Source organism: Lepisosteus platostomus, chromosome 11 (genome assembly GCF_059453375.1).
Source record: "Lepisosteus platostomus isolate fLepPlt1 chromosome 11, fLepPlt1.hap1, whole genome shotgun sequence".
NCBI classification, from domain to species: Eukaryota; Metazoa; Chordata; class Actinopteri; order Semionotiformes; family Lepisosteidae; genus Lepisosteus; species Lepisosteus platostomus.
The window spans coordinates 1,768,434-2,033,867 of NC_142621.1; the positions used below are offsets into that span (position 1 = coordinate 1,768,434).

The 265,434-nt window shown below is 48.1% G+C and overlaps 11 protein-coding genes and 1 long non-coding RNA gene across 37 annotated transcripts; 9 read left to right on the plus strand and 3 right to left on the minus strand.

The window, feature by feature from the left end:
- Window positions 1-6,898: 6,898 nt before the first annotated feature.
- Window positions 6,899-18,793, minus strand: LOC148651732 (zinc finger protein Gfi-1-like). 4 transcript variants are annotated; one of them, XM_088597759.1, is made up of 8 exons: window positions 17,754-18,793; window positions 15,338-15,476; window positions 13,551-13,741; window positions 12,291-12,491; window positions 10,643-11,037; window positions 9,969-10,106; window positions 9,159-9,324; window positions 6,899-7,981 (listed from the first exon to the last, which is right to left on the minus strand). In XM_088597759.1, the coding sequence occupies exons 3-8, from the start codon at window positions 13,660-13,662 to the stop codon at window positions 7,803-7,805; spliced, it is 1,191 nt and encodes a 396-aa protein (XP_088453885.1). In that variant the 5' UTR covers window positions 13,663-13,741; window positions 15,338-15,476; window positions 17,754-18,793; the 3' UTR covers window positions 6,899-7,802. The 4 variants fall into 4 exon arrangements, with proteins under 4 accessions (XP_088453885.1, XP_088453884.1, XP_088453883.1 ...); XM_088597758.1 differs by having other exon boundaries at window positions 17,749-18,793; XM_088597757.1 differs by lacking the exon at window positions 15,338-15,476 and having other exon boundaries at window positions 17,754-18,792.
- Window positions 18,794-22,273: 3,480 nt separating this feature from the next.
- LOC148651733 (ecotropic viral integration site 5 protein homolog) lies at window positions 22,274-90,046 on the minus strand. 7 transcript variants are annotated; one of them, XM_088597744.1, is made up of 21 exons: window positions 75,177-75,704; window positions 74,706-74,760; window positions 71,330-71,562; window positions 61,987-62,176; window positions 60,409-60,633; window positions 59,597-59,671; window positions 59,014-59,139; window positions 58,428-58,571; window positions 57,707-57,796; window positions 57,093-57,190; window positions 56,504-56,564; window positions 56,176-56,229; window positions 54,267-54,299; window positions 53,671-53,817; window positions 49,786-49,920; window positions 49,053-49,193; window positions 47,880-48,038; window positions 46,436-46,582; window positions 42,662-42,757; window positions 33,883-33,978; window positions 22,274-24,701 (listed from the first exon to the last, which is right to left on the minus strand). In XM_088597744.1, the coding sequence occupies exons 3-21, from the start codon at window positions 71,479-71,481 to the stop codon at window positions 24,411-24,413; spliced, it is 2,460 nt and encodes an 819-aa protein (XP_088453870.1). In that variant the 5' UTR covers window positions 71,482-71,562; window positions 74,706-74,760; window positions 75,177-75,704; the 3' UTR covers window positions 22,274-24,410. The 7 variants fall into 7 exon arrangements, with proteins under 7 accessions (XP_088453870.1, XP_088453868.1, XP_088453872.1 ...); XM_088597742.1 differs by lacking the exons at window positions 74,706-74,760; window positions 75,177-75,704 and adding an exon at window positions 89,685-90,046; XM_088597746.1 differs by lacking the exons at window positions 71,330-71,562; window positions 74,706-74,760; window positions 75,177-75,704 and adding an exon at window positions 67,375-67,848.
- Window positions 90,047-93,971: 3,925 nt separating this feature from the next.
- rpl5a (ribosomal protein L5a) lies at window positions 93,972-98,782 on the plus strand. The gene is made up of 8 exons (XM_088597760.1): window positions 93,972-94,151; window positions 94,715-94,784; window positions 94,951-95,066; window positions 95,159-95,293; window positions 96,290-96,492; window positions 96,784-96,961; window positions 97,830-97,918; window positions 98,613-98,782. The coding sequence occupies exons 1-8, from the start codon at window positions 94,149-94,151 to the stop codon at window positions 98,713-98,715; spliced, it is 897 nt and encodes a 298-aa protein (XP_088453886.1). The 5' UTR covers window positions 93,972-94,148; the 3' UTR covers window positions 98,716-98,782.
- A 2,127-nt stretch (window positions 98,783-100,909) lies between these two features.
- Window positions 100,910-135,714, minus strand: LOC148651735 (divergent protein kinase domain 1A-like). Of its 3 annotated transcripts, none has more exons than XM_088597755.1 (6): window positions 135,547-135,714; window positions 133,035-133,118; window positions 107,677-107,811; window positions 105,222-105,329; window positions 102,779-102,955; window positions 100,910-102,344 (listed from the first exon to the last, which is right to left on the minus strand). In XM_088597755.1, the coding sequence occupies exons 1-6, from the start codon at window positions 135,565-135,567 to the stop codon at window positions 101,532-101,534; spliced, it is 1,338 nt and encodes a 445-aa protein (XP_088453881.1). In that variant the 5' UTR covers window positions 135,568-135,714; the 3' UTR covers window positions 100,910-101,531. The 3 variants fall into 3 exon arrangements, with proteins under 3 accessions (XP_088453881.1, XP_088453880.1, XP_088453878.1); XM_088597754.1 differs by lacking the exon at window positions 135,547-135,714 and adding an exon at window positions 133,306-134,252; XM_088597752.1 differs by lacking the exon at window positions 135,547-135,714 and adding an exon at window positions 133,234-134,250.
- A 234-nt stretch (window positions 135,715-135,948) lies between these two features.
- Window positions 135,949-147,463, plus strand: mtf2 (metal response element binding transcription factor 2). Of its 5 annotated transcripts, none has more exons than XM_088597747.1 (15): window positions 135,949-136,240; window positions 137,722-137,920; window positions 138,115-138,196; window positions 139,790-139,885; window positions 139,977-140,077; window positions 140,607-140,755; window positions 141,277-141,372; window positions 141,463-141,531; window positions 142,420-142,543; window positions 142,947-143,014; window positions 143,112-143,282; window positions 143,842-143,944; window positions 144,068-144,126; window positions 144,227-144,328; window positions 144,725-147,463. In XM_088597747.1, the coding sequence occupies exons 1-15, from the start codon at window positions 136,236-136,238 to the stop codon at window positions 145,086-145,088; spliced, it is 1,788 nt and encodes a 595-aa protein (XP_088453873.1). In that variant the 5' UTR covers window positions 135,949-136,235; the 3' UTR covers window positions 145,089-147,463. The 5 variants fall into 5 exon arrangements, with proteins under 5 accessions (XP_088453873.1, XP_088453874.1, XP_088453877.1 ...); XM_088597748.1 differs by having other exon boundaries at window positions 144,230-144,328; XM_088597751.1 differs by lacking the exons at window positions 137,722-137,920; window positions 138,115-138,196.
- A 2,305-nt stretch (window positions 147,464-149,768) lies between these two features.
- ccdc18 (coiled-coil domain containing 18) lies at window positions 149,769-178,568 on the plus strand. Of its 5 annotated transcripts, none has more exons than XM_088597735.1 (29): window positions 149,769-150,239; window positions 150,646-150,780; window positions 151,142-151,316; window positions 151,988-152,158; window positions 152,576-152,685; window positions 153,033-153,161; window positions 153,421-153,517; window positions 153,862-153,983; window positions 154,551-154,851; window positions 155,261-155,349; window positions 155,471-155,559; window positions 155,876-156,096; window positions 156,743-156,853; window positions 158,302-158,433; window positions 158,944-159,078; window positions 159,682-159,759; window positions 160,770-160,886; window positions 161,053-161,220; window positions 163,028-163,170; window positions 165,179-165,342; window positions 165,743-165,956; window positions 168,478-168,577; window positions 169,332-169,448; window positions 171,145-171,213; window positions 173,108-173,224; window positions 173,755-173,892; window positions 175,430-175,642; window positions 176,121-176,642; window positions 177,596-178,568. In XM_088597735.1, exons 2-29 carry the CDS (start codon window positions 150,677-150,679, stop codon window positions 177,662-177,664), a joined length of 4,215 nt encoding a protein of 1,404 aa, XP_088453861.1. In that variant the 5' UTR covers window positions 149,769-150,239; window positions 150,646-150,676; the 3' UTR covers window positions 177,665-178,568. The 5 variants fall into 5 exon arrangements, with proteins under 5 accessions (XP_088453861.1, XP_088453863.1, XP_088453860.1 ...); XM_088597737.1 differs by lacking the exon at window positions 150,646-150,780 and adding an exon at window positions 150,515-150,586 and having other exon boundaries at window positions 149,770-150,239; window positions 173,084-173,224; XM_088597734.1 differs by having other exon boundaries at window positions 149,770-150,239; window positions 173,084-173,224.
- Window positions 178,569-183,160: 4,592 nt separating this feature from the next.
- LOC148651738 (uncharacterized) lies at window positions 183,161-188,191 on the plus strand. Its single transcript, XR_015925153.1, has 2 exons — window positions 183,161-183,803; window positions 186,907-188,191. It is a non-coding gene; the product is annotated as an uncharacterized LOC148651738 (long non-coding RNA).
- Window positions 188,192-192,851: 4,660 nt separating this feature from the next.
- Window positions 192,852-211,623, plus strand: LOC148651739 (gelsolin-like). The gene is made up of 17 exons (XM_088597762.1): window positions 192,852-193,029; window positions 199,327-199,510; window positions 200,589-200,743; window positions 201,971-202,132; window positions 202,544-202,693; window positions 203,438-203,527; window positions 204,051-204,183; window positions 204,384-204,472; window positions 205,183-205,398; window positions 206,674-206,807; window positions 206,961-207,051; window positions 207,932-208,102; window positions 209,053-209,227; window positions 210,007-210,122; window positions 210,212-210,289; window positions 210,481-210,541; window positions 210,783-211,623. The coding sequence occupies exons 2-17, from the start codon at window positions 199,330-199,332 to the stop codon at window positions 210,941-210,943; spliced, it is 2,163 nt and encodes a 720-aa protein (XP_088453888.1). The 5' UTR covers window positions 192,852-193,029; window positions 199,327-199,329; the 3' UTR covers window positions 210,944-211,623.
- A 1,161-nt stretch (window positions 211,624-212,784) lies between these two features.
- On the plus strand, window positions 212,785-218,321 carry LOC148651740 (retinol dehydrogenase 8). The gene is made up of 6 exons (XM_088597765.1): window positions 212,785-212,954; window positions 214,051-214,212; window positions 215,002-215,181; window positions 215,434-215,527; window positions 216,651-216,834; window positions 217,302-218,321. Exons 1-6 carry the CDS (start codon window positions 212,858-212,860, stop codon window positions 217,533-217,535), a joined length of 951 nt encoding a protein of 316 aa, XP_088453891.1. The 5' UTR covers window positions 212,785-212,857; the 3' UTR covers window positions 217,536-218,321.
- Window positions 218,322-220,330: 2,009 nt separating this feature from the next.
- dr1 (down-regulator of transcription 1) lies at window positions 220,331-226,627 on the plus strand. The gene is made up of 3 exons (XM_088597773.1): window positions 220,331-221,077; window positions 221,579-221,742; window positions 225,176-226,627. Exons 1-3 carry the CDS (start codon window positions 220,858-220,860, stop codon window positions 225,320-225,322), a joined length of 531 nt encoding a protein of 176 aa, XP_088453899.1. The 5' UTR covers window positions 220,331-220,857; the 3' UTR covers window positions 225,323-226,627.
- A 6,378-nt stretch (window positions 226,628-233,005) lies between these two features.
- wls (Wnt ligand secretion mediator) lies at window positions 233,006-259,843 on the plus strand. Of its 2 annotated transcripts, none has more exons than XM_088597763.1 (12): window positions 233,006-233,617; window positions 241,230-241,502; window positions 244,413-244,537; window positions 244,970-245,131; window positions 245,215-245,351; window positions 246,832-247,000; window positions 247,537-247,634; window positions 249,267-249,330; window positions 250,824-250,967; window positions 251,546-251,629; window positions 252,335-252,488; window positions 259,244-259,843. In XM_088597763.1, exons 1-12 carry the CDS (start codon window positions 233,512-233,514, stop codon window positions 259,399-259,401), a joined length of 1,674 nt encoding a protein of 557 aa, XP_088453889.1. In that variant the 5' UTR covers window positions 233,006-233,511; the 3' UTR covers window positions 259,402-259,843. The 2 variants fall into 2 exon arrangements, with proteins under 2 accessions (XP_088453889.1, XP_088453890.1); XM_088597764.1 differs by lacking the exon at window positions 259,244-259,843 and adding an exon at window positions 253,925-255,267 and having other exon boundaries at window positions 233,030-233,617.
- A 136-nt stretch (window positions 259,844-259,979) lies between these two features.
- Window positions 259,980-264,356, plus strand: LOC148651743 (GTP-binding protein Di-Ras2-like). Of its 6 annotated transcripts, none has more exons than XM_088597766.1 (2): window positions 259,980-260,499; window positions 263,214-264,356. In XM_088597766.1, the coding sequence occupies exon 2, from the start codon at window positions 263,348-263,350 to the stop codon at window positions 263,942-263,944; it is 597 nt and encodes a 198-aa protein (XP_088453892.1). In that variant the 5' UTR covers window positions 259,980-260,499; window positions 263,214-263,347; the 3' UTR covers window positions 263,945-264,356. The 6 variants fall into 6 exon arrangements, with proteins under 6 accessions (XP_088453892.1, XP_088453894.1, XP_088453893.1 ...); XM_088597768.1 differs by lacking the exon at window positions 259,980-260,499 and adding an exon at window positions 260,522-261,557; XM_088597767.1 differs by lacking the exon at window positions 259,980-260,499 and adding an exon at window positions 261,583-261,769.
- The last annotated feature ends 1,078 nt before the right edge of the window (window positions 264,357-265,434 follow it).

Consider the following 265,434-nt stretch of genomic DNA (forward strand, 5'->3'; position numbering starts at 1 on the left):
CACCAACAGAGAATCTTGGTGACTTGAGTTATGAGAAAGCCTTATTAGTGGTTTTGTGTGTTGTGTTTCATTTGTGCTAAAACCTACTTTATAGCCGGTTTCTAATAGGAAAGGTGAACTCTCACTTCGCCTCTGCACATTTCAAACCAATGCACAGCTCTCTGGTCTGGGACTTAACGAGAACACCTCCATACTGCTGTCTCCACATACCCTGAATGCACTTTCAGAATGAATGTCATTTGTGTTTTTGGATTTTGTCAGGTGTTGCGCAGCAACCTTTTTTTTTTTTTTTTAGAAAACATTATTCAGCATTTTTGGAGGCACGGGTTCATGCCTTTGGATCAGGAGGAAGTGTTGCATAAAAAATGATGAAGTGTTTAGCGACTTTAGACCTCTGAGAGTACAGTCTGACCTCTGATGTCTCAGAATGAATGAGAGGATGCTTACAAAAGGTCCAGAAGGCTAAATTAATACATAATCCAGTGGTATTCACTTAGCAGAGCACTTGCAAAATGACAGTACTTTCACAAAGTAATGTTTAAAATCCATGTGAGCTGTGTATTGTCTCCACAAGTACAACACTGCGTTATAGCGGACTGCATCATTGTGTTACCGTTAGTGGTCTTGACAGTCACTTTTCAAAGCGTGTCAGAAGTACTGAGTTTGGCCACCTGAAAGCAAGTGAGGAAATGTTGCCGTCTGTGTCCGTTTCGCTTTAAGAGCTGCTGCTGATCACTATTGTGCGGAAATAATGATGTTCATGAGATTGAGTTAATCGTGTCTTATCTGAAGATCTTCTCACCATCTGGTTCCCTGGCCGGTCCCCACACGTCCTAATGCCCGTGTAGTTCATATTTTTTCTAGGGTAAATATTGTGTTGTTTTTAATTACAGCAATTTTTGCTGGTGTGCAAAGTGGGAAGGCTGTTCTTCTCTGTATGTACGCAATGTGAAAATTCTTTGTTTGGCTATTGCCTGATCGATTGGCCAAGTTGATTAAAGTCTTCTCGAGGTTGTGCTCATACAGGGAGAAGATGCTTCTGAAGTTTAATAGCCTGTTCAAATGGGTGGGGCGACGATGCACGAGGAGAGCGCCCACTAGTGTTGCCCACTGGAAAGGGCTCCTCACCCTCCTGTTCCTACAACAGATGTTATTGTGCATTGTGCGTTTCCAGAAGTTTAACTAATTAAATTTTGATTAATGGTCTTTCTATGGGAGTGAAGAGGACACTACCTGCCCTGCCCACTGTCAGTGGGCGCCGGTGCTGGGAGCCTTAGCCATTTTACTGAGATTTATCTCAGGTTACCTTCCTCTCCATCGTGGCTTCGGGAATCTCAGACATCAGCCCCCACCAGCGAAGGGATCATCGCCCGTCGGTTTCGAAGGGTATGTATCGTTAATTAGTGCCATGTATTGTGATAATTGTGTATGTTTATCTCCGTAATCTCAGGACAAGTAAAGGTTTATTCCATGCTGAAAAGAGAGGGGGAAAAAAATAAAAAAAACAATGTGGAGCCTGTGACTCCTGAAGAAGTCTACACAGCCGAAACTTTTATTTTCTTCTCTTTTCAGCATGAAATAAGCCTTTACTTGTTCCTCTGCAGCCTGCGCCTGCTGACACAGAGCCGTACTTGAACTACTTCAGCCCACAAATAATCTCAGTCATGCTTCTCTAATTGCCTTTTAATGGGAAATTGATTTTAGTGGAACACATTTGCACTTCAAGGATGACATTCGTAGAATGAGGAACATTGATGTAGGGCCGTGCTCCCTGACCTCAAGCCGAAGTAGCTTTAAGAGTTGTTAAACTTCACACACCAGCATTTCTTAAACTAAACAAGGTGAAGCGAGTCTCATTTAAGGGGCTTCTGTCAAATCTTCCGTGATAACCTCCGTTCACCCCCCACCCTACGCCATCTCAGATCACTTCCACGATGTGCTTAATATGCCTAAAATATGACGCTAGCAGAAATTGCTTTTAATACACGATTTGTAACGTTGCGCCACATTGTAGCGGCTGGTGTGCAAGCAGAAAAGCGATTGTTCCATCAACCCAAGTGCATCTAAATGATGAAAACAAGATTCCAGTCTCTCCATCAGCTGTCTGTGCTTGAGACCAGATCTGGAGCTTGGTGCTGAGCCACTCGGGGGGGCTTGTGGGCACGCACTCTCCAGAATACTGCACAGCCCAGCTCGGGGACTCCTACCTGTCCCGGGCCGACTGCCTGTCTTTACAATTTTAGGTCAGACCTGGGCTAAATTAGTAACTCCTGTTTCTGGGAGGCAGTGTGAGACGCGGAGCATCTCGACAGGCAGAGGGTGTTGTCGTTTTGCCTTCAATTTGGGTGTCTTTTTGTGAGCCAGGTTTTCTTGTTCAGATTTTTCACAAACAAGAACGAGAGCCCGGCGGTGTGGCATTTCAGCATTCTCTCTGGCCCGCAGGTTGGGCCCTGGCAGACTGGAGATGAGGGGGAAGGTGAAGGCTGGGGTAAGAGTTGGCAGAGATCTGTTGGCAAGTGTCGGTCTGTCTCAGGACGGCAATACCAGTCATTCACACCAGCTAAAGCTCTTCTGGAATCACTTTCAGTCGTGATCACTTGTTTGGATTATTATTGAAAGTAGTGCTCTCACTTGGGCATGTGCACAGACCTCGGTTTTGGGTGAAATTAGTGTGGGTGTGTAAAATTACAGGATATAATTTCACAGAGGTTTTAACAGCTTCGTCTTTCTTTAATAATACCCGATAACCTGATCAAATTGTGAACAAGCACTCCAAGACTTAAATAGGCCGCAAACTGATTTTTAGTTTCTAAAATAGCCAGTGTACTATCTTCTTTACGAATGTATATCACGCCTGTGCATTAAATGACCAGGGCAGCACAATTCTCCATTTTCCTGTATAACGTCATCTTCCTTAACCAAGCTAATATCGACGTGCCGTAACAGCGAACACGTACTGAGTGCTAAAGCGCCATGCAGTGTTTTGAATAAATGAGTAATTTTTCTCTACGCACAACCATAGGCCCAGTACAGTGAGAACTCTAGAGGGTGATCTTGAGGCCGGCGTCGCCTGCTGCTCTTCGGTCCGGGGTGCGACCTCTTCCTGCGCCCCGTGGGTCACCTTCCTCCTGCAGACGGTCGACGTGCTGTCTAGGTTAGCCGGCGTCTGTGAGCTGCGCCCTCCCCAGCGTCATGTCCAGGGGTCCAGCCCCGACGTGCGACCCTCTAGGGGTGCTGAGACCGCGGGGATGCACGATTCGGGGCAGTGGGCGGCATGTCCAGTGCAAGCTAGGCTTTCGCTCCCGCGAGATAACGAGACCGCCAGGCGGAATCTTCTGGCAGCCTTCACGTGAAAGAAATTGTGGAAATAACTTCGATCAATTAATAATGGATCAACACAAACCCGTCTTCTCCTCCTTTCCAGGGCAGAAGATATTTGAAGTCAGTCTTTGTGACACTCGGCGTATTCTGCGGTCTCCTCTCAGATTTCCAGTAAGATAGCCGAGGGCAAGAAAGCACTTTATAGAGCTATTGCATTCAGTTAAGAATATAGCAACACCGCCAATTCGTGCGGGGGGGTCGTACAAATCAGTCTGATTTTAGTTAGGCGTTTCACGACATCAGCCTTTTGAAAACGGGGAGAAAAAAAATTGGTTTGTGTGTATCCTTATCGTTGATAGTGCTGTAATTTCGAGTGTGGATGCGATTTGGTAGAAACCTCTCTTTACCTGGGTGGGGTGGGGGCTCTGAAATGGTCACCTTGACCCCATGCGAAGGAGGTCGTGAGCTGCTCGTGCTCAGACAGTGCGACCCCGAGACGCCGCGAGCCCGCGGGTCCCTCGATCCCAATCTCTCGCGCCCCGGGAGGGCAGCTCCCCGGATCTGCGCGGTTCTAGAATCTGACGCGAACGGAGACGAATCGTGACTCCGGAACGTTGATTTTGTTCGGTGGTCAACCGGGCTCCAGTCGGCCGGCGGGCGGTTCCGATGACCCTGCGGTCTCGGCTCCCTGCCAATTCCCGTCACGACCCGCCGCGGCTGCGGTGGGGTGAAATCGACCGGGCAAACGACTGAAACAGCAAAAATAAACGTTATAATATTCCGTTCCCCGCATTTCCCTCTAGACAAGTGAAAACGCAAATCGTAAGAAAAAAAAACCTTGAGAAGTGTAAGACTTTGGGCTGCATATTGTCTAGCATAAAATCAGTATTTTTTGTCGTTGGGATATTTTTGTTTTTTTCTGAACGCAAAATAATCATATAGGCTACTCATCTTGCCGGGTCTGTTTACGTTTCCTGTGAGCTAGCCTAGGCTTGGTTTTGGAGTGGCGATATAAGATATGCTTTTGGTTGAATCCGGATTGCTATTTTGTTTTTGTTTTTCATTTGTTGCTGTTTGCTCAGGAATGCTCAGTAACACCGTGACATAAAGAAAAAATAAAGCTGTTAAAAGTCCGCTTCTAACATCTGGCGCGTTAAACGCATATCTGCGGTGCGTTAATAGGGAACCTTTTCTTCAGTGTCGAAAGATCAGATAAAAAATAACCGGGCGCCCCAAGAAAATTGCTGACCCGCAAGCGTGAAACGGTTTGAAGACAACAGCGCGTCTTCAAATAGTTTATTAGCGAAGTTGAAGACAATTCACTGCACGCAAACATTTTCCTGGTAAAGAAGTCCAGTCAGACGCTGTTTGATTTGCTAATGAATGTAATGGAGCTTGAGGCCGGAATCGGCCGTTCTGTGATCGCTGTTTGTAGGAAAGAGTGTCATAAAAAAACGAATCAATTTAACTAAACTTCCTTCACGGTCCACCTTGTTGACTCTGATTTTCGTTTGTTCAATATTTGTTTATGAAGCCCATAGACTGAAAATATTTGGTTTACACCAGGTGTCTCACGTGGAAGTGCAGAAACGCGCCACTGGAGTGATTTGGGCGAGGCGAATAAACAGTGAGCCGGTACATCATCTGTCACGGTACTCAATCGGTGTTTGTTTGCACAACTTGAACGTCATGCATCTGTGAAATAGGATTATTATTATTGATATTGTTGTTGATGATGGAACATTTGAATTTAAGGGAATATTGTCATATAAATAAACGAAAATTATTTTCTCCCGCAGTAATGGTTTTCGTAGACTTGCTCATTTTAAATATACGTTTTATTCAATTAAAAATACGAACGCAGCAATGTGTTTTCTTCAATGGGTAGACAAACCCGGTATTACCAATGCGAGTCGTTGTTTGTTCAGAGAACGTTTTGGCGTCTAGATTTAACCACTGGAATGTTTTTCTGTATTAATCTCACAATTGACTAAAATAAGAGAATGTGAAATCGTATCCAATTTCCTTATTGTTCCCCGCGTATCCTACGTTAATCGAATATGAAAGGTAAAATGCAAAAATTCAATTTGGTTATTGAGTCGTGCAGTGTGATATAATATGCTATATAATAACTATTTTTATACAATATATACGCGATGCAGCTAATGCTTTATATTTTGTGTTTCTCAGGACGGAGTTCGTGCGTATGAGCAGCCTCTGTCTGAATCACGGTTTATCTGGGTATAAGGTTGTGTTTGTGCTCCGGGTGGCTGGATCTCTGTACACTTGATAGGTAATTTAATCAGCACTGAAGTGGACGATGGAAAACTCCTCGTATCTCTTGAAAGGTTTATCTTTCAACTAGAAAGCTGCAGCCCTTTGCGCTGCTGCTCATCGAGTTGTGCGCTACCAAATGGCTAGCTGCAGGTGTCATTAAAAATTTACCGTCTGAAACAAAGGTGTCCCTCCGCAGATCTTCTTTCACGGGTGTCTGTTACTCAGCTAGACAAAGGGCTGTGCAGATCTTACCTTGATGAATAATTAGACATGGAATCTGCACGATGCATTTTTAATAATAATAATAAAACTTGTTAATCGTTTCGGAGACAAACAAAATCTGGGAATATTCTCGGCATGATAATATTCCCCTTAAAAAAAACAGAAGTGTACCAATAAAAAAGGGGACGGATGCACTTTTGCCGTGTCGAATCAACGAGCTATAAGGCGGCGTTTTGTTTTTAGCACTGTAATATTTTCTTAAAACGATGGCGCTGCCTTCCTAATTATTTTCTACAGCAGGATCGTGCGGTACACCCCAACAGCACGCGGCGGGAAATGACGGGAAAATTAAAAAGTCTCCAGGTGCCCCTTGCTGTAATGCGACGTCAGCAGAAGCGTCTCAAAAGACATCAAGAAAATATGGTGGTAAAATTACGTTTACTAGTTTATCCTCACATTCCTTATTTTTTTAAAGAAAAACACATGCTTGCGCAATCGAATATAAATTGAATAGAATATCTATTCGTGATAGATTACCAAGGAAAAAAAATATTCTCTCAATCCACTTTTCTAAGACGTTAATTTGAAAAGGGAATTGTGCTTTGTTTTGAGTTCTACTGTAGGGACGGTGTCGTAATCTCTAATTCTCTTTTTGGCTTCGATCGAAGGACATTTTGATTCAAGATTTAAATGATCATGAATGTAAACAAATCCGAATTGAAAATAAACGAAGACAACTTGTACCTCCTTCGTACGGCTTCCATTTGTTTGGTGTAGAAATGGCACGAAGTTAACTTGCAACATTTTTTCAAATATATGCATTGTATTTTTGAAGTAGACCCACGTTGTCAATGTGTCTAGTTTTATGGTCTCGAGTGTAAAGGCTCTAATATGGCGATAAGACCGTCGATGGTGTTTAACTGGTTAACACGATCGATAGAGCACTTGACTCCACACCTGAACCAGGCGCAGTCTGGAGACGAAGCAGGGTCCGATCTCGGCTGTCGCCGCTTAATCAGTGAGGTTGTCAGATCGCAGTCCCCCTCTTATCCGTTTATCCGATCACAAAGATGCATCATTAGTTTGTCTTAATTTTTATTTTAAAGAATATTTAATCAATAAATAAAGCTTAGGAAATATAGCATCATACAACAAATAGTATCTGATATATATATATAAAACAGCTTACGACAATATCGTTTTAGAAACTAACTCATCATCACTCAAGATTGAACTCCCTAACAGTTATTTGCATATATATATATAGTTATCACCGAGCTTCCTCGGCGAGGTTTCTGTTAGCTTCACAACTCATATCTGGGTTCCGATAACAAAAATAATAAAAATGTGCAAAAACTTTTTAAATTGGTCTTCATGAATTCCCAAAAAATACTGGTTATGATTGTATCGTCTGACCAAGAACACAGCAGATAAAACCGTTGACAACCTCATGGCCAACTGTAATCAAATATTTTAACCCAAAATATAAACAACCCACTTGTTTGTTAAATCAATTCGTCTTATTGTAGTGCCTGTTTTGCCAGCACCTCCTGCGTCTCCTTTGAAAAAGCGGTGATTTCGTGTTCACCGGCGTCCTGGATTGTGGAGGGTGTACACACACACAGCGGGTTGTATTTCCGATGCCTCTCGTATTATTTACGCCACAACATTTCGGCTGCACGGAAGCTCTCCGGTGGGAGACCACCGGGCCGTCGAGGGGACGCTGCGCGAAAACTTCTCCGACGCGCCCGCAGTCCGTGGGTCTCGCACCACAGCCCACGCCTGCAGGTCCTCCCTCCTCTCGTCGCTCAGGTAAGCCGTCGGAACCGGCCGGGGGTGCTCATCTTCGCCCCGTCTCCCCGCTCCGAGTCCGTGCAGCCCTGGCTAGTGTTTCGAGTCCTGTCTTGTCGCCAGTTCCGTGAGGAAAATCGTCCCCGCACCCACCACCCCCCCTCCCCCCGGCTGTATAATGATTTATTTCATTATTTCAGTCCGTGCTGCGTTTCTTTGTGTCTTCTCAAGTCCACCTTGCGCTGGAAGCCCTTCCCGCACAGGTCGCAGCCGAAGGGCTTGAAGCCGGTGTGCTTGCGGCTGTGCGTGATCAGGTTGGAGCTCTGGCTGAAGGCCTTGCCGCATACCTGGCACTTGTGCGGCTTCTCTCCTGTGCGACACACAACAAAAAAAACAAGATTCGCCATTAAAACCTGCCCGTTTGTAATCGGTACGAGCTCCTCGTGTACATCATTGAAACCCGCGGTTAATGAAAACAACTCTCATCGACACACAAACCCGTGACACTGTGTCGCCTCGTCACACGAGTCGAGCGGAGGGACTCATTAAGAAGATTAAGCTTTATTTCATTAGATTGACCTGTCGGCATTCCCGGAACCGGGTGTCGTTAATGAACTGGGCCCACGTTCTTCACCAAGTCACCTTTCTGTTTCGCAGCGTGCCCTGAGTCAGTTGCCTCCTCTGCTCTATCAGTCTGGGCGAAGGCGGCTCAGCAGGGCGTGTTCTGCAGCAGTTTCCTGTGTCTCTGTCAGCACCACAGCGCTAATGGGACACGAGCTTTTCTTTCGCGTGGAGTGATGCTCGGTCGCAGCACAGCACAGACCCAGAGCAAATATTTAGAGAGGCTGGAATCGCCTCCGTCCTTTATTCTGACACGGTGTTGCGGGAGAGAGAGCTGTGTGCATTTGAGAACTGGGTGCTGCCTTGTGTCGTTTTCACCTGTCAGGTGGACTTCAGTGGCCCGAAAAAAATCAAGGCCGAGTTCATATAATACCCTCTCATCATCCTACCCGGAAAGCCTTCCTAAATAATCACAAACCGAATCAAAATGCGGGCGACAGTGATTGGATTGCTACAGGTTCCGGTTATTAAACTGTTGTAGTTGGTGGTGACAGTGTTAGATAACCCTTCGTTGCGACAGGTATATAGTAAGATGGTTTTAATATTGCAAGACTGTATAGACATTTACATTTATCCCAATAACATCCGAGATACAGGAATCATTATTAACACAGATGTATCATGCAGGCTGTGATATCAGCAAGTTCGTTGATTTAGTTTGTTTTTAATTGTTGCACAACCATTTCAGTCATTTCTCCTGATATTAATCATTTAGATTCGTTCCTTTTTGCGATCTTCGTGAGCTGAATTCATATCAACGAATAAACATTTTGAACACAGTCTAAAAATAAAGAGAGTCCAGTGATCTGTGCTCGGTGTAATAGTAATGTAGTTAAGTGCTTTCACATACGCACTGCTTGAGCTCTCAGTGGGCAGCTTGTGTCTAAGTGACCGGGTGTCTCAAGTAAACGCCCGCCTCACCTTACCTGTGTGAATGAAGGTGTGTTTTTTCATGTCCGATTTCTGGTGAAACCTCTTGCCGCAGAACTGACAGGGGTAAGGACGGGTATCGGAATGGATCAGCAGGTGTGTGGAGAGAGTCGACGACCTTTTAAAGCTTTTGCCGCATATTTTGCAATCAAAACTCCTTTCCTGAAAAAAAGGGGGAAATGTGAAGAGGTTGGAAGCAAATATCAATATGTGCACACGTTGTCGCGGCTCATCAAGTACAATACAGAACAGGTAATTTACCTAAATGTACATTGCATTAATAAGGACCAAGTAAAGCTTTATTCCGTGCGGAAAAGAGAAGGAAACACAACGTTTCGGCTGTGGAGCCTTCTTCGGGTGTGAACTAGTGCATTAATAGCACTACTTAATCCTCCATCGCCCCAAACCGTCTCTTACAAGAAGCCGTTACTTCATCCCTGTCATTGTTTATTTTATCAACACTAGAAAGATATCGTCTAAAACCCAGGTGCATGTTGTATGAACCTGTAAAGCAGATGCTAACAATAAAACCACTCTTGTCCACTTGTACCATACTTTACACCAAAATCGCTGTAGTGCAGGTCTTTGTTTCCTGCCTGTCTCTGCAGTTTGTACACGATAAATGTCCCATCGCCCCAGTGAATCAAAACACGGGTGCGTTATTTCATTGTTTTTAAAGCCGTCTAGCCTTATGACGTTTAACCCGACCCGTAGGAGCGCTTTTTGTTGTTGTTGTGAGCAGAGGCTCTGTCACCTGCCTAGCGCACGTCAGAAACGCGAACACGCGTGTCGCGGGCGGGACTGACCTGGGAGTGAACGGCCTTGTGCTGCTCCAGGCTGACCGCGTGGCCGAACGTCTTCCCGCAGATCTCGCAGGCGAAGGGCCTCGTGCCGCTGTGGGACCTGCGGACGTGCACCTCGAGCCCGTGGGGCGTGGAGAACACCTGCGGAGGACACGGGCGGGAGTGATTTATTTTTTCCAGGCGGGGAAGAGTCCTTAATGGTCGTGTCCTTAATGGGCGCCCAAGCGCAGTGGTGCACGCGCGGTCTTTTTTTTTTAATTTAATTTCTTTATGTCTTTTAAACATTCTTGGCTTTTGAAAGCTGCCGGTTTCTTGCAGAAGGCCCTGCAGGATTGTTCATTCAGGCGCCTTTGCGATACAGTAGCTGACCAAACGAATACTGGTCCCTTAATAATCAGGATATTTCTGTTCACGTACAGTGTACGCGCGTCGCGTCACAAAGAGTGAGCAAAGCCACACCCTAATAAAAATGAATGAAGACAAACAAGCCGTTGGGTTTATATAACAAGCGAATAACCCGAGAGCCCGTGTAGTGCATGCATTCGTCGTGTTTTTTCTTAGTTCATTGTGGTAGCCTATAAGGTTCAGTAGGCCAGAAGGCAGGAAGCTATGTGTCCGAAGCGTGCCCGCGCTGGCCCACCTGTCGTGCGGCGCTCACACCTGCGGGAGACACGCACCTTGCTGCACTTGACGCACTTGTAGGAGCCGCCGCTCAGCAGCAGCCGGGTGAAGGGCAGCTCCGACTCCGCCTTGATGTCCGGGGCCTTGCTGTGCCGGCTGGGGTCTGGGAACACGCCGGAAGACGAGGTCCGCTCGTACAGACCCGGGGCGGTCCCGTAGTCGCCGTACAGCCCGGCAGAGCCGCGGTCGGGAAAGAGAGAGGTGTCGCTGCCCCGCTCTGCATAGAGCCCCAGAGAGGGGCTCCGCTCCAGGGACACCGGGTGGTGGTGGTACGTCTGCTGCACCAGGTGCCTGAGCTCGGAGCCCGAGTAGCTGCTCCACGCGTAGGGCCTGAAGGAGATGGAGAACGGGCTGGTCTCGTCCACTGAAGGGGTGAGCGACGTCTCCGAGTCTGCCGGAACAAGACACGGGCACAGGGCGTGAGCGCCTCCTCATCACCCCGCATGAATGACGGTAACCACGGGGGCCACGCCGTGACAGTTCATTCAGAAATCAAGTATTTCGTTACCCTCTTGAAATCTTCCCCTTGTGATCTTTTGAACCATTTTCGGCAGATCACTAGGCTACTAGCAGCCTACTACTGACGTCAAAGCATAGTCGCATTGGGTGCCTTTATCTGGATAGGATAAGAATTCGTACAGTTCTAAAAACAAAAGGCAAAGGGATTTTCATTCACTTTAAATTGAATTTAGTTTATTTTTAATCATTTAGAGTTATTTTAAATTTAGTTTAGATTAGGGCTTCTGTGATACAGCCTAATGTACATCCACGCAAAAGAACAACAACAATAACCCCGGATCGGTAAACCCAGTTAAAGTCACCTCGTTTTTTTTTTATTTAAAGAATTTGGTTCAAGACGTTTGGAAAATTAACCAACAAAAACAAACTGGAGAAAAAAAAACAAATACTAACAAAACAAAACAAATAAACACACACACAAAAAAAAAACAGCCAGACCATGAACAAAAAACACCAACTTGCTTATGCCTTTTCACAATTTTCTTGCCCAGATAAGAATAGTCTAAATCTGTGAAGGACTCGCAGAATGAGTGGAAGTGTAAACACTGTAAGCTCAGCGACCCCAGCTCCCCAGCGCCTGTCCTACAGAATACAGCCCTCTGCGCTGTGCTGGAGATCTCCTCACGGAGCCGGCTCTGGGACCAGGGCGCAGGGACAGATTTTCATTCTTTCTGACAATTTTTGATCCCCTCCCTCCGCAACCATTCCGATCATCGGGGCCGCGTGTTTATCTCGACCCCCCGAGTACAGACCCCGGATTCCGAGTGACGAGACGGAATGATCTTCCCTGGGGAAGCCCTCCCACAAGCACCACAGCGGCGGACGCGCTACAGCACAGGCCCGCCGGCCAAATTCATTTCTCAATCCGGTGAACGTGAAATCAGATCATCTGCAGGGCCCGGTCTACTTTTCCTAATTCCTAAACAGGCCAGTTAACCCCTGTGACCTGATACAATCTTGAAAACACGGCAATTTAGCGAATACGCAAGGGAACAGCGCACGCTTGGCATTACGCGGGTAGTGACCGGGAGACTCACACTTTGCTGAAAGGAGGGAGAGCTCAGCTCCGTTAATACCAGCCCCCCCCCACTGACTGTCCTGCTTGTCCCTCAGCTGTGTACGCACCTGGAGAGGCGGACGGGGACGGCGGTCTCCAAAAGTCGTCGTAGTCGGAGGACCGGCCGCAGACGCTGCCCTCGCAGCTCGGTGGAGACTTGGAGGAGAGGTCGGCCGTGTCGACCAGGTGAGCTTCCGGGGAGAACCGGCCTCTGGCCTCAGACCCGAGGGCGTCCGAGCAGCACCTCGCCTCTTCTGGTATCTTCGCCTCTGCGCAGGAAAAAAAAAGAATAGATTCGCAAGACGGTGTGAAATAAATGCCGGATACTGAAAGTACTCTGTACTGTATGTTTTTAAGGTGTTGGCATATGAAACTCGTGTCGCCAGATCCCTTGCAGAAACAGCAGATTAACGGCGTTTAATCGTTCATCAAAATGCTCAAGACTGTTTATCGAACATTTATTTTTTTTTAAGTTCAGTCCTAGTAAATGTATAAGGAGTAATTACTATTCAATTGTAATCGTCTACGGTTTTTAAATTTGTTCAATTTCAGTTTTGTTTCCCGCAAGTTATATCTTTGCAATCTCTTAAAAACAATTCATATAATCATATACTAGTAAGTTATTTTTATTCTTAGGCTTGGGCGTCTTTAAATAGCGTATATTTTTGAGTGGGCACTTTAATAAATGTATTTGCTACATAACGGCCAACGCAGTAAAACCAAAATAAAATTTCAACACAATATAAAATTTAAATACTTAGTAGTGAACACTTAGAAGTGTACATAATTAATTTATTTTTCTGGTGAGTTTTTTTTTTACAGCAAATTAGGTCCTCTTAAATTGAATGGATTTTATTTTTTTAATCGCATAACAGATAATTCTCATAAACACATTGCTGTGACGTATATTTAGCCCTTACCGTAACTATTTCCAGTCATGTATACATAAGTATGCGTGAACACACAGTATTGATCATTCTAAATAAACCCGAGATTTTTAAAGCGCATGTATTGTCATTTTAAACCTACATGATGAGTCGTGCTTTTATTAACGCAGTTGGGAGTGTACTGTGATGAATATTTGGAGCATAAGATATGTGTGGATATAATGTTTTTATAGTGTTTTTCCATCAGCCTGCACATTTACAGGGTTTGATGTACAGATGTTTTCGTTCTCGTATTGAACTACAGTTGGTCACAATTTCTAAAGGAACTTGAGAGCACATCACGTCACGCATTTCATAGAACAGTCAAAACCATATCAGAGCGTTGTCACAAAAATCATACGTCCTTCTAGAAATCTTTTTAGCACAGTAAACGTCACGTACCTGCGCATATGTGGGCCAGGATGCTGTCCAGCTTGCTGTAATCATCCTCCACCGACCGCGGCTGGTGGTAGCTGTGAGCTTTCTTGCTCTTCACCAGAAATGACCTGGGCATCTCGGAGCCTCTGAAATCACTCTCGATCCCTCAGCCCGGACAGCACTCTCCTCCGGAGCAGGCAGACCCGTGTTTATCTCTGTCAAGATTTGGAGATCATGGGTTGACGACTGCTCCAATATAAGGGATTTTTTGGCAGGGGCTGAAGCATGCGCAGTGCCCCATCGTCGTTTACCAGGTGTTGCGCAGACAGGTGCCTAAAGAACCCATTATCCCACAGCCCTCGGTCACTGTGATTGGCCCCTCACAGAACAAACAGCAGCCAGCCAGCCAGCCAGCCCAGCCCCCCCGGGTCCGGCCGTATTTCCAGGGGGGGGGGGACTGAAGCCGATGGCAATCAGGATAAGTAGCACACAGTACTTGATCACCCTGTTACCCAATCCCCCGCCGCCAGCGAGGAGAGGAAACTCAGAGCAGGTACCGCAGTGCCCGCACGAGCTGCTGCTGTGGGTGGCACGTGGTTAACTGACGTGCCTTTCGGTGTAATTGTGTAATTACAGTCTCCAAAAACGGCGCTTCTGCACCCTGGACTTTGTTTTGTTTTTGTTGTTAGCCTGAACAAAATGCCTCTTTCTCGCCTTCTCTCCTCTTCTTGGAGAAACGGAGCGCGTTCTTGTTTTGTTTTGGTTTTTTTTTTTGTTTTTGGAAATGTTTTTCGAATTTGAAGATGGCGTGTTCTGCGCTGTAATATCGTCACGCTGTTGCTTTATAAACAAAGTCGTGGTAATAAGAGTTTAAAAAAAATATAATCTGCAACTGTAAACATTCCGTAGTATGAAAATGTATACAAGTAATATCAAAATGGTATCTATATTTTAAAATGGGACTCATGTATGATCATCATAATATTGCAGAAGAAACGGTTCGGTTAACTTGGGCAGTGACAGACTGGATTTATAAAGCCAGCGTGATGCCCGTTCTTGTTCTACTTTTCTTATTGTCTGAAAGGATGAGATCCCCCATACTTTCCAAGAGGCCCGGCCGAGCAGGGCTCGGGTTTCAGCTCCGGGGGTGAAGGGAGCCGTCTCGCTCCACGTTCACGCAGACGGCCGGCTGATAACATCCTCTCTAATCATCCGACACAACAGCCCGCCGGTGAGAGCCGGTCCGGGGTCCTCAGACCTCCGATCGCGCATGAAAGCACCTGGAGAACAGCCACGAGTCCGCCCGTCCACCCACTACCATCTAACATCAACCTAAACAAAAAGGACTTCGTGTCCAGGGGTGGGGCATTGAAAACACACAGAGAGTTCGTTTAGCGCTTCGTCGATTATGATTATAAACGAAAACACGACACGCGAAAATCTCACTAGATCGATTTAAGTCCCTAACAAATATTTTGGAGAAATCAAAACAAAAAAGCAATTCAGCAGTAAATCGTCTTCCTAAGGCCTCTGCGCACCTCAACAGGAGTAAATGCTTAAAAAGTATAATTCGGGAGCAGAATATACCGTTCTCTGTCAAAATAGCAAAGGCTCGATTTCCAAAACCCTTGCTCAGTCTCGCCCTGATTTCAGCTCTAACGAAATATTTGAACACATTTCATAAAAACAATATCCCAAAAAAAACCTTCTCTTTCTTTTTGTAATCGAGAAAAAATAGGGGTGAGTCGACTTTGCTTTTTTTGCCCTCGGCAAAAAGATACGTCAGATAGGAGTAAAAAAAAAAAAATCACCTGTCCTAAAGCTGACATGGGCCCCAAAATGCGGTGCTGAGCTTACAAATTGGCAGGGCAAATGAGGCAGAAATGTGCTCAACAGCCCACGGGATCTGTATGGGCGCAGGAACGGAGCACCTCGGCGACTCGACGTCTTCTGTTGGGAAATTGGACCAGTTGTTCTATAAATAAACCAGAAGAGCTCGTCCTTCCTTTTGTTTGGAACAGGTTGAGCGAAAGAATAAAGACACGAGTCTGGATTTAGCTTTTAGATGTGAAATGACCAGTGGTCCAGTGGAACATGTGCAGACGTGTCTTAGATTGGAGGCAATGCAGAAGTCACGCAAAACCAGGTGAATGTAGTTACATTCCAGTCAGTTCCCGAATGATTAACATTTCAATATCAAATTTCAACAATAAAGCTGGACCCTTTGTGCAGAGCTTTTCAGAATTTATCACATGCTTTCGTATTTTAGGGTTTTTATGCAGACGAGAATCAATGACTCCTTTAATGCCCGGCTTGCATGTTTGTGGTGATTTTATCAGAATAACGGTTCTGTGCGGTTTTAAACGCTCCGCTCATCTGCGCTGGAGAATCCGAGATGTCGGACTGACAGAGTCACAAGCCTTGACACGGCAGTCTTCCTTTCCACCTGCCTGAACAACACGGTGCTTGTTCTGTGGCCTTGAGAGAAAGCGTCTGCGTTAACTATCGGCGGCCCATGAAAAAAAATCAAAGCAATTTGATAACTCTGTAGACACACACTCGCCCCTCACAGTGTCTTGTGCCCCCTGTCGATAGCATCGAGACATTGCCTGGTGACGTACAGGCCTGTAGTTAAATTAAAAACAATTAGTGAGCGGAAAGGAATGGAGCAGGTTGCAAAACGCCATTCTATATATATATTAAAATATATGATTTGAAGTATCCTAGTATCCAATGACTCAGCGTAAGCATACACTGTGCGCTTTATTTCATCTAAATGGAAGCGGTTTTGTTTTTCACATAATTTACCAGATTTTGAACATACTGGCAGTGTGTTACCCCCCAAAAAAAATCTGTCCAGCGAACAAAGTTCGATACAATCTTTGCTGCGGCGTTTCACGCTAACCCTCGGTGTCCAAGGGCGTTTCCAGCCCGCTCAGACCTGATTCCATGCAGTAAATGTGGGAAACGACCTGCGGCCACCACCTGCAAGTCCGAATTCCTCAGATAAACAGGTGGAACAGACGCCCGAGACTCACAGCCTGCAATAACACGCGTTTGTTCGCGAATAGGGACAACGAAGGAGAAATGACTCCTAAAATAATACAGCTGGATATTAATGTTCATTTACGGATTTTTAAGGGAACTGGAATTTCCACAGCAGCCCTCCTATTGTCGGCTTGGGCAACCCGACGCCTGAACAGATTGGAAGAGAGCTGTTTCAATAAAACGTTTTAGGATTACACAAAGCGATTGCAAAAGACATAAGTCCGCAAGGGCTCCGGGATATGTCTGGCTTAACGAATTGACGTTGTGGGCAAAAAATAATAGACGTTACCTTCAGTTATTTATTTTTACATTTCCACAAAACGGATGTTTCACGCGATTTTGCATTTGCGATGCAAGATTGATTTAGATGTGGAGTAAAGAGTATTTGTGTTTTAATGCGGGGTTTGGAGGTAGTTTCTTTCTTCCAGAATGTATTCGTTGGGGACGTGCCTCTTGTATATTCATTGAAAGCACAGCACTTTGGGGTGGGTCGGATTCTACACAACACAATCACAACTCGAATCACAGCTGCGTTCTGCCGCAGTTATCGTTAATAACGTCGCAATAACAGAGGACCACAAATCCAGTGAATAATATCACCAAAGACGGACTATTAAGTCTCACGTTGAAATATTATACAGCATATAATTATGATTATCTGCAAATAACATTGTTTTTGAAACAGGCAATAGGGGGCACGTACATATGTATTTTGAAAATTATTAACCCGACAAACAGAAACAAAACGCACTTCTTGTCTATTCTGATGATAAACCTAACATTCTCCACGAGCACTTTTGAGAGTTTCCTGCTATGACTGCAGCTCCGGTATTTAATTGCTCTACCCCACTGACGATGGAATACAGTGCCAGAGAGTTAGTGCTTGCGTCTGTTGCGTTGCGTAAAAAAACATTCAGCCACCCCGTTATTTCAATGTATGTACGTATGGAGCACAGCGCTTGAAACGATAACGAATAAAAGAATAAAAACGCTATTCCCCTTGTGTGCTGTGTAGGTTACCCGTGACAGTCAAGTCTTACCCGGAGCAGAAACGCACCCGAGCCATTTCTGCAGACGAACGCTGAACCGAGAAGAGAGCCGAGTCTTACTGACAGTGGGAACACGGTACACGGCACGGCGGAGATCATAAATAGGAGAACAGAAAACGCCATACCTTACCAGCTCAGACCGTGCTCTCCGGGGGAGCTGAGGCGTGTTGTGGACAGGAATCCTCGCTGTGCTTTGCGGCTTCGCTATTGAGAGAACTCCCCTGAGTGTCCCATCTCAAATTTGCAGTTTTAACTCCAATAGAGTTCGGCCCCCAAAACCACAAGACAACTTCCTGAACGTTAGAAACTATTTCTGCAACACGTTTCATAAGCAAACATATGTGGAAGGGGTGATACAGATCCCCAAGGTAACAGTTCTGCTCTGACCTCGGTTCGTGACGCTCAAACGGGGTCTGCTCGCCGTAACGCCTCAAGAATGATCACTGTAAAGCTAAAATGATTTTGGATTTAACTTCCGCTATGAAAGAAAGAGAAAGGCGAGCACCTGCAGATCCGTAGCACAGATTTAAAAGCAAATGCTCAAATGCGTTTCTTGCGAAATACAATTCAGATCAGTTAGGTGTAAAAAAAAAACACAGGTCCGTGAGCAACTAAATTTGCGAAGCTTTTCAAATAAAGGAAAACCTGTTTGTGACCGTAGAGCACTGCTCAGAGCTCAGATGAAAAGCGCCTGTGAATGCGTGCTGGCTATGAAGACCTTTTTAAAATGCTTGTTACAGAATCTTATACAGTATATTGTAACCTTGGAAGTATTTTAATATTTGATTTGGATTCTGGATTGCGCAAATGTTTATTCAAGCGCTTATTCGACCAGTTAACCGTTTCTTACGATAACACTGGTTAAGTGTATCTGAGCCGAAAGGAAGCGCAGATGGTTGTATGTTCAAGTTGGAAATAACGATCTAAGCAACGACTTCGCCTAAAAGCTGAATTATTCTACACGCCACAGTTAGGACAGCATGCTGTACTGAGAACAATACCGAATGTATATTGCTTTAAAAAAAACTCCTAATCACACCCTTAATCTTTTTTTTTTAATCTTTAAACGCCGATACCCTGGCTAGTCTCTAGTAGCAAATTGCTATCTTAAAACCTGTTTGTAAAAAAATTAGGTTTGCAAGTAGACCGGAAGAATCTGTCAGACTACACAGCCTATACTCCCACTAACATCCCCGCGCATAACCTAAATCAGCTTTCTCTCATTTCCTTTGCTGTGTAGGTCATTTTTATATTTGGATGCCCTGGGCGGAGTAAATGCACTTGTAATATTGCTGAAATTAAACTACCAGTACTTCAGTTATTCTTAACAATAAATCTACCCACGCGAACTCTCGGGGAAAAAATAGTACCCTGTCAGATTCTTACCTAATCCCCAAGTCTATCTGTTTTTATGATCAGGTACAAAGTAGAAATCTTTCTGTTTCATTGTCGTTTTGTTTTTACATGTTGGGTACAGGGAGAGGAGACACAAAAGTATTTTCGTAAAGAACAGGAAACTACTGCTGCCTCTTGACTCTTGACTCCGGTTCGATCACATGTCGACGGGTTTAAGCAGAGCAGATGTTGGCCGTGCGGGGATCCGACGCGTTTCGTTTGCCAAATTCTGCGTTTAACACCGCCGAACCGCTGCACTCGCACCTACAGGATCGGTGACCTCAGAGTTCACGGTCTACAGGTGTAACTAGGGACCGAATCTTTCATTATTTCGATTCCTTTCCGAGTTTCCGCTTCGGAGCACCCTTGCAGCTAACCCTGCCCCGATCGCTGGTTCATCTAAGCACCTTTAGGAGATGAAGAAAATAAGAAGTAATCCGTCATTTCAAAACGCACAATTCTCCGTCGAAAAAATCGTTTCCCAGATGACAAACAACAGAACATCAACACGAGTTAAATTTCCTCTTTAAAGGAAAGCAGAACCTGACATCTCATTACAAACCTATAGCTTTTATAATTCAGCACGCGGGAAATGCAGATTTGAGACACAAAACGTTTTTCACGGTTTGACTTGGCGTCGGTAACCAAATCACGGCCCCGGACGGGTTGGGCTTCGTGCCGCAGGACGCGCAGCGAGGATGGCAGAAGACAGAGCCCCTTTGCCGGTTCTCTCTTCCTCCGCACCGACAATGAACCCGGCTCGACAGGACGTCGAGGACAGGGCCGCTAGAGGCGGCGCGACCTCCCGGGGTTGAGCTGCAGGGCCAGCGGGTTCCAGGTCTCGCCCGGGCGGCTGGCGGGGCAGCGCTGGGCGATGGCCAAGAAACCAAGGCCCCCCCCCCGACACCTGATGTCTTTTCTCTCGCTTTACCTCGGACTTGACCAGCTCCGGAATTTGAGTTTAAACTTTACAGTCCTTGTGTGTGAATCACAGCCGTTTTCCCAGTTAGTCTACAGTAGCTGGGAGGAGTATTTATGCGTCGGCAATATTATTAAATGCCATTCATTAAGGTTACGGTTTTTTCCCTACATAAGGCCGGTGCAGGGGAAAGGTGGCGTTAAGTTTACACGATATAATCCGCCTGTAAGCCGACGGACTGGTCAGCCGCAGTGGCGGTAGCCCCTTGAGCACAGCAGACCGCAGGCTGGGGCTCTGGGCCTCGCAGGCACACGGCCAAGGGCCAGGCCTGAGCTTGAGTCGACCTGGAGGGCTGTCTGTGTGCAGGCTCGGAGCGCCGACAGCCCCGGGTTCGAGGACCTCGGTGCTCCGCTGGCTCCCCGGGCCCGGCTGCTGCCTCGGGCTTGCACTGGGTGTTGAAACAGACAGAATGGGCTAAATGAAGGATATCAACAGTCTTGCCTTTTTAGTCCAAGTGCCTCGTAAAAACTAGTCACTCCAACGGATTTCCTCGTTTTGGGATTTCTGTGAAGCTCAGGAGGAGGCAGAGAAACCGAATTTCGTTTTTCACTGTCGAGGGCGCTCCGGCGAGACACGTTTTTACCATCCTGCACGGTTCATCAGTTTCGCTTTTTATCCGCACCGCTACCACTACCGACCCAGCTAACGCGCCGCAGCCGCTGTACGTGTTGCCAGTGCTGTAGTAAAAACGAGCTGCCGGCAGGTGTTGACATCTCTGCCCGTTACGGGAGGCGGCTCGTTATTTTTCCCAAGAAAATCGTTAAGAAGCGAAAAGCTCCGCCAATGCGGAATTTTCAAGAACGAGAAGTGCGGCCGCCACGATATTTTTTTTTCTCTCCAAAACCGATTAAAAAATGCTCATGCTGTAATCGTTGGAGGTATTTATAAAGGACTCCAGTTTAGGGAGCCGCACGGGCCAGGCGATTAAACCAGGTTATATACGGGAAGTGCAATTTTAGAACTCGTGGAAATTAAATGCGCACAATTACTGCTATAGTTGCTGTTCAGGACCAAATTTAGTAACAAGCGCAAACGCGAAGGAATGCGAACGCGGCGGATCGACACAGCTCGGAGAGGTGTTCAGGGCAAACCGGGGTCCGGCGCTCTCGCTTTGCTCCAGCTGTTGTCGAAAAGGACGTCGCTTTTTGAATCAAACAACAACAGGACACAAGCATCAGTGCTTAAAGAAGCCACAAATAAACTCATTGCGTCATTATGTGCCACTTAAAGACGATTCCAAATTCACCGTGTCGTATCCTCCAAAAATCAAACAGTGGAAATTTCCAATCACCTTTTCTTATTTTTATGTAAGGATAGGGCGACCATATTTCGGTTTTCAAAAAAGAGGGCGTGGGGATAATCGACACTCGGCACATTCCTCCAAAGTAATGCATTTTTATTACTTTTTCTAATACAAAAAAACAATTTAAAACTCTCTAGTTATTAAACGTCTTAGTAAACTTTTAAACAGTTGCAGGGTTGTCGTTTCTCTTCCATAATGGCAAACAAGGAGAAACAAAAATATAGCCCTCTTTTTTTCATTTTAACACAACAAGTCTTAACATCAGAAGAAAAAATGAAGACCATAATTTAGGAGACGTCCTCACTGGTTGCAAAAATGATCAATTTTAACGAAACATTTTGAAATATAACGAAACAAGTTAAACATTGTTATTTCTCACGGCCATAAAAACAGCCAAACACACACACACACAAATCCTTTTCAAGATACACTGCGTGTAAGTTCAAAACATCTACCGGTAAGGCGTGGAACGAACAAAAAATGTAGGCCTGTGTTTGTTTACACAGTCTGAGTAACGAGCAAAACAAAATCCCGGACAGTTTTTTTAAATTTGATCAATCCCGGTCGGACCGATATTTTAGGTCTCCGAAAGAGGACGTCTGGTCACCCTATCTAACGATGAAGTTCTTCAAGTGATGCACACAGTTCAGAATGAGCCCCGACGCAGAAACGTAGGCTGGTAGCTGTTGTGGTAACCGAACAGCTGGTTGCTAACCAAAATAAATTCTAATCGGAGGGATCTGACCGGAAATCCCAACTGACAGCATGACCTCGTATTCAAAGCAGCAGTTTTCACAGGGTTTCACCAGTACTGCACAGCAGTGCAGAGCGGCGCTAAGCGTTCACAGGAAAAAACCCCGTCTCTGAGCTGCACTGAAGACGGCAGCAATAACAATGATGCAAACACAATACTCCCCACTGCGTTGCAAAGACCGAATTCAGCCGGAGGAAAGCAGCAAAAAATCAAACGGGGTTTATTAAATCATGAAAATTTTATTTCGAACATATTTTATATACATACATATCATGTACATTTCAAGTTAAGAGCTCAATAGTGTTTTTTTTTTTCAGTAAAAGGATGTTAGACATCGATGGCAGACTTTGATACTTTTAGCTAGTGTTAACTGACGGGCATGACCTCCACAGGGGTGGCAGCACCTCGTCCTGCTGGTGCCGATGGTCTGGTGCTGCACTGCGGGCGGACACAGTGCCCTGCAGTACCGACCCCTACAGGAAGGGGGCGGCCACGCCAGTCCTCTCGCCACAACCGCATCGCTACGCATCACCTCACCGTGCTAAAAAAAAAATGGAAAACCAACCACCAGCCGCGAAAGAAACCTGGTTCATTCCGATCGAGCGAGGAGTCAAAGGAGATCACATGGAACCGGTTTGAATCTCTTGCATTCTGAACGATCTCTCTGACCGCAGATCGGAAAGGTTTAAAAACACACTTTTGCTCCGGCGTCGTCTTTGCAACCCAGTATGATGAAGGTAACTGACTGGGCTTATTATTACTTTGTCAAAATAGTTCTGGAGCGCCGGAAAAAGAGCGAGTTTATTCGCAACTAACAAAAAAAAAGGGCAGAGCGGAGTTCGCACTGAAGCGGAGCTGTTTGAAAGCCATCCTGGGGGAGAGCCTGTCAGAAGCGCACGCTTATCCCAGCAGGACTAACACAGGGTGAGGCGGAGTGAGGCTTGCGATCGTACAACACTGCACATCACCTGCTGTCCGGGAAAGCCTGTCAGCGATCACAGCTACAGCGAAGAGACCCAGACGCAGACTTTCCAGGAGCAAAAAAAACAAAACAAACAAAAAACCTTTTTAAAAGCAATTATGTATGGACAACACCCAGTTTAAAGAGTTAGAAATGTGGTTAATCAGTAAATGTACTGTTTCGGTTTGCACGTATTTGCATTCAAAAGAGATTCCCAAGCAACAGATAAAATAACAAAATATTTACATCGGTAAACAAACATTAAATAGGATTTCTAAGTTGTTTCTTCAGTATTTATTAATTGTAATTTGTTCTACCACTGATTGATCTGATTGTGCATTTCCCTTTCTGTCACAGCAAATGGTCATACTGCCGCAGGCGAAGTGCAAGCAGTACCGGGCAAGGAAGAGCCTTCACCTCACGCCGGGCAGATCAGGGAACTGACCAGACACACAGCACACACGTTTTCTTTCTGCTGCCTCTTAGATGTTGCCTGTACACATTCTTGGTGAGAAGGTCCATCAATAACGTGCTTTAAAAACATTTCTCCCACCCGACTCGAAGGTGAAGCACCCATTTCATCTGAACGACGCACTTGATGTCCAAGAGCAGATCTCCCGCAACATCAATAAAAAAAAGGCAGATCTTCAAGTCCATGTTAAAATACAAAGACAAAAAAGTAAGGAAAGCAGAACATCTGTTTACATATACACACGGGTACAAATACTACTCGACTGTCATGGCTATCACCACTAACACACACAGGAAAAAATAAAGAAGCCTATTTGATTTCTGTTTGCTCACGGGGATTTCTGTATCGGTGTGGTTAATGTCTGACTGAGCACTGTAGTGAGGATGAACAGGCTTGTGGTCATGCTCTCCCAAACTGCTCTTAAAAAAAGAGGACTTTTTTTTTCTTTATCCGTAACTGACCACTGACAGCCCCTGATGCCCCGTTGAAACCACCGCTCGAAACGCAGAAACCCCGATAGGTTTAAAAATTTGTTCTTGCCGGGCATTGAAACACAATATTGCACACAGTTTCCAGCTGTACTGCAGCTCAGGGGGCTCCTCTGTCTGCAGACCCTCAGTGTCCTGTCCCGCCCGGGAAAGCTCCCAGCTCCCAGCTCGGAACGAGATCTGGACAAACACGCCTCTGGCTGACCGGTCCCGGGCTTTCAGCTGGCAACAACGCAAACGACAGACCGGTTTTGGCAACAGTCAGGCAGAAAAATAAAAAAATCGGAAGGACAGTAAAATGTAGAAGTACGCGCTGGTCTCTTCGACGACGCCTCTCGGTTTTAGCAGATGTGGCCGACGCCCAGCGGCAGAACTCTACCTCTCCACCTGCGGGCTGGAGGACGAGCCACGCGCAGGCAGGCCCCCGGGCAGCGGTCAGACGGTGGTGGAGTACGACTCGGGAGGGACAGTCAGACTCGGCGGCTCCTCGTCGTCCTCGCTGTCCGTGTCTTCGAGGTCGGCGCGCAGCACGATCCTGGGGACGTCCCGCCGGGGATCGAAGGGCCGAGACGCGCCGGCCGCCGCGCTCCGCCCGACGGGCCCGGCCAGGCCCTCTTCGTCCGAGGAGTGGTAGGACTCGTCGTCCCCCATGTAGTGGTTGACGATATGGATCCCGTCAAAAGTGGGTTGGCCGGACAAGGCCCTCTGGCCTCGTAAGCAGCGGATCTGGGGGGCGAAGAAACGGCAGTCAGGTCAGGGGCCGAGCTGCAGAGCTGTGGCACTCCAGGGCTTCGGCAAGGCAGCACCAGAACCGGCCTTGCCAAGCCCGGCTGCCGCCGGTCCAAAGAGCCTGGTTTCTGACCTCCCCGCGCGGCACTGCATTGGCCCTGTTCCCCACCCTGAACACTTCAGAATCGTCACCCCAGCCAGTAACTGTCGTCCGGACAGAGCGGGGGTCTTAAACTCCCACCCTGGTTTCAGGATGCACCTGGTGTCTTCCTGGTTTGTGTTCTCACTTACATAGTTGGTCTAACTCATTGGAAATAGTTGCTGCGTGACTGTAAGGCTCCTCATCAGGCCCTGAGGTGTTTATAATTATCTGTCGTGTGTAATGGCCCGGAAAAGCACTTACACTACACGTCGAATTCTGAAAAACTGTTGGGCTAATTGTTTAATTGGCTGCTCGGGCTGGAACAAAACCAGAAGACGCCAGCCCTGGCAGGAAGTGGGCAGGAGAGGCCTGGTGTAGCCTGCGAGTCTTCTCGGTGTGAACCCCAGCCTTCACGTCTGGGACAGTGAGGCAGAGGGGGCAGACAGAGCGACAGCACCGAGACTGAGACTTCGCCGATACACTCCGAACGACGCGCGAGGACTTAGAAACCATCTTTTCAGAAACCGTGACGGCTGTGTCATGCTGGAAAAAGGAGAACTTTTTTAAATGCAAGCTATGTAAAAGTGCATTTAAACTCAAGAACAAGAGGCACTTCTTTATCCTAAGGGTACCCTGTTGCCGATTTGGAACAAGCTGCCCAGCTGTGTGATGGAAACAGCTGGAGGAGATCCTGGGATCAATAAGCCCGTAGTTACCTATCGGGCCTGAAGGGCAGAATGACCTCTTCTCGCCTGTAACCTTTATGTTCTTAAACAATCAATCATTAAAACTAGAGAGCAGCAACATTACTCAAGAGCATCACTCCCATCATGCAGGGCTCGGCTGGTAACGAACATGTTTAATCAAGGTTAGGTGCCAAAAAAAAAAAACATTAAAATGATTATAAAGCAAATGACTGCAAACCCAAAGGAAACTGCGGTTAATTCCTACCACACGACAGACATGTTGTCACCCTAGAAGAAAGCATGCAATGGCCTGGACTAATCATGATATGTCAATCATATAAACAATGCATGTTTAGAAGGTTTCTTTTTCATATTGCACACCAATGGTGAAGACCAAATGATGATGACCAAGACCACAGAAATGTGCAAGGAAGCAGTGGGTGTGCCGAGCGCTGGACACTGCAGGAGCTGGGGAGGGGTCGTGCTGCGCCTCTTACCTGACGCTGGCTGTCTCCGCGAGACAGACACGTGGGCATGTGGGAGAGAGGCAGGGAGAAGAGCAGTTAAGATCAGCGGTTCTCAGGCGTTTCCAGCACACAGCGCACTGCCAGGAAATCACACACCGCTGACCGAGCACTACTAATAATCAAGGCCAGGTTAATGCCATACAGAACAAGGAGAAAAGCAGCTTTCTGGTGGCAGATCTGTAGAGAAGACAACATCCCAATCGTTGTACTGCGCGGGCACAGCGCGACATTTCGGTTGCTCCCCCAGACGAACCTATCCAGCATTCATTTTTCATTGTTCGTGTCCTGAACTCTGCGGCACACCTGCTGAGAGATGTGGTTTGCGGCGGCTTCTCTTAACCACGTTGCCCAGGACCCAGGTCAGGGGGAGGGGCGCTGTGGCCGGGGGGGGTCAGGGGACACTGGCCAGGCCGCCCCCAGGCAGTGTGGCGCTGAACCCCCGAGGTCTCGTGCCCAATATCCGCCGCCTGGGCACGCTGAGCACGCTGGGCACGCTGAGCGCTCTTCATTTCTTCTTGTGTTTTCGACAGGAAAGCTTATGAAAGACCCTTGCGTCATTTTTCTCTTCTCTTTTCCGGCCTGCAAGACCAGCGGGCAACCGTCTCAATCCAGATCGAAGATGAAAATCGGAGTGCTGGGAACGCGCAGGAAACGGGGAACGGCGCGGCCGGCTGGACACGCCAGCGCTCGAGTCGCCTGGCCAGGTTCGTGGTTTTCGGGAAGGTCCGAGGACTTCAGTGGATGCCAGAAAAAGAGAAGCAAGGTAGCCAGAAAGTTGGCCAAGTGGACACACAGCCCATTCACAGCACGGAGATCGGCCTGCTGAGCTCCCCACAGCAAACCAACAGGCAGCCTGGTGAGAACACTCCCAGACTCCTCGGCCACCGCCGGGCAACTCTTCAGATGCTCATAAATAAATGGGTCATGTGAACGTGAGCAAACAACAACAAGATAGATTTATTCGAATGCAAAAGGCACATAAATCAAGGCTCCCAAGTGTCACAAAAGTAAAAGTAAAAGTAATAGTGAGGCCGGTGGGGGGGGAAAAAAGTGAAAAATAACTTCTACGCATACAACAAGGGTGCGATGTCTTGATGGAGCTCATCTCCCAAGTGCTGCCTGGATGCTCAGGAGAGGTGATCTCCCAGGCCAGCGCGATCGTTCCTCGGGGAGAGACTCGCCACGGCCGCAGCCCGTTAATAAGAACACTTGGCCTAGGAGCCAAGGAGAAGGAATGAGGACATCAGAAGAGTTTCCCCGGCCTCCACCACAGATGTGGAAGCTGGTCCTGCCCAACTCCAGCACGGGGGAAGACTCTTCTGGTCTCTCTCCAGAAGAGACCAGTGCAGGAGCAATACTGACGACAGGCCACCCACCCATAACATTGTCCTCTGCAGCCCTCAGCAGCAGCTCCTTCTCCCGTCGGACTTGTGCAGACGCCCTGACGGACACTAGAAGCAGGAGCCGCATTCCTCTCAACGACACGCCACTTCCTCAATTACATGCACATCAGAGATACAGACTCGACAGCTTTCGACAAGGAAGAACTTGACGTGCGCTCAGCTGGATTATTTTTTACATGTAAATCGAAACCCATTTCCTTGAAATCTCCCACTCGTCTACATCACAGAAGTAGTCCCCACTATCAGCCATCAAGGGCACTCTATGCAATCCTCTGCTTGTGAACAGTGCTGGAAACTGTTCGACACTTGCCTTCCTCACTGAGCACACAGAAATTACTGAACCCTACTGGCTATTGCAATTGCTCCCAGAGTAGCCAGTAGCTGTTGCTCACAGCTCCTGCTCAAAAGCTGGCAGATCCCAGCTCTGCAGCCGACAGTTAATAAAGACGCCTGTCTTCAAGAGTCGAAGGGTCTCTTTTGTAAACGTGACAACTGGTGAAAAATGCAAACTCCAGTGAGTCAGAACAGGAAACCAACAACAAAACAGACAAGAAGCGATTACTAGCAGGTCATGACTCCTTGATCTTGTCAGATTAGCGAGGTCTGGTTTTGCTCTGAGCTCTGTGGCTGATTGTAACTTTCTACCTCTTTAGAGAATACGTGATTGAAATAGCAGCAAACGAGGTGCAGTGATAACCGTTTGCATTCTGCAACTTTGAACTATGGAAAGCTGGGCTGAGTGGTGGTATTTCTGAAATAAACACACAGGGTGGTTGTCAAGCACTTTCAAATCTTCACTATTTCTGTTTTTCTCAACAGGGTATTTTTTTGCTTGTGTAAGAAGCATTCTGTTGACTCTATAGAAGTCTGTGACTGTCCGACTTTAAAAAAAAAAGCACCTATCATTATATTTAGAGGCTTTAATCTGAGCGCAAAGAACCCAATATGATCTCATCAGTATGACCACATACATGTGAACTGAAGACACGCAGCACAATCCTGTCCTGTTTGGTGATGACTCTGGTCTTTAACAGTGCTGAGCCACTCACTGTTCCTTCTCCCACTTTCTTTATCTCTTTGCCCCAGGAACCTTGTTCTTATGCCTTTTCGTCTCGCACCTTTAAAAATGTACCGATTGTACTTTTAAAAAAATAAATAATTGAAAGCACTTTAAACAAGTAGAAAAATACAAATATGTACTACGAAGCTGAAGGACAAGACCTCCCACGCCCAGGTCAGTGAAGTCCAGATGATCAGGGTCGATGATGTGCACTGCAGGAACATAAAGGCGTTTGGACATGTGGACATTGAGGGGCTGAGCAGGCTGCCACGTGTCTCTGTCCCGACGTGCAGGCCCGGGGCAGGGGACGACAGCTGCACGCGCTGTGCCAAGAAACCACACTGTTCATAGCCAGGAGCCTGTAAGACGGGGGCCCTGACAGGACCACGTCGGTGCCGTCTTGCACACGAGAGCTCTGCTATCTGCACCGCAGCCCTGCAGCACACGAAGGGTGAGAAGGAGTGGTTTTCAGGGAGGGGTACACGTTGGGCACAGACACATCCTGGGCTTGGGGGAACTACACCAGGGAGCGAGATGGAAATATCGCCGATGGATATCGCAGGACAACCAAGGTCTGGGGTTTTAAACATGTTTTTGTTGTTTTAAAAAAAGGGGGAATTGCCTACCTGTTCTGCTTTGATTATAAAAAAAAAACGGAAAAGGCAAACAGAAACTAAACCCAAGACGCTGCTGCCATGTACATAGACACAGTGCGTCTGTCAACAGGTTACAGTGATTTCTGTCATCGCTGGGGTCTTCTTTTTTAAACCTGCACTTGATTGCTCTCCCCCTGTATGATTTCAAGAATGCAGAAACATCTATAATTCTACCCCCCCCCCCACCCGACAAAAAGAGATACATGAGCTGCTAAACTGAAGCACGGTGTCTATAAACCACATGACCTCTCTGCTAGTGCTATCTTATCACATCACAGGTTCCTCACATCGACCACAACCACTTAAATCAGACTGAGCCAGCGAGGTGACTTGGGATCTTTGTCACGTACTGACAATCAGATAGTGCTTTCAGAAGCCCAAGTCAACCTCGGTTTGCAGGGGACTGCAAATCTGATCGTCTCTGCTCTGCCCAACTGCACTTTCAAGATAGGGTGCAAGTGGAAACACAATGCATGATTTACTGCAGTACAATTTAACCACAAGCCGCTGTTTTTCATGTTAAAATCTGACGGCATCCCTCTCCATAAATCTTGGACCTGGGAAAAGAAAAAAAAAAGTTTTTCGTCTTACATGCACTTACTTTTTTCGCTTTCGTTTGAAAAGCTAAGATTTGTTTCCCCCCTGAATACGCACCCGTTACTGCGTAAACAATCAGAACTAGCAGCATGGTCTGGGCTGACTTAATTCTATCGAGCAACAGTGTTTTTGCAAGACCTTCCCATTGCAGAACAAATAGGTGAAACGGAGTGCGTCCGAGTAAACAGACCAATGGCCACTTCTACAATCTCGGTGGGAACAAGGTGACAACAACAGTCTACTCAGCTAGAGAGACAGAGATCTCTCAGGGCCGCAGAGCTGGACTAATCCCTGTCCCGTCCATTCCCGTCCTGTAAGTCATCTCACTGTGATGGATTGAGGTCACTGGTGTTGTTATCTTTCAGCAACCATGAATCCTAATTTCACAAACATTAAAAAAGGGTGGAGGGACACTGATACGCTTTATTTCAAAACGCGGGCTTGCACAACAGCGCAATTCCGAAACGAGGAGAAACTCAGTCCCCAGAATGCATGCAAGAGGGGACGCATCTGATAAGGCACCAGTGCGATGCATCGCTGAATTTCAAGGAGTGAGCTGAGCACAAAGACGAAAAGAATGGCTCTTCAAGACATTCGAAATATGAAGAACTTTGGACTCTTCAGCAGCATCTGATTCCTCAACTTAATAACGGATCTCGGCCACGCCGAAATGTATTCACCAATAAATCGATCGAATTAGACAACACTAAAACAAAGGCTGGGTCAGAATTTCACTTCTCCAGTTTGCGACGCAACCTGCCCCCTGCCTGCTTGTTCTGCCCAAGCCAATTCCCCCGTGAGCCGTTTAGACCCGAGACAATTCCTGTTGACCTGTGGGAAGGATGTTGCAGCCTTTCTGGTCTCTCAGTGGGCCTTCTGCACAAAGGAAAAACAACCAGCGCTTATCTCGACAGTTTTAGACAGCAACGCTTGCAAAACCACAAGTTTTTCTTTCTTTTTTTTTTAAATTCAATACACGGTGAGATTTCTTTTTTGCAATAACAGAACCAACATCAGCGAATTATGTGCATGGTGTGACAAAGAAATCTCAATGCCACAAAGACTGCTGTTGTGCTGTGCAAACTTTGTACTTGAAGAGGAAGTCTTTGTCCTCTCTAGGATGGTCCAACGAAAGAAAGTGGGAGTTATTTAGGCCCCACAGCGGACTATTCCAGACCTTAAAGAAATGAACCACCTGTCACACAGCTGATACTTTTTGCAACTCAATTAGACCCACATTTTGGCACTGGGGATCAATGCATATCCCTGCTGCAAGCAAGCTGAACTGACCGATGTTTTTGGTAAATTAATTATTTTCGTTTTAGAGCCACTGGTTACTGAAAATAATGTGCATTTACCCCCCGCAACACAAAATTCCAACAAAAGCATAATATTTCACAATTTTATAAAAAACAAAAGTTTTCTGGAATCGCAATACGGGCTCTGCAGCTCACTAATTTGCTAAAACACCCTGCTTCCACAATAATAATGTGTAAGGTCTATGAATATCATTTTAAAAGCTAGAATTTGGTTTTAATTTTGGGGAAAAAAAAATCAGTAAAATATTTTACAGAGCGCATTCTGGTAGCTAGGTTTGCTTTATTTGTAATATGAATCTGCATCACTTCCTTTTGGTTTGCTTCACTGCGGGGCTGAGCAGTTAGAGAAGGCTGTAATGTAGCTGCTTACACTCATAATAAAACCTTGAGGACTGAAAGGTCAAAAGGTTGCCTGAAACCTCATGCAAGTCATAAACCTCAAATGATTAAAAAATTTAAACATGGAGTCTGATTTACGCTTTCAGACTGACTTGCAAAGATTGTCCTCCCCCCCCCCGTAGTGGAGTGTAGGGGAGTGTACCAGAGATGGGGAGAGAACAGCATGTGGATGGAGCTCTGTGCTGCTCCCTCATCGATTGCTCAAGCTCTGCTAACCAGTCTTGGTTACAGCCCCCAGGCCCATCTTCAGGAAGCCACGAGTGGCTGGAGAAGTACAATCGCACATCAGCCGGCTGATAATGGCAGAAGCACCGAGGGGAAGAAGGAGCTGTGGTGGTGACCCCCTGACGAAGCACATGGACGGCTCAGAGCAGGGTGCCAGGAGGGTCTCCAACTTGTCCCTCGCAGAACCCAGAGAGCCAACTGCAGCCTGACACCATCAATAACCTGCCCAGCTCAGGCTTCTTGTTGTTTCTGTCCTCAGCTTGAGACCCCAAACTCAGTCATAAAGCTCAACCTTGAGGCCTCACAGCACCGCTCAGCCGAACCATGATCTGCAGGCTGATCATTGCTGAAGAGCACGGCGCAACCTTGTGCTGAATTTGTTTGCTTCTTACTGTGAACACGTGATTCTTCTCCTCTGTCATTTGCACCGATCTCCTATGATTTGGCGAGATTGGCCAAGTTGTTTTCTGGCACATTATATCTCGTTTAACTGGGGCGCTTGCTCGACTTTAGATGCAAGACGAGGCAAGTTGCTCATGCGAGGGCCCCTCTCTGTTCACATAATCAAGATGTTCTCCAACCACGAACATTATTACCGTAGTAAATGTGCACGAGCACACTTGTAAACGCTTGTGTCTCCCCAGATCATTTCAGGTTTTTTAAACTCTAAAGAAAATGCCTTCACAGCAAACCCGGGCCGTTTCCACGAATCAGGAGAATTAAAAACATCTCGCTGAAACAGGCGAGAATCTAACACGCGCTGCAGTGTAAAAAAGTTGTTTACAGTGTCAGAATACTTGAAGCCCCACCCAGAGCGGGAGCTCGGTTAGGTGAAGTGTTTGTGCCTGTGCTGCTTGGCGGCCTTCAGCTGAACTTAGAAACTTCCCTGTTCCCCGCTCGCCCGCTCCTGGGAGTTTCCCTGTGAGGAAAGCGTCCGGCGAAGGAACCATCACTGTTAGGACAGACGTCTAAAACTCAAGCGGTTCTCTGCACACCCCGGCCAGCTACACTACACCCTTCACTTCATGTTTCCATCACCAACATGCTGGAAAACCCTGTTGTTCGACTCTGCATCCAGTCTCCTGGGGCTGGAGTTTGACACTGATACTCATTCCGGACAGATTCCAAGAAGAAATGTGGACACAGTTACCAAAACAATGAGTCTGACAGTGATGTGTGAATAAGCTTATTTTCGCCCCCGAGAGGCAAGAAAGACGAGATGTTTGTTATCCGTCTCACCTGACAGAGTTAAAAAGCCACTGGTAGTAGTGATTTGTTGAAGTAAATAAAATACACAGGGTGTAAAGATTGTTCTCTCAAAGACTGAAGATATAGGGGTGTGCTGGCACATTCCACACCCATTCAGTCAGGAAACGTACCACTGCAGGGCGTAGTTAACACTTCGATTAAGACTGCAGGTGGCCTCAAAATATACAGACAAAAACATTTGAAGAAATGTGAAAAAAGAAAACAAAAAAATACATCTGAAAAAAAGTGAGAGCCCATCACTGCCGTCTGAAGAGCCAAAAAGATCAAAATCTCATTAAGAAGCCGCCGCCGAGCAGGACGTTTCTGTGAAAATGCAGGTTTGCTCAGAACTGAAAGTGACTCTAAATTAATTTCTTGCAACATACAGTATTTAGATTACAGACATGATATTATCTGCACATTTGTGTATACATCCTTCTAAACTGAGGGCCACTGTCAGTCAGGCATGCAAAAATACTGCCATTAGGGTTCTTATTAGAAAGGCACACCTACAGGATACATGCTAGAATGATGTCAGACCACATTCCTTGACAGCATCACCTTGACCTGCTCAGATCCCAGAAGCTCAGCAAGGCCGGGCCTGGTCAGAACTGGGAACTGGGGAGGGAGACCTCTAGGGACAATGAGGCGGTTTCTGTAAGTGCTGCTGGTGGACCTCCCCTCTGGGCCAGGGATTCCAGTATGCCGACTGGTGATGAAAGTAAAAGCCTTGGCTGTGTCAGGGCAGGGGCTCGGAGAGAGCGGCCCTCCTGCAGATCCCCATGAGTCAGCGGGCTGAGCAGCCCCTCTCTGCCGTCTCGGCACGGCAGCAGTGGCTGAGCAGTGGACTCCCCTGGGGAGGAGTGAAAGACGGCCGCCCTGTGGCTGGAGGAAGAGCCCTGCGCCCCGGTCTCACCTCGTGCTCCAGCTCCGCGATCTGGTCCTTCAGCTCCCGGACGTACTGGCTGGAGTCGGAGCTGTTCAGCTGGCCCTGCACCTTCCCTTCTTCCTTCTGCGCAGCAACGGAAAGGAAAAGGAGGCGTGTCAAGTCGGCAAAGACCGGCTTCCCCGGCGCACAGCCACAGCACGGCGGGGCACCGGACCGCAACGCTGCGCGGACAGCGGGATGCCCTCCTCACACACACAGACACACGCGTGCAGACACACGGGTGTTTAAACTCACCCACTTCTATCGACTTCGCCTCCGTTTTAACTTTAAACGCCATAAATGAACCAAGTGTAACGTTCACCGCTATGACTTCATTCATCTGCACGGACACCTTGGAAGAAACCGGCCTCCGCTGTTGTTAGCCACAGCTTGCGTTCCTACAGCACTAGTGTGGCGACCTCTGCCACGGGCACCCAACCGGCCAGCGAGAGGCAGGCGCCCCCCCAGTACAGACACTGGGAGCCGCCGAACAACAGAGATGTGTCTGTTTCCATCGGGACCGCACAGACGGCCTACAGGAGCCAACGGGGATCTGTCGCCATCGGCCCAGGGTTCATGCGCATCGCACGAAAGGAGCGAGAAGGGTCAGGCCAGCAGGTGCACTGTGGGCGATTCACTCATTCTGCGACAAGGATTTCAGCTGGTGAATGCTTCAGATTGCGAAAACAGGTTTATTTGTCCCCCGCTAAGCCTCTCTGGAATTCAACTGGGCGCCCCCTCGCCGCCCCAACCACAGACCGTAACCGAGGCGGGCACACGTGCTGTTTACCCCGCGGGCACAGCTGGGCGGGTCTCGGCCGAGAGCAGACTTAAGACCGCCGGCCCGCGGCAGAGGAGGGTCGAACCCATTTATCTTTTTTCTTCCAAAATTAAAAAAAATAAAAAGGAGCCTTCTGCGCTCTTGTCGAGGCAGCCGATACGAGGAGTTAAAGAAGGGAGAGAGGGTTGAGGCCAGGTGGGGCGACAAGAGACGGATACAAATCTGCTCTGGATCCTTCTGACTTCTACAGACTTGAAAACGGGTAGTTAGTGACATGTGAAACCAATCTCCTCTGGTTAACACTCTGCTCGGGGCTGGGTCCGGATAGGTTACCGAGAAAGGGGATCTCGTGTAATCTTCCAAGAATCATTGTTTTTCTTGAGGTTTTCCCTAGAGTGTCTGATAACAAACAGGCAGTTAACAGGCTTCCTATGCTCAGCTGTACGAGTCAACAGGTGCGAGGCATGTCAAACATCTGAAATTAATGGCTTCCTCGTCTGTTCCAGAGCCCAAGCTCAGTTATTTCCCCTGACTCAACAATGCTGAATCCACAGAGAGCTTTCAAGACGCACGCAGAACAGAAACAAGCGCAAACTGGAATGCGGCTCATCCTCTCTCGCCCGCCAGAAGCCGAGACGCGCGGGCAGCAAGGAGTCAGAAGATGCCGAGCGTCTCAATGGAAACTATGAAGCAGGGAGCTGCAGAGAGAAGGCAGGTTTGTTGTTTTTCACAACATGGCCTCCTACTCCCACCTGCCTGTACAGTGAAGGCGTGACGGTGTGACGAACAATACCCGCCGTCTAGAAGTCTAGAAATCAGAAGGGCTGAAGACAACAGCCTTCAGCCAGCGGGGAAAAGACACACAGGGGCTGGCTTTTCTGACAGGCTAATGGAAAGGACCGCTGGGACACAGGGTAATAACCGAGTCACTCCACTTCTTCTCTCTTTTCCCTTCCTTGCTGACTATACAATCGCTCTTGCCTCAAAGTGGGTGAGGCCAGTAGCCAGGTGCTGAACAGGGGCTGTGGGAGTTTGCATACTCCAGCACTGTGGGAGGGCAAGACAAGCATGTGGTTAAAGGAGGTGTCCCTGCAGACAGCTGTCCAGGCAGAGGGCTCTCCTGGTGAGGGCTACTTATTCACCAGTCATCCTGCCACGTGCAGGCTCGGCGCTTCTAGCGCAACACACTATGACATCATCCAGAACAGCCCCCCCCCCCCCCATACACACACACACAATCCTGGGGATATGTCGTAGTGTGTGTGGGCGCTAAAGGGTTATCTGGGCTGATGCAATCTCAGCACATTTCCTCCACAGCTACAATCAAGGGCACACAACCAAGTCAACCTTCTATTTCATAGACAAAACTGGGGGTCTCGGCACAGGTTCGCACAGATACAGCACCTGAAACACACACACGATGGTCCCTCTCCACCACCGAGCCTTTAAGGCTGTGATCGCCAAGACGCTCAAACAACTGAGGATTTCCAGCTCCTGAGAAAGCAAATCTTACCTTTTCTATTCACACCTTGACACAGTCAGCACGTCTGTTAACTGATAAATTAGCAATATAACAGAGTAACATATATATATACACACACAAAAAGTATCAATGGCATTTCGGTAACTAAATGTTAAATTGAGAAGCCTTTTGGCTGTTCTTGAGAAACGAACTACATACCACATGTATATCTCTAAACTGGTTCCCAGTGACTCTTCAACATATAAAATAATTTTTCATAATATGTTTGTCTGTTTCTTAGTTCAGCTCTGGGCAAATCTTGCCTGTCCTTCAGTGGCAACACTAAGGCTTGTTAAGGCCTTTGTTCAGTTTGTCAGAGAAAGCCCTAGAATTAAAAAATGTTTGCCCTATTAATTAAGGATTTCATTGGAATACACATTTGCTTTTAACTATTCTTCCTATTTCAAGAATCATTTTAGAAAAAAAGCATATTTCACTATGCTGCACAAATCCTTTCTTTTATTATTTGGACATTTAAGGGATAGAAGCACTGAAAATACCGTACATTCAAAGAACTCAACACAAGCAAAGCAGCTCAGAAATAAAATCATGTTTCACCTCTTGCTCTTGCCAGTACTTTTTTTGAGGCAGGTAGGATGTGGTTTCTCGTTATTTAGTGAACGCACACTGAGCTGTGGTCTGCACAGGGGTCACGCATGGAGCAGGCTTTCTTGAAAACAATAATATGTGGGCCTGCTTCAACTGCAGAAGCCATCTTAAAAAAAAGTCTGCTCAAAATGCTGTATTTTTTGCAGTCTGCGGTTATTCTAATAAAGTGGTTTTGCTCTATAACTGAAGAGTCCCCAACGAGACGTACAAAATACTTGGGGTTTAACACCCAGAGACATCTATAAGGCACATTCTGGGTAACGTTTCATTCCCACTGCTCACATCTGGTATTACAAGCAGAGAAAAAAACGGAAACAATCCTGCAGGCTGCAAAAAAACCCCCAAAATATGGTTCAAATTCCTTTTATAGGCATTCCCGTTTTTGTAGTAAACAGAGTCCATAATATTAATGAACACAAATCTGGATGCTTCTAATGAGATTCCTTTTATGCCTCAGTTTGTTTAAAAATATATGATATACACACGTACACACATACAAGGGGGAAAGGTAGCTGCTGGTAGCACCTGTCCGCAGACACGCCTGCTGCCCAACAGAGAGCTGAGGCTGGGAGAAGACCGAGAGCACCACTCTCACACTCCCCTTCTCCGCCCCCCGCAGGTTTGCACGAGCCCCCGAACAGACCGGCAGACTCGATTCTGAAGAGCAGGGGACCCCTGGCGTCTCGGGGGGGGGGGGGGGAGGTCATGCAAGCACCTCCGCCATCCAAAAAGTTCTGCGCAAACAGGAAAAACCCCACCGTGCGAGGTGCTCTTTTCGATCCAGTCCTGCTCAGGTACGCCAAGCGCTGCACACAGCCTCAGCAACCTCCTCTCAGTGCCCCCTGCAGGGCACAGGCACGCCTCCACGAGGCCCTGCTGGAGGAGCTGAGGAGCTCCGGGCTCCGTTCTCCTACGGATCCATTTTACTACAATCTGTGGTCTGACAAGCAGAGGTAGAGATTTCCGACTGAAAACGAAACCTTACTCTGCAATGTGTGAAACGTGTGGTTTAGAAGTGTCCTCTAGCGAGCAAGCAGCTGACTCATTTCAGGCTTTCAAACAAGTCATGAAAATCTTGACTACATCACTTCCATTTGTGACATTTTCCAGTAACTCTAAGAAAAGCAAAAGAACTATATGAACATGGGCGGGAGGTGTTTTTTTTTTAACATATCAAAACCTTAACACATGCCAGTGAGCATAAATGTCCCTCGGGCCAGACAGACGAGCTGGGCTGCTGAAGGGCGTTTATTAAAAGGAGAAGGAAGACGACAGTGTGACCAGCAGCATCAGCAACAAAACACAGCGAATTATCACTTTATCTCTGCAGAGTAAAAGAGGATTTACAAGAGCTTAACCGAACGTATCTCAAAGGCTCGTCTGAAAATAGCACATTTCTGTGCAGGCGGGTTTAAATGTAGAGCCGAATGCATTGTTAGAGAGGTTTCTGCATTTCTTCTGTGCATGCTATGTGATCTAATACAGCATCAACCTGGCACTGCCCCAGCCTCACGAATGAGCTTAAACACTGATGGGCGCTGCCCCAGCCCTCCTCGAGTACATCAGATTCCACATGTGGAAGAAAGGCCTGTGCAGGCTGCACCTGTGGCGCTGTGGAAGAACAGAAGTCAGGGCCTGTCCAGGCTGCGCTGTGCCCAAACCCTCCAATAAGACTCTGCGCAAGGTCAGCTCAAATACAGCTCAGACTTCTTGTGAGCTGTTGGCAGGATGTTGCAATCAGGATAACGGTTATTCAGTTCAGACTGCAGGATCCTGTCTTGACACAGGCTCCTGCTGAACGATGGCTGAGCCAGGGAGAAACCTGTGAATAAGGCAGGGCAACAACCCACAGCCTTCTGCACTCAAAACCAGGCACCCCAACCACAGACCAACTCGCACCCCACGCTGTTTCGAGGGCACCACAAGGAGTGGGTGTTCTGCTTGATAAACAGAGCAACCTCTGGCACAGCACGGAGCTCCGTTAGGATTACCTCCTATCAAGCAACAGCTTGATTAGCAATGCCTAGCATCAGACACACACACACACCTAAAGAAAATGACCACGTTCGTCGGTTTTTCTCACACTTTTGAGTGCTCAGTAGATGGACAGGCAGGGACTTACTTGTCACTAGAATCAAGAGGCCCCTAACCCTTCCTAATGCAGCTTTGGTGCAGCCTGCATACCGCGAATCGAGGAAGGAAGGAAAAAAATAACACCGAGACACCTAGGTGCTGCTGCGAGACCGAGTTACAAAACCTCAGTCCGTACAGCTGTGGGCAGCTCTGACACAGTACAGCGGGTTCTTTTTAAAAAGACATCCTGGAATATCTGACAAAGGGCTGAGACTTTGAATCACAGAGGTCAAGATTTGCTCATGACACCTTCAAGGTGCACGTACGCACAGCAACCACTGGAAAACAAAGTCAGTATCAATGGGTCAAAAAGCACAGAACACAGGTATTTATAGACCGTATGTAGGCAAAAAGGGTCAGTTTCAGATGTCGAAGATCTCTGCACTGCTCACTGTTAGTGCACTCCCAAAATACGCTTGCTGAACACAAAATCAACGACTCTGGAGGCGCAGACATTTCAACCGCACGAAAAAAAGACCTGAACTGCGTGATCTCTCTCCCGTCGATCAGCTCTGCTCTACACACAGTGCACAAGCTGGCACACAGTGGAAACTGCCCCTTAACATCCCCACCTTTCTGATCAACAGTTTCTTGTCTCTAAGCCTTTGTCTCGCACATGACCTGAATATGACCTGCAGCATCCTTCAGTGATTTAAATCTGTCATTTCTGTTAAATATTTAAATGAGTAGTACCGTGGGTGTACACGTATGTGTACAATTTTAAAACTAGACATCTAACGTCTCGCACTTTTTTTCTCCCCTCTACGCTGCACAAAGTTCTCGAGACGCATGGTGTGATGGTGGCGTGTTGCTGCATCACCCTTGATCTTCACCCACCCCTTGGGTAGAAGTGGAAAAAAACAGCCCTGGGCGTGAGCCTCGCCAGCTTCCTTTGAAATGCTTCATTTCCTTCAAATCAAGACTTTCATTTCTTTGCCTCTTTCAAGATTACACCCAGGATCCTTGTATTTTACTGTAAACCGTCGGCCTCAGCGAGAATCAAGTCTAACACACGAACGGTGGAAGCAATGAGTTTTTCAACTCTTGACGAAGTGGGAAAAAAAGTCTGAACGTTTCTGAACGGACTAGTGTGGCTCGGTGGCACAGAGTGGAGGCCACGTCTCCACAATCACGGAATTAAGCTCTCCAGCAGGGAGACTGGGAATGGACCGTGAGCCACAAATAAACACATTTGGGCGAATAAACAAGAACATACCACAGCAGCAAATACTTCACCATAAACCATGCTTGGACATCTGAAACGGAAGATGTTTTACTTAAGAGTTTAGTTCTGATACTTGAATTAAACATCTTATATTTAAAGATGAACAAAATGAAGTGACCTGAATGGGCGTTTCACATACACGGCAGCAACACGCATCCTAGGTCAAAAAAACAATCCAGCTGAATGCACTTTCAGGCTGATAAACATTTTATTTTGAGCTGTGATTAACTGCATACCATGAAAGGTAGGTGAAGGTCTGGCAAGGTTTAAATAGCGAAGATATTACTGATCTGGACACATGAGAAAAATGTCCTTTATTAAACTGCACGCTGGATGTTCTAATTCAATCAAAACAAACTATCAGGATTTCAGGCATTGATTAAACTTCCTGAACGGGCACTTTAATTTCAGATTAAAATCCATCCATTATAGGGATGCCTAACCTAGCAGGCACAGGACGCATTACAGTCACACACAGATAGGGGGCACTCTAGAGATGACAGTCTGGATAGTGTGTATCTGGACTGCGGGAGGAAAGTGGAACACAGAGAAGACCGCTGAGAACACAGGGAAAGTATGCCAACTCCACACAGGAGGCGGTTCCTTCCAGAATCGAACCCAGGACCAAAGAGCTATGGTGCAGCAACGATAATGAGCACCACCCCAACTCCATCAGATTAAAACTGTCTTGCAAAAAAAAATAAAGCTGCCGAGGAAAGTAAGTCAGCTTACTGCGATAGGAGAAACACGGCAGAACTAAAATTAGACTTCGGCTTCCGCATAATGAACTCACAAGATTTCTAACCAGGTCTTTCGACTTTGTAAGAAAACGCACAGAAAACAGATAAGACAAGTCAGATAGATACGGAAGGCTAATGACTCGAAGAGGGAGGTTAATCACAAAATCAGTTATGCTTCACTCTGCCTGCACTCAAAGCAGGAACCTTTATTTTTACATTGCAGCAGTTCCTATGCACTTATCATGGGATCAGTGCCACGACTGCGATTCTGCCCCCACCCTCAGACATGTGGCCGTGGTGCAACATGGGCAGCAAAATGTCATCATGCAGAAATGACATCAGGGCTTTTTTACTGGTATTCAAAATCATTTCAGTCAAATAACGCTATTTTGTAAATCACCATGGTAATGTAACCTTTTGTTTTCCATTCAGGCAGGAGACAGGATCAGGCAGCGGATCGCATCCTAGTCTCTGACAGCTTTAAGTCAGCGTCGAAGAAGAGCTGAATTAGAACTCGATTCTTCTGCCAGCGATCAAGAAACAGCGATCCGTGACTTGCCCAAGCGCACCAGAGTAAGGCGGGTCACAGTGGACAGATCAGCACATGCCAAGTGAAGGACACACAGGAGAGTAACGTGCTGGCTGGTGTTCTGAAGCATGTGGCTCAGAAACGGGTATGGCCACAGTGAGAAATGAACAGCATGTTGCAAGGTTTCTGCACCAAGGCGTGATGAAGAAATGATTAAGCACAAACGCTGGCCTGGATACACCACGTATCCATAGATTTAAGCACAAAAGGCGGCACTGTCCCAGTAAGGCCATGCACATCCTGTCCAGATCCACGATACCCAAGTCTTCACACAGGGGACATGGACCATTCTGCACTGCCGGACACAGAAACTCTTTCTGCAGGGCGTGACAGGAGAGTCCCGCCCGCAGATTTCAGATCTACCACGCAGCCGGGAAAAGGCTCCGAGCCGGTGTGGGGGCTCGGTCTTTCGCAAGTGGGGTGAGGTTTTTTTTTGTAGAAGAGGAGTCGCGCGGCCTCCAGCGAGCGTTCTGAGTTCTTGCGAAGGAGAGATAAAGGTGAGCTGCTCTTGCTATCTCACGCTGCACAGATTCCAGGGGCTGTGCCCCGCTAACCTCAGACAGGGCTCGAGCTGCAGAGCCTGTAACTCCTGACACCTGCTGCGCTCGGCGCCCTGGGGTCTTATCAGGGCCTCCCAGCAGTGCTGGGCCAGCAACTCCCTCCTGTGGTGACCAGGAAGTGCAGCTGCGAGATAAGAGCGCGCGGGTTTGTTTTGCTTTACAACTTCACTTTTTTTTTTTCTGCTTTGCAACCACCAAGGGAAACGCACAGCAGCAGCAAGCACATCTCCTGCAGCCAAACGCTTTCTGACTTGATCTCTTCAAACCGAAAAAAGAGTCCGTACCGTGGGTTAAGCAGCACGGAAAACGGATATTTATGGTCGTAGTGCTGTGTAGACAAAAAGTCACTAGAGAGGGGGTTGAAGGGTCAGCTGCAGAGTGCTTCTCAGATGTCGAAGAGGTGCTGATCTCCTCACTGCCCACGGGGGGACACAGAACAGACAGAACGAACACACCCACACGCACGAGCATCGCTTCCAAGCTCATCCATTCCCAACCCACACATCACCCCCCCCCCCGGGCACGGGCCCTGCAAGACGCGGCGCGGCGGGGGGCAGAGCGAGCGAGCGAGCGGGCGAGCGCACACGACCGCGGCGCGCGGCCCCTACCTGGATCTCCAGCTCGGCGATCTGCTGCTGCAGCTCCGCCATGGCAGCGATGTTGTCTGCCTCGCGCAGCCGCACGGCCATCACCTCCTCTTTATTCTGGAAGCAGAAACGGGCCGTGAGCTGGGAAAGCCCGGCGCTTGAACCCACGGCCCGGTCCGGCCCGGCTGGGCGCCGCAGCCCTGCCCTGGTATAGATGTTCCCAGCACGAGACGGAACAAAGTTCCAGTTTAGCCATCGGCGCGAGTGAACAAGCAGGTTCAAGCGCACGTGCGCGAGTTAGAGATGGCGATTCCCCACCTAAATGAAATAGGAGCAGAGTAACAGTAACACAAGCTCGTGCTCTGCAGCCTCTCGTCTCCCCCGGTACACAGACTTCTTCTTCGGCTCTCTGGATTACTTCCATTCTGAATATTTAAACTGCCATTTGGAAAAGTCCCCGATCGCTCCTGGAGTAAATCACAACGCTGCTCCTACAGCTGCGACCTGAATCCAAGAAGAGGGTTCAGCTCGGCCTCGTGGACGTAACACAGAAACTTTATAGACGGGACAAAAAAAGCAACCAGTAAGCAACCAAAAAGAAAAACAACCAGCACTGCAGTTTTCTGCTGGCGTGGCCTGAGCCCAGAGATGCGGGTCTTGACCCCAGTGATCGACGTGTGATAAAGACAATTCCGAAGGGTTCTGTAAGCATCCATCACTAACAAGCTTAACAAAGACTAAGTCAAGCACACTCACCCATTTTCATGGACCCTTTAAATGCAAATCCAGGAGGCTATGGAGTCATCAAGCAGTAGAACAGCTGAAAGTGTGTACTGTCAACTTCAACTGAGCCAGTTCTAACATCGGGAATAATATTCCTCTCATCAATCAAAAATACATATCACACGTATCAATACGGATCACGTTCATGTTATTCAAATCACAGCTACAGGACTTCGTCACTGGAAACATCTTGAATCAAAAGTCTCAGAAAACAACCTAAAAGGATAAAAGGCTTAAATCCAAAATAACTTGGCTCACAAGCTCCATGGGAACATTTCTTCCCATTTTCTACGTATTCCAGCTCATAAAAAAGTACATGAAAAAAACAGAATGGGGTAAACACTAAACAAATGGTGTTGAAATGCTTCAGCTTGTGATAATGATCAAGCAACATAAAGCAACACTTCAACAGACAATTTTCAAACTTCCATTAAAATTCACAAGCGAATTAGTGTAGGATAGCACTGAAACACCAGGCTAAAGGAAAACAACGATTCCTTGCTAAGGATCATCAAGTGATCAGAAGTATGCAACATCTGCATGACCAAAACACTTAAATTTTTTTTTGTTTTAAAACAAAAGCATCAGAAGAACATCTAAAACTAGCTGAAACTAATTTTGGTTAAAGAAAAAGTTGATTCAGCTCACTGCTAGTCCAGATGGCATGAATATTGAAACGCAAAGAACTGTTTCTGAATAGAGGCAGGCCTGACGACTTCAACAGGATCGAGGTCTTCTGTCTTATTAGCTGCTGTTTCACTCGCCGAACGCTATTCACTGAATGGAAAAATCCAGAAACACTCGGGATTGTGCAAGCTAGCTGTGCTCTAACCTCCCAACCCGCAAGGCAGGACACGATGGAGTTCTCACACAGCCTCAGACGGCCCATGAGCGTGAGCTGGGGGACTTAGAGAACTCACCAAGCTCACCAGCCAGGGCAGGAGCAAGGCTTGTAAATGACACGAACAAAACACAGAACAGAGTCGGCCCTTCAGCCCCGTACAGCTGTCTTGGCAGCTTGTCCCCCCAGGAGGGCTCTGGCCTGGGGGGATTCACAGAGGCCCCCCGGGGGAGTTCCTGCACCCCCGGCCTGCCCCTCCTCTACAGAAAGTCTCCTTCACTCTCCGACCAGAATCTGCCCTCAGCTGCACGTCGATCATCCCCCGACTGCTTCCGACAGCCGAGGTGATCCGTCTGTCTGTTCTGCACCGAGAGCTGCCAAACCCCTGCTGCTCGGTCAGACGGCCCCGACGGTGTTCATTCCGCTGTCTATCTGACGCATTCCCTGAAGCTCTTCCTATATACTGCACCAGAGCAGCCATCAGCATCAGGTCCTGTAGAATGAACTAACCTTGACAGATCTCGGGAGTTTAGGGCAGCTGGGATTGGATCACCTGATCTGGGAAATGATCTCAGGATTTCCTGTGCAATTAAATATTTGTTAATTAACCAACAGCAGGCTTTCCTGCACGGGGTCATTAATGGTCACTGACACTGTTCTGTACTTTTGGATACACAGGGGAAACAGAAGGCCTCTGCTAACACAGAGGTGGAGGTGACATGTTTACCTTACAAAAAGACACCTCGTTGCTCAACCAGCAGTGCAGATATTGCCTCATCCCCTCAAGAGATGGAGGACCTCGAGCTGGCCTGGGTTTTGCTGAGGACAGTTAGACAACATCTACTGAGACCATTACCGAGCAGTTGTTATCTCCTCAAACGTCAATGGCAAAACTCTCACCACAGCAGAAAGCAGAAGAGCCTGGTTCCTGTTAAGACTGGGCTTTTGGGTATTAGGGGAATGATCTACTGATATGGCCCTGTTTGGGAAACTCGCAGCTTTTGCAATGACAAAATACAAATCATCCTAACCTCTCGGCAGTCAAGCACATTCAGTAGAGGCCTGTTTTTAGTGCTCAGATTACTTTGCTTGAAGTGAAGTGTCTGTGCAAGGGGTTATCTGGGTGTTACATCAAGCACCACGCTCACTCCACAGCCTGCACTGCCTGCGCCTTCTTCCAAGAGGCTGGTCTGTGGATTCGGACAGGCTGGTACCAGGACTGACAAATAGGAAGCGCGTTCTCAGGAATGTTCCAATATTTCAAAGATGAGCCAAGGCCACTGGAAATAATAGGAGCTGTGTTTTGGTGCTTTATAAAAGGAGAGCAGTGCTGTAAGGTTTCCTGCGTTTTTGTGCAGCAGTTCCTTCCACACAACAGCGCTCTTTCTAAGGCCGACCAGACTTTGAGGAGCATTCTGGGGAAAGCGCTGTTGAAAAGGAAATGCGTATCCTAAACAGCAGTCAGGAGAGTGATGAAAAACACAACAGACTGGGTGGTCAGGGACAAGGTGTTTAAATACAATGCACCAACGCCCTACAGGGAATCAACCTGAGCTCACTGAAAGTACTCGGGGGAGATGTGGTTGCCTACAACTCACATGCGATAAGCTTGTTTTCACCTGTTCACTTCAAGCCCCACTGCGCGTGTATAGGGCCTTGCTCCTGTCACTCTGGAACCACGCTCAGCAGCCGCCGACGCTCAGATGAGCGCTGGCTCTAGGCTGAAGGCAGAGGGGGGGGGGCGGGGGTCATAGGGGAGGCTCCCCAGAGTGAACTCTCCATCCTCCCATGACCGGAAAGAGGGGCGCCTGTGACCCCAGGCCCATCCTGGAAGCCCGTGGCCACCAAGTTGGGACTGCAGTCCATCCCAGACGTTAACGCTTCCACCGCAAGTACCCTGACTATTAGTCCACATTGACAAAGTAGTAAAAGATAAATTATCGGTCTAGGAGTCCTTTAAGCCCTCTTTAGAAGGCTGTGAGGAAGACGGATGAATTCATGGTAAGAATCAGTTTGTTAAAGCAGCGTGAACCGATTTGCGCTGAAGCCAGGGCTGGAGCTGGTCCTTCAGCGGGGCTACAGGCGCCCTACTGGCGCGGTGTGGTGCCTGTTGGGAAGCCCGGAGCACGGCGCGGAGCGTGGCGTGGCGCGCGGCACGTGGTGGGGCTTACTTTGCACTCGGTCTCGGCCTGCTTCCTCCTGAGCTCCTGGAGCTGCGCCAGGAGGCCCTTGTTCTGGGTGCCCAGGAGCTGCACTCTCTCCCTCACGCTCCTCAGCTCCTGCTCCGCTCGGCGCAGATGGTTGCTGCTGATCTGATTCTGCAGATGCAAAGAAACAAGACTCCGCAAAAAGGAAGAGATAAGAAGGGAGTTCACTGTCATACCTCACACAAACACTTCACACACCCTTGCTGGCCTGGTCAGGGGTGACTGGCGTGGCTCGTGGGCGTTTTCCACAGAGCAGTGGAACACAGCCGCTGAGCTCTCTTTTTCCTGCGTGGGGACCCACAGCGTCACACTGCCAGAGCCTGGCCAGCCTTCCAGCCCGTCAAGGATAAAATCTGCACGTTTCACCAGTCCGGCTCCAAGTCTGCCATCTCCTCTGCAAGCCATCAGCAGTGCCTGCTCAACTGCACAAACCTTGGGGTCCACGCTCGAGCTCTGGGGCTCCTCCTGGTTTCCATGGCGAGCTGAGAGTGTGGGACTCCCCCTGGTGGGACTCCAGTCCCCTACAGGGGGAGTCCCACAGCAGCTGCCTGGTCCCCAAATGTAGAACTGGAGCAAATCGGGGAATAGCTCCTTGCTCAAGATAGTGCAGCAGTGATTCGAACCCGGCGCCCCAAACTCTCCTCTACTGGGCTCCCCAGAATATCGTCACAAAAAGCAAGTGGGAAGATTTCAAGGCCTTTCTAACCAAACACATCATCCGCAAACTAAGCATTCTGAAAGACCGCTCGGCGTTCTCATCTCTTTGAAATGTCTGTTTCAGGAATAAAAAGACTTCTGTGTACCTAATCTATCTGCGTGCTATATCATAAAATAACACGTTTTATAGTTGAAGACCTTTGTCTATATAACTATCCCTCATTCAATGCTTGTTCGCTTCTACAGCTAATTAAAAAGTGAAAGTAAAGCGAATCTTAGAAATGTCTAAACCCATGAACTTTCATTAGCAGATGATCAATCAGGAGCCTGAACTCTACATCACCCATTCCACAACAGAGCTCCACTGCCCTCTGCTGCCTGGTCTCTAGTATTACAACCCCACCTCAAGAAAGCAAACTGCTATCTCCGGCAGAGAAGTCAGCGGATTACTTTTGAAAACGAGATCTTTAGCAGCATGCAAAACAATTTAAAAGACAATACGTACTGTGGTGCACTAGACACAGGTGAAAAAAATTACATAAAACAATCTGAAATCATGCGAGAGTGGGTCAGCATTACTTTAACGCCGTTAAGACCTGTACACAGGGCACTAATTGGCTTTGATTCCAAGAAGGCATGGCTAAGTCTGCATTTGAGCGTCTGACGCTCCATCACAAGCTGACTGCTCGGGGAAAATGAACCCGTCCCAGCAGCTGCTGCCGGCCGGGAGAGCCGCACGCCCCTCGCCCACCTGCGTTTCCAGCTCCATCATCCTCTGCCTCGTCTCCTTCAGCTCCGCCTGGGACTCGGCCTCTCGCAGGCGCGCGCTCATGAGCTCCTCCTGCAGCTCGTTCAGGGCGTTCTTCCTGGGGCTGTCCCGCCACCGGCCCGCCGTCCGCGCCAGGTGCCTCTGCAACACAGGCCGCCCGCCTTCAGCGACAGCCGCCCCGCCGCGAGCCGCGAGCGGGGGCCGGAGCCGCCCTCTGACCCTTCAGTCCTCCCCCACCCGTCTCCAACACATTTTAATAAACATCTCGTGGGGAACCAGAACCCAGCAGCTCCAGCCTGAGGCCACGGCCTCCCTCCACAGCAGGACTGCTGGGCCCCACGCGTGAGGGGCCAGAGAGGGAGACGACTCCACTGTCGAGGGCAGCGCAGTGCTGGGAATTATATGACCCTGCACCTGAACAACCTGGCAAAGTGAAGAAGTTCACAGGGGCTTATGCGTCGCATCAGCAAGCTCGAACATCGCCAGCAGCTGGTATTTTCCACTGAGCGTGCCCGTGGGTGGGCCATCACAGGAGGCAGACAGCTTATTTGTAGGCATCATTAGAACGAGCCCCCTGCGTTTCCTCTGGAACCTGTCACTCTGCTGGGGGAAGCTTCTTGTCTGCTCTGCCTGGGGGACTTCGAAGACAAGGACACCCGAATGTGAGAGACCTTTTCTTTCTTTCTCACTCGGGAGAAATTCTGAACAACCTGTTTTCAGAATTTAACCGGCTTTGCTAGCGACTAATGTCTGCAGCTGTTGTCCATGATTTAGCATCAGACAACGCCCTCCATCTCAAAGCCTGTCTAACCAAAGCGTGACAAACCAAAGCAGAGCTGAACAAAGGCCACGGACTTCGGAGGTGTCCTACACGTACTGTAACTGAAAGAGTTTTTTTATTTCCATCTTGAAACTCGGTGCAGGACTGCAAGAATGTTGCGCTTGCACAGCTTCATACTGTAAACATCCCGCTGGTGTTGCAGCACATTGGTAGGCTGCTCCTTCCTCCTCCCTCTCTCTCCCCGTGTCTCTCCCCCCGTCACTCCCTCTCTCTCTCCTCCAGCCCAGTTTTCTGCCGGAAAGGTGCCCCTGAAGTCGCAGCTGGAGCGGCCCGGAGGGACAGGAGGGGCTGCCGGTCGTGCGAAGGCCGCTCACCTGCCAGTGCTCTTCCAGGTCCTTCACCTGCTGCCCCAGCTCCTTCAGGCCCGTCAGCGCCTCGGCCTCCCTCAGCTTCACCGCGATCAGCTCCTCCTGGAGCTGCACCACGTTGCTCTCGTCCGGGAGGGAGTTGTTTCTCTGCGGTAGGCAGCAGACACGAAGCGGCCGTCAGGGGACAGTGACCCCGGCCCCCGGCCCCCGCCCGCGGCGCAAGCCCGGCCCGCCGCGCGGCGGCAGGGATGTCAGCCAGCGCTCGTTACTGTGCCGGCTTACAGGGCCAGAGGAAAAGGGCATGCTGCTCCTGACGTGAGCACTGCTATCGCCCTGTCCCAGTGAGGTGCCACTGGCACAGGAAAGACACGCTGAAGACATGGCCACAGACGCCTGGGCTTGATGTCCAACACGATACACTAAAAAACCACACGAGCTGCTGTGGTTCTCTCTTCGGGGCAGTTTGCAGAGATGAGCAGTGACTCGCAGAACTGCACGACAGAGTGAAAAGGATTACTACCACCGGACCCGGTGCGGGTTCATAAAGGGGGGGCAGCGTCTTTATATTTTAAGGAGGCAAACGGACGTCCCTAAAGACGAGCAGCAAGGAAGACGCCAGCAGTTCGGGGCTCCTGCTCTTTCCCGTACGAGTACACTCTGAAAGAGGCGACCCCCGTCACGAGGGAGGGTTAACCGAGCTGGCGAGCACAGGAGAGCGCGGCCTAGCGGGCAGCCTCACCTTCTCCATGTCCAGGACCTTGTCCTGCATGTCCTTCAGGGCGCACTGGGACTCGGCCTCGCGCAGGCGGGCCTGGACCAGCTCCCGCTCCAGCTGCAGCACGTACTCCTCCGAGTAGCGGGGGTGGGCTTTGGCCTGGGGGAAGAGCAGCTGCCTGAGGACCGGGCCAGACCGGGCCAGACCGGGCCAGGGTCGCGCGAGTCCAGCTCCCCATTCCGGCAGCCTCTCACGGGTAACTGCACACTTCACGGAGTGAAGGAGGTTTTGAGATTTTCCTCAACACACAGCCGGAGAGCTCACAGTAAAAAAAAAAACACGGATTGCTCCCTGTCAGGGCGTTCCTCTTTGACGCCACCTTGCTGATATGAAGGGACGGAGAGAGAGTTCAGTAGGGATCTTTCCAGCTCAAAAGTTCAAATTGCACTGCCGTGCAGAGGAAGTTAACTGAAATCTAAAACCGTTCTCAACTCAAAGGAGAATCCAGATATTTGTTTAAGAAGAAAAAAAAAACTGTTTTGTTTCTGCTCTGCAGTAGCAGCAGCAGGGAGCTGACAGACCTCTTTCACCGAAGCCACAGTGCTGGGTGTCGTACAAAACCTGCCTTTCCTTTACTGGTCAGGAGAATGACGTTTCTGATACAGGGACTGGAGAAACCTAGTTCAATACGCCGACATGGAAGAGTGCGTCAACTATCCAGACTGACAAGGAAAGACCAGGAAGCACTTCTTTACCCCAAGTGAGTGTTGTGGGAGTCTGGAACAAGCTGCCCAGCCAATTCAACAGCAGACCGATGTTTAAGAACAATGGTTTAAAAAACAGATGCTCCGACAATGAAATGTAAAATTGGTCTGTTTTACACAAGCATAAATATATTTCATATATAAATGATCGGTAATAATAATGTCAATTTGTTTTCTCTCACACATACTCTTAAGTTTCTTATCAAAAGACAGTCTGACTGAGCACAATTTATGAAGAGATGATAATGTATGAAAAAATGTTTCATGAATGATGATGGATACTTTAAAACAAAGAAAACAGCTTTTAATATTTTGTCTGGAATTACGTGGGATATAGGACAAGCTCGCCAATGAAACTGTCGCATCAAAGCATGTTTCAGTTTCTTACTAGAACACTAGAAAAAAATGGAGAAAACCTGCTTCCTGTACTTCTACGATTCCTTTAAAAAGGTTACTGAGGGAAACGCCACGTAAAACACTGAACCACACAAAGCCAACACTACGTCCTGCAAGATGTCTGCATACTGAAATGAAAAACCGCACTGCAAAGCCAACTGCAAACAGAAACCAGCCGGACCTGTCAGCTCCGTGAACAGGAGTCACTCTTGTAAACGGAGATCTCTATTCAGAATTCAACATCACAGGGGGCAGGAGAGAGAGGAGATTCAAAAGGGCAGCAGTAGGCGCCCACAAAAACGTGCCGTCTTGGGGTCGCGCGTGTACACTCACTGGTCGAAGACGCTCGGCCTTCCCAGCGGACAACGGGCTGGGCCTCTGGGAACAGCAGGAGGGACAAAGTGTACGAAGCCCAGTCCCGTCCCCTCCCCGCGCCCGTGAGCCCGTGATGAGGATGAGGATGAGGAGGTGGCCGTGAGGGTTATTCTGGCCAGGGAAGAAAGCGGTCCATCTCATGCTCCTCAGGACAGCCACACGCTGTCTACCAGGAGTTCCTAATGTTCTAGCCTGCGACACAGCTGTGAAACAGGAGACAAACTCCACACGGAGAACTGGAGGCCGGCCCAGGTCTTTATTTCTGTTAACTGCACCGTCACTACCTGCTACACGTTTCCCCAGGAGCCTTCTCCCCTGAAACCGGCAGCGTCACCCCGACACGCTGTGATATTCAGAGGGGACGCGTGCAAGCAGAGTTACTCCCGCGGCTGACCTTCATGGTCCTCTGAAAGCCGGGCAGCGCGCAGACTCCACACAGACACGCAGCGGTGGCAGAGCGCAGGGCCTGGCGTCTGGAAACGCTGGCGTCGCACTGTCCCGGCAGGGAGCAGGGCCTGCAGTCGTGCCAACTCCACACCCTCGGGTCCTCCTGGCTTCCTGCTCTGACTGTGTAAGTGGTGGTTTTAGGACTCCGTTTAGAGTGCTGTTCTTTTTTTACCCTGACAGGTTCCTGTTCAGTTTAAATAGCACAGGCTGTGCTCAGCGGGGCCATCTAACTGCGTCGGGGAAACGCTGGATAAGCAGACGTTTCGAAAACACCTTTCTCACTTATTAGGCATGAGCTCTGGCTAAAGTCTTTAAGGACAGAAACATGCATGTTATCCACGTGGAATACTTTGATGGTTTCTGTTAGCGAGACTAAGGCGAGTATTCAGTGAGATACCTTGACGGATGCTTATGATCTTCTAACACTGGAAATCAAACAACCAGGTCTTCCCTCAGACTGGTACTGATGGTGCTGCTGGGTGCCCGTTTGCGAACGGAGGAAACGCTTGCACTGCCCAGCCCATGTGGAAATCCGCCTTTGACGAGACAAATTGGTAGCCTGTCTCCTACCCGTCTTTTCACCTATAGGCGTCTCTGAAAGTCGACAAAACACCCCTCCCCCCTAAACGTGAGGACAAATCCGACAAGTCCACAGGAACCGCAGCAGACACAAGCAGCGCATTCAAGCTCACTCATGCAAAAAAAAACCAGCAACAAACGACAAAAGACACACAGATAGAAGACACAGATCAATGGAGCTACTGGAAAGTCAGTAGTCAATCGTTTCTACCTGGGCTGAGTCTTATCTAGAGGTGACCGCAATGACAGAGGTGGATGAGATGTGGAGAAAGACACAGTTAAGTGTGTCTACAGACACAGACACAGGTGATGATGACTGGAGAGGATGCCTACAAAGCAGGTTACTAAGGCAATATTCATTCTCTCTCAAATATTTCTTCATTGCCTTGTTTCAATAAATCGTGTGCCTCCTGCTTAATGCAGCGTTAATTATCCATAAATGTATGTGGTTACCATTTCCTTTTATAGGCCTGTGGCATCGAAATGCAATGGAATTCACAGAACAGCAACACCAGAGTTTGGACAAACAACCTCCGTCAGTACAACTGTCAACAGCGAGAATGTAAACTATCGCTTTTCAAACCAACTTCACCAAGACAGCCCTTCGCCAGCAGAGCAACACACACTGGTGTAATAACAGTGACAACGTCCTGCCCGAAGTGCTGGGGAACGACCCAGCACGCGATGCATCTTAGTGTCTAAAAACCGTAAAGCAGTAGGAGACCAGGCGGACGTGAGCTAGCCAACAAGAGGAACTATCAGTGGCACGTGTGCCTCTCATGAAACGCCGGAGGCAACAACAGACTTGGCTAATGTGGTCTGGGGCGTACGACACTACCGAACCGAAAGAACAGAGGCAGACTGCAGGTGCAGTAAGACGACCTCTAAATGCTCAACGCTGGGACCCAACCTGGTCCTGGAGAAACCTAGGGCGACAGGCTCTGTCAGTCTCCCATCCCTCCCCAGTCTGAAAAGACCAGGAACACGTGCGAACTTTGATCAGTCTGGTGTCAACGGGTTCTGCCCGGGTCACGACTGGCCAGCCGTCGTCCCGGGAGCCACAGGACCCCGTCGCTTCAGAAACCGCCTGCTTAGCGGAGTCAGACGGAGACCGAGGCTCCGCCGGACCAGGGCTGACCAACCCCCCCAGTAGCGGAGGAGGCGACGGTGCCGATGTCGTCATCACCACCGGAGGGGGACCGAACCGCTCTGCCCTTCTAGGCGGGGCAGCGCGTCTCGGACCAGGGGCAGAGGAAGAGCCCCGATCAGGACGGCTCTCCGGGCCCTGCGTCTGAGGGACAGAGACGGCGACGGCTGTGCACGCCCCCCCCGGTGAGGGGCTCCTTACCCCTCTGTGCCGCTGCTGGAGCTCCCTGATGGTGCTCTGGGCCTGCTCCAGCTGAGCGCTGGCCTCATCGCTCTGCTGTTTGACGGTGGCCAGCTCCCGTTTTATGAGGTAGTTTTCCTCAGCCTCTTGTGCCCTTGTCACTTGTCCCTTGTGACATAATCATGGCGTGAGGATTATCGATGAGTTGCAAAGCAAGGCGGAATCTGGACATTCCTCTATGTGTAAAAGAAGCATGCTGTCTAACAAGTAGGGCTTAATTGGGGGATGGTGGGGATTTTATTTTTAATACTTTGTTTCTTTAAACACAGAATTACAAGGGCATGCGATTGCCTGATTGTTCATGCAAGTGTCAACAATGAGCTCTCACTGATTTTCGAATGGATTTGTTCTGCATTTTTAAAAGCAGGGAGGATTAAGTCACATCTAACCTGATTCAGATGAAATGTTATACCTAACAGTACAGAGCAGGAGCAATGATGTCTAAGAGTGATGGAAATGCATGCACATGAAAGGAGAGCCAGCTTTCTCTCTTTTGAAAAAGAGAAAGCTGCAGCATTTCTATTTAACAAAGGCACAAGGAAAGCATAAAGATATACCTGGATCAATCTATCTGCCAAGGAAGCACTTTCCTATAAAAGGTAAAAACAAAATACACACAGAAGCATAAGAGAGAAAAACCAAAGAATCAATAAAAAGAGAAGTGACAATATTGATTTTGACATGTTCGGATTTCTTCCTCTTGATTTTCTTAACAGAAGACGGATTGGGTTGAACCGCTCACGGGCCTGGGCAGCGTGCAATTTGGCCATCAAGGAGGGAGAAAAGGAACAGCAGCCTCAGGATTCAGGAGGGTTAAGTACAGCAGTGAGCAAGGAGCAGAAGTGCGAGTGAAGCAGAGCGCAGGACAGACGTGCAGACGTGCAGGGTCAGACGAGAAACCACGCCTCCGTGTCAGTCGGGTACGTGCTGGGGTGCGTCAGTCTGGGTGCGCTCCAGTCACAAGCTCGGCCTTCCAGCCCCCTGCGCCCCTACAAGCCTTGTCCAGCCCAGGAGTGCCCCCTGTCGGCCCCCGGCCCCTGTGCTCGCCATGCAAGGGAGGAGCCCGGTCCCTGCTCCGCCTCCGGCAGCGGAGGAGACTTCGTAGGCCCATCGAGTCCCAGAACCCGCGGTCTCATCGCTGCACGCACTTTTGACCACGCACGGGGGGGAGGCGCTGGGGTATGTACTGGTACGTACAGTCACTCCAGCTCCACAATTAGATTAGGTCATATTTAAAGGGGAACTGCAACGCTACTTTTATACTTCAGGGTCAGAAAGATTCAGCAGCGCATGAGTGCATTTCAAACCACAATAAAAGTAAAATGTGCACAGTTACTTGTAAAACCTCCTGTTTACATCACAAAACAGACGTGATTTCCCAGTATACGCAGCGCCATGTTCTGCGATTCAGAACGAGGCAACAAAACATCCGGTGAGGTGATGCTGCCCTATTACACTGTAAACAGGCAGGCTTGTGAATTCACCTCTTTTAATCCAACAGAAATATTGCTCTCAATTTCAAGGTGGTTTTGCCGATAAATACATTACTTGCAGTGAAATGTCTGCTGCATGACCTGTACTTTTTCGCTCGTACATCACAATACAATAGTCATTACAGTGACTAGTGAGCAGGAAGGGCCACTTCAAGTGGCTATTTGCGTGAACCCTGCTCTCGCCTGTGGCAAGACCAGGGCTTTGTTTGACAACAATGATGACCAGACAGTACTTTCACAAAGTTCACAGTCTTAATTCAAATTTTGTAAAAAATTCTGTACCGTCAATATATTTATTTTGTGAACAAGATTTAATAACCGGTCTGAAAAACTGGGACTGCAGTTCCCCTTTAAAGCAAAACATGAGCTACTTTACAGAAGAACTTCAGAACTGGGGGCTGAAGTACTCGTAAGCCCGAGCAGGCCAGTACGCGACTCCAGGCTTCGTTGGGAATAGAACATTAGTGCAAGTCTGGCCATCAGCAAATGTCATTTAGTATATTTAATGAAATCAGCCACAAATTATTCCAGCTTACCATGCCAGTGTTAAAGTGCTCTGAAAACACTGCCCTTTTAAAAAGGCTGCTAAAATCATAACTGCTGGTTACGATTTCTGAATGCATTTTCAATGGGATAAACAAAACTGAGCTCCAGCTACACCAGGTTTCTGGAAATCTTAGAAAACATGGTGATTTTTATTATTAAGCAAAACAACAACAAAAAAAACAAGCAAAGCCAACTTTTGCTCAAAATACACAAAAAACGTTGTGCATTGCTCATTAATAAATGTATACTGTGCAAGCCCAGTTAGTGAACAAGACCAGTGTGTCTTAGTGGCCCAAATAATACACACAGAAGACTAGTTTTCTTGGTTAGTTACCAGGATACATGCTGCTGTCTGAGGATTACAGTAAAATAAGAGATGCGGGTTATTTATTCAATACCTGGTCCATACTGGTCTTACAGTACTCACTTTCTCCAGGGTGTCAATGCGCTGCTTCAGCAGTCGGTTCTCCGTGCGCAGTCTCTGGAAGACAGAGGCTCACGTGAGAGAAACGGATGAACACGACAGGCCGAGCCAGTACACTGGGGCGTCTCCTCTACAGGTCAAAGAGGCTAGGTCCCCAACCCATCTCCTGGGCTCCGTCTGTGCGCAGCACACACACACTCCTCAGAGCACGCCGGGGATCTCTCTCGATGGAGTGCAAATCTTCACCCACTTTCTGAACCAGGGCTGCTTCTAACAGCACAGTACAGGAAAACAAGTGCCCGTCGGCTTGTGAGGCCCTCACCAAACTTACCTTGATCTCAACTTGTTCTTCCATCTCCTTAGTTTTTATGGTAGTGTATTCCTTCTCTAACCTGAAAGACAACAGTGCACAGCGAAGGTAACTAAACCGTAGCCCGACAGGAAAGCCATTATAATTAGAGCAGACCCCATCTCACAATGAGACAGTCACTCTCTCCGCAATGCAGGTCTCTCACACTTGGCTTCATTTCCACAACCCGGACAGGCTGACTGAACTGACCGTCTGTGGTCATGAACAGAGAAAAGCGCGAATACAGGTATTCAAGAGGCACTGGCCCTTCAGGATCAACAGTGCATCATAAACCAGAGGGCACAAGTGGAAACTACATGGAAGTGCATTTAAACAGGGGGCACTTCTTTACAAAAAGGGTTGTGGGAGTGTGGAACAAGCCACTCATCAAGGAAGGCCTCCTCTCGCTTGTGCTGGTCATTTTGTTCCCCAGCCTGCGACCCAGGTGAGAGGAGAAACGGAGTTTGTGTTTTCAGCTCGGGCTGAAGCACGTTAAGCGAGGCCTTCGCGTCTTTGCTCACAGGGCTGCGAGCTCTTGAGGAAGCTCTGGGCGGGGATGACAGACACTCACTTCTTCATTTTCTTGGCGTTGTATTTGACTTGAAACGCAGCCTGGATCACCTTGTCCGGCCCGCTGTCCAGCTGGTGCGGGATGACCTTCTGGAAGTACTGCAAGACAGCGGGACATGAGCTCGGCAGGCCGCTGACCAGTCCCTCGCATCGCCGCACATGGCCACAGCCACAGCCAGGGAGTCAGGGAGTGACTCGTTACAGAATGAGCTGAAGTTGAACTCTTACTGTGCCTCTCATGGGAAGAGCAGCAGAGGCTGCAAATCAAAGCAGGCCTTGCTCAGAATATTGGAGAGGCTTGTTTTTGCCACACAAGGTTTTATCCTGCCACAATCCTGACATTCAAGCATGCCACAGATCCAATTCTAGAGAGGCAGAGAGTGAGAAAGGGATCGGCTCTCTCCTTTCAGGAGGTAACACTGCGAGATGTAACCAGCCTAACAAAAACAGAAATAATGCCAGCAAAAGGTTGTCTTGGGAAGAAGAAGTCATTTCTTGGTTTCAGAAAGTTTCCTCCCGGTAGATGTAAATGTGGGCTTCAAAAATGTGTGTGCAGTAAAAACTACAGCATCTTGTCACAAAATCCTTATTGTTTAAGAAGAAATGAAGTCTTACCTGTAACATTCCCTCCATGTCAAGCTGCATTAGTTCTGCTTGATTCATTTGCAGGATAGCTAATCCAACACGGAACACAATCTCTAAACCCTGCCGAGAAAGGAACGCAAAGTGATGTTAACCGTTAAGCAGGGAGCTGCGTCAGCATGCATAGGCTGCAAAGGAAAAGCCTAAGCCTACGCCACAGCCGAAATGTGTCTCTTTTCTTTCCCTTTCAGCATGGAATGAACCTTGAATGTTAACAGTGCCTTACAAAATTAGATGCAATGATGCATCTCAGAGTCAATTACTTTTGTCTGCCAGCAGGTGGCCACCTCTGCCTTTGAGCCGATGACAGCAGGCCTCTCCTCTCCTGAAGCCCGGCATGGCAGACACCTGTGCTGAACATCAGCTTCCTGATTGCTCAACGACTGACAACAGTCCTTTCTCTCGGAGAGAAGGGGATATTATCCGCAGGGTAAAAAAAAAACCAAGCAGCAGAACAGAAAAAAAAAAACAAGTGACTTGTATTTTGATGTAGCGAAAACAGGGATATTGCAGTCTATAATCTGATTAAAAGAGAGATGGGTTTTTGAGAGTCAATGGACCAGAATGTGCTTGAGCTGCTGTGAGCCTGCACACTGCGGCTGGCCTTCTTGCTCTCAAGAGACATGAGCCCGTCCCCTCGAGGATCTGTAGACCAGAGCTCCAGCCACCCGGCACGGCAGGAGCACAGACTCACCTCACACATGAAGACGTCAAAGATCCTGGTGGCCACAGACAGGGGGAAGGAAGTGAGGAAGATGGTGAGAAACCAGGAGGAGGCGTACATGGAGGTGTGGAAGCTCTGGGCCTGGAAGTGCACGTGCAGCTCAGGGAGCTGCTCCTGGAGAGACACGCGGACAGTCAGAGCGCAGCTCGGGGACGCCGGCCACAGGACTCGCGCGCAGCCCGTGCGTGCCATACTGATGACGGAAAGCACAGCACCCGAACGCTCACCTCACGTCTGGAAGCTGAACCCAGAAAAGGCACGAGCTTGAGCTATCCCCCCACCAGCTTTTGCCTATGGTATGAGAGGATGCCACTAGCAAAAACCTGAAATGGATCAAACTGCTACATAGTGGGAGTTTGTGTGAGGGGGGCATTCTGCTCATGTCACAGGCACCCCTTTACAACAGCTTGGAATCCAGACTGGCAGTGGTTCAGAACAGCACTTTACAGCAAAGCACCTCCGCGTTTAGCCCGAGTGCCCCCCTGTGCAGATCTGCCCTGTGCAATGGTCAAGCTGCTGTGCTCAGGATGCTCGAGCGCGCAGGTCTTCACCTTACCTGAATCATGCACTCAAACTGGTACATGCAGAGCCCCAGCTCCGCCATGCTGGGTTTGAAGAGCTCTCTCAGCCGGTAGTCTTGCATTAGTTTCACAAACACACAGAAGGCTTCCTCTTCTGGCATCTGCGTGGAGAGAGCATACAAACAGGCTTCAGTACTCTTCCTTCCCCCCAGTCCTTACGACAAAGGAGGCTTCATGCCTCCAGACACAGCCGGCTGTGTGTTTCGGATCTGGGCACTGATATCTCATAAAATAATTCAGGGCCTAAGAAAGCAGCTCTAATCTAGCCACTAATTTCAATCAATTCTGTAAGTAAACTGCACTGCAGTTGCAGAAACATAAGACATCTGTGCATAGTTTGGGCTTTAGATAGGACTCTGTGTTTATTTAAGATTACTAAGGAAAACGGAGCGAATTGCAAGTGTCTTTCTGATCATTCTTTAGCATACTTGATCGCTTTTAATCACCCTGTCCTTTGAAAACAAAACCATGCACAAGTATGGGAAATCCCGAGCTTCAGAAAAACTCCCAAATCTCGAAAGGACGAAACACACAAGAAGCACAAGGACGCTTTCTCACCTGCATGAGCAGCAGCCCGACAATGAAAGCACTCCCTTGGCAGTAGCCAACCTCCCGGTCAACCAGGGAGTAAGCCTGCAAAGACAGGCATGTGAGTGTGGGAAACAGCTGCACACATGTCCACACCCTGTCTCTCCTCAACCTGCGCCCGGGACACAGGCTGCTCGAGCTGCACAGGTTACAGCTGTGGCTCTTGGGGAGAGAGCCCAGCTGGCTTTCCGTTTTTCACGGCAGGCAATTCCAGTTGCCACCACAAAAACTGGAATTGCAAAAAAATGTAACGTAGACGCGCATTTAAAAGACTTTTTTTTACGTGAATCACAGAAAATCCTTACAGCAGAGGCTAGCCTCGGTAGCACATTACTTAAAAATAGTTAATAGAGGATGGCAGAAAAAGACTTCTTTCCCTTTGGTGCAATCAAATAGTTCTTCTTGAGGACAGACGGGGCATGATGGAGTATATTCAATGGCAATAAGCAGTTTACATTCATTGCAGATACAGGGAGGAGGACTAAATCTGGTGTTCCACTAGGTGGTGCTATATATTATTGAGGCACTACCACTTGTTGGGAAGGTGTGTGGTTACCACTAGTACACAGCGCCACCTAGTGGCAATCCACAGATGGTCCTCCACCCTTCACTTGCAAATCCTATGGCTGGAGCCTGAAAATAAAATTAAAACTTCTCTTCACATTAAAAAGAAGAGCTGCAAACCACACAGAAACACAGGAAAAGGAAATGGAGTCACCAAAACTTGGCCTTCAGGGTTGAGGGCCAATCCTCTAGTGCTCCCGAACTGGAAGAGCCCTGACCTTCATGACGTTGAAGAGCACCTCCTGCCCCAGGCTGTCCTTCTCCTTGAAGAACTCGTGCTCGGGGTAGGTCCGTGCGATGTCCCGGCGGATGAGCTTCTCGCAGGGCGATGTCATCTTCAGCAGCTCGGAGTACTGGTCCTTGATGGGCATACTCTGTGCGTTGCACAGCAGCTGCCAGACGATGGCCCTGAAGTGGTGGGGGATCCCCTTCCTGACGAGCTCCTGCGCGGAGAGGGGCGCGGCCCGTGTTAGCGAGGCCAGCCTCACCGCGAGCAGCTCACCGCGAGACGCACGCACCCTAGCCAGCTCCGCGGCTGCAGGGGCTGCCACCTTTCATGAAGCGACCGCGGTATTTTAAAGAAGTGATTTATTACTTAAACAGTGGCCAACGCCTGCTGGGGAGGGGATTGGGGAGATGCATGGAGCAGAAGCCATTCACTAGCAAGACATTAACGCACTGCGACCATGTGGCATTTTGTTTGCATCTTTAAACAGTCCCTGTATGAGCGTGTGTGTGTGCGCGCGTGTGTGTCTGCGGGCCCCCTGCGATGGGCTGGCACCTGTGCAGCGTTTTTTCTGCCTCGCACCTCTGGTCCACCACTCTAGGCTCCGGCTCACTGCGAGTTATTGGAAATGGAGGAATTTTCGTCTGGCAGTAGGACCGATGTTTTCCTGCCATAATCTTACTTATGGTTAGTAAGATAAACTGCATCCGCTTTTCATAACTAACAGTCAGAAATGCAGTAGACCTACTGGTCTGATGTGATATAAGATTACTGGAGGAAGAAAAGACGTCATTTGCATTTCACAGGTCTCGTCGTGATTCAAAAGTCCTCGGTTGTTTTTGATGACAAAGAGAATAAAATCAGCTTGAACGTCAGCGACCCTCTCTGTCTCCCCAAGGGGGAACCAGGTCTCCTCTCAGGCCTCTGACGCCGTACCACCGTCTAGTTCCTGTTGGAGACACTGCTTACGTCACAGCTGACAGAGAAGACACTCCGGACACAATATGAAGTGATCCACCCGGACAAATCCATAAGCAAAATGTACAAATCTAGTAAACATGGATACAGGCAAAACGGCTTTGGCTGCTGTTAAAATCCAGAGCCAGGTGGAAGGTCTATGATCGGAAACGCAACGACAAATAGCACAGCACTGAGCCAGGGTGTCACAGAGATCTGGAAATAGATGAGAGGGGGGCTTTTGTGTCTTCTGACAACAAATCTGACAACACCAGGACTTGGCCTCGGGGACGTGACTGGATCACAGGACTCGAGTCACGAAGCAAAAGCTCAAGCGCTGGCAAAGAGGAAAGGAGGAGGTGACCCGAGGCAAGACCGTGTGCACAGAAGCAGCTCAGCAGGGCAGCCGGCTCACAGTGGTGCTGCCTCTGTAACCACAGGGTCCAAGACCTAACACTGCTCCTCTGAAGAGCGCCACAACCGGATCTCCAGAAACGCAGTCCTGCTTTCGATTCTGGGCCGGAGTGGGACGTCTGCAGCGGACCTGGACTGGTGCCGGACAGAGTTTCTGCGCCGCTCCCTGCCCCTCCCCCTCTTCCTCCACGGGCCTCACCTTGAGCTGCTTCTCCTTCTTCTTGCGCACATCCTCCCACTCGTTGACGACGCGGCCCCAGAGGATCCAGGAGTCCTCCTCCAGGTGGCCCAGGTTGCTGGAGGCCGAGGAGCTGGACACCAGCGAGGAGCCGCTGTTCCTGCGGGAGCCGTTGACCGAGCGCAGGGACTTGCTGTCCGTCTCCAGGAGCCTGTGGGGCAGACGGCACGCGTTACAATCCAGGGCGGCGCGCCGGGGACCCACGCCGCGCAGTCCCGCCCCTGCTGCCCTTAACGAGCCAGACCAGCGGCTCACTGGCTGCACTGGTCCAGCTCAGCGGCTGCTTTAAAGAGCACCTGACACCCCTCCCCTCCGGCACCAGGACCGGACACCCCAGTGCAGACTGCCAAGGCCTAGAAACATTCCCCACGGCAGAGTTCGGGACTTTGCAGGTTCCCCCCCAAAAAAAGCAAAGCCCTTTAGTCGAAATGTGCTTCAAAACCATTTAAAAGGATGATCTCAAACTTCAACTGGACAGAATAAAGCTATGCAGTAGTTTTGTGTTGCACACTGAAATAAAGCAGAACCCTGCACCGGTGGTGTAGTGTACAATATTCACCTACCTTAGGTAGTCCATCAGCATGATCTACACTTCCTGACCCCACACGAACAAACAGAACTTGAATTCAGTCAAACCACGCGTGAGATTTCACTAAAGTAAATGTCCGTGGCGAACGTCAGTACTGTCAAAGTAACCCCTGGAGACGGTACATTCTGCATCAGCCCTTTTGCTAAAAATCCAAGAAACTTCCTCTCTCGAAGCTTTTGTAGTTAAGTTTTCTATACCGTTTCCTCTTTTTTAATCGATTTTCTTGATGGACATGAATATCCAGTTTCGGCAGGGGCAAACTGTATACCGCACCTCCAGTGCGAACAGAGACCTTTATCACAGCACAGGAGAACCTGGCCTTGTGCGCCGGAGGCGTTTGTTATGACTCGCCTGGTACAATGGCTATGACATTAAAATGTTCCAGTAGGATGCACAATAAATACCCAAACACCTACCATCTGCCCTAAGCATCAAAGGTTAAGTTTAATGACCTATAGAGATCATTTCTGGCAAACAAACTGCTGTCTTGGGTAGACATCATTAAAAACAGCATATATCAACTCTTCCACAGCAGGCCGCCCACTGAAGCTCAGCAGGCATGAGCCTGGTCAGTACCGGGATGGGAGACGTCCCGGGATGGGAGACGTCCCGGGAAAGCTAAGGCTGCTGCTGGAAGAGGTCAGTAGGGGGACGCTCACCCTGCGGTCTGTGTGGGTCCGAATGCCCCAGTATAGTGAGTGTGGCTGCACACTGGTGGTGGTAGAGCAGACATCCCATCACCTGTAATGTACTTTGAGTGGAGCATCCAGAAAAGTGCTATGTAAGTATATGGATTATAAATATAGCATCTAATTTGCTTGGATGTTGGTAACTACTGGCCTACCAACAGTAGAGTATCCACCTCAACAACATGGCTGGGCAAATCACTCCACACTCCCACCACCCTCTGTGTATAGACGTGCCTCCTTTCGCCTAGTTCACAGGTTACACCTCTATTTCCAGCAATACAGTCACTCACAGAAAACACATCCCCGAACTACACGTTTGTTGAGCTCCTTCAACTGGTTTTGGTCTTGACAAATATGTCAGTGGCTCTCCAGGCAGCTCCACTTCCCAGCTCCCCAGGGGGCCAGCAGGAGCCCCATAGATCAGGCAAAGGTGCGACAGACCCCCCCTTGTGAAAAGAGCCGACGCAACGCCGGAAGCCCACCAGAAAGACCGACAGCGCTCACAGCAGCCGGAAGCATGGTGTGCGTATTGAAATCACACTCCACTGCTGCTCAAGACAGCTGGAGCACCAGGAACCAAGACACCTTCCGGCCCCGTGCTGGAGGAGAGGACACTTAACTACACAGCGCCCGGCTTCAAGGGCTCACGGACAAGCCTCTCGGAGTCATCCCGCATCCCGCGACACTCACAGCTGCCATCAAAGGCACCTCTGAGCAACACCCCTTCAGTGCTGCAAGAGCCATGTGCCTGCGAGACAGTTCCAGAGCTCCCAGCCGCGGGCTGCTCGGCTGAGGTCACGCAAACAAGATTAAAGCCTTAAAAGACGTCTCCCAAATCAGTCGTGATTAGCGTGGCTAACGTGCAGCGCAAACTTCCAGAGGGACGGCAACAAAGGGTTTATGTCTGACATAGAGACAGGCTGGTTCACCAGCTCTGCACTCCTGACCCTAAGGGAAGGGGTTTTCATCCTCAATCTCCCTACAGCAGTGAAAAAATGAGGCGCCATTAGCCCGTCACTCTTGCGGTTTGCTTGTCCAGGCTACACTCCCCCCCCCCTCGACTGCCGGTCAGCCGCGACGGGCGCAGCGCGGACATGGGAACTCGATACCCACACGAGCAGCTTCTGTGGAACCGGTGAAGCAGCCGCGGGGAGCGGCTTCTCCAGAAAAAGAGAAACCCGATCTCGGAAACTGCTGGTACACGTTTCGTGACAGCACGGCAGGGGGTTGCGACTGAAAGACGGAACAGCTTCTCTCAGAAAGACAGCGGCCCTTTGACAGCTTCTTTTAAACCGCAGGGAAAGCATTTCACACTACAAAAAGACCTGTTGTCCAATAGCATCGGCTTTCTCGGTGTAAAAACCGTTTCCCAGGTCATTATAGTCTAGTGCGGTTAAAAAGGAAAGGATCGGAGCGACCCTCCTCTGTGTCACAAGGACGTCCACGTGAGGCCGATGTTTTTCTCTGGCACTGCCATTGCCGACCCCGATACCCTGCAGCAGGGGCACTGCTGAAACAGCCTCAGGATAATGCGTCTCGCAGGTAATTACATCACATCGATGTCAGTCCCCAAGTGTGCCACTGGTGAGATGTACTGCCATCCATTTTTATTTTTACGCCTAGTGTCTTGCTGGGAGCTCTGAAAGCGCTGCAGGCCTCATTTGAGCTGGTTATTAAGAAAAGAAAAATGGAAAATTTCAGACCTATGCAACTATTAAACTGGAGAATGCACATGCCTTTTCTGATTTATGGGTTACAAAAGGATTTTACTCAGGGAGAAATATTGTCTACTACCTTACAGGACAAGAGAACCTAGTTGTGTAGCTATCAACTGACAGTATTTTCCCTTGAGTCTCCTACAGATCATAATGGGGAGTACAGTTCACTTCACATCTTTTCTCTTCAGAAACACCACTAAGCAATGTGCTCAACAAGACGTACAGAACCGCGTAGCCTGAGTGCTATTAAGCCAAGGCTGTGCAGATCAGATGCCCTCGTCTGAACCGCGTGGAGATGCATCAGCCTCTACAAGGGGAAACGAGACGTTTCACCCTCTTTCGCGCGCTGCTGGGTGAGCTTTCACAGTTTCGCTTGGGAGTGTTCGCAGCTACCCGAGCCGCCAACAGCTTCCTTTACCCAGAAGGTCAGTTTCTGAACAACAGAACCGCACCGCATTTCATTCACTGCAGATGATGCATTGCTCAGGAAGCTTTTTGGGCGTTTGTCATTTACTAAAAATAAACATGGATATTTTTTTAATAAGAACACAAGTGGTGGCAGACAGAGTGAAAACAATCAGTCTGCGCTGACAGCTGTGGCCTCTGCTTTGGCTGACCCAGTTGGACAGCACACACTGGACAGTACGTCACGTATAGCCAACCGATCCACAAATGCACAAACCTAAAGCCCAAACCAGAGTAAAAAGCCTGCACATAATCTGCAGCACTGTGTCTTTAAGAGTGCACAGCCCCACAGAATGCCTTGGGCTCAAGCAGCATTAAATAGCTGCATATGTTAAGCTTTTTATTAGCCAAATTTAGCAATGCAATCCCATGATTAAAATGTCGATCGTGTTCTGTTTGGGCTGCACTCTGGCCTGAAGTTGTCCTCCAGGGGGATGGACCTCCAGCACAGGGCCTGTTCCGATGGAGAAAAAAGACCACATTGTGTCCTTCATCCATATTTTTTCCACAGTGAACTAAATTCTTCACAAGCATCCCTACAGCCAAAGAAAAATGATTTGCAGAAACAGAAACGGTTTTATGAAGGACATGGTGGGTATGTCACAAGTCTCCCACTGAACAGCTATCCTGAGAAGCAGCTGGAGGTGCTGTAACACCTGATCCTGCACAGGTGCATCTGACAGGGAGGTCACTCTGCCATCACACCATCCTGAGCAAACACCCGCCTTTCAGCTTCAGCACAGAGTCCCGCAAGAAACAGCATTTTGGAATACGGTTACAAACACACCATCTTCTTACACTGCTTAACCAGATAAGATTCCTGGAAATGAAGTCTTCAGTGTCATTTTTGCTGTGAAGATGCTATTCTGCACTTTCTGGGTGCAACATTCAGCCAGGATTTCCATTTCCAACTCCACGCCTAATGAACAGGCCGAAGATCTACAGAGGCAATGAAGACCACTATGTATAGAAGAACACTGAGCTGCAATGTGCTGAAATTAATTTTTGATGTACCTTGGGTTCACCAATTGTTTGGGAAGTCAACCAAAATCCATTCTTACCACATATGCAGCATCTGGGCAGCAAACTGAAGAAGACTTCTTCTTCTTCAAAACAAGTGCACAATTTTTAATAACACCTCACGTGCTACAAAGTGCTTCTGTAGCTCAGCTAAGATCCACACCTGGGTTAAAACAGCAGAGGCTCTGCACATGTTCATGAGAAGCCCAGGAACAAGCGCACAAGCAGCACAGACGAGCACAGACCTCACAGCATCCAGGGGTTTGAAAACTAGCAAAAGTACAACAAATCCATCAGAACTCATTAACACGAACGAGCTTTTTAGAATTCTACAGAAAGATGTTAGGAAGGGCTTCTCTCTTTTTTTAAAAAAAAAAAAGCTTAGAAACCAAAACCAAAGACGCTGTGACATTTTCTGTGCTGGAATGTTCTTGTCCAGGCTATTTCATTCAAAGCAACGACGCAGGTCACAATTAAGACCAGAAGAGTGCAGACTCAGGTCAAGTAAGGGTTAATCCTGTACTTGGTCCTTGTCTTGGAAACAAATATTGTCTCAATTATTCACTCAACACCAAGCATTACAGCTGAAAAACAAAGTATTTTTTCCCACCACCCATCCTATATCCTAAAAACCTTCCGTAACAAGACAACGGTGAAACTCACGAGGCCTCCACTCCGGCCTGTTTTCCTGCTGCAGGCTGGCTTCTCTGGCAATTATTTACCAGCAGTCGAACAGCAAAGAGCAGGACCCTGAGGAACCGCTGAGGAATTTTCAGCAGCACCGCAAGAGTGGCCGGGGGGGCCTTCAGCCCGCCCGGAGCCGGAAGAGTCGGGCCGAGACGCGGGAGGGCCCGGAAGCTGCGCTTACCGTGGGCCGCTCATAGCTCTCCTCGCCGCCTCGCGGACCGGGCCTGGACCAGGGAGCAGCGGCACGCTCGCTCGCTCGCTGCTCTTCTCAGGAGCCAGGGCAGGGCAGTGCCAAGGCCCTTCTCCAGCTCTGCCCCCCGCCTGGCGCCTTCACAGCGCAATGACCTCTCCCTGGCCTGGAACAACGGCAGCTCCTCGCAGGAGACGGACCGACGCACTAGGACCCTCCGGGCTTCCCTGCCACGGCACACTTCCACATTGTCATCTAGGCAGCCGTCGGCCTCATTCAGCAGACCTAATCATCAGAGCACCGCCTCAAAAACACCCACGCTAATAAATAAAAGCAACCTTTATCTAGAGCAGCACCGTCTTTAGCATGTGAGAACTACAACACAAAATTCAACAGCCCCCTAAGATGTCTCAACCCGTGAGATGACGGGCCTGGCTCAGGAAGTATTTTGACCCCAGCATTTGTTTGACAGCGTGTAACCCTGCATTCTCGCACAACAGGACTTTGGACGGCTCCACTGGGCCTGCGCAAGAGGATAATGAGCAGAGGGGAGCTTCAGCTGCCTTAAGGGCGCCACAGTTCCTAGAGTGCCAAAAGAAAGCGAGAGTGGCTCAAACGTGGCGTTTTCCGTCTCTAGCGATCACAGAGAAGCACGGCCTATATTTCGGCACAAAGAAAGCTGGGTTTCCCCCTGAAGGCACGTTGCCATCTTAGTCTTGCCCTGGCAGGAGGGAACACCCTCGCAAGTCCAGAAGCACCCCGACATCCTACAGCCTTGCAGATCCAGGAGCACCCCGAAATCCAGGTCCTCCTCCAGGAATACAGAGGTGTTCCAAAGCAATGTGCGCAGCAAATCTACACCAACCGGGAAAATCAATATTCAGCTTCAGACATCTGCAGGAAAAAAATATACTGTACTCGTCCAATTCCAAATTCAACGTCAGTCCTACTACAGATGTTATTGTTGAGTGGGATTTCATTTTAGACGAAGACATGCATTCCTTTGAGATTACTTGAACACATACAGGCGCTGCTCCTTTTGGTAATTATCTCTCCAGACACACTGAAAGTAATCAATTTCTCAGGGCGAAGCCAGTCCCTTTAATTCTGTAATTATAGTTTTGCTGAATAGACCACACTTAGGAAAGGCACAAACTTGCATCACCGTGAGTCATACTTAAACAGAAGCAAAGAATCCTTAGAGGCAAACCTTTAGGACAGAGTGCAAACTCTGCACACGGAGCACACCCGATGCACAACAGCAGAGGCTAAAACTCTCAGACTGACAGCTGTTACACTTAGAAAGTGAACAGGAGGGTGAACAAGTAAAACAGCAATGAGAGCTCTTCCGGGGGTGGGTGCAGGAATGGATTCAAGATGCACAAACTCCACTTCTGGAGTTTCTTCCATAAAGACACTGAGGGAGTCCAGCTAGCACTGAGAGTTTAGAACCAGTCACTCCAGATAAACCTGTGCAATATCCAACTGTCAGGAGAGCATCACTAACTCACAATGAAGGGAAGAGGCACAGATGATTGGAAAACTAGAAAGGCACCATGCAACACTCACTTTCAAAAGTGTCTGACGCAGGTGCTGCACTGACTTGTCTACTGATCTGAAGGCTTCAGCGCTGAAACCTTTTAAAATGCGAGAGGCAAGTGTTCGTTTTACACAACCAAACCTCTGATCCGCTTTTGCAAATGTTTCCAAAGTGCTTGGAAAATACAACCCAAAGGCTATGTTGTACAAAATCTGTTCTTCTTCCACATTGTGAACAGCTGAAGTACAACAAAGAGCTGCGCCAGTTATCACACTAAAGCAGAAAACGCTGAATGACAGAACCCCAGCGGCCTACGCATTCTGGTGATTTACAGCCAGGAGGAGGAAGATTTTTTAAGCGCTTCCCCATATAAATGGAGAACAAATTTCTATAATTGCAGAAACTTCTGGGCCAGTATTCCACCCACGACTGCACTACAGCAGAGCCATCATGTTCTATAAACGTCAGGGGAAAGAAACTGACTCCAGTGTTATCCGGTGTTGAAGACACCGGATAACACTTTAAACTAGGCTTCGCTTCCTCCTGTACCTTCAGACACAAGCTCTTTCACACCAGGCTTCCTGCTCCCAAGTCACACGGACTCGTCGGTCACCTGCTGGTCATTTCATGGTACAACAAATAAAGCTCTCGATTATAGACTAATTGGACTAATTACAGACCCAATTACAGAATATACATCTAAAACGGAGCTTGCATCACATAATTGGACACTTGTCCCCCGAGAGGCTTTCAGTGTTGTGAAACAATGCTCTGTGCTGCAGCTCCTTGAACGTGCGAGACACGGCAGAGGAGCAGAGACTCTTACTGTTGCGTTTCCTTAAACCCACAGAGATCTTAAGAGCACAGCAGGCCAACTAAAGCAGGGTTTCCCAAGGCCCACACACACACAGACACACACACACACCTGCCCGGCTTTCTTCCAGCTGATCCCTCTGTTGTCTTAATAACAGGAGTCATTTGAACCATTTGATTTGCTTCAGCTTTTCCACTTGCAGAAAGGCAACCTCTGACTCCATTCATTTCATTAGCAGCAGAAAATTCCATCTTTTTCAGTGTGTGTGGTGGTGGTGGTGGGGGAATCAGTTGCTCCAATGCAGCAACTTAATGGTTTTATTAAGGCTTCAATTAAGTAATTAAACCAGGCAGGACTGAAAAACTGAACTGGGAGCCCCCCAAGATATCACTCCCATGGGGTACAGTAGCCGACTGATGCTGAGCACCTGATCCTCTTGCAGTCGAGGCTGGTAAACCAGTCGACTCATCTGGACAGGCAACATGCGGAAAACCACAGTACCACCCGGCCGACGCGGAACGATACAGGAATAAAACCGAGGCAGAGGACAGAGAAGTGGGCTCTCCACTCTTTTACTCATCCGTACACTTTAAAATAAGTCCTGCTCACACCCGGAGTTACACAAAGCACAGAACTTCACGATCAGGGAAGTGTGAAATAAGAAAAATCTAAATACGATACACGAGGGGGGAGCCAGCAGATGACTGACCTTTCCTAAACCTCAAGACATCTGCTGAGGGAGACCCCATCTGTCTTCCCCGGTGACCGTGTGGGTCAGGGCAGTGGGGGCAGGCCAGGAGCAGGCTGGACACCGCCCCCCAGCTCTCCGGAGCTGCCACAGATGACCAGGTGGGTGAAACAGCTGGACCCACTGTTTCCTGCGTACATGCGGACATGTACAAACTATTATACATTTTTTATTCTTGCACGAAATACTGCTATTTACACTTTTCAGTTAAGAAAACTGCTATCACTGTACTTGACAGTTTTCACTTGAGTTTTCAGAAGCCATTATTTGTCTCCGTTTCTCCATTTGCTCAGGTGATTTCGTCACTGGGCAGCCCCAGTGAGCACTCCGAAAACAACGAGCTTCCAAACCTTTCCCAACGCAAGCCGAGTCCCCAGATCCCAGAGCCTGGACTTTCCCACATCCTCCACCACAGCGCCACACTGAGCACAGCCAGGAGTGCTCTCCCTCCATCCTCTGTGTCCATCAGCTAGCCCCCCCGTCCCCCCCCGCTGAGCAGCGCCAGGCCCGGCCTGGTCACAGAGCAGTCACGCTGCCCAACTGCAGCTCCGATCCAGCCTGCAAATCCATGCCAGACCGCACAGCTCTCTCATGCCTGGGAACAGCTGCTCCTGGACTGTCCATCCCACTGGAAGCTAATTAGCACAGTCAGAAAAGAGAGAGTTGGGGCCACTGATCTCCAGAGGGAAACTACACAAGCAGGGCTAAAGCCTACTGTACGTAAGAGCAGGGATAATTAAATGCATTTGTCTTTGAAGCGGTAATAAAAAAAAGGCAACAAGACACAAGGCGCCGGAGCCGAAACGAGGCTCTGCAGCGGGTTTCTGGCGCGACGCCCCCCTACCTGTTCTGCTCCTCGAGCTTGGCGAGCAGCTCCAGCTCGTCGGGGCTCAGCTGCGCGGGCGAGGAGGGCGACAGCGCGGGCGTGGACAGCGTGGTGGAGGAGGAGGTGGTGTGCAGCGAGGAGGCCGACGGGCTGACCACCTGACTAGCCATTTGACCGACGCCGTGGGACACCGCGCTCTTCACCCATGAGAGAGTAGAACTCAGCTTTCCTGCAACCTTTTCTGTCGCCACCTACCGGGAGAAAAGAGCAGAGCAGAGCCAGGTCAGGAGCGCAGGGGCAGGGCTGGGGCTGCTCGCTGGCAGCGCAGAGCCAAAACCGAGGCGCCGATGAGCAGCCCCACCACGTGAAACCAGATCTGTGAAAGGCACGAGCACCACCAGGAAGAACAGCATTGTACTGCACCATGCCCTGTCATCATGGCTGCGTCAGCACACTTAAAACAACATTCAGTTTTATCATGTCGCCTCCTGCTAAAATGATAACCTCTTCCTTCCTAAAGCATACATCAGGTGTTGATAACGCACTTCGATCTATCTGTATGAGACTACAACGCCGACAATTTCTTATTATCCAGCCCATATTCTGCCTGTGGTCATAGCAGTGAGGCGTCTGATCAATGAATGAATCTGAATTCAGTACAAGAAAGATCAGAACACATCCTGGATATAGTTCATCTCCGAGCTCCTGGGTTTGATTCTGGACAGAGCTGCTGTCCGTGTGGAGTTTGCATGTTCCCCTCTGGGAGGGCGTTGGCAAGCTGTTTCTCATTTCTTCCCACTTTCCAAATGCATGCCGGCTAGGCTAACTGGTGTCTAATTATCTGCATGTCCCTTTCTTTCTTTCTTTTCTTTGATAAGCCGAGCGCAGATCTGTTAAAGGCGCCGAACCAAACGCACAAACAGGCCGTAACAGTCAGCAGCCATGAGGCTGAAAGGCTGGAGGAAGGCAGGCAGGCGCAGGGAAGCACTGCAGCTAGACCCCGGGGTCTGCCTATTCCCCAGGAAGGTTTCCGCCCTGGCCCTGTCCTCGCAGTGTGCGCCTCATCTGGCGTCCAAGACGCTGCTGAAGCCTCCGTCCGGCCCCCTCGAAACTGCGCCGAGGAGCTGGGGGCGCCAGGCACAGCCGCCAGGAGGAAGGAGGAGTGCCCGGCTGAAACCTGCCACAGGTCCACACGCTCTGCCCCAGCAGGAGGCGAGAGGTCACGCCCAGCGGGCCGCGCGGGGCTCACGGAGAAGGGGCTCATGGGGGCAGGAAGTCGCGAAGGCCCTCAGACGGACCCGGCGTTTCAACGCAGGCGGTTAAAAACCAGGCCGGCTGTGCTTAAGAACTGCTTTATTTTTCCCACAGATCCCGAAAAAAATCGCGACTTGCTCGCGTTTAAAGAACGTTTGCACAGCGTACAGATGTGCAGCGACGTTCGATAAAAGCCCCGAGGAGGCAGCAGGAGGTACAGGAGGGCAGCCAGCAGGTTGGTTTGTGGTTGACCCCGTCGCTGCATTTCAGCAACTTGCCCAATCGACTGCGGAGGACGCTTTCCAATTCAAATTCTACTCAGCCATCATGTTTTAAATGCGGGTATAGAAGACACAGCATGAACTGGCAGATCTCGCTTCCTGTAATGTGTAGAAAACATTTGCACAGCAAAAAATGGGGAAACTACAGGCGGTGGGGGGGGGGTACATCCTGATACTATAGTATGCAAAAATCTGCTGCTGTTGCAATTTGTACAGACAACACAAGCCTAGTGGTGACTGTGGTTACTCACTGTAAACCCTCGCTCAGGTGCTCTAACGTACTGCACCTACAGCAGACCGACCGCACACAAGAAACACACGAGAGACACTCCACACAGCCCCCCTCTGCCCCCCGCCCACGCCTTCTCACAAACCTGTTAAAGCTTAATCACTGTTGCACTACGGCTCTGCTTCAACAGCTTCAGCAGAGCTGGCAGAGGCCCTGGGAAGGTACATTTTCAATCAAGACGCTGTGAATTCTTAAAGGCAGGCGAAAGATCTCAGCTGTTTAGTTCCACAGTGGAAAAGAAAATCTGAGATATTTTGCTTTTATTTTAAATGTGGTCATTTTCACTGTTGCCAAGACACCTAAAACATTCATGTTTTCCAAAACAATCAGGGTTGGTTACAGTGTTGGGAACAGATGTTGGCCGTCAGCAGAAGTAAAAGTGGCACTCAATCTTCGCCTGTTCCACACTTTCCCACACTAAAACCAAGCCCGTCGCCTGTGCTGGGGTCTGATGCCTTGCTGTCATGCCCTCCTGATTGTGAAATGCCGCAGAAATGGTGGCAAAGAGAGGTCACAGCCTCTGTGGGCCTGGCCATCATCGGAACAAGCCGGCTCAGCTCTCTGTCAAGATGTGCTCCAGGTGGCTGCGAGCTAGTACAGCACAGGACAGCAGGGTAGGCCAGCCTAGCAGTGCTGCCAGTCCAACGACGAGACTGAAGTGTGACAGTTTTAGCAAGGAATGGCACGACCTTATGGATCAGTTGGAAATAAGCCGTTTAACAAAATTCTTCTTTAAAAGGAGAAGTCCCATAATGCAGGGAAGATCAAGGTCTTAGTTTACAAACAGTAATACGGTAGAATTCTAACAAGATTAAGATGCTTCTCGTTAGGTTTGTCGGATAACCCTTAGGCTCCTTTAGTTTGACTCCTGAAGCTTACACAACAGTCCAGACCCACTGTAAGAACCTTCAAACTAGATTACGTTCTACAAGACCTGCAGATAATTTATTAGCATCTCTACCGTGGCCATCAGTAATTTATCATGTATCACTACAAACAACGCACGTTTCAGGTGATCTAATTTTGGATTTCAAGTTATAGAAGGCAGCTCTCAGGATGCAGGCATGCTATCAGTTATTATCTACAGTGGTTAGGCAGCTAGCACTGCTAGCTAAAAGGTATTCAGCCCTTGGTTCGATTCAAGACTTGAGTGCTTTCTGTGTGGAGTTGGCATCTTCTCCCTGCATCTGAGTGGAGATTGTGTCTGCATGTCCTCCCACTTGGACATGATTCTGCTGTCCACATTAACTGGGGTCTCTAAATTGTCCTTAGGCGAGTGCCCTGTGACGGGGGTGGTCCCACATCGCTCTCAGGGATTATGGGATAGAATTCGGATTGCTGCAGCCCTCACCAGGAATACCAAGGAATTACCAGGAATCCCCACAAGGAATACCGACAATGGATGGATGGAGAGTTGTATGGCGAGTTGCATGAGATCAAAAACAAATTGGAGCTTCTTAATGTGACAAGTCTTCACAGAACACAAGCTCACAATAGTTACAATTGTTAATACGTACAAAATACCGATGCCTCTCAAGAGTCCAAAAAATGTGCTAAAATCATTACTTACCAGTAAGCCAGACGCATGTCACAGACAACCTTGCTCAATAAATATCCAAGACGAGCTGAAAACAAGAGCCTCTTTTTAAAAACGTGTTGAAAGCTTGCCCATCGTGAACTAGCAGTCCTGGCGAAGGATCTTCCTCAAGGGAACAAACAGCCGGATCTGACCCAGGATTTGAACCCACAACCTCCCAGTGACGAGTTCAGACCCCCGACTGCAGCTCCTCACTGTTGCCAGAAAGCCTTTGCAAAGCCCCTCCGTTCTCAAACCACAGAAGAACACTCCCGTTAGTCATATGCCATTCCGGGCGTCATTTAGGGTCAAAGTGCCCGGCTAACAATAGCTATCTTAAAGGCCGATGACAAAGTCTGCAATTCTGGCACGTGTGCTGTGTGTTCACTCCCAAAAAAACACCTCCCCCTCAGCAACAATCTTAGACATCTCTCTGCTCTCCCCTGGCCTTCAAGTGGAATTTACCTTCAGATAAGTCGACTGCAAGAAACTCCATCTGGTCTCTGACGGCACAAAAAAAAACACCTAACACTTCAAAACTGAAATCAGTATGACTACTACATAACCACAGGAATCACAATATTTGTCATCAGAGGGGAGCACCAGCAGGCCTTCAGCTTAACTTTCTGTGTGCGTTGAATAAAGAAATCCAAGATTGCGTTTCACAGCCTTTGGTTTTGCGATTTTATTGTCAGAAAAGCAGCTGCAGTACAAATAGATTCACCCAGTACGGCGCTATTTTTAGGAAGTCAAAACCACACGGATCGCAGTCCAAGCGCAGAGTCTCGGATAGTGCTGACTACGGAAAAGCTTCAAGTCTCTGTTCCTGCGAAACCTCTCTTTCTTTCTGCCTGGCCAGCCCAACCCCCCAGACGAATCTTCAGCGTGTCCCAGCCACTCAACACGAGCCCTGCGCTGCGCTGCTCAGTCTGCAGCAGAAACGGCTTTTTGGTTTCCGGATGCCTGGGAAACACAGCTGACCGGCGGTGCTCCCCGGCTCCTCCTTCTCCTCCTCCTCCTCCTCCTCCACAGCCGCAGCCGCGGGCGGACAGAGGCGGCTGGTCTGGCTCTGCGTTGAGCCCCTCCGAGCTGCCCCGCTCCTCCGGCCTGACCAGGAAGCCTTCGCTAGCTCGGCAGGCAGCGAATTCAAAGCAACAGAGGGAAGATGGGAAGGCTACTTCTTCCTGGGCGGCTGTGCGCCCTGAGGCCAGCGGCGATGTGGCCGCGCGGCACGAGCTCGGGGCCTCGGTGTGCCCACACAGCAGAAACAAAATACTGGCGCAGGTCTACGTACGCGTAGGGCTAAACTGGGAATACTTTAAAAGCCAGGAGAATTACAGAGCAAACAGAGGAATCATTCATCCTAACTCTCTCTCTCTCCTGGCACGTGCCCACAGTGCCCGCCCGCCCGTCTCCCTGGGCACAGGCAGGCCTCCCTGCACCAGAGAGGAGGGGGCCGCGCGCGGAAGAGCAGCTGCAGCCACAGAGCCAGCCCAGGGTCCGCCACAGGGCAGCGCGCTGCAGCCTGCAGAGCAGGAGGGTAGGCAAGGACCACGTTCAAGCCAAGAAGAAAATTAAAAGCAGCCAAGCCTGCTGTTTAACTGCCTTTCTGTCTTTATACAAAAATCTTTCCGACAGACTCCTTTTAAAGTCTGGAAAAACAGAATTAATAGAGGGAAAATATGTTCAAAGCTTTAAATATAGCTATTATTATTATATTAAAAACAAATCTGAAGTCTAATAAACTTTACAGAGCAAGTCCTGGGAATGAAAGCCTTTACACAGCCTGTGTGGAACCCCGCCCCGAGCAGCAGGCCAGCTGTGTGCAGTCCCAGTGGGGCTGGCCTGTCCCCCAGCAGCTGCACATGGCTCTGTGCTGAAACGCCAATACCAGCAGCTGTCCCTTCTAAAGGGAGGGCCCGGCTGCCTCTTTCTCTTTCTCTAGGGACGGAACACGTTTTTCCTTTTAAAAGGGAGGGGGCGAAACAACAAGGCAGTGAGTTATTTTTATTGCAAAACAACCCAGAGCTCCTAAATAACGGCACTCCTGCAACACAGAGAGAACAGACCTGCCTGCGTTAGTCACACAACAGCGGCCAGCCCTCCACAGCACCAGCCATCTGCGTTTACAGAACTGGCCTAAAAGAAAGGGACAGGAAATAACACTCGAACCGCAGAGTCAAGAGCAGGTTATTTAAAATCTTCTGCACAGCAAAAACGGTCTCAAACCCAGACCTCGTCACGCAAATCTCTCAGGTAGCACGTGACGCGTGAGGGAACTTTGATTTCGGAGACGAAACTAAAAATAAGTAGGCTAGGAGCAGCTACAGTTTAATACTTCCCGCTCGAGCAAATCAGCAATCAATAAGCCACTCCACTTTTGTCCTATCAACTGAACCACTAACACAGCATGACAAAATCACTCTGATCAAATTAGGCGAGAATTCTCTAAAAATAACACTCCCAGCCATGACTTCGCTGCATTACAGAGCAGAATTTCTGCTGCGAGTTACTGCATCGCCTGCTGTGTGTGTGAGAGAGAGAGACAGAGAGAGAGGAGGGGTGTGTGGAGGAGATGAAGAGAGAGACATAGCAACACACAGTAAAACAGGCCTTTGTCGTTCTGTGTTGATTTGTCTTAATAATATCCTTCACATTCTAATCAGCAGCTGCAGTCTCTAAATAACCTCCCATCCAACTGGATCAGGGATCAGTAGAAACCGCTCCTCACAAGCACTAAACAAATGAATAGGAGGGATGTTTATCCATTATGGTGGCAAAATGCAATTTTTAGGCTTCACTTCTGTGAAATTAAAAGATTAGCTTAATCACCACAGGGGGAGAGAAAAGGCATGTTCTGCAGTAAGGATTCGCTCATGTTCGATCAGAGGGGGAAAACGCAGATGCATTTTTCATTACCATTTCCTAAATGATCATTTATCATCGAATTCCTATCTACTGCACTAGCTCATAAATCCAAACGGAGTTTTACAGAAGCCACCCACTCCTAAAGGCGGCACAAAGGGCGATGACGTCCGACACGCGCGGACGGTCTCCTGCCTCAGGGCACGACGGACACGATCACTCGCACAGTCGGCCACTCTCCGCTGGGGCTGCAGGATAAGCCACTTCCCAGACAGTGTGCCACTGCGATACAGGGTACTGCACGCTCGTTTAGGTTTGAAAACACGGAGGAAGAGCCTTGCTGGAAAGCTACAAGAAGAAGACACCGTCTCGGGGGCAGGGCTGCTTGCGAGGTGTAAACAGGCGGCTGGCTTGGAGGGGCGGGTCAGGCTGGAGGAGTCTGCCTGCAAGTCCTCGCTCTCCCCAGCCTGCGGACCGGGGGTCTGCAACCGGGAGCGGAGACACAGGGGGTCCCCTGACCTCACAGATATAGGAGGGGTGACACAAGCGCATACGAAAAGCATTCAAATCAGCTATGATCAGAATCACATCAGGTTCTCTTTCATCACAAACCGGTTTATTCCCATTTTAAACATTTAACAAGAAAACAACTATCACATCTGAACCCTAAAACAGAACGTCGAAAAGGCTTACAGGTCAAAGTTCAGGTAAGGTTTCCCCACACAGTTACACATAAACCACATAGTCAATGAACTGCACACGTAAACTTTCCAAAATACATTCAGATTCACAGAAACATACACAGTTGCAAATCTTGCTTAGAACAGACATTCTTTTCATAGATTAACTCAGTGCCTGTACATGTTTCTCCTAAATACCTGAACTATAAACTGAAGTTTTCAAGCCACTGTGACTGAAGAGCAGATTCGTGCCAACATCTCTCACTCTGTCACTCTGAGAGTTGTGAAGTACTGGCGGCTGTATCATTTGAATTTTAAAGTCATACACCACAGTCCCCAAGGGGGTACACATTTCTAAAATGAAGTACAAATTGGCAGTCTGTACAGAGATGTAATGCCATCGTGTGCTGTGGTCTGCTCTGTTCAATTATTCATGGAAACGGTCTCACTGGGGCCTGACGCTTGCAAGCAGCTGGAGAGGATCCCACACACAACAGCTGAAACACTTCTATTAAACGTATCCCCCGTGGAACAGAGGTGTGCCGACAGCTTGCACTCCTTTCCTGGAGAAACAGTTACCAGGAACCTGCCTCATACCGCTGTAAAACCCAGCTTCAAGAAAACACATGAACAAGCACTGCGATGCCACAACTGCAGTCCTATTACTTACCGATAAAAACTTTCAACTGACTGCAGCAGCTCAGTGCTTGAGGTGATAGATAAGGCTCGGTTAAATCTTGTTTAAATACAGCAATGGATCCCAGGACCATCAATGTGATGCAACATTTAGGCTTATCATTCCAAACTGGAGTTCTAAAGAAACCGATAAGGGCACTGCATGGATTTCAGAACAGCAAGAAAGCAAACAATCAAATTTCCATATTTAGTATTGCAGAACAAAATAATGTTTACAAAGAGAGAGAGATGTTCAGCCCATCCACCTCGACTGTTTATTGGCAGTTCTCATCCAGCTGTTTCTTGAAAGAAACCAGGGTATCACCTTCAACTACAGAGAGTGACCATTTCCTATGGTCTCTCCGTCCATAAGGTACAACCTACACAGCATCTTTATTTCGTTACAGCACAGTTCACTTGAATACTAGGACAAGGGGACCAGCGAGGACAAAACTGAAAACCAAAGGATCGCTCTTTTATGATATGAGCTCACCCACAGACAGTAAGGAGCTGGGAACACAGCACTGCTAGCTTCAATACAGCACATTGAAGGTTTGCATCCCCTGTGCTTTTCGTAAAGACCTTCCAAGTCAAAGATGCCTTTAAAAAGCAGGACAGATTCAATGGAACTGAAAAAAGTAAAACGAACCATTTTTTTTTTTTTTTTTTAAGAAGTACTGCTTGGTAAGATGAGGCTCTGAGTTCAACAGGCTGAAGGCCTGCTTGGTCAGGGTTAACGCTTAACTAGATCTTTGAGGCCCATGCGCTGAGCACATGCAGTAAGTAGGTCAGACCCCCTCTTTTTTCTTTGCATCCCTGCTACTCCACATCAGAGGAGACTGCAGCTATTATCCTCCTTCACATCAATAGCAGGAAACGGAGGCCAGTGACCAGCAGCGTTATTCAAGCACAGCGTCCCCCATTCAGAGAGCACAGGGTCAAAAAGTCTCTCCCTCAGCCTAACATCTGCCTCGCCACTTTGTCATGAAGTCACCAGAAGCTAACAAGCAGCAGTACGTAGACGAATAAGGAGGAGCAGGACGAGGAGGAGAGTACTGGTTCCCGGGTCAGACTGCACAAGGGACAGTTTCGCAGTGTTTCAGTCTGTGGGCTGGAGGAGGAGGAAGTGCAGGCCGTCCAGATGTTCGACACAGATGTGCAGCCTTCCTCCTGTCCTGTCCAGACCAGCCCTGACAGCCCAGACAGGACACAGGAGGTCCGGCACACAGAAACACAGAGCTGCTTCCTTACCACACTGAATCAATAGGGGGCTTTGTTTCCAGACGGGCCTTGACAAGGGGCCAGTGTGGAGCGTTTCAATCACCCCGGAAAAGCTCCACACCATCTGAGCTGACAATTAAATTGACACATCCAACAGAAAACTACTCCCCGAGTTGCTTTCAGCCTTGGTTTTGAGAAATATCTAGTAACACGGCCGTGCAGTTTTTGTTTCCGTCTGAATAACGCACACTGGAAATTGCTTTTCTGTAAGGATTCAGGCCTCTCCCAAAGTAGTAAAACCCTAAACCTAAAACACTGATTAAAAAGATGAGGAAATACATCATTCTTCATTAAGGTGACATTTCAGTCTTTCGAACAGTGAGCAAACAAGGGATAACGACGGACCAGCTTCATCTCTACTGCAAACAGGCCACTGTAACTCATTTCTTCTCTTTGTACACCGGGTGGGAGATGCATGAAGAATGTCCTTTGTTTCTGCGCCATTCAGAACAATGCATTTCATTGTTCTGTAGACAGCGACCTCACGCTTGCTATGCGAGCCAATGAATCCATCTTGGATGGATAGAACATCCTCAGGGGGGACAAATTACTAGCTGCTCTTTTTCTCCGCAAGCAGCTATGAGTTCAAACTCTCCAGCAGGTCCATCCATTCAGCCACATCATGTGCATTTGCCTGCTCACTGCTTCACACTGGGGGCATGGGAGACCCTGTACCGACTAACACATTGAAGGCAAAAATATGAATCTGTCTGGCTATGGGGCATAATCTCAACAATCACTCAGTACCATCCATTACCCATGAAATCTCAGAAATCTTACCTTGACTACCTGAGCTACACTGTTTGTTAAAGCACGTTACCGGCGATCGGTTCAGCCGTTTCCCCAAAAGTTCTGGCTTTTGCAAAACTTCACTGTGCAGCAGGAAGCTCCGGAAACGTCCCTTTCCAGCTGCTCCACCACAACCCGCTCTACTGAAAACCCTCCTGGTGTGGGAGCACGTATCTCAACACATTACAGACACTCTTCAACCTTCAGCTGCTGCCTCCCGACGCGTGGAGTCAGTAAGAGGAGAAAACCACACAGCACTGGACCTGACTGCGTCATGAAACACTTCTTAAAGATAGATTTCGAAATAACTACTTAAAAGAAATAAAGCACCCTTTTAAAATGCAAGTGAAATTCCTGCATACTCAAGACCACAAAAAGCACTGGCAAGTAGGCAAAATAACTCATCTACAACCACCACGAACGGGACCGAAGGGCAATTCAGTTCAGATTAAAGGAAAGAAATGTGTGAAGCGCTGGGAAGAAGCCTCACACAGAACAAGACGAGGTGGAAGGACAGTTGAACTCCCAAGACGCCCCAGGCAGGAGCAGCTGAAACTCTGTCTTGGTCTGGATTCTCTGGATTAAGATCCGCGAGGAGAACCGGGATTTTCAGGCTGGCATTAGCACAGTTCTCCACCCCCTGAAGCAGCCTGACAGCGACGTCTTCTCAGCACAGCGAAGCAGCCACAAAGCCCCTCATAACCAAGAGCACGCCACCAGAGATCAGCCGCATACAGCAGTCTTGCAAAGACACTGCATCTGAAATACTCGGATGAACGAGTCCTGAATGTTCCCTAAGGTACAGCTATTCAGATCGTCACTGGAATACCACATAACAGGATCTAAAAAAAAGTTTCTTCTGTCCCTAAATGTCATCTGTCTGCAGTGTGAGAACTCGGAGACCTGACAGCTGTGCAAACACTTCCATGTTGTAGGGAAAAGGGTTTCCTCCTACAAGCACAGGATATCAGGACTTCTGATGGGTTGCTGAGGAGAGTTTAAGGTACATCTAAAAGGACTCGATCTCAAACTGTCTCCCCAAACTTGAATTCACTTTTGAAATAAGCCTGCCTGAACCCAGCGTACCACAACACAAGAGGCAACTGATCCGTTCCTCCCAGAAAGGCTCATACGTCTCCGCCGCTTTGCGAGTTCCTGAGCGCATTTCCAAGGAAGTTAACTCCGCACCCCTGCTCCTCCGTGGTGCCAAAAGGCTGAAAACCGATACTCTTGAGCGATTGCTGCCATCCTCTCATTTCGTACCTGGGGAGCAAACAGCAGCCTCCACCACAGAGCTCCACAGGCAGAGCCGCTGCAGAGACGCGCAGTTCACCCCCAAACAGGCCGCTCCAGCAGCAGGTCTGGAACGTCAACGCCCGGCCAGGACGTGAGTGAAGAGGGGTACATGTCCTCCTGCCCCCCCACACCCCCAGAGCTGCAGACAGGAAGGCACTATCGCTCCAGCCTATCCAGAGAGAAAGTGGGGCTCACTGCTGCGCTTTTCACAGACACCCCTCAGCCACTGCAGCCCTCACTCCCAAGAGGGGAGCAGGAACACCCCATTAATTCCCTGCCGTTTGCGAGACGCTCCCTTCAATAGAGCTGAGCATGCTCTCTGTCTGTCTGTCAGTCAACCCTGGGGAAGGGGTCATTCTTTTCAGCAGAGTGAACAAGCAAACCTCACCTGCCAAACGCATTAAATTAAATCACAACACAGCTTACAGCACGGCTTTTACTGAGGCTCCTGCATTTTATTTTTCAAGAAAGATGCGTTAAGAACACAAAACCCACCTCAACACGATGCCATGGCTGTTAAAAACACAATGAGAAAAAAAAAGCGATTTTGCAAATTATAGTTCTCGTGAGCCGCTGCAAGTGCCTTCAAAACTCCAATTTTGACAGGCTAGAAAAACATTTCAGCTTCAGCCAGAACCATCCCGACACTCGAGCTCAGGAGATTTGAAATGCAAATCACTGATGACTAAAAAATAAACTTGCTTTTTCAGACTCGAATCGCTCTAACAGGGCTCTTCCTCGTGCAGGATGTGACCAGTGTGGACTCATCTGTAACCAGACACACAACTACCACCTCACACTACTAGCCCTACAATTTGACCTAACAGGAGTGCACAGTCTTAACGTCAACTCAGTCAGGAAGCCTCACAGCCGTTAAACCTGGAGAGGGCTGGAGGCCTAACCTCCAGAAATCAAAAGACCACAGCCTGATACCCGAGTCGACGTGACCACGACACAGTAAATTACACATAAACACCAGCACTAAGCAATAAAACATTCACATTAAGGCCCTCAGCAAGAACATTTGAATGCACGCAGTGTTGAACGTTTTAAAACACCACCTCTGCCCCTGCAACTTTCTCCTCCTCACGCTGATGCGAGCGCAACGTTTCCGCGTTTATCGTCGGAACGGGCTCGCAACCATCAGTCAGGCTCCTCCGGCAGACAACCCGTCATCACCCGCAGCTCCAGACCAGCCCCCCGGCGGCCCCCAGCTCCGCCAGTCTGTTTTCGAGACGCGTCCGAGCAGGCCCCCCGCTGGGGGTCGGGGACGGCACGCCTCGCACCGCGCGCCGCCCCGCAGGGGGAAACACAACCCAGCCCACCCGCGGGAACGAGAGGCGTAGGGCGACGCGGGCTGCCCAGACTTGCCCACAGCACAGCGGGGGCTCATGCCCACAGCACCTGTGCCACTTCGCCCACTCGCGCCAAGGCGGCTCTTTCCTGGGACTTCCTCTTGCTCTGAATCAGACGGGGGTGGGCGAAGACGTGGTGGAATGCATCTTAAAAAAGCTCTTCTCTTCTCTTCTCGCTGCACGAGCCAGCGCTCGTATCAGCCGCCATCTAATTGCGACCGCAGCGAGGTGTGACCGAGCGCCGCGCGGCCTCAACGGCTCTTCCTCCCGTCCGGGGCGCCGACGATGAGGAACAAGTTCCCTGCCGCCAGGCAGGAGGGGGTCGGGGCGCAGGTCCTCGCCTCGGCTCCGTTGCTGGGGTGGGAGGCAGCGGATCGGGGGAGTTTGCCGAGCCACTGACACACCAATCCAAAAAAAAAAAAACCCAAAACACAGCCCTGCTCCCTTTCTCTCATCTCGGAAACACAGCCTGGAAATGCAAACCCCTCCCAGCGCAGGCAAATCGGCGTTTGGCTTCTGCATTGGGCCACCGTGCCCCGGCTGCAGGACATCCATCTGCAGGGCAGTGCTTAAAGCTGACAAGAGCACTCACAGAGTCCATCACAGCCCAGACCTTCATGGAGTTACAGCAGCTGTATCATCATTAAGGCGGCCGAGTCAGATCAAGTCACTGCAGTGCCCATTGAATCTGAGGGGTCAATAGCTTTAAAACACCATATTGATTCAGCCCTTTAATGAAAACGTTTTGTCTCGGCATGTTAAATACAGAGCACACAGAGTGCACGGCCACCACAGTTTCAACTCTGCTGAGAAGTCGTACCTTTTTAATTGAGCAGTCACGAAAGGCTTAAAAGAATCATCAAGTTTTCAAAGGATATCATCATATTATTAGTCTTCAACCAGAGAATCTCATAGCAGACTAATCTGCTATTGACATTCTGAAGCCATCAGGTTGCTGGTACAGTACATATATAATTAGTGAAAAATTCAAGTGAACTTCAATGCCAACCAATCTTACGATGCACCTTTGAAGTCTCCGACCAAGCTCTGAAAAATGTGCTCTTCTCCCGAGTCGTGATTTTTAATTCACGAAGTGAAAAGCAAATACATTCATCAGTAACTTTTATAGAGCTTGGATACTTTAGTGGGTTTTTCTTTGAAATACACTCTTTAAAAATTGTTTGCCATTGCTGTGGTTGAAGATAGTGTAGTATCACCACTGGTGACGCTATTTTACGCTAAAAAGGTCCGATTTCAGCTGCGCACAGACACGACTGTCAGTACCAAGCACAAGGCCTGGACAGCGCACTGAAACAAAGTTGGAGAGGGGAAAAAAAAAAACTACACATCTACTGTTTCATTAACAATTCTGATCTGCCTGTGGCAACACAAGTACAGGGGAGGGAACCTGATTCCACAATTGACTCTCCAAGAGAGCAGGGTATTTAAAAAGCAAGAACAGGAGACACACACAGAGAAGTCCAGAACGAGCTTCCGAGCCGTGTTACTGAAGGGCCGGGCGGCTGCCTCTCGTTTGTAACTGTTCTCACGTTCCCCGCAGGGATGAGCCGGGCCAGTCCTGCCACTGGGAACCTCGTCCTACAGAGGGTAATGAGTCATAAAACACACCGCCTCAACTGAAGGCTTTTCTGATCCTACATGTGCAGATGTAAGCCCAGCTCTTCCCACCAGAGGTTTCCCAAGAGGTTATTGCCTCAGTAGGAAAGTATGATGGCTTTATAACTGGCGCCTGCTCACACACAAGTTTGCAGCGTCCCGGGGCGTTCAGAAAGCAGCACAGGCGCGTCAAAGCTTCGTCGCCACACGGGCCGAACGGAGACCACGGGCAAAGGGACTGGGCACGGTTACGTTCAGAGGTGCAAGTGAAGAAAAGAAGACTCTGGTCATTTGCTAAAAGGAAATTAATAATGGCTCCGGAAAAAAAAAAAAATCACGCCATAATGTCCCGGAGAACAAGCCGGTCTTCACATCTACAAGAGTGCAATGAAAACCTAACTGCTTGTAAGGGCTAAAAGGCTACATTAAACCTCCCATGTGCACCAGACACGAGGAGACCTTGGGCCTAGCTGACTACAGAAAACTAACGCCAGTGAAGGCAGAATGGAGTGGTCCAGGAAGACACCAACAAGATATGCTACTGGGCGCCTGGCCAAGAGCCTGAAGCAATGATTTCTTTCCGTGACCAAAACTGTACGAGAAGGAAACTATGAAACTTAGAAACATTCTGTGTTCTGTAGCTCGGGGAGTGAAAACCTACAACAGCAAAGATTTTTCTTATTCCTGTAACTGGAGACACTAGATTTTTTTTTTTTGCAGAGGTGACACAAGCTAACCAAGCTCCTACAAAGAAGAATGTGAACCAGGAAACACACCGAGCCAAATGAACAGTTAGCATACCGATACAGCACATTATCCCAAAGCAAAACCCATCCTCTCAGACGCTCAAATTTCACAACGGGCTGCAGTACTCAATAATCTACATACAATTCTGTATTTCTGTTTTGGCAACCAGCTGATGAACCAAGTCAGCGTCTCCTCTCGTTTGCCTGGTGACTCCTGACACTGATCGAGCAGCAAACTACGCTTGGGTGGAGTACAAGGAAGTACCACCATTCCCCCCACACCGACAGCAGCTTCTTCATCAGCGTCAACACAAACGCCAAGAATGGCATCAGTGGAGACTGCTTGGAAATGCATTTAAAACCGAGAGGAGGAGAAACTTCTGCACCCGTAGAGCTCCGGAAGTATTGAACCAGCTACCCAGCCATGTTACTGAAGCCGATACACGAGTGTCTTTCAATAAACAGCTGGAAGAATTCCTTGGATCAATTAACTACTAACTACCAAACTGGCTGGATGAGCCGATGGACAGAAACACTACAGTAACCTTGTTAGTAGTGTCTTAGCTTGTGGGGTGACAATACAGGAATGAAGGATTTAACAGTGTGCCTTTCCAGTACTCATGATCACCCAAAGAAAACACAGTCCGACTGCTGCCAATCAGGACCCCCATGAAGTTGGAGTCCTCCTAGAAATGTTTAATCTTTGCATTTACCTGAAATTATCTTCACTTATCATCTAGATTTTGAACCATTTTCTTTTCTGCAATTGAAAAAAAGACCTGTACTGATGGAGAAGATACCACTGACTGAGCACACTACTGAGCACCCTTTCATTTTCTTCCTTTACTGGAAAGAAACAACTAAGAAACAAAACCAGAGAGACTGCAACCAGGAGATGATTCAAGACCTGTTCTTCTCCCGCTGTAGGGACTCCAAAGACACACAAACTGCAGCTCGAGGCCGAGAAACAAACCAATCCATTTAATCTGATCTGTCTGTAGCAAAAAAAAAAACAAGACGTTCGCCAACACCTTCCATTCTCAGCCACCTGCGATGAGCCGAGTGAGGCTATCAAATGTTCCCCGGCAATTCATTAGGACAAGCAGAAACCTGACACACTGCGCCTGAGCACCAGCTCGCTGTAAGTGGATCCACTCTCATCCAAGTGAGAGAGAGGAACAGGAGGAGGAAAACAAAAAAAAACAGCCAGTTTCTGGCCCTGAATGCAGGCCTCTGTCTGCGCCGCGCTTGATGCGGGGATACCACCAGGCCGACCCCCCTGGGCGTCAGGAGAGCAATACAGTACTGACCACTAACCCTCTCCCTGTAGCGCTGTCCCTGTCATTATGCAGGGCCCCTGCAGCCCCCATTAGGAGCACGGGCACCTGGGGACACAGACAAGGGCGACGCAGCGAGCACAAGAGCCATGAGGGCAACGCTCCGCCCATGAGGGCAACGCTCCTCAGCCCAGGGCTCCTGCGCTGCTGCCTCAGCCCAGGGCTCTCTGCTGGACCTCGGCCGCATGGCTCCCCAGACCACGAGTCCTGCGAGTCTACCCCACGCCTTCCTCACCTGGCCAAGCTGCTTCGCTGCGATAACACCGCCCAGCGCCGACTGGGAAGCAGCTGACTGAGAGGAGGAAAATAACTGTCGCTTCGGATAAACATCAGTGACGGTTCTTACTGGAGCTTTTAATGCACCGGCCTCTTGTCTCATCAGAGCGCTCTGCAGTCTCTCTGTATGACAGCATGCAAAGCCGGAGAAGCCCTTACTAAAGACTATTCAATGGTCACTCAAATACCGTGGATTTATCAGCCTTTCCAGGAATGTAGCGGGTCAGTGCTTGCAAAAGGCAGAAATATTTCAGTTCCAGAAAAACAAAAGATAAGGTGAAAAACTAGAAAGATATTATTGTTACAGCTTTAGGTGACTGAGAAGCGTCTCTTCGATTTTTGATAAGGTTTGTGACATTTGGCAGAGTAAACACTTCTAGCCTCAAAGCAAAGAGGATGTTTGCTGAGGTCTGGGGGTCCCTGGAGCCGAAACAATTGTTAAGTTGACCTTCGGTAACCTAGGTTAAGTTGAGCGCTAATGATTATCAGTGAGGACTACAGAAACACAATACGAGGTCACGTTAAGAGACAAAGAAAAGAGAATAACAGGGGAAGCAGGGAACAAGGAGAGGAGAGACAAACGTCCGGAGGAGGTGGGACTTGAGGCTTGCGCCAGGCGAGCGCCCCCACTTCATGATCATCCAAACCGAACCTGACAGACGCACCCTTCACAGAAACACACGGCGAGGCAAAAGAAGCCCGGAGGGTGCCCTTTTATTTCCAGCAACCTTGCTTCGCCAGTCGTCTGTTCCGCCGGCGCCCCCAGGGCTGCCCCCTCCTGCCGCACTCTGAAACGCCTCGTTTCTTGTGCTGCGAGTTTCAACTGCAGCGACTGTGAGGTGCGTGTTTACAGACAGAATAACAAGGAAGGAAAATTTATGACCATGCCCACAAAAAAAAAAAACTCACACAGAATTAGCAATTTGTCATTTATCAAGGGCTACCCATATGCCTAGGAACTTATTTATTAAGGGTTTTACACTGAATTTGCGCCGTCTGTACCAGTCCTCCAACAGACACACACACACAACTTGTTTTTGAGATGACGTCACCTATCCCTGACGTAGTTACGTGGTGACGTAGATATTTGCTTCAAAATAGCGTTGTCCGAACTAATGACGGGCTTGTTCAAATAAGTCATGTCTTATTGTTTGTTTTTTCACCCCCAAGAACGAGCAATGCGACCCGAGGCCAAGTGGACTCGCTTGACTTGTTTCCTGCAGGCTGGGGTAAATACCGGCCGCGGAGAAGCTCCGAGCCTCCAACAAACTTGGTCTGGACTGGTGACTGCAGCCCTACTGCTGCTGCTGCTTAAACCCCGTTTTTTTTTTAAAAAACAAACAAACAGTTCAGTCTGTCGTCTAGAAACAGCGCTGTGCCGTCTCCTCTTCCCGAGGAAAGACAGACGTGTCCAGGCGCCGACAAACACAGACAGGTGTGTAAACACCCCTGTTGGATCAAGGCGCAGTTCTGGGCCGATTCCTGAAGACCCAAGGAAGAACCCCCCCCCCACACACACACACACAGCGAGAGACTTTTGTTTTCCAACATATGTAGGAATCATAAGTGTAAGTATCCGCGAAGTCACAGAGAAGAAGAGGCGATGCGCCCAACCGGCGCTGAACCCAGCCGAGACGGCCGGCGAAATGTCACGTCTCTTGGACGAGCCGGGGAAAGTGTGGCAGCCCGGCCTAGCAGCAGCAGAAGGGGGGGAGAGCAGAGGCTGCCGTCCGCCCCTCACTCCCGTCGGCAGCGGCGGGTCTCGGACTGGTGCGGCCGGGGGCCCCGGCGCAGGGACGGGGCGGGGGGGGGGGACAGAAACGAGGCGCCCAGCCGGATTCCCCGCAGCTTACATCACCGGGGCAGGGTGCCCGAAACCAGCCTGCCCCGACAGACGAGTCTTTCCGTTTCAGCGTATTCTGGGGGATATGTGATCCCAGCTACACAAAACACCCACCCGTCAACGGGAGTCTCTCTCTCTCAGAGTAACAGTGTCACCCGCCCGCCCGCCCCGACACCCACAGAAGAAGGCATGTCCAAAACAAACCCGTCTTACCTTGGAAGCGTTGTACAAATCCCACGCTTTTCAAATATTAACTTTCCGCCCAGCGCAGAGCCATACTCCTGGCCTCCCCGCCCCGGGAGCGCACAGCTGCTGTACTCGGAAGGGTAGCGAAGTTCAAAGCCTGCTCCCCCTCCCCATACACACACGCACACACCAGCGCCGCCGCCTGCTCTCCCCGATCCGCTTGCGAGTTTTTTTTTTTCCCACACTCCGGCCGGCCCGACTCCCCTCCTGCTCCACGACCCGAGCGCCCAGCGGCTCCAGCAGGCAGGCAGACCCGCACCAGGCATGCGCCCCAGTTAAAGGGGCAGGGACGCGGCTTAGAGAGGCGCCTCCTCCCGGCGCACAGCCCGACCTACACTCACCCCCCGGCCTCTGGGAGCCTTCCGGCGCGTCGCTCGCTTTCGACACGGGGCAGGGGCTCGGCTCAGCCCGGGCGGAACACCAGTCGCCTCCGCCGGCCCACCCCGTGGGAAAAGAGCGGAGAGGAGGAGGGGGGTGGGGTGTCTGTGTGCCACCAAACCTACTCTTCCAGTTTGACGCGGAAGCTGTGCGTTGTGAATGCACATGACGAGTCACTCTCTGCTTTGTCTGGACACACCTCTGCCGGTGGGTTTTTCGGACCCGTGACGAAGCGTCCCCAGGGCGCGTCACAGCTGGTGGGCCTGACCGGCCGACAGCCCTGTCCCGGCGGGTGTCACGCCCCACAGCCCCCCGGCGCACGGCCGGTGGGAGACACTGGTGTCGGGGCACGACCTCGGTGCATCCAGACCTAAGTCGGAACATTCAATTATAGCACCGATTAATGTATTCTTTTTTTAATGAAATCGTGCTGTCGCCAGGGTGTCTTCGGGCTTCTCCGGTCGCTATGCTTGTTGGCACTGCCCTGTCCGACCCGGGCTCGGCGGCTCAAGTCTGTGCCACGTATGTCTGTAAGGAATGGTGTCGCTCGCCTGGCAAGTGGAGGAGAACAGCCCGTTTTGGGGCTAACAGCAACATTATGGTAAAAAAACAAAAAAAGACTTATTCTTGTACAGCACGCTGAGAAGTCAAGCAGATCTCCTACCGGAGCGGTGGCTCTGTGGCTCAGGATCTGCGCCTGTGGCTGGAAGGTTGCCGGTTCAAATTCCGCGGCCGGCAGAGGAATCCTACTCTGTTGGGCCCCTGAGCAAGGCCCTTTACTCCAGCTGCTCCAGGGGTGCTGTATAAATGGCTGACCCTGTGCTCTGACCCCCAGCTTCTCTGTGTGTCTCGTGGAGAGCAAGCTGGGGTATGCGAAAAGACAAATTCCCAATGCAAGAGATTGTATATGGCCAATAAAGTGATCTGATCTCATTTAACTTTCTCAGTACAGACTTCCACATGCCTGTCAGTGTTTTGGAAAGGTTTTTATATTTGTCACTCCATTTGTGGAAGAGCAGTGAGGACTGTGGACTCTAGTCACCAGAGTTTCGGGGGACTCCAGTCCTAAATGGGGGCACTGCTGTTGTACCCCCGAGCTAAGCCCTTCTCCTAAATCACGCCAAGAAATGTCTGGCTTTATAATTAGATCTCAGGACCAACAAGACAATATTTGTTCTCGACTGGTATTAAAGACCTGGGGTGGAGTGTGTAATTATTTTGTATTTTCTTTTTTCTTTGTCAGCAAGTGCCAGACCTAAGCTGGCTATTGTCATATATACTGTATTTGCTATCATCTTGTTTCCCAGGTTAGTGTTGAAAGATGTGTGACGTCAGGGGTGCTGTGCTGTGTTGCTAGGTGGCTTTGCAGACACAGTTAAAAACCACCTGACAGCCCATGTAACTTGACCAGGTTAAAGTTTTCAGGTGGGTCCAGCGCTGTTAAAAACTGAAGTGTAACTTTAAGAGGTCGAGGTAAAGATAATTGATTCTGTACAAATATGATAGTAACACTGCAGTCCTGTGCTTGATACTAATCTAATATAGCTCTACCAACTCTGCAAAAGAGTCAATGTCATAGCGCCCTCTGTTGGTGATTCTTGCACACAGCCAGACATGACCAATCGACAGTACAAAACAATGGGGCACCTTACAATAGGCTACAATACAATACAACAGTTTAAGTTGTACATTAGTGAGGCAGACCCTCCGTAATGCGCCCAGATCATCTGAATATACACCTCTGGGGCACCATTTTCCACCTCAATTAGGGTTTATGGAGCTCAGTGGGTCGAGCAGATTTGCGCAAGGCCAACTTGAGATTTCAAGTTCTCACCTAAGGAGTCTTGAGAGCTGTGCCACTGGCATCTCTGGGAATATAAACAGCAGAGGGGGGCTCTGCGGAGCTCTCCACGGCCTGTTCGACTGGAGTGTGAACGGCCGGCATGGTCGCAGGCGGTTCACCTGGAGTCATTAAGAGTCCAGGGTGGGAAGAAAACCAGGAGACGTGGCGATCCTCCAGGATCAGGAGTGAATATCACAGGGACTGTCTCTAGGCCATGCAGCTGCCTGCTCCAGACTTGCATGACACAGCATCCGCAGCCTGGGGTGGCCTCTGCGCCGCGGCTGGGTTCATGATCAGCTCCACCCTGTACAACCCTGCGCTCAGGACGGACCTCAGTGATTAGCAGGCCTGTCAGCTGCTCTGGCAACTAGAAGGAAGGCCACAGGAATAAAAACAGTTTCAAAAACACTGATGGTAGTGTTCCTTAAAGCCCTCAGGAAAGATACCTGGTTTCTGTGACTCCAGTTGTTTTTTCTCCATGAAAGGTTAAATGCAGTGACTGCTGAAAGGCTTGGTCATGCTGTCACCTGGACAACTGGACGATAATGTGGGAGCAGAACAAATAAGATACATTTAGGGTGCTATTTGAAATAACTATGGATAGACCACTCAAAGTCCTTCAACACTGGGACGACAGGACCTGAGGCATAACGCACAGTTGAATGACTTCTTTCAGAAAGGGGATTTCAATCCCAGAAAACAGTTGGGTGGATAAGTAATAATTATACGTTCCTCCCATTCCCACTGGATCCCAGAGATCTTCACAAAGATCGGCAGCACTGGGGTCAGCATCTGGGGTGCTGTCTGTGTGGAGTTTGTGTGTTCTTCCTGCGTGTGCGTGGGTTGTCCTCCGGGCGGTCCAGGTTACTCCCACGGTCCACAGGCACACTGATAGGCTAACGTCTGGGAAGGCCAGCCCCGGTGTGAGAGTGTGCCCTGAGATGGACAGGCGATCGCTCCAGGGTGGACTCAGGAGCAGGTGTGGTGTGTGAGGCTGGGCCTTCTGTCATTCAGGAGTGATCAAGATGTACAACAGTTCAACGACAAATTGACAGAAAAGCATGATTATTTTTTTTTTTATTCTAGCTGGCATAAACAAATTGCATCGGTCTGACAGTTTAAAAATCGTCCAGTGGTATTTACATTCCCCTGCGCACGGGCGGACTGCGCAGCTGTATCAGTAGGTGGCGCTGCTGGACAAGACGATAGTTTGTATTTCCGTGCAAGCAGACTTCTAAGAAGTCTGATGTAAAAACATCGTCGTGTCGCGCTGGGTGAATTGTCTTCTGATTGATGGTTTACCCTGGCTGTCAGTTACATAGTCGTCCCCATTTTTCATTAACTGCGTAACCATAATTCCTGTAACCAGTCTCCAAAGTGTTTTCCGAGCTAACTGCCATTCACGAAGGGAATGTTGAGTAATCAAGGATAAAAGACCGTGAGAAAAATCCTAATGAGAGAATAATGAGACTAATTGTTTCATTGTCTTTTCTGGTTGGACCAAAAATCGGAAACACCAGCTCTTCTTTGAGAGCCCTTTCCGTGCTTCCTCGAGTGACTGCAGCACCTCGATTGTTAAGAATGTAGTGAAAAACACAGAGAAATCGGGGTCTTTCCACGCTGAAAAGTAGAGAGAAAAAACACAACGTGTAACACATCACATTGACTGTTAACGATCAATTAAAGCACTGACAACGTTGCTGTAGTAAAGTTTTCCCACAGAGTGGGCTGGGAGACTGCAGTCTGGGACCCCCCAGTAATACTGAAAAGTTGTCATGCAAGAATTAACTGTGAGCTAATTCAAGAAAGGGCTCGACACAGCTCTTGGACCACTGGGCTGTTCATAACTAAACAAGCAATATCTGCGAAAATACTTCCTCTGTGACTTGCCTGTAAGAGACTTACCACTGTCATGTCTGTAGGACGAGGCGTCGGACAGTTGACTCTGCTGAATATTTTGAGACCATCAGCCTCCGCCAGATTGTCGATGTAAATCGTGCACGCAGTCCCCCTGCGTGTAATGACTCCTCCCGGCCACAGAGGGCAGCACCACGGCCGGCCTCGCATCAGTCATCCGCGCGTGTCAGTGCTTCGCGACACTATTTACGGAACATGCGCAGTGGGCTCGTTCTTTTCCCAGTGCAGCGGAGTCTAAACCCCAGTCTTTAGACTCCCGTCTCCCGGCTAACGGAGGTCAAAAAGACTACAAAATGGTCAGTACATCAGCACAATACGCACCTATATCAATACATAAGACTGCTGCTGTATGTGTTGTGCCGTTTCCTGCGTGAAAATAATTTTGGATGGGATTGGATGATGTTAGATTGCGTCCCAGCGAGTTTCGCCGGGGCTGGCTCCAACGTGGCCTAATGGCTGCTGTTTGCGATTCTGGACTTGTAATGTCAGGAGGTCTTCCTGTGCCTTTACACACTGACGCCTGGTAAAAGTTTACTTGTAATTTTAGATCTGACGAGCAGCAGATATCTCTTGCGTGTTCTCGAAAGTCTAGTGACTTTGAATTAGAAGCCATCCCCATATTATGAAGTTGTTTCCGTCGTCAAAGTGAATTGATCCCAGGCCTTAAAGGGTTACCCTTTGCAGTAACTGCCGTGAATCCTGCTTGCGTAGTATCGTTGATCAGTTTAGTTTTCCGCCGAGATGCTGCGGTGTCGGAGTCCGGGCTCCCTGTCCCTGTCATGCCCAGCTTGCTGGTGCTGCTGCTTCCCCGAGCCCAGGGGCGCACTCACCCACGGCGTTTTTCTTCTGGTCTTTGCAGGGCTTCGTCAAAGTAGTTAAGAATAAGTCTTACTTCAAGAGGTACCAGGTGAAATTCCGCAGGAGGAGAGGTAAGGGGTGCCGCCGTCCCCGCCAGCATCGCCGGGTCGCCCCCCGGAGTTTCCGCTGACATGGCCGCTCCGCGGTGCGGCTGAGCTCAAGTGTCGCTCGCTTGGTCTTGGGCGGCGATTTCACTGCTGTGCTGTCTTGGCTGTTAACGCGTGTGGTTCCTTTCAGAGGGGAAGACGGACTACTATGCCCGCAAGCGCCTGGTGGTGCAGGACAAGAACAAGTACAACACGCCCAAGTACAGGATGATCGTCCGCTTCACCAACAGGGACATCATCTGCCAGGTGAGCTGCCCCCCCCCTGCCCTGCCCTGCCCTGTCCCGGCCTGCTGCGTGTGTCTCTGCCTGGCTGACCCTGGGGCCTGCTCTCTTCCCAGATCGCCTACGCCAAGATTGAGGGGGATATGATCGTCTGCGCTGCCTACTCCCACGAGCTGCCCAAGTACGGTGTCACCGTGGGCTTGACGAACTACGCTGCGGCCTACTGCACTGGGCTGCTGCTGGCCCGCAGGGTAAGGCTGTGGCCGGGCGGCACTGGGGGGCTGAGCCCGGAGGGGCTGGGCTGTCTGCAGTTGGACACTGTCCTCGGCGTGGATGTGGTGTTCAGGTCTGGGTGGCAGTTCTGCTGCGTAGGGATGTGTTCGTCCAGCACGACAGTGGTCGCAGTGTGATCCGTGTGGATGTTTCCTAGATCGTACCCTGCAGTCTTCAGTCCGTCTTTGTCACGCCACTTGGTAGAAGAGTGAAGTGTTGGGAGACTGCGAGGGGTTGTCATTTTGTACGTAGGAATGCACCCATTAGCTGTTTGCGGAGGTGGCTCTGTGGCTCAGGATCTGCGCCTGTGGCTGGAAGTTTGCCGGTTCAAATCCTGCAGCTGGCAGAAGAATCCTACTCTGTTGGGCCCCTGAGCAAGGCCCCTAACCCCAGCTGCTCCAGGGGCGCCGTATAAATGGCTGACCCTGCGCTCTGACTCCCAGTTTCTCTCCCTGTGTCTCATGGAGAGCAAGCTGGGGTATGTGAAAAGACAAATTCCTAATGCAAGAAATTGTATATGGCCAATAAAGTGATCTTAAAAAGCTGCTTCCATAGTATTCTCGTTGGCCTTGGTGCGTGTCAAGTAAGTTCAGTGCGCTTATATAAGTACTGCCTAACTGTTTACTGCTGCATTGGTAGAGCAATGCCTAGTTTAAAAGCAAGAGGGCCTTCCAACTGGGGGTGTTTTGTAGTGGCAGTTTTAGGTGCATTTGTATGAAGAGCCTTATATAGGAGGGTGCACATCCTTCTCGGAAGCAACAGCAGGTCTTCATACAGCAGATCAGGGGGAGGAGTGAAACTGCTTCAGCAGGTAAGAGGGAACCTGAGGGGCGCCAGATTCATCAGGCAGAAAGTGGTGTTTAGGCAGGATACTGGGTTTAACGGCCCTACCCTTATGCTCAGTGCTGTAGGTTACTCACTGCCCAGGTCGGTCTGCGCTTGTATCTCAAAAATCTCAAATGCTCTCCCTGCAGCTGCTGACCAAGTTTGGCCTGGACAAGGTGTACGAGGGTCAGGTTGAGGTGACTGGGGACGAGTACAATGTGGAGAGCATCGACGACCAGCCGGGGGCGTTCACCTGCTACCTGGACGCTGGCCTGGCCAGGACCACAACCGGCAACAAAGTGTTCGGTGCTCTGAAGGGCGCTGTGGACGGAGGGCTGTCCATCCCCCACAGGTAGCTGCCTTGGGCTGGGACCTGCTTGGTGTGCAGGGGAGATGTTCAGTGTCCTGCTTGGCCCCTGTTTTGGTCAATGTCTTTGTCACATGTGCAGCAGAGTTAGTTGGAAATCATGTTTGGGTGTTCAGTAGAGCTGCATGCAAACTGGGCTACATATTGTTGAAAAGTAGGTTCTGCTCTACAAGTTTCTCTTGAACTGATAGTGTAAAGACAGAAATCCTGAATTTGTCCATGCCGTGGCTGTCTTGATCTGCGCCTCTGACTTGTGGGTCTGTCGTGTGTCTCCAGCACCAAGCGTTTCCCTGGCTACGACTCGGAGAGCAAGGAGTTCAACGCAGAGGTCCACCGCAAGCACATCATGGGCCAGAACGTGGCGGAGTACATGCGCTTGCTGATGGAGGAGGACGAGGAAGCGTACAAGAAGCAGTTCTCTCGGTTCATCAAGAACGGCGTGACTGCAGACGCAGTAAGAGCAGCTGGAGCCTGTAGCCGCCTCTACAGAGGGAAACCTCTCTGGCTTGGGGAGACGAGCAGGAAGAGAGATTTGTTGTGGTGTAGGATGGTTGGAATGCACACAGCTGCTTGATGATGACCTCTTGCACACTGAGCGAACTGTAGTTGGTCCTTGGTTTGCATTTGTGATGTGAGCTTTTCAAGACGGGGCTGAGAGCAGCTATGTCGCTGGATAAAGCTATGCTGGGACATAGTTTTTGTTGATTTTTGTTGGTCAGTTATCAATGTGCGCAACTTGCTGTTTGTAGGCAGTAATTAGCAGGTAGTATTTTCTTTTCTACACAGCACTACAGGGACTTGCAGAGTAGGCTATGGGCTCTGCTTGATCTTCTGAGCTTTGTTGCATTGAAACTGTTCTGTTTAGTCTGTACAGGATTGGTAGGAAAAGACCGCACCTAGCAAATGTCCATTTTTGTAGTGCTGCGAAAAAAGTGGGAGCTGTACCTAATTGAATTACCTAACATAGCGTTACAATGTTTGAGTTGTGTAGAGGTTATTATTTTCTGCTGTGCCATGTAAGAAGGGTCAGTATCTTGCACAGGAAAATAGAACAGCTGATGGTTTCTTTAGTGAGTTGGGTAGGTTTGATTGAAGCACAGCAGCACATGCGCAAATCAGCCGGCAGATGTTATTTTTTCTGCAACAGCTGTATGATTCTAGACGGCTGCTGACCGTACAGCCCTTTGGGCTTCATTACTCTGTTCCTGTGTGTTTGGAAATGAGGGTGAAACCGGTCACAAAGTTGCGGTTGAGCCACGGCAAGTGCTCTAGGGTGTCTTGTGAATGTGAGAGCTCAGGTGGTCGGTCTTTGATTCCTGCAGATGGAGGAGATGTACAAAAAGGCTCACGCTACTATCCGAGAGAATCCTGTCCACGAAAAGAAGCCCACAAAAGAAGTCAAGAAGAAGAGGTAGGTCTCTTTTCTTACAGCAGTTCTTTCACCGAGGCGTGCCTGAGGCGTCCTGCAGCCCTGCCTGCTGTCTCGGCACACGAGTCGTGTTTGAAAGCCACTTTTAATAAAAACAATATAATATATGAAGGAAGCTTCCTATATTGGATGCTTTTATCTAAAGCGATTTGTTTTTGCACCCATTTATACAGCTGGCTGTTTTATTGGCTCGGCGTGGGTGAACAACAGTGGCCTGTTTGAGATACAAATCCACAACTTTCTAGACAGAAGAATAGTAACAGGGCTCCAAATGGCGGCCCAAAATCTGTCGCAAGCATCGTCAGTGCTTCATTCATGCACTTTCTTTTCCTTAGTCTTGCCTTGTTTACCTGAAAGGTGGATTTATAAATTGGTGCATCTGGGTTTCAACAGTTTTGCAAAGAAGGATCGTCTCTTCCTCAAAGGAACATCAGCCACTGCATCTGAATTAAATGCTTTCTGTTGTGTGGGTTGATCCTGGAAGACCATATGTCACTGACAAAGCTGTCATTGAGAGACATTTCAAATTTGGTTATGCATGGTGCTTGCAAGTGTATACACATTAGTCTGAATTCACCCGAACTTGATCCCATTGCTGGCAATCTTCAGCCATGAATGTGAGCTCTTGTGAAGGTGTAACCGTGCTGCGTGCTAATTTGCGTGTGCTGTGTTACAGGTGGAATCGTGCCAAGATGTCTCTGGCTCAGAGAAAGGACCGTGTCGCTCAGAAGAAGGCCAGCTTCCTCCGAGCACAGGAACAGGCTGCAGCCGACAGCTAAAGAGGTGGCCTCTGCTACTACCCACGGCACAATGCGTCTTTTGATTTAATAAACAATTTCAAAAAGACGCATGGGTTTGTGGAGTGATTGCATTTGTGCTCATTAAATTTCTACAGCACAAGCACGGGGTGCACTGCGCTTTTCTTAGAGTCGTCTTGTTTCTTCGTTCCTCTGTACTTGGGCTTCACGAGGACACATGACGAGGACAGTGTTCTTGCAGTGCGTTTAGCTCAAATGAGGTGTTGATGGCTGGAAAAGGAGGAAAAACTAAATCCCACTAACTTGGGTTGTGGGCCAGTTCTTGCGAAAGGTCACTAACGAGAAGTCGCAGTTGGGCCCTTCGAGGTTGTTAGAAGCTAAGTGCCCGTGGACCTCTTGTGGCCATTTCATGAGAGAGGGTGCGCTAGCGGGTTAGGCCAACTCAGCTGGGGTGGTTTGTTCCACAATCCCACAACTGTTAGTGTAAAGAACTCTTTTACATATACTTCCACATCCCACTTTCTATTGTCCTCACGAGTTTACTCGGAAGAAATCCACCGGCTTGGCTCAAGACTCTTGTGTCCCCTTGGTTTCTTCTGTCCAAGACTAAAGAGACTCAGTTCCTTCAGCCTGTTGAGCGTGGGACCCCGTTAACCGGCGGAATGGGTCTGGTTTCTCTTTCCTGTCCTGAAGCCAGAGAGACTGTTACCTCCAAATTCTGTACCCGATTCTAAAGGGAAGTGCACTGCACAAATCTAATATTCCTTGACTTAAATTCTACGCTATGCTAGAAGTTGGCCTTGTTGTCCTCCTTGTGTAGAACATAAGAAAGAGCCAGGGGCTTGCTGATGCATCATGTACGTGAACGGTGCTCTTTGCCATTATAAAAGCGTTTCTCTGCCTGCCTGGGAAACTGCACTTCTGATAACACGGGCCTCAGGGCTGACCAGTCTTTTGACAACAAGCACTTTAAACGGGAAAAACAGTACAAAAAAAAAAGTGGATAAAGAACACCATTGAATACAGAAGTATAAAGGGAATAGCAGCTGAGTTTTCATGAGTCCATTTTAAAAAGGGGGCTACAAAATATGAATCATCCAATTGTCAAGAGGAAGTTTTCACACTTTTTTTTAAGACAGCCTACCTCCATTTGGGCAATATTGCAGCAGAAAAAAAAGTGAAAGGCACTTCTGCATCCCACAATTTTGACTTTTTGAAGAAAAACTGAACATGCCATCCCTACAAGCAGTGCCTACATAAGTTGCCCTGCAGTTTATTCAACAAGTTATTTTGAGTTCAATGGCTAGGTGGCACTGTTGTGCCACAGGTTCCTGATTCTGGAGCAGGGAAATTCCTGCAAAGGTCTTAAAATGGCTTATATGTGGCCTCTGTGAAGCCATTCTTGGTGGTGGTCAGGCACGAAGCAGCAGTGTTTATACAATGTCCTGAAGCATGCGTGTCTTTATTCCCAGGGTGCCTTTCTGCCCTCACAGGTGTGAGCTGTCAGTGACTTGGAAAAAAGTACTGTTGCGAATCTGTTGCCAGCTCACGTGGATTATTAATATCACAGAGCAGCGGTCTACTTGGGGGAGATTTCAAACTTAAATGTGACAAAATTCCTCCTCTGCTACTCATGGCTCCCTGTCTCCCAAGTCTGCTGCATGGTGGGGGTCTGCTTGGATGTTCTCCAGCCGATGGAGGGGAAGCACCACAAATATTGTGCAGAATCCCAGCGCCGTGTTTCACCAGTCATTTACCAAGGAGTGAGGTAAAACTGGGTGTGAGACGAGACTCCTGCTCAGGCTGCTGTTACTTTCCCTGGGAAGTAGGCTGATCCTATCTCGTAAAAATAAATCTGACTTTCCAGAGTAGAGGGCAAACCAAACGATCAAGCAAACACTGAACACTATCCCTGTGTAAGATATACATACAGAAGTCTGGCCCTGTTAGAACTCACACAGACCTTTCACTGTTACAACAGTCAAATGCAAATAAACAGCACTGGAGTTGGAACATCACTGGAAGAGAGCTGCAGGAAAGTTAGTTTTAAAGGAGAACAATGTCTTTGCAGAGGGGACTGCTTCTTTTAAATCTTCAAAAAGTAGGTCACAATTTCATCTTGCTGAACTGGGTCTTTCATCACAGATTTTCTGCAAGGCTCACTGTACCTGCTTTTTTTTTTGTATTCCTTACAGACATGGTAAGAACACACCAGTTTGTATTTTGTACTTTTCTTTAATGTGCAAATTCATCATGCTAACTTTTAATTTCATTTCCTCAGACAAGATTTATTTTCTGGATGTAGCAATTCATTCGGAAACAGCAGCAATGGCTTTCACAGAATGAAGTAAATAGTGGTTTTTCTTTGATGTAAAAAAACAAATCTTGAAACATTACAGATAACGACGTACTCGCAAGAAACATGAAGATTTAATGAGTGAGGCAACGGCAGCACCAAAATGCTGTAATTCATGAACTTCCTTCAGAAGTGGTAAACATCCTACTGCGGTATGTAGTGGATTTAAGAACATTTCAGCTCGCCCGTGTTTCTTCTGTAGGCACCCCGCCTCCCTCTTTCTCCAGCCCCCTTGTTGCGGCAAGCTCTCATCTTTATGGCACAGATGATCAACAAAGTAACAATAACCAGTCAAAATTGTCTCAGAAGTACAGTACCAGATTCCCAATGTACACAGTACACAAACGAAACAAAGGCTCACTCGCGTTTTTCCCAGCTGGTCCGCCACCTTCTTCGGCGGCCGCTGAGCTCGGGTCTTGCCGAGTTCTGAGAGGCTCGGGGGGCGGGGCAGAGGCCCGGCCCGGCCCGGCCCGGCAGGGCTCTAGGAGTCTTTCGTGTGGGATATCTTCTTCCACAGCAGCGTTTTCAAGTTGTTCAGTATGAGGGAGTGCTCCATCTCCATCTGGTCCGCGGAGCCGCGCAGGGCGATGCAGGAGTACAGCTGCTTCTCCAGCTCCTCGCGGATCTCGGAGGGCGCCCCCCGCAGGAGGTAGTCCTTCAGGGACTGGCAGGCCTTGGCCAGGTTGGGGCGGGTCACCTCCGCGGTGCAGCGCTTCTTCGTCTGGTCGCAGGTGGTGCGGCAGTCGGCGCCGTAGACGCAGTCCTCGTCGGCCTCGCAGCGCCGGTCCCGGATGAGCTCCCGGAAGGCCGCCTCCGGCACCACCTTGCGCATGTCCACCACCTTCAGGTCGTGCTTGTCGTTGTAGCCGAAGCTGCCGGCACTCATGTCGCACACCAGGAAGTTCCCGAAGGTGCCGTGGAAGATGTCCTCCACGAACTCCAGCAGCCCGATGGAGATCTTGGCCTTCCGGGGCCAGGAGGGGGTGAACCACTGGTCCATGCTGCGGCGCAGGCCCGCGGGGATCCACAGCTCCACCAGCCAGGGGACGCTGATGCCGTACAAGGAGGTGTACTGCACCTTCTCCATCACGTACAGGTCCCCGCAGAAGCCCAGGAGCTTGGGGGTGTGCTCCTTGTCCTGCAGCGTCACCATCAGCAGGAACTCATTCAGCTGCAGCAGTGCCCAGGTGGACTTGGCCTCTGCCAGGGAGATGTGGCCGTCCTTGTTCCCGTCGGCCACCGCCAGCACCAGGCTCGCCAGATCCAGCAGGTTCGCCTGGTCGCCCACCTTCGCCTGGGCAGCAGGGGGGGGGGGAGAGAAAACAGCCTCAGCTCCCACCTCCACTCGTACATTGCAGCACGCAGCACAGAAATACTGCTGGAGCTTAGCGCAGCTTGATTCGTAAGCGTTGGGGACTTCAACGCCCGCTGCCAGTGGTAATTAATCGTTTACTCTCAGAAGAAATCCCAAGAAGATTCTCCGAGCCTTATCTGGAAAACTAACCACATTCACCGACAGATGGGCGTGGAGGGTCTCTTTACACCCCCTTAGTAAAATGATCTAGTTATCTCGCTACAGCAGAGCTTTTCTTGAAGCACGCTTTTATATAGCATGCACCCAAGACTTTCAGCTAACGAAAAGGGGGTTCTGCCATTTTGGAAACACCCTGTGTAATTGCACATCGTGCCCAGTAAACAGGACCATTTCCACAGGGGTGGGACTGGCACCTTTAAAAGGCTGAAGACCATCTCTTTGAACTTCTCCACTGACGTCCCCCGGGTGGGCTTGTCGAACAGCACGGCCTCTTTCCTGGGCTCCATCTCTGACCCCAGGTCATAGCGAAGGACCTCCTCCAGCTGACATTTTACCACACCTTCTAAGTCTCCCCAGCTCCCGATGTACACCTAGGAAAGAGCAGAGCCCACCTGAGCCAGGTGGCACACACCACCACACTCTGGCACACACCGGTGACGCGCAGCGCAACGCACTCTCCTCCCTCCTGTAGGTCCTGCTTACAGCTGGGGCAGAGGCTGCTGGCCCCCCCACGCTGTGAGAGCAGTGCTGTACGCCTCTGAAGTACAGGTCAAGTCAAGGGCACTCACTACCCAAGGACTGAGTCCTGCTAACGTAGCACCCATTCGAGAAAAGGGACTGCAGATATGCGAGTCTTAAGTATTGTGTTACATGTAAGGTTATTGAAACTGTAACTGGAACATAATTAAACTCTCGTTTATTTAGAAATAGAATCCCAAGCAGATACTCAACATGGTTTTTAGAAAAGGCTGAACTAAATCTTAAAAGAGTTCTTTGAACAAGCAACAGTTGTAATGGACACACAGGTATGTTTAGATTAAAGTCTCTCAGAAAAGGCGAGACCCTGGGAATCAACTACCAAGGACCACACAGGCCACACGGGCCAAACGGTCTCCCCTGGTATATAACCTTTCTGATGTTCCAACAACATGCCAAGTGCGAAGAAGTTGTAGGACCGTCATTTTGCGGCTCTTATTTTATTTAGAACTTCAACAGCCTTTCATTCACAGTGCACTCTGTGTAGTCCTGGTTTCCTGAAAAGGGGAGGTTTGTGTCTGGCCTGGCGCCTTCTCTCGGGCAGAGAGAGGCAGGAATCCGGCTGGCAGACAGACTGCGCAAGGCCTGCAGCAGGAGGAAGGGAAATGACACGACGAGAGCGGAGGACTGTCCAGACTCCTGCAGATGATGACCTCCACTGTGGAGGAGCCGGCCCAGACCAGCTGTGCTCCTGCTGGTCTCGCGCCCCAGGCAGGGGGCTGGAGAGGGGAGAGAGAGAAGTGCAACACAAAACTACTGCCGGGCTTCACGCAGTTTGATCTGTAAGCACTGGAGACTTTGACACGCCCTGCCAGTGTGATTCATTGTTTATTTTCAGAAGAAATCCAAGAAAATCCTCCATGCCTTCTCTGGAAAACGAACCACATTCACAGATGAGCGCAGGGGTTCTCTTTTCACCCCCTTGGCGGATTGAGGAACGTCACTGAGACGTCTTCTCCAGGATCCTATAAAAGCAAATACCCCCATAGCAGGGAGAAGATCAGGTCATATCCTGGATGGTCAGGTTCAGATGGCGTGGAGAATGCATACAAACATGTGTTTACAGCTACAGAAACTGCAGATGTGTGCTGGGATGTGCAGTCAATCAGAAACTGGATCAGAACAATTCCAGATTCATTGTTTTTAACACATCCACCATGCGACAGCTACACAATCCTGTTTACAAGGTCAGTAGAATTACATCTGAGCTCTTCTGAAAGGTCTCCAAGTAAATTCAGCTCCCTTATTGAGTATGACATTTCCTGTAGGCCAGGAAAACGTCTGGTTTCTCTCTGTTCTTCTGCTGATAATCAGTTCTTCATCCATGAGCGTGTTTCCTTGGGTTCTTGTAGCTTATAGTGGAAGGATCAGTCCTTTGGTGTGTACCAGCCTACTGCAAGCCCACATATATCATAATGATAATGAACGTTACCCACAGCACTAGTTACTTGCTCAAAGAAATCCAGCAGCTTAATTAGGCACAATCTCTGTCTACTAAAATCAACCTGGCTCATTCTCCTAGGATGCTTTTAAATGTGGTTTACATTTTAAAACATTTTTAGATCAGTGTTTCAGTTTTCATTCCAACTGTACCTCTCTTGGATCATCACAGTCTTAGACTTTCCTCCCTTTCGGTCCTTAAGGAGTGGGACAAGCTGAGGACGCAGAAGCAGCCAGACAGCCGTGTGAGGTGCTGGGTTCAGCTGCCCAGCTGCCCAGCTGCCCTCTGACTCAGGCTGAAGCCACGCTTACGGCACTGACCATGACAGTGTTTCAGTGTCACCCCCACCTGTGTCTGCACATCATCAGATCATAAGGAGAGCTGTCTGGGAAGCCGTTAAGGAGCAACAGTTTTAAACCGAGCTGAATCAGGATTCTGCTCAGCTCCTGGAAATGACTAACTGAAATGAGACGTCCGAAAGTGAAAGCATTACAGCTCACTTTGATTATCTGGTTTAATTAAGGGTCCCATGAGCTCAGCTGGACAGAACCCCAGGAGACGCAGGACTACTGCAGGACTAGGGCTGGGAAACAGACCTGTGACGTGTCGAAGGACAGTGGAAATGCGCTGGCGCTGGTGTTGACTGCGGAGACCCTCACCTGGTTGTTGGGCTTGGCCGAGAGACACTTCCCCAGGTACAGCGTTTCCTTATCGCACAGGCTGCTGCAGGCTGAGCCGTCGATCACGCCCTTCCTGTATCTATCACACTGACACACACAAGACGGCCCGTTTTAACACCTTGCGGCTTCCACCCCAAAACACACTGCACGCATCAAGACCCAGTGTCGCCACGTCCTGTGAAATCTGTCACGACCGATCCCATGCCTAAAACAACTGTCAGTTTACCCAAGATAAAACTATAGATTTTTTTGCGGCGATGGAAATTCATTTTGTCGATTTGCAGCTTTCATCTGCTGGAACTCAGATATGACAGACCTTGACATGCATAACAAGAAGTTATCGGGCCCTCAGCAAGCGGAGAAGAAGGGAAATTCGGACACAGGACAGTCACATTGCAACTCAGATTTCTTCACATTCTCCAGCAGAGGGCTCTGTGTCTTAACACATTCTCCAGGCAAGGCTGAAGGACATTTAATGCACTGCTTTCAAGCCCTGAAGATACTGGCACACACAACTCCATTAGCTTTTCAGTCTTATCTCTTTCTAACCCAAACAATGACAACTGTGCTGACAAAGTGCTTTATCAGACAATCTGATTTCTGTTCTTTCTCACTAAGTTGCGATATTGAATTGAATAACATACTCATACAGCTCGAGGCACACAGTAAAAAAGAATTAAGAAGGAAAAGCTCTAAAACATTTTGATCATAATCATCACGGCCATGCTCCTGGGCTGAAGCACCTGGAGACCTAGAAATTAAAGACTGACAATTTTCTTTTTCTTGAGCAGCTTTAAGTCTCTCGGGAGGATTTTTTTTTTGGATCTCTTTCAGTTTTATTTCAGGGCACATGAAACGCAAACACACACTGGAGGAAGTAAGAAACACCAGCCGCTGAATGGGCCAGTGCAACTCCTTCCTGCTTTGTCACCAATTAAATCGTTCAGCTCACTTCCAGGTAGAGCACGCACTGCTGAACACGGCAGCAATTTGGTCTGGGAAACTGAGCCGTTCTGAACAGAAACTGGTCTTTTTATATCGCCCTGGCTCCGCCACCGAGTGAGAAACAGAACAGCCGCAGAGAGAGGAGAGACGGGAATCTCCCAGCCATCCTGTCAGCTTGGAAATGACAAGTTACTCCCACAAAATCCAGATGACCATGACATAGAAACAGGACGTCGCCACTAAGAGAAACTCTGTTTTTTTTTTCCAAACAACGTAAGAAAACTGATAGTGGAGCAATAGCCTACTAGCTAAAAATTTCCTAAACACCCTCAAACACATGTGATCCACTGGTGGATGAGACGTTCCTGTGAACTGATGAAGATATGACACCGATATCTAAGTGTGTAAAAGTTCAACAGACAGTCATCCACTCCAGGAACCGTTTGGTCAAGAAAAAAATGAAGTAATTGAAGAATTCACAAAAACTACTTCGACCTACACCCAGAAGTGGACAAGAATGTCTCTCTTTCCCTCCTGAGCACAAACAGATTCTCACCGTGAAGTAACTGCCAGAAGAGGCTGACAGGCTGAGCTGATGAATCACATGTTTTTATGAGCTCTGCTGTGTTCGTGCTCCATGCTCTCAGCATATAAAACAGACTGTATGAGCTGAGTTCCCTATTCAGTGAAGTCCTGCCAGTCTAGTACAAGACCTAAAGACTCACAGTGACCCTGCTGGCAGGTTTAGAGTCGATGCTGGCACGAAACACACCAGTGAAACTTCACACGCTTCAGAAGTGCACCAGCCCTTTTCAGTACAGGAACGCATTTATCTCAAAACAATTGAGAAAATGGTGACAATTGTGTGTGTGACCAATGAGTCTCAAACTGTACTATATCAAAGTCATGAAAGGGCTTTCCAAAGCCTGTCTCACCACCGGACTGGTGCATTCTGACGGTGATTTCATTACGCTGACAGTGGGTACAGACATATTCATGCAACAAATCAGCTAAAAAAACTAGACAGACTTTTGTACCCCTGACATCATTTGTAAAAGAAGACAAGTAAAAGTAAAACCCAGAATGCTTCTCGGCCTTGAAAGAAACACGAACTCTCCTGCTTTAAAATCTCTTGAGATATTAGTCTAAATTAAACTAGAGGGTTAAAGAGTATAATAATAGACTATCGCCTGCAATTCTTCACAGGCAGCAGATGGCTGAAATGGGAGTTCAGACCGCAATGCATGGTCACCTGTAGATCTCGCTGATGGGTTAATGGGACATGCTCGTTCTGACGTCTGTATCGACGTGCCAGAAGTAATCGGCTAATAGTGTCCTAACCTTCTGAACAGTGCAGCATGTGCAATCTACAGGTACAGTGCACCCTGTGATCTGCGCATTCGAGCTGGAAACTACCTGTCCTTGGTCTGCAGGCCTTCCCTCGCCCCCCAACACCCCCCAGCCCCGCAGGGACAGACAGGCTACGTACAATGGTGCGCTTGCAGTCGTGGCCTCTGCACAGCTCCGTGTAGGCCGAGTACTGGACGTACACCACCCAGCTGCCGACGAACACCGCCAGCCAGGAGAAGAAGAGGTACTTCACGCGCAGGTAGGAGAAGCGAGCCTGTGGATCACAGGACAGAGAGAGAGAGAGAGATTGCCATCACCGAGATCCAGCTTCCTCCAGCCCTGCACAGGGAAAACACCTTTACCGTCACGTACCATGGTAGAAACAGGGTCAAGAGTAGTGAAGCACAGGGAGGTGTTACCACTCATGATACAGACCACAGGGGGATGTATGGTTAACCCGCAGGACCCACTGCGCCGATCTCCTGCAGCTCACAGCTGGCAGCCCAATGCAGCTCAGCAGGCGTGAGCCAGGTCAGGACCTGGATGGGAGACCTCCTGGGAAAAACTAAGGTTGCTGCTGGAAGAGGTATTAGAGGGGCCAGTAGGGGGCGCTCACCCTGTAGTCTGTGTGCGTCTAATTGCCCCAGTCTAGTGATGGGGACACTATACTGTGAAAAGGCGCCATTCTTTGGTTGAGATGTAACACTGAGGTCCCAACTCTCTGTGGTCATTAAAAATCCCAGGGCATTTCTCGAAAAGAGTAGGGGTGTAACCCTGGCGTCCTGGCCAAATTTCCCCCTGGTCTTTGCCAAACACAGCCTCCTTATAATCCCCATCTCTGAACTGGCTTCATCACTCTGCTCTCCTCCCCACTGGGAGCTGATGTGTGGTGAGCGTTCTGGCGCACTATGGCTGCCGTCACATCATCCCGGTGGGGCTGCACACTGGTGGTGGTGGAGGGGATCCCCATGACCTGTAAAGCGCTTTGAGTGGAGTGTCCAGAAAAGCGCTATATAAATGTAAGGAATTATTATTATCAATTTACCCCTGCTCAGGAAACTTTCATATGGGGTCATTCCTGGTGATGAGGGTGACAAGAATATAAACTGCCAACGGCTTTTTCTTCACACAGACCTGAACATGGCTGCTCCTCTAAGTCACTAGTCTTCCACAACTAATGCCCATCTGAGCCTTTCAAAACTTCCATACCAAAAAAGGCACAGAGGCCCATTACCGACACATACAGTACCACCCGTATACCGGAATCAAGTCTTCAGTGTTTTTTTAGATAAACGTTAAGTCCCGCTGTTTCATTTCCCCTTTCCCCTCTGTCTCCCAGTCCTGCCCGACTCTGAAGGCAAGGAGTGCCCCTGGCCTCTGTGAGCCGAGAGCCTCTGTACTCGGAGCCCGAGACTCCTGTCACGATCAGCCAGGCGCACAGGTGCGCTGCCGAGATTACTGTTCTAATACACACAAATCCTACTGACGGCTTCTCCTCAAAGGCAATGTTGCAGGATTAAAGGAAAGCTATTCCACAGAGATCTCCTACCTGGGGTGCAGGGGGGTTGAGCCTGAATATGCTGTATTCATCAAAGGCACCTAAGGCATTCCTCAGAGCAACGTCAAAGCTCCAGCAGGTGTAAGTAACAGATCCACCTGCGGTGACACTGGGGTCATTCTCCTAGCGGCTCTGATGCTCTTCTCAGTAGAAGCATCAGTCATTTCCCTGCTGCAAGCCCAGAGGCAAGAAATGAGCTCATTCTGAAGGTCCTAAAACCTTCAAGACAATATGTTATACAAATACAGCAACGGATTGGCATCTTCAGCTGCAGAAATAAATAAAAGTATGTGGCACCTTAGAAACCCCAGAACCTGCCACTTCAGAATTAGAAACTGCAGCTGATTGAACCTGGCCACAAGTAACTGCCACTAATAGATTATTAACAGTAACCATAACCTAATATTTAACCATTTTATTAATACACACATTGCTGGCTTGTTCTGTATTTCTACACTGTCATTTCGCTAAACTTAAGCAGTTACCAGAACACTTTGGTATCATTTTTCCAAAGGGAACAGCTCAGCCTGTGCTGCCTGTCTCTTCCACAGACACACAGCGCGGGGCTCTGAGGATAGTGGGGTTCAGTTCCTGCCACATCTGCAGGATTCTGTGAATGGTGCATCTGAAAGAACAGGAACAGGCTGTTTGCTAATGCCGACTTTGTTTGGCAAGCTCTTAATGTGGACTTGGCACGTTCCTTCGGCCACCTGCCAAAGCAGAACAATCCGATCCGCTGTCTGGAATCAGAAACATGCAGGATATCGGTGCGCATTACTTGTGTGCAAATGAGGAGTGGTCACTGGCTACTCAGTGGATTTCTGAGACAATAATGATCTAAATATCTAGTGTCCTAGCGGCACTGCTCACTGTCACAGGTCTTAAAACCCCCACTCTGTTAAAAAAAAATGACTGCTCATCGCCGATACCTCCCCTCTGAGACAGGCTCGAACTGGCTGTACAGTCACTGAACAGCTGGCTGAGCTCTTCATAAAGAAGCATCAAGAAGAAGTGTGACAGGCATTTCTGCAGGAGCCAATACACTATACACTGTACACTGCTGGAAAAGGGTGGTAAAACTGCATGTGCCTGGGATTTACTCCAGCCCTGCTCAGAACTGCAGCTCCGGACATGTGGAGTCTACGCTCGGGGGACGAGCCGGAGGCACGCAGAGAACTCAGGATCCCCCTAAAACTAAAACCGAACTGCTAAAGTGGCCCTCTGTCCCCTCCATCTAGCCGAACGCAGAAGCCGGGCGTGTGGCACAGGCACACACAAGGTGTCACAGCCCCGAACACGAGAACAGAAGGAAGGTTACAGACGAGAGGGGCCACCAGGCCCACCCAGCCTCGAGAGAGGAACCAGCTGTGGTGCTCGGAGAGACCGCCGGTCAAGGGGGTGAGGACAGAAAGCAAAAACACAGGAAAACCAACGCGAGAGGGAAACAAAACTCCAGCACTGCGGCGGTGGCAACATTTTTAGTGACATTAAATAATTCCAGATTTGTTCCAAACAAGAGTCACAAGGCAAGGCCTCCTGGTAACAGGCCAGTGCTTTCTGAGAAGCGGCCCAGAGAACCCAAGAGCAATAGAGAACAAGAAGAACTGGCTCTTTGGCTCATGAGAGATCACTTGCTGTCTGTAATTTTAATAATCCTCACATACAGACCGGTTCTTCAAAGACCCCAGTCTATCAGTCTGTATGACAGAGCCTGGCAAGCTATTACAAGCTGATTATTCTTGCAGTGGCAACTCCCAAGAGCTCTGTGTAAATCTGCTCTTAAAAAGACACCACTTCTGGAATGATAATAGAATTAGGCCTCCAATACTTTCGATGAGTTCAGAGTTTCAAAAAAGATTTTCTTTCTAACAGCAGAAAAAAAGAGTGTGCTCGATGAAGAAGAGAATAGAGCAGGTGAATGTTCAGAACTACGCGAGACATTGTGATTGAATTTAAGAAATTAAATCAAATAAGCAGGCATCTCTTGTGTTCTGATTAACTTCTTTTGGGATATAAGCTTTGGTTTAAAGTGACTACAGGGGAGGTCAGTTGTTCCAATAACGTTAAGTATCACAGCGGTGGTAAATATTTCTTGGACTGCAAGAAAGATAAAGTGCTGTAACGCGAGGACGTGGAGACAGGAAGACAGTGATGCTTGAGGAGGCGAGAAGTACAGAGCGAGGAAGTGAGGTTGTGTCACTTTTAACAGAACTCTGGACCTCACCTGTGTGAGAAACACAGACGCCTTTTCCTCTGAAAACCAACATCTCAGTCTGAGCCACATGTATGTGTTGTTTTTTTTAATTTCACCTCTGATCACGAGTAGCTATTCGGATAAGCAATGCCATTGTCTGATTTTTAGGTCTTAATCGTTGCACAATCTGGTGACAGCCCTGGAGGCCTACAAATTTTGGGTGAAGAAATGCCATCAGGAATGATTGCAAATGACTGACAGCTGAGGGTGACTGAACCCGGCTGCTGTCATCCCTCCTGAGCTCCATTTAAACAGAAACCCAGAGATATCGGAGGACGATCTGGCTATAGGAGAAGGCGGTTTAGCCCCCCTCCCTTTTACAACCACTGCTGGAGCATCCACACGGGATTACAGTGGGGAGATCAAGGGAGATCTGCTGTAATGACATTAAATGAAAATGGGTAAACACACACAAACCAGATTAGGCGCGATGATAACATTAAATATGACTTAGGGAAAATCCAAGCTAAGCTATAGTTGGATTTCATACGAAAAACAAAATGACAAACCCCTCTGCACATTGCGTGTCTGAAGCTAAATTCTGAAACTAATTCTAAATGGCACAGGAAACCACTTGCGAAACAGACCTATTTAAACGGAACATCAACTGTCTAAAAAACAACTCTTTTTGCTGTACTAATTTGCTCTTAATTATATGAATCACCTTAATGCTTCATTTCCCTAAGACAATTTTTAAGACTCCAAGGGGGGAGAAAAAAAGAATCAGTTTGGGTAGCAAAACTTTGTGAACTCCTTAATGCAAATTACTGCTGAGAAGGCAGAACAACCGTGCAAAGACGAGAATTTTCACGTGGAATAGCTTTGGGTTGACCCCAGGGCACAGGGGAACCCCAACACCTAGTGATAGTCTAGAGGTACACTTAGTATCTCTGACTGAGCTCGTGTGTGGGGCCCTGGGGTACTATATTCAGCTCCTGAAGAGTTCAATGTCTTCTGCTTTCAGTGCCACGCAGCTGGTCTGATCGATCCAGTTCCTATAGAACTGTAACTCTGGGCGTCACCATCGTACGTCACCTTGTTACAGGTTTCCTCCTGCTAAGGTCCGTGAGATATCAGGGACTAGATGTATTAAACGGCCTGCATTTTCAACTCGGTGATTCTCGTTTGGAAAAGGCCTTGAGTTTCGTGTTCTGCGTGGCAGGTGGTGAACTGGAGCGCCGAGGACGTTCGCGGGATTTCAGCTCTGCCTCCGGGCAACGGTGAGCCCCCAGCTTAGTGCCGGAGACAGAGCCGGAGCCGAACGGCAGGAGAGGAGCAGCAGCAGCGTGAAAAACCCAGCACAGCTCGCCCGTTCCTGAGGGACAGGCCGCAGCCCGGACGGCGAGCGGGCGCTCAGCCTGCCCCCTGAAGAGCTTAGAATGAAAGTTTCGTTAAAATGTTTGGAAAGTCCAGATCGAAATAAGTGAAACGTTAGAGTAAAAATGGTTCAAAAACATCAGTATAGGGTAATTTACCGTACGAATATGGTCATGCAGTTCTGTAGATATAAGTGAAGCACACTCTTAGGCCCCAAAGCTGCTCTATTCTGGGGTACGGGCTTTGACTCACAGGAGCAAAGTCTCTGCTCTTCCAGTCCCCACCTCCACCAGCCTTGAACCAGACTAGGGAATTGTCTGGGTAGCTGCTCCTTTACTGCCATGAAAGTTTTGTGTAAGAGACTGTAAAAGACCTGACCTGCCCCAGCGAAGAGCAGAATTTGTGCGTCGACTTGACACCCCAGGGTGGAACAGAACCCTGGCAGCACCAGGAAGGGAGTCTGAGGCCCCTGAAACAAGCAGAGAGAAGCCAAGATCCCCCAGCAGCTCAATCTCGGGCCCCAAGTCCGCAGAGCCCCCCCCGTTCACTGGGGGCCGGGGGGTACAGAGGAGGACTTCACTAACTGCACGGCTGCGCTGGGGAGAGTTTGCAGACTTTTCCCAAGAGAATACATATACGGTAAATTGTTTGGGATTTAAAGGTCATTACAGCTCATCAGTCTACTAATATCTGACTCACGGACAGAGACTGAAGTGGTCCAAATGTCTAAATAAACTACCGAAAGGGACTTTTCTACTTGAGTGTCTTGTGTCAATAAGCTATCAGTGATGGAAACAGCTTCTGTTTGTTTCCCCGTACTGGAAGATTTATCTGTGTATATTATTTGTCAAAGAAAAACAAGAAGAAATCTTCGGTAAATGATTCAATTCTATATTATTTCATTGACCTATTAAGAAACACAGACACAGAGAACATTTGTTTCCAAACCAGGGTTACATATTGCAATACCTATAATTATTTAAAATACAAATGTGTTTAACAAGCTACAGTACAAACATATATTTTTTATATACCAAAAGTGGTGGAAGGAAACAACCTGGGAAGACGAATGTCTTTTCCAAGGCTGCTGCCATGGAGAAAGCTGTGTACATCTGGAAAACTACTGTTTCCAGTTCACTTCAAGGCAGCTGGAAGACGTTCAGGCTGGGGTACAGTCTCTGGGGAATCGCAGGAGTCAGGTCCACTCAACACCTCTACATTCCCAGCCTGGTGAAATACCAGCCCTGTCTCTCCATGAGCCAAGTCACTGGTCACTGAGCACTGTTTCACTGGACACCCTGACACACAGCACACTGCCCACCTCACCAGACACCCCCATACACAGGGCACTGCCACCTCACCTGACACCCCATCACACAGCACACTGCCCACCTCACCTGACACCCCATCACACAGCACACTGCCCACCTCACCAGAACCCCAACATACCGTACCCTGCCCACCTCACCAGTACAACAAACCCTTCTGATATTATAACCACTGGCTAATTACAAAATATTCCCTTGTTATGAGAGAATCACTCAGTCAATTACTATTGTTAAAATGCTAAAAACTACAACAGATTGACACTGACTATCCCTAAAACCTTTCACCCAGAGTGGTGACTGGGCAATACCGAAACAGGCGTGAGATAATCTTTTATTAAAAAGAAACAAGAGGGACAGTAACGTTTTGATCTGACAAATGCGTTTTTCACGCGAAAACTATATAAATTCCTCTCAGTGGGACCTGGGGTTGTGGAAGAGAAATTCCTTAATGAGAAATGAATACGTCTGCCGTTAATTTTGGCAACGCCAATGGGGGCAAGGCAGCGCAGTACTTTAATGCAATGACATTCTTCAAGGTTTGGTGTGACGTTCCATTGTTTCATGGTTGCTAGCTGCTCTGCTGACAGGGACCACAGTAACCTCTTTTCACAAGAGAATCAAATTACAGGAGGGCAGTGAAAACCCCCTTGAAAGGCTTTATTTCCAAGACCATTGTGCCATTCAGTGCTGCTTCGATACACATAAAACATGTACTCTGCTTACATGTACACTGACTGGGGCACTTTCTCCTCACATCACACTTATGAAAGTAAATCAAAGAAGCAGAGACACAGAGCCCTTTAATTAACACTTCAAAACCTGCTGTCTCTGAGCCAACGCACATGAAACTGCTCTTCTGTTCTCAAAGGCTCTTACATTCCCAGGGTCACAGTGAGGCCAGCCAACCAGTGTCCCCTGTTTGGGGACAGCACACATACAGTACGTATGCACAGGTTCGAGATCCAAGATTCCTCAGGTGCAATTTTGCTTTTTTTTTCCCTCCCTTTGTGAATGAAAGGTCAAACATTTATCACAAAAACCTTCTTAGGGCTAGGTGCTAGAGGACCACACTACAGACCACCAAAATCAGACATGAATCATAATTCCTGTGTTACTCCTGTATAATGAAATCAAGAATTTGTGAGAAGGAAGGCGTGTGGTTTTTAAGGGAGATTTGAACAATCCGCACATGGATTGGGAAAACGTTATAAGAATGTCAGCGGCAGAAACAGAAATCTAGATGATATGGCTAATGACTGCTTCTTTAGTCTGTCAGAGCATCATGAAGAGAGACTGCGTGATCTACTGTTTGCAGGCAACTCGAGACAGAATGAGGAAAACAGGTCAGAGAACCACTAGGGAACCAGTACACCAGTATGGTGCATGTTGATTTATATTTCGAAGCAGTACAGGTACAGCTGAAGGTCCACAATGTCAGCAAAGCAGGCTGTGAGGGAATGAGACTGAGTTTAAGAGCAGCTCAATGGGTCCTTCTGGAGATGGAGAGCAGTCAATAGAGAACGGATTTTACAGGTTCTGCTTGAAGGACAGAACAGTCAGTCAAAATCTCTAGAAAACAGTGGCCTGCACAGTTTAACACATCAAATTAAGAAAAGTATAAGAAGAAACAAGGCAGTTTGGTGGCACGCTGGGAAGCACTGCTGCTTTGAAGTGCTGAAGGCCAGGGTTCAGCTCCTGGCGTGCCATCTGGGCTTTAATCTTTTAATGTTCTCCCCATGTTCATGTGGGTTTCCTCCAGGGGCTCTGGTTTTCTCTCATAGTCCAAAGACACTGGGTTAACTGGCTTCTGGAAAAACTGGCCCTGGTGCATGCGTGTGTCTGCTCTGCGATGGACCGGCGTCCTGTCCAGGCTGTACCCTGCCATGCGCCCGCTGCTCGCTGGGATAGGCTCTGGTTCCCCTGCTACCCTTGTATTGGACAAAGTGGTTTAGAAATGGATGGATAAGAAGAAATAAAGGAACTTATACAATTACTTAAAAATTAATCCAGTTAAAGAAAAGGAGTATAACGAATCTCAAACACAAGTGAAAATAATATTAAAAGGACCAAAAGAGAGTTGGTAAGCGATATTGCAATGCAGGTTCTTCTATGAAACGATCCTTTGTATTAAGTCAATGTTTCACCCAGGTCTTGACCAAAAGAAAAACCTGACGACATGCCTCACTCTGAGGAAAGACAAAGTCCTAGAGTAGTTTGAATTAGAAAATTCAGAGTGTAATGCCCATCCATAAAAACATCGTAATGGGAAATGATGAATGGACAGAAAGCAGTGATGTAATTAGTGGTGTACCACAGGGTCCCATGTCAGGACCACTGCTCTTCCAGTAGATCGCTGATGACAGTCAATCTAGTTGAGTTTGCAGATGATAACAAAGCAGGACAAAACTGTACACGTTATATTGACAGATGTTAGGTTAAAACACTACAATGAACTAGTAAAATCATATTTCGAATATTGTGAACAATTTTGGTCACCACAATACTTAAAAAATACTGCTTGTCTTGAATACAGAAGACTACAAGGGGACCTGATTCAAGTATTCAAAACAAATTCCTCAAAGGCATGGCAACAGACAACCTAACAGATTTCTTTAGAAAGGACAGCTGAACAAGACCCAGAGGACACAACCGGAAACGAAAAGGCAGTGCATTTAAAACTGAGAGCAGTAGAGTATTTTTTACATCAAGGGAAAATTCAAAAGAGAATCGCAAGGTGTCAGTGGGACATCAGTCCTGAATGCTAACCGTCAAACGCAGCTCAGACACACACCAAGTTGCTATGGTGATCTCTGAAGTTGAAAAGGAAAAGCGCGAGTATACACAAGCTAGGGAAGCAGTGAAAATGTTTAAAGAGCACACATGAGTTCTCTTTAGTTATCCTTTTAAAACTGACAAGATCCCCGACAGGATTTTGAACAGTTAACACCAACTCTTCGCTACTCTGCACGGCTGAATGCAACTCTGAATTTAGATGAATAAGCCAGGACTCTCAGTTCGACAGGACGGACTGAGAACGCAAGCTTGCTTTTAGACTGCAGGCTATTCCAAGCTCCGGTATAGAGTCTAGTAGGAAGCATAGAACGAAGAAAGATAAGACAGCAAACTATTTTAAATTAAATTATCAACCTGGTGATCAGTGTAAAACGTACTGTACAGTACTCATTTTTAATTAAGTGTTCTTTCCCCCCCCCATCTCCTTAAATAAAACCCATGTGCTGGGACTGTACGCCACAGGGAAAAGGTCAATATTAAGACAACATCTGCAGTCTCGGGACTGACACAATCCCTGGGGTCGGGGGAGACAGACAGACTTCCTGCCAAGGGCTACAACTGAGCAGACCAGCAGCAGTATTACTCAGAACGAACCAAAGCAGAATCTGATGTCAAAGAGTTTGGAACAAGTTACCCAGCCGGGCTCTTAAAGCCAAAGCCCAGGCTTCTTTCAGGAAAAGGCTGGGTGAGGTTTTCTGATCAATTGGTTACAAATCGAATGCGCAGAACGACGTCGCCTCGTTTCGATCTTCTCTCATGGTTCTTATGTTCTAAGAGCAGTTGTTTGGTATGAACCACAGTCAGAAAGGATTTGTAGTGTGATCCACCTGCTAATAATTATCCATTCATTCATTTCATAAATGCTTTATCCAATACAGGGTCCCGGGGGAGCTGGGGCCTATTCCAGCAAGCAGCAGGTGCATGATGGTATACACCCTGGACAGGGTGCCAGTCCATCTCAGTGCGCATATAGACACAGACACAAACACGCTGACTCACACCAGGGCCAGTTTTCCCAGAAGCCGTTTAACCTACCAGCATGTAACTGGGCTTTGGGAGGAAACCGGAGCACGGAAACATGGGGATAACATGCAAACTCCACACAGACAGCACCCCAGGTCAGGAATTCAACCCAGGGTCCCAGAGCCCTGATGCACCAGTGATAACCACTGCGCCACAGTGCTGCTCTGCTGGTTATTCATTTTTAAAAATCAATAGATGACATACTTGACAGCCACAAATTCATTTCGATTTTTGAAACGTTCAAGAAAAAGGAGATGAAGAAGTATTCAAGATGAAGCTTTTTATTTTTTTTTCCTTCTGAAATGTTAAAAACGAGAATGGACTTTTGACTTTTTTTCTTCAGCTTTTCCACTTGCCCTTTTATTTTTCAGTCTTTCTGCATTCCAATCTGATTAATAATCTGATTAATAAAATGATTCATGATGTAAATCAATCTCTCCATTGTTCAGCTCTTATCCTCTCCCAGAACTGAAACAGCAAGATTTCCAACATTCCTGACAAAGGTAAATAAACATTGTCTGCAACGTCCTCAAATACCAATTACATTTTGGATTAGGGGTTGTTCAGGAAATTGTAACACTAGTCAATATACATATTCTTCTTTTATTTCAGGATATAAAGGTTAGAGGTAACAATTTGAACTCTGTATCTATTTTCTTACCTTCTAGCATTTAAATATTAGCCAATGGGTGGTTAACATCATTCAGAGCCACAATGTGACCTTTGGTGTAGTGATTTCCACTGCTTAATTCAGGATATCTGCTTTTCTCTCTATATAGCTTCATTTTCCATTCAGTAAACTCAGCACAAGGTGACAATCTGTTTTGTATCTCTCGTCTGCTGCAGTGATTTTAAATTCTAGGGTTTGAGGCGTAGGTCTGATTTAATACATGAGTGAAGTGGTCTTTGTCTCAGCTTAGCGTAAGGAGTAGAGCTGTTTAAAGCTCAGATAATGCTGGTGGTTCAGTCTTTGGTGGACTGGTGGTGACGCTCTTTCCTGTGGAATTTCCAAACCAGAGCCTTAGCACAGTGATCAGTATTAATCAAAAAGACACATTTTTATTTAAGACATTATTCAGCCTTTTGTAACTAACCAAATCAAAGCTTTTGCCTACCTACTTAAGTCCAAGAAGCGAAGTTTGCCGTCGTGCATTTCTACATCTTTATCAGACCAAAGACAGCTGAAATGAAGCTCCCACTTTATTAAATAGATTCTGCTGCGTGTCCAGTCCAGAATCACCCTCAATTATTACAACACACTCATTAAGAAGCTCTTTTTGAACGGTTCGAGTCAGCGCACACACTTCTGCGTCATGCATTGAAAACCGTTCCTGGAAATGTCAGATCTTTTTTTTGAGAAGTTTGAGATACAGTCTCTCTTATTTTGTGAACCTGTAATGGAGCGACTGAATCAAACAGACAAAAGGTGGGGTAATTTGTTTTATGTAACCCAAGTATGTAAAAACTCAAAAGCCACATCTATGCAGGTTAATCTTCTCATTTGCCACCTCAGGCTAAAAATGCTGGGTAAAATGTCGCTGTGCCGTTCCCCCGCCAGAACCCCATAGTTTATCCTGACATCCTGAAAAGACGCAGCTTCGTAAAGACAGCTCTATAATTCATCTGTCCCTACACGCCAATTGTTAGCCAATGTGTATCTGAATCGGACGGAATCAGCAATGGAAAAGGGCTTTTTCAACTATTTTTGTGCTATTGCGAACTCTTATTTCAACCCAAGCGACCCGACGTGGCGGGAAGATCAGCAGCTCGATGGGCACTTAATCGCCCGCAGCGCTCTGGGAGGGAGCCCGAGCTTCACCTGGCGGCCGCAGCTGTCTCGCCAGCAGAGGAGTGCTGTCGGCGTCGGGAGCTCCCCCGGGGGTGTCAGCAACGTGCTGCGCCCGCGGAAACGAGGAAGTGCAACGCAGGAAAAGATTCCATCGGAGCTTGCTTCTTTCCAAAAAGAATTTAAAAAGTGGATCTGCTGGGAAGGCACTTTTACATTGGCATGCGCTACGGACTACTTAGTCCACATGAATAATTGAGGAGGTATAATGCTATCGCGCCACGCATCCTGCATGATGGGACTCTCCCCCCGCCGTCCCCTTTGCTCCATTCCCTCACAGCATTTTAAAACCTTTCCACGGCGAGGTTTTTGGAGTGGAAACATTCATAACGGGACTCGGACCGGCCCAGAACCGGTCCACTTTGGAATATCGTTGGCGCGCCTCGTCTCGTTTTTTTGCAGCCGCCCCTCTGGGCCTTTGGTCCGCCTGGCCTCTGCGTACCGCGTGTTTCTTGCTGTCTCCTGGCGGGAGGTGTGCGTTTTTCTACAGACGCCGCGCATGGGACCCCTCCCGCAACACTCGTCCGGGGGCTGGAAGGGCCGGTGTCCCACGGGGACAAACAGCCGTCGCCCGAGGGGGACGGACAGGAAGACCGCTGCGAGGGCTGGTGTCAAGGATTGCACAGATGTGTCCCAGCTTCCTCGGACTCCCAGAGTGCGGGTTAGCAGCTCCAGGCTGGATCAGGGGTCTCTCAGGGCTAAACAGGCAGGCAAGCTCCTCGCTCGCCCTGCCCCAGAATAACCCACTGAGACCGAAGTTAAATTCAACAGCCCAGACATGGCTGCCTCTGTCTTCACAGGGCCACAGACTGCTCACCTTCCTGTAACAGGTCTGTCAGCAGTAGGATTAGCAGTGCCTCCGGGCTTGTGTATGACGTTAAATACCTGTTTTGTCATTTAATGCAGACAGCAGTTAGGTTCTGCGCCCTAGGCCACAGGGTTTTGTTCACTGGGGTCACCAGGCGGCGTGTCCACACCCAGCATTCTGAAAGCGTCGGGAAGGGAATTTTATGGCCTTCAGTTCACCACACCCTCTACAACCCTGACTATAACAAGAGCATGACACCGAATTGAGCTACCCAATAATTATTATTATTATTATTTTGAGTATTTTCTTAGCAGATGCCCTTTTCCAGTGTGACATACAAGATATACAATACAACATGAAATAAATTAAGAAAGCAATCGTTCAAATACTGTAAAAAACAACAGTAGAGCACGATCATGTTACAAGTTTGGCCTCTGCATGGTTTATACTCAGCCTTTGGAAAAGGAGAACAGTATGATCTGTGATTCCTCGAGAGCACGGTATGCTGAGAGGTTAAGACCCTGAAGAGGTTACTGTGGTCCACTGCATGGAGCTGGACAGGGTTTCAGCATCTTATTTATTCCAAAATCAAAGCAGGCAGTTGTCCCTGAAATGAAGTGAACTAGCGTGCACAACAGGGCTTGGCAAATTGATTTCCTCCCGATACCCACCAGGGTTTATCATGCTGGTCTTTCACAGCCAACGTGAGCCTGCCAGCCAGGGGTCTGGTCTCTTTGCTGAGCCTGAAAAGAGGCGTTTGGGTTAATCCTTCTGCTCGCCTGAGGGATTTACAGGACTTCAGTCAAAACGTCCCGAAGTGCCTTTTGGATCTGCCTGAGAGAACTTTTAAGGAGCTCGAATAGCTTCTGAAGCACGTGAGCTGAATCTCATCTACTGTATGACTGCCACTGCGAGCACCAAACCAGAATGATAAATCTTCCTTCTGATGAAGAACAGCAGAACAATTCAGCCTGATTAGGAGAGTAAACACCTAGTACAGAGCTTCCTCTAACAAATGAGGAAAACAAGAAGGTCTCTCTCATCCTTCTGAAACAGCATTTATTTTAGACCCATTTCTAATAGCATTGGCCTTTCTAGCCCTGTTCAATCTGTCACTGTGTATCATTTGTCCTCCTGTGAGTGGATGCCTGGTGGCTGTAGGCATTTCTTTATTCTATTTTTATGACTTGCTATCAAAAAATGGATCATTTTGTTTGATGCCTGGTGTTCCGGGGATTGATTTTTTTATCCTCCGCAGAAAAAAAAAAAGAAAATGAAAATCACTGACCTTTGTGAAAAATACGTCTTTTTTTTAAGGAAGAGAGTCTGGAGGCCACCGGCAGCTGTAATGGTACTGATCAGCTCTCAATGAGAAAGACTGCAGGCGCAGACACAACCGCCCAGAGGGGACAGGTGTCTTTAACAGGGGCATCGTGAGCAATTCTTTCCTGGGAGAAACTGGAGATGGGAAAAAAAGTGGCTTGTTTACCAGTTTCCCTCGGATGAGTGAGAAGAGATGACTGAATCGCAAGAAGAGTCAAGTGCTTGTCTTCAAATCCTCTTCGGAGAGGAGGTTTGAAAGGGCTTGCGATTTGGGCTCAGCTTCAGCCCTTTCAATGGGCTTTGTATTGCCACTGTCTCCCTATCAGTAGCTCCATTGTATCCAGGGGAGATGAGCATCTCTGTTCTGCCTGTGATATTAAGCCAAGTGCTGCTCCAACATAACGAACAGAGCCACTTCCAGTAATCTCTCCATGCCTTAATGATGCTGCCCAGCTAGAAACAAGCACTATCCTCTCCTGCAAGGGGTAATTCTCAATCTTGAACCATCCTGCTAATCCGGACTAAATCTGCTATCATCTCCCTGCTTTTCAAAAAGGATTTTCCAGCCTTTTTCTGTCAGCTAAGCCAGGTGACAGGCTAGGGTTACAGGGCTGGAAATGTGCTGTAGCATATGAGGATAGGTTTCTGCGCAATTTCACAGGGTTAAGCACCTACAACAATAAGATTACAAACACCACTACCAAGGCAGAAGTCTTTGTTAGAAATCGACAAAATAGTAAAGGAAAATTAGATCCACCCCATGCAGTTCACAGTCCATAGATTAAAATTACTCTACCTCTTAAACATACATATTGTTCCACAGTGGCGGTAATGGCCTTGTAATAACAACTGCAACAGAACATGAAAACCTGCACGATAAAAATGTATTTGATTTCCAGTTAATTAAAATAACATGCACTACCCAGCTTTCAGGCATTTGTATGGGGAATTTTAGGGGCTGCCCTCCACCTTACCACTGTTGTCATGAACAGAAAATCATCATCTTGAATTGCCTGGAAAGAGATTACTACAGAAAGTTCTTCTTTCACTCCTGTTTTACAGTACAATAGGATATTATTCCTTAAACAGGGAGTGTGATAGGGTGGTAGGCTAAACCAAGATGGAGGCTCCTGTCCAAACTACATCCCCCAGAAAGACACTCACTGCAAGATCCTCCCTGCCATGCCCACTGCTGAGCCAATCAGACACTCACTGCAAGATCCTCCCTGCCACGCCCACTGCTGAGCCAATCAGACACTAACTGCAATCACCTCCCTGCCACACCCAATCAAACACCCACTTCCAGCCCCTCTGTGTCTCAGAGTTACCAGAGGTACCACCAGAGACTGGTCCAGAAATTCTCCTCTAGAAGAAAGACTGCGTACTGGTCTACCAACACCTCTTTGTTGAAGTTCCAGGGACTCCGGTGCTCAGCAACTGTTTCACTTCAGGTTTTTCCACAGTTTCAGGAAGCAAAATCGGAGGTGGCTGTGCCTATTTTTTCCCCGTCTTTACTCATTTACGCACAGCAGATGGACAAGCTAAGTATGTCAGAACACCATCAAAAATTCATCACTCATCTCAGCACAGACCTCAATTTAATGTGGAGCAGACAGTCGCTGAGGGTAAAAATGCCATCGTTTTATATTCACTGTTTTGTTTGGCACATTCTAGGACAGGGCTGAGGTGTGTGGGGGGTAACTGCAAGGCAACCCCTGCCATTAATAAACAAGACAAACGATAAGAAGTGGCTGGGAAGAGAATTATTGGGAACAAACGGAAAGTGGGAGAGTGACAAAGGAATGCACCAGCAGGGAGAGGATGCACAGGGAACAAGGAAGCAGGTCTCTGTGGACGCGCTGTTTGACAGGCAGGGACACCGAGACTGCGACTGCTGCGCTGCTCGTCTCTGGCTTGAAGCAAGCTCTCGTTACACTAAATTAGTGTTACCTCTAAATTAAAAGATCCGAGGGACGCAAGGCTTCGCTACAAATTCGAACGAGTCAAGTGAAAGAAATGACGTGCGTTTCGACTGCCCTTGCTCAGGAGACACAACAGTCACGGCTCAAAGGGCATCGAAGGGGTTGGCTATTTCATCAGACCCCGGCAGGCCCATCCGGGTCACGTCACTCTCTCCTCAGGCTTCTGTCACAGCCTGCCTGTCTGGGAGCACGAGCAGGATTTCCTCCTACAGCCATGCCATGCCATCACCAGCCAATTACCAAGCTTCTCCAGGGCGACTGGAACCATCTGCAGAATTTATGTCGCAGAACTGCTGCCCATTCATCAAATGCTAAATATTTCTTTTCCCCGAAACGATTTTCTGATCACAGATTTTCAGCCTGAACAGAGAGTATTGCAGTAGCACCACTAACCGAGTGCACCCTCCAAGTCGGCTTTCTTTTCCAGACAAACTAACACTCCCACATATGCTAATGAAAAGGTCTAGTACTTCGAAAACACTTTCTTAATGTTAATTACCTTATGAGAGATACATACTGTAAGTTCCTCAATGTAACTAAGGCTTAATCAAAGATCAGGGATGTTTTTTTAATGTTGTATTTGTACTTAATCAGTGCATTTTATCAAGGGTCAAGAATTAAAGGAATGAAAACAATGGTATGTTTTTATCAAAAGTTTGTATTTCATCCAAACCCTAAACTTGGCTTATGCAATAACCTTTTTTTTTAAAAAAAAGTCAGCCTTTATTTTTAGGACTTTGTTTTCAATTAAAACTATACTTAAATCAGCGTCCCTTGGTGTTTGAAGGAGATGCGTGCTCTGTCATCTGAAGTGTGGCATGTCTGAGCACTCATAGCCAAAGTGCAGTTTCTCGTGCTCCGACAGGAAGAACTGAGACTGAGAAAAGCCACCGGCTGTATAACTGAACTCTCACACATGTGCAGGATGCTTGTAAAGCCAGAGGGCCATCCAGACAGCTGCGCCATGAAATCTGTGCATCACATGTGCTACACACGCAGGTGGGACAGCGAGGAACGCGATGCCGAACCAGCAACGGGGCAGGCCCGAGGCACTACCACCCCCACAGCTCCTGTCAGCACACCTGTCGATGGGGCCTTTCCGCGGGTCCATTGGAATGGTGGCTCTCCGGGCCCCCGACTGCAAGCCCTCCCCGTCACCCTGCACCTCCTTATTGCTCAAGTGTCTTTGCGATTACCCTGCATCCACATTGCATACACTGCATAAACACACGGCTTGCATAGTCTGCACGCTGTGAATATGTGTACGTGAAGCTGTGCTGATATGCCCCTTTAAATTCCTCTCGTTATAATCCCAGGAGCAGGGCTGCCACACATGTGCTGCTTGGCATTTAAGGCTGGAACTGCGAGTGGGTTTCTCTCCCCACCTTCAATTCTAAATGTCATTTGTTTTCTTTTGTTAGCCCCCCCGAGGACGCGTAATGACTTCCCTTTATCAGATCTGACAGATTAAATGTGCCCAGGATTGTCTTTCCACTGTCTCCTAGAACGAGAGCAGCAGAACCTATTCCAGCGGGATCCTGTCTGGTGCCGGTGTGCGCTCCGGGGTACAGGCCGGGAGAAAACAAATATGTGCGCTGCTACTGTTCCAGCATCCTTCTTCCAGCGAACGCTTTTCGATTCATTTCCCACCCTCTGCCGCGGCCCTGTGGCTGAGCGCCACAATACAGTACAGGCACAGCATCAGCACAGGACCTCTGCATCGCCAGCTACGGACACAACCTCGGACAGGACAGGGCTCCCGTTTGTCCCGAGCTGTAGAGTGCAAACAGAACTGCGCGCTGCTGCCTTTCACTGGAATCCACGCAGAAGTCACAGGCAGGACATAAAGTGCACGTCTGGGATAGGGCGTCACGCACAGCCACAGCACGCTGACGTCTATCGGTCTCAATGGGTGCGTCCAGCCACACACTCTAATCTGATAGTGGGTTACGGTACACAGATTGGAAGGTCCACATGCAAGATCCGTGTTTCCTTGGGCGTCGAGCAAGAGGGTTTGACTTTTTCCCTAGAAATTCAACAAAAGCCATATGCAGCCATATCACCCTGCAACTCAGAACTGGCAACCCACTGAAGCTAAGCAGGTGTGAGCCTGGTCAGTACCTGGATGGGAGACCTCCTGGGAAAAACTAAGGTTGCTGCTGGAAGAGGCGTTAGTGGGGCCAGCAGGGGGCGCTCACCCTGTGGCTCATGTGGGTCCTAATGCCCCAGTGTAGTGACGGGGACACTATACTGTAAACAGGTGCCGTCCTTCGGATGAGACGTAAAACCAAGGTCCTGACTCTCTGTGGTCATTAAAAAATCCCAGGGTGTTTCTCGAAAAGAGTAGGGGTGTAACCCTGGCGTCCTGGCCAAATTTCCCCATTGGCCTTTATCAATCATGGCCTCCTAACAATCCCCCTCTATGAATTGGCTACATTACTCTGCTCTCCTCCCCACTGATCGCTGATGTGTGGGGAGCGGTCTGGCGCACTATGGCTGCCGTCGCATCATCCAGGTGGGGCTGCACATTGGTGGTGGTGGAGGGGAGTTCCCATTACCTGTAAAGCACTTTGAGTGGAGTGTCCAGAAAAGCGCTGTATAAGTGTAAGCAATTATTATTATTAAAAGAAAGACGACAGGACATAGCAACACATGACAGGACACGGTACATACTAATAAGCGCCGAAGGAATGCCTTGCGCAAGATGTTATCACACACCGCAGGACTTCTGTTGCCTGCTAGCACAGGCTGTTCCAAAACAAACACTCCAGAAGGAAAAGTTCAGAGTGGGTCCCGCTGGAGCAGAGACACGCAGAGATGTCTTGAGCCAAATAGGACCAGGGTGACCTGAAGCAGCCCCACAGCAGACAGGGTGGGGTAACTGTGAGGAACTGCAACAGAGGGGGATATTTCAGGAGACCACATGTGAAAGACCAGAGAAGGATTCGTCCAAGACACGGGGGCTGACATTAACCAACACCCGTCTGAATCGTGTTGTGGGATCTCTAATGGCCAAACAGTCTAGACCTCTAGATTTAACGTCTCATACAAAGGACAGCAGCTCCTCCAGTCCCTGGTCACCATACTGCAGCTTTGGGTAGGACATTCTGGTGCGGAGGGAAGCGCGCCACCTACTGGTCCAGCACCTCCACTCCCCGCAGCCACCTGGTTCTTCTCAGAGTGGAGACCAGGACCGGCTTTGCCGAGCTAAGATCTGATGACACCACGCTACAAGGTGCCAACACTGTGTCAGCCGTGATCATTTCAAAGCTCATTTAAGGTCAATGAGAGACATACACACACCCTTACCATAAAGAAATGCGTTGGCATGCATCTGCTGTTCCTAATAGCCTTTTTCAGATCTGTTCTCCTGCCACCTCAGAGACCAGCAATTAATCTAATGCTCGGTATGTCTGTGGCACGGTAATGTTATGTGAACAGCACTTAAAATCGCTCTCAACCCACTTTGAATTAAATTAATTAATGGAAAGTGCTGTAAGTGCACACTGTCCTGTATATCATTTTCTTTTTTGCTCACACAAATGTGTATGCATACTTTACGTCGCATAAGTGCAGGTTTGTGGATTTCTTTAGAAATACATGCAGTGTATACAACAGAACTAATTGTGATGGTGTCAGTGGCAAATCCATACAATACGTATGAGTATCAACATGGAAAACGGACAACTGCATTTTGGATCTTGTTCAAAAAGAGAAAAGTCTCCAATCCTGTACGACTTCCTGGATCTGGGGCAGACAGAAAGAAGCTACCTTCAGACCTGCCTCTGGGGCGCGATGCGATATAAAAAGCACATGTTCTGCCAGCAAGTCCTCAGGGCAGAGGCCTGCAGCCCGTCCCGACCACGCTCACAGAAACGGCAGAGTCCCGCGTGCCGGGGATCACGCTGTGCTAAGCTGCGAGCCGGCTGTTATAAAAGCCACAAGCAGGGTGCGGGGCGAAAAAACTGAACTGAAAAACATCACCTTTTCAAATGGCCGAGGTGAAACAACTTTCCAGCCCTGTGTTTACATTCAAGCCACTGGCTCCGTATTTGCAACGAGGAAAAACAAGAGGGCACGAGGGCAGGCACATCTCAAAGCAGGGGTGTCCAGCCGTGGTCCTGCGGGGGGCCAGCGTGTCTGCTGGCTTTCATTCCAGCCCCACTCTTAATGAGCTCATTTTGGGTTTAACTGGACCAAAGGTCAGGTTCTGGAAACACAGAAAACCTACAGACACACCCGTCCTCCAGGAACAAGACAACACTACTTTAAAGGCAAAAAAAAACAACTTTCAATCTTAATAGCCATATATTAAACCTGCACCCATTCTGTCATGGGAAGAGTTCAAGTCACGATCTGAAAATTTCAGCGATTTGCCTCTTATCTGTGTGCAGACCAACTATTATTCCCCGTTCCCACGACGTGTGTGTAAACCGAATCACAGCGTTGTGATTCAAAGAGCCTGTAACACAGAAAAAGTTCAGTTTCCCAAGAGGTAGCCTACCCCCTCTTGCTGTCCAAATGAAAATATTTGCTTGAACTGGTCGTACGAATGGCACAGGACAGACTGAGGCATACCATTATTGAGAAGGTAATGCTGCAGATTGACTTGTATGAGGAAGTACTGATACTGATACACAGTTGTAGTCATACTAGCCCTGACTTAATCACTACTGAATATCTAAGGATGCATTAGGAAACCTTAGACATAATTTATATTCGTAATAAATCCATGACTAATTTATTATTTGTCCATACAAATATCTACAGCTTGATCAAAGCTAAGAAGTAGCACATGACAGCAGCAGGCAAGGCTCTGGTCGTAAATTTCCAGTCAATTGTTTTTATACGTCGAGCGAAGGCTGGCAAGGGGAGGGTTTCTGTCATTTCATCAGTTCTGCACTTTGACCCAGCCGTGCACAGAATACATAAGCAGAGCGATCTGGACTTTCTTAATCTCTCCGAGCAGGAGCAGGAACAGCGATCAGCCAGCCGCTGAGGATCAGGATGTTTTCGGTAGAAAAGGACCGATACAATAGTACGACTGTCAGCTGCTTCCAAAACCCCTGTAACAAGCCGCTCGCCTGGGATCAGGCTGGAGAAGAGCCCTGGTGATGCTCAGGCTCGGGAATCATTCAGACAGATGAACAGGACACTGACTGGCTCACAGGAGTGCAAAACAGAGACACGGCACACTTGATGCATCTATCTTAGTGCCGGTTTTTTCCCTTAATTAGACCTTTTTTAATCACCGTTTCTCCAGAGACAAGAGACTGCCAAAACAAAATGATTTCAGTAGAGTTCCAAGCATGAAAAAGCCATATGTAATATCCTGCACATAAAGGACGATCAAAACGCCCTCCCCGCACAATTCTAAAATTTACATCCAGGTTTTCCCTTGAAACCTGTTTTAATTAGCATTTAGCCGAGGAAACAGTGATGCCGATCGCTAAATCACTTCTTGCCACTGGTTACAGCAGACACATGCTCAGCATGATTCTTCATTTCTACCGTGTGGATTCAATGAAACGTCCCAACTGCCTGTTTCAAGTATATAGAAAAAACAAACAAACAAACAAACAAACAGGAGAAACCAAACTTCAGCTTTAAAACATACCTTTTTGACAACCACCTGACTGAAAACAAAATAATCTCTCACAACATTTGGTTTGCATATTGCAGTTTCTGCCAAAGGCAGTAAAGTTGGTTGACATATTCGCAGGCAACATCAATAAGCCTGAGCAGTGCTGTTTATATGCTACACTATAAAAGAGCACAAGCGCTGTGTAGGTAACTATAAATCTCCACAGCGCATTACGAGCAATTAAAATGAAACACGGGTGTATAGACAGCTTATGGTATGGTTTACACATTTAAATGATAATTGCTGCTTAACTTGCAACATATAAAAAATAAACGTCATCGTCATTGCTCCTGCTGAAGACAGGAAGTAAAGTCTCCTGTCCTGACAAAAGCCCAAGCTGGCATAAGTTAGCCCTTGGTCCCTATTCCTCTGAGCTGGCACATGAGCAGGGCACAGAGCTCAGGATACAGATACAATGCACTGTTCTAAGCCTATAAAATTTGGCAATTCAACATGCTCCCGGTGAAAACTAAAAAAAAAAACCTTTCTTTCACCAAAATTGTCTAATCCTAGCCCTACGATTCAGACTCTTTGGAAAATTACTTCACAGTAATTCCACAGAGTGGTTTTATCTTAAAGCTGCTGCTGAGGACAGGCCAAGAGAGGCTTAATTCTGGAACGAAGAAATCTGAGGGCTTTCGGGAAAAAAAGAAAACTGAAATGAAGACGTGTGAACTGGGGGGGGGGGGGGGCTGGCGAGGGGGCAAAAGAAAAATCTAAAATATTTTAGAAAAATTAGGTAAAAATAGGAAAAAAAAACCCAGGCTTGTGCCCAGACTGCAGTGCCTTCTGTGTGGAGTGCACATGCTTGCCCCTTGCTTGCGTATGGCGTTTCTCTGGGTGCTCCAGTTTCCTCCCACTGCCCGGAGGCGCACTGTCGAGGGTAACTGGCCTTTCTCACTGGGCTGCATGAGTGCGCACTGCAACGCGCTGGCATCTGCCTTGTGCCGTGCGAGGCCAGGGTAAGCTCTGGGTTGGTGCAAATTTCACCAGGAATAAACAGCATTCCAACCGTGGATGGGATGGAAAATCCAGCCCGGACCGGACTGTGATTATTGCACCAGGCTCATTAGGGCGGTATATAGAGAATACTCATGCCTGAAAACATTTCACAACACTGAAGGCTTGCCTGCCTCTGCACAACACAGTGCACTGACTAAGCTGCCCGTACCACTGTGGCTAGGGGTCTGCACCTGCGGCTGGAAGGCTGCCGGTTCAAATCCTGCGGCCGGCAGAGGAATCCTACTCCGCTGGGCCCCTGAGCAAGGCCCTTAACCCCAGCTGCTCCAGGGGCCCTGTACAATGGCTGACCCTGCGCTCTGACTTCCAGCTTCTCTCCCTGTCTGCGTGTCTCACGGAGAGCAGGCTGGGGTACTTGAAAAGACAAATTCCTAATGCAAGAAACTGTATATGGCCAACGAAGTGATCTGATCTTACATGGTATCTGTCTTGCGGCCAGGCCTGCTCCTCTTGCTCCTCCTTGGTTTTTACTGCAGGTTTCTGCTCACTGTTGCACCGTTTCACCTCTCGATTGTACAGAACTCTCAAAACCAAAAGCCCTTCCTGCTATTTTCGTTCACAGGAATAACCTAGCATAATAAACGTTTAATAAAGCATTTCCCACAAGTGCCGTAGCTCAGAGGTGCTGTGGTGGAGGTTTAAGCTGTAAAAACACTTTGGCTGTGGTGAAAGTCCATAATTTCCACATTTAACTCCAAATAAGGAACAGACGCATATTTAAAAAAACAATTATACTAAAAGTAGATTTCAGTTACAAGAGTAATAAGGAAGGACATATTCAAATTACTCCTTATATTATTTTTCTGAGCATGGAACGCATTCTATACTTAAGAACACTCCTCGCATGAAAGACACTGTATTCAAATACACGTCTGGCTAGTTATCTTGCCAGTTTAATACTTATAATGTATTCATTCGTTCTGTTTAAACGGCAAAAACACTTTCATTTTCACAAATGTACACTTCATAAAATACGAAAATTACTTTTAACTTTGACTTTATTTCTCAATTAAGTGGCGGCTGTTTTGCACTGCCCTGTTTATAAAGGCTGACAACGCTGAGGAGCCCTGCTCTTTGGTTCCATGTGGTTTTAGATTACAACACCCTTGACAAAGAAGTGGACACAGCATTTCCCTGTTTCTGTTGACAAGACACTTTACAAATTGCATGTGCTACACTGCACTAACAACCATCTACTGTATGATCTGGTCACGCTTCCGGCTAAATTGAATATAAGAAGGTTTAATGAATATTCTATTAATCGCCAGTTTATCAAAAATAAAGGTTCTTTATTGATAAAGGTTAATAATGCATCTGCAAATATCAAGAGCAATGAGCTTATCTTAGGTTAGGCTTAGCACAAACGCTACCGCCGTGATCCTATAGATGTTGTGAACGATTCACGCATCCAGTACGTTCTAACTTCTTCATCCAGCGCAGGGCTGTGGGGAACCCAGCCTCTATCCTGCCCAACGAGAGCACGGCAGATCACACCCACAGGCCAGCAGCCAACTACCCCACCCTTATGCTACCACGCCCGGAGTGCGGGAGGAGACCAGACCCTGGGAGCACATGCGAACTCCACGCAGACTGCACCCCGGGAACTGGGAGGGTGCAGCGCTCACCCGTGCTCCACTGTGCCCCCACTTCAGACAATCCCCTCATGTCAACTGCAGATTGACCATTCATACACTATCAGACCAGGGGTTCCTCGAAGTTCTCTCGTCTTCCCGACACTCGTGTGCGGAGGCCGGTCTCTGCGACCGCCCCCCCCCCCCCCCATCTTAAGGACGAAATGAAAACACGGAACACTATCCGCAGCCCCAAATCTTTAAGACGGAAAGACGGAAGGCTTCATCGTTGGAGGTGCTGGCGTGACCCCCTGTACGGGCTGTCAGGTGTGTGTGTGGGGGGGGTGCCGTGTGGGGTCTCCGGGGACCGTCCCCCGGCTGACGACCACTGTAGCATCACCAAAAAATGTACTGTACGCATGCTATTTAGCCTTTTAAACCGACACAGCTTCGCACGCTTTATTCTTTATTTCCTATTTATTGTCATTCGCGAATGACAGGCGGGTGTTGGGGGGGCCGTGGAGCTGTTGCCACAGCAACTGGCGACACTCCTGCCAGGACTGCGCCGGACCGTAATACTGCCGAGACTCCCGGGACCCGCTTGAGCAAACCAGCCCGAGTAGCCTTACCCCGACCTCCCCGCCGGCTTCAAAGGAGAAGAGAAAACAAAGAGAAAACGACGGCTGTTTTCAGGAGCCCTCCGCATGCGTGTAGCACTTTGTAACACCCCATGAAAGCCGAGCCTCCGGCGTAAAACGAACCGTTACCACGTCTGGTGGGGGAGGGAGGGAGGAAAAAAGGCGAACAACTTGTAAAAGGCCAAGAAGACAACCAGAAGGGATCCGTTAGCTTAAACGTAAAGAGCTTAAAAGTTTAAGGCCACCGCTCGGCGCAGCGGCTTCGCCGTACGGCAGCCGGTGTCTCTCGGTCAGCCCTACCGGACGTACAGACTCGCACCGCTCTCCTCGGCGACCTGCCCCGCAAACCGTGCAGGTTAATTAGCCAAGTGCCCCCCCCCCGGGTGGCCTACCTGAATGTAGTACGGCTTTTTCAGCCAGGCCCATGAAAACAGCCCCCTCGCCATGGCAGAAACAGCACATCTCACCACATCAACCTGCGGAAAGACCCCCCAGTTAGACCAGAAGACGGCATGATGGAGCCTCCCCCCGCCCCCGCTACTGTGACCAGCGAGCTGCGGAAATGCAGTGTATCATGTGCCGTCCTGTTACCCAGTAGTCATTCCCGTTTCCCGTGGGACAGCTCCTCGCAAACGCGCCCCGGGCCGCCGACAGATACGGCACCTTCTCCTCTGCTCCTCTCCTGGAGCTCTGCAGCTGCTGTGGGCAGAGTCCACCGCTGGATACCCCTGCCTTCCGTGCGTGCTGCATAAAAGGCGCAGGAGCAGGGAAGGGATTTCGCCGACACAAAATGGCTTTAGCTGCGCGCATCAGTTACGCGCCCGGTTCACACGGGCGGGCGGGTCGCTACTGCGTTGTTACAAATTGTGTCTTTTTAACATTTTTCTTCCAAGTGTGTGTGTGTGTGTAGGGGGCGGGGAGTCTGGGCGCTTGACGTGGCGTGAACAGCAGCGCTTCCAAAATAAAACAACCCGTAGCTAACACGTTTTTTTTTTGTTGTTGTTGTTGGTCAAGCGAGAAGTTAACTGTGTGCTTTACATGCGAGTTTGGGAGCGACGAGGGGATAACACGCGCGTTTCAATGAGAAAAATACGGATCAGCAGCGCAGTTGCGTACCGAGAGGAAACTAAATGAAGATTTTGTGAAACGACGGGCAGAGCCCTCGTACTTCACTCATAACTGCGAAGACAGGATATTTTTATCACACTGGAAATGCCCCTTTCCACACATACAGAGACACGTGTGACCAGAGGAGGCCTCCCTGTGGTGTTCAATCCAGATCAGAGTAGGCCATATCTCCTCCTTGTCATAGGGCGTTAGCAGGGGTCCTGGGTGGTTAGGGACAAGTACAACTGGATATCCGTCATGCCCAAGGACTCCCGGCTCATTATCTAGGCGACGTGCTGCTGGGCCAGTCTGGGATTCTGAAACAAGTCTTGGCCCGGAGGAGAAGTCCTGAGATCTTGGCGAGTAAGAGCACGGACGCGCCAGAGCTCTTCCTCACAGCTCTTTCCTGGAGGGCCCCGAGGTTCCTGTGGCTCGTCTTCACTTGATCACCTGATAGAGCCCATTGATCGCTCAACTGGACACAACGACCCTTTTCCTTGCGAGCTGTAAAACCCCCCCCTCCCCCCCTCAGAGGAGGCGAGATGCAGTTCAGGGGCCATCGGGAGCACCCTGGAATAGCACAGCACCTCAGCTGCTGAGAGCTGGCCACAGGCGTACCCCTGAGGGTTCAGCCAGGGCGTGAAACCTGTCAGAGCACCTTTCTCAGGTGATAAACCCAGCTGGCGATAACTCGTGTGTAAAATATCTCATGTTTCCCTGGATACCTGTTCCTGCTGAGCCAAGCAAATGAATGCACCACAGAGCTCGTCATCTTAATCTTAATCTCCCCCTTTTGCAAAAAAAAAAAAGAAACGTCAGAAAAGAGCAGAATGAACGTGCTGTGCTTTCACGTTGGAAAGACAGAGCGGTGGAGCAGCTTGAATAGAAATATAACGAGGACACACAACGTTTCGGCTGGAGATTCATTTCCGGGGGAGAAAATTCAGCATCTGATAAATCGGACTTCTTTTCCTCCTGCTTTGCAGCACAGAGTTCAAGTTGACTTGCCTGCTGACGCAGCTCCCCAGATTCAGTGTTCGGTCAAGTGGGGTGGAGTCAAGAGGAGAGCAGTTGAAGCTTTGACTGCAGCGCCCTCAGGTGGTAATTAGAAGATACTGTTGGTATCGCAGCACCATTAAATTAATAATAATAATAATAATAATAATAATAATAATAATAATAATTGCTTACACTTATATAGCACTTTTTCTGGACACTCCACTCAAAGCGCTTTACAGGTAATGGGGACTCCCCTCCACCACCACCAGTGTGCAGCATCCACCTGCTAATTAACCCTCACCCCAAAGCATCCTGAAGATGCAATAATCAAAAACCTTACAGTTAGAACACTAACTCGTATTTCTACTTTTAGCTTTCATTATCAATAGTACTATCGCTCTCCTCAAAACAGTAATGACGGGCTAATTCCTATTCAATCAATCTGAAACACACTATTTTTGGAATGTGGCAGCAGCACTGCCCCCTGCTGGACGAGAGGCGCACCTCCCCTGCAAGTGCACAGAAGACCGCAGGGGGCGCTCTCTCTCTCTCTCTACTGGGGCAGTTCTGCCACACCAGCTAAGGACAGTCGGCTGGCGATACAACCCTTCCCCGCACGCTGAGCCGGAGAGTCCCTGGCTGTCCGAGCCGCTAATTGCGACCAGTCCTGCCAAACCGACATCACTGGTCGCCTTCAGTGTTTTAACGGTAAAGGTAGTGCAAACTACGCCCCCAGATTGGTCTGCAACAAGTCATAAAGTTGCCTTTTTTTTAAATTTTAAATTTTAAAAGCCTTACCTGAATCAGGCATATAAACATTTTAAAATGGCGCGCTGTGTTATTAATGCGGTATAGCTGGTATTCATTTCGTCTGGCTGCTTTTAATCTGGGCTACAACCACGACGTCGGGCGCACCGGTAGCAGAGAACTTGCCGTTCCCTCTACCGGCGCCCGTTAGAAACGCGATCAACGCCGTTTCTGAGCGGCACGGGTCGCCTCCTCTTTGGCCCACACGCCCACGCCCACGGCAGAGGCCGGAGTCGGGCCCCAGGTCCGGCCCAGACCAGACCAGACCAGCGGCGCCAGGGGGCCGCCTGCAGCAGAGCAGCTCCGCCGCGCGCATCCGCGTGTGCGCAGGCAGAGGGCCCTCGCGCTCTCCCTCCCCCCCCGCTCCGCCGGGCCCGAGACCACGGCCGTCCGCACGCGGCGCAGAATGTTGTTGCTCACGGGGCGCTTCCCAGAATGCACCCCAGTCTCAGCGGGAAACCAAAATGGCGAACGTGTTGGGGGAGAGGGAACCGTTTGTAATCTTTTAACATTTTTTTTTTCTCTCCCCGAGTCCGGAAACCATTGAACAAAAAGGAGGGGACTGCGGTTCCACGGTTGTAGAAGGCAGTTTTTTTTTTTATTTGGACGAGAGAACCGGGAGTTTCGCAAAGGCCGAATATTTTACTGTATGAAACGTTTTGACCGGGTGAAGTGACCGAATGAGGTGAAATATGTTTCATGTTTTATTGGGAGTACGGGGAGGGGGGTGGGTTGCGTTTTATCAGCGGAGTGCGCTGCTTGTTTTTATTTAAAACAAAATGATGCATTTGACGTAGCTTTTCGGAGTTCAACGGTTTTGCTCTGCTGTCGCTTTGCGGACATTTAACTGCATTTGTGAAGCCGAAGCGTTGTGGAAGAACTCCGGAGATAGACGTTTCATTGTTCGCATACACAACAAAAGGGTTGTGTCCCCCCCCACGTACAAAAGAGTAAAAGCACCTCGCAAATGCGGTACGTGTGTAAACGTATCAATAAAGACCAGATCTGATTAACGGCAAGTCGGGGCTGCTGAACGTGCCGCATGTTGGAAACGAAGTCTCGTGGAAAGCGAAGTGTTAACGATGTTCGTGATGCATTTCTCCACAAATGCATGTAGTTTAACCAGTTATTTAAATTACAGAATTACGATACACGTGTATAAATATATGCAGAATGTAAGATGGCTAATGAGAGTGTAATAATCAGCCGTTAAGCTTTTCTTGCATCGAAGTCACCGTACTGCACGTCCACCACATAAAGCCGAATGAAATGTTAGGTTCTCCGTGGCATATCGCCGGACAGGAAGGCTCAGCACTGACCACATCACAGATGGTCATGAGAAATTATAGCGTAGCCTGGTATGGTTAATTCATTGGAAAGGGAGTTCGTGTGATCATCAATGGTGTCATTGGGGCTGTGGGATAGAAATATATATTTTTTTACTTCTTTCTGAAGTATTCCTACATCATCTTGGGATAATTTTTTTCCCTCGTGTAAGTAGTAAGATGGTCTTTTAAATATTTCACCTATACTTTGAACATAGAAATTATTCTTGCTTCATGAGAAAGCAAAGGCAAAATTCAGAAGTTTAGAAATTCCAGATCAAGAGGATAGATTTGTAATTTTGATATGTAGAAGAAAATAGTTAAATCGCCTGGAGCCACTGCTTGTGATTTAAAACGTTTTAATTTCACAGTTGATCCAGTGAATGCAAATTCTTGCTGCTTAGTGAAATATAATTTGTCCACACATGCAGGAAGGGAACGGGTGAGAGTTGTGTTCTGACAGATCGTGTCTCGCTGGGATCTTGGTGTCAGGCATGGCATTTGTTACATTCAACAGTTCCAAGATGTGCTTTCTGTGATTCTAAAGTGATCTACTCATTTTAACAAATTATAAAAGAGCATTGGTGAATAGTGGATTGCTATTGGTCAGTAATGTAGTTCTTACTGGGGAAGATGCTATAAAATGAGTGCGAGTAACCTATCTGTTTTATGGATGGTCTTTTTGTTTGGGTGGTCAAAACAAACACTAAAAAGTAATTTTTGCTTGCGAGTGTTTTGAGACATTTATTCCTGACACCTCAGTGTTTGCTTTTTTTGTTTGCACCTCCACAAAACTAATGACCTAAATCTCAACACATTTTTCCTTCCCCTTCTGTGACAGAGACGCAACGGAAGTAGAGAATTTGTCTCTCCACAAAAAAGCACATTCCAACAGAAACCATAAGACGCCTGTGACCGGGGCTAAACTGTCTTTTAAGGATGGGCAGCGAACAAAAAAGCTTGCAAGCAAATTTGAGGAGGGACAAGATGTCCTAGCCAGGTGGTCCGATGGCTTGTTTTATCTCGGAACTATCACCAAGGTAATCTATAGATATTTTAACAAACTGATCTCTGCAAGCCTATCAGTGGTCACTTCTTAAGGGTGCTTGAAAATATCCAGATTTTTCTAATTTGGGATTTTTGCTTTGAGTAAATGCGTTCGTGTTCTTGAAGTATGCTGGAAAGTACTGTAGGGTTATGTGAGATGCTCATGTCGATATTTCCCCCCCCCCAGATAAACAAACACAAACACCGCTGCTTTGTCGTCTTCGAAGACCGCTCGAAATCCTGGGTTCTCTGGAAGGACATACAAACTGGCAAGTTTCCCCCTTTTCCAACTTAAAAGATCCGAAGAGTCCACTGAATTGGACAGCACGGTATTTATCGTTATCATGAACGTAAAACTAGTAGCCAGGTTCCCTGATCAAGACGGAACATATTTTCTCATTTGGGACAAATGAGTTAGCTCATAGTGTTCTCATGGTCGGTGAACTTTCATCTGCAAACACTCATGGGAAAATTCAACACCATGAACAGTAAATGACAGCGTTTTTAAAGCTTCTTTATGGGAATGTCCTGCACAAGAGAAGATGGAACTTTAATTTTGGTAAAGCTCACAAACCAAATTCCTTGGCTTCGAAACCCAGGGGGGTGGCTGTTTTTAAGCGTGATTTATTCTTTTCAATTCGAGGTTTAAAGAAGAGTGTAAATATGATAAGGTTTTGCATACTTTTCTCTCGTAATTAAACTTTGAACTGAAATATAAGCGGACTGCACTGTAGACTTGGTTTTCATCTGTAGTTTATTAATTGGTTCAATATTATTACGTCAGAGTAACAGAGTGCTTCTTCGTGTTGTCAGCACTGCTTTTCTGTGTTAGGAAGCTCACCATCTTTTCCTCTTTTAAGTTTTGCTTTATACTTCTCTATTTTCTCCACAGATAATACCCCAGGACGATCTACCTACAGAACCTCCGTTTTTTAGATAGACTTATTTTTCTCAGCTCGTTTTCCTTTTCTATGCTGAGATTTCTTTTGACGCTCTTCTCTCTGTATTAATTTTCTCCCTGTATTGCTCAGGTCAAGTTATGTTTACTTTGTCTCTGAGCAGTTGACAGACTACAGGGTCTCTGGGCTTACACAAACAGTAAGCTCTGAAAGGCATCGGTGGCATGATTAGGGAAGGTATTTTTAAGTCTGTGTCAGTGTTCATGTATGTAATATGTATCTTTTTACGTTTCCTTTCTGTGGTTTACATCATTAGATGTCTTTTGTGCATTGGAAAGCCAGTCTTGCTGTGAAAGTGGTGCTGAAATTCAGCTGACCTGTCATATTCAGAAGCAATTTTTTTTTCAGTGAAAAATGCACACATCAGCCTGTGGATCTTTCCCACATGTAGGCTATGAGCACACTTTGGTTTAGAGTTAAGCAAGACCTCCTTGTACACCAGAACACTAGTCCTACGTGATTGTACCCTTGTTCTGATTGCATTGCTTTGCTGGTTTGTGTTTTTTATGCTTAGTCCGATTAAGAATTTTTATTTTTAATTAAGATGCGTAACCCATTTTATATTGCAAGCAAGTTGGTGGCCTGCATCTTGTTTCTGAACGCATTCATTTTGCTTTTCTTGTCTGTGCTTCATGTTGCTTAAAGTTTTGTGCTTAAAGCCGTGTTGGGATTCTCCCCTGACAAAAGCAGACCTGCATTTAGGTAGTTAGAGCATCGTGTTTGGTGGCTTTTCATGGATTTGTTGTGGCTCACAGCAGTGAAGTGCTGGACATGGAATCGGCTCTGGGTTGTGCGTCCTTATTTGTAGTCAGTCCACTGGTTTTGTTTCTTTCTACGTTTAGGTGAAAGAAATATAAAGGATCATAAAAAAATACCCAATGTTTTGTCTTGCATGTTTTTTAGGAGCCAGCAGTGGAGGGGAGATGGTCTGTACAATATGTCAGGAAGAAAACTCGGAAGCTCCAAACGAGATTGTCATCTGTGATAAGTGTGGGCAAGGTAACCCTTGACTGCAGCAATATTCTCCCATGAGTAAAAGAGAAAAGTGAATGTGATTTCATGTGTGTTGCCCTTTTCATGTGTGTTGCAGGTTATCACCAGCTGTGCCATGCACCAAATATCGACTGCAGTGTTATTGCTTCAGATGACAAGTGGCTTTGCCGGCAGTGTGTGTTTGCAACTACGACAAAGGTTCGATACTTTTAGAATTTTTGCTTCCGTGTTATTATTGCATTTGCTCTTACTGTGTTACTGAAAAGCTGCGGTTGTGCTTCTGGTGGCTTCGTACAGTCATAGATTGAAGGGCCGTATCTGGACCAAGGCGATGAGTTAAATGAAAGTTGTTTAATGAAATTTGGTTCATCACCCAAGCAAGTGCTAAACATGTCCTAGTGAATTAGCTAAGTTCTCATAGATGTAGAAAATGTAGGTAGCGGTGTCATCATGTGTAGGCTGCAAAGGAATAAGTAAAGATTTATTCCATGCTGATAAGAGAAGAAAAGAAACAACGTCTTGGCTGTGGTGACACCAGAAGAAAGCTCCACAGCTGAAATGTTGTGTTTCTTTACTAATAAACCTTTATTTGTCCCATAGAAAATGTACGTCTGCGTTGGAACATCTGTGTACGATTTTAGAAAAAGTTTTTGACGGTCCTTTTCCTTTTGTAATTACCAGCTTAGCGTCGTGTTGATGACTTTTTTTTTCTTTTTTTTTAATACAGAGAGGAGGTGCTCTAAAGAAAGGACCGAATGCAAAAGCCCTGCAAGTCATGAAACAGTCATTACCATATACGTTAGAGGATCTTGTCTGGGACGAAGGCCATAAAACGAATATCCAGCAATGTTACTGCTACTGTGGAGGCCCTGGAGAGTGAGTGCCCAGCATGTTTAACTCTGCTACGCCCAGTGTTCAGTGCGTGTCTACAGGTGTAGCTGTGGGTTCACACCTTTTAAGTCTTAACATCATATAGAATGAGAGTTAAATGCTCTCTTCTGGCCTGTTGTATTTTTAACCTAAACCTCAGATGTTTTAGGAAGATCAAAATCTGCTGCTTTCTGAAGAATTGTCTGCATGGGGCCTTCTTTTCCTGTTTATAAACCCACTAAAACAGGTTTCTAGTATTCTGAAAAGCATCTGGTTTAATGATCTCTATTGTGTTTTTCTTTACCAAGTCTGTATTGATTTATTATTGCACATACCGACTAGCTTAAGACAGACACGAGGAAACGGGGAAATTGTTGCTTTTTTTTGTTTGTTTAAACCCTTGCTTGAAGGGTGAAAGTTGTCCAAGAGCAGATTACTCTGAAGATGTGCTTCTCATCTGCTTATGTATCTAACCTGAACAGATTAATGCCAGGCTGAATTAACTGGAACATTTCCATTCTCTGTAGCTGGTATCTGAAGATGCTGCAGTGCAGTAAATGTAAGCAGTGGTTTCATGAGGCTTGCATACAGTGTTTCCAGAAGCCAATGCTTTATGGGGATAGGTAAGATGGCATCTGTTTCTTTCATAAAAACACATTTACAAAGTGTTGCTGGCATTACTTAAAATATTTTTTAATGCTTTTTTATTCTAGGTTCTATGTGTTCATATGTTCAGTTTGCAATTCCGGACCAGAGTACCTCAAACGTCTGCCTTTGAGGTGGTAAGTTGCAATTTTCAGTTATGACATGAAATGGCTGTTACAGTAATCGAACGGACTAGTGTGCATGGTTGTATCCAAACTTTATTCATAGGTTTTCAGAGTAGGTCATCTCATCCCAGTCGCATACAAATGTATATATTCTGGTCTCAAAAACCCCAAGTCTGATAATTTATTAAAAGGCCTCCCGATACGGCACTCGAACATTTCACATAGTTGCTCATTTAAAATATTTCTTTAAGACGTACTTTGTTGGATATCTCAAAGCAAGAGAGAGTTTGAGTGCAAGATCAAAATGGTGGCCATGCACCCATCTTGGTACACACAGAAACAGCATTGTGTCAGATGGTATTAATAGACTTGAGAAAATTACACCATTTTGGAGTTCATGAGAGTTAGGGTTACAGGCCACATTGATGACAAAAACAAAATTTCTTGCACATTCATCATGTTGATCGTAGAATGTATACTTTTAAGGTTTGCAATTATTTCGGAATTAATTGGGCAAACGGTTTTGATCAGGAGCAGTGTGGGCCTTCTTTTCTTAAAATGGTTTGACTTATTGTGAGCTTTATAACGAGTACAGCAACGTTTCAAATGTAGACTTTCTTTGGTTGTTGATTTAGCCAACCTACTTTCGTTTCAACTGGTCCTACAGTATACTGGATGATTTTGAAAGTTTTCAAATACGGGGATCAGGCCAACAATTGCTAGGCTGCCTAGTTTAAAAATTGCCAAGAAAAAGATTCAAGTATAGGTTTAATCCATGCTAAAATGACGCACCTGAAGAAGACAATTATATATAGAGACAATCCTGGTACAGCTCTTGTTTTCCATTGAAGGGTATAGCACTGTTCTTAATTTTCATGTTGACCTGCTCTCTCCCCACAGGGTAGATGTAGCACACCTGAGTCTGTACAACCTGAGTGTTATTCACAAGAAGAAGTATTTTGATTCGGAGCTGGAACTGATGGCGTATATTAATGAAAACTGGGACAGACTACAGATGGGAGATGTAGGATTATTTTTAATGCATTTTTTTTCACTTAACCAACAATTTACAAAAATATAGAATATTGTGCTTTAGGCGTGTATTTGGTCTTAAGATCTCTTGCATGTTTTCATAACACTATTGTTGTGTATATCAGGAATTTGGCAATATGTTTATAATGCTCTTTTAGTGTATTGTATGTGTTTTGTTTACTTTTTTAATGTACCAGATGACCATAGCGTCGTTTTTAAACAAACATCCTCTATTAGTGTCATTAAAATTTAATATTAGTGAGTATGAATTAAAAGTACTGAGTGTACATTTGCAGATTTATAAATATCCTGACGTGTAACATTTTGAAAGATTTTGTTAAAAGTAATTAACCATGAACTGCACACAGTCTGAACAATTTCCTTAATTTTTGCAGCTTGGTGACACGCCAAAATCTGAACGATATGAAAGTATTCTTGAAGCTCTGAACAAAAACAAGACTATGTAAGTTGCATTGTTGTAAATACAAGTGTTCATATGTTTTGTCATTGCAACTGTGGGCTGAATGGTGCTCTTATACTGGTGACTGTGATATTTTAAGGTTTATGTCTGGAAAGGAAATAAAGAAAAAGAAACACTTGTTTGGGCTGAGAATCCGCTTTCCACCTGCTCCTCAGAACACTGACTCAAGGGCTGACCGAGAGCCTGAGCGGGCTTCCCATGAGATCAAAATTAAAGGCAGGAAGTCCACAAAGCCTATCCCCGACACCAGGTGAGAGACCCCTTGTTATACATCTGTTACATGCGTGTTTAAAACGGAGGTCGAAGTGGGTAGCCTTAAAGGTAGAGGAACTCATTTAAATGGTCTCATGCCTGCGTAATCACCATTGCGTGATCCTGTCGTGCCTTTTTCCCCCGAACCATAAGCATAACTACAAGTGCTGACAACTTTTGAATGTTTATGAATGATTCACAACTAAGATCCTAAAAATTAAAACGTGCTAAGCAAATGAGGAAAAGTGAGGCTATGTAAGTATTACTGATATTCATACCACTAAGCAAAGGTTCCCAAAGAGCAGGTGACTCTGTTTTGTGACCCGCAGTGGTTAAACAGTTTGATTTGTCATTGTGAAATTGACAGGTTCCTCCGGAACTTTTGTGGAGGGTGGTGTCCCTGAGATGTTCTTCAGTGATTTGTGAAGTACTGGCTTTCTCCTTTCTGTGAAAAGTCAGCCGGGTCGTGGCTCTGCTGTGAGGACTGCATCAGTGAAAGTGGAACTCTGGGAGGGTCAGGCAATCAAGTCAGCTGACCTCTCGTTCTGTCTTTCCAGTGAGATGATGAATGGAGTCGTTAGAAAGGGAAAAAGAAAGCATGTCAGACACTCGCTTGAAACGGCTGCAAAACTCAGACGGTCATCCGCACTGCCAGCCCAGGTGGGTGTGGTGCTTTTCCTGCTTTCAAGTTTGTCACACAGGAGTTTGCTTGTAATGAAAGCAGCTTAGTTTGATTGTGTTTATAAGTCCTTATTTGAACTGTGTTTTTTTTCCTTGCTTCAGGCCAATGAAAAAATTTTAGTGTCGGAGAACAACACCTTGGACCTTCTTTCTTCTAAAAGGTAGGCTTTGTCACGGGGCATTCCTATGCATTTTTGGTTTATACGTGCAAATTGTCCTTACGTTTTTGCATTTCTTTTTTATTGCCTGGATAATTTGCAGCAGGACTGACAAATCGGCACAGTCTTCAAGTACCTCAGACGTGGAATCCATTGGTGCAACAAGTACCACTGAAACTACCTCAAGTACTTCAAGGCAGTCAAGGTAAGGAGACTTTTGGGCATCGCAGGGTCCTTGGTAAAACCTTGAGTTAGAGGGAGAAATTGGGGAAAACACTATGGGATGTTTCTAGAGTATGTGCTTAAAAATCGGGTTTTTAAGATCTTAGTGTGACTGTAAATTGTCTTGATACAGTAGCGCTAGACCAGGGTTCGAAAGAAGCAGGACAGACATCTTTTATCACTTGCTCTTGTGTTCCATCATTGGCATTGCTGTTTCTGAACCCTGGCAGCATACCCTGGGGTGCAACACGGGGGGCGATGTTCGAAATCTCTCTCCTCTTCGCACACCAGCGGTTCACCTGTGGTGCAGCTGGGATACTTTACACACGGGGGAGGAGGATGGGCAGCAAGTTTAGGGCTGTTTTTGCTGTCCCGCCAGCTTGTGCAGCTCGCGCAGGAGGACCCGCACGGGCAGGCTGTGGCCGATCGCCCTGCCGCCCCTGAGGCGGGGGCGGAGACGAGCGCAGCGCCCCCCCCGGAGGGCGCTCCAGCCCCCCAACCCCGAGATCCCCAGGGAGCAGGAGTCCAAGGACCAGTGTCCGTTCCCGGGGCTCAACACAGACATTGTCCACAACATGGACCAGGACATGCAGCTCAGTCACCTGAAGAATTCGATCACTAATTACTTTGGCGCTGCAGGGAGAATGGCCTGTGGGGAGAAATACCGGGTTCTGGCCCGGCGGGTCACCCTGGATGGGAAAGTCCAGTACCTGGTGGAATGGGAGGGCGTTACTGCATCATAAGCTTATTTGCTCCCACCTGCATTTAGTCCTTGGAGGCACATAATGCAGCCGAGAAATAATTATTTATGCCAGTGATTTTCTTTATTCTCCCTATTTTTTTTTTTAATGCTGAAGCATATTGATTAAACTATACAGACCAGGTGGGTAAATGTGAATTCCAGGCCCATGTTGAATCGAGACCTATTGTGCTCCTGTAGGTGTTTTGAATAGTGGCTGTCGTGGTGCAATTACTCTTATTTAATCTGGATCTGGGATGAGATGGTTTCAAGCTTTGTTTTCATTTACCTCTGAGATCGAACAGTGCAATTTGACTGCAGCTTGCTATGCCATCGTCTCCGTCTGCACAGTGTAAATGTCTTGGTTATAGAGTGTCTTAAAATAAAACTATAGCTGAATATGCTGCTGCATGTAATTTTATTATACCCGTCTGTAGATTTTTTTTTCTTGTTTTAATATGCCTTTAATTGAGAGCAATCACTTTTGAGCACAATCTCTGATTTAATTTTCTCCCTGGGTGCACATCAGGAGCTATGATTTCCTTTAGCCTGTTAATTGGATACATGTTTTATTTCCATCTGAATGTGCTTTCATATTTACAGCATGTGAGCTCATGGAAACAAACGGGAAGTCTCATGTTGCTTTCAACTCACTGCCAGTGGCAACTGAAAACAAGGCATTTATTGGTTTGTACTGAAGGTTTATAGCATTCTTCTGAAACTGGCAATTAGCAGTGTTATTCACTAGTTTTTTTCTTCACTTTGTTCATCTGTACTGGGGAAACAAGTACGTTTCTCAGACTTGTACAATTCTAAATAATTCAAGAATAATAGCAGTTACAGCATTGTTGAGATGCAAAATATTAAGATTGTGAATCATTTGTAGGGAATGATCTGGAGCATAAATAGTATTATAAATCCATGTTGTAACTATTTCATTTGCAGACAACTCTTTTGTAAGTACTAAAGTTGTAGCACAAGTTCAATTAATTTGTCATGTATGAGTAGCTAGCTCATAAATCATGTTTTTCATTGTTAAAAAAATCAGAAAAATAGGCATTTTTGATGTAGCTAACGCTTTGTTTCCGTTGTTTTGACGGAGTGTTTAAATTGGTTCTAGAGAACACCTAATACTTCTCGAGAATCTGCAGTTTGGGATATTTTCTGTATTTTCTAATAGAATTCCAGATGTTATATTCGGACTGTGTGGTTTAGATGTTCCACTAATACGTCCGCTTCAGTGAGCTGGTAGCGAGACATTTCAGACCCCCAGAATCATGGTATCCTTTTGGGTTGCGTTGATTGTGCTCCGTGTCAGAGCCATACTCGAAGCGTATGGAATATGAAATCTAGAGTTGACCCAGCCTTACAGAATCAGTTTGAACCTTCTGTTGAGCTCAATACTTGTGCATTTTGTACTTTAGTATCCGCTTCCTATGCAATTGAAAATATTAAAAGAACTTTAACATTTGGTTGCTTACAAAATGTAACATCTTTGGCCATACCTTTTCTTCAGGAACAGACGCAATATTTTGCAGTTTTCTCAGGCTCTTATCTACCGGTGCTACGCATTGCTAAAGGGGTTAAAAAATGTGCACTTAGTATCAGTCTTTCACAGGTTAAGATCGAGTTTGTGCTCTTTCAGTTTGACCTTTACTCTCAGGATGTCATCAGTAAAGTTACTGTGGAATTACATTTTTTTAAATGTTTTTATATATGCAGTGGTAAGTTTTCATTTTCATGGTGAAGCCCTGAGGTGTCTGACAGTATAAATCAGGCGAGGGTTTTCTTTTTTTAAAAAAAAGTGTAGTGCACACATTATTGATATGGTAGTGAATGCTGGACTTCACATACATCTCCAGCTAAATTCACCAGCTTGTAAATGGACACGCCTAGGTTTTCTGACTAAAGTGTACCCCAGCCTTAAAATATCTATGAAGCTTTATTTCATAGTTCTTTGTTATAACGGTCATAGAACTTTTCACTGTTCAATCCTGTAAACCCCAAGTTAACATGTGCAACATTTCTTCTGCTTGATGTCCACTGTGTAGTTTTCTTAATGTTCTCGAGTTTCCCTTGCTGTATATAATGGTCAGTGTTGCTCTGCTGTTTCGGTAGGTTTGTTGGTATGTAATGTTTTACTGAATGAACAGGGTTGTGACGAGGACATTATCCACTTGAGGCAGCAGTGTTGTACCTTGACATTGATACCTCTTCCTTTTTAAGAAAAAATAAGGATTTTTATATATATTTACATGTAAAGAAGCTTTTTTTTCTGTCTGTTGTTGTGCCAGTGCTAGGTTCAAGCTTTTTTTTTTGTTTTCTACTGGCTTCGAACAGGCTTTTTCAGCCAAAGAATAAAATGCCTATAAAACCGTACCTTGTTCTTTTTCTTTCTTAAATCTTAATTCCTGTTGAGCATTCTGCACACAAAACTGTATCATGATCATTGTCAACTGGGAATGTTATAATAATAATAATAATAATAAACTTTATTTTATATAGCGCCTTTAAAGGTGGCTTCTCAAAGCGCTTTACAGGATGACAATAACAATAAATAAGAAGACTACAACAATAAATAAGAAGATTTCACAAGATAGGACACAATTATAATTACAACAATAACAATAGAGGAGACCGTGGAAGATGGTATTAAGAAGAGCAGAGGGGTGAAGAATGGAACCAGTTAAGTAAAGGCTTTTCTGAAGAAGAAGGTTTTGAGTCTGGATTTGAAGGAGTTTAGAGAAGGTGACTCTCTAATATCCTTGGGCAAAGAGTTCCAGAGCTTGGGGGCATAGCAGGAGAAGGCCCTGTCGTCCATACAATGTAGACGGGCTTGGGGGACAGTAAGGAGGGCAGAATTTGAAGAGCGGAGGTTGCGAGGTGGGGAGTAGGGCGATAAAAGTTCAGACAGGTATTGAGGTGCCAAGCCATGTAAAGCCTTGTAGGTGAGCATGAGGATTTTAAAGTCTACGCGGAATTTGACCGGAAGCCAGTGTTCAATGTTCAATGTTCTCTTCCCGTCTTTCTAATATTTTTTGGGGGGGTACCAAGCCTGCATCCACGCTGTAAATATGACCTTTTTTCCTCTTAGTTCAAATCAAGCTGCATTGCCACAAACAGTGAGGTATATTTTCCTTGAATAACTATGTTCAATAAGTGAAATACAGTGATAAAGCTGAATAAACTAATATATAACCAGGTTATAATTAGCTTTGCTTTATGGTAGGAAAACTATGAACCTCAATGGGAGAGCATTGATTTTGGGTACAAGCATGTTGCTTTCACAGAGTGCTTCAGTACTTGTTAAACTCAATTCTTTTTTATGATAAAAGGAGCAGCTTCTGTTCTATGTTGTATGCTGCTGCAGCAGTGACATTTCTGTAAAGCCATAAAAGCTACAGAAACATGCACGGATTGGGGCGGGGCTGTGGACTGATTTGCTCTTTCCAATACAGCATCGCAGTGGTACATTGAATTAAAAATGAATTCAAATTGAAAGCAAGTAACAAGTTGCAACTGAGTAAGGAACACAGGTGGGAGAACTTGGAAACTGATCGTAACTTATGCCACCCCCTGAGGTAAAGTTTCAGGGGGTGCCACACCTGAAGAAGGCTCCATGGCCGAAACGTTGTTTTCTCTCTCTTCTTTTCTTCACCATGGAATAAACCTATTACTTGTTCCATATTAATATATAAGCCTAATACGTGAATATATTATTGCATAATATCAATATTCCCTAATTTATTAATATATTGCAAATAGATATGCAATAACATTGTCTCATGCAAAGTACCCCTTCTATCAACATAAGAATATCTCACACTCCTCTTCGTGAAAATTAATTAGTACGTGTGATGTCTTTTGAATACATGAAGAATTCCTGGGTTAAACACGTCATTTTCACCTTTTTTGAGAAAAACAGCTTTACGAACGTATTTTATTCTTGCCAAGAACCTGAGGAAACATGTAAACGCGTTGATGCCTAATCTTTAAACAGTGAACAAAATACATTCACGTTGAAGTAAGAGTAATACCTGCTGTTGGTCTATCGTTACTGTAGCTTGAGCGTTGAATTAGCATAAAAACCCCGAAAGCTTTCAGTTTAAGTTTACATCACATACTCATGTATTCTGAATTACACAGCTAACGGCAAAACACACTGCATCCCTGAGTCGGTTTGCACAGATATGAAATACAGAAATGCAAAACAAAACCGAGACAATAAATTTCAGGAGGTCACACAAGTCGCAGTCGTAACCAGCAAAGTCATGCATTTATGAAGATAGTCCTACTGGTGGCGATGTGTCGCAATGTTTTCATCCGTGGCGCTAATGGCCTTCAGCACACAGCGTGCACGTCAGCCATAGTATTTAATAATCTCCCCTGAAGGGCTCGCCTGAATGATCTCTTCCTCCAGTGTGTCGTGAGAGCCTATATTTACTAAGTGTTGCACCCTGAGTCAGAACAGGCTCTGGCTTTCGCCCTCGCCAGAATAAATGGTTCTCTGATATATAGAACAGATAAGTTTACAGCATCATTCATTCATAAACCACCTGGCTGCGGAACAAGTGAAAGTTTACACAGCTCCTCCCCGTTTGGGTTACAGAGCCTGCGGTTCCATACCTTGGCAACATGGCCGCTCGCAGGAACTCCGTGGAGATCGCCCATAGCTGCGTACTTCCAGCACCTCTATCAGCCTGTGATATCGGTGGTCCGACGGAGCGGCTTCGGCGGCGGTTCTTCGCGGGTGCGTCGGGTCACGACCCCACGCCTGCACCAATCAGAGGAGCGGTCCGCCGCCTGGCGTCCGTTTCTCCTCAGCCAATCGCCGAGCGCGGCGCCTAGCGGGCGTTCTGTTTGGGTGCGGAGCTGCGCTGCAACTGACAGGGAGAAATTTAAAACACAGCCGGTAACGAGTAGCGTTAACCTGTTCGAATATGTAACCCCTTCCACCCCAGTCCGGTTAGTTACATTGTGCATGCAGCCTGAGATAATGCACTGCTCGATTGTGGATCCAATGAGCAGCTGTTCCATGATTTCGACGGCGAGTGTGACTTAGGTTACCTCGACAAGCCCGGGTCCTCCGTCAACACGGACGCGCTGTTGTCCAGTCGGGTTGTGTTTTTCGGCTTCTGGGCGATTTCTTCACCAGGTGAGCACCCTTTCCACGTTTTTTTTTTTAAAAAAGACCACCTTTGAACTTTGTTATGAATTGAAATCGCGATAAATTAGACGAAAGCGCCCTTAAAGAGTCCGTAACCTATGTGTAAAGATCGAATTCAAGAAAACGCAGAATCTATGCTATCAATCGACAAAATGCGGTTTATATTTATTATTATTATTGCGCTTCATGTCGTATCGATACGGCAGAGTAGACGATTGGCTGGAAGCGGTGTTTTCGTGATGTTTGTCTCATGTATACTCCAGCCTGAGATGTGTCAGAGGCTCGGGAACGGTACTGGTGGTACACGAAAGCGGAGGCATGGGCATGACTAGGAGGTCGGTGGCCTTTTGCAATGTGTAGATCAGTTTTGTGTTTGAATCCCCTCTTAACACAGGACGTGCGTGGTTAGAGTCGCCAGCCCGTCAATGTTTCAGGACGCCGAAGAAAATCTAGTTGCCAATGTGGTGGCTTTAAGGAAGCAGCTGAGGAGAACGGAGAGCAGCCTGCAGAGTCTCGGGGAGCAGCTGAGGTAGGGCGGTCCGAAGGCCCGTCTGACGTTCACAGCTGTAATACTGATAGTCTGCCCACGCAGTGTCTGCCAGTCCCACAGTCCAGGTGAAAGACCTCTTCAGAAACCTCCGCTCTGAAGCGTGCGGCACTTTTGAAAATGTTTTGGTAAATGGGTCGGGTCTGGGTCTCGTTCGGGCTGTGTGCCGTCTCTGTGTGCCAGCCAGGAAGGTCAAACCTAACCCCAGCCTGGTTCACTCCTGGCCAACGGCCTGGACCCGTGAAATAATCCTGGGAAAAGGTTTCCGTAATAAAAAGGCGGGTCAGACGCGTCTGAACCCGGGCTGATGCCCGCTCCCTCTCGGTCTTTACGCCTGCGTTAGCGACGACTCCGGCGGCTGCTCGGGTTCGCGGGGCGCTGAGCCAGGAGGGCTGACCCTGGAAGATCTCCAGCGGCCCGACGACATCCCGCCACTGCCGGGCGACCAGCAGCACCCAGCAGCCCGCGGCGGGACGGCCGAACGCAGGGGCAGCAGAGCCAGCTCTACTGACGGCCAAGTAAGAGACAGCGCAGGGCCTCCCGCTGCTGGGCATGGGCACCCACGCATCACAGCTGAGCTCTGTGCTCTCACCAACCCTCAACTAGGCCAAGATCAGGGTTTGTCTCGTTAAAAGGCTGGGGAGTTTAAGTTGCAACAGTTAAAAGGCAGCCTCTTGCATGTTTAGGAATTGAAAACCAATGAAAGGGCTCAAATAAAGCCTGTTTGTGGGTCTATTAAGGCTTCAGACGTTGAAATTGGTGAGCGAGTGGAGCAGAGACCCGTGGGAGTGTGAGACCCCAGGACTGGGGACCTCTAGTTGGTGGAAAAGGTGGTCTTGGGTGTTCAATAAATCCCCCTGGAAAAGGCAAAGTGAAGAATGTGCTCTGTCCAGTTATCCGTAGGACCTGAGACACTAACGGAGACGTGAAAGGGGGACGTCACTACAGTCTATAGCACAACTGTTCCTCTGTAGAAGAGAAATGCAGTGTTTTGGCTTATATGCAAAATAGAACTGAATGCCAGTATTCAGTGACTTATTTTCTGATCACCCGTTAGGTTAAGAATCACAGCCCCCTGTGAGCCCCCACTCTCTGTCATACCCTTGCCGCAGGGTTTAACGACAAGGACGCGAGTGTGTGAAGGCCAGTTGTTTCTGTCGGGCTCTGTAATGGCTCTCTGGCCCTGCAGTCGTTTTCAGGTCCCCCTTCCTCTGCCCAGCTGGTCGAGATGGAGAACGCTCAGCTGCGGAGCAAACTCAGCACCATCCGGGAGGAGAATTCCTCCCTGCTGATCGAGAACCGCCAGCTCGCCAGCAAAGTGGAGGGCCTGCAGTGTGAGCTCACCAACTCCAGAACCAAGGTGGGCGGTTCTGTCACCGTGACAACAATGAAAGAAAAAAGGTCTTCTTTTACCCAACGCGTAGATGGTAGAGAGAACGCTGTGCAAGCAGAACTAAACGAAAATGTAACTGTTTGTAATGATGATGGTGTTTGCAGTAAACTTTCAAATAAAAGTGGCTGCAAAAGGTAAACGTGTGCATTAATCGAGATGTGGCCTGTGCAAGACCGTCACCCACATCAGAAAGATTGAAACATGATCAGTTATAGTTGCAAAGGGTAAGATTGCTGTAGATATTGATGACAACCAGATCCAGAGGCTGCAGTGTTGAAGTCCTGCCTAATGAGATGACGGTATTCCTTAATCCCACAAGGAGCCGGGGACAGTGGTTTGCTCAACACGGACACTTCCAACTGCAGTTGAATCTCCATTTTCCAGATCCGGCTGCTGGAATCCACTGTGGGATCAAGGGCTTCCGTTATCCCTGTGCTGAAGGAGCAGATCCATGGTTTGGACGCCGAAGTTAAAGCCCAGGAAAATGCACTGAGGTAACAAATCGCAGCGAGGAGGGAAGCTTTGACCAAGTCTCACTTTCTAAAAGAGTCTGAAGGATGTCAGAGTGCTTAACCCTGTTATTTGGTCCATGTTTGTACATGCTGCCAGTCATGCGCGGTCTAGTTTGGTCACAGCATACTTATTTTTCTGAATCTTATCATCTGTTTTTCTTTTCCTCAGCAAGCAAGTGCTTAATTTTCAGTTCTTTACACTTTGTGGTGAAAAACAGCAGGTGATCAGAAAGGTTGTCAGGGAGGTCAGGCGTAACTCAGTCTTTTCTTTTTCTTCCTGTTGGAATTTAACAGTTTCTGGGTTACATTTGACTTGGCTTGTGTTGCAGGGACGCACAGCTGAGACTGGAGCAGAGCCAGCAGTCCAAGCTTTTCAGTGAGAGAGCCGCAGAGACGCTGAAGGAGGAGCTCAGGAAAGTGAAAACGGAGTTAGCTGAGCGAACCAGACAATGGAAAAGGTAACAGAGGAGCATGAAGGCGTTTCTTTAAACTAAAGCTATAGTGGTTAGCGAAACAACACTTTAAACTGTTTTTTGATTAGTATTAGAAAACTTACCTTGGTAATTGGTAAGAAATTGATTTTTTGTGATTTGAATAGCCTTAAGCTGTTTGGAAAATGGTTTTGTCTTCGGTGCCGATTTTGCGCTGCTGGAGAGTTAGGTAAGGGATTCGTCTTATTAGAAGAGAAGACATGAAATCGCTTCTGTCTTTGCACAGGACTGAGCAGCAGAGGAATGAAGCCCTGCTGAATGCAGAAAAGCTGACGGTGGCCTTCCAAGAGTACAAAGTGAATGTGTCGGTAAAGCTCAAGAAGGTAAATCTAGCGAATGGACACGTATAACTCCATGTTCACCGGAACACTTTGTGATAGCACTGGATTTTATTACTGCCCTGAAATTGAAAGATGCAATTTTTGTCATTTTAGTATTACGCCTTTGCTGAGATGATAAATGGGGGCTTATGGCCCATATCACACGCACACGCGCACGGTGTAATACTGAACAGCCACTCAACTGTAGGACTAAACTGGAACCAGCAGGTGCATTAAGCGTCAGCTTTTCACCCTTAACAGACTGACGCTGCCTCTTGATCCATGCTTGCCCCAGCACAAACTAGCTTTCGAGCCGAGCCGGCGCCCCTGTGCCATTCCCTCCACAGGCTGCAGAGGTGGAGCAGAGGCTGAAGGCGGGCCTTGAGCAGCGGGAGGCGGGACAGGAAGCGCTGCGGAGCCGGTGCGCGGAGCTGGAGCGCGAAGGGAGCGAGATGAGCCGGCAAATAAGGTCTGTAACTCTCTGCTCTGCTCCGCTCCCGAAGAGCCGATCCAGGCCTTCCTGATGTCCTGTACTTTATATTCCGACACGCCAGAGCTGTCTGCTCTAGCAAACGGTTTCAGTCGGGTGTGTGAAAAAGGTTGCAGTGGAAACGGTGGCTCCGTGCGAACATGCATTCAGATCTGTGAGTTAAAGCCGACGTATAGAAATGTGTTTTCAGTTGAGATTTAAAAGGATCAGTGATTCCACAGTGGGCTGGACAAGAGCCGCCTCACTGAAGCAGCACTGCTTCTGTTTGTGTGTTGAGAAGAGGCCAGGGTCAAGAACTCAAAGGCCATGCTTTTTCTGGAGAAAATCGATCGCTGATGCAGTTAGGCCCTAGAGCACACAGCCGTAAGTCTCGGGGGTAAGATGTTGTTCACCTTGGACTCTAACAGTGTGACCACTAACGGCGCAGTTTCAAGGCTGCAGGCTTGTTGCCATTGGTTTCCACACCAGTGAGGTTCTGTCCATGAAATAAGCATTTCATTGCACTTGTGCACATGACAAATCCCCTTGAACTTTCCTCTGCTGTAGGCAGCTCAGCGAGGAGCACGGCAAGTCTCAGGTGATGCAGAGCCTCCTGGCCGCTGAGAAGACAGACCTGCAGTCTCTGCTGGAAGAGTCCAGGCAGCAGATCCTGAAGCTGGAAGGGGAGCTGGCGGGACGGGAGCCCGCCCTGAGAGAGAGGGAGTCTCTGAGGAGGGAGAACGGTGACCTGAGGGCCCTCTCCGACTGCCAGAGCCAGCGGCTCGCCCAGTGCCAGCGAGAGCTGGAGGAGAGCCAGGCAGAGCTGACCAGCCTGGAGTCCATCCTGGCTCAGCTCCAGTTTAAAGAGGTACAGATCCAGGGACAGGTTCACGCCAGCAGCTGTCAAACTGCAGCTCAACACAATTCCCGCTGTCAAGAAGATGAATGACTTGAGTCTGATTTATAAGGATATCTTTTTTCAAATTCCCAGTTACAGTGCGGAGAAGACTACCTGCTCGTGGCTAAGAGAGAAATAACGCGTTCTTGCCGAGTGATATGATTAGGTCACCTTCCCTGATGAGAACGGCCGTACATGCTTATGGCCTTGACATAACCGGCCTTGACAGTCGTTGAGATGCAGGGGGTTGTGTGAAGCTTGCGATGGCCTTGCTCCTGCCGCTTGTCCTTGTCTCGAGCCTGTGTGTCGTGCCGTGGTGAGACGAGTACGTGCGTGCTCTGCGGCGCTGATGACTACAGACGCCCCCGGTGTCTTCCAGGACGAAGACGGGGTGCTCAGGGCGGAGCTAGGCGGCGGAGCCCCTAAAGACTGCGGCGGCGGGCGCAAGGCCGTGTCCCAGGACCTCAGGTACCCCTTTCTCGCAAACGGGATGAGGAGCTCGCTAATGCCGCAGGAGCAGAACTGTGTTTGACGTTGTGCGCCGCCGGTGTCCTTCTGATGCTGACGAGGAAGCAATGATGTTTTGAAGGCTGCAGCTCTCCAGGAAGGACCCGGGCCCCCCGGACAGCCAGGGCCCCTGCAGCGCTGTGCAGAGCGAGCTGGCCAGGGCGACACAAGGTGGGTGAGTCCCGCCTCTCCCTCAGCATTTCCTGGTGAAGGGAGATTTTGATCCTGAGCCAGACGTGAAACATTTTCTTCTTGACTCCTCCTTTTCCAAAAGCACCGCTCAGTTTCCTGTGGGCAGTGTCCTTGCTCGGAACATATTTGTCTCTTTACCTGGAGCACCTTGGACGAAGACCCCCTCAGCCCCGTGTGCTTGTTGGGTTTTTGATACGGCCTCTCTGTTAGTGTGGGGGTAATCTGAAATCCGGTGGTAACGGCTATGTCACGGGAGCAGCCTGGGACTGACCTCTGACCTCTGCTCACTGGCCAGGGGACAGGAAGTACCAGCAGCTGCTGCCCATGCTGCAGGCCCTGGAGCGGGACAGGAGCAGGCAGGCCGCGCTGGCGTCCCGGCTGCGGGAGAGGCTGGCCCAGGCCCAGGAAGAGACCTCCTCCCTGCGCTCCAGCATGGACCAGCGCGCCGTCCACTTCCAGCACATCCAGGACGAGCTGCTGGGCAAGGCTGCTGAGGCCACCAGGCTGGAGAAGGAGGTGGGCAGTCCGGAGCTGTCCCTTCATCCGGAGGGCCACCAGCACTGAGCCCTTTTTTCCCTTTGCAATCATTTTTTACAGTTTTATAGACTGAAGGGGGTACAGCTCAAAACTGTCTGCCACTGAACTGAATACAACATTTTCGTCAATGCAGATGCAGGGTCCTTGAGAAACGAGAAAGAAACTACATTTTAATAACTCCTATTAAAATAGTCATGCGTTGTGCAGTACTGTTAGTCTGTTTACTACTGGTTTTTGAATTGCATTTTCATAGCAGTTAGGTTTCGCCCTCTAGTGGTGATGATACAGAATTGTAATATTAAAATACTATTAAATAATGTGCTTCACTCTCTTTATAACGATTTATTTTTGTCAGCTGTTGGTTAAGCTTTTCCGTCTTATGATTACAGTGGAATACAAAGCTTAAGAGCTATTTGTATGCTATATTCATAGAGACCACTGTGGAGTTTTGGGGTAAACCATATCTTCTTGTTCAGAGAGAATTTTTAAGTGTTCTTATACGTGACAGAAGTGAGGCCTGTGACGATCAAGTGACAGGACTGATTTGAGAGCCCAAGTCTGAGTGTTCTGAGTCCTTGACTGAGTGCAGCTGTGTCTTCCTGCTGTCGCATGTGCTGAAACGCAGCTGAAGAGGAAGAGTTCTCGGCTGGCCGCGCTGCAGAGGCAGATCGAGGAGAAGACCTCGGCCTACTCCACTGCCGCGGTGAGGAACACGGAGCTGGAGCAGGACCTGCTGGTGAGGGGAGCGCCTGGAACCTGAGCTCGCTCTGAGCACCGCGGTGTAGCCTCTGGCTTCTGTTCCCCGAGTCCACGATTGAGCCAGATTTCAGAAACCACATCTATTTTCAGGGCACGTGAGAATTTCCTCTTGTCAGCAGATGTGTACAGTCTAGCACAGCATCCGCAGAAATATCAACAGCGTCAGTGTTTGCAGGTGGAGGTGCAAATCAACAGTCGAGTTTTGACTGTAGTAAGTCGGTGTTGCTGGGAGTTGTGTTGTCAGCATGACTCCTGCATGTGTGCTTTGGTTTGGATTTTCTTCTTGTCTTGAGTCCGTGAACCAGGCTTGAGGTTTGTCAACGAGGAGCCAGAATTTGAGAGTGGTGTTGGAATTCTTTTCTTGCACAATGAAATTGTGTGCCCCGATGGTAAGCAGTAAAGACCGTGGCTCAGACATATTTTTCTGCTTTGGGATTCCTGAAGTCCTGAGGGGTTTGCAAAACTTTCAGTCTTATGAAGTTTAGAAAGACCCTACTTTTCTTTCTAGTGTGAATGAATAAAAATAGATATCTGTATATTTCTTCCTGTGCATTTAAAACTGAGAATAGGAAGCACTTTACTGCATAAAGATGGGAGTAAGGAACAGACTCCCCACTGACCTTGAACTCGAACCCTGGCTTCTCTCAAGAAGTGGCTGTCTGAAATCCTCCGATCAATGAGCTCCTAGCAACCAAACCTGCTAGGCTGTCTGAACAGCCCCGTTGTTTGTAACCTTTCCAATTCTCTCATGTCACATTAATGAGAAAACTCAAAAACGACTTCTTGGTAGGTGGTATTTAAAGAAGTGTCGGATTTATGGAGTATGTTCCTTCTCTTCCTCCGAACTGCAAGCACAGCTTCCGTCAGAGAATTTTCACTGGATTTGTACAACGGTTTGAATATTGCTTTGATGCCGGACAGTCCGAACAAACGCCACTCTGTTTTAACCGTTTGGCGCTGCAGGATGGAGATTCTTTGCTGCTGATATTGTAACTCTTTTCCCCACACAGCTACATTGTTATAGGCTTCAACACAATCTTAATGGTATACTAATGATTCTCTGCACTCAGACATTAAATTGCAAATGTAAATGTGCAACTTTATATACTAGAATTTCTGCATAGATAATGCTGACTTGTGTTTAAACCAAGGCCTCTCCATAGAATACTCCTATTGGTAATTCAATTATTTAACTCTGCTATAAAGATATTGGAGAAATAAAGATATTTCCATTGCGTGTACTTGTGTATTTTTCCTGCAGAAAAGAGTTTTTGTTTTTGTTTGTTTGAAGATAAAGTCAGTGATCCGAGTTGAATTATATGTTTTCCATCCAGTTGAAATTGTTGGCAGATGTCCTAGAAATCGAGTTTGGTTGCGGCGCTGCGTCAGGAAATCTGCCTCATTTCATTTTTTTCCTCCTTCAAGGAGAAGAACAGCAGTCTTCAGCGCCTGCAGAACACCTTGAATAGAAAGCAGAAGGATTTCCAGGAGACTCTTGAGAGGACCAAAAGCCTTCACGTGGAACAGTGCAAAGAGCTGGAGAGCCAGATCGAGCTGGTAAGAGCTTCGTTATTGCAGGTGTGAGCAGGGAGGGGCTGTGAAACACGCAGTATGTTTTTCACTCTAATACCAGTAGGATAATTCTGCTCTAGCTCGCCGCTTGGCTACACATCACTTCTATAGAAGAGAACAGACACCTCTGCCTCTTCCTGTCCTCTTCACACTCGATCGCCCTGATCTGCACATCCCTGACTGCTTTCGTTTCCCCCCACTGTACTGATGGACGCCGCATCGTTTGATAAGCATGTACCAGTGTTTTCGTACATGACCCGCATCTTCGCACATCCCGACCTGCATGCCTGCCTCTTCTTGTACACTGGATACGTGCTCTGCACTGTCCGACGAACGTCCGTCTCAGCCATTTATCATTCCTTAGTGTTCTGAAGGAGGCTCTGTTGTGCCACCCGTGTTCCAGCTGTACAGAGGGCCTGTTGTGTGCACACTGTGTGAACGGACGCTCACATGCCGGGAGTGTGAAGCATGTGATGCGTTTTCCTTGTGTGGCAGTCCCGGTGTCATCTGGAGCAGCAGCAGGGGCAGATGAAGGAGCTGGAGAGGAGGGTGTCATCTGCGCAGCAGGACAGACGGAGCGCCCAGCAGAGAGCTGACAGTCTGCAGACTGCTCTCGCTCAACTCCAGCAGGTACTACTGCAGGAGGCCAGGTGCTGTCAGTCAGGCCCCCTTGCCTTGTATAGACTGCTTTGTCATTTTCAGCTCTGTAGCAGAGCCTGTACTCCTTTGTCACATGAAAGTATTGCAATAGTTCTTCAAAAACAAATTACTTAAAGGGATGGTGCAGTGTTGGTTGAAATGGACAGTGCAGAAACATTTGGCAAAATGTTTAAAATATAACACAATTTCTTTAGTTATTTTTTTTTATCTGGCTTACATTCTACGAAACACACATTTTCCAGTAACTGAACTTTTCTTAGACAAAAGACTGATGAGACACGTTCTCTGTGATTTATGCGAACACGTCTACCCTCCTCAGAAAGCCCTGCAGACTCTGAGTTCAGCTAATGGGAACAGGCTGGTTTTTCACTGGCCTTGCATTAATACGTGCTGCACTGACGTTGAACTATGGCGCGACTTTAGAGCTGACTCCCACCATTTTTAAAATATTTTGTTTTCCAAATCTCAGTTTACAAAAGAGCCCCCTGTCGTAGATTGGAGGTCTTTGATGTGTTTGTCTTGTATTAAGTGCTGGACAATGCGTCCAGTATTAATCCACCTTGTGATTGGCAGGAAATGGAAGTTAACGAAACCAGGAACAAGGAGACCCTGAGAACTTTGAGTGAGCAGGCTGCAGGTTCATCCACCCAGGTATGTTCCTTTGTGGCCAATCTTTAGGAGGGAAATCACAGGAAGTCCTCTGGGACAGGAAGCACCTACAGGAGTGCTGGGTGCCGTCATTCAAGACCATGGGGTTAAGGTGACAGTCCTGCCACACAACAGTGAGCAGAGCATGAGTCGCTGTTGCTCAGGCCAGGCGTGTGTGGGTCATGCTACATGCTCCTTGCGAATTGCCTTTTATTTTTTGGCTTTGAGCTATTTTGATGTAGGCTTATTGCAGCTAAACAATATTACTACAGTTGTTTTCCCACTTCAGTGTTTTTAATCTATTTAAACAAAGCAAAACTTGTGTGATCACTTTGATTTGTTAGCACATTGATACTACTTAATAAAATGAAGATGAGATTGATTGTCTGTAGCCATAGTAATCTTAATCTACACGTTTGTGCACTTAAGTAGTGGGAATTCGATGGCTAATGGAGATTTGTTACGTGGCTTTAGAAGAGGCAGTATTGACCTCTTAGGTTTGAAGAACTGAAATTTAATCCAGAAAAACCCCAGACCGTACATGAAATTTAATGATCATTTATGCAGATAATTTGCTTAATTAGGAGAGTTATTGTCTTTGAGAATTGAAGAGTATTTACACTTCTTTTGCAGGTGATCTCTCAATTACTCGATTTCATACAACACCCACATAACTCATCTCAGTTAAATTATTCCATGTCTTTAGAATTTGATGATTTAATCATTGAATGTGCCGGTTATCACCCCTTCAGGACTGCAGTTGGGGAGTTTCCATTTATAGATTGTGTTTTATCTAGAAAATGTTTTCTTCCTGGTTTTTATGCCAGAAATAGACTCAATCACCCTTTCAGAAAGCATCTTCTGCACATATTTTTATCCTGCTATTTTTAGGGTTGCCATTGAATATGCTCCAGGCAATTCCCTTCTGAGTCCAAGCCCTTTGTATTTCTTGTTCTTATGTTCTCTTACTGTACTTTGAAATCCCAGGAAAGGTTATTACTTTCTCTTTGCAGGTAAAACTTCTAGAATCGGCACTTTCGACCTGCAAGGAAGAGTTAGCCTTCTGTCTGCGGAAGGTAGAGGAGAGCAAGGAACTGTACGAAAAGCAGCTGGAGATGAAGTCCAAGGAGGTAACCCCTTTCCATACGGAAAGTTATACAAATGCAAGCAATGATTTTCATTATAGTATAGGGGCCCTGCTTTGCTGTTGGTGTTGCACAGACGCCTCGCTCTAGCAGCGTGAATGAGAACCCCTCTGTACACTGAACTGAAGGAGCTTCTGTCCATGTGGGGCAGGTGGAAGCCCTGCAGGCCGAGGCGAGACGCAGCACACTGACCGTGCAGGAGGCTGCCCAGGGCAACCTGCAGCTCCAGCACAGCCTGCACCAGCAGCAGGACATGCTGCAGCAGAGCACGGCCCGGATCGCTGAGCTGGAGGACAGCCAGGCCCAGCTGCAGAGACAGGTACCGGCGGCACCGGCCCAGCTGCAGAGACGGGTACCGACGGCCCGGGATCGAGCTGGAATGAGCCAGAGGAGACCCCTAGTGCAACAGGCAAACCCTGTGCTCTCTGCACATCTCCATTACTGCCTCTACCCTGAGGTAGCTGGCAGCCTCTGTTCTTGAGGAGTTGTTGCCTGTGTTGTTCTCCAGGCGAGCTCGTGACAGGCACACTAGTTAAAGCTGTGGCTCCTCAGTCCAGTGTACACTTCGTTTCTCTTTTCTTATTTATGTCTTTGTGTTTTTCGATGATTGACTTGCTCTCCGCTTCACCTGTGTTTTCCTGGATCTCCAGCAGTATTTATACTTCATGACATGACGTGGAAATGGAAGCACTGTCACCTGGGGGTTTGCTACGTGGCTGCAGGCGGTTTGTGATTGGATCAGGGCTCCACGAGTGCTGTCGGACAGTCAGCCAGGCACACTTGCCAGCGGGGTGTTAGTAGATAGCAGAACAGGCACCTTCATACCTTCCTTTGAGAGATTTTTTACCATCTGACAGGACTCAGACCTCTGTGGGAATTTAGTTTCATCACTGTGACACTGGCTAGCTTTGCAAAGAATTTGACTGGATTAAAAATAAATGTGCACACCAGACTCTTTGCTAAATTGTTCCGACTTTAAGTGTGCCTCAGCAGGTTTTACACCCTGTAGACTGCAGAACCAGTTTGCTCAATTTGCCAGGCTGGCGTTGCCTTTAGTGTCACAGCCTGAAACTGAACCCACCCTAAGTAACTAAAACCCAGCGCATGGCTGCCCCTCCCACTGTGGCAGGCTAGGGCAGAAAGATAAGCTTCAGCCGTTTAATTAAAGTGATTCAATCGCAACTTCACGCGTAAATAAATACAAATATTGCCCTTATCGGTTGTTTTTAAAATGGTCGATCTCAGTTTAGAAGTGTGTGAGGTGTGAAAAGGCAGTTTAGTATCGAGAATGAAACCCCGCCAGGCAGTTGCTCGTGCACCGGAGTCGGGGCGCCGAAGGGGTGCAGGGGAGTCCTGTTAGTCTGACTCAGTTTGAGTGTAGAGACAGTGAAGGGGTGAGTGTGGACAGGGCTCAGAAGGTGCACGTGTACTGCAGGATCCTAATGAATCGCGAGTGGGGCGGTGAAATATGTTACCCCAGAATAAAGTAGCTGACGCCTTGGCCTGCTGGTCGTGCTGGTCTGTAGATGTGTTATTGAAAAGGCTCCGTCTTTGGGAACGTCCTGCTAGCTGTAGCTGATGTAGGCTCGTCACGTTGCCTGGGGAGGTGCTGTGTGTCTGACGGTTATGTGCCAGAATTCTGCACTAGAATGTGTCCTGAGGCAGGGTTAAGTGTGACGGTCCAGGACGTCTGTCTGGTATATCAGAGCCTTACCAGGAAAGGGTAAGTTACTGTGGATACCAATGAGGGGTAACTGATGACAAAAGAACAGCTGCTGCTCCTCTCCAATGTCCACTGTGATCAGGCTAGGATCCTGACCAATACTTGTTACTGTCTGGAAGTCCTGATTTCCTGAAGTCCACCAGGTTAACAGTGTGGTTTCACGTTTGCCAATCAACAGCCTGACACCTGATTGAGTTCCATCAGCCCTTCTGTTCCACCTTTGAAGGGATGGACAGCTGTTTGTTGGGTAGCTCTGCAGGCAGAGGGCTTCGTTCCTGTCAGTGTAGATACTGAACCTGTTAAAGATCTGTCAAGAGGCTCCTGCAAGAACACATTCTCCCCAGGCCGGCGCGGCGTGCCCTGCCCCCTGAGGCCGGGAGTGATGGCATGTCCTGTGGCGCAGGTCTCCGTGCTGGAGCAGGAGCTGGAGAGGCAGAAGGCCGGGGCGGCTCGGGAGCTGAAGGAGAGAGAGGAGAAACTGCAGGAGGCCTGCGAGGAGGGCGGAGACAGAGCGCGGCAGGCGGCTGAGCTCTCCAGCACCGTCAGGTCAGAAACGGCACGTGCCACTGCACTCTCCTCTCACTTAACCGGGCTTCAGGGGCTTGTGCCCAGTGAGCGTGTGCCAGTGAGGCCTGTCCCACTGCATTCTGGGGTGGGGAGAGTCTTGGCTCATTACAATAATGTCAGCGGAAGTGCTCATACAGCTGAGCTCACGCAGTGTACACAGGAGAATGACAGCAGTGACCAGATTCCTGCCCCAGTGTGACATAATTGCCACTGATCGGTCTGATCTGGTGGAGAGATAACAGTTCAGTCTCGTGATGATGATACTGAACTGCCTGATTGAAAGCTGGTGTAAAAGTGCTTACCTGTAGATTACTTGTAGAATGACAGCTAGCAGCAGACATCTAATATGGATCTAAAAGCTAGCAAAAGAATGAACTCCCCAAGTTCCTAAGACCAGAAGAGTTTCAATGGATTATAGGATCCAGCTGCTGCCAGCTGACGCAGTACAGACAACAAGCTATTTAGTAAAGGTTAGGAATTTAAACTGTTTAAATGTAATTCAGGATCAAAACTATATATAATTTTCTACAGAAGTGACCTTTTCTGAACTATTGTCATCTGCTGCCTAGAGTTACACTGAAACACGAGACAGATGTATTTTCTTGGAATCTTGCTCATTTGATACTTCATTGATACATACCCTGTAATAGCTGGCTTGTAACTTGCATTCATTCATCATTGTGGAGTTGGTCTCAGACTCTCCACAGAAGCATACTGTATGTGATGCAAAAAAGATGTAGATCTTTAGATGTAAATATGTTTGCTGCTTTTTTTTCTGGAAGTGTAATTACTGTGGTCCTTTAAGGGTTAATTAAGAGTGATTTGGACTAATAAATAAAGCTTAATAAAGAAGGCTTTTGGGAAATGAGGAGAGAAGTCATATGTTTTCATCTGGAAGTGTCAGAGATGAATACTATGAGCTGTTGATAGTGCAGGTTTATTCCTGTAGGCAGCAGGGAATAAAGACATCTAGTCTTCATAAATTATACTCATTTTTGTAAGCGTGAAAATGGGTCAGCTCACTTCAGATATTTTTAAGGAAGACTCTGGGACTGAATAACTTGCAATTTTTCCAGTCAAGCAATATCTAAAAATATTATGTTGTTCTGTGCTCCTTTCTTTCCATGTCTTCTTAAATTCTTTTAAAATATTTTTCTTTTTCTTATTTTATAAGCATAGAACAATAGGATATTGGCACAAATTCAGATTTCTGTTTTAGCTAATTATCATTTTTGGTTTGTTCTTGCAAAAAACTTCTTTAATCTTCAAAAAGGAAGTGGTGTGTTCAATCAGTCATGAAAATGAACACACCTTGCTCATTGTCTGCTTTTTTTGAAGAGGAAAGAAGGTTTAGACTTTGCTTTCTAGGAATGCTTGAACACTGAACACTGAACACTGAACACTGAACACTGAACACTGAACACTGAGCAGAGTAAGGCCTGGTGTGTTTCTAGCATATTCCCAACACATTACGTCTGGAAGTGCAGGAATCACGTGAAGTTCAAGTCCTGTCTGGGAATGTTGACAGCTGCTTTAGCTCAATATGTAGGTAAAGAATTCTGTGAACCCAAAAAAATCGCAATTAGGCCTTGACACTACAAGGGTTGGAGACCTCTGTCCTAAAGAAAGCAAAAACCGTGCTGAACTCGTAAAAGAAAACAAATCATACTGATAGCCTACAATAATATATATTTTTTTTTAAACTGTGGGTTCTTTCAGCTTGTGCTTTTTTTTTACAGTGTTTACTGGAGTTTTCTGGGACGAAGTGTAAAATGTCATCTTGCCGCAGGCTGTTCTGAGAGCAGATCTCATGACTCTGCAGGCCGTCCCGCCTCACGAGGACTGTTCTCCTCTTGTTCGGCGCACGCACGGGGGCTATATAAGGAGCCCGCCTGTCGCCGGCCCAGCCAGAGGAAGGGCAGCGGACCTGTAGACCTGTGCCCTGAGCTCGTGTGTGAGTGAGTGTGTGTGTGCGTTCTTCTTGCAGGCGGCTGACCATGGAGCTGTCCGGGTGCCGGGCGGAGCTGACGGAGACGGAGAAGGAGCTGCTCAGGCTGCGCAGAGACAGCAGCAGCAAGGCCTCGCAGCTCAGCCAGCTGGAGCTCACCCTGCAGGAGACGCAGGGGCAGCTGGAGAAGAAGTCGGACCTGGGTACGGCTTGCCGGGAGCCTGTGCAGGATTCAGGTTTTCCACCCTGCGCCACACGCAGAGTTATAGCTCTTTTTTTCAGCTCGACCTTTTATTGTCAGCTCACGAGAGAGGGCTTTAAAAACGAAGTCTCGGTGCATGAAGTGCCCAGACTCCAGTGCGTGGGCCGTTGCACTTCACCTGCAGTCAGCCTTCCTCAGATGAGGAAGCAGTTGCAGCACATTTTGTAGTCCTGCAGCTCGGTCTTCTTTAGCCTTTTATCTTCATCTGCCGCTCTGAAGCCCACGGCAGGACGGTGTTTGGCTGGGCAGGCCTCGCGCCAGTGGAGCGTGTGGAGAGGGCGGTGTGCGCGGGCCGTGAGGCAGGGCGCGGGAGTCAGGGTGCTGTTCTTTGTGTCGTGCAGTGATGGACCTGGAGGAGAAGCTCCACCGCAGCGAGGCGGACAGGCGCAACTCCCTGCAGCGCACGCAGCTCCTGGAGAGCCAGCTGCAGTCGGTGCGGGGCGAGCTGACGGACACGCTGGGCCACCTGCAGGAGCTGCGCGACGTGCTGCAGAAGACGCAGCTCTCCGCCGAGGAGAAGGAGGCCTTCATCGACAAGCTGGCCGGCGAGCTCAGGTGAGTGAGGCAGGGGTCCCGCGGTCCGCGCCCCCCGCCCTGTCACTCGCACGCCGCCCGCCTGCCCGCCTGCCCCCGGACCCCGGACATCGCGCCCGAGCCCACCCCTCGCGTCCGGCAGGAGCTGCGCGGCCGATCCCGTGGGGTTTGTGCTGGGCTCGGACACTTCGCCGATGAGGAGAGCTGCCTGCAGGGAAGGACTCTTTAGGGACGTGTCTGTTCTGTTTGATAAACATCATCGTGGGCCTCCTGATGTAAAGCTCTGAAAAATATTATTTATTGTCCGTTTTGCGTGCTGCTGTGAATTGTCATCGCTTTGCTTTGCTTCCTTAATGGTCTGTGGAATATTTTTAATATTCGGATAATGGCCTGTTTCAGTTTTTTTCCTCCGTTCTGCTAAGTTCGGAATGAGTCTACGCCCTGTGACAGTTCTGACACAGAAAGCTGGAACCGAGTTCCTGATTGTGACCCAGAAACCGCACATTTGAGGCTGTGATGCACAAAACGGGGAATTTCGGATGCTTTCTTTATAGGAAAGACTTAGCGGTGTTTCACTTAAGGATCTGCTTACTGCGTATTTCTCAGAATATACTTGTATTCTAAACCAATGCAGACTAACAGAGAAGAAAGCTGAAAATGCCTAAACCAGCATAAGCTCTTACAAAGTGTAGTTCGTCAAGTGACGGCAATCACACATCTTCAGTCCGTATTGAATGTACAAGTATCACATTTTGGAAGAATTGAAGTTTTTTAACACAGTTGTGTTATTTTTTGAGCTGGGGGTTGTGGCCGTGTTTCTGGTAGAAAAGAATCAGTCAGTCTGACAGTTCCAGCTCTTGCCTCCTGTGCAATTTAAAGTTTTATGGGGGTAAAAAAAAATTGTAACAGAGGCTTTAGAAAGAATGGTAACATAAGATTATACTGTGTTTGTATTATTAAAGATTAACTGCCTTATCGCAAAACAGTTTTACATAAACTGTTTATTTTGTTTAGAAAAGTAGTTTTTTGCGTGTCTTTCAAATGTCATATGAATGTGGTTTAGTAGTGATTATTTATGGCTATGAAGGAGGAAATTTTCATTTGTTTTTGGGGAAAAAATTGATTATTTAATGCCTGAATACTTTATTAGACTTAGTTGGTCAATATTACCTTTGCTTATTAACTTTTTTTGTAGTTTAGATGCTCATCAGTTAAAATAAAACACCCACTGTCCATGCCCTGGGCTAGAATTGGTTTCATGTCATCCATCATAGCAATCCCTTTATTCATGAAACATCTGGCCTAGTGACTGAAAGGCTTAATAAAGTCTTCTTCCCTGCATACCAACCTAAAACATTCAAAAAATAATACTCCCATGAAGATATGCACACCTCTACAGCATTGTTTCATACATGCATATCAATATCGAAACCCTCACCTGTCCTGTTCAGTGAGCTCAATTATAGAAACAGGCCCAGGAACACCTGTCCAAGGCTGTGTGATCAGGAGTATAACTGATCACCTCAGGTCATTCCCTTAACTCCCCTGCATAGTGTTATTTTAACACAGGGAGCTGTAGACCGGCCCTGATGCCCCACAGCTCCCCCTTTCTCTGATCTCCCCAAGCCTGCAGAGCTGTGCGCTGCGCCTCACTAACAGGATGAACTATAGAGATCCTTCCAAGCACTGACAGCCCTCCAGCTCTCCACAGTGCAGTGTCCAAATGACACCTTTCCCAGCCCCTCCACACAGCAGGCAGAGACGATCAGCTGGGGTCCTCTGATCACGACTGCCGCCTGTCTTTCCGGCCAGTGAAAGCTTGGCCCACTTTGAGCATGCTCTCCGAGGGTGATGTCTGCGTTGTACAGCTGAAGAGCCTTCTCTCTTTTCTGTTTCCCCCATGGAAGCACGCTCCTGGCACCTGCCTTTGGCTGTCTCAGCTGTTCTGAGCTCTGTGTTTGAGTTCTCCCTTGTCGTCCAGCCCCACTGAGTTGAGAGAGGCGGGGACCTTGCACAGTGTCCCCAGAAACATAAGCAGAGTCTGTCCCATTTCTCCCCTTCCGTGATTCCAGAGGAGGGCTGTAGTGCCAGGTCCTGCGAGGCAACTTCTGGGACACAAAAGCCTGTATTCGATGAGCCCCAGCATCACATTTGTTGAAGGATAAGAGCTGTATCACCTGAGGGAACAATTCAACATCTCCACCCGAATACTTTTATGGATTTTGTAACTGAATGTCTCTCTGCCCAAAACTGGTTTCTCTCGTTCCCTTGAGAAAATTGCTTTGAATTTCTTGCCACCTTTGTCCTTTGATCTGTTTGCTTTGTTTTATATGCCTAAAATACAATTAAATGATAAGCATTTCTGTCAAATAAAATATTTAAGAGTCTTTTTAAGAGCAGCTCTGCAAAGTGGGGACTCTTCAGCAGTTCAGTAGCACTGACTGAGGGACACCCATGCTGTGCGTAATCTGCAATGCTCCCTGTGAGATGGGGCTCAAATTGGCATAAAGCGCTCCTGACAGGAGGTTCGCTCTCTTTGCAGGGAGTGCAAGAAGGAGCTGGATGATCGGAACAATGAGCTTCTGGACATGGACACAGCCCTGAAGGACAGACAGTGGGAGCTGCAGCAGAGAGCCAGCCAGGTACCGCAGGAATATACCACAGTCATTGTCAGTGGAAGAAAGGCCAACACAAGTGTCTGTGTATCCTCTCAGATAAACCTGTGTTGCTTACAATAAATAACCTGTCATTATGGCAGGAGTGGCATGCCAGGACCTGCTTTTACAAAGTTCAGGCGCCTCTTATTATCGGTGCTTTTGGCTGATACCTGAGTGACTTTATTTATGCAGCTGGAGGAGGACTAAATTGGGAGCAGAATTTCTACTAGACATGTGGCCAAAATCCCCGCTTCAAAACTAACGTGAACTGTGTTTTAAAAAATGAATGAGGCAAGACTCTCTGTGGAGAGTGGAAACGTTGTGTGTTTGTCTGTTTAATAGTTTTGTGATCAAGTTTTAAAGGGATGTCACTTGTGCTTAAAATACCTATGCTGAAAACAAAGTGCCCTTATTATGAATGAGAATCCCAATGAAGTAATGCAGAGAGATCAGTGCCATTCAGCTGAAGGTATGGTGGCTGAATGGGGTCCCTGAACTGCATCTAAAAATCCCATAAAATACAGTTTAGCATGAGCATCAAGAGATCATTACACAAAGGTGAATGCGAATAGCTCCATAGGTGTTAGATAATCACATGCTTGGTTGACGACTCCATACGCTTAGATGTAGCAAGGAGCCCTTGTATTTGTCCATGAGGGATAAAGATGTTTCAGGCACTGATGCATTTCAGCCTGCTCACCACCAGGAAGCTGTACTGATCTGCTCTTTCCCTTTGCAGCTGAGCCAGTTAGAGGTGACGGTGCGAGAGCACAAGTCGGAGATGGAGCAGAAGATATCCAGGCTGGAAGGGGCTTTGGAGAAATCCCAACAGGAAGTCAAGGAGCGTGAAAAACAGGCGAGTGGCTCTCTTCCGGTTTTCTCTAAGCACGTTTATTTTCTGCTGTCTTTTACTTGACACACTGAGAGCTTTTGATTTGAGCCATTTCATTTCTGGTTACAGCCTGCTTACTAGGAGTGCTTGGATTCCCTTCACAAAGCTGAGGGTCATCTGAGAGCAGGGCCTGAGTTTTGGTTGACATTTTTTTAAAAGCAACAACCACAGCAAAAAGGATGAGGATTTCTTTCCAGATGGAAGAGGAGGTTCTTATTAGTTCCCATACAAATTAACATTCTCCCATATTGAGGTCAAGAGGCTTGTTTTGGAATGACTGGATTGCTGTATTGTTACCGATAAGCAAGAAGCATGTCTTCAGCCAGCCAGACCCCAGCAGTTTGGCACTGAGCTCCGTTTCCAGTGAATAATTTAGCTCTTCCTCTAGTGTGTGCATCTTTCTTTTGGCACAGGATCTTTTTAACATAGAAATGATCACAGAACAACACTAGGTGGCCTCTCTCAGCCTTCACAGGCTTCAGCAGTGCCTTCAGAGATAACTGTGTGTTTTTCTAAACCAGGCTAGTTGAGATTTTTAATGACATAAATAGATCGTCTTTTTAATTTCCCGCAGCGTTCTTTTAAGACAGTTCAGAGACGGCACCCCCCCCCCCCCGTATGAGTCCTGTTTTGACAGCTGCCGCCCACGATTCACTGAAGACACTACCATCTTACAGGATTATCCTCCGAATTACGGTGTTACGGTGTCAACAGCCCCGGTTTCCAAGAAGTAATTACAGCCCAGTGAAGGAGGAATTCCACACTTCATTTCATGACTGCCTCCTCCGCGCAGTGAGGAGATGTGTCTGCAGTCTGCGGGCGTTGTGCTGTGATCGCTGCTGCCCAGGCAGAAGGGTGTAGCCCGAGACCAGGAAGCAGCGGTCCTGTCAGTGGTGTCTGTGCTCCAGCCCAGTGTGTCCCTGTCACAGTGCAGCCCTTTGTCTTTAGTTTGCCTCCATTAGGAAAGCTTTTATGTTAGTCCCTTCTTCTTGCGGCATTCTCGTTTTGAACTACAAACTCCCCGTCTCCATACACCAGAGGAAAGTCCCCTGACGCACCTGCCTGCAAGCCACCTGTCCCTCGGTATACCACAGGCAGCACAGCCCTGCGTCCAGAGGCTCAGTGCTGATTGGAAGGGAGCTGTGGTGCCTGACCAATCCTGCCCTGCACGTCCCTGCTTGGGGATCCCAGTGTCCAGTGGCATGAACCAGGCTCGAACCTGCCATCATAGAGCTCCACCTGCACTTGGGTGATCGCCTTTACCAGCAGAACGCCTTGAGCTATGTGAAAGTCAGAAGCAGTGCCGGTGATCAGTGAGCGACCTCTCTTCCCACCAGCCCATGACTGTTCATGAAGAGCCTCTGATGTCAGCCGTACCGCAGAGCATCAGGGACAGGGGCGACACCAGCAGACCATTGCCTGTATGAGCTTCTGTTTTCCAAAACAATAATTGGAATTGGATTTGAAAGACGTAATTAATTGGAATTCCTCCTATAGCGCTGTGTCATCTAAACCAACGGATCTAGTCTTGAAAACCAATTTTGTCTATAACTGAATCTGGAGATTTTTTTTTCTCATTTTCCTTGCAAACCGGGAGCAGGTGATCCACTCCCTCCTTCCTTTAATCTTCATGCAGGCTGTCTGTTTCCTAACTCAACAGGTGCACTTCCTTAGCGAGAGACTGGAGCTGGCAAAGACACAGCTGCAGGAGAAGGAGGACTCTGAGAAGGTACTGTACGACTGCCTCTTCCTTTGCAGGGTCTTAAACGGGCCAGATGATCGTGTATCTCCGCTCTCTGTTGCCAAAGATTTCCAGGCTGTGCACGAGGACCTGAGCACAGAGCACTAGCAGGAAGCTGGAACGCGTATTGGAAGAGCTGAAACAGCCTGGAATTCCTGATTCCCAGTTGTGCTGCTTGGCATCTCCCATGGCTGAGCAGTTGTGCAGAGCCTGTGGTCTAGGCTGCTGTAATCTTCTGGGGCATGTGGCTTGTCTGTGGAGGGCCTTGTGTTTCCTGGGCCGGTGTGTTCAGCTCTGATGCTGTGTTTCTGTCCTTGTCCCGGCCTGCTGTGCGCGGAGGGGTGACAAGCCTGGAGTGGCCTGGGCATTTTCTCTGGCGGAGAGGGCGGGCTTTCTCCTCTCCTATGATCTCCTAATACATGTCGCCATATCTGGCAATGCCGAGGGAAATATAGCTGGAGACCTTTTTCTTTTTTCATTTCCTGTAACTCGAGCTTAGTTTTTGTTTGTATTTCCAAGTCCGAGAAGAAGTTTATTTTTCTTGGGCTGTAGTTGAGTGAATACAGGGCACAGTGTCCAGGGGTGTCAGGTTACGGCTCCCAGCTGGGTATTGAGAGAACAAAATTGGAAATACAAGTGTTCAGCCAGAAGGCATGATTTCAAGTCATCCATGGAGATGCTGGCATCTCTTTAGGAAACTTGCATTCAGTTATTATTGTTAATCTTTTATAGAGTTTGCATTTTAGTGAAGCAGTCTCACTCGGGGGGCAGCACTAGTGTCCCAGCTGAGGTTTGAACCCACAACCTTATCCAGCTCCACAGTGCTGTCCAGGTCCTTGTGCAAGTTCTTCCAGCTCTTTCAAGTACATTTAAAAAAACATAAATGCACCACTAATGTAAGTGGAAAATACATATTGTGCTAAATCACTAAGCTGACATCACTTCCTGGATGTGTCTTGAATTCCTAAATCTGACCATCCAAAAAAAAGCTTTTTGGCCAGATTCAAGTGAACTATTTTGTATTTTGAAGTAGGGGCTTTCGTGATTTTCATGTTTTCCTTGTCTTACAAAACAAAACACCCAAGCAGAAAGCTTAACGAGCAGACGGAGACTGACCATGTCCTCGGTCCGTTTGACATCTGGGTGAAAGGCGACGAAAGAGGCCGTGAAGCTGTGAAAACCCCGAGTGTGACAGGACTTCCACTCAAGCAGAAACCAGAGTTTAAACATCAGTTGTGAATGTCAACAGGGACACTGAGAATAACTGGGCAGGGACAGTTTTTTATAGAGCAAATTTGTCAGGGTTTTTTCCTTTGTGTTTAGTCTATTACGATAAGGTTTATACGAGAAACTGTTCCTGATGTAAACAAAAACATCCTCCATTTGTTGTGTGTAGTTTGACCTCAGTTCAACTACTTTGGGTGCCTTTTTTTTAGTTTGGTGTTGCCACAGAGAGTCAGGTTTTTAATACTTATAGCATATTTTTAACTAGCCTTCTCAAACATACCTTTGAGCTGTGTGGTACACCTTGAGTACACAATGAGAAGCACACGCAGTTTTTGGAGTTTAAAGAATTAACTTCAAATTACTTGTAATACAGGTAAAGAAAGCACTAGCTTGTTTTTGCTCTAGGAGCAAGTCAGTTGCTCAAATTGAAAATTCCGATAAAAATTTGAACTACACTACTTTCACAAATAATCCTCAACTTTTATTTCCGAAACACATGTCTGATGATTTCATCTTGGAAGGAACATGTGCCTTTTGCGAGTTCCAAGGGCGCTGCAGATCCAGGAGCTCGCTGTGTGTTGGACTAGTGGACTGGGGCAGTGCTGTGGCTGATGTGCTCTGTCCCCGGCAGGAGGCCCTTGCCCAAGGTCAGCAGGTCAGGCTGTGCAGAGAGAGGCTGCAGCGCGCCGTCCAGGATCTCCAGGAGTCGCAGGAGCAGACTGACCGGCTGGCCCGCGAGCTCGCCCTCAGTGCGCAGCTCGCCCACGAGAAGGTAACCCCGCCCCCACCAGTCTGGGCTCTGCTGGCACTGACGATGGAAGAGCGGGACTCCCAGCATGCCTTGGGATCCCAGTCACGCACAAGAGACACTAGAGACAGCCAGCCAGCCAGTCGGTCCTGCCTGTTTGGTGGCTAGTAAGCACTCATTCTGTGGAACAGATGAGCAGTAGCAGAAGACTCCAGATTTACAGCAGAGAGCTTTACCTGTTTGTCAGAGAAATTCAGGCTGATTACTGCTTGTGCTCTCATTATCAAGCATTTCTCTTAAGGAGCATTATTGAATATTTTCTAGAGCCTTAAGATTTTCTGATTATCTGCTGATTCAGTGATTGAATGGCCCCTGCTGTTTAAAAGTGTACATCTTATTTACATCTAGTTTCTATACATATCACATCTGCTCTAGTGACCTTATTTCATGGTGTCATCCAGCCAGTCTTGCTTGTGTGTGTCTGCGTACATGTGGGTGGGTCGCTGGCTTGACAGTAACCTGCATCATCTCTGGTGCTGGCTCTTCCTGTGCAGGAGGCTCGTGCCAACCGGCTGGCCGAAGAGCTGGGCGCAGCTCAGGCCAGGGCTGCCCAGGCAGAGGAGAGGCTGCAGGCCAGGGTGAAGGCACAGCAGGAGGAGATGGAGGACATAAAGCAGGCCCATCGGGCAGAGGTAACCGGAGCCCGGGCTGTGGAGGCCCTGGTTTTGGCTGCAGTACATCTTAGAATTGTGACGCATGATTGCCGAAGTTCAAGCTCGACCGCTGTCTCATTATCTGTGGCTCGGTGTGAAGGTTTATGTCCGGCAGCAGAAGCAGTCATGTGGACACATTGTGCTGCAGAAAGGGAGAAGGGGTGGCTGGAAGCAGGAAGCAGTAACCTCCTTCCTTTCTCTCTGCACCAACTGGATGAGCCTTCAGCTGCCGTCTCGTGTCGCTGCAGCATCGCTGGCTTGACCAGACACTGCGTCCAAACCCTAATTCGAACTTTGCCAAAACCGGAGTTTGTGGTAAAACAAAAAGGAACAACCCAAAAGAGGAACACACATAATGGCCTGCAAAACTGCACGTTTTGGGGCTTTCATTTTGCAATCTGTTTTTGCGATCTGTAGATTTTTCTGATCTGGTTCAAATTAAAGAGCTGACACAACCATTTTGTGACTTCTCCTCAGCTGCAGCATTGCACACTCAGAAAAATAATTTAATTTCCTGAACATCTTTCCCACTTGACTTGAGTTGGTCATTGTTAATTATGTTAATAAGCATGGTGTTCATTTGAAGTGAAAGCAACCACAAATCCTAAACCTCTAAGCTGCATAAACAAAATATTTAGCTAAGCGTTTTCCAAAACGATGAAGAATGTGTGAAGTTTAGCGGGTGTAGCACAAGGTTGGAGCGGTGTTTCAGTGAATTATCTTTCACATGCCTGAGTATGAAGCAGATCTCAGCACTAAGTGCCTTTTGCTTCATCGTGACGTCACCCAGTAATGTCCTGCACACTCACCCAGGGGAGACGCAGGGGCCTCCTCTGCAGAACACTGCTGACCCTTTACTGTAATTGCGTGAGTCTTTTGAAATTTAATTTGGTCTCAGTCACTGCAAGCTAGAAAAGCCCAGATATTGTGCCGCAGGATGCTCGTTCACAGAGCTTTGGCTGGAATGAGTGTTATGACTGAGTTGAGCTAGTGCTACAGTTTCAGTTAAGGCTGCCCATTAAAACCTTTTTGAAAGTTTTCCAAGACATTGTGTATCATATTTCTTCTGCAAACACATTATGTAGATCCGTCAAGGCTCATTCAGCTGTCCTCCGCTGTACTGATGTTTTTCTTCTCAGAATTTCCCGGAATTGAGAAAGCAATTGGTAAATGCTGTTCTGTTTACAGGATGGCTTTCCCATGTTTTTTTAATGAGGTTATGTATCCTTCCAAGGCTTTTCAACATACCAAAGGCCCGAGGAAGCAAAAAAAAATTCAATAGACTAGATTCGATATGAACCCGTTCTTTCCAGGCAGTGGTTGCTGTCCAAGAAATGTGCATCCCTTTGTGTCAGAATTCATTAAATGACATTTATTTATCGCGGCCGAGTTGAGTCGTTCTCTACTGTAGATGTTGTCATTCTGGTGAAGAATTAAGAGGCAGCAGTGCAGGTGGACTGTGTTCAGAGTCCCCTGGGTAAGCGTGAGAGCCGATCCTTCTGTGGTGCCCCTTCAGCTGTCCGCGCTGCGGGAGAGCCGGGAGCAGCTGCTGCAGACCACTGGCTCCGTCTCCAGCACTCTGAAGAGCTCCCAGGACCGCCTGGGCGGGCGCCTGCAGCAGATGGGCGCCGAGCTGGCGGAGGCCCAGGGCAACATCGCCGGCCTGCAGGCGGAGCTGGCCGCCCGGGACCAGGAGGCCCAAGCAGAGAGGGAAGCTCTTCTCATCAAGGTGGGTGTGCAGAAGCAGACTGCCACCGTGCTGCTCAGGCTCAGACCTGCGCGCGATAGTCATGGCTTGTGCCAACTCAGAAGTCCAATTCAGGAGTTTCCCGCATTTCTTTTCAGCTGTTACATGAGTGTCAGTGTTTGCAACTCAAATATTCAAATATGGGCATGTTGGAATTGATCACGTGCGGGTCATAGCTAACATTTCGTGAAGCGGATAGATAAAATGAAACTGATAATGACTTTTCCTTGGAATTACTGTTGAAGATGCCTTTCGTGCTGTACATTTCAACTTAAACTCCTGGTTTAATGTTTGGTATACAGATCCTTATTGAAGCCAGATCAAAGCAACCAGCCTGACTTCATCCTCATTCAGGCTGTGTGACGCTTCCACTGTCCTCCTAAATTTCATCTCTAAGCGTTTGTAAACCCTTTTAAATACATGGCTCATATGGCATCTGAATCCTCTGTTGTGGTCCCAGGATGCAGAAATAGCAAGACTTCAGGCAAGGATCTCCAGCCAGGAGAGAGCAATGGAGCTGCAGAACACCTCGTTGTGCTCCGCGCTGCCCCCTGCTGGTAGTGCCAGCTGGGAGCGGGACTCTGTATTCCACTTCCTCCACACTCTGCCAGCCTACAGGGACCTGCACCGGTCCGTCAGTGTCCCAGACTCTCCTCGCTGGGCGGACGCCGACTCGCTGGGCTTCCGGGGGGACGGGCTGGAGAGCGCCCAGCTCGCAGGAGCGCTGGCGGGGCCTCATGACCAGGCGTGGCAAGGCCCGGGCGAGACCAGCGCTGCCTCCGAATCCTCCTTCAACCCCCTCACCTACGCGGTGAACGACGACAGCGCCCTGAGCTCCTCCTGCGCAGAGCCGGAGAAGCCCGACCTGGGCACGCTGTGCGGGATGCTGCAGCTGGTCAACCAGCAGATCGCCCTGAGCGAGGCCTCCACGGGCCAGGCAGCAGGCGCCGGCCCAGAGCTCCACCCAGCCAGCGCGCGTCCGGTGAGCCAGGTTTCCTCTTCAGTCGATTGCAGTTCTCCGTTTCCCGGGCTCCGATCTGTAAAGCCACGTGTTCCACTCACAAAACAGCGGTGTTCCATCTTCTTCGCCATCGTGCATTATTGGCCTTGCAACTTTCGAATTCCCAGCTGTGGTTCTGGTAATCCGAGTATGTTTTCTACGTTTTTGTAGAGTATATGAGCACCTTTTCATCTTAGAGGTGGCTGGGGGTGTGGCACTTCCTGTGTGGGAAACGTGCTGCTCAGGACCTGCTCTGAGTTGTTTGGGCAGCGTTGCTCACCTGTTGCCCTGCCTCAGCAGAGGTCCGTCTGAGTGGCTGCTTCTCCTTTCTCTTGGCCTTAGAGGCTTCAGAGCCACGAGGTGTTTTCAGCTCTGCCTGTCTGGACCAGAGTGTGAGAGGGCTCCGAGTGCTGGGAGAGGGATCACCAGTTTGTTATAGGTGTCTTTTGGCTCAGAAGCTCTTAAAGAGCTGTCGATGATTACAAAGCGTTGTCCTCATCATCAGTGTGTAGTATCATGTCTTATGGTACACAAGATGGCACAATACACTCGTTTAAGCAGGGCTCTCACACCCCGTCTCTGTAGGGCCTGGTGTCTTCTAGGTCTTGTTCCAGCCCTTGTAGTCCGTTAAATAATCAACCTAATTACTTTCTTAGACATAGGTAGCATTCTTTTTCAGGGTTTCCATTAAAGGTTTTCAGAATTCAACTAAAAGTACAGTCACCTAATAAAACACCTCAGAGCTTATTAAGAAGCATTGCAATTATGCAGTTATTGCAGCTAATTAATCATGCCAACTGCAGTATGTAACGGAGAGCTCCAATAGAAGAACAAGCAGAAAACACTCGGCCCTTGAGTGACGCAAAGTCCCAGGGCAGAAGTGACCAGGCAGCAGAATTTAAAGTCTACAATGATTTCTTCTGTTTCATTTTCAGAAATCCCTAAATGAGACTTCAGATGAGCTCTGTCTCAGGTCTTCAGAAACTCAGCCGTCTTTCTCCTGACTCCCGTCTCTGCTCACTGCGGTACAGTCAGCCCCGCACCGGAGGACGGATTTCAACTTTTTAGCTGTGTGAACTGGCAGAAATAAAAATTCCTCATGCCTGGAGCTCAGTGCTGTCCTTGATAAGCCTCGCTTTACTGGCATGTGGTTTGGGTGTGTGAGAGGAGCTCCTGGGAGCTGTCAGGCCTGGATTTGTGCTGAAGCACATTACTTGAATCACAATGGGTGGAAGAGGGGCTCCTCAGCCGCCCAGCTGGTAAAAGAAGCTTGCCACGAGCTCAGGTTGACGTCTGTGACCTGTGATCCCGACATCGCAGGTTCGAGTCGGGGCTGTGTCATGAGCCAGCTGCGCGCTGGGTTCAGGGGCAGGACTAGTCGTCTGCCACTTCCTGGGTGCTTGCAGGCCTGCGGTGATGTCTGCGAGGGGGCACGCCTCTCCTGTCGGCCTCTGCAGAGCCCCTGTAGTGTGACGGATGAACAGCTCGGTGAGGCCGTCCTGGACTCTCTCACCGTGCAGGAACAGGGGCTCGCTGTGTTGCGCAGAGGCGTGAGGGCCTTCGGAGATTCCGGATTTCACTGGAATCGCCGCCAAGAAACGGCAATTAAAGTTTTAAAATGGCAGGGGGTGAATCTGACTAGAAATACTGGTTTGAAATAATCATGCGTGATTAGGCCACCGTCAGTGTTGTTGTGCAGTGTGTGTTTCCTCTCGGAGCTCTGAGGTTTTAACCTGCCCGCCCTGCGGCTGCTTCTGTGCCTGAGTGTACATCTGTGAGCCCTAGTGCCTGTCCATCCAGGGGATGCCTGATTTTTCTAAAGTGAAGTAATTTAAAAAAATTTCAATGATGTGAAGTAATTTAATGTTTTTTTAAAAGTTAAATAAATGGCGTTTTCGTGTTGTATAAGCTGTTCTCTGATCTTTTTTTATTAGCGCTTACTGGTGGGTACACCAGTCTTCTGAGCCACATAAATGGTAAAATCATAAATTAGTAAAATTGTTTCGGTTTCACTCTCCCATCTTAAATTAAAATCGAAGTCTTTAATTAAACGACTTAATTTCGACTTGGAAGCTCCCATTGAGTTGATGGACTTGACCACTGGCATCTGACATCAATTCAGTGCCGTTCCCAAGTGGGAGACCTGAAGGAAGTTCAAAGCTATACAAAATGTGAAAGTCAATACTCGCAGTACATATGAAGCAATGTGCTCTACATGATTCCCTGTAGGGCAGCGCTTTTTTAAAACTGCAACGAAACTGATCCTGCAGCGGGGATCTTTCTCAACATGCGCTGGCTGCAGAGGAACAAGCAGGGATTAATTCCACTCCAAAAACAGGAGAGAGGATAAGTTTCGGCATTATTTTTGGGGATCAGATATTGGAGCCTTCAAGCCATGTGGGGAAGAAAGATCAAACCTTGCATCAGATTTGTACAGTAACATTGACTTCCTGCAATATCGATCTTACATATAGGAGGTGCAGCAGTCCAAACGTTGGCAGCCTGAAGCTGTTCGTGGTTCCATTGGTTTTTATTGAAATGGCTGATTTGGCATCACTGTTTTCATCTCCGCCATTGCAGTCAATGGAGTTTTACAGTCCCCCTGCTGCCAACAAGTAACCTTTTTCCCACTTAACAGGTGAGGGTCAGCTGCACTGTTCTCTGCTGCTGAAAGCGTGCCTGCAGCTGGACAGACCTCTGCTGTTCCCTGGGCTTCTTCCTACTGACTGAGGATGGTGATGCTCTGTTCAAGTCTGTCGTGCGATGGCAACGCTCCAGCCAATCGCAGACGGTGTGGTTCGGTTTTTCCCCCACTGTCAAGTCAACCGCCCGTTGATTTTAGAGAGTTAAGCAACGCTTTTGTCTCTGCCTTCCACAGTGAGGCAAGAATGTGCTGCTGGCTCTGCCGGCGATTGAGAAAGCTGGGGTCCTGCCCGCGCTAGAGGCACAAACACTGAAATATTTATCCATCCATCCGTGGGCGGAGGCAGAAATGCCTTTGAGGTCGGTCACAACCATTTGAAAACAAGACTTCTCTCGCTGATTAATCACAGTATTTCAGACACGTTCAGTCGGTAATGAGGGGTAAAAGTACAGGCCTATATCTAAATGGTATGTGTTGCCGGCATTTTTTTTTAATAGAAAATTATGGCAATAATTCTGCTTATTATTTTTAAGCATGAAATGCATCTAGTCCAGTAAAGTGACAATTCCTTTAGGAATTCTAAGATTTGGGATTTTGTTTTTTCAAATTCAGCTAGAGCTCCTCATAGTAGGATGTTTTCACACTAGGACGCTACAAGTTACGCCTAAGGTCTTGGTGGCCCTGTAGGTGGCGCTATTCCCTCTGGATCACAGTTTCCAAGCCGATGCCCCAGTATGGTGACGAGGGACACTGTTTTGTCTTTCAAATGAGATGTTAAACTGAGGTCCCGATGTCTTGGTCATTAAAGACTCAGTGGCACTGTTTTAACTCGGGTGTCCTGGCTTAATTCCACTCTGAACTTGTGCAATCTTGCCTGCTTTAATTGTCCAAGCAATCTATATATATATATGATGCATTTTTCTGGCTGATGCTTCTGGCTCAAGTCAAAGTCAATTGCATTTGCCCCTATTAATCCCGGCCAGGTGTTTTACTGGAGTCACTAAAGTGAAGTACCTTGCTCAAGGGTACAACATCGTACCACTCGCATGGAAAGCACTTTGGGACCCTTTGGGATGAAAAGCACCATATTAATCTCACTGTTATAATTATTTAATTATTTTTTTATTAGGTTATTTTTCTAGGCACAGTACTTCACAGTACAGACATAAGAGTCTGAAATTATCACTAAGTCTCCAAACCCATGACAAAGCTGACAATGTTAGCAGGGCTGCTTGTCTTTAAAAAAAAAACAACAAAAACAAAAAAAAACTTTCTATGAAAATAAATGCTCCTAGTCAGAGACTTTCTCATGATTGGGACAGGGAAGTGCTGGAGTACTGTATGCTTAAAGCTTCTTAGCTGTAAATATGACCGAATGTCATCCTTCGTGTCGCTGTTGGCCGCTGTGTTGAGCACAGACGGTATCAGGAGGAGTCGACCCCTTCTCAGTGTGCGTGTGCTCATTGTCAGGATGTGGTATGGGCTGGCAGGCTGAGTAATGGGGACCACAGCCAGCGCAGGGCAGGGACGCCAGGGTACCCCAGTATCAGTGTGACTCAGACACTGAGCAGCTCTCCTCTGCAGCCTGTGGAGCCTGGAGGTTTATTGGTGGGTGAGGAGCAGCATTTTTTCTCTTTCCATTGTTCTGTGATGCTGCCCCGAACACGTCTGATAGATCTGACACCCAGGGATGGTGTGACTTGATAAACAAGTTCACATTTGCTGCAGGAGCTCACCCTGTTGCATGTTCCACAGCTAAACGTCCAATTATTTTCTTCCATTTCATTGATTCACACAGCTCCTTTTGTGTGGTAATGGCTGTCCGGAATGGCTGGATTTTAAAACCCTTTTATTTGCAAGGTCAGGGGGTGTAACACCACATGTGGGTTTATCCCTCTACTTCTTAAGTTCATTTAAGGATAATTTTTATTTCTGTGCAGGGGGTGCATGCTTGGGGAAGCTAGCAGTGCACAAGCTGTTTTGAGATGCAGGGAGCTGTGTGTGACTAAGCTGTTCCACAGCTCACTGGAAGCCAGAATCTGTAAATGATTTAACATATTTAGTCTTGCAAAGATTTCCATCTCCATCTGCAATGTCTGAGAACAATATTTATCCTACGTGTGTCTTAAAAAAAACAGTGTCTTTTACTAGTTCACATTTCTATTCAGGCCATAGACTTGTTTGTCCATCTAGAAAACTTGCATTCCAAATGTTTACACAAGTGTACACTGAACATGGGTGTGTGTCAAAGGCAGTTCAACCGGAGACGGATTTAAAGAAAGTGGGAATTTCACATTTCACTTTCCCAATCAAATAGAATTCCAAAATCTCCTAGTCCAAATAAAATAGGAGCAGACCTTTATAAAGGGCTGCCTGATGTTACAGTTTTGACGAGGGTGCACGGTGCTACGGCCTGTCTGTTGGTGTCGTGCCACTTGTATCATGCCAGCAGGAGGAAGTGGGTTATGTGGATCACATGTGGTTGCAGCTCGTTGTCTCCACTTCTGATTCAGAAGCACTGAAGCCTGTATTCAGCTCAGAGAGACTGTACTCAATGCAGGTTTCTAAGTGGATGTGTTCCATTGTGGTTTGCAAGGAAGACATTGTGCACACAGGCATCTCTCTCCTATCCAAACAGGTTCTATTTGTTTTATATTCTTAGCTGTTCAGCCGACATGTTTAACTGATCACAAGTCAGATGTAGTCATGTTTAACCGTGACCCAGTGTGTGCTATAAATAAAGCAGGACAGCCATGGTCTCAGATAATATTGGCTTATTTACAGAATGCAAGTAATACTGTACTACATATGATTAGGTCAATATATCTACTTGCAGTGTTTCTAAATTTTTAAAAATCATCTGTTTTAAATTTCCATTTTAAGCTTTCAAAAGCTAGACCCGCTACAGGTCCAGTGTAGCTTCAGGGTGTGTCTCTGTGAGGAACCGACAGCGCTGTGTCTTCTACACGTGTTGTTCAAACATTAAGAGAAGGAGAAAAGCCCTTTTCTCTGATGCCTTCGCCCAGGACTGGCACATTGTGTCCTCCAGTCCGTACCCCTCATCCAGAACTTCACCTGCGTCGCTGGGGCTCATTTACTCAGCTCATCGTGCAGCTGAACACTGCTTAAATATGTCCATTGCAGGTGCTGTAACTGCAGTGAGAGGTGGGCGGTAACTGAGGAGTGCAGGCTGGCTGGGGTTGGCTGTTCCTGTCCCCAGTCTCGCTCCTCTTCCCCGTGAGCCTGACTCTGCACAGAGTCAGGCTCACCAGTGGGAAAGGGGCACTTTCCCTGTGTCCCCGAGAGTATCCAGGCCCCACTTTCTCCCAGGCGCCTCGCTCCCAGATGTGTGAAAGAAGGCGCCTCTGCCTTGTTGACCTCTCGCTTCTGTAGAATCACCACCACCACCATCATCATCATCATATTCGTCATCATCCTCATCTCCCGCTGTCCCTCCGCGCCGGTCGTCCTTCAGGCTACATGGACGCCCTGATCGCCGCAGGTCTGCTCTTCCTGTGTTCCAGGAAGGCTCATTTCAACAGAAGGGCGGCGGAGGAAGGGTTTTAGATGTCAAGTCAAGGAATAACTGGTGAGAACTGCAGCCCAACTCCACTTTCAGATATAACCCCCCCCAGGAAAATAACCTTTGCATAAATAAGTTCCATTTGTAGTTTTATAGAAATGTCCAATTAACTATCGGTGTGTAATTCTTTGTTTTTGTTTTTTTGGTTTCTGTTGTTGTGAATAACATTTCCTTATGCCCTGCAGACCACTTTGTGTCCTCGTCTGGCTGTACGTATTGTCTTGCTGATAAGGCCAAAGCCTTATGTTTCAAACAGGGCTCGGCTCTCGCTAGTCCACCTGCCATGTACTGTATTTCATTGGGTCTGTATTTCCTCGGACGTCACGTGTTTGTCGGTCTCCAGGAGAAATCTGTGTGTGAGGGAGGAGGCGCAGTTTTACTTTCCTCTGAAACCACTTTCCAAATGATGAAACGTGCAGATGAGGTTTTGACCAGAAACTTATTTATATGATTTCTCTCTAACGCTGGGTGAACAGAAAATAACCTCATTATCGCAAGACAGGATCGTCTGGTAGCCCCTCCCGGACTCTTCAACCTGTCTTTTTTCCAGGGTGATCCCAAGGCATGTCTTTTCTTTTTTGTTTTGTGTTACTTTTCTGAGAGATGCTGAGGTGACTGCCATTGACCCCTGTCGTGCACAGTTAGAGGCCGTCGAATCTGTGTAATCCCCAACAGCTCGCTCCACTGTGGTCAGGGCCAGCGTCGGCTCACATCGGCCTGTCCGCTGGCCTGGCAGAACTGCATCAGCATCACTTTTCATTGGGAGCTCAGGGGCAGCCCGATTGTGAGCATTACAGCGCTGTTGAAATGAGCTTATAAAGACAAAGGGCTTCCTTTGATACAAAAGGGAAAAAGATCGGTGAACGGACACCTTTTGTATCTGAGGCCAAACACTGAGTGTAGATGTCATCATGTGGTGAGTTATGCTTTCCCTTATCTTGTTTTGCAGTGGGGCCTGTATTGGTGCAGATGGTTAAGTGGGTGTGTGGGGTTTGTCCTGTAATGGAGGGAGTAGCTCAGAGTCTCTTGTGTGCGTGGAGAGAGACTGGACAGTTTTAGCTCATTTATCCTAAACCAAACACTGAACTGTGAAGCCGCGTCTACTTCTCTTTTTTTTTTAAATTCTGTTAGGCAGCATTCCCCTCTCCTGCAGGGCTGAGGTCGGTAGCTGCACTGCAGTCTCTCTGGAGACGCCTGATGTGTGAATGATCTCCTGTGTGTTCCCCCTCTGTGAAGACCTGACCTCTGACACTGGGCTCTATAAGTGTTCACATGTGTGCAGGGTCTGTAGACTGGCTTTACTCTAGAGGATTGGTTGACCAACACTCAAGCAGGGTTTCTCAATCCTTTAAGCAACTGTGTATTATGAAGAAACAGTTTGTGAAACAGAAATGTACTGTAATATAAACCTTCAAGATTTTTAAGGGTTTCTGGTGCAAGATGGAGAGTTACAGAGAGGTTATAGGCCAGTTCATACTGTACATGAACTTAACAATCTGTGGCATGATCTCTTGACTATGCAGGAACAAGAAACAGTTAAAACTGGACACCACCAGCTTCTGCAATATGCTGTCAAGTTTGCGCTGTAGTGCCATTCAGTTAGACCGTATGTTCTAACTGAATGTCCAATACAGAACTTGTTCGTCTCAGCAAGCGCACAGAGGTCCCTGAGACAAGAGCTTCAGTCCATGTTTGACCTGCTTCAGAAAACTCTGCTCTGGTTTCCAGACACAGTTCAGGACAGACTGTAGCTGACAGCAGTGCCTGGAACAGTAAGAACAGTCAGATTGAAACGTTTTCACCCCCTCCTGATGTCAATTAACATTATTGTTAAGAAATGATAGACACATTTTTAAGGTGAATATCTTAAATCAGATCTTGAGTACTCAAACTGAACTTTTTCATAGGTGAAAGAAGTTAAATGTCAGAAAAAACTTTAAACAAAACTGAAATGTGTAAATTGCAGAGGTATTCACTTTTCTTCGGCAAACCTAAACCTACGTCAGGCGTACAAATTTACTGACTTGTAACACAAGTAGCTGAGTGGCCTCAGCTCCAGTACAATAATAGTGGTTCACATGACTTCAGAATAACTACACCTGTTTCTGTAAGGTCTCAGTCAGGCAGTGAAATTCAAGCAAAGTGTCGACTTGGTGATAAAGGTACAACTCAGGAGAAGACTCTAAAACACTTCAAAGGCATTGGAGCTTTAAGTGTTTTTTTTTCTCATTTCTGTATTTATCTATTCTCATTCTCATGTCATGCTACAGACAACAAAGCAATTAGACTGGAAAAAACAAAATCAAGAAGCGGTCAAAAAAGGCAAGTGCTTTAGCACTGATACTTTAAACACGCTAAAAGGGGTGTTTCCTGGTTCTACTGTATCTCAAACTCGTGATGACACTATAAGATGCAATTATGTCATCCTAGGAAGGACTGTTTCCATGGTGATTCTGTGGAGTGAAATGCTGTTTTGATGCCGGCCTTTTTGTTTTTGAAGACCTTATGATCTGAGAGCCTTCGTTGTTTTTGCAGTGCAACAGAGTCACAGTGGTCGCGAGACGTTTGATGTCTTTCATACTACAAACAAAATGCGTTTGTGTTCCCACCAGCCCTTCAAGCCGGATTGCTCTTACTGATGCCCGTGTGACCTGTAAACTAATCTCTTTTTGCATGCCTGTTATCTTCAAAGTGTTGACCATGTTGATCGTGAGAACAAAATGGGTGGTTATCAGCGGCGCTGGCCCTTTGGTAAGAGCACATTTATGGTGGAAAAGGATTCACCTTCACATGACAATTGAGCTTTTTCACGCAACCAGAAGCTCAGCTCTCATTCCGACTGGCCACCCGTCTCACCTGTGGGGCTCCAGCCCTCCTGCTGCTGATCGGCATAGCTAAGGGGCAGAGCACAGGTCACACATTTCCACCTAAACTGTACAGAACATCTCCTCCTCAAGACCGAAAATCTCTGCAAAACCTGCTTTTCACAAAGTGTTTTAAAACAATTATCAGCGCCCGTCTCTGAGGGATTTCTGAGACAGCACTCTCTTTCTTTCCCCGCACCCTGTTTTAGGAGTACAGCATGGGTGTCCCTGTCCAGGCCAGTTCAGGGAAGACTATAATTTGTCAAACATTACCGTCATCAATACTGTAACAAGAGTTATACTATATATGTTATACAACATTAGTACAAGCGATAAATTAGACAGCTGATGACAAACACTTAGGGGATTTCCACATGAAATGAGTTTTTCGTTGGCTTTGCTCTTAAAATAAGAAACTTCTGATGTTATTTCCTCGTCCCCTCGCTTACCGTGGGGACTCCAGAAGACGGGTCCTCTTTCGGAAGCGCGAGAAGATGTTATTCTGTTTCTGCCTGTCCCGCGGTGCCAGAGTGGAGCTTTGTTGAATTCCTGACTGTGGTGTGGCACATCGCCCGTTTCGGGTTTTACAATGCACAGTCCTGGCGGGCCTGTGCTGCTGGCACCAGTCTAATTGGCAGTGGAATGTTGTTCTGAGTCTTGCGCGTTTAATGGCAAACACATGGGGCCACAGCTAGAGTCACGACCCGCTTGTAAACTCGGCCTGCTGCTCCCGCCCGCTGACAGGGCCGGTACACAGTGGGGACGCAAATAGTTTAGCGGGACTCGCAGGATTGATGTTGGCAGTTTTTTTTTTTACGTTGTCGTTCTTTCTCCACACCGATGTTGAGGCAGCGAAACCTCTGGGATGTGGAGAGGAAGCGGCTCTTGGTCCAGCAAGCTGGAGAACAGGCAGACCACTTCAAAAAGTACTTGTGACTGAAACTGGACTATCACCATGCCTCCGTATAATCTCAGCATGTTGTAGAAAGGGGGGCTGCCAGTGTATTTCATTTCTTGTCATGAGCGAGCTGGTGTGTGTGTGTGGGGGGGCTCCTGGAACGTGATAACAACCCTCCACAGGTTCTGCAGTACCTGCGGTGTGGGGTGGCACCTCCATTTGCTTGGAAGCTGCTTTCATGATTTTTTTTTGCCCAGAAACCTTGAGGACTGAGCCCCCACCTCCGCATGACTCTAGGCTGTTTCTGCAGGCGTGGGCATGTGTGGGGGGGGGTGGAGAGGGGCCACCGACCGGACACCGGCGTTGACACTAAGGAAGGGGAGCGCGCCGGTGTTGCCGGCCCAGACGCACGGCCGAGGGGCAGAAGCGTTACTGCGAGGCTGGACCTGGTCAGTACTGGGATGGGAGACCAAAGAAAACCAGGGTGCTGCCGTCAGTGGACCAGTAGGTGGTGCTCTTCCCACTGCAGCAGGCTTGAATACAAGAACAAGCACAATAGCTTCTAATATAATGCCACAAAATACTCGATATCACAGATATAATAACTGTGGACTCACTCGTCCTCCTCCAGAAGAGGTATATGACGAGAGCTCGTCTCTTCAGGCCTGCAGGTGCACTTCTCTAGCTGACCGTGTCACTGCTTCCTGTGGCCAAGCTGCACCGTGCAACATCCTGGCACTTCAGAAGCACTGTCCTGTTTATTGCAATTTTATCATGCCTTTATGCAAGATGGTCCCTTTGGGTAGAACTGTCAGCCGAATGAGTCAGTGTCGTTATTGGCTCGCTAACACAGCTCTGGGCTGGGAGCGTGTGGCAATAGGAAGGTCTTCATCCAGCCGCAGGTTGAGAGGTGGTGATGATGATGGTGAAATCTGTTAGCTCACTTCACTCTTCCCTGAATGCCATCTGTTATTCCACTCTCTGTTCTTGCTTTCCAGCAACTGTATTGTTTTCCTTTCCTATTGATTACCTTGGAGCCTGGAAGTCTCTGTCTCAGAAGGCGAGCGCATCAATGTCCCTGCATGATCCGCTCCAGTGTTTCTATTCCTATTTACTTTAAGTATATCGCTCCTATTTACTTTACAGAGCCAGCCCTACCTTTTCTCTGCATCTGAACAGATTCGCTTAGATGAACTTGATTCTACTGGAGCCGTATAAAAGAAAATGCGTTTGTGCTTCGGCACGGCAGCAGCTCTGCAGTCATGTAAGGCTGAGGTTGCATAAGACTTTATTACTTACTGCTGTGTGCAAACATTCTGACACTCTTCTCTGATGTCTTTACTTCAGCCCCTCCTTCACACCCTCCTGGTGGTTTACAGGGGCTGCAGAGTGAAAGACTCAAATTAAACACTGCAACCTTTACTCCTGCTCAAAAGCAATGAGCAAATGACCTCATTATGTAAATATTGAAATATGGGTTCTGTGTGCTAACTCTATTGTATTCGCGGCTGAGTGGAGAAATAAAAGATTATTAATAGGTAATCTTGTATGGATTTATATGTTTACATTCATGTTTATTTATTAACAACATTCATTTAGTAATTAACACTTAATAAGTAAAGCTGATCATTCCTCAATGCATGGTTCATGAAGAACTAGTTTTTAAGCAGCACATTTTCATTACTGAGCGGGTGTTAGTATGCACTCTTGAGTAATGCGGATGTGCAGGTAATTACACTGTTCTGACCTTAGGAGCAGGCTGTGGCGTTTATGATGATTGACAGTGATCTGGATGAGGCAGATTGTGGAGATCAGAGTTTTCAATGAGAAAACCAGTTGGATCTGCTTAATTCCAGTCTCCTCTTCTTTACTGCGGGCCACTGTTCGTGTGTGTGCCTGGGTCTTTGCATAAGCTCTTCCACACATGCCACGCAATGCAAACTCAGCAGCAGTGCTGGTGACAGCGCAAGGGTGCAGAAACACCACCGACTGGCTGACGTGCTGCTGCTGGGGAAACTGCCTGTGGCTTGAAGGTGCAGTAGGTTCATTCCTGTGCCTGCCAGCTCCTCCAGCCCATGCCACATTCTGCAGGTTGTGCGGACCACCTCACGCCAGTACCTTGTACTTCTGCTTTTGAATGAATGAGCACAGTAAAAGATGCAAAGGATATGGCAGTTAGCTACTGTGATAACATTCACGTTTCTGTTCTGCTGATGTATCGACAGATGCGATCAGGCCTGATAACATCTCTCACACAGCCCTGCTCTGTTTGGCACAGAAACTCTTCCTCTTGGCCCCTGCTGTTCCCTTTCTCCTTTGTCCCCTAAAAGTCAAGTGTAGGAACCTACGAGAGGCTGCGGGCTGTAAATGGGGAAGCCACTTGTGATTTATACGTGTCATTTCAAAACACAAATGCACAGAAATGCATGGAGCCTTTGGGGTTAAATCCTGGTGTTGGTGCTAAGATCAGAGTGGAGAGCGGAGCTTTCGTAAGATGAGGTCGACATGTGAGTAAACATATCCTGTAGAGCCACCACTTCTTAAATCTCTGCGTACACCTGATTCCTGTATTGTTAGCCTGACAAAAACGGCCCTAAACAGGGTGTGTTTCAAAAGCTCTGAGCCTTGTTTTGATGGCAGTGCATTGTGTGTGTGTTGTGTGGGGGTATATTTGTCAGGACAGCTCACAAGCATACGAACCTTCCATACACAAGAACCATTGTTTTTTGTTTTTTTTTGCGACTGCTCATTTAAATGCAGTTCCTGTGTGTTTGCACACACTTTGGTCTGCAAACACACGCCCAAATCATGTCCTTTGAGTTCGCCATGAAGTGAAGATTCTTCTGTGAAATCATCATGAACTTTGAAGACTGAGGAAAGGTCTGATTTAGATTTTCAGTGAATCGACAGAACATACAACCACTCTGTTAATGGCTTTAGTAGCTATTACATACAGTACTCTTCTGTACCATACAGTAGGCTGAAAAGGAAATGTGATTGCATTTAGAGGTTGCTGGTTTGTGCTCTGTAAAGGTAAATCAATACTGCCAAGGGGCCTGATAATTATTCTCTTGAATTTCATGCTGAAGGCTGGAACACTGGGGAAAAGCATCAGTCTTGTCCAACCCTTCCTGACAGGAAAAGAGTAGGAATTGTTTATGCTTAAAACAGGGACTGAAAAACAGATTTTATCATTAAAAATGTGGAATGTGGAAAAAAACTGAAACTAAATCCCCAGAGAGTGTGGCTGATATTGTTGTCTACACCCAGGACCAAAGCGAGACTCCAATATATGCTTGCTTTAAACTATTTTGGTGTGATTTATAGAGTCCAAGACTGTAATAAATATATCTAGGTAGATAAAAAACAGTGTTTCTTTTGTATAACACACCATTCACAATCTGACTTCCCTGAAACCGTAAATACATATCACCTATGGGTTGTCTTACCTTCTTTCCTAGACAAAAAGAGCACAAATGAAGGCTTGCCAGGTGGGCACGTAGCTCAGGTGGGCTCTTTCCTTGCAGACTCGTCACGAGGGCCTGGTTAGTACTGCAGTGCCATTGTGCTGACACTGTTCGTATTACACTTCAATTACAGTTCAAGTTAGATTAGAAGACCTTTATTATCCCAAAACCTGGGGAATTTATTATAAGGCAGAAATCAAGAATTTTCACATGAGGGGTGCCTGTTCAGATGTTGCTCACTTGCTGGCTCGTAGTTTACTTATCCAAATCTCATCCCAGGTGTTTCCTGAAGAATCCCAGGGAATCTACCACTGTGACACCATCTCTCTGCAGCTTGTTCCGGGCACTCGCAGACTGACACTGTAAACGCCTCTAAGTATTTAAACGTCTGTATAGTAGACACCTACTCATTAACTCTTCTTTGAACTGACCATCTGTTTTCGAACTGCTTTATCCGAATCGGGGAATCAGGAGCCCATCCTGGCAAGCAGTGGGCACAAGGCAGAATACAGCCTTGATGGGATGCCAGTCCTTTCACAGGGCAGACACGCAGACTCAAACAGCGAAACACACACTGCACACTCACACCAGGGAGGACACCAGAGCACCCAGAGGAAGTCCACACCAACACAGGAAGAACTTGAAAGCTCCAACCAGGCAGCACTCCGGGTCAGGAACCCGGCAGAGCCCCCTGGAACCTGACCTGTGCACATCCGCAGTTCGGGAACCGTCTGTGGCTGTTTCAGGGCCTTTAGCGGAGCCTGTGTTTGATCACAGTGAATTTGCCGCTTGTGATAAGGGGCAGGTTGCAGCAGTCCTGTTCCTGCACGTATCCAGGTGCTGTTCTGCATGCTGACCTTCCAGCGATGTCAATCAGCTGACAACAGATGCTCTCCTCTTCCTCGCCGTACTTTACTTTTGTTCATCTACCTGTACAATTTAGTGTAATGGTTTGGAGGCACAGCGCTCATTGTCAGTGATTATCAATATTTGATGCTCATTCTGTCTACACTGTAGAGTTTAAACATACAGAGAATCAACCGCCTCTGCTTGTTCCTTTGCATCTCGCACTCTGGCGCTGATCCCAGCTCAAATCCAAAACCTTTCAGGATTTCGGCAGTTCGGTCAGATCCTAACAAGTGCAATATAGGTATTTCCCAGTGAATGCGACAGATGGACGAGTGACTGTATTTGAGATTGCTGTAGCTCACCTTGCTCAGGAAATGGCCGCCAAGCCTGAAGAGGACAAGACTGACTGAGCCCCCCAACTCATTGTCCCGCCCCACCCCCGTTACTTTCTCCAGGAATGAGTCAGGGAGCTGCTTCAAGTGTGAAGTTGGGCGGCAGGAGGAGAGCGAGAGAGATGAGCACAAGTTCAGGAGATAAAAATACACAGGAAAGAGGAAATAAAGCTCATATTAGGATCTCACCTTCCTCACGCATATCTGTTAAACATTGCCTCACTTTTAGACATAACAAGAGCCAAGTCAACTGTCGTGCTGTTTGAATATCTTTTACAGTCCAACTGCGCTGTGTGCATGCCACGATGGTGTGGAATTTAAGTGCTTAATGAGAGTCACACTGGTAAGCGTTAAAATTGTAATTAATGTCATAATGCTCGCGAGAGGCTGTATATCACACTCATGCTGCCCAGGCAACGTCTCAAAGCACTTTTGTGAAAACCTTCACTGTGACCAAAAACGGGGCATGAAAAAGGTTTTCTTAAAGGGATCTGACACGGCATTTATTTATTGTGCTGGAATAAAATGCACAAGTTTTTAAATTAAAGATCTAAATTATACTTGTGTGGGTGTGGAAGCAACATCAGCAAATTGTCTCTAGAACCGCGTAAGAATTGTGCATTTATCCATGATAAAAAGCACAGCTGCATCGTACACAGATGCTTATTATACTGTATACACCAGCAGTTAACCTGTATATGAGGCAGTACTATACTTGCTCACCAACAGTTATAGGAGAAAAAGATCAATAAGGGATCTATGACGCACTGCAGTTAACGAAATTCAGTTTACTACTGTGAGGAAAACGCGCTTGAAGGGTTTTCCACCCTTTTAAAAAAATACAGCGTTTTGTCTTTACACAGCTCTTGAATACGGACTCCGACTCCTACCCGAAGCGACATGGAGTTCGCATGTTCTCTCTGGGTCTGCTTGGTTCCCCCCCGGTTGATCCGGTTTAATCCCCCAGTTTTAAAATGCGCCGCCCTGACGTCACCCCGGGTCTGCGCCAAGCGATGGACTGGTATCTAATCCAGGTTGCAGACCCATTTACGGCCTGTGCCTACCGAGTTAGGCACCAGTTTCTCGGGACTTTTCTCCCGGTGGAAAGGTGAAAATGGTTAGATGACAATAAATACCGATTAGGCGTCCAGCTCCACTGCCAGTCTGTGTATTATTAAAACACGTTTCGTGACCTTCTTCTGTGTGCTACACTTTCTCGACTCGAATGCGCCTTGAGCTCACTGGAACTGTGCAGCATGTGCTTTGCATTAATTTCGGCGTTATGCTCAAAGTAAAAACGCATTTGTATTCATGTAACTTTACGCATGAGGTCGCAAATTCTTTTGGGATGTTTATAAATGAAAACGAGGTGCCGTGTTGCAATACAGTGCACGAGCAAACTGTAGCAATTTTGTAGCAACATCTAGAATTGCACAGTTTATACCAGCATTAAATCCCCAGGAAACAGCCTCGTAGACGTTAGTGGATCCTGAAGCAAAGCGAATCTGTTTAAGAAAACCTTCCTTGTTTCCTGATCCTGGACCAATCATAGGGCAGTGGTGTTGAAGCACAGCTACAGTATAAACCTCGACTCAGTGACTAATCAGCGCAGTCTGACTTCGCCTCAGTCACAGCACCCGCCTCGCAAAGCAGTCCCATCAACAGAAGTCCTGTAAGTACCGGTGGTTGCAAAGGTGGAAATAAGAAATAATTTAATCAGTGAGATGGTTGTTTGTTCTTTGTTGCTTTTTGTTTTCGTTAATCTGTGATGTAACCCCAGCCCCCTGCGGGTTGTTTCCAAGACACGCACAACGGAGAAATAATATGAATTGTCCAAGCAGATCATTTCGGGGCTGTTAAAATTGCACGCAGTAGCGCTTAACAGCTGCGTTCACGAAGACTTAAAAGTTCAAAAACTTTGACATGGTTCGTGTGCGCAGCAAGATTCCAGCTCCGCTGTCACATCCAGATGTGAGGGAGTTGTTTTCTGCTCTTCTGCTCTCCTGCTCCGGGGGGGTGGTGGACGCGGAGACACTGTGCAGTCCCGGTTTCTCCAGCCCCGTCTCATTTCTAAGGTGTTGACCGAGATCTCCGCTGTGAGTTCACCGTCTGCAGCTACTGCAGGATCTTGGGTTTTTTGGGGGACAAGATTTAGAAGACCTGGTGGCTATGCAGACCGCGTACATTTCCATATTTTGTAACAAAAAAAAAACACATCTCGATCTCGTGTACTGGTCAGCAGTGAGTATTGCCCTAGTGACCAACGTTTTGAAGATTTCATGGCCTGAAGCAAGTTAAACCTTTTGCAAAATTTGCGTGCATTTTTTATAGTAACTTTTAGCTACATTGCCTGTATCCTCGGCACTTAACGATGCGATAAAGGTTAAAAAAGTGTAAACGAGGACAGCACTGTGAAATATTTTTGCAAATATTCCATCTTCTTATTTCTGCATCAGTGGTGAAACTACAGAATACCCCCCCCCCCATTTAATACCAAAGTTGTTTAATATTTAAACCAGCAGCATTGAAATATTACTTCGTCGCCTCTTGACTTCTCGGTGTCTGGGATGTGATCCGGGAATCCCATCAGCCGGGCGCGGCAGAAGACCCCTCCCGACTTCGAGACTCTCGTAGCTGGAGCAGCGCTGCACGGGGTTTCTGAGTCGGACGCTGAGATTTACAAGTGTCCAAGTTAAAAGTGGGGCAAACAAATAACCAAGAACATGTCAAATGCTTTGTAAAGCACTGTAAACGTAACGGGAGTGGTTCGCGGATTTAGCATTGGAAGTGAATTGAAAGAATTGTAGAGTGTGTCCGAATTAAAAAACAAACTCTTGCCTTTGAGGTTTCTCTGTTTCTATGAGTTTACGGCATATTTAATCCGCCTGAAGATGCGAGCTAGGGGTGATTTTATTCCGTATGAACGGAATAACCACCTTTTTAGGTTATAATTTTGCTTTTTTCAAGTGTTGTATCATATCAGAGAGAGCTTAAGTGCTTCGGGACGGGTTTCCCCATTTCTATACAAAAGCGGTTTTTGTTGGCAGAGGCCGAGAGCTGGTTCGCCCCTCGGAGCTGCGGTGCCCAAGCCTGTGCAGACGCGCAGGCTCTGGGACTCCTGTCGGCTGTCTTGCTGCTTGGCCAATTCCGTGCAGTTTTGTTTTCTCTGTGGCTCGCAGTCATGGTGTTGTTTTTTAACTAAACTCGACACAATAGTGAAAACCATTTAGTGACTCGGCGGCATTTCCTGACTTCGCATGTTGTTTCAATAAAACTTGCTCTCAGTGAGCAATTTGGAAATCCGAACGTTAAAGACTCCTCCCCTTTCTGTTCAGCTTCAGCATTGCAACAGGAGAAGCGTAAATACTGGCCCTGCAAGTGGAAGTGGAGTCGCAGCTGGGCGTTAGTACTGGTGGGAGAACTGGACTGTTGCAGTGGTTCAGCGAAAGTGCACTGGGGATGTCGAAATGTAATGTCTGTATTACGTGGAATGGCTTTCACATGGTGACCAACATCTGACAGGTCCTCAGGTGGATATAGTTCTCTGAAAACAAAAAGACCTGGAAGAGTCTAGAAAACTGTCAAGCAGATGGGAATGTGAAACCCTTTGCTTTTATGAGCTTTAGAGTGGAATCGTTTCTTCGTAGCAGAGGTGTCTCTTAGATCACCTGACGAACCTGGGTGCTCCTCATCGTTCTGTGAGCTCGGTACTCATTCGCTGCGTTGGAAACCTCCCAGTTTGTGGGTCTTTATCAAGGGTGTGGCCAGACGGAATCGACCCGGTCTTCCTGCACTGGTTTGACACCCTGAGGAGGTGCCAAAGGCAGGTACAGCTGAGGTACAGCTCGGAGGTAAAAGGCAGCTGCCAGGTGTGTTTTACAGCGAGCAACTCCCTAGATATTATTTTGTGAAACTCGGAGGCCGCAGCGTGTTTTAACAGGCCCAGGGGGTGGCAGATGAGAGGAGACCACAGGGAGAAGCTAGAGAGACGATAATTAGCTGTGTTTGCAGACGGTTGTGTTCTTCAAGCAAGAGGGCTGCTGTAATTACAGGGAACACATGGATTCTGGATTTCTGTGCATGTTGTAAGAGTGGGAGCACCTACAGGAATGTGGTCACTTGAAATCCTTTTTACACATCCGTGAAACGCCCTCTGTGCTCAGTGCAGATCTCCTGTTCCCCGCGCTGCAGCGCTCAGTTACAGCTGCACTGGTGGCCAAGTCCTGCGTTTCTAAGATTCTCGTCATTTTCTTTTACGAAAATATATGAGCAGCAGGCCGTTTGCCCTGTTTAAGCCTGACGGGTGACTTAATTTTAAGATACGCCATGAAAGATATATTTGTTCTGCCTTGAGCAATGATCTAACTCCTGAGGGCAGGTGAATGAAGGTTCGTGGCAGGTAAGGTAATCCCGGCAAAATTCTGCATGACGCCTTCTCCGGTCAGGATATGGGATACAGATAATGTGCGCCAAGTTCTCCTCTTCATCTCTCTTTCCCCCCTCCCCTGTAGAAGAGGCTGGGCTGATCAGGTTCCCTTGTCTGACAACCCCAAGCATGTGGTTTTCTTCGGAGCAGGGTGGATTAAAGGAGCTTCGTGATAATCAATGAAGAAGCCTGGGAACCCATAATCTGTGCTAAAATAAGGTACACATCAGAGAGGCAGCCTGGGAAACCAGCCCCCACGAAAGGGCAAGGGGCACCCAGAGCACAGCCTGCAGTTACGACAGAAGAGTCCAAATTAGAGAGCAGCTCACCCACAGCCAGTAGAGATCTGCAGTGCACAGCTTTGTGACGTGAACGTGTGGACATATTGTTCTACAGATTAGTCCCCGATCTGCAGTCTTACCAGAACAGCAGAGCAGTTACAGACATCCAGCTCGTTTGGTTGCTTGGAGCGGACTGGTCTCGTCCGGCTGTTTTTTGTGCTCCCACAAGCCCTTGCGGCCCCTTCCAGGGCAGCGGAAGCCCGTCTCAGGGTGTGAAACCGGGCCGTGTCACCCCCAGCACTCCCGGGGTGTTCAGGCGGCGGGAAGGAAGCATCGGTCTCGCACAGCGGGTTTCGTGCTCGTCAGCGGCAGGAGAGGGTGTGCCCCAAGCGCCAGTCCGCCCAGGCGCCAACTGCCAGAACCGCGCAGACCTGGGGTTCCTCACACCCCCCTTTCACTCGGCTTCAAATAGAAATTAAGCCAAAACGATGTCTTTGCTGATCGGGTTATGAGTTTGTTCCCAAGTTAGTGACATTTGGCATGACGGAGGCGATAGCGGAATTACATTTGGAAGGTCTGACACTGTAGTGTTCCAAACACGTGGTGAGATTGCAGTTTTAATGTAGGTCAGCAGTGTTCTGTTAAGGTTTAGGTTCCTGGCTGCTTATCACTGTAAAGTCACGGTTGCCCAACCTGAGCTGTAACCAAGACGTGTTACTTCAGCTGCTGTTGTCTGTTGGACAATAAAAACAGCAGGTGTGACATCATGGTTGTTACTCCAACTCCTGTTGCTCAAGAAAATTGCTGAAACAACACTGGGCTGTGGTTTAAACACTAGTGTTTCTGTTGTTTCGATTGAACAAAAACATGATAAATGCTGGTCGCAGACTTAACAGCCTTCTTGAGTGCAGGGAGTGTACAAAGGCTGTCAATTAATTACAGAGTGGGAATTCTCTGAACTTGTTCCAGTAAGTGTTTAGAGCTACAAGTGCTCCACAAATCAGAGTGCTTGCTTGCCTGCTCTCTGTAGCTGTAAAGCAATAAAACACAGCACAGACCTTGTGTGGGGGAGGAATTCAATGTTTTTCTTCCTTCTGTGCTTAGAATAGTACATTTGCATAGAAGCAAATACGTCATGTCGCTATAATGGTTTTGTCAAATGAAGTAAAATCTTTTTTTTCCCCTTGGCCACAGCTCAAGTGTATCTGTATCACACGTACCTGTTTTGGTTTTAGAAAATGGGGCGCTGTGGCTCCAAACAGCTTTGCTCAGAAAGAACTACCGCACCTCTGACTGCTCTGTATCTTATCAAGACTTTGTCTGATGTTTTTTTTCATGTTGATATGAAAAGAATGAAGCAGGATAAGAAACACGCCACCGTCAGTGCCATCTCAAATACATTTCCTGTCCCTGCCAGATATAGAAATGAACATTTCGTTTTCTTCTGTTGGACCAAATGTATCTTGATTTTAAAAATACAACAGTCATTGTAAAGCGGGAAAACTCAAGTGAGCTGAACTTATGTTTGTATGTTTTAAATAGGCCAGTGATTTTGTCCAAGAACAGACATAGGAAAGCTGCCAATATCACAGAGTTCTGCACAGTTGTGCTCAGGCCTGTCCCACTGCTGTAAGAATGTGGCTCAGTTATTCTCCAGCCAGGAGGAAGGGTCGTTGATAATGACTTGATCAGTGTGCACTTGTCTGTTCACTCAGTGTGGCGACATGCATTGTCAGGTTCTGCTGACCCAAATACAGAAATTCAGTTTCTTACAGCCATATAACAACCACGATGAAGGATGGCCCTCTTAGCTGATAAAACCACAAATGTGTTTGTGTTCCCCTCTGTTCGATAATGATTACGTATTATAGTAATTACACAGAATTGTGTTTTATGGTATTAAAAGCATTAACTCTTTAAGTTTGGATATGATACTCTATAAATACAGAACAAGATATGAACATTAAATCAAATATCTGCATTGCCTTTATATTGTTGACAATTAACCGATTAGAGGCTATTTTATGTCACTATATTAGAACTCCATTAGTGCGTTTCATGTTAATAATTAAGGAGGTGGTCTGAGGGGTGAGTTGTGTCAGTGTGCGATGATGCAGAGGAGCAAGTAGGATTTAATTCTAACACTTAAAGGTAGGAAGAAATAGAAAATAAATTTATCATTAGGTTGTAGAGCCTTCTTTAGGTGTGAGAAGTGTAGCAGGCAAGCAACAGGTGCAGGGCAGGGCAGGACACACACAGGTAAACACACTCACACCAGGGCCAGTTTGACCAAAAGCCAGTTAACCTCCCAGTATGTCTTTGAGCTGTGTGAGGAAACCCACACGAACACGGAGCATGCAAGCTCCATGTGGATAGGAGCCCAGGTGCTGAGCCCAGGGCAGTGTTAACCACTGCACCACTGTGCTGCCCAAAGGCACAACAGCTGCAACGTTATGATTTCCGAAGACCTTCTGCAGCTCCTAATCCTAACTGCTGCCAGTGGTGACTCCAGTGCAGTAGAATGGGAGTATTTTTATAGGAAGACGCATTCAGGAGAAGTGTCCTTTTGGTTTATCTTACCCAGAGACGCTCACGGTCGCGTCGCTACAGTAACGTATGTTTTCTATGTGTTCTGCTTCTCTTAGGAAGCTCTCCAGATCTCCTGCCTGGCTTCCTGCCTGTGTAATAAATTGAGGCCGTTTCCTTGCCAGGACAAACCCAAGTATTTTGATGGCAGGGTGCATTCCCAGCATGTGGAGGATGAAAATGTCAACACGTGTCTCTGTGGTTTACGTGCTCTTCAGTGGGGGGGGCTGTACAGGTGGGAGGGCGTGGAGGAGGACACTGCGCTGTCTGTCCTGCCCCGTGAGTAGTATTCTTCTGTGCCGAAGGGAGAGGAGCCGCTTCAGACGCAAAGTGAGGCTCTGGGGGAACCGCGAGTCACTCCTGTGTTTCCTGGCATGGGTGTCGGCGACGTACCCCGGGCCTCGGTCAAGGGAACTCGCAGACTGACCTGCGGGGAGTTTGCAGGAGAATCTGCAGAACCAGATTCCTCCCTTTACTCACCCTCCGGCTTTTAAAAGGGCTCTTCCTTTAGTCTGTCGTCCGGCTTCAGGCCAGTTACTGTTCTAGTTACTATTCGTTTTTTTCTTCACTCAATGAAGCCCTAGACGTGCTCTAAGCAGTCTTTCAGACCGAGCCTCCCGGGACAGGGTGTCTGGGTGTCTGGTTTGGGATAACGCCGCTTGTCCTGTCCTTCCAGACCATGGTGTCCCACAAAGAGTTCGAGATTGCTGGGAAGCAGCCCGGCCTGCAGATCTGGAGGATTGAGAACATGGACCTGAAGCCTGTCCCCAAGCCTCTCCACGGCAGCTTCTTCACAGGCGACTCCTACATCGTCCTGCAAACCACGGCCGCCCCCTCCTACAACATCCACATGTGGCTGGGTGAGTGGGCGTCGGCTCTGTCCTCGCACGCGCAGACTCGGAGATTACGTTTGTTTCCTGTCTCCTGCACAAGGGAAGTGGTTTGCTTCTGACCGTGGTTTATTTTTGTGAGGGTGCAAAAAAAAGAGAAGAAAGTAGAACAGTCTTGGCAAGTGAAAACCCCTGCAAGGTCAATCGAAATGGCTTATGAGTAAGTTTTTTTTTTATATAAGTGCTCCTTAGAACAAGAGACACCAGGGTCCCAATTCATTAAATCCTCTTTTTCATGCTTGGAAGGTCAAGCATTTTGATTTGGGAGCTGGGGGGCTTGTTCTTACTTCCCAGCATTAATTTGGTAGAAATCTTTCATGACTTTGACATTGAGATTGTACTCGTTAGAGTGCCTCCTACTGGCCCACAACATGAACTCTAGAGAGCATGTGTTTGGGGCACAACAGCTGAAGAAAGTTCCGTTCCTCTAGTGAACTGCGACTCTCAATCTTTTCCCATTTGACAGAAGGTTTCCAGCACTATTAGAATGTTTGTTAGGATATCTGTCACAAATGCACAAAAAGAGAGAGCTGAGACTCTTCTGGGGAGTCTGTAGAAGAACTAAAAGAACAGCTTTGCATTCTAAATGTTACACTTCCCTTCCATATTACTTTGCCATTAAAAAAGACGCTCTTCAGCTGCTGGATCTAGATCAAAACCTTTCTCCAAAACGGCCAAAAAAAGAAGCTGGGCGGCAACCACAGACATATTGAAAGCAGATGTTTTAAGCTTTTCGCGTGCAGTAGTGTTTTAGAAGGCTTAAAGAGATAGTATCTTCGGGAGTGGAGTGCTGTTTCCTGAGCAGACAGGGGGCAGGTCCTCTCTCCTCAGGAGTGTCGGGAGGGAGGCTAAGAGCTATTTAACCTCAGTGAAGGCAGTTGATACGAGCGCACATGTCAGAGAAGTGCATACTTCACCAACAAAGGTAGCTTTGTTCCATGTGATCAGCATAACCCCTGTGCTTTTTGAACCCAGCAGGAGCAGAATCGGGGTGTGGCTTTTAATTGACGGGCCTCGTCCAGGGTCTGATTCGTTCGTGTCCCCGCAGGAAACGAGTGCTCCCAGGACGAGAGCGGTGCTGCGGCCATCTTCGCCACCCAGCTGGACGACCACCTGGGCGGCGGCCCCGTGCAGTTCCGCGAGGTCCAGGGCAACGAGTCGCTCACCTTCCTGGGCTACTTCAAATCGGGGATCAAGTACAAGGTGAGCGCAGGCAGCCCCCCCCACTCCCCCCGACCCCTGCAGGAACAGCTCTGGCATTCTGGGAATGAGGGATAAGGGTCACTTTCAATCGGAGCAGTCACTGGGAGATCGGAGTATTAAAGTATTTCTAAGAAGGACTTTAGATTTTCATCATAGTGAACTACATTTCCCTTCTGTTTGTTCTGCTTTCATATCCTTATGCCACTTGTGAATCACAGACCCCTTTATTATTCTTGTTCCACTTTGTTATTTTAACCTTTTCAAAAAAGGGTATTGAAACGTCCTTTTAGAATAAGGAATAAAATAGATAAAAGGATTTAACGCTGAAAAAAACTTTAGACACATTCAATAATCAGACAACATGCTGTTCCTGAACTTGGACTTAAAATGACTGAATTAGAGCCCGAAATTCTCCGTCGTTTAACTATGTACTGTGTGTCACTACAGGGGCACAAGAGAAGCTGTCTAGTTTCAGAAACACAAAAGCAATTGGAAAGCATACTTGTGACTGCCATTGGAATATGTTACAGGACTGTTTCATATGCTGGACTGGTTTCTTGACATCCACTGTTCCTCATTAGTCAGGAGGGAAAAAACTGAAAGACTGTCATTTGCACTGATCGGTGTTTTTGCTCAATTCAAACGGAGTGTTTGATCTGGATCCTGTTTTTCTCTTATCGGACTTGTGCTGAGCGTCTTTTGTGGCGAGAGAGTCGTTTCGCGAGAAACCAGGTGCCCTTTGTGGAGACTTTGTAATCTGTCTCAAAGAAAAGGACCAACACATTTCAAAAGTCAGGATTTTGCTTATTCCAAAATTAACATGATAGCTCCAAACGAGACTAATGGCACTGTAGGGTGATGAATATCATATAGAATATATCATACTCTATATGATATTGCACATTGGTGGTGGTGGAGGGGAGTCCCCATTACCTGTAAAGCGCTTTGAGTGGAGTGTCCAGAAAAGCGCTATATAAGTGTAAGCAATTATTATTAATTATTATATAGAGTACATATAATGTAGTACAGCATAGAGGATAGCTATGAGCTCCCATAAAAAATGCAGTGCTTAGTAATCAGCAGGATTTAAGGGTTTAAAGGTTTTTCATGAACAGTAGGGGTGTGAATCAGACCCACTGTAGGCACTGCAGCGTGTTGTTCTGGTTCAGCTCCTGCCCCAAGCTCATGTGGTGGAAAGACCTTTGACCCCCCTCTGCCTGGTTCCAGATTGGTGGCGTGGCCTCGGGGTTCAAGCACGTGGTGACCAACGACGCCAACGTGAAGAGGCTGCTGCACATCAAGGGGCGCCGGATCATCAGGGCCACCGAGGTGGACTTGTCCTGGGGCAGCTTCAACAAGGGAGACTGCTTCATCATCGACCTGGGCAAGGTGAGCTCCGCGGGCAGCCCTGTCCCTGCTTTCCTCCTGACGCAGGTCGGCTCAGCTGAAGTGTTTGATTGCACGAGTAGAACAGGGAGATTTTTTTCCCCAGTGCTCTACATGTGTTGACCTACAGCTGGGCCTCTGTTATGTTCTGTATCCTGGCTGTTGACAACTTGAGGCTGTTGTTTTCTGAGCTGAAACTCTGCAGAGCTTTCAGTAAACGGCGTGTGTGGCTCCTCCTGCTGCTGCAGCTGGTCCGTCTGGGTGGAGATGACCCATGACTCCCCAGCCCTACGGACGGGCTTTGGCTTAACGGTACCAATTCAAGTAGGGCCAGATGTGCGGCGGGGTCACCGGCGGCCCCACAGCTGCCGCTGCAGACGCCTCCCTGACCGCCGGCGTCTCGCCCCCCTGCAGGACATCTACCAGTGGTGCGGCAGCGAGTGCAACCGCTTCGAGCGGCTGAAGGCCTCCCAGGTGGCGATCGACATCCGCAACAACGAGAGGAACGGCCGCGCCAAGATCACCATGGTCGAGGAAGACGCCGAGCCCCAGGAGATTATCGCCGTGAGTGGGAGCGCTGTGCTTTCGCGGCGCGGCCTGGAGATGCACCCCACTTCATCACTGCGCGACCGCGGTGCTCATTAGGACTCAGTCTGACCCCACTGCCTGCTCCTCCGTTCTTCTCTTTAGGCCAGTGCTCGCTCACAATTAGGGAACCCCTGCTCCCCGTTCTCCATGCTGTCGGTATTTGCAGAATACTTTCCTTCTGCAAATATCTTACAGGAGGGGACCCACTCATCTACCGCTATTGAATACAGCCCCACCTGGGTGACCGGCAGCAGCTATTCTGCACCAGCAGCTCCGCTGCACAGCGTGTTAGGCTCGGAAGTGAGAATTTATTTCACCAGATGAATTATGGGGAACTTTAGGTAGGCAGGCCAGATGAAGCCAACCCAGCGTGAGATTTAGTCAGTGAACTGGGGGTTAACAGCCCTGCTTGTGCAACGTAGCCAGATAGCTTGGAGCTCAGCTTAAGATCTTATCTCAAGAATGGCACTTTCTGCTGCGTGGTGCTTGCAGTCATCTGTACCGAGGCACCGATTTGGAAATACTGGTTGAAAGGAAAGAGTGTCCCCCTTTCTGGTCCACCAGCACCACTTACAGCAGGCTGGTTCTCCCAAGGTGTCTCCTGTCCTAGTACTGATCGTGTCCAGCCTAGGTTCTGAGATCTGACGGGATCAGGGTACAGAGTGGTGGAGCTGCAGTCCTGTGACACATGTTTGTTTGTTTGTTTGTTTCATTTCCCAGATTCTGGGTGCGAAGCCTGCGATCCCACCGGGAGGCCCTGATGACGAGGCTGTGGAGACTGCCAACAAGAAAAAAGGCAGTCTTTACATGGTGACCAGCCCAGTCAATTCGTTAAGATATCCAGTAACTGCCCGAGCTTGTAAGAAGCATGAGATACAGTACATTTCGCCAACAGAAGCCTGTGAGATGATTGGGAGAGTAATTGAAAAAGATGCTTTTGAATGTTTTGCACCAAGACGTTGTTAAACCTTCTATAAAACTGAACAAAAGTCATTCCACGCTTTGGAGTTTCGTAGAAAATGTATCCCTGGCAGACATGCCAAAATGGCCATACACAGCAATATTCAGGTGGAAAATGGAAGCAATATTTACTCCAGCTCTGGGGTGAACCGTGACTTGAAGCTGAAGAAAGCGGTCAGACGTCTGTTCCATTTGCACAGGAGAAACTATGAAATTAAAACTTTTAATTTCAAAGTGAGTTCCCTATTAAATGTGCAGAATGAGAACTGTTCCCTGTTATTGGGGCGCTCAGGACATAAACACAGTGTGAAGCGTGTTGAAACCCCCCCTGTGTGTTTCTGTGCATGTGAGCTCTTTTCTTCTGCCGGGACAGGTCTCAGATGCTACTGGGTCAATGAAGACATCCCTTGTGGCTCAATCTAGTCCCTTCAAGCAGGCCATGCTGTCCCCTGATGAGTGCTACATCCTGGACAATGGAGTGGACAACAAACTCTTCTTGTGGAAAGGTGTAGTAGTTCTCACTTTTTTGAAACATTAGATCAGTAAAGTGATGTGACCTGCTAAACATACTACAGATTTCTGCAGCTGCATATTTCTTGCTGTTAAACTTGTTTTAGGTGTAAACTAAACTCACTGTGGTTATGGGTGGAATTTAATTATAATTCCTAAGCTAATCATTATTTTTTTTCTGTCTCAAATATTTCAGGATCGAATGCCAACACTGGTGAACGCAAAGCAGCAATGAAGACAGCCGAGCAGTTCATCAAGGACAAAAATTATTCCTCCAAAACACAGGTACAGCGATAATGAGACTGAGAAGAACTTCAAACCTTTCACATGCAGGCTCAAAGAGTTTTAAAAAACAACAGAAAAGCTACTTTCATAGCAGTTGCTTTTAATTTTATTTTGATTCACACTTTCATCAGCATGGTTTACTAAACACCAAGCCAGTTTATTTAATGTTTTTTCTGTGGAATGGTTTTTCTGCTAGAAGTTACTGTATAAGAGAAAAACATAAGAAATGTACAGACAGGAAGAGTTCTGCTTGTGTTAACTTGCCGGTCTTAGGATCACATCCAGCTCTTTCTAGAACAAAGTCTGGGTTTTGGCCTTAAAGCACGGCTGTGTACCTTGTTCCAGGCTCCCACAATCCTTTGCATAGGTTATTTTCTTTCTTGCATATACTCCTCTCATACATTTGGGATTCCTCCCACAGTCTAGAGATACACTGTCTATGTCAATTACTGTAGTGTCTTTCAAATTGTCCCCTTTCTGCCTAAAATCAGGAATGCTGTCAAGGGATGAAGTGATGCAGCATCACGTTAGTAAGACATTTCAAGCAATCATCAGTTTCGTTTATTTCCCGGCGTGCCAGAGACCGCTCAGACAGTGTCTGCAGCTTGTCTGAGCACGCGCCGCTGTGAGAGCACAGGCATGCGGTGTGCGTGTTGCTTGGCACTGGAGCGACTAGGTTCCCTCTCTCTCTTCCTGTGTGCCACCTGCAGATCCAGGTCATCCCGTCGGGGGCCGAAACCGCTCTCTTCAAGCAGTTCTTCTCCGACTGGAGGGACAAGGACGAGACGACGGGCCCGTCCAAGGCCTACACAATTGGCCGGATCGCCAAGGTGGAGCAGATCCCCTTCGACGCTTCCACACTGCACTCCAACAAGGCCATGGCAGCCCAGCACGGCATGGTGGACGACGGCTCGGGCAAGGTCCAGGTGAGACTGAGAGCCGGGCTGCACCAGAATCTGTAGACCCACACCGGGCTCTGCAGGCGCCCCACTGGTAAAGAGGTCCAGGTGAGACTGAGAGCCTGGCTACACCAGAATCTGAAGAACCACACCGAGCTGGTAGACCCAGCCCATTGGTAGAGCAGTGGTAGGGTTCCAGATCAGGGAGACCTTTCCTGTCTGGTTGCAGTCTTGAGGTGCTGTGATGAACGGGATTTGTACTTGGACCAGTGCTCTTCTTAATTAACATCAATCATCTTGATTCTGTTAAGGTTAGTACAGTAGTCAGGTTTGCAGGAGATATCAAATGAGGACAATTGGCAAGTACTATAGAAGCAGCAAGTGAAATTCAAGACTGGGCAGACACCTGGCAGTTGATGTTTAGTGTACACAAGAACAGGGTGTTGCATGCAGGTGGTCAAATCATCAGATTCATGTACAGAATGGGAAACACTGAGGAGGAAGAGTCTATGGATGAAAAAGACTATGATGACACATCATTTGCATCTTATGGACAGTTGGAAAGGTTGACAAAATGTTAGCATGTGTAGTTAAAAGCGTGGAATTAAATCAAGGCATGAATGTTTGTCTTGAATTTTGGTCACCTTGCTATAAAAAAAGATGTTGCTGCTGTGATCTGTGAGTTTGAAAGGTTTCAGTCTAAATTTGGTCAACTCTGTACAAGCTGAGCAAAAGATATAGACACAGGTTGTGTGAAATGTTTATAGAGAGAGTATTTTAGAACTGGAAGGCGAAGATGAGCTTTGTCAGAAATACCGTTTGTACTGTGGTAATCTGTAGAATCTAAAGGTTAATCCTAAATATATACTGGTGCTAAAACATACGCTTCTCTAATACTGACACTTATGGTTACTGATGAAGATGGTCTAAAGTATAAAAGCTGCTCGTAAATGACTGAGTTCACATTCGTTCTCTGGAAATGGCCTTTTTCATCACCAACTCAAACTCAATTCAAACCTCCCCTGAGCTGCCTGGACAGGCACCTTTGATTAAATTCCACTCAACTTTATTTGTCATTATACGTACACAGGTGCAGAGTACAGTGAGCAGTGTTGCTCATGAGTCACTCGGGTGCAGTATATTAATAGAACAGAAGATAAGACAATAGACAGTAACACAACAACAATAACAGCGTAATAACATAACAGTGTAACCAAACAGTGTAAATTCCTAGCAGAGCGTGTTCTGTTCACCTGTGCGCTCTGTGCACACCTCTGGGATTTAGATGTTTTGTTTTTTCAGATCTGGCGCGTTGAGGGCGGTGACAAGGTTGCTGTGGACCCTTCCACTTACGGACAGTTCTTTGGGGGAGACTGTTACCTCATCCTGTACAGCTACAGGGCCGGCAGCAGGGAGCAGCACATCATCTACACCTGGTGGGTCTGCCGAGTCCGGCGGCCATCTGCTGTCCCCGCGAGACACATCACCGAGTGCTGGCTGACGCGCCTGTTTAATGTAAAGGCCGATAACGCAGCAATTGTTGACTAGACTAATTCGGGTGTTTTTTTGTTCTTGTTGTGTTGTCGCAGGCAGGGGCAGAAGAGCACCCAGGATGAGCTGGCTGCGTCTGCTTTCCTGACAGTGAAACTTGATGACTCCATGGGAGGATCACCAGTGCAGGTGCCTCTCATCGGCGTTAATTATCTGTATGGCCCAGCGAGACTTCAGATCCCTGCGGGGTTCCCTTTTTGCTTTTTCTCAGGCAGAGGCAGAGTCTTGGAATAATCCCTTCGAATTCCCAGCCGGGTCTCCTGGCTAGCATGGGTCTCTCTTTCCCTGTTCAGCTCGCTAGTGCGGACGTTATCTGATGACCTCTGCCTGATGTTCCAGAGGCTTTGCTTTATTTCTCCGGTTGGATTCTGAAGTCCCAAAATAGAGAGAAACATTACAGTGTATTCTTGGAACATCTTGAATTAGTCTTCCAGTAGGGGGCAACCTGCTTTTGTGAGAGACGTCTATGGATTGACAGTAAAAAAAAATTGTGAAACAGATATTTCGGTAACAGTGGATTGAACTCTTGTCCTGTGTGCTAGCAGATAGTAAAAAGGTCCTGATCTTCCCTGGGGGAAAGAATTAAGGATGGATTTCTCAGCTGTGCATAGGAGTGTGCAGTTTGCTACCAGGAAAAAACCTCCAAAGATTTTCATGCTAAACTATAGCAAAATCATAACCCTCTATGTCTTAGCCTTAGTACAGTAAATAACCTCAAGGCCATGAAACTGATCTGCACAAGCACCCTTTCATGCCATTCGGTGTCACTTTAAAGGTGACCCAGCTGGCTACCCGCTTGTTCTCCTGTGCCCCTCTTGCAGAGAGTGGACCGGGCAGACGCAGAGGGCCGCAGGCGGCTTTGCATGCGGCGTGGAGAGAGCTAGACAAGCCTGCTCCGTTTGCGTGCAGGCCTGCGATGTGATGCGGAGCTCTGCGGTGATAAGAACCAGATTGGCTGCCCCTAAGACGGGAATCGCCACGTCTGACGGTGCCTCTCGCCCCCCCGCAGGTGCGCGTGACGCAGGGCCAAGAGCCGGCCCACCTCCTGAGCCTCTTCAAGGGCAAGCCCCTCATCATCCACAGCGGGGGCACCTCCAGGAAGGGCGGGCAGACCGCGGCCCCGGGCAAGCGCCTCTTCCACATCAGGCAGAGCTCCACCAAGGCCACCCGCGCCGTGGAAGTAAGTGCCTTCACCCCCGGGTGCGGCAAAGCAGGGCGGGTGTGCGGATCACATCTGGGCCGGTGGAGCAGTTTTTTAAGGAAACCGGCTGCTGGGGTAACCGGTGCAGACGCCCTGCGGTGAAGGGGTCTTCTCGGGCCCCCCGCGCTGCTCCCGGTAACCGTGGAGAAACACTCGGCCCCCGTGGTCTGGAAATAGAAATGCAGTGAGGTGGAAAATAATGTATTCTCTGTCTTAACCAACACAGCCATCTTTTGAGAGCTTCTTCCAATTAAGGGTCACGGGGGGAGCTGGAGCCTATCCCAGCAAGCAGCGGGCGCAAGGCAGGGAACACCCTGGTGTGGACACACAGACACACACACTCTCACCAGCAGGGCAGGGAACACCCTGGTGTGGACACACAGACACACACACTCTCACCAGCAGGGCAGGGAACACCCTGGTGTGGGCACACAGACACACACACTCTCACCAGCAGGGCAGGGAACACCCTGGTGTGGACACACAGACACACACACTCTCACCAGCAGGGCAGGGAACACCCTGGTGTGGGCACACAGACACACACACTCTCACCAGCAGGGCAGGGAACACCCTGGTGTGGACACACAGACACACACACTCTCACCAGCAGGGCAGGGAACACCCTGGTGTGGACACACAGACACACACACTCTCACCAGCAGCCGGTAACCCACCAGCCTGCCTTTGGCCTGTGGGAGGAGACTGGGGAGATCATTCAAACCCCATGCAGAGAGCACCCCAGATCCAGAACTGCACCCAGGGCCCCCAGAATGTTCACCACTGTGCTGCCGTGCCGCTCTCTCTCTCTTTTAATGTATTTGAAAACGGGGGTACCCTTACAGGCACTTTTTAGGGAGCCTCTTTATCCCAGGGGTCCACAGGGAGAGTCTCGGGGGGCTGAACCCCAACCTCCGTTCTCCCCACAGGTCAAAGCCTGCGCCTCCTCCCTCAACACCAACGACGTGTTCGTGCTGAAGGCCCCCGACGCCACCTACGTGTGGAGAGGGGTTGGCGCCACCGAGGAGGAAGTGGCCGCCGCCAAGCATGTGGTGGCCATGCTGAAGGGCAGCGCCAGCGAGGTGTCGGAGGGCAAGGAGCCTGGTGGGTGTGGCGCGGGCGTGGAGGGGGGTCTCAGGAGGGCGCCAGGCCTTCAGCCTCGCTCGGCTCCCGTCACTCTGCGACGGTGTAGAAAGAGACGCTCGTCTGCCTCCTTAATTCCTGCAGTACAGATTTGGAAGGAAGGAAGTCTGTAAGACATTTTCGTGGACATCCACCCCTCGATCTGCGATCGCCCCGGTTCATGAAGTTTTGCCGTAACAAAATGTGTATTTTCACACGGCCCGTAAAAGCACCTCCCACAGCACAGTGCTTAACATTTTTACATTGTCTGTTCTCCAGACTTGGGTTTATTGAACCTCAGGGTTTTACATGTAAGGGGAATTCCCTTTTCCATTTCACAATTTTCACCTGGGAAAAAGTTGTCAAGGAACAAATTACATTCGGAAATCAAGGGATCCGTAAATCTTTCTTCTGCTCTGCTTCAAAATTTATTTGGAAATTCTGTAGTGAAAATGAACATCTACCAGAAAACACCGCATTTAGGACATTAAGATATTAGGATTACATCCAGTAGAAAAATAGACACAAAGTTTTTGCTGTACTGAGATCAAAGCTAGGTTATAAACCTAGAGAGGATAAGAGTGTTTGGCTGATTTGTGGTTTAATATCTCCTCTCACCTGTCAGACAGACTCCTCCCATCTTTGTGTGCAGGTTGGTTAGCTGTTTAAACCCCACTCCTTCCCTGCCTGTTCAGTCAGTGGCAGGTGCTGCCTCGTCTGTGTGTACCGACCCTCTGATTCCAGCTGTTTCCCTCGCACAGCTGGATTCTGGGCGGCTCTGGGCGGCAAGAAGGAGTACCAGACCTCTAGGAGCCTGCAGAAGGCCGTGACGCCACCGCGCCTGTTCGGCTGTTCCAACAAAACAGGGCGCCTCGTTGTGAGTAGAGACGCTGGGGGGGCGGGGGCGGGGGGCAGGCGGCGGCGGTGGGGTCAGTGATTCAACACGCTCCGTCTCTCTCCTGCCAGGCGGAGGAGGTGCCCGGAGACTTCACCCAGGCTGACCTGGCCACCGACGACGTCATGCTGCTGGACACTGGCGATCAGGTGGGCGCATGGCTGGACCCCCGACTTCTGCTTCCTTTCCGCCTCTTTTAAATAATCAAGGGCCTTGCAGTGCAACAGAGGCCGAGGCAGGAATCGCCCCAACCTCGCCTCCGATCCTGTTTTCTTATCGGGTGCAAGAAGCCCTGGGGTTAGGAGGCGGAGTGACAGTGGGCTTTATTCCTGCGTTTCAGATCTTCCTGTGGATCGGGAACGAAGCCAATGACGTGGAGAAGACTGGCGCTCCCAAAATAGGTAAAGCAAGAATGTTCAAATACGCCTTAAAACGTCTGGGGATGGATTTTGCTGGACGCGGCTCGTCTTCCATTCCAGAGGGGTGACCTGCGCACTAACGCTGTCTGAGTTAAAGTGCATCGTGAGACGTCGTTTTGTTACTGTATTTGGCTTCTCCGTGGTGCGCAGGGCAGAATTGTTTGGATGCTAAGGGAATGTGCTGGGGCGTACAGGAAATTAGATTTTTCCGTTGTTTTTACAGCGAAGGAATACGTGGATTCAGACCCCTCCGGACGGCGCGGCATCCCAGTTACCACCGTCAAGCAGGGACACGAGCCACCCACCTTCACTGGCTGGTTCATGGCCTGGGATTCCAACATGTGGGACACAGACCCCCTGGACAGAATCAGGGCTCATTTCTAAACCTGTCAGCTCTCTCACACACACGCACACACGCACGCAAGCTCGCGGGCCTCCTTTGGGTCACACTATCCGCATTCCGCCTTCCTGGGCAGGGGCTGCAGCGTCTTTTCAGTGTGGGGGTGGACATCCAGACGTGTCTGCTCACATCCGCAAATATTATTGAGCAGGGCCGTACCGGAGTCCTTTTTCCGGGGAAACGGCCTCTTACTGGAGAGAGCCAGTTCCAGGGCTGCCTTTCTAAGCGCATGCTTCTTCCTCTTCTTTCATGCCTTCTATCATTCTCAAGAGCCAGGTGCCAAACGTGACAGCAGCTGTTGCTTGGCAGCTATAAGCTGTATTTGCCAGTTGTGAGATATGGAAACACTCGGCAGTAAGACATTCCCGCAGCACTGGGGGAACACAGGCATGTTCCCAGAAACAAGACAGTCATTCAAACCATCATCTTCTATTTGTTTTATTTCGAAGGAATTGATTTGTTTTCAGATGTTACCTAAAAAACGTTCTCCTCTTCCAGGGATTACAAAGCCATAGGCTTGTGTTACTGGTGCCTCTCTTAAGCTGAGCTGCTGATGGCTTAAGTGATACTCGCTGGCATGACATTTTAAAATTCTGGTTTTATTCTGTTTCTGGTGTCTACAGAACATGGTTGGTTTGTAATAAACAACAGTGGGCTTTTTGAAGTGTTTTGCGTTCTTTTTTTGTCAGGTTCAAATACTACAATCTAGTTGTATCATGAATAATTTTAGACAGGCACATTTCGAAGGGATTGTTCATGGATAATTGCTGCACATCAGACTTGCTTGGTGCCGGTGAATTCATGAAGATCTCGGTGCCCCGCTGTGCAGCAAGGAATACTGCGATCTCTCAGAACACGTGTGATGTGTGGTTAGATGAGGCATGAAAGCAGGCTGTGTGCTGGAGTTAAAGGTGTTTGTGAAGACTGGCAATACTCGTTTCAAGAACATTAGAAAGGCCGCAGATGAGAGTGGCTTCCCTTCTGCCATTTCAAAACCAAGAGCAGTCACCCACAGCAAGGACAGCGGGCGCTGAAGGCAGCGAGACGCTGCTTACAGGGGTTCCCTGTGCCCGTTGCTCACTTCAGAAAGCATCAGATACAAACAGACCTGTGTGGATCACAATGATACAAAACACCTGCCTGAGGTACCAGCGTCTGTGCAAAGACATGGCTTCCAGCCTGCTGGGCAACGTGTGTCAGATCTTCACACTGAAGCTCCAGCCCAGTGACGTCGGAGACAACGGTGCACAGGAGTTGAACAGTTTCACTTCAGGTTCCAATAATAACACAGGCTGCTGATCCAGCTATTGACACTGATAATAGTAGAGCTGCAGAACACCTACCGAACTGGTTTACTGGCAAACAGAGAAGCTATAAACCCACCAAGTAAATCACACAACCCACCCGTATGCCATACAATTACTCTTTTATACAGCTATTTATGTCATGTGACTTCATTCCAGAATGAGACAAGAGCCCGTTTTGAGGCGCCGCATTGTGCCCTCTAGTGGTGAAGCTGTTGCCCTGCAGTCCCTCTCTCGGGTTCGCAGGGAAATCAGCTCAGCATTTTCCTCTCTGTCCCTGCTTTAAGGCCAGTCTGTCGCTCAACACTGTCAGCACACATGATATTGTACTGGCAGGCAAGGTGCACAGCCATCTGTCTGGACATCCTCACTTCCTGTGCTGTCCATGCTGCTAATATGATTACTGTAAGCCCCTGTGTCCATCTGGAGCTTGTGTAAGAGACTGGAGTCAATCCCTATAATCCACAATGGGCACAGGTGTGCGTTTTTCGCTGCTGCTGAGTCAGCGCTCCTGCACATAAAGCTCTGGCGACAGCAGGAGGCTGTGTTGTTTCGCCCACGGTCTAGCTGGAAGCTGGAAGCCCGAGCCCAGACATGGAGCAGAAAGTGGTGCTGATCACGGGCTGCTCCTCAGGGATAGGCCTGGCCCTGGCCGTCCGGATTGCCAAGGATGAGAAGAAGAGGTTCATGGGTAAGTGGCGGTGGTTGCTGGGGTGTGGAGAAATAAGGGGAGACCCGTCGACATCCGCAGAAGGCATGATCGCAGCGGTCTCCAGCCCTGGTCCTGGAGAGCCAGCAGTGTCTGCAGGTTTGCTAGGTCTCTTTAAAGCACCAGTGTCTGGGGGAGGCCGTTAAATAGGTCCGGTTGAGCCCCTGACTCAGGTCAATAAGAGCACATCTGGACTGAACACCTTCAGACACCCGCCGAACCTCCAGAACCAGGACGTGATGCGACAGGGATCCGTCAACACGTAGTTATTTCCTTTGTGTTAACTCTAATTTGCCTTAGTTTTTTTATTCATGAGCAAAGACAGAATTTGGATGGAAGACAGATTACATGTCTGACACTCTACACTTTAAAGGGCACAACCAGCCCTAGGCAGCAGGGTTATAGTACAGGGTTGTGTATGTCCTCTTAAGTCATATACAACTCTCGAAGCTGTAACTGGAGCCCTGACTCAACCCTCCGCAGTGTTACAATGTTGATGGTTTAAAGAGACATAGAAATCATGCTGGATTCCGGACTCTGAGGACTGCAGCTGTTACAGTATGTCTATCCTCTGCCAAAACGAGCTGTGCACAAGATGATGTCATAAAGCCGAGGTTTGAGCAGTGAGTTTGGTCGTATTCCAACATACCAAATGTTTCCTCTGTCATGGTAGTTTTTATTCATGTGGTAATTTATATTGTGTCAAGAGGGGCCAATGAGATAGCTCAAAGGATGGCTAAGTTAAGTGTAAAGTGAAGCACTGGACTTAGCCATCCCCTCATTTCATCCAATTAAGCAGGCTTTCAGGCAGTAAAGTTTTTTGTTTGGCGATGTTTCAGAAAAGTAGATGGGTTTCAAACAGCAAAATAGGGGGAAGGAAAGGATTTTTATTGAACAGAACCCGAATTAATCAGGGTTACAGTAAAGGGTTTTCTATGTCTCCTCACAATGCTGTAACTGTGACGAGCGAGATCTGAGCATTAGGTCTGACCAAGAAGCTTTCTGCTGCTCTGGGAGCTGGGAGGAACAGCAGCCCAACGCTCAGGCAGACCCTGACCCTGCTCCTGCCCCTCCTCAGTGTACGCCACCATGAGGAACCTCAAGAAAGCCGACGACCTGATAGAGGCCGCAGGGAAGACGTTGGGCAGGACGCTGGAGATCAAGCAGCTGGACGTGTGTGACGAGAAGTCCATCAAGGCCTGTGTGGACAGCATTCCCAACCGGAGGATTGACATTCTCGGTGAGAGACCGCCGGCTCCCTGACACAGGGACTGGAGACCTGGGGAGGGGTGGGGGGTCAACACTGAGCTCATCAATCACTGGTGTCTGCACACAACGGTCATTAGTCCGAAGGCTCAGGAGTCAGGAAAAATATTCCATTGAGTAATTCAAAAATAAAAAGGCTGAAGGGTTATGTTTTCATGCAATACTTAACTTGTGACCCTTCAGAATATAAAATAGAATTTCTGAATATAGAACAGCACCTCTGACAGGCCTCTGACTAGACTCCTACGCTTCTTAATCATAATACCTACGATATTTCTTACCATTAGGTGTGAATGTGGGTTTTACAGTACATGCATCTTTTTATGCAGCTAGAGCTCTGTATTACATCACAGCTTCTGTTTAGAGTCTGCTGCCTTCTGTTGCCAGCTGTGTGAAATTACCAGTTAAACTGCACAGACTGTCAGAAGGCAGCGAATGTGACTTTTAAAGGGTCGGCATTTTACAGTCGCTGTTCATCTCCTGGCTATTTAACTCAAAACAGTGTGAAACTATTTGGTAATTCCACAGTAACCACTTTGTGGATCACACGTGCAGTAAAGAGATAGATCTTGGAGATAACCAGTCTGGAACAGATGTGCCTTCGGCAGACTCTCTCTGAAAAATGTCATCAGAGCCCTTGTCAAAAGAGCCGATTTCCCATGATGCCTTGAGATGACCTTGCCTGTACACCCCAGCCAGAGCGCTTGTATCCGGGACGCGGTTTGAAGACCATCTGTGTCACTCTTCTCTGGTGATCCTGCAGTCAGCAACGCCGGGATGGGTCTGATCGGGCCCATCGAGTGTCAGACGATGGAGGAGATGAAGGCTGTGATGGACACAAACTTTTTTGGCCTGGTCCGGCTCCTGCAGGAGATCCTGCCCGACATGAAGAGGAGAAAGAGCGGCCACATCGTTGTGATCAGCAGTGTGATGGGGATTCAAGGTAGGGGGGCCTGCAGGCAGCGGGTGACCTTTGACCTGCATGCTGAGTGATCCAGGCTAGCTGCAGACACGGCCAGAATGCTTGTGGCCCATTCACGTATACATTATAACATCCAGGCCTGGTCTTGGGGACCTGCACTCCTGGTTTTCATTCCAGCTGAGCTCTCAGTTACACCATGAAACACATGATTGTACTAATAGTACTAATAGTGCTAATGTGAATTCTTCAATTATTTCTATTTTCTTTCCACAGGCATATTGTTCAACGACATTTATGCTGCATCCAAATTTGCTGTGGAGGGATTCTGTGAGAGTCTGGCTGTTCAGGCCCTGAGGTTTAACCTGAAGTAAGTTCCTCCGACGGACTGACATTAGAGGCAACTAAGACCCCCTTTTCGAAACGAATGGAAGCTAATGCAATCCAGACACAGTAAAAATAAACAACTGAAAAGATGCAGAGAAGTATTCGAAATCTGCATCAGATTTGTTAAACAGACCAAGCACCGGGTTTTTGATGCTGTCTGCTCTTGGAATTTTCCTATTCTGCTGTTAAGTTGGAAAAAAAACAAGTCACTTCCTGCAGAATTTTCTTTGCTGTATCATTTGCTTCCTCTTGTAAGTGATCAGCGGAACATACTTTCCATTTGTTGCTGGATCATTAACCCCTTTTCTTCCTGTTGTATTATTTCTGTCTTTAACTGCACACATTTCAGAGAACTCCAAAAGGTCTGTGACATATTGCATCGTTGCCAGGCAAACAGCCTGTTGGAAAACTGTTCCAGTGGTACATGAACTTCTGGGGGTCTAAATCTCCTCATTCTGGAATGGTCCTGACCATCTGTTTCAACAACAGAACTGAATCAGCAAACAGAGACGTAAAAGCAGGAGTATTGACAAGGAACACACCCATGCCCGGATCTTTATCATTATTTTTCCTGTGATTACAGCAGGGGGGATTTCTTCTGTTCTACAGGAAAGCAGAATAAATCCTGGAGACAGCTGCGCTGAATTCAATCACGGACAAGGTCACGCTGTAAACCGAGCAGGGAGCTGCATCAGCATATCTGGGCTGTAGAGGAATAGGTTCATTCTTCTGGAAGGAAAGGGAAAGGAAAAGAAGAAGGCTCCGAAGCCTAAACAGTGTTTCTTTTCTTGACCTTTCAGAATGGAATAAACCTTTGCGTGTTACCATACTGGCATTGATCAATGACCGTTTCTTTTAAAATGAGACAGTATGTCATTGGAACAAGTAAAGGTTTATTCCATGCTGAAAAGAGAAGAAAAGAAACACAATGTTTTGGCTGTGGAGACAAAACTCCACTTTGGCTGTTCAGCATGGAATAAACCTTTACTTGTTCCTGACACAGCTCCCTACTTGAACTACTTCAGTATGTAATTGGCCAGCTCCTGTGTTTTTCTGCCTGAGAGCGTGTGAGAAATACACTTGTCTTTCCACTTTCTCAATTCCAGCATCAGCCTTATCGAACCAGGCCCTGTGATCACAGAATTCGAGCGCAAAGTTTACGAGGAAGGCCTAAAGACAGACCTCACCAAAGCGGACAAAGTGACCGCAGACATGTTCACCAACATCTACATGAAGAACTACAAACAGATCTTCGAGAGCCTGGGCCAGTCTCCAGAAGATATAGCAGAGGTAGGGATCGGAGACATGCACAATAAGCTCCTGACTTCCAGTATTCTGTTTGCCATGTGCAGCTCCAGTAATTTGTGGTCACTGGGTCAAATATACAATTATTCATTTGGCACTTTGAAGCTTTTTTTAAATAAAAATATAAACCTAGGAGCAGTCGATGATAATGGATCATCGTGTAGCCTGGATGATACCACAAAGCTGTGTTTAAGGCAAACAGCTGCTGATGTTCCATGTGTAGTTCAGGCAGTAAACACAGCGTATTGCTGATTTCCTTCTATCACACAGCCTCTCGGAAAGTAACATTATTGTTCAGACATGAAACATATCGCCCATCAGCAAAGAGTTTCACAGAACAGAATATGAATTATTGCCTATTCTGATTTTATATAACTGAACCAAAATGATAAATTGAAGTATTTCCTGTTTAATTTTCATAAAGATTCAGCTTTTTACATCTGCTTCCTCAGCACACGCTCAAGATCATCAACGCAGGGACCCCACCCTTCCGCCACCAGACCAACACCCTCTACACGCCCATGACCACCCTCAAGTACGCCGACCCCAGTGGCGACCTGCCCATCGACACCTTCTACAAGATGGTGTTCGAGCACGACAAGGTCTTCAACGCCAGCCTGAACTTCATCAAGCTGCTGCGCTGGAGGAGTCGCAAGAGCTTCTCGCTGGGGAAGCCCCAGTCCTAGAGCCGCGGGCATGCCCCTGCGCCGCCGCCGCCGCCCCCTGCAGCTGCTCTCCGGAAGGACGGCCTCGCCCGCGCCCAGCCTCTCTAGCCCCCCCTCGCCAGGATGCAAGCCTGCTCAGGAGACTTCGACTCCAGGGCTGTCCCGCCCCGAAGGCGGGACAAGCGTGTGGATGAGTCTAGAGCAAAGGCCCGCGTGGTGCATCTTTAAAAAAAACAACTGATTTTCAAACCTGAGTTTTTCCTCGGCGCGCTAATGCTTCATTCTGTAGAGGTATTTTAATAGCCTGAGCTGGAGAGCGTGGAAGATCGAGTCTGAAACAAGTACAGTCCAGTCTGGTGCTGTGTGTGCTTGACGCCATTTCCCTTTCATCTGTTTTTTGGTGTTGAATGGTGAATGGTGTGCTGCCTTGAATGGTCACTGTTTGTCGCTTCTGCTTGTCTGTTGTTATATTATCACCTACAGTAATAACCCACTCTGCCAGCAAGGGCAGTCGAATGAGAGGAACTGGCGCAGAGGGACTTGGAGTGTTGGGCAGCATTGAATGGGCTCTCCGTCTCTCCTAGAGAAAAGGCACCAGAACGGTGTTCATAAAGTCTGAGTCTCGTTCTCGTAGTAAAAAACCCCATGGATAACAGGTACAAAAGGTTACATTCCAATGCAATAAAACAACAAAATGCAAATTGTATATGCTTCCTAAACTGTGTAAACGGATAGAGATGAGATGTGGTTCTATTTAGAGAAACTCTTCCTGTTAATGGAATGTTAATAAAGGTTGTCAGAGTCCAAGAGTGTCCAGCCTTGCACCTGTGATACGTTTCTCCCAGCTGGTTGTGGGGGATGAGGATTGAGAGAGCTGTAAAAAGACAGTTCTCAGTAATGAATGAGGCACACTGTTTTTGCACTTGTGTTTGAATTCTTTATTCTCAGTTGTTATTGACAGGCAGCCCTGAAGAGCATGTGTACACTCGGTTTACAAGCAGCTCTTCAGAGCCACTGAATTTCTACAGCACATTCTTCATCTGGAACTCACCAAATAAGAATAACCAATTCACAGCTATGCATCTCTACATTATTCAGAAACCAGTGTACAGTATGTCTTCTCCTGGAATGCACTTAAGGTTAAATGCAATTGTCAATTGGCAGTTGAGGTCTTTTGTCAAAGGGGTGTACTGCCTGCATGAAGTACATTAACATTTAATGAAGTGCGTTCGTGAAATTGGTTACTCTGAGTAATAGCGCTGTTTGGAGAAAAATATAACCAATCAGTGTTATACACTAGTACTAAAATCAGAAGGGCTCTACCTCTGAAAGTGGGGTATTGATGTACATTAATCAGCTTTAAATGAAATGTCATCATTTTGCCATTTTACCAATGGTATATCTTTAGTATATCGTTGTAATTAGAATAAAATGATAACATAAATCAATGTTGCCTGATAAGGCAATAGGTTACTTAACATAAAATCTTTCTGTAAAGACTGTTGAGTAATTAAATCAAAGCCCAGCTCTAGAAACATATGGCCTGGTAATGGGATTTACTGAAACTAAATCCTACAACACAGTGAAAGATCTAAGTGACACAAACACAAATCTTCTGTATATGTAGCCATTTTATCTGCAACAATCAAGCAGGACACCTGGTAAATCTTACTCTGTAACTTAACTTGCCAATGGAAAATCAACCAGAAATGTGTCTATCCTAAAGATAAAGCCCATGTGTACTTTTTCTGGCAAATGGTGAAGAAAACTTTGGAAAAAAAGAAACATGACACCTATCAAAAGCACCCCAGCAGCTTTTATAGAAGCAGCTTTAGATAGATAATACTTATTTAATCCCGTAGGGAAATTGATGTGTTACAACAGTCCACCCCAAGACAAGCAAAACAGACATCAGAATAGTTATAAAACAAAAGACAAACAAGATAAATAAAAATAAATACATAGGTGTGTGCAAAATGTGCTGATCATAGTCACTGTAAAAACAATAAAAAGACTAAGACTAAAGACTTTAGACTAAGTTGTATAAATATAAATTTAATATTATATTTAAAAATAAAACAGGTTCTTGGAATAGAATATTCTATATATAATCCATCTATAGAATCACAGTGGTGTAGTTCAGTGCTGTTTATATGAACACTAACCTATCCTCATCTTTAACTTAACTATCATTCTACAGAGTATACATTTATAGTAAATTATTAAACTTTTTGCTATATTCAAAACTTTTTTAAAGATAAAAGGCTGCTGACTGTGCATCGCCCAGGTGGCGGATAACGTGAGATCCTTTGAGATTACAAACGTTATATAACTGCGAGGAATTATTATTATCCTGTTTCGCTAAAGCTCATGACAGCCAGAAAGCGATCGAAGTAGATGTTGGGGGCGGCGCAGAGTACAGGTCTGTGAATCGGGAACACCGCTGTTGCACCTTCAAAGGAGGTTACTTCACCGCAGCGACTCCTACCCACCCAGCTGAGCAAACGAGTCCAGCATTTCCGTGGGTTAACCTGCAATGAAGTAGCAACCTGTAAGGGGGTAATTTCAGTCCTTTTACTGTTGCCGAACTCAGGATAAGATCAGGCTTGATAAGCCTCTAGGCTACGCTATGTTATTCTCACGCAGAGTTAAAAATGCATTTGTTTGTCTATGCGTATACTGCAGGTCAGCCGACTTCAAGGGAGCTCCACGCTGGGCAATTTCAGACCCAGCCACAGAGCGTCCCTCTGGCTCGAACTCCCCCTATTGGTCGCTGTGTGGCAACATTCCGTGACGTCGCCGGATGCGGAAAAACGTCACCCGTTGCAATATGGGATAGCTTCCGGAATCGATTAGAAACCCTGCTGCTTCAACGCCTGGTGCTGTGGACCGAGCACCGAAATGAATTAACAAAAGTATTATGTTATTCTCGGAGCTGGTGTTATAAGCCTTATTGTTTATAACATTAGAGAGAGAGAGAAAAACAGTCCCTTCGAAACTGTGGAATTACAATGCAGCGGAAGCCAGTCTAAAGAGTTTAGGATCATGTGTAAATTAAATAGCAGCTGAGGCGATAGGAAATCTGCTTGGAGACCGGCTGATTTGATCCTGTTGGTTTCTCCTACGCTTTTTTTCTGGTGGATGAAAAATCCAATAGGTCGCTTTGACAGCGTTAGACACTGTGCAGGGTGCTGCGCCATTGATGTAAAAGCAGGGATTTGGGGTGTACTTAGGAGTTTGGCGGAGAAGCTGTAGGTTGGTGCAGTTGAGACTCCGTTCGGGCCGCCGTGGAGTCGAATCGCAGCTGAGGTTCAGTGTTTCGGGAAAAGGACGGCAGGACAGAATGGCTTCTTCGTCTGGGAACGACGACGATCTCACTATACCCCGGGCAGCTATTAATAAAATGATTAAAGAAACTCTTCCTAACGTGCGGGTGGCGAACGACGCCAGGGAGCTGGTGGTGAATTGTTGCACTGAGTTCATCCACCTCATTTCGTCGGAAGCTAACGAGATCTGTAACAAGTCGGAAAAGAAAACGATCTCTCCTGAGCATGTAATACACGGTAAGAGTCGTTACCGGTGCCTATTATTCAGTCTCTTTTGGGAGGGCGAACTGTTTTGCTCGCAGATTTGTGCGGCTAACTCGTTTGCTAATGGGTCTCGTTTTTAACCTCCCCCTTAAAACCACTCCCACTCGCTGACTTTGACAGCGAGGGTTCTCACACTGTTGTTGTATTGTGTGGCTTGCTTGTTAAAGGGACAAGAAACAATTATGGCAACGCGTTCTACGGTTTGGGTACAGCCGAACCCTCTGATGTACATATTCCTTCACCTCCTGGATTTATTTAAATGTAACGCAGACAGACCAACCCTGCTGCGAAGCTTTGTCATGATCCTTACAATTCTGTACATGATGGGAGCAAAGTGCTTCCTGAGAGAAATGACAGGAATCCTGATGCTTAGTGTCATGAATTACAGCAGAGGTGCCGGAGGTACTGTGTGCTTTAAACCCGGAACAGCGACTTTCGTGGGTGTCTTAAAACAGGACTGTCTGTTTTGTCTAGCGCTCGAGAGCCTGGGCTTTGCCTCCTACATCACCGAAGTAAAAGATGTGTTGCAAGAGTGCAAAACGGTCGCGCTCAAGAGGAGGAAGGCAAGCTCCCGCCTGGAAAACCTCGGCATTCCTGAGGAGGAGCTCCTTCGGCAGCAGCAGGAGCTGTTCGCCAAGGTAAAGCCGCCAAACTCGCATTCCGTCTCCTCACCTTGTCACTGCAACGCTGGGGGGGTCTGCTACTCTGCCCCAGTGGTGCAAGTGGGAGTCTGCTCTTCCTGGATCACGCGTGCAGTAGTGCTCTGTGCTGTTTGAGGACATAAGGATACAAATGACAGGAGGCCACACCCAAGATGCTTTAGCTCATCCTGGTTGGCGTAGAGTGATGCAGACAAGAGCCCCACGGCTCCATCCTGGTTTACCCTGGTGGAGCAGAGCTGGTTACAGTACCTCACTGGGGGTACACCAGCGCTCTGCAGTGGGGACTTGTACCCATAGCCTGCCAGTCAAGAGTCCAAAGGCTCACCCTCTACTCGACACCGCCTTGACCTTCGATCGGGTGTTTCATTTTCTGTGGATGTGCTGCCTTCATAGTCAGAACGCTCTTTAGCCCGCCTCAGCAGAGGAGAAGTCCTCACGCTTACTGAAGTGAGGAATGGGAAGCTTTCGGTGTGGTCCACATCCTCTTTGTCCTGCTGGTGCCGTGACGTTAAAGTACCAGCCCCGTCCAAACCTCGATCTCGTTGAATGTGTGGAAGGGCTCACAGAGCAGTGTACGGTACAGGGTGGCCTCTCCCGTCGGCTGCGTGCCCCAGCCCCTGTAGGGCCAAGACTGGTTTAGATTGCAGGTGAAGGTGAAGCCACAGGAAGTCCACAACAGGAAGATGGGAGCTCCAGCGGAGCCCTAGCAGCTTGAGCCAACGCTGCGGGCTGTGAGGCTGTGGGCTAGAGTGTCTGAACGCCAGTGGAGCTGGCGAGGTGTGCCCTGCAGGAGTGTCTGAACGCCGGTGGAGCTGGCGGGGTGTGCGCTGCAGGAGTGTCTGAACGCCGGTGGAGCTGGCGAGGTGTGCGCTGCAGGAGTGTCTGAACGCCGGTGGAGCTGGCGAGGTGTGCGCTGTAGGAGTGTCTGAACGCCGGTGGAGCTGGCGAGGTGTGCGCTGCAGGAGTGTCTGAACGCCGGTGGAGCTGGCGAGGTGTCCGCTGCAGGAGTGTCTGAACGCCGGTGGAGCTGGCGAGGTGTGCGCTGCAGGAGTGTCTGAACGCCGGTGGAGCTGGCGAGGTGTGCGCTGCAGGAGTGTCTGAACGCCGGTGGAGCTGGCGAGGTGTGCGCTGCAGGAGTGTCTGAACGCCGGTGGAGCTGGCGGGGTGTGCGCTGCAGGAGTGTCTGAACGCCAGTGGAGCTGGCGAGGTGTGCCCTGCAGGAGTGTCTGAACGCCGGTGGAGCTGGCGGGGTGTGCGCTGCAGGAGTGTCTGAACGCCGGTGGAGCTGGCGAGGTGTGCGCTGCAGGAGTGTCTGAACGCCGGTGGAGCTGGCGAGGTGTGCGCTGTAGGAGTGTCTGAACGCCGGTGGAGCTGGCGAGGTGTGCGCTGCAGGAGTGTCTGAACGCCGGTGGAGCTGGCGAGGTGTCCGCTGCAGGAGTGTCTGAACGCCGGTGGAGCTGGCGAGGTGTGCGCTGCAGGAGTGTCTGAACGCCGGTGGAGCTGGCGAGGTGTGCGCTGCAGGAGTGTCTGAACGCCGGTGGAGCTGGCGAGGTGTGCGCTGCAGGAGTGTCTGAACGCCGGTGGAGCTGGCGGGGTGTGCGCTGCAGGAGTGTCTGAACGCCGGTGGAGCTGGCGAGGTGTGCGCTGCAGGAGTGTCTGAACGCCGGTGGAGCTGGCGAGGTGTGCGCTGTAGGAGTGTCTGAACGCCGGTGGAGCTGGCGAGGTGTGCGCTGCAGGAGTGTCTGAACGCCGGTGGAGCTGGCGAGGTGTCCGCTGCAGGAGTGTCTGAACGCCGGTGGAGCTGGCGAGGTGTGCGCTGCAGGAGTGTCTGAACGCCGGTGGAGCTGGCGAGGTGTGCGCTGCAGGAGTGTCTGAACGCCGGTGGAGCTGGCGAGGTGTGCGCTGCAGGAGTGTCTGAACGCCGGTGGAGCTGGCGGGGTGTGCGCTGCAGGAGTGTCTGAACGCCAGTGGAGCTGGCGAGGTGTGCCCTGCAGGAGTGTCTGAACGCCGGTGGAGCTGGCGGGGTGTGCGCTGCAGGAGTGTCTGAACGCCGGTGGAGCTGGCGAGGTGTGCGCTGCAGGAGTGTCTGAACGCCGGTGGAGCTGGCGAGGTGTGCGCTGTAGGAGTGTCTGAACGCCGGTGGAGCTGGCGAGGTGTGCGCTGCAGGAGTGTCTGAACGCCGGTGGAGCTGGCGAGGTGTCCGCTGCAGGAGTGTCTGAACGCCGGTGGAGCTGGCGAGGTGTGCGCTGCAGGAGTGTCTGAACGCCGGTGGAGCTGGCGAGGTGTGCGCTGCAGGAGTGTCTGAACGCCGGTGGAGCTGGCGAGGTGTGCGCTGCAGGAGTGTCTGAACGCCGGTGGAGCTGGCGGGGTGTGCGCTGCAGGAGTGTCTGAACGCCGGTGGAGCTGGCGAGGTGTGCGCTGCAGGAGTGTCTGAACGCCGGTGGAGCTGGCGAGGTGTGCGCTGCAGGAGTGTCTGAACGCCGGTGGAGCTGGCGAGGTGTGCGCTGCAGGAGTGTCTGAACGCCGGTGGAGCTGGCGAGGTGTGCGCTGCAGGAGTGTCTGAACGCCGGTGGAGCTGGCGAGGTGTGCGCTGCAGGAGTGTCTGAACGCCGGTGGAGCTGGCGGGGTGTGCGCTGCAGGAGTGTCTGAACGCCGGTGGAGCTGGCGAGGTGTGCGCTGCAGGAGTGTCTGAACGCCGGTGGAGCTGGCGAGGTGTGCGCTGCAGGAGTGTCTGAACGCCGGTGGAGCTGGCGGGGTGTGCGCTGCAGGAGTGTCTGAACGCCGGTGGAGCTGGCGAGGTGTGCGCTGCAGGAGTGTCTGAACGCCGGTGGAGCTGGCGAGGTGTGCGCTGCAGGAGTGTCTGAACGCCGGTGGAGCTGGCGAGGTGTGCGCTGCAGGAGTGTCTGAACGCCGGTGGAGCTGGCGAGGTGTGCGCTGCAGGAGTGTCTGAACGCCGGTGGAGCTGGCGGGGTGTGCGGTGCAGGAGTGTCTGAACGCCGGTGGAGCTGGCGAGGTGTGCGCTGCAGGAGTGTCTGAACGCCGGTGGAGCTGGCGAGGTGTGCGCTGCAGGAGTGTCTGAACGCCGGTGGAGCTGGCGAGGTGTGCGCTGCAGGAGTGTCTGAACGCCGGTGGAGCTGGCGAGGTGTGCGCTGCAGGAGTGTCTGAACGCCGGTGGAGCTGGCGAGGTGTGCGCTGCAGGAGTGTCTGAACGCCGGTGGAGCTGGCGGGGTGTGCGCTGCAGGAGTGTCTGAACGCCGGTGGAGCTGGCGAGGTGTGCGCTGCAGGAGTGTCTGAACGCCGGTGGAGCTGGCGGGGTGTGCGCTGCAGGAGTGTCTGAACGCCGGTGGAGCTGGCGGGGTGTGCGCTGCAGGAGTGTCTGAACAGGTGGCTGTTGTTGCTGCTGTTGCAGGCCCGGCAGCAGCAGGCAGAGCTGGCCCAGCAGGAGTGGTTACAGATGCAGCAGGCGGCCCAGCAGGCTCAGCTGGCAGCGGCCTCTGCCAGCGCCGCGAGCCAGGCCGGCTCCTCTCAGGACGAGGACGAGGAGGACGACATGTGAGCCGAGGGTCCCGGGGGCGCTGGCCTCGCTGCAGCCCCCCGCAGCGCCGACTTCCTCTTCTTCTGCACGTGTCGGGGGGCGGGGGCGTCGGCCGAGCTGCGATGCCTTCTGCCCGTCGGTGGAGTCCAATCAGACTGTACTGTCTCCCGTTCAGTTTCTTTTGTTTTGTTTTAAGATAGCGCCATCGGGGAAAAGCTGAACTAGCTGTTTTTCTTTTTGTGTTTTTCCCCCCATTACGTCATACTATGAAACCAGACAGTTTGGCTAGTTTTGTTTTGTGCTTTTAAAGTGACCATCATCTTACCTGTGGTTCCCCCACTTGCCCATCTTCCCTTTCGCCACTTTTTGTTTCTTTCTGTACCAGTATGGAGGTTTTCTTCAACAAGTCGGTGATCTTGCACACGTGGCCGAGATGAAAGACCTTTACATTTCCTGAACAGCAGCAATGTCAGCAAAGAGGATGCCTAAATCAAACATACACATAATCAAAGTGTGGTGGGAAAGTGTTCACATTCTTCAGGTATTGCCCCCTTATTTACCCTTTTGTATTAATATATTTTCCCTTTACAAATCTAAACCCCTCTGTTGGAATAGGTGTAGCAAAACAGCTCTTATTGATCGCGATTTCTTTTGACCCCTTAAAACTCATGTATGATTTGCCCTGTTCATATGGAAATATTCTCCCCTCCCCCCTCCCCCCTGCCCTTATAAGCCCTTTAGTGATGCACAGAGCTTCGCGTAAAGACTTTGAAGAAAGTTTTTGCACCGTTTTGTAAAATGAAATGTGACTTTTGGTTACTTTTAGGTACTTTTTTAAAGAAGTAGTGATGAGATGATGAAGATAGGTTGAGGCTTTTTTTTTTCTCAGAACAGTATTGCAGTTTATAACTTACTGCTCACAGGAAGTAAAACCTGGGGACAAATAGGAATTACTTTCATCCTGTAGTACCAAAGAGAGAACTACCCTGGCAGGAAACAACCCCCACGAAGAAGCCTTGGGTGCTAAGGTAAATTTAATGTAAGACATTCTGGATCTTCTCTGCATAAATTTTCCATGTATAAGAATAAACTTTAAGGTCTTCTGCTTGTGTAGTGAGTACAAAAATGTAATTTTCACATTGTAAGCTTGTTTGATTAGTTTTGATACCCGAGGATACGGATTTTTCATGAGCAATGTGTAAAATCTGCATTGTGAATGTGTGGTGAATCATAAGTGATGATTGGTGACTTCTAATGGCAATTACCTGTTTCACGCCTTTTCACAAGCTGTATTCTCTAAGCAATAAAATTGACGTTTTATAAAAAGTGAATTGTGATGAATGTAAAATGTATTTCAGAACTGTTTGCTGCCTTTCCTCCACCTCTGCTTAAGAGTTTAAAATAACATGCTGCTAAAATCTCATGCCCCCGACTCCCCGAATGTTAGTCTGATTTAAATTCATCATTCTCAATTGACAAATGAGAATTTTAAAGACTCGGAACATAAATCCTTCAGTTTTTTACTCGCGTCTTCTTATGCAGTGTAGCGGGAGAGAGAGCTTATCCGGGCAAGCAGTGGGTGCAAGGCAGGGTTCACCCTGGATGGGACACTAGTCTATCGCAAGAAAGACAAACACTCTCACGCCTGGGCCAGTCTTGCCAGAAACCAGTTAACGTGTCTTTGGACTGTGGGAGGAAACCGGAGAGCCTGGAGGGAACCTACATGAACGTGCTGTGACCTGTAATCAGCTTCCCGACTAAAGACTTGTCTTGGGGAATTTTTCAGGTGGGTGGGTGTTATAATTTCCTTTACTGTTTTGGTGCATTTTTCACAACCCTTTTGGTATTTTGAAAACCCACATTACAAAATGTACACGTGGAATCTGTAGGTGGGACAGGAAATCAAACCCATCCAACACATTTCCTTTGCCCGATACCAGATGCCACAGGCATGCAGACAATCCAGTGTGGGTTCTTGCAGCTTCGTTAGTGACCACAGGGCGGCGCTGCTGTTGTAGCTAGAACCGCGTCTGGTATCACGGTTTTCCGCAAACAGTTACAAGGATGCGGTCTGAGAAACAGGGAGATCAAAAGCAGCTGAGTTAAGCATTCCCATGACGAATGCTTCTTCCCCCTCGCTCGCCTGATCCGTAGTGAAGTAACGTTCGTGTTCTTGTTGCTGCATGCTGCTTCAAGTCTGGGAAGCTGACAGAAGCTTAACTGAGAGCACGTTTACAGTCATATCTTCCAACTGGGATCAATTAAATGAAAAGCCTGGTTTGAGTAGCTTTGCCTCAGAGAGATGTAAGGAGAGATAAAAGCCTTTCCTTTTCTGACTCAGTTCCACAAGGCTCTGGCACCAGCGATTAATAATTGATAGCAATGTTTTTTTTTTTAGCAGGCAGCGAAATTAGCTGTTTTTGCAGCGGGCTTTTCTTTGGCGTAGAGATGGTGCTCAGTACAGCAAATGCTCTCCATCAGCTCTGTGTGAAGACTGGGCACATGACAGGTTTTCCTGTGAGAGTCACTTGGTGTTTTTGTGAAGTATCAGATGTTTATAGTGCAAAAAAAACCTTAGGTCTTGAGTATTTGGCAAGGAGAATTTAATACTTGAGACAGCTGACGAATATTTCCTGCTTGGGGGAGTCCTTAAGATATAATGAAGATTCCTTTGAAAAGCGTTCTCTAAAAAATGTCAAAGCACATTTGGAATCAATTTATTTTTTCTCCTTTTAATTGGTACCACATTCGTGATAAGCATGCCAAACACAGGCTGCAACCCGAAGTGCAATCGCTCTCAACAAGCTCGTGCAGGAAGCTGTTTTGTTCTGTGAGTCTCTATTTAAAGATCCGCATTTCTAAATTAAGTTGCAAAAAAAGAGCCATGTTTCTAAGGTGTGTAGCTGCTGTGCCGTCCAGGACACTTATGTGTTTTGTGTGTGTGTGTTGAGACAGTTTGGGGTTGAAAGCCCTATGGGCTTTGTAATTGAAGGAAGCTGATCCCCACAACAAATTATAATAGATTTCACCCCCCTTCAAATCTCACAAGGAACTAACTGTAAATTAAATCTCTCATGAATCATGGCAAAGTCTATCTTCACACATGCGTTCATACCTACATAAGTAATATGGTGACTCCAAACACAGGACAGTGAGAGAATTCTCCTTCCTGCTGGGACAGGGTGTTCTGTGTCCTGGGGCCCAATTAAACTGCTCCTCTTAAGCGGTTTCAGTGGGAAGCTTGTGTTGTCCCAGAGAGTCGGATTTGAGTTGAATGGGGCGGTCCTCGCAGCGATCGTTGTGCCTGGGGCTCTGGAGGTGTGTGGGGTAACGGGGGCCAGTATAAATGTTGTTGTGCGAAGGCAGGCATCTCCACAGGCCTCCGTTCGAGTCACTACAACAACGCTGTGGGAGGTGGGGAGGGGAGGAGGGGGCTGTTCTTTGTATCAGCTACCCTCCGGGATACGGGGGGGGTGGCTACTTGAGAAATCATCCCATCTCCCCCCTTTCCGCTCCGGCATATCCAGAACCATCCATTCACGTCCGCAGCAGGAGAGCGGGGGATTACTCCGGGCGAGCGCTGTGAATTCCAGAGAGTGCTTTCTTTCCATCTCGCAGCTGGTGGCAAGGGGATATTGCAACATGAAAGCAGCCCTGTCAGTATCAATCATCGTTACTCGCGCCGCTACATTCCAGAGTTTCTGCTGGCCTCATTTTTTTTTTGTAAAACTCCACAGTGACTGAAAGGACCCCCCCCCCTCCCGGCTGGGATACTGCTAGGTGATTCATTCCAGTTTTTCGGCTCGCTTCGTCCTCAGTCATGGATACTGGGATATGTCCTCTTGTAGTGTACTGTTGCTGCTGCTGCTAGCTCTCCCCTCCCATGTGTTCCCATTAGCTTGGAGCCCATTTGTAAATAACGTCACGCAAATCTGCTGTTCCGGACTCTCGCCCCCTTGCTAAGGGTCTGCTAAGTTTACATTTCCCCCTCAGTCCCCCACTGCGTTCTGCCTCTTCCATAGAGAACGGAATAACACTAATAAGCCAGCATGACCACACTTGCACCTTACTCCCCAGTCTGCTTTCCAGCATCCCAGTTCATTATCCCCGTGATGCAAATGCTCTGTTAAAACATGGAAAAAGTTATTAAGAAATAATATTCACTAACCAGTGTCTCCTGTGTGTGAGAGACATGACAATCCTGTCTTTACCTCTAGAGGTACGTGACTTTTCAAATAAATTAAATCGCTGAATGTCCAGTTTGCGTCCAGACATCCCTGGAAGAAGTCCAAATACTAAAGGAGTGCTCCATCCAGGTGCACCTCTCTGAGCGAGCAGTAGAGCAGTAGGGCTTTCCCCTTCCCCAGAAGGGGCTTCACACACTTGACTTGGACTTTCCTGAACACTTTGAGCTCCAACAGGCAAGCCTGGACATTTAGCATTCACATCACCTGCACGTCGCCCGAGATCAATGGACTTGGAATATCAGATTGCACTCAGGTTCTGTCTTGTAAGGTGCTCTCTGGAGGTAAGCCACAAGATCTTAAGGTAAAGAAGAAGTACAAAAAACCCAGAGTTTTGGAGATCTTATGGGATTAATGACAAGTAACACACGCACTGTATACCTAGGCTTTTCAGTGGGATTATCACTAACACTTTAATCTTCGTGAGGTTTAGGGTTAGTTTAGTGCAGTGAACATATAGTTTAAACATGCTGTGCATTGGAACCCATAATGCCTGGTCCTGCTCAACGCCAGTTAAAGGTGGCACTGAATTTGCCACCCTGTGATTAAAAGAAGTGCCTGTAAAAACAGACAAACTGGACTCATTGCAGCTGAGTAATAGGCGCTGGCACACCCAGCGTTTCAAAAGCCTCACTGTAAATATTTATTTGGCCAGATTCCCTTCACAGTTAATTTTTCTTGTGCTGGCCAGGGACGGTGTTTGAAACGAGATTAAAGCAGGTTCCTCTTAGATACAATAGCATGCGGGCAGGTGCCAACATGTAAACTACTCAGGCTAAGTGCAGCCCTGCTGGCCTGGCGGCACGATGTGAAAAATTGATAGCACAGTTTAATTTTAGCTGCAAGCATTTCACGGGCCTTCTGTAGGTGACAATGATTCCACGTTCAAAGCCTCGGATGGAAAGACCAGACAGAAGCCGACTGAGGGAGATGTTAAGTCAGGGAGCCATACTCTGGCGAGTCTAGACACAGGATCAGATTCTGGGCACTGACACTGCACGACCCCCTTCATGTCTGCTGTGTTTTAGCACTTGCTTTCCAGAAGCATACACTTCTATTCAACAAAACCCCGTTACATTTGGAAAAGGATGTCCCTTTTACTAGTATCTTGAAAAAAGGGAGCAGAGAAAATGGCTAGAGTTAAAGTAAATGTCCAAACACTCAAGTCAAACACAGGGCTATGGTTTCACCGTGGAACGCTGGGGCCTTTCATGAAGAACAAGTGAACGATGACATCACAGGGCTACTTAGGAATAATTTTCTTGTGGTAAAAATGTTTTTGTCCAACAATTATTGAAAAATGTTAAGAGTCACTGTATGTGCTTTACATTTTCGCTTAAAATCTTACCACTTCTTCACTGTATGATAAACACAGCTTCTGAAACATGCTTATCAGCCACAAAGATATCAAATATATGCTGGACTAATGAGTCACGTGAGGGAACAGCTTTAGTGAAGGAATCCATTCGTGTGAGGTGGCTGAATCCCTGCGATAGTTGACAAAGAATACACCTCTCTTCAAAACGCTTGCTGAAGAGATGAAAATATGCTTATCATTTACATCAAATGCAAATCTTTTTAAACTGACTCCAATGCTGCACTTCCCTGATTCTTTCTTATATCCCATCTATACAAGTGTTTAATTTATGCATATCATCATAAGCATAGCGTGTATTTATAAACTGCATTTTATAACAAATGAGGCTTTACTGCACTGAACTCACTCCCCAGCCACATCCAGAACTACACCTGAGAACAGAGTCCAAGGGAAAGGGAACACTGAGATGAGACGCTTCACTGGTGACAGGCTGGTCTCATTGTGCCTCCTGTTCTCAGTTTTCCTTCTGTCCTCTGGGTTCTGTTTCGCTGTTTGTTCTGAAGAGTTCCGCTGGGCTGACACTGCCCGTGTCTTTGAGGATTGTGAACATTTGTATCAGGTCTCCTCGTGGTCTTCTCTGTCCGAGACAAACGAGCTCCGGTTTCTTCAGCCTGTCAGTGTGGGACAGTCCATTAAGCACTGGGATCTATTATGTTGCTCTTCTCCGGACTAATTCCTGAGCAGTAACATCTTGTCTATAAGTGGTCACCGAAATTGTACACCTTATTCTAAATGAGGTCTTAATAGTGAATTATTTAATTTTAACATCCCTTGATTTAAAATATATGTTTGTAACTATAGATCTCCATACATTTGGCCTTTTATTGCATCTAGAAATAGGTAGATTCTTCTACCCATGTTTCCAATTTTATATCTAGAATTTCTGTTTTTGCTACCTGTATGTAAATATTTTTAACTTTCCATTAATCATGATCTGCTATGTGTTTCTTCCATTCTTAAATTTGATCTAATCCTTTTTTTTAATTGCATTTCCTACTTCAAATGTGTTTGCTGTTCCTCCTAGACAGGTTTTGACTGCAAACATGTCAGGCTGACTCGCTATATCAGAATCCCGATCATTGCTATAAATTCAAGAGGGTCAGCGATCCTGTGGTACTCTAGTAAACACATCATCCCAGTCTGAGCATTCATTCCATATCTGTCTTCTTTGTTTTTATTCACTAATCAATTTTTAATCCAAACACACACATTTCCCAAATGCCTACCGCCAGTCATTTTGGGACTTGTGTCAATACTAGAGTTCTAGAAGAACTTTTTATTTATTTTAGCCTCCACTGCAATATTCCTTTCCAACGTCTCTCTTTGCTTTTCCTCCTATCTTTTTTAACCCGTGCTTACAATTCTCTGGCATCTCTTTCGCTTTACATGTATCCAAGTTTTCTTTTCCCTTATTAACTTTCTTATTGATTTGGTAACCATTGGCACACCATTATTAGCTTTCGATGTCCTCGCTTTTAGGACAAATCTGTTCTGCAATAGAAGCAAAATATTTTAAAACGTTTGCCATCCTCCCTCCACTCTTCCCACACCCACCCTGTCTTATTCCTCCGAAGTCTGATTTCTTGAAATTGTGTCTTGCCGGAGAAGACGAGATGGATAGCACCTTTCCCCTACAGGTGTCCCAAGCGGTCATGAACTCGGTTTGCCAATTCTGTTTCTGCAGGTCGCCTTGCTGTCGCCTTTCCCCAGTGTACGTGCGATGACTTCCAATAAAAAAAAACCGCTTCTGCTTATGCACACAAGTTGTTCGTGTCATTGCAGGACGTTCAGCTCTCATTATTATCTGATTCTGGTGGTCTACCGTGTGTAACAGTGTACCTCTGGCATGTTCATTTGTGTTAATTAGCCGGACCGGTATACATCCAGAGAATTCTGATTCCTCTAGTTTTAGTTCCAGAGCCTGAAATCTCGGTTCGATCTGTAACGCTACACCTCCCGTCTCTGCAGCGTGTATTTACTAATGTTGCCTTCATTCCCTCGCATTCCGACAGCCGTGTCCCTGAGATCCCAAAAACGTTACCAGTGTCTGCTGGTGGATTCCCTTTCCCCCACACAGCTTGTTCCTAATTCCCCTGGAATGTGTCTACAAGCGCTTAATTAGCTGCGTCTGCGACTTGGCTTCTCCCTGTGAGTTACAGTAGCTCCGCGTGTATTCTCCTTGTAGGTTTTCGTCGGCTGTCTCCTCCCTTCCGTTTTATTTTATTTTTATTAATGTTGGTGCATTTCTAATCCTGGGCATCGAAACCGGAGAGGACCACCAGAAAGCCCCAACCTTTATTCCTTAGGGGAAAGGGTTGAATTCCGCCTTTAGGCGAGAAGACTTTTTGATTTATTCTGTATTAATGAAGACGGAGTAGCTCGCTCGCCCGTATTTAGCAGTCGCCGTCAGCCTGCAGGACGATCGGGAGAGTCATGTGATTGAGTCTTTTTCCCTCGCCCTCCTTTAAAAAGCTTGAAGGCAGCAGCGAACCAGACACAATTTCGGGCTCCGTGTCGGCCGTTGTGTGCAGCGCTTTTTCTTTTTAATCTCTTTTTAATTGCGAAGTTTCCCCCCAGAACTTTTAAAGATGGCCGGGGCAATTATCGAAAACATGAGCACCAAGAAGCTGGTAATCGTAGGAGTTACCTTGCTTATCTTCCAGGTGCTTTCGTTTCTAGTCGGAGGTTTGATTGGTGAGTTCTGCTTCGTTTACTGTAACTTTCTCCGGTGCTGTTTTGTCCCCCTCCCGCTTCCTTTGTTAGCGATGTGTTACAGTATCAGTGACTCGCTCCTATGATCTAATTAGTGCGGCTTTTGTACTTTGAAAAGCAGAGCTCCGTGGGGCTCATTGAGAGGACGTATCGTTTTTTTTTTTAAAGGCTCTTTTTTGTTCTGAAAAGAGAAAAGTTTTGGCCTAGTTTCAGTATTGAGTTAAGAAGGGGGGGGAAATGTTGGAGCATGGCGACTGCTGGCGTGAATGAGTTGTATAGGATTTCAAAGTTTTACTTGCACGCTGCTTTGATTTCAACAATGTCCCCGATTCAGCTTGAACAGGGAGGTGTTTAAGGCGACGACTTTGCTTTTTGTGTGCATCTGAAATGAAATCCTTCGTCGGGTCAGTTGAAGGAAAAACCACCGCATTTGTATTGCATATACCTCGCAGGAGTGTTTCGTGTTTGCCCATAGCTACATTCTGCTGGGAAGTTGTCCATTTCTCGAAGCGATCGCTGCAGCAGTTTTGTTTTAACGTAGCGCTGTCTTTGTCGTTATTTTTCTCTCTGTTACAAAACATCTGAAGACGAAAGTTTAAAATGACTCAGCTGCAGACGAACACCGCGAATCCTAAGTGATTTTTATGGATCCGCCTGTATCCATTTGCTTCGTCCTAATTGTTCATTCAATGGTTATTTGAAAACAATACCTTTTGCTGCACCGGCTTCTGTGAACTGCATTACCCAGTTTTAGGGTTTTAAAGTTAAATTCGATATAAACTTGATCTGGTTCCTAATAACAAATAAATCCTGGTTGATTCAATGTGCTCTAGTTGACTTGCAGAAACTGAAGTTCATCGACCCGGATATCTTAAAAAAAAAAAAAATAGGGGTACTAGATTTCGATATCTGTGGATGCTTGTCTTAATCTTCACAGAACAAAAAAAAAATCCGAACTAGTACGTACACTCGAGTAAGATGTGCTGGGGGTTTTTGCTGGAGCCGTGGATATGTAGCCTTGAGGAGGGAAAGACTTCAGATTTCAATATCAAAGGGTTTCTCCGACCGTCTTGATGACGGGAACAGGACAGATATGAAGCGCTGGGAGGGGAAACTCGTTCGTTGCAGTGCAGGTATTTTTAAATCTTGGAGTTCCGCTCCATTATAGAACTGAAGAGGAATAATAAGGGTGTCTTTATTTTGTCAACAGATTCTTAAAATATTATGTAAATGTACAGTACTATGGCTACATTTAATACCACCACCTATTTACTCGCTATCTGAACGTGGGATTGTCCACTAATGTAGTTATTTAATATCTGTAAGATTCCCCCCCCCGTTAATCAACACGAATTGTTCCCCAGGCACTGCGTGTGTGTGGACCATGCGTACACAGAACTGCAGGCGGCCCCTGTCCGGTTATAAACGGCTGAACCGTCACGCCAAAGATCGGGAACGCCTCCGTTATTGATTCAAATTAAGCAAATCTGTTCAGGGCGGGACGCTAGTCATTTTGGTGGTTCCAGATCTCTAAAATAATTCAGTGAACAATTCTGCTTAACCGATCACGGTGAAATCTTTCTCCGTCTATAGGAATGTCTTTAATGGTCGCTTATGAGACATGATCTGTGAAATTCTAAATGTGAGGGATTTTACACAGAATTCTCATAACCCTCTGTGTGCTGACTTCACTATCGCTTTTACATCGTCTGTAAAGGGACGTAGTGATGAGATTCGCAGTAGGTTAACCGGGCTTATTATACCCAAACACACATTGAAAATCTACCTCTACCTCACATGTCAAAAGCTCACTCCCCATCATTTCTATCCCCTTATTTTATTCTGTTGATGCATATTTTTGCACATAACCTGTTACCTTTTTGTTTTTTTTGCACATCGTCTGTTGTTGTTTTTTGCACACTGCCTGTTGTCTCTTTCTTTTGCTACACAATTGTGTTGTTGTTTTTTTTTCTCTTTGTACTACTTATGTCCGAGAGCTAGCTAAATAGCATTTCGTTATACCACATACCATGTATATGAGTGTAATGACAATAAACTTGAAACTTGAACTATATTGTATTTCCTGCTAGTTAGGTGTTGGTAGGAAATAGAGAATCGAAGCATTGCCTTTCTCCTCAAGGTGGACTTTGCTCTCTGTGATGGAGGGGCAGGACGTGGTTCTGTGTGGAATCTAGCTCCATCCTCATTTCTTTCATGACGACTCCTGCCTGCCTCTGTGTTGTCCGGGGACTGCCTTGCTCCCTGCTTCTCCAGTCCTTGCACTTGCTCTCGGATTGTGGAGGGCTCAGCCGGCCTCCCCTCCCCTCCCGGCCCGCTCTGCGCTGCTGCAGTGAAGCAGCCTGCAGCAGGTCTCCTGTTTAAAACCCAGCTGGAACCTGTCGGGTTCTTGATGGGCTCCTGAAACGAGCTGGAGAGTAAGAGCTCAATATTTCGCGATGAGTACAAGTTAAAACTCATTTATTATTTTTCCTGAGAAGGTCTCATTGTGATTTATGAGGATACGCTCCTGCATTAGGAACAGGATAAGGTTTATTCTGTGCTGATAAGAGAAGAAAAGACGTTTTGGCTGTGGAGCCTTCCTCAGGTGTCACAGGCTCCGCAGCTGAAACGTTGTTTCTTCTCTTCTCAGATGGGAATAAACCTTTACTTGTTCCTTTACAGCTAACTCAGCTCCCTACTTGAACCTCTCCTACATTAGCCTGCTCCATACAAAAATACTTTTCTCTGAATAACTTGTGCAGGGGAAGACGTGGATGGTGGAAGTGGCCGTGTATCGGAAACGCCCACGATGAGCCTTTTTTTCCTTTTCAGGCGGCACCCCTGAAACCGATATTGGTTCAGGGTTGATCCCGAACTCCATCTCCCACCTGGCCTCATCAGAGCTGGAAGCAGGCTTGCACATGCGCTCCAGATGACAAACTGGAGTTGTCATTGTCCTGCCTGAGAACTCAACTGGAGCCACAACCAGAATGTTAGACCTCCCGGACCAGGGCTGGGAACCACAGCAGTAGTATTTTATTAGGCTGTAATGCTGTGTGAAAGCTTTCACATTTCATGGTCGTGAGCTTGCCTGAGCAGGTGGCGGAAACCTGTCTGTTTAGCATGCAACCCCAGTCTCTTCCATTCACTTGGCATGAGAGCTGGCTGTCCAGGACCTTTCCAGAGGTCTGTAAGTGCTGTGGCTGGCCTGCTGCTGCCGCTCAAGGAAGGGTCGGCCACCCAGAGCTGTGCCCTGCTGTCCACACCGAGCCCCAGTCAGCCGCTGTCGTGACGCAGTGAAGACCTCCGACTGAGGCCCAGGAGACGACAGGGCCACCGAACGCGAAGACTGAGGCTCGGTGTGGAAGAGCAGGCCCGCCCGGGGGAAGGCTAGCGATGCTGGCAGGTGCTCTCCTACAGCGTGAACGTTTCGACCCCAAGGAAGGGTGTAGAGAAATGGAGGAAGGGGCCCTTCGAAGGCCTCGGTTTTCTCCTCCGGTTGTGGGGCTCTGTGGGGCTGCTCTTCTAAATGTTGTTGGGGAGTCTTGTGTGGGAGTGTTCTTGGTGGTGCTGTGCCCCATCACTGCTTTCGCTGTTTTTCTCCGCGGGCCCCCCTGCTGTGATTCCCATGTTGTTCCCTGATGACGAAGCAGTCAGGCACACCCAGGTACTAGGCCAAGCTCATGGGTTGCTTCTTTTTTTTTAAAAACACTGAGGACAATCGCTATAAAGCAGTGATGTACTTAAGCGGTTGTCTTTTCCTCCCTTTTTTTTTTAAAGCCGTTTTTGTAGAGTAGCCAGTGTCAGTCGGAGTCTGTGCATGTATAGGTGACTGGAGAGTACAAGTGAAGAACCAATTCAAATTCCTCGTGGGTATTTCTGCAGCGTGAAGGTGTCCGAGGTGCATGTTTATTGCCGGAGATGACGAAGCCAGCAGCTCGGGTGATTAAGTAGCTTGTTTAGGCCATCCTGCCTGTTTGATTTAATGAAGTCGAGCGCTATTGTACTTGCTCGGCAGTCAGCAGCAGCGCTGCCACAGCGAGGGTAATTGAGTAGAAAGACACACGGCTCTCTCTGCGTCGGGCAGCTCCACTCCGCAGGCCTCCAGACTGCGGGCTGTAATCGCTGTGGACACTGCAGCGAGGGGCAGAGGAGCAAGTTGGGCGTTCTGGGTCAGGGGTCAGTGGCCAATTTGATATCAAGAAGCATAATTTCAGTGAACTGCGGGCCATTCCTGTTGCCGTTTGTTTTTATTCTGCTGAAACATCCTGTAGCCTGTTGCTCTTTGACCTTGTGCCCTCTGGTGTCCTGTAGGGGAAGATCACTGTTTCAATTCTAAGAAGCTGGTTGTTGCCTTAATTGCAATTTGGCAATGCATGTCGGTATCAAACACTTGATATAGGAAGCTAAGAACATAGGCTGCAAATGAGAGGTCATTGTGGTCATTTGGCCCATCTAGTTGGTAATAAGTATAAATAATAGTACTGTGTAATTGAATATCTGAAGTAAACTTCAAATATTTTTTTGTTCTATGAGGTGGTTCATAATGTTGCAACATTGTTGCTTTATATCCTATAAAATGTTGTAGAAATCCAGAGCAAGCTACTGCTACCCAGCTGTGCTGTTGAAGCCGATGGCCTGTTTTCTCTTCATTTACACTTTTTTTTTCTGAAAGATCCTCAATCAGCTAGCTATTAACTCCTAAAAGAGGAGGCACCTTTCTTATGCTCTGATGTAGGGAAAACTGAAGCTCCAGCTATTGCTTGGTTAGGGCTGCATTTTCTTTAGATCTAGCGAAGACTGTGATTGTGCATTTACAAGCTGATAATTCCCCAGGTGTTGTACAGGGGGGTTTTCTTGTTCATCTTTCAAGTGAGGGTAGGGTTTAAATGGCTTTTATTGGCACATGCAATTCCTTGTTTTGTTTTTCCTTAAGCAACATGAAAGCTCAGAAACCGAGTTATTAGAAAATGGGGCTCTGTGATAAAGAATCTTATTTTCCTTTAAGAGTGGCCTAACTTGGAAATAATCGGATGTTTGCTCAGCAGTGTTACTCCACCCCACCCCCAGAAGAAATGAATACTTCTAGTGTTTACCCTTGCTGGCTAGACTGCTCACACCCTCATGTGTATGAGTAGTTCAGTCAGCGGTGGTGATGGGTCAGAAAATGTTCATTGGCAACCTTTTAAGGTCACCTCTGACATATTTATCTGATCAAACGGGATGTAATCGGCATCTGTCCGAGGCTCCTAAATGAACCTGTGGTCTCGGCGAGAGCCCTGGAAGACTTCATCATGGGCTGGCTGGCTTTGCTGGCTGAACTCTGCTCCACTGAAGTTATTTACTGAAGGAAACAGATGGCATGAAACTCCAAGATGCATTTCCCGGCAACCAGCCTGTAAAGAAAATGCTTTGTGGTTTTCAGGGCCAACCTATAACGTCTCGAGTCAGGAGGGGAGGATCTGTTTGCTATGAGGCAAAAAAAATAGTTTTTTTGGTGTGTTTCAGCTTTAGAGCAGGAATTTGCTTGACTGAGTTTCTCATTTGTTTAGACTGCAGCAGGAGGGTGTAGAGCTCTCTTCTGCGAAACGTCTTTGGGGTCCGCTTGCCACGCCTTCCCTGGCGAAGTGTCTTGTTAAAGGAGATGTGTGGGCCTGTCTTTAGCCTGGATGACCCATCAGTTAAGGCGCTGTCCTTAGTGCCAGCATCCGTCTGGCTCAAGGCCTTGAACAGGGCTGCTGTCCGTGCTCGTGCTGCCCCCGCCCAGCAGGTTATTGAGCCTCATCCCGGTCTTGTATTCCATCCGGTCTCTCTGGAAAGCCTTGGATCTCCTTCCGGCTCCTTGATGTCTTCCAGGTGACAGTGTGTTGGGGAGAATGCCATTATCCGCTAGCCCGCAGACATGCGCTCCTGAAGGAAGTGTTGGGTGAAGACTGAGTCTTTCTCATGGTAATTGTGGGAGGTTGCCCGTGTCTGATCTTCTCGTTTCAGTGCGAGGAGCTTTAGAAATGGAAGGAGGCAGTACCTGTTGGCTTGTCACTCTGCGACCTCGGTTATTCGTGTACCAGATCCTTGCGCTTTTACTAAATAAAGTCTCTTATTCTTTGGAAAAAGCCTCCACGCCCCAGATGCTCTTCAGCCAAGATGATCAAATTCTCAGCACGTTGTGAATTGGTTCACGGAGGTTTTGCATAATGCTCAAGGTCGCAAAATGTCAAGTGCCTTTGAGATGTATTGCTTTCGGTGCTTCAGCCTTTTATGACAGCCAGGCCTCTTACAGAAAGCAGCAGTGTGAGGTGGTGGCTGTAGGAGGGTATTCCGTTTGTTTTTTTTTGTCTCCGTCTGAGGTTTAATGACTTAAAGGAGTTTGTTTAAATTGAACAAGACGATTGTTTTCCTAGTTTTAGTATGAGGCCTTCTGTCTGAAGGCAGAGCACCAACGTCCTGCCAGACCAGGACAATCCCTAACTGGGGTAGTGCTATCCACAGTTATCTGGGGTGCTTTCAGTAAGCAGAGTCCTCTGTTTTGGTGCTATAGAGCAGACGATGGCTCTTATTGAATGGTATTAGTAGAATGCTTTCAGACAACCTTTGCTTTCCGGGCAAAAACCTAAATCTACCATTTTGAAGAGTTGACCCTACATTAAGGTATGGTTTTGGTGTCGGTAGTAATTCAAAAATTTTGTAAAGCACTGCATTTATAGGACGGGAAACTCCTCATCCACCACAGAAGTGAAGTACCCCATTCCGAGGTATATTAGGTGGAGAAGCTGTTCCGAGCATCGTGATGAGATTTGATCTGCTGTCAGAACCTCCGTTAAATCGGTCATCTGAGGGACAGCACCTCCCACAGCACAAGGTCCATTTCAGTAATCATTTCACTGTTGCAAGGGTTCATGGGGTGTACGTCTGCTGCAATTTTCTCCGAAAACGCCTTTAAAAATTTCGGGCAGTAACTTGTTTGAATTCCAGATTTCAGTTTCTCAATTGCTGAGCAGTGGAAAAGTCTCCTATTGGAAGCATGTAGCCAAGCAATGAGAGTGCACAGAGAGATCCATTGTGTTTCTGGCCTAATGCTCTCCCAGTCACGAAGCCTGCCAGTAAGTTCAGCTTCCAGTATGTGAGGCAAAGCTAAGGAGTGGGATAAAACAACTGTGATTAGCACCTCTCATTTGAGGTCTGTGAATAAAGCATGAAAGCAGACTCACTATAGGCTCATTAAGAAAACAAAACCAAAACCTCTATGGGCTGAACTAGCCCTTGAGTCATTCCTGAGCAAAAAGGTTTTCCACCTACTCGCTCAACAGGCCACAGTACGGGACAAAGCATCTTCCTGTGGTATGGAACACTGTCTAAGAGTTCAGGTGGTGGACCAGTGCGACCCACGTGTTGGAAAGTCTGTGTATTTGTCTAGGCTTTGAAGAAAAATATAATCCGTAGAAAGTGAGCCTTTAACTGTTAATACTCTTCCTGTTGGCAGTAGATGAAAATCCTCTCTCTGATGCAGAATGGCCCCCCGGTAGGCTGTTGTGTAGTGCAGAGGATTGTGGGAAGTGTCCCCAGTGATGGAGCTGACCTTGTTCCGGTTCTGCAGCTCCCAGCCCCACCTCTGCGGTCCACTACCTGGCGACCAAGTGCGTGGACAACCGCAAGCACCACCAGAAGACGAAGTGGTTCATGCCCTGGGGCCCGAACCAGTGCGACAAGATCCGGGATTTCGACGAGGCCATGGGCAAGATGATCGAGGCCAACGACATCGTGTTCGCCGTCCACGTCCCCCTGCCCAACAAGGAGATGAGCCCCTGGTTCCAGTTCATGCTCCTCATCCTGCAGTTCGACATCGCCTTCAGGCTCGTCAACCAGATAGGTAAGTGGTGCCCGCGGGGCTGCTGTGAGCAGGAGCACGCGGACGAGCCGGAGAGGCCCGGTCCTTGAAGATGAGAGCCCACATGTTGGGACCCGTTGCACGTCCTTGTGGAGGCTCAGGCTGCTGGTTTTTACTGGTGGGGCTTGTCGTGCTTTGATTTGCTAGCAGCTGCTTATTGAATCTATGTGCTACAATATATTAAGTGTGAAAATATCCAAGTGTGGTTTCATGTGTTGCACTTTGTTTTCAAGTGCATTGCTTTTGGCTGGTTCTGGCATATTCTTTTCCTCCCACCTGGCAGCTCCTTGTACTGACCGTGTTCTGTCTGGACAGCGGCCTTGAGGTTGGAGAGGCCACGCTCGTTTTAATCTCTGTGCCTGTGATTTCTCTTTAGATCTGTTTAATAAGTGTGCTTGCGCCCAGACGGGACATTGTGCCCTTCAGATACACAATCTGCCACATGCCAAGCCCAGAATAGCCTGGAAAGTGTTATGCTATGCAGGGGTATTGTCTGCGATCTGTAATTGGCATTTGCTGTTGCATAAAAGCCTTCATGAAAGAGAGAGAGAGAAAGGGGTGGAGGAGGGGTTCTTCCACACTGATTCAAAGGAAGTTCCGGCACAGCGCTGATGTGATATGTAATCCGCCTTTCCCTTTTTCCTTGTTGAAACATGATCGTGGGATTGTTATAGCTGCAGTCCAGTGCATATTTTAGACATTTTCCCCCAGAAACCATTCTGAGGGTTGGGCCCTGGCTCCGGGCCAGGGCCGGCTCTCAATGGGGGGATTAAGGGATAACATGGCTTCTTAATGAAGGGCCGCTGTTGAGCTGCGCGGCCTGGGAAAGCGATCGGAACGCAGGCCTGGGCCTCATCTGAGGCAAGAGCCATTTTCTGTCTGCTGGGGACTCTGTTCGCCTGCGTCTCCCAACCGCAGGACGAGAGCTGTAAAGGAACCTACCGAGTTACTGTTTGTAAGGAATCGAACCCATCATCCTGTCAAGTTTTAAGATTCTAGCAGCATGTTGCATTTCTTGCTTGTAGATTAATGCTGGCCATCGCTCTGGATTTTAACAGTGCGTTTTAATTCGGATGTGCTCGTTGCTGTGCTGATATTCCATCTCTGACCAGCGGCCCGATGGGTCTCTGCATGAAGAAGTCAGCCTACACCCTGGCCTTGCAGACAGCAGGCGAAATCTTATCGTTTGAGACGGTTTCTCCCCAGCTGTTGCAGGGAGTGTGAAAGCACAGGCATCTGGGAGAAATGTCAGCAGTTCAGGCCCCCTGTTCTTTAAGGATGTGAGACAAGTGGTGTTTACATTGACGATGTCCCAAGACTTAGTTGTAACCTTTTCTTTCCACAGCTGTGATTTTTTTTTTTTCTTTCTCTTCTGCCCTTTTGAAGGATCTCCTTTTCAACAGTCGGCTTTGTTCGTTTGGCAGGTTTTAATTAAATATAACAAATTAGGCATTGTGAGTTTTTCGGACGTGGCTTTTTCGGAGAACGGATTTTTTTTTTAAGTAGGTCCGATCTTTCTTCATGGAGTTGATACTTCTTGTATAGTGACAATGCTATTGAATGGGGAAATGCAAGACCCCAATGGGTGTTTTAACTAATTGATAAAAGAGGTAACATAACTGTAAATAGAACTCAAATCCCCTCTCAATGCAATAAAGCCCGTTCACACAAGCAGGGCGAAATGAATACCCTGCACAAACGACTCTGGCAGGCGTCCAGCAATAACACAGCTGTTGAAATGGCTTAGTCGCCAGGGCAGTGAGCGCTGTGCAGCAAGGGAATGCTTGTGAGGAGCAAGCTGACATTCAGGCGTTTGGCAGCAGCTCCGGGCTGGAAGAAAGATGGCAAAGAAAAAGTGCCAATAATCCCTCCATTCTGACCGCAGGAATTTTTTTTTTTTTGGGGGGTCTTGTTTCGTAACAGCACAAGGGCCCCCTTTTGAAATGTGAAGTGCGATTGCATGGCTGTGCAATCGGATCTAAACGGGCCTGTTGCAGGCCGCCATTCCTCGTCTCCCTCATGCGGCCCAGACGAGGTTTGAAGGCCCGGCGTGCGAGTGTGGCACGGCCTCGTCACGGACAGGGAAGGGCTGCAGTCCCTGTGTCCCAGGCTGTGTTCTAAAGCATAGGCGTCGATGTTATTCTTGAGTCTTGGCAATGGGAGCTGCAGGAGAGGATGCTCACCATGTGCGAGTTCATGTTTAATCTGAGATGAGTTTCAGGTTTTCTGCCCTGACGTTGGGTGATGAATGTCTAGTCGGTGGACAGACTCTTGGTCTGGGTCACTTGCAAGGTCATAGAAGTGACGTCAGAAGTGGCTGTTGTGCTTTTATACACCCAATGAATCTGGTTGAGGAGAAACGAGGCTCAAAAACCGATGGCCTTCGGCACACTTCTGAACCTGGAAAGAAAAAAAAAACCTACCTCATCCAAAACCAGCCTCCGGACGGCTCCCTGGAAGATGGTGACCCAAGATGTTCAGGTGTTACACGGGACTTCAGCTCCTCTGTGTTCCTCAGTCAGGACCCAGTTCGTCTTCCCTGCCGGGTTTCCCTCCAGATTTAACCGGCCTCTCTAATGACCTTTTCCAACAGTGCCAGCTGCCAGCGCATCGCTCATCGGGGGCGTTTTATTACACCGCTTGTCTGGTTGCATGAAATAAAGCTTTGTTTGAAAACGTTATCTTGAAGCCTGACTGGTGACATGGCGTGTTCTTGAATGCTTTATGTCGTGAAAAGCTGCTTCCAGGCTTGCTGTTTCGCACGGAGCCTAGCTGGAAACCATTACTGGAAGCCGTTTGGCGGGTCCCGAAGGGGGGTAACCGTTTTATCGAGCTACGAAGTCCTCAGTCCCCTCCCTGGTAACTTGGAATGCGAACCGTTTGTTCCTGCAGAAACGGGAGCTGTGGTGACCATCGACGTCGGCCTGGCCTACAGGGACGACACTCTCAGCGAGTGGACAGAAATGGCCCATTCCACTGAGCAGCGCAGGCTCAGCTGCAACTTCTCCACCCCCAAGGTGAGCCGGGCCAGCAGGGCGCCGGGCGTGTTGAGCAGAAGCCCGTGGCGGGTGTGGAGTATTGGGTCTATGATTGTCTGAAGACATTGCACTGGCCTCTCCTGTGCCGTTCCATTAATAGTTATGGTATTGGCAGCAGCCTTGGTTGATTAACATGGCTTCTTTTCAAGCTTCAAAGAAGTGCAATTCTTAATGCAAGTCTTCCGTGTTTAAAGTTCCTTGTAGTGGCAAAGCAAGACTGAATCTATTCATGGAAGAATCTTTTACGGTCCAGAAATTATTCATCCACAGCCATAAAGGGTAAAAAAAAAAAAATCAAGTGACTTTCTTTGCACTGTTTAAAGACTTTTCTTAAGTGCGTAGGCAAAGCTTTGTTGACCACATGACTTATTACACTCCTCTATACCGAGCTGGGCATCTTGTCCATTGCAGACGCCCGAGAACGAGGGTCGTCACTACGAGTGCGACCTGCTGCCCTTCATGGAGGTGGGAAGCGTGGCGCACAAATATTACCTCATCAACATCCGCCTCCCAGTGAACGAGAGGAAGAAGATCAACGTTGGCATTGGAGAAATCAAAGACATCCGTCTGGTGGTGAGTATGCCGTCCCCTTCATGTCAATCCTGGTGCCCTGGAAGGCTCTAACTGACCCAAGCGCCTGCTCTTGCTTGTCCTAGGGCATTCACCAAAACGGGGGCTTCACCAAAGTGTGGTTTGCCATGAAGACCTTCCTCACTCCCAGTATCCTCATCATCATGATCTGGTACTGGAGGCGAATCACCCTGATGACGCGGCCGCCGGTGCTGCTGGAGAAGTAAGGTCCCGCTGCGCAGCAGGTGTTCATGGGCCGCGGACGGCGCTTGGGTCGCCTTCGTCGACTGTGTGCAGGGAAGCAGCCTTGTGTCGGTGGTCTTTCAAACCTTCGGGTTGTTGTCTTGTGGCTTGAATTTTTATATTGTTCTGCTTGTGTGACAGAGGAAGTCCGAGGCCTTGGGTAATGATGATTCCAATAACATTCAGTTTTTTTAATCCTAGAGCAAAGTTTTTCGGTTCTGTGGAATATGCAATAGTTTTTTTAAATAACTTTTACACGGAAAGCTTTTATTTAAAAACAAAAAGCTTCCTTTTGGCTGTCCTCCTGCTGCTGTGGTCACTTCTGCAGCCTGACTAGACTTAATGCAGTTACACAATAGATATACCCTCCTACACAGGCACTTCAGCCTTTTAAGGGCAGTCGGCATCGGAGATTTCCCAAACTGGGAGCTGTACCAGCGCACGGATGTGCGATTCACTGGGGGAAGTAATTTTTTAATGCTGTAAAAGCATTGGTGTCTCTCTGATGTCACGCTTCAGTATCTGAGCATGAGGATGGAAATTGAAAACCCTTTCTAAAGTTAAAGTGTGTGCTTCAAGTGGTCCCTGGTGAATCTCTCGGTGTGGGAACGAAGCCAAAAGGATACAAAGGAGATTCATTGAACTGAGGTTTGCATGTTTTTTTTTTTCATGTTTCTAAACTAGATGCATTTATAGGCCAGCAGAAGAACATGTAGTGGCAAGAAAGCAAAAGTTATAATGTTTTGCACAATGGAATTCTTGGCGCGATGCTTACAAAGTAGAGATCTGTTGTTTGTAACATACTGGCACCAGTACGGAATTTGACCTTATCGTGTCTGCGCTCTGCAGTCCACGTGCAGGGCTGACCTGCAGCTCGCGTGCACACAAGATGAGCTACACCGATCTCGTCGGTGCACTGGCTGGAGGTGCTCTTGTGTAATTCCACACTGAGCGCAACGTTGCCTTTTTTTAAATTTAAATTAACCCCTCCGGCGCAATGAAAGTCGTCGGACGGCTGCCCCCCTCTGAGCGCACGTTGGTTTGGGCGCGCTCTGCAGATCAGCCAGGCTGGCCTCTGTGTGGGCTCCTGCTGCTCTCCGGCTGAATCGAAGGCCCAGCCCTGGGACCAGAGAAGAGCCCTCGTTGCCGGCCAGCTTGAAGCATTGCTCGGTTCAGAACCCCAGGGCAAAATGGCAGGACTCTCCCTGCGGCCCGGGGCGGTGTGGCACCGTTCCCGTGGAATCTTTAGTGCCAAGCGGAAGCACCTCTGTACACTGGAATGTCATAATTTGGACGTGTGTTTTTTTCGGGGCTGAGCCGCTGTGCCGCGGACGAGCTCCGCCGCTTCACCGTCTCGCCGTTTCTGATCCGTCTCGCCGTTTCTGATCCGTCTCGCCGTTTCTGATCCGTCTCGCCGTTTCTGATCCGTCTCGCCGTTTCTGATCCGTCTCGCCGTTCAGGGTCATCTTCGCCCTCGGTATCTCCATGACCTTCATCAACATCCCCGTGGAGTGGTTTTCGGTTGGCTTTAACTGGACGTGGATGCTGCTCTTCGGAGATATCCGGCAGGGGGTTTTCTACGCCATGCTCTTGTCGTTCTGGATCATCTTCTGCGGAGAGCACCTGATGGTTCGTATCGGCTCTTTTCCTGCCGGACTCGCGCGTTGGGAGTGGCTAGCCGGCAGAGTGGTCTGTCCTTTTGCGCTTCCCACCCGAGGCGCGCCTGCCCTTGCGCTCCAGAGCTGACGTGCTGTGCAGTTACAGACCGCTGCATGGCCGCGTCAGCATCTGGAGCGTCTTCCTCAGATCGGAGCGTTTGGTTATTGAGAGACCTGACCAACCTCGCGTTTTGTACATGAACATATCAAATGCCATCGTAAAGCCATATTTTAAGATTGAATATTTATTGGCAATGAAGTTACCTTTAACACGGCTTGGAGTTTAAACTTTTGTTGTTTCCGTCTTTCGATTCGGGGCCGGAATGAGTCCGGGTGGCAACGTGAAATATCCCCACTGGGAATTCTCTTCCAGACGCACTGGAATTTATCTTGAGCACCTTTACGTGAGCAAGAATTTAGCATCATAATTTTTGCTGTGTAAATGCGCCGAAAAATGAGCGTCGCTGACACTTGTGCTGTTAAACTGCTGTTCTTTTTACTCCACAGGACCAGACGGAAAGGAATCGTTTTTCAGTTTATTGGAAGCAAGTTGTCCCGATTGTGTTTGGCTCCTTCTGCCTCTTCATTTTTGACATGTGTGAGAGGTACGCCTCGAGTTTCATCTCGACAACGTAACTCCAGAATAAATGCTGGATCTTGGTAGCAGGCGCAAGCCACTTGCATGAGTTTGCCTCTGCTGAAAGCTCTGGACTTGAGGTCTTTGGTGTTTTACTTAGCTCCTTTCTCCAGTTCCTCCCATTTCTTGATCAGATGGGGAAACATTAAGATTTTAAGTTTATATTTTATATAGGAAATGTTTTATTTCAGGGCGACAGTAGAAAGCTGCGGAACTTACAAGTGCTCACTGAATAGTTGATCTTTCACCTCATCTGTCTTGATTGATCCACAATCTTTTTTTTTTCCCCCCAATCAGATTTTTAAATCTGCATCAAGAAACTGAACTTCTTAAACGTTCCAGCCCCTTCAGACCTGTATATGCGTGCCTCGGCACCTAAAGATTAATTGGCGCAGGAAACTCATTGGAAGGAATGGATGGTTAAATTTACAGTTCTTTTAATGGGCTTTGAATGATTTAGTTTTATGTAGAGTTATATTTATAGCCGACATGGTCAGCGTTGTGTGCGACCAGGTGTTTGAAGATTGTAAAGGAGCAGGCAGGGGCTCATTCCGCTGTGAGAGGGCAGACGGACGCAGTGTTGTGGCCGAGCGTCACTGCTTTCTTCCTGCTCTTCAGAGTGGAATCTGCTTCCAGTTCCTTGTGAGGCTGACAGAACCCCCCCCTCACCACCCCCATCCTTTTGGAACAGGTGACTCGTGCTTAAAACCAGCAATCGGCAAAGGCAAGTCAGCACTGGCTTTCTTCAGAAAGCTAGAGCCGGCTTCTGCGCTGCTTTTCCCCGGGCAGGGCGGGCGGGACCCTGCTCCGAGACGGGCCCTGCGATGGGCGGGCCGGGGGAAGCTGCACCCAGACGCAGGGGGGAGGAATTCCTGAGCCGTAACGCACAGCTGGAGCTCGGGGGAGGGACTGCGGGACCAATAAATGGGGGAAATGTTCCTTTGAAGGGGGCGATGTCACCGTGTCTGGAGAAGAACAGCCAGGAAGTGCTTGAGCAATTTAAATGAAGCTTGTGGCTGTGAAGACGGCTGTAGGGTTGTTCCTGGCAAACTGCCTGCCCATCTGCTCGCCTCTTCAGTCCCGGTGGCCTTGTGCCTCATCTGCACACTTCCTTCCCCTTGGCGTTACTGAGTCGGGCTGCTTGGGTGAAAGAGCCCAACCTACAGGTGTCTGCACCCCAAAAACCCCAATCGCTCTGTGGTTTCTTGTCGTGTAGCAGACCGACATGGGCGGCGCGGTGAACAACTGGAATGCAGGTTAAGTGCTCCGAGACATTTTTGTTCTTGGGTGTCTGGAAAAATCAATTTGCGCAGATTGGAGACAATGGTCTGCTTCCGTCAGAGATGGGCAGATGTGTACGGTTTCCCAGTCTACAGAAATGGACACACTGAGGAGTCCTGTGCAAGTCCTTTTTAATTAGGAACCAATTAAAGCCTAAATATCCCAGCTCCCTTATCTTCCTAGCTGAATTAGTTCAGTTAAGCCAACGTGTTTAAGTGCAGACCAAAATATTCTTTTATTGATATGATGGCTGCATTTATCAGGGATCTTTCTGCAGTTTTCAGCTCGGGGTTTTCATCCTGAATATCTTTTCTTACAGAGGGGTCCAACTGAAGAACCCATTTTATAGCATTTGGGCTTCGGATGTGGGAACGGAGCTGGCTGTATCCTTGAGTGCTGTGCCAGGGAGAACGAAGATGGGCACTGGATTCCTAACTTGTCATTAGGCATTAAAGGAATTTCTTAATTGCACCTTAGCTCTGACATCGGTTGCGGATTGTAGAAGGGTAGTGGTTTTGTCGATTTTGTTCAAATGTTTGTATGCTTTCACAAAAGTGTTATCACAGCTGTGGTAAAAAGCAGAATTTTAAAGGGTTTTACTGGGAGTTGATTTGTTACAGCTGCTAAAAAAAAGTGTTTCAGACATTCAGATCTGTACCCTAGTACCAGCCTTTTCCCATTGGGTCCCTAGGAACTGGCCTGGAACATTGTGGTGGGGGGCTTATTCACCCAGCTTAGTGTGCCGGCGCCCCTGCGGTCCCTTGTGGGGGCGCTGTTGAGGGATGTCGAGAGGGTCTTTCCAGTGGGGTTTCCCCTGGTCTGTGATAACCTGAGGATGCCAGCGCAAGGCCCTGCTGGGGATATTTATTCAGCTCTCCATCAGACCCCCCCACCCTCTGTTATTGTTTTATTAGTCTAGGTAATGTTTCATGGTGAGTGGAGTCTGATGATTGTCTGGCAAATCCCCTCTGGAAACTGGCAGGGAAATTCAGTGCAAGTTTAATTAGCACTCTCGCACCCCAAAGACAAGTTTCAAAAGGGATGCGTATCTCGGCTCTGAATAGCTGTCCTAACACTCCCCTCTCTCGCTTGTCGGAGAGAGGCTCTTGGCTGCTATTAATTTGTGTTACTAGGCTGAGGTGAGCCAATGTGATTAGTTCCACCTTATGGCTCCTCTGTCCAAGGGTCTCTTCTGTTGTGGAATCCCTCTGCCTCTGCAATAGAAGGCGTGGTTTCAGCTCCTTTTGTTTCGATCTCTCCAGTTAGAGGCCTTGTGAGCCTTTTCCACAAGGCTAAGGAATACAGATCCATACATTGACGTCCTCACAAATTTCATTAGTGTTTTGATGTCTGAGCTTTGCCACATCGGATCGCAGGCGAGTCCTGTAACGAGGATCTAGCGACCAGGCAGTGATGTGGAATTAGCCGGGTTCTGCCAGAGTGCACTTGGGTGGGAGGTCTAGGGTTCTCGGACACAGCGCCCCCTGTGGCCTTCCGAGTGCTTGCAGGCTTGTGGTGTTGTCGGAGAGGGACGCGCCCCATCTCCAATTGGTGCTGTGCCTCCACTAGGGGGCAGTGGTGCCTGTGACCAGTCAAAAAAGTAACGGACCTGACCGGGGGTGCAGCAGAGGAGTCCTTGCTCTCACCTGTGTGAGGTTGGGAGGTTTTTATCAGCGAGCCGAGAGGTGAGAAACGCAACTGGCTACTCCCAGTCGGATAGGTGTTGCGACAGTGGTTGGCAATTGTAAATTCAGCACAGTGCGGTGCCGTCCGTCCGTCCGTGTGTGTGTGTGTGTGTGTGTGTGTGTGTGCCATTTCCATGTGGAGATCTTGACCGCCTTCCTCCCTGAAGAGTTTTCCTTGACGCGAGCCAAAGATGGCGTTCATCATCGTGGCGGGCATCTGCGCCTGCCTGTACTTCCTGTTCCTGTGCTTCATGGTGTTCCAGGTGTTCAGGAACATCAGCGGGAAGCAGTCCTCTCTCCCGGCCATGTCCAAGGCTCGGCGTCTGCACTACGAGGTCAGGGGTCGCTCTCCTGCTGTGGAAGGCAGGCGGAGGGTTAACGGAAGGGAGTTCTGGGGTGGCAGGTTGAATTGATATTCTTGCTCGGTTGAACGCTTGCCAGTGGTGGATTTGAGAGATATCTGCGATTTATAATTACTACTTCAGGTTAAAAAAAAAAAACATACAGTACTGCAAAGCAGGCTTAACGCTTGGTTAGGAAATCCAGAGGATGCTGCAGGTCTCCAGAGACTCACACTTCTGCTGTCGCTCTTACTTCTTGCACTGAATTTTAAAAGATTCACACTCCCTCTCTGTTTGGCTGTGCCCCACTTTTTCCAAATAAACCTCTTGACTTGCACTTTTCTTAAAGACAACTTAAGACAAAGCACTGATGGCACTTAGTTCATTGAGGCTTTACATGACGGTCCACGTAGATTCCGTTTCATACCTTCTAGTGTGCAGCAGCGTTGTTAACACTTGTCGCCACTACACAGCAGCTGTTTGAGCTTTAATCGGGATGCATGCTCCATTTCTGTAATAGATTCTAATCTGCATGTTTTATTTTTATTCAGATTTTTTTTTTTTCTTCCTAGGGTCTGATCTTCCGATTCAAGTTCCTGATGTTGGTCACTCTCGCCTGTGCTGCCATGACGGTCATCTTCTTCATCATCAGCCAGGTAAGGAAGGGGCAGGCCTGTCTGTGCCTGAAGCCCTTTGAATGGGGGGGAAAAACATTCTTTCACATTTCTTAACACGTGACCTGTGTATCGGTGTAGGTTCTAACACCTGTTTGGGGGGAGTGAAGTGGGAATGTGTGACCTTCAAGAAAGGACTACTGTCTATATGCTTTTAGCAGTCACTTTTCTTGAAATCCAAGACGGTTTCTACAGCCACTTCCTCCTCTTGCACACTCTTGACTCTTGACCCCCCCCCCCCAATTTCACTGCTCTTGCGAAGTGACGTTTCTCCAGCCCCCTCTTCCTCCCTGACGCACGCAGCTGCTCCGCGTCTCCTTGGACTCGCGGTTATGACTGCCCCACGCCGTTGTCTGTAGAATTCCCGCTGGAACGCAACGTCTTGGGGATTCGGATCTGGAGATCCCTGTGAGTGGGTCGGTCTTGTCCCAGACGTCCCGTGCAAAGGTTTTGGATCGCCCTTTCTGTGCCCAGCGGGGCAGAGGGCCGGCGGGGGCAGGGGGCGTGAGCGTCTCTCTGCGTGCGACCGCGAGGCCCTGCAGGCCTGCAAGCTCAGCGTTGAGCAGCGGCGCCTGGGATCGGAGCTGCGCTGTCCTGTCCCGGCGTCGCAAGCGTCCTGGTCCCAATCAAAGTCTGGGCCCGGTGAGGGACGAGAGGGGCCTGACGGGTCTGAACCGTCTCCCGCAGGTGAACGAGGGCCACTGGCACTGGGGCGACTACACGGTGCAGGTGAACAGCGCCTTCTTCACGGGCATCTACGGGATGTGGAACCTGTACGTCTTCACCATCATGTTCCTGTACGCACCCTCGCACAAGCGCTACGGGGACGAGCAGTCCAACGGTAAGACCTGGCGTGGGGGGGGGGCGTCGGGGTCACGTGCGGCTCGGAAGAACCGAATCCTGGTCGTCGCTCTCGGTGTCGGTGTCAGTGTGCGTGCAGAACACTCGGCATCCGTGTAGCACTTTCGCGCCACCGCTGTTGAGAACATGCAAACGAGGTAACCAAAACGTTTTAACAGTAATTTCAAGGACCGTGATCTGGTATTAAGCCGACTCTTATTTTTGGAAAAATGTCCACTCTGGGCCTGTCAGGTCTGTAGGGTTTCAGAATCTTTGATCTTTTGCTGCCCATTACTGTGTCCAGCACATGAGTAACCGTGTTGGCAGATATACATGTATAACTTATGTCTGATGGACATCTTTGTGGGGCGGGGGGGAAGCTTTAGATTTGTAAATAGCGCCCCGGGTCCCTAGCATGATCAAAGCGATTTGTTTAAACTAGGTGCCTCTCGTAGTACGAGCCAGAGTGCACCGTCGCATCTTGTCAAGCGTTTTCTGAGCACTCCCGGGGAAATGTGTTCAATGTTTGAGCCTCCCTGGAATGTCGATCAGTCCCCCCTCCCCCTGCACTGGCAGTGTGTGGACGGCCAGACTCTGCACATGCTTCCGTTTAAGGTTTCGACCTTCGAGTCCGTTTCTCAGGTCGGGTAAATTCACCCCGGGGGGGGGGGATGGAGGGGGCACAGGTATTCGGCGTTCTGGAAGGCCGGAATGTATTTCAAGCACCCCCCCTCCCCCCCCCTCGAGGAGGAGGGAGCTCCCCGTCCCCTTGAGGGGTCTCCCTCGTGAGACGCTTCAGGGAACGCCAGGAGGAGTCCAACCAGCGAGACGGCTTGCATGGTCTCCACTTTGGTCATCCTTTGTTCTATTAAAAAGAAAATGGAATCCCCAGCCAGCCTGGGTGAGCCCAATGCCATCCAGACTTCCGTCCAGGACCGATTTGATTTAAAGCCGCTTTTTCCCCCTTTTGAACGGCATCTTGACTCTGGCTGAGCGAGGGCATCCTGGCAGCTCTTCCCTCGCAGTGCGGTTATTCGCTCAGGACAGATGCAGCCGATGCTCTTAGTTGATCTGTGTGATTTTTAGCTCGTAATAAGACCAGAGCCCTCATAAGAGGCTGCAGACTGCAAGGTATTGACTCAAACAAGTCTCTTGTAGCTTCCTGACCCTCCCATTCACACCCACGGTGGGTCAGTGTGAGGAGGCTCCCTCTGCCCTTGCTAGGTGTCAGCTCATTGATCCCGGGCCTCATCCAGACTTTTCTTGTAAGGTGTGAACTGCCTCCTGGTCTTGGGTGTGAAATGGCCTCTCCTATTTCCCCCGCGTGTCTGCAGAAGAGAAGGCCAGCTTAAGGCTGTCGGAATCCCTAGCAGACCTAAAGCTCTTCCCTTCATTAAGACGGTCATGTACGATTTCCATGGAACTGTTCTACTGCAGGTGATCTGGGGGTGAACAGTGGCGAGGACATTCAGCTGACAACCACCATCACGCATGTGGACGGCCCTACGGAGATCTACAAGATGGCTGGCAAAGAGGCCCAGGAGTAACTCATCGGAGCGTCTCCCTACTTCCTCTCTCTCCCCCAACCTCCCCCCCCCTCACCCCCCCCTCCCCACTCGCAAAGACGTATTTACATGACGCTGGTTTTCAGGAATGACACAAACACGCATGCACAACGCCCTTCGACACACAGTGGTGACACTTGCTCTGTAATTATTTCCTTCTGCAAAGCCAGTACTTACTGCTCTCTCTGATGTGGCAGCCCTGCAGAAATCCCCATGTAAACTGAGCAGTTTAAAGAAAGGGTGCAGGAGAGGGCATCTGTGTCGCAGTGGTGGGAGTGCGCCATCTTGTGGACGGAAAACTAAAGTTGTGGAAGTGAAAAGGGCAGAGAAAGGAAAGGCTTTTCTCTTCGATCAGCTCCTGGGGTTTGGAAGACTCGACGTGCCTGGTGGTGACTGAAAGTCCAGGTTTATCTTCTAATCATACAGCAGTAAGTGTGCTAAAGGTACAAAGGTTATTGGTTCTGTGCATAAAAACACTAACATGTATTACATGTTTCACAACATTCTTGAAAATCTTTTGTATATATATATAGGGAACAAAGATTTTTCTGTTGGATTCATGTACATTTTGCCAACAGTTTTGGAGTTTTTATCCATACTCCAATAAAAATAGAGCACACGCATTTAAAGTTGTATAATAGGTGTGTAGAAGAATACGATCCAAAAAAAAAGGAATTTTCTGTGTATTATTTTACATATCTCAAAAGTGTGAGAATTTGTTTTTACATCATGGCATGCATTTTATTTCTTATCCACACTCCAATATATTATTGCATTTAAGTGGCACCCCAATGATACCAGTGTTAGGAACACTCCGGCCCACTTTTGAAGTCCTTTTACTCCTGTGTTTAGGAATTTACAAGCAATTTATAAATGCTTAAGGGGATGTTGTACTACTGAGTTCCTTAACCGTCTTCCACATACTTCTCTTCAGGGGTGAGACACTTTGACAATGGGCTGAGGCAGGCGACTGGAGGGCCTGTAGGTTTTTGTACAGTGCACATTAAGCTCAACGTGTTACGATGTAGATATATTTCTTTTTCTATCCTGTGCTGGTTTGTACATGTAGGGCAGGTTAAGACGCGAGGCCAGGCATCGCCGATCTTCAGCTTGAAGATCTGTGTGGATGGCTGGCAGAAAGAGTTGATCTGTGTTACACAAGTGGGATTGTAGATTTGCCTTTTATGCTAATTTAAATAAAATACTTCTACTGGATGGGGAATTCTGTGCTCTTTCTTGCCCAAGTGTGAAGTCTTGACTCTTGTTCGTGGATTCATCTGTCTGAAAAGGGGGGAATTTAACGGCAGCTTTGCTGTGACTGCAGGCCCAGTTTAAACTCCCACCACACATAACAAACCTTGGATTTGGTGGCCTCTTACATCCGTGTCCTGCATGACCAACAGGAATGACTGGGCTGGTCACTTCCAAGTGGCTGGGCGGGAGTCTTGCTGTGGTCTATCCTTCCTTTTTTTGATCTGTTTACTGTGTTCTTGATAAAAACCCTTGGCACCTGTTCTGCCAGCCTTGTGGAGAAAGAAGTGCACATGGTGTTTCTTCTTGAAGACTGGACGTGATTTTCAATAGGGCTCTTGACTTATGGTTTTTTTTTTACTTTTTTTGTATATTGCTTTTTAGCACGAGCATGTTTTTGAACATCTTTGTAATTTGTAGAGTTAAAAAAAAACACCCAGCATGGGCAGTGGTTATATTGGCACGGTGGTGATGAGGAAGGCCTTAAACAAGAGCAGGGGTGTGTGTTGCTTGTGGAGTTCTGACTGCATATGTAATCGATCACTGGAACAAATTGAAATCCCCATGAAGCAGGAAACCTCCTGCTGCAGTGACCAGACCCTGCACAGTGCAAGACTGTCTTCACTGCACTTGTTTGTGGAATCAACATCCAGTAGAGACTTAAAACATTTTTTTTTACTTGCGGATTGTTTTATGCTGAGACTATTGTTCTGTGCTATCGTGTGAAGACTTGTGCATTGCTTGGTTTTCCGAGTTGCAGTGTTCTGTTCAGTCTCTAATCTCCTTTAGCTGAGCTTGGAGCTGGTTCTGTGGTTTCCTGTCTGTGAATCTCGGGCCCTGTTATACAGCCTGTAGAGTGTGCTCTGCTCGTTTTCATTTTTCCAGCATTTTTTCATCGAACTGTCCAGTTACTTCTCCGCTCAGGCGGGTGAAAACCAGTGCAGCCGGTGTTCCTCTGTGGACATCAGGAACGCCACTACTGCTCTGCCTGCATTGGCACATGCTTGTCTTCAGCTGCACCTACAGACTGTACGGTGCAATACTGACATCCTGTGGACAAATAAAGCATTACCTTCAGCTTTATGGCCCAAACATTCAAACCGTATTGAATAAAATATTTTAATAGGTTCTTTATTCCAGATTGGTTCCATGCGATCATCTTAAAGATAAAGCAGTAGCAATACTTACGCTAAAGGTATGTTACCCAAGGATTTTAACTTCATAAGTGTTGACTTCAGGACTCTTAATGTTGCAGAGATGTTTGTTTTTATGTCAGGATTTGTATTTAAGCTCTTCTGTTAGCAGTATATAATTGCTTACCTGTCCTACCAAGTCCTTCGGCTCCATCTCCCCTAAACCTCCATTCCCGTCTCCACTCCACTGTCTGGATGATGGATGGTAGACTGGAGGTGCTGTTTGATCATTGACACCTGCCACCATCTACATCTGGAACAGCTATACTCGCAAGTGTTGAGAACATTTTTTTTGAAGACCACTGTCGTACAAAAGGGATCCCAGCCCCAGACCAATACCAGTGCGTCTCGTGCCTTACTGCTGGGAGGGAGCAGACCCAAGGCGCTGTGGTGCCCGAGGTGTATTTTCCTCCTGACTTCAGACAGGAAGCTAAGCAGAACAGGGACCGTTTCCCTAATCTACGGTAGCCTATCTGCAAACACCTGTCTGGACAATACCGCCCTCTCCCCTCCCTCTGGATGGGCCTCTGGTAGGCTGTAAGCGTGTCACTGTGTTATTCCACCTCATTTAGGATTACATTGAAGGATCAATCGAGGTGATCGGAGGGAATCTGCTTCATTCCCATTATCACCCAATGTTTTGTTTTTTATTTTGCACTTGGGGATGATTGCTTGTGATAAAGCATTCACTGCATTTTTCTGCTGATTTAAGATCATGCAGTAGCAAATCTTGATCAGAATAGTTACTCTTGCTCAATCAATATAGTTTTTAGCTACACGTTTATGAAGTGAAATGAAGCTGCGCTTCTGCACGTTGAGGAAGACCTAGTTGGGATTTTTCTTTTTTTTTTTTGTTGCTCTACCAAAAACTAACCTTAAAGAAATGGAGTATCTTCAGTCTTTCAACAAACTTTATCACAGAATACCTCTGGTTAATTTCTGAGGAAGTCATCCTGTTTTTTTAGCTAGAAATCTAGACTTAAACTTCAGCACTGTGCTTACATAACTGACTGGCCATCAGATACTTGCAAATGAATTTCTGAACAATGGAAGGGCTTTTAGTCTCTTCAAAATCAAGGACATGTTTGCAGGCTTTGGGTTTAATTAAAACTTAAAAGCTTCAAGGCTTTGGAGTTTATTTATGCATCATTGAACGATGCACTGAATTTGTAGTATGGCAGCAAAACCCATCTAATCCATTAGGAAGAAGCTGAATATGTGTCTTGTCAGCACTTGAAATATTCTGTATCCTTTTAAAATACTTCATCTGGTTTTTAAGGTTTTTTTTTTCCCTCTAATGCACCACATGTACTATCCTAAATCTAAAAGCAAATATTTCCTGGGTGGATTTTTGTGTTTGTCAGCACAGGTTCTGCGATCTAACAGTATTAGGTAAAGCAACTAATCCCGAAAACAACCTCTCACTTCCCACTTTAAAATGCTCGTACTTGTGAGGAATAAACCCTATAGAGCCACTTGTTGTTCTCAGGGATGGTGAAAGGGTCCTTGCCGATGACGATGAAGACACTACTTAGGTTAAAGGGGGAATTTCTATGGAGCACACTTCTGCAGTGTGTAGCTCCATGGTGTGAAGGGATGTAGGGGGGAGGGATTCGGCGGGGCGGTGGCTCTGTGGCTCAGGATCTGCGCCTGTGGCTGGAAGGTTGCCGGTTCAAATCCCGCAGCCAGCAGAGGAATCCTACTCCAGTTGGGCTCCTGAGCAAGGCCCCAGCTGCTCCAGGGGCGCTGTACAATGGCTGACCCTGCGCTCTGACCCCAGGCTCTCTCCCTGTCTGTGTGTCTCATGGAGAGCAAGCTGGGGTATGTGAAAAGACCATTCCTAATGCAAGAAATTGTAAAGGGTTAATAAAGTGATATTATTATTATTATTATTATTATTATTATTATTATTATCCACCCATTCATTTTCCTGGGGCAGCCAGAGTCTGTCCCAGCAGCACCTGGAGCAAGGCGGGATACAACCTGTATGGGATGCCAGGACTTCGCAGGGCACACGCACCCACAAACCTGACCACAGAATTACCCAGCGTCACTACAGAGCCTCATTCCCAGTGGAAGCTGTGGTGTCTGCCTGCGACCCCAAGTCACGATGTGTTCAATCAAGGAGAGTTTGTCGTCCCAGGCCGTGTTATAAAAACGTTAGCGCAGCTTGCTTTTTACATCGTGGTTTTGCAGCCGTGAGAGAGCCAGCTCAAAGGACCCAGTCGTGCATGAGACGGGGGCCTAGACACAGTGTGCTCTCATCAGACACCCTCCCACTCGCGTTGTGCTCCTGGTGGATCGCAGAGCTTCAGGGACAGTGGTGCTCCCGGGTTACAGCTCCACCCCAGACTGCCCGGTGTGACCACTAGGCGGCCTCAGCCTCTCTCTGCACTCCCCTCGGTCCCCTTCATCGTCCCGGTCCCGGGCCTGGGGACGTCTCGCTTGCTGGGGGCGTCCACACAAGGAGCTGCATCCTGAAGCACTAGCCCTCGACCCCCTTTAGATCCGTGCCGCACGGGGTCCCGGAATAAACAGGCGTTCGTTGGGAACACCCCCCTCAGGTCAGTAGTGAATAGTGACGCTCTAGATGGCTTAAGGAAACAGCTTCTCCACCTAAGACACCCACTGGCTGAGAGGACGCCGCCGGCTGCATTCTGCTCATTTACTAACAACGATTATAATAATAACAATAACAATAACAACAATAATAATAATAATAATAATAATTCCTTACACTTTTGTAGGGCTGTTCCGGACACTCCAGTGCTTCACAGGTAATGGGGATCCCCTCCACCCCCACCCAGACGATGCTCCAGTCCGCTCCCCACACACCAGCTCTCAGTGCGGAGGAGAGCAGAGTGATGAAGCCAGTTCAGAGAGGGGGGTTATTAGGAGGCCATGATGGGTAACGGCCAGGGAGATATTTGGCCGGGACACTGGGGTAACAACTAAAAATAAATTTAAAAAAAAGCACAAGCAAATGAACAGCCTCCCTCTCTGGAGCCCGTTATGTGGCACTGTGCTGCAGGACCTGCCGCCAATGCTAGATTTTTTGGCATTTCCGTGTTGTGTGTGTGTGTGTGCTGTGAACAATATCCGTGCCCTTTCACACTGCAGTCAACAGCAAGAACGATCATCTCCTCAGGCCCGCCTGCCCGCACCGCGGCCCCACTCGCAAACTCGTCGTGACCAAACTCCCACGACTCATCTGCGGTAATAAACGACAGGGACCTCCCTCCCACCACCGGAGTCCTTCCCCTCCACAGGAAAGGCAAACAGTAATCAAATCCACTGTCGTTGTCAATTCGTCTTGAAATAAAAGAACCTCTAGTTGACACAGCAAACCACTACTGGTTACGCCATTAAAACAGCTCGTTTTCTCTCTCTCCTCATCCTTCTTGCACCCCTGCTCATCAGTGATAAGTGCTATTGTACCTCTGTCAATGCCAGAAATCTTATTATATTGCTCTGGTCAAAAAAAGAGGTTTTTCACAGTACCTTTGGGATTAAAACGGCAACAGACAGCGTTTATCTAACGGCTTCTCTTGTGATCTTTCTTGGCTCTTAAATCACCCTTTACATTATTTAAATTCCTTAATAAATGACAAATCCCATAAAGCACGGCTTGATTATATCCCCCTCATTGAACGTCAAGCAATGGATATACAGTACTGTGTGAGATACAGCTGCGCACCAGCCCAAACCTTGAACATGCTGACGTTTGTACGTGTTGCCAAGTATGAATGAGAACGCGTCCGGCTAATGGCGAACCACATGATGTAATTTGGCGTGTTTTTAAGTGCTTCCCAGCCGGCGCCCGGCCTTTCGCTGCGAGTTGGGTGTTTTGCTCGGGAGAGACTGACCGCCTCTCCTCTCGCGCTGGCCCACTCCCACTCCCACTCCCGCTCAGCTCAGCTCAGCTCAGCTCAGCCCTCGAGACGCGGACACGCGCTGCTCCCCGTCCCGGGAAGATCCAGTCCTGGAAGCGACCATCGGGGAGGTCTGTTGGCTGTTTTATATCCTTTGACTTTTATTTACCCGCGTTCTCGCATAACTTAATGAGCTCGACGGCGGCCATGTAAACGGAACTTTAAACGCCGTAGGGGGCTGGAGATACAAGACAAATGCATCGATGCGAAAAGATAAAATTCCTAATACAAGACGTTGCATGTGGCCACTAAAGTGACGTGATCTTACACAGGTGTCCGCGTTCCAACAGCAGCGCTGCAGCGTCTGATTGGAAAATTAGTGTTCCTTCGGAATCGATGACGCAAGTGCGAGTGATCAAGAAAAACTGATCCGATTCCGTTTCTGTGATGGAATAACTTGAAACCCGGTATGATAGTGGAATAGATTGCTGCTCTGACGCGTATACCTGTGCTAAGAATGCTGTTATTATTAACAATAACGTCAATCGAGTTGTTTCGCCCAGTTGTTTAAATATAATACCTCTACTTTTAGCTACATGCTTAGGATATGCTTAGTCTCCCAGGTAAGACTCAATCACAATCAACACAAAATATGGCACTTGATTCATATTTATAGAAGTACTGAGACACAGGTGGTTGGTTTTATTTAGGTTTTGAATAGTGCCAGTTTCATGTTGTGAACAGCACCGTGATGACAGCAATCCTTATGCAAGCGCGCAAGGAGCTGGCTTTGTGATCCGCTTTCACACAGACAGAATCGTTTGGGTATTATTCATTTTATACACGTAAACTTAATACAGGGTGTTTCAAGAAACCGGGAGAATACTCAAGCGTGTCCGCCGCGATTTAAATCCTATGTGTAGGCTGAGAGACTGGGTAATATTTAATGCGTTATCCAAAAATCCAAATAAATCAGAAAAATAAAATCGAAGGGCCGTTTTTAAGGACATACTGTAGGATGTGTTTCAGTAAAACATGCAGCTCAGCTTCCGACCGGCGACTTCCACAGCCTCATGAATGGGCTGGACCATGCACCGGAGACATGAATGAACAGGAGGGGTCTCACCTGTACCGTCGCCGGCGCCAACACCGCGCTACCCCCGGGACGCGGCACTGCTCTGTTCACAAGGTGGGCGCTCGCAAGACGCAAGCGGACACCCCCCCTGAGCGACTAGTGTGGAGCTGGCGGCGGCGGGAGCGGGGTCCAGTTTCCCAAAGCCTGACCCCCTCCGTCGCCAGAGTGGTCTTTACCCACCGGAGGACTTCATATGCGTGACTGTACGGCAGCGGAATTTCTATTTACAACACGGCGGGCGGGCACGGGCAGCGAGCTGCGCGCAGGTAGGTGGGTTTGCCTGGAGCTGAACCAGTAGCTCTGTGTGTGAAAGAGCCGGGCCGGCTGGGAGCGCGCCCCGTCTTGCAGCCCAGGAGCCCATGGATCATTAGAAGCGATCGATAGCCGTTTTGTCGTTCGCAGGGAGTGTCTGCGCTCGTCCGTGGCAGCGTTCTCGAGGGTTTTTTCTTCTTTTCCGTCCTTCTTTCAGGTCCAGCGGGGTGGAGACGTCAGCTCCGCTCGCTTTCGTGATGCGTTTTGTAGAAACCGTTGTGTGCTCGCACTCGACAGCCGTAGAAACCCTTTACCTGTTGCTCTGTGTACCATAACGACCTGTATGATTCATCTACATGATAACTCTGCCGGCGCTGATTTTTTTTTATGAAGCTGAATTACATATTTCACTCCCAAAGGGTGGCATTGCGTTGTCGGAAATTCGTTAAAAACAAACATCAAACACGTTTTAGCCACGGGGGAAGATTTCCCCTGTGGCAGACAACATTTTCAAAGGAGGTGAAGAGGCTTTAAAATTGCCTTTCACCGAAATCCAGCTCCTGATGATGCGAGACAATCCCCTTTAGTTCCAGATGCAAAGGAGGCGTCATCTCGCAGGTCGCAGAGTACAGGCTGAACAAGCCTGATGTCAGTTCTAGCTCTTGAAAGACGCAAATCGCCTGGGGATATCACCATGTTCAATCGCACATAGAGTCGCCTGTGTCACCGTGATTAAACACTCGAGCGAGGTAGGTGTTACAGGGGCGTTTTTTCGCAGTTTCAGTCCGGCACAATCCTTCCAGAAGGGCCGTTTCAGAGCGGTGTGAGGTGAATTGCATTGCGATGGACAGAGGCTGCTTGATCGATATTCTTCAGCCAGGTTCGTTTTTCCCCCTGCGAAAACCATCGATAGAGCTTCACATTTTCCACATTAAAACGAGCATAAGAAACTAGCAGTCGAGGCACGTTCGTTGCTAAGTTTAAATCCCGAGTTTATTTGGATTTGTTTTTACTGTAAGAAGCTTCACTCCTTCAGTGTTCTTCTACTACACTGTAGGTAGGTCCCTTCTCAGGACCTAAAGGCCCCTGGGGGAAAGGGCCACACTTTTTCTCAACCATCTGTCACTGGAAGTGGAGGTGATGAGATCAGCACCACGCTCCGGCTGGCCTGTTACCCCCAGAAGGATTCACCCCCGGTACTGAGGGGGCCTGGGAGCCGTCTGGAAGGAAGCAGAGCTCCATCGCTCGCCCCTGCCTGGGATTGAACCCGGGGCCTTCCGGTCAGGAGCCAGACGCCCTTGCCGCCTGAGCTCCCACGGTTCCCTGCTGCCCTGGAAGCCCGCCGCTTGTCCCGATCAGGACGAGTGCGTGTCGTCCCTGTCCTGCGCGGGGGTGTGGCCGAACGGGCTGTTCCCCCGCGCATCTGACCCGACTCCCGCCTCTGGTTTTCCCGCACAGGTCCGCTGGGCATGTGAGCTCCGAGACTCGGCCGCGCCCACCCGCCGTCGACGAGCGTCTCGGCCGTCTTCTCCCGCGCCAGACCCCCCCCGCCCCCACCCCCGAGACCGCCGGCCGGTAGAGCAGGAGGCGCCATGCCGGAGCAGAGCAGCGACTACCGGGTGGTGGTGTTCGGCGCCGCCGGGGTGGGCAAGAGCTCGCTGGTGCAGCGGTTCGTCCGCGGCACCTTCCGGGACACCTACATCCCCACCGTGGAGGACACCTACCGGCAGGTGATCAGCTGCGACAGGAACGTGTGCACCCTGCAGATCACCGACACCACGGGCAGCCACCAGTTCCCCGCCATGCAGCGCCTCTCCATCTCCAAGGGCCACGCCTTCATCCTGGTCTACTCCGTCACCAGCCGCCAGTCGCTGGCCGAGCTGCAGCCCATCTACCAGCAGATCCGCCACATCAAGGGCGACGCCCAGACCGCCCCCATCATGCTGGTGGGCAACAAGAGCGACGAGACGCAGAGGGAGCTCCAGGCCGGCGACGGGGAGGCCCTGGCGGCGCAGTGGGGGTGCTCCTTCATGGAGACCTCCGCCAAAATGAACTACAACGTGCAGGAGCTCTTCCAGGAGCTGCTGAACCTGGAGAAGCGGCGGACAGTGACCCTGCAGGTGGACGGGAAGAAGGCGAGGAGGCTGAAGAGCTCCGACCGGCTGAAGGGGAAGTGCTCCCTCATGTGAGGCCGCGCCCCCCCCCGCCCCCAGAGCCGGACCTGCCAGCAGTGTGAACGTGGCGCCAGCGCGTTCATCAACACGCAGCGCTCAGATCTGTGCGCGTGTGCGCAGGAGTTCACACACACACACACACACACACACACACACACACACACACACACACACACACACACCAGCAACCCTCATTAACATTCCATCAGCGTGCGCTGTGCTGTCCAGATGGGCTTTGTGTCGCGGGGTGGGTGGAGGGGGGGGACCTCTGTTTTTGTACACCAAAGATGTTCTGGTCCTTAACTGAAAGCTATTTTTTGTGCATGTTCAATGCAGCTGCCGTAATCCACAGATATATTTAATGCGTATTGTCATGGAACTTTAATTTTTACTGTTTATGAAAGATCAGTAAACTTGGTTAACACCTTTTACTGTTTTTTGTGGTTTCTTTTGTAAACATCTCTTGCAAACAGAGCCAGTGCTTTTGCGAATCAGATCTTTAGTTATGAAATGGTCAGAGGATCATTTTAATGTCTTTTCCGAGGTATTGCACACATACAGGAGGAGATCCCTGTATACAAGCACTTGCTTCCTGTTGTTGTCGCAGGAGGGAAACTTTCTTTGCAGGCAGGTAGAAGACACAACGCAATACACAATACATTTAACACGACAGGAACCCATTAACAAGTAAGAGACATGTATGATGAGAAAGAAAAAGAAACGAAGTCCACATCAGGCTTCATCAGCACTAATTGAAGTAAATTAAAAAGCCAGAATTCTCACTTCTGCTAACAGCCAGGCCAACTCGGCGTCCCAGAATCCCAGAGCTCTGCTCGGGGTCTCGCACTCGTCTTTCCTGCAGCTCTCGGTTTCCTTCCCCTGCAGAGGAAGCCTTCCCGCAGTGCGTGGGCTCAGGGAAAGTCCTCCCACGCGGACCGTGAGGCTCCTGCTCATGCAACACGCTTGCTCACCAGCGCAGGGCAGCTTTAAATGCAGAATAAAAACCCTTTCACAACATCTTGCTGAATATCAATTCAATACAGTTTTTGTAGGCCCTTTGTATCATTATAGAAGACACTATAGTTCCTCACCATTGGAATGTAATAGGTGCTTCTGGCAGGATAATTTTTCCTTCACATTTATGCTCCACTTAGCAAACCTGGCAGAAATGTGCATTAGAGGTACATGGTTTCCCAGCAGTGATAACTACAATTGAGGTATTTTTGTGACTGCTTTCATTGACAGCATTTGATTAGTTTGCATGCTGAATTGCTTTGGAGTTCAAAGACGTTACCGTGCAGCATTGCCTGCCTCTGAAGGATAGTTATTATAGAGACAGTATTTGAAGCCATGTTATCAAACATTGTGCTGGAGATGATGTTTCTTTTCCGCCAGATTTGCTGTTGTCAACAACCAGCACATACAACAAAAAAGTTAAAGACTCAGATATTTCTTCTGAATTCACCATTCAGGGGATAACTTTATCGACCCCTGAAAATGGCCCG

What these genes read in the sequence shown, in the direction of transcription:
- rpl5a (XM_088597760.1), top strand. An exon ending in ACAGGGACATCATCTGCCAG is followed by an intron (nt 95,067 to 95,158) that starts GTGAGCTGCCCC and finishes CTCTCTTCCCAG; the next exon opens with ATCGCCTACGCCAAGATTGA. An exon ending in GGGCTGTCCATCCCCCACAG is followed by an intron (nt 96,493 to 96,783) that starts GTAGCTGCCTTG and finishes GTGTGTCTCCAG; the next exon opens with CACCAAGCGTTTCCCTGGCT.
- LOC148651743 (XM_088597766.1), top strand. Translation starts at nt 263,348, where the DNA reads ATGCCGGAGCAGAGCAGCGACTACCGGGTGGTGGTGTTCGGCGCCGCC.
- LOC148651740 (XM_088597765.1), top strand. Translation starts at nt 212,858, where the DNA reads ATGGAGCAGAAAGTGGTGCTGATCACGGGCTGCTCCTCAGGGATAGGC. An exon ending in TGAGAAGAAGAGGTTCATGG is followed by an intron (nt 212,955 to 214,050) that starts GTAAGTGGCGGT and finishes GCCCCTCCTCAG; the next exon opens with TGTACGCCACCATGAGGAAC. An exon ending in GCCCTGAGGTTTAACCTGAA is followed by an intron (nt 215,528 to 216,650) that starts GTAAGTTCCTCC and finishes TCTCAATTCCAG; the next exon opens with CATCAGCCTTATCGAACCAG.
- ccdc18 (XM_088597734.1), top strand. Translation starts at nt 150,677, where the DNA reads ATGTTTCAGGACGCCGAAGAAAATCTAGTTGCCAATGTGGTGGCTTTA. An exon ending in AGTCTCGGGGAGCAGCTGAG is followed by an intron (nt 150,781 to 151,141) that starts GTAGGGCGGTCC and finishes CGCCTGCGTTAG; the next exon opens with CGACGACTCCGGCGGCTGCT. An exon ending in TGCAGCAGAGAGCCAGCCAG is followed by an intron (nt 168,578 to 169,331) that starts GTACCGCAGGAA and finishes TTCCCTTTGCAG; the next exon opens with CTGAGCCAGTTAGAGGTGAC.
- LOC148651733 (XM_088597742.1), bottom strand. Translation starts at nt 71,481, where the DNA reads ATGGCTAGTCAGGTGGTCAGCCCGTCGGCCTCCTCGCTGCACACCACC. An exon ending in TCGGGCTGCTGCTCATGCAG is followed by an intron (nt 59,140 to 59,596) that starts GTGAGAAAGCGT and finishes CTCTCCACGCAG; the next exon opens with ATGCCAGAAGAGGAAGCCTT. An exon ending in TGGCAGATAGATTGATCCAG is followed by an intron (nt 53,818 to 54,266) that starts GTATATCTTTAT and finishes TTATGTCACAAG; the next exon opens with GGACAAGTGACAAGGGCACA.
- LOC148651732 (XM_088597759.1), bottom strand. Translation starts at nt 13,662, where the DNA reads ATGCCCAGGTCATTTCTGGTGAAGAGCAAGAAAGCTCACAGCTACCAC. An exon ending in GTCCCCGTCCGCCTCTCCAG is followed by an intron (nt 11,038 to 12,290) that starts GTGCGTACACAG and finishes TTGTTCCGGCAG; the next exon opens with ACTCGGAGACGTCGCTCACC. An exon ending in ACACACCTTCATTCACACAG is followed by an intron (nt 7,982 to 9,158) that starts GTAAGGTGAGGC and finishes TGTGTCGCACAG; the next exon opens with GAGAGAAGCCGCACAAGTGC.
- mtf2 (XM_088597747.1), top strand. An exon ending in GACCTTCTTTCTTCTAAAAG is followed by an intron (nt 144,127 to 144,226) that starts GTAGGCTTTGTC and finishes GATAATTTGCAG; the next exon opens with CAGGACTGACAAATCGGCAC. An exon ending in AGTACTTCAAGGCAGTCAAG is followed by an intron (nt 144,329 to 144,724) that starts GTAAGGAGACTT and finishes CTGTCCCGCCAG; the next exon opens with CTTGTGCAGCTCGCGCAGGA.
- LOC148651739 (XM_088597762.1), top strand. Translation starts at nt 199,330, where the DNA reads ATGGTGTCCCACAAAGAGTTCGAGATTGCTGGGAAGCAGCCCGGCCTG. An exon ending in GTCGGAGGGCAAGGAGCCTG is followed by an intron (nt 209,228 to 210,006) that starts GTGGGTGTGGCG and finishes TCCCTCGCACAG; the next exon opens with CTGGATTCTGGGCGGCTCTG. An exon ending in TGCTGGACACTGGCGATCAG is followed by an intron (nt 210,290 to 210,480) that starts GTGGGCGCATGG and finishes CCTGCGTTTCAG; the next exon opens with ATCTTCCTGTGGATCGGGAA.
- wls (XM_088597763.1), top strand. Translation starts at nt 233,512, where the DNA reads ATGGCCGGGGCAATTATCGAAAACATGAGCACCAAGAAGCTGGTAATC. An exon ending in CCGCCGGTGCTGCTGGAGAA is followed by an intron (nt 245,352 to 246,831) that starts GTAAGGTCCCGC and finishes CTCGCCGTTCAG; the next exon opens with GGTCATCTTCGCCCTCGGTA. An exon ending in TCTTCTTCATCATCAGCCAG is followed by an intron (nt 251,630 to 252,334) that starts GTAAGGAAGGGG and finishes CGTCTCCCGCAG; the next exon opens with GTGAACGAGGGCCACTGGCA.
- dr1 (XM_088597773.1), top strand. Translation starts at nt 220,858, where the DNA reads ATGGCTTCTTCGTCTGGGAACGACGACGATCTCACTATACCCCGGGCA. An exon ending in TCCTGAGCATGTAATACACG is followed by an intron (nt 221,078 to 221,578) that starts GTAAGAGTCGTT and finishes TGTTTTGTCTAG; the next exon opens with CGCTCGAGAGCCTGGGCTTT. An exon ending in AGCAGGAGCTGTTCGCCAAG is followed by an intron (nt 221,743 to 225,175) that starts GTAAAGCCGCCA and finishes CTGCTGTTGCAG; the next exon opens with GCCCGGCAGCAGCAGGCAGA.
- LOC148651735 (XM_088597752.1), bottom strand. Translation starts at nt 133,452, where the DNA reads ATGCGCGCAGCTAAAGCCATTTTGTGTCGGCGAAATCCCTTCCCTGCT. An exon ending in GAAACGGGAATGACTACTGG is followed by an intron (nt 133,119 to 133,233) that starts GTAACAGGACGG and finishes GTCTTTCCGCAG; the next exon opens with GTTGATGTGGTGAGATGTGC. An exon ending in ACGACTGCAAGCGCACCATT is followed by an intron (nt 105,330 to 107,676) that starts GTACGTAGCCTG and finishes TGTGTGTGTCAG; the next exon opens with TGTGATAGATACAGGAAGGG.